This window comes from Anticarsia gemmatalis, chromosome 1 (genome assembly GCF_050436995.1).
Source record: "Anticarsia gemmatalis isolate Benzon Research Colony breed Stoneville strain chromosome 1, ilAntGemm2 primary, whole genome shotgun sequence".
Taxonomy (NCBI): domain Eukaryota; kingdom Metazoa; phylum Arthropoda; class Insecta; order Lepidoptera; family Erebidae; genus Anticarsia; species Anticarsia gemmatalis.
Window position 1 is genome coordinate 7,694,621 of NC_134745.1, and position 237,022 is coordinate 7,931,642.

The 237,022-nt window shown below is 36.7% G+C and overlaps 22 protein-coding genes across 47 annotated transcripts; 10 read left to right on the plus strand and 12 right to left on the minus strand.

Annotated features, from left to right (window-relative positions):
- Positions 1-822: 822 nt before the first annotated feature.
- On the plus strand, positions 823-4,757 carry TH1 (negative elongation factor complex member TH1). Its single transcript, XM_076115965.1, has 12 exons — positions 823-1,163; positions 1,784-2,009; positions 2,092-2,201; positions 2,279-2,386; positions 2,578-2,727; positions 2,827-2,957; positions 3,082-3,269; positions 3,428-3,668; positions 3,758-3,968; positions 4,237-4,377; positions 4,471-4,600; positions 4,691-4,757. Exons 1-12 carry the CDS (start codon positions 1,104-1,106, stop codon positions 4,720-4,722), a joined length of 1,728 nt encoding a protein of 575 aa, XP_075972080.1. The 5' UTR covers positions 823-1,103; the 3' UTR covers positions 4,723-4,757.
- On the minus strand, positions 4,744-7,256 carry LOC142973942 (nuclear speckle splicing regulatory protein 1). The gene is made up of 5 exons (XM_076115969.1): positions 6,911-7,256; positions 6,622-6,760; positions 6,222-6,419; positions 5,486-5,651; positions 4,744-5,380 (listed from the first exon to the last, which is right to left on the minus strand). The coding sequence occupies exons 1-5, from the start codon at positions 6,922-6,924 to the stop codon at positions 4,791-4,793; spliced, it is 1,107 nt and encodes a 368-aa protein (XP_075972084.1). The 5' UTR covers positions 6,925-7,256; the 3' UTR covers positions 4,744-4,790.
- Positions 7,257-7,540: 284 nt separating this feature from the next.
- On the plus strand, positions 7,541-9,904 carry LOC142973857 (uncharacterized). The gene is made up of 5 exons (XM_076115914.1): positions 7,541-7,875; positions 7,958-8,118; positions 8,774-8,950; positions 9,204-9,314; positions 9,696-9,904. Exons 1-5 carry the CDS (start codon positions 7,753-7,755, stop codon positions 9,898-9,900), a joined length of 777 nt encoding a protein of 258 aa, XP_075972029.1. The 5' UTR covers positions 7,541-7,752; the 3' UTR covers positions 9,901-9,904.
- Positions 9,905-10,038: 134 nt separating this feature from the next.
- LOC142973964 (FUN14 domain-containing protein 1) lies at positions 10,039-14,117 on the minus strand. 2 transcript variants are annotated; one of them, XM_076116017.1, is made up of 4 exons: positions 13,863-14,117; positions 13,448-13,643; positions 11,768-11,867; positions 10,416-10,554 (listed from the first exon to the last, which is right to left on the minus strand). In XM_076116017.1, the coding sequence occupies exons 1-3, from the start codon at positions 14,003-14,005 to the stop codon at positions 11,787-11,789; spliced, it is 420 nt and encodes a 139-aa protein (XP_075972132.1). In that variant the 5' UTR covers positions 14,006-14,117; the 3' UTR covers positions 10,416-10,554; positions 11,768-11,786. The 2 variants fall into 2 exon arrangements, with proteins under 2 accessions (XP_075972122.1, XP_075972132.1); XM_076116007.1 differs by lacking the exon at positions 11,768-11,867 and having other exon boundaries at positions 10,039-10,554; positions 13,863-14,113.
- Positions 14,118-14,134: 17 nt separating this feature from the next.
- LeuRS-m (Leucyl-tRNA synthetase, mitochondrial) lies at positions 14,135-19,768 on the plus strand. Its single transcript, XM_076115983.1, has 6 exons — positions 14,135-14,971; positions 15,294-15,746; positions 15,865-17,218; positions 17,357-17,592; positions 17,672-17,908; positions 19,298-19,768. Exons 1-6 carry the CDS (start codon positions 14,867-14,869, stop codon positions 19,526-19,528), a joined length of 2,616 nt encoding a protein of 871 aa, XP_075972098.1. The 5' UTR covers positions 14,135-14,866; the 3' UTR covers positions 19,529-19,768.
- A 136-nt stretch (positions 19,769-19,904) lies between these two features.
- Positions 19,905-25,274, minus strand: LOC142973976 (uncharacterized). Of its 7 annotated transcripts, none has more exons than XM_076116082.1 (8): positions 25,137-25,274; positions 24,969-25,013; positions 23,166-23,198; positions 22,142-22,248; positions 21,496-21,621; positions 20,549-20,620; positions 20,270-20,413; positions 19,905-20,134 (listed from the first exon to the last, which is right to left on the minus strand). In XM_076116082.1, exons 4-8 carry the CDS (start codon positions 22,220-22,222, stop codon positions 20,063-20,065), a joined length of 495 nt encoding a protein of 164 aa, XP_075972197.1. In that variant the 5' UTR covers positions 22,223-22,248; positions 23,166-23,198; positions 24,969-25,013; positions 25,137-25,274; the 3' UTR covers positions 19,905-20,062. The 7 variants fall into 7 exon arrangements, with proteins under 7 accessions (XP_075972197.1, XP_075972168.1, XP_075972151.1 ...); XM_076116053.1 differs by having other exon boundaries at positions 24,949-25,013; XM_076116036.1 differs by having other exon boundaries at positions 24,884-25,013.
- Positions 25,275-26,942: 1,668 nt separating this feature from the next.
- Positions 26,943-35,081, minus strand: ttv (exostosin glycosyltransferase 1 ttv). The gene is made up of 8 exons (XM_076115994.1): positions 33,978-35,081; positions 33,301-33,502; positions 32,934-33,053; positions 32,119-32,436; positions 31,655-31,776; positions 31,284-31,464; positions 30,962-31,206; positions 26,943-27,723 (listed from the first exon to the last, which is right to left on the minus strand). The coding sequence occupies exons 1-8, from the start codon at positions 34,838-34,840 to the stop codon at positions 27,543-27,545; spliced, it is 2,232 nt and encodes a 743-aa protein (XP_075972109.1). The 5' UTR covers positions 34,841-35,081; the 3' UTR covers positions 26,943-27,542.
- Positions 35,082-35,649: 568 nt separating this feature from the next.
- On the plus strand, positions 35,650-41,374 carry LOC142974007 (uncharacterized). 3 transcript variants are annotated; one of them, XM_076116103.1, is made up of 13 exons: positions 35,650-35,798; positions 36,773-37,009; positions 37,143-37,220; positions 38,171-38,520; positions 38,899-39,010; positions 39,090-39,251; positions 39,450-39,779; positions 39,863-39,980; positions 40,205-40,308; positions 40,392-40,578; positions 40,714-40,830; positions 40,928-41,048; positions 41,138-41,374. In XM_076116103.1, the coding sequence occupies exons 2-13, from the start codon at positions 36,773-36,775 to the stop codon at positions 41,256-41,258; spliced, it is 2,037 nt and encodes a 678-aa protein (XP_075972218.1). In that variant the 5' UTR covers positions 35,650-35,798; the 3' UTR covers positions 41,259-41,374. The 3 variants fall into 3 exon arrangements, with proteins under 3 accessions (XP_075972218.1, XP_075972210.1, XP_075972226.1); XM_076116095.1 differs by lacking the exon at positions 35,650-35,798 and adding an exon at positions 35,892-36,009; XM_076116111.1 differs by lacking the exon at positions 35,650-35,798 and adding an exon at positions 35,892-36,009 and having other exon boundaries at positions 40,940-41,048.
- Positions 41,375-42,575: 1,201 nt separating this feature from the next.
- RpL13 (ribosomal protein L13) lies at positions 42,576-44,741 on the minus strand. Its single transcript, XM_076116123.1, has 5 exons — positions 44,586-44,741; positions 44,192-44,456; positions 43,805-43,954; positions 43,089-43,241; positions 42,576-42,723 (listed from the first exon to the last, which is right to left on the minus strand). Exons 2-5 carry the CDS (start codon positions 44,432-44,434, stop codon positions 42,604-42,606), a joined length of 666 nt encoding a protein of 221 aa, XP_075972238.1. The 5' UTR covers positions 44,435-44,456; positions 44,586-44,741; the 3' UTR covers positions 42,576-42,603.
- A 1,462-nt stretch (positions 44,742-46,203) lies between these two features.
- Positions 46,204-47,916, minus strand: Nmt (N-myristoyl transferase). Its single transcript, XM_076116135.1, has one exon. The coding sequence runs from the start codon at positions 47,820-47,822 to the stop codon at positions 46,407-46,409; it is 1,416 nt and encodes a 471-aa protein (XP_075972250.1). The 5' UTR covers positions 47,823-47,916; the 3' UTR covers positions 46,204-46,406.
- Positions 47,917-48,391: 475 nt separating this feature from the next.
- pAbp (poly(A) binding protein) lies at positions 48,392-52,543 on the plus strand. Its single transcript, XM_076116148.1, has 3 exons — positions 48,392-48,910; positions 49,815-50,599; positions 51,170-52,543. The coding sequence occupies exons 1-3, from the start codon at positions 48,718-48,720 to the stop codon at positions 52,025-52,027; spliced, it is 1,836 nt and encodes a 611-aa protein (XP_075972263.1). The 5' UTR covers positions 48,392-48,717; the 3' UTR covers positions 52,028-52,543.
- A 5,733-nt stretch (positions 52,544-58,276) lies between these two features.
- Positions 58,277-70,823, plus strand: tapas (tudor domain-containing protein 7 tapas). Of its 4 annotated transcripts, none has more exons than XM_076116161.1 (21): positions 58,277-58,399; positions 58,555-58,705; positions 60,125-60,218; positions 60,381-60,598; positions 60,825-60,977; positions 62,830-62,997; positions 63,141-63,290; positions 63,379-63,561; positions 64,171-64,385; positions 64,704-64,818; positions 65,224-65,379; positions 65,656-65,747; positions 65,899-66,061; positions 66,406-66,642; positions 66,719-66,918; positions 67,264-67,411; positions 67,477-67,691; positions 67,835-68,039; positions 68,267-68,418; positions 68,643-68,803; positions 69,085-70,823. In XM_076116161.1, exons 3-21 carry the CDS (start codon positions 60,134-60,136, stop codon positions 69,321-69,323), a joined length of 3,255 nt encoding a protein of 1,084 aa, XP_075972276.1. In that variant the 5' UTR covers positions 58,277-58,399; positions 58,555-58,705; positions 60,125-60,133; the 3' UTR covers positions 69,324-70,823. The 4 variants fall into 4 exon arrangements, with proteins under 4 accessions (XP_075972276.1, XP_075972301.1, XP_075972285.1 ...); XM_076116186.1 differs by having other exon boundaries at positions 60,840-60,977; XM_076116170.1 differs by having other exon boundaries at positions 58,555-58,688.
- Positions 70,824-71,290: 467 nt separating this feature from the next.
- Positions 71,291-72,576, minus strand: Sf3b6 (splicing factor 3b subunit 6). The gene is made up of 3 exons (XM_076116198.1): positions 72,312-72,576; positions 71,969-72,087; positions 71,291-71,543 (listed from the first exon to the last, which is right to left on the minus strand). Exons 1-3 carry the CDS (start codon positions 72,339-72,341, stop codon positions 71,312-71,314), a joined length of 381 nt encoding a protein of 126 aa, XP_075972313.1. The 5' UTR covers positions 72,342-72,576; the 3' UTR covers positions 71,291-71,311.
- A 508-nt stretch (positions 72,577-73,084) lies between these two features.
- On the minus strand, positions 73,085-77,948 carry LOC142974098 (acetylcholinesterase). Its single transcript, XM_076116253.1, has 11 exons — positions 77,739-77,948; positions 77,359-77,451; positions 76,916-77,050; positions 76,480-76,807; positions 76,182-76,381; positions 75,896-76,064; positions 75,686-75,807; positions 75,382-75,607; positions 74,914-75,052; positions 73,566-73,756; positions 73,085-73,229 (listed from the first exon to the last, which is right to left on the minus strand). Exons 1-11 carry the CDS (start codon positions 77,826-77,828, stop codon positions 73,090-73,092), a joined length of 1,833 nt encoding a protein of 610 aa, XP_075972368.1. The 5' UTR covers positions 77,829-77,948; the 3' UTR covers positions 73,085-73,089.
- A 350-nt stretch (positions 77,949-78,298) lies between these two features.
- Positions 78,299-81,823, minus strand: Parp16 (Poly(ADP-ribose) polymerase 16). Of its 2 annotated transcripts, none has more exons than XM_076116289.1 (7): positions 81,539-81,823; positions 81,314-81,458; positions 81,032-81,187; positions 80,385-80,594; positions 79,626-79,806; positions 78,935-79,126; positions 78,299-78,565 (listed from the first exon to the last, which is right to left on the minus strand). In XM_076116289.1, exons 1-7 carry the CDS (start codon positions 81,664-81,666, stop codon positions 78,399-78,401), a joined length of 1,179 nt encoding a protein of 392 aa, XP_075972404.1. In that variant the 5' UTR covers positions 81,667-81,823; the 3' UTR covers positions 78,299-78,398. The 2 variants fall into 2 exon arrangements, with proteins under 2 accessions (XP_075972404.1, XP_075972410.1); XM_076116295.1 differs by having other exon boundaries at positions 78,935-79,108; positions 81,539-81,821.
- Positions 81,824-82,723: 900 nt separating this feature from the next.
- tgo (Aryl hydrocarbon receptor nuclear translocator homolog tgo) lies at positions 82,724-92,212 on the plus strand. Of its 3 annotated transcripts, none has more exons than XM_076116226.1 (14): positions 82,733-82,923; positions 83,634-83,682; positions 84,259-84,339; positions 86,590-86,750; positions 86,863-87,035; positions 87,298-87,445; positions 87,556-87,738; positions 88,220-88,308; positions 88,445-88,655; positions 88,737-88,887; positions 88,970-89,094; positions 89,176-89,357; positions 89,563-89,707; positions 89,903-92,212. In XM_076116226.1, exons 1-14 carry the CDS (start codon positions 82,896-82,898, stop codon positions 90,067-90,069), a joined length of 1,893 nt encoding a protein of 630 aa, XP_075972341.1. In that variant the 5' UTR covers positions 82,733-82,895; the 3' UTR covers positions 90,070-92,212. The 3 variants fall into 3 exon arrangements, with proteins under 3 accessions (XP_075972357.1, XP_075972341.1, XP_075972349.1); XM_076116234.1 differs by having other exon boundaries at positions 88,232-88,308; XM_076116242.1 differs by lacking the exon at positions 83,634-83,682 and having other exon boundaries at positions 82,724-82,923.
- Positions 92,213-93,397: 1,185 nt separating this feature from the next.
- l(3)76BDm (trafficking protein particle complex subunit 8 homolog l(3)76BDm) lies at positions 93,398-101,908 on the plus strand. The gene is made up of 18 exons (XM_076116212.1): positions 93,398-93,724; positions 94,111-94,272; positions 94,466-94,754; positions 95,086-95,230; positions 95,495-95,582; positions 95,760-95,857; positions 95,934-96,122; positions 96,232-96,332; positions 96,498-96,746; positions 96,893-97,175; positions 97,509-97,694; positions 97,797-98,097; positions 98,238-98,526; positions 98,610-98,748; positions 98,965-99,172; positions 99,360-99,601; positions 99,875-100,671; positions 100,757-101,908. Exons 1-18 carry the CDS (start codon positions 93,568-93,570, stop codon positions 101,010-101,012), a joined length of 4,179 nt encoding a protein of 1,392 aa, XP_075972327.1. The 5' UTR covers positions 93,398-93,567; the 3' UTR covers positions 101,013-101,908.
- A 169-nt stretch (positions 101,909-102,077) lies between these two features.
- On the plus strand, positions 102,078-109,116 carry CkIIalpha (casein kinase II subunit alpha). Of its 3 annotated transcripts, none has more exons than XM_076116263.1 (7): positions 102,078-102,218; positions 105,340-105,623; positions 105,762-105,949; positions 106,028-106,220; positions 106,587-106,816; positions 107,036-107,184; positions 108,115-109,116. In XM_076116263.1, the coding sequence occupies exons 1-7, from the start codon at positions 102,167-102,169 to the stop codon at positions 108,201-108,203; spliced, it is 1,185 nt and encodes a 394-aa protein (XP_075972378.1). In that variant the 5' UTR covers positions 102,078-102,166; the 3' UTR covers positions 108,204-109,116. The 3 variants fall into 3 exon arrangements, with proteins under 3 accessions (XP_075972378.1, XP_075972392.1, XP_075972385.1); XM_076116277.1 differs by lacking the exon at positions 102,078-102,218 and adding an exon at positions 104,770-104,959; XM_076116270.1 differs by lacking the exon at positions 102,078-102,218 and adding an exon at positions 105,033-105,177.
- A 962-nt stretch (positions 109,117-110,078) lies between these two features.
- On the minus strand, positions 110,079-112,073 carry Ctu2 (Cytosolic thiouridylase subunit 2). Its single transcript, XM_076116306.1, has 4 exons — positions 111,701-112,073; positions 111,245-111,594; positions 110,476-110,751; positions 110,079-110,376 (listed from the first exon to the last, which is right to left on the minus strand). Exons 1-4 carry the CDS (start codon positions 111,963-111,965, stop codon positions 110,128-110,130), a joined length of 1,140 nt encoding a protein of 379 aa, XP_075972421.1. The 5' UTR covers positions 111,966-112,073; the 3' UTR covers positions 110,079-110,127.
- Positions 112,074-113,133: 1,060 nt separating this feature from the next.
- LOC142974191 (putative elongation factor 1-delta) lies at positions 113,134-122,583 on the minus strand. 5 transcript variants are annotated; one of them, XM_076116357.1, is made up of 9 exons: positions 122,134-122,583; positions 120,340-120,438; positions 115,210-115,424; positions 114,734-114,827; positions 114,509-114,598; positions 114,128-114,316; positions 113,899-114,052; positions 113,406-113,647; positions 113,134-113,244 (listed from the first exon to the last, which is right to left on the minus strand). In XM_076116357.1, exons 1-9 carry the CDS (start codon positions 122,566-122,568, stop codon positions 113,206-113,208), a joined length of 1,557 nt encoding a protein of 518 aa, XP_075972472.1. In that variant the 5' UTR covers positions 122,569-122,583; the 3' UTR covers positions 113,134-113,205. The 5 variants fall into 5 exon arrangements, with proteins under 5 accessions (XP_075972472.1, XP_075972485.1, XP_075972479.1 ...); XM_076116370.1 differs by lacking the exon at positions 120,340-120,438; XM_076116364.1 differs by lacking the exon at positions 114,509-114,598.
- On the plus strand, positions 122,093-218,882 carry grh (grainy head). Of its 4 annotated transcripts, XM_076116317.1 has the most exons (15): positions 122,093-122,229; positions 124,304-124,915; positions 178,201-178,416; positions 185,741-185,903; positions 186,280-186,696; positions 188,416-188,573; positions 196,344-196,506; positions 207,289-207,400; positions 210,847-210,941; positions 212,213-212,269; positions 213,521-213,619; positions 213,713-214,047; positions 215,128-215,326; positions 215,858-215,922; positions 216,359-218,882. In XM_076116317.1, exons 2-15 carry the CDS (start codon positions 124,401-124,403, stop codon positions 216,498-216,500), a joined length of 2,736 nt encoding a protein of 911 aa, XP_075972432.1. In that variant the 5' UTR covers positions 122,093-122,229; positions 124,304-124,400; the 3' UTR covers positions 216,501-218,882. The 4 variants fall into 4 exon arrangements, with proteins under 4 accessions (XP_075972432.1, XP_075972438.1, XP_075972445.1 ...); XM_076116323.1 differs by lacking the exon at positions 215,858-215,922; XM_076116330.1 differs by lacking the exon at positions 186,280-186,696.
- Positions 218,883-219,199: 317 nt separating this feature from the next.
- On the minus strand, positions 219,200-234,891 carry LOC142974178 (uncharacterized). Of its 2 annotated transcripts, none has more exons than XM_076116342.1 (12): positions 234,558-234,891; positions 233,407-234,034; positions 229,015-229,238; positions 228,728-228,900; positions 228,225-228,343; positions 228,001-228,154; positions 226,484-226,744; positions 223,639-223,781; positions 223,095-223,217; positions 222,475-222,577; positions 221,809-222,008; positions 219,200-220,965 (listed from the first exon to the last, which is right to left on the minus strand). In XM_076116342.1, exons 2-12 carry the CDS (start codon positions 233,914-233,916, stop codon positions 220,747-220,749), a joined length of 2,229 nt encoding a protein of 742 aa, XP_075972457.1. In that variant the 5' UTR covers positions 233,917-234,034; positions 234,558-234,891; the 3' UTR covers positions 219,200-220,746. The 2 variants fall into 2 exon arrangements, with proteins under 2 accessions (XP_075972457.1, XP_075972463.1); XM_076116348.1 differs by having other exon boundaries at positions 233,407-234,037.
- Positions 234,892-237,022: the final 2,131 nt, after the last annotated feature.

Sequence of the window (237,022 nt, forward strand, 5' to 3'; positions counted from 1 at the left end):
ATAATGACGTTCCACGATTGCTGAACGTGTACCTCAAAATGTATGTTCAGCAAGAGATAACGTTACTCAAGAAGATTTTGAGAAATGGTTTTCGACAGTTGAAAAGGATTTGAAAGACAGAGGTCTACTTGAGATACCTAGTGAAACCTCCTCAAAGAATAATCCTAGATTCACCATTTCTTAGGTGTCTGTGACCAAGTTCTTGTTTATTACTGGGTGTCCATTACCGGGTAATGTTTATTACTGGTGAAAAAACAATTTTTTTTTGTTTGTTAATTATATTAAAATTAAATGCAGTATCTCACGCGTAACATATCAGAATTGTAGAATAGGGACAATATTTTACATTTGAAGTAGTTTCATTACTATTTCTCTCACTGCATAAGTGTAACTTCGGAAAATAAAGGGAATTTGCTCTTAAACTGTCCATTACTAATGCATTTACCGTAATTCGAAGTTTTATATTATGTAGGTATATGACAATATACACAAACTCTATCACATATATCACGGCAAAAATTGCCGAAATGGGAGTATATTTCATACACTTCGGGTTCATCCAATTCAATCCAATCCAATTCATCCATCTAACAGTCCAATACCCAAATAGTCCCAAATCACGTTCGGTCTAAACCTCGCTTGATTTCGTACGCAAACACAATCCAGGCGTGCAAGATTGGACGAACATTTTAAATTATATAACCAATCTGTAAGATAAACGTGAATACTTTCAAAATTATTTTGTCTATGGCATATGGAAGTAAAACGACGCCATTTTATGAGCCATGAAATGTGTCATTGGCTGAATTTGTCAGATAGCGACCTGTGACAGTGACAGATAACACAAAAATATGACAGCTCGTAATAGACGCTCAACAATTTTATTGAATTCATAAAACAATATTATTGTCATTTGATAAATAGAATAAATATAATCGGTTATTTGGTAAATGACTTGCGATAAATACTGTACCAAGCCTAAGATATGATTTTTTTGTAGTATAGTTTTAGCCTGTGCTACTTCACGAGTGCTTCGTGACAACATAATATAGACGAACAGAGGCTTTCGTTTCATTATCGGCAAAGGAGTTATAGAAAGAAATATGCCGAGCCAATACGAGGAGGAGCGTACTTGGGAAGCTCCTAACCACAACCAATATGAGGTAACATCAATTCTTCTGTTTTAAAACAATAAAATCACATAGACATCACATAAGAAAAAGCAACCACATCTAGCTTGCAATATACTATGTATAATATACTAGATTCCGCTCGTGGCTTCATACGAGTGGAGATATCTAACGGGAAAGTATCCTATGTATAACCCACTAGCTGACCCGCGCAACTTCGCTTGCGTCACATAAAAGAGAATTGGTCAAAATTTTCCCCGTTTTTGTAACATTTTTTACTGGTACTCTGCTGCTTTTGGTTGTAGTGTGATGATATATAGCCTATAGCCTTCCTCAATAAATAGACTATCTAATACTGAAAGAATTTTTCAAATCGGATCAGTAGTTCCTGAGATTAGCGCGTTCAAACAAACAAACAAACAAACAAACTCTTCAGCTTTATAATATTAGTATAGATGTGTGTGATCAATCCTATCCAAATCAGACATCAGTCAAAAGGGTTGGAGTGTAGCAAAGGGTGTGCAAGGCGATTAGGATTTAGAAAAAAATTCGAAAGTTTTCAAAAATGTCATAGATCATGATTCTTTCACAAATCTTTCTGTTTTATAATATTGGTAAAGGATAATTATTTTATTTAAATTTATATCTAATAGGAAGAAGGGAATGAAGATGTCATTGAAAATCCTGAAGAGGTTCTACATGAATGCCTGGAAAAATTTAAGACACCTGATTATATCATGGAACCTGGAATATTTGGTCAACTAAAGCGGTACTTTCAAGCTGGTGGTAACCCAGAGCAAGTGATAGAGCAACTATCTATCAACTACAATGCTGTTGCTCAGATGGCTAACTTATTGGCTGAGTGGCTCATTCTTGGAGGCTAGTAGGCAATTCTTAATAATTATGAGTTCTGTTTCATCTAATGAATGTGATATTTACATTTAAACTTTTCTGTATTCAGGTGTTAAAGTAACAGAAGTACAAGCTATGGTTGAAAATCATTTAAAGGATATGATTTTAAAAACATTTGATCCTAAAAAAGCTGATACCATATTCACTGAGGAGGGTGAAGTATGTATAATATTTCATACAGTCTTATCTATGTAACATAAGTGAACTTAGAATGCTAAAGTTAATATGTTTTACAGACTCCGGCTTGGTTGACAGAGATGATTGAGCATCCAACATGGAGATCATTGATATATAGGCTGGCTGAAGAGTATCCTGACTGTCTTATGCTGAACTTTACAATAAAGGTGGGCTTGATATTTATATGTATGAGAACATTCTATACTTGATACCTGAATGTTATTGTCTGTACTGTACTGAAACATTTTAACAAATAGGTACAATACACAATTTATTATAACATAATATTATAATTCACCTTAAAATCTTAGTTATCTTATGTATACATAAAATAATAAAAATATGTGTTTCTTCTTAGCTGATTTCAGATGCTGGCTTCCAAGGTGAAATTACCAGCATATCTACAGCTGCTCAACAAATTGAAGTATTTTCAAGAGTTCTCAAATCAGCCATTGTTGGCTTCTTACAAAGTTCTGATGACTGGCAAAACAGTGTTAATGAATGTGCAGTAAGTATTAACTAATAAATATAAGAAGATAGGATCTTAACATAATTTTGTTGAATACTAAAGTACATTTATAATATAATCTATGTGTAATTGTTTTAGAAAATGGTCTGTCATGGTGCTCACACTTATGTTTATAGCCAAGTCATAGTTCATATCCTGTCTCAAGAGCCTAGAGGAGGAGCCATCATGAAAAGACTTGGACAAGAAATAACTCGATGTGCACAACAGAGGTATGTATTCAAATATTATTTATTTACCATCTTAAAGACTGTTATAATATCAACTCACTAGTATGCCATGACAAGGCAGAATTATGATCTTTTTTACTTTTAAAATGATTACATCTTGTTGCAGTGGCCATGATGTGACTCCAATAACTCTTGCCCTAACAGCTGGTGAATCATGGCGTAATGCTCGCACAGCACTGGCGGCTATGTTGTCTCGTGGTGCTCTGAATCCAGCTGACATTTCTGTACTGTTCAGAGCTTATACACAAGCTGAGCCACCACCAGTACATTTAATAAGAATTCCGCAATTTTTAGGTATGAAATTGCATATTTCGTTCATGAAAGAGACCTAACAATACAAGTGCAGCCCAACATTTAGAGAATAATGTTTCTAAACGAATGTACCCCCTGTTTCTATGTATTATTGTGTATCATATTATATCAGCTTTATAATTTTTTTCATTTATTTCCAGAGCTCCTTGTGGATGCACTTTTCAAGATAGGAAGCAAATTAAACCCAGAACATAAATCTAAGTACATGTACTTGTTGGCATATGCTGCAAGTGTTTGTGAAGGCATCACTGCTGGTAGGCCAGTCAAGGATGAATTGAAGGCAACAGTGCAGGCCATTGAGAAAGTACATGCAGTCTGTTGCAGTTCAGCCAGTTCCAGTGAACTTATTGCTGAATTACCGACATTATACCATTGCATAAGGTAAATATATAATAATTAAACAACTACTCCCACTTGATAACAGACTGTGAGCTATGTTTAAATGTTGAATAAAAATACGTTTGTTTTAGGTTTCCTGTTGTAGGTATGGGTGTTTTAGTCTGGGTGGAGTGTGTTGTAACTGAGCCTTCATATTTCAAACTATGCACAGAACATTGTCCTGTGCACTTAGCATTGCTTGATGAAGTCGCAGTTTGTCATCAATTATTGCATCACAGACTTTTGAGACTGCTTGTGCAACTGTTTGAATCTCCACAAGATGAATTAGAAATCTTGGTGCAGGTACCTATATAACAACTTATTTTCTGTCAAATACATTATTTATTATTATACTTATACTGTCTTGTAAGGGTCGGTTCGTACCTGGCGGTAAATACGACGCGTATTATTTGGTCGCATCACGCTACAACAGAGAAAAAGATATTAACCCCTTTTACCAATTATGTGTTGATGGGAAGAAAATAAGCGACGCTTGACTTACTTTCCATCATATGTGAACCGCCCCTATAAGAAATCAAGTTTAATCAATAGCTTACTACATTTTTTTCAGTTGGAACTGCGAAAAATGTTGCTTGACCGAATGGTTAACCTACTTAGTCGTGGATGTGTTGTTCCCGTACTACGTTATATCAAACAATGCTGGCAGCGTGGCGACACTGACATATCGTTGATACGGTATTTCATTACTGAGGTATAATATTTATGTATTGAATCATATTAATTTAATTACATTCAAATGAAAATGTAATACATACAATTACAATTTACGTATCGTAATTTATAGGTTTTGGATGCTATTGCTCCACCATACACTCAAGAATTTGTTCAGCTGGTGTTGCCCATGGTGGAGAATGAAGAAATTACTGGTACTATGAGGGCTGAAGGAGAAAATGATCCTGTTTCTGAATTTATAGGTAAAGTTTTAACAAATTTCTCATTGATTATTATATATCTACATTTGATGTTCAATACATGAATAATTAACGAAATCTTTTTCTTTTCAGTTCACTGCAAGGCACATTATGTTGTTGTATAATTTATTAAGGAAACAAATATATTTAGTCAAGTATATTTTATTGTTTTATTTTTCTAAAAAAACATCTTCTAGCATCCTCTTGCAGCCTTTCTTTCATAATATCGTCGTAGTGCATCGTCAAAAACAGCACCAACAGTTCTCTTCTTCCATATATCAACTTTCGGCTTAGGTTCCTCAGTCTTCTTTTTATCTTTAATTTCCTTTATTTTATCTACATTTGTTTTCTTATCGTTTTCAGGTAGTTCTGGTTTCTCTTCTTCTGTTTTAATGGAATCATTTTTAATTTGTTTTTGTTCCTTTTTCTTGTCTTCATCTTCATCACTTGATTCATCAATAGAAAAGTCAGAGTCTGCATCAATGTTCTCTTCTTGTTTATTCTTCTTAGCATTTCTGATGTCATCTAGATTGACACGGTTTATCTCTTCATCTGACTCTTGAATCTCACCCTCTGATAAGAAAGGTTGAGTGTCTGAAGATTTTCTTTTTCTATAATTTCGTTTCTTTTGTGCTTCTTGTGTATTAGAAACAGGAGCATTTGAGTTAACATCATTTTCTTTAGCCTCAGCCTCCTTGTTTGCTTCAGAATCATTTTCATCATTTTTGATACTCTTATCTTCTGTTCCCATCTTCTGTTCATATAAATGTCGATAGAATCCACCTAAAATAAATGAATAAGCAAGTCAATATAATTAAATAAAATCGATATTTTGTTATAATTATCAGTATATGAAAACAAAATAATTAATTATTATGTAATAATTACCTAAATCACTCTGTTTAGTGACATCTCCAATATTTTCTAAATATTCTTCACGTTTTTCTTTTTCCTCTTCTAAGCGCATTTCCTCTAATTTCTTCTTGTATGCAGAAGTAACAAATACTTCTTTATCCTGGAATTCATCACCTTCCTTTTCTCTTTCCTTCTGAATCTATAAAATAATTGAACAGAAATACAGTTAAGTAAATTTGTTTTTTATAAGTAAATCAATGCAGTTCAATAGTTAATATTTGGACCAGGACCATGAAAAACCAGGGCTACTAAGCCAGGCGTCCACTATTGGTATAGCATGTACTAACAATAAAAGTAAAAATATACTTTGAAAGTCTCAACCTAGGCTTTCCAAAACTAATAATCTAGATAACGTTACATTGCGCTGTCTCTGTGGTGCAGTGGTTAAATTCACTCTACTGTGGTATTGACTTCCATAATAAACAATTATTTGTGAGATCCACAAATAGTTGTTACAGATCTGGATGTACTTTGTGTACATTGCAGCAGGAGTTGCCTTTTTTACCAGAGAATAATACAAATTTAATATTCTTATGGACCACTACTGAGTACTGACCCTGTTTATGGACGACTATTACTGGCCCCATTTATTTAAAATAATGGTATTTTTGTTATAATATGACTATATAATTAAGAAATGTCGTGATAAGATATGCTTTTGACAACACTGTTGTTATTAATTATACCATAACATACAAACTATGCTTACTTGTCTTTCAATTCGCCTCTCATTTTCTACCTTTCTTTTATTTGCAGCTTTCATCAACTTCTCTATGTATTGTGGTTTCTTCTCTTCTTTACTTTTAACTTTAACTTTCTCCTTTTTACTTGTCATATCATCATATATTTCATCATATTGATATACTGTTGGATCCTCTAGTACTGCCTTCTCTTGAGTAATTTTTGCCTATAAAAGAATTAATAATTTGTTACTGTTTGAACCAACATTAAATGTAAATGTTAGGCAAGGTGTTTTATTTAAATCTGTATTATACACACAGTTTTCAACATGTTAGCTTTTCGTTAATAATCTAAATGCTCTCCCATAATATTCAGAAACCAGGTTGAGTGTCATAAAAAAATATATTATCTTAAGATTAGTGTGGTACCTGTCTAGTTGTGTTATCACTTGGGCGTAGTAACATAGGCTTCTTGTTAGACTCTTCTTCTGAATCTGAGTCATTTCCAAAGACATTCCTTGAAGCTTGAAAAACTGGTTTTCCACGATCTGGTACTATAAGCCCGTACCTATAATAATAAAATAAATAATTCAAATAGCAATAGTGTTTAGTGTATATTTAAAATTATCAGGTCATCAATAGCTTTAAGTTTAAATTGGTTTACGTATTGTAAAACAACAAGTTCAAGTACCATCAAACTCTCAACAAATTTGCTTACTTTTTATTTGACATTTTCTGACTCGACTTCGATTCCTAGTGATTTAGATCTTTACAATTGACCATACAGAAGTAGCTTTTTGACCCTGCTTTAACAGTTGACGAAATGCGGAGTACGCGGATCACCAATCTAGGATCAGAGTTTTTACAGAGCCAGGAGTTTCGCCTTTTTTATTATACACTTTGACCAGGAGTCCAGCAACACAACTATAATATAACACTAACGTGAAGGGTCGAACAAAGTACAACAAAGAAACAGTAGGTACTGGATACCACAGGTTATGTTGATAGTTGATACAAAAGATGATGGCCATTCACCATATCACCATAGTAGTTCAGTTGGCAGATGTCAGTAGTGGCAATGTTAGTGTTGTACTTTTATGTATCACGGTACTCGACTACCGGTTGATATCGATGCTAAATGTTATCAATGGTTTTGAGTAGCAACAAGACGTACATCTATATCTATAATTATAATCCTTGTTATAAAATAACAAGGATTGCATCACACATTTAGATAGATGAGTACACTAACATAATTATGAAAATCGTCTAGTTACACTCAGTTACAGATGTCAATATTATATAGAGCAATTTGATAAGAGGAACGTCAAAGACGTCAAAGTGACAATCCCAGAAGTAGAGGCTAGCTATCCGGTACATCTAGGACACTTACAGCTGACTCCGGTGCGGTGGTGCGCTTACGCATAAGAGGCTACCTACCGAAATAAGTGTTGTTTATTATATCAACACACTACACTACCTGATTCCCTGCCTAGCAATAAGCACCCAGTACTAGGATCATAACAACTTTACACTTTAAAAAGCGGATTTACCTATATCATGACAGACGATGTTATAAAAATTAAATCAAAGAAGATGAAAAGTAAAAAGAAAATACCGCTGACTCCAATGGCATTTTATATAAAATTGTTCTGTGAGCGGAAAGGTTCATTACAAACTAATGTTAGTAATAAATCTAGACAAATGGTTAAGTCTACTATTACAGCAATATTTATTTACCTAGCCGCAATTTGTTACTTTTCAGTACAGCAACTTAATTGCAGCAACAAAATCATGGGTATCATTAAGCGAGTCTGAGAAAAATCAATTTACCATAAAATATAAGGAATGTGAGAAACAATATGTTCTGCAATTCTTTGATCAGTTGAAAAATGCAGAGATTTTTATGAAGGAAAAAGATATTAGGTAAGTATCTAAAGATAAATACACATTTTTCTTTGCATCTAAAATTGTTGGTACATATTTTTTATTAGGATATCTTACCTACCTAATGCCCTTTATAAATATTATTAACAGATTTTATTCTAGTACCTGGTATAGCCTACAATACCATGTAAACTATTATTAGCTTAAAAGAAATTACTTTTACATCATTAACTGGTAATGGAAACAAAAAAACAAATCTTAACAATTTCCCTGTCCCCATACAACACATTTTGTGATAGCCCCACATCCACTGGTTTTATGTTTTTTGTTTTGGTTTTTCCAGCCAAAAATCACGAAATTTTCATTTATTTCCTTGATGGGTAAAGGTTTTGCCACACGTCCACGATACATTTTAAAAAATATAGCGCTGCGTTCATATCATAAAATCTGCCCAAAAGTGCATAGGGAAATGAGTCACATGTGACTCATGAACTTATCTCAATACGCTCTAGTGAGTCATATATGACTCACTGGACAGGGAAGTTGTTAAAATACAAGTTCCATAGTTATTATTAATATTCAAAGAAATCCCCCCCTCGTTTGGGAGGAGACCCTTGGCCCAGTGAGACAGTAATGGGTGAAAAATAAAAAAATATCATCAAATAAACATTTTAAATAATAACTGTTTTTTCAGCTCTAAAAATAATATGGACTTGAGTGAAACTATTTTATCAACTAAGGAGATTGCAGATGAATCAATCAAAACTGTTCCTGAGCCAGAGCTGGAGCGGGCTGAACAAACTGAGACTGAGACTATAAAAGAATTAACACCTAATGATGATGACAGTAACCCTCATGCTTCTCCAACTGTGTAAGTGATACCATTTTAATTTAATCTGTTTATGATCTGTGTGACTGCCTGCCTGACTAATGCTAACCCTGTTTCTGAGGCGCATTTAGCAGTAGCTTATCTATTCAAACTGTCGTGTATATATCTGCTTAAACATGAATGAATAGATTAACTACCTCTAAAATGTACCTCAGAAACAGGGCATAAGGAATTGCCAATGTCTTAGAATGTCTTAATATTCAGATTTCAATAGAGTGCATTAATTATTTTTCAGTTATTCTCCAGAACATAGAGAAGAAATGCCTGAAGATCTAATACCAGCAGTTGATGAAATAACCCAACCAAAACGAACAATTTTAATGGAACCTTTGCCCCCTACCATAAAGTAAGTTGTACCTCTACCATTAAAAAATAAATTAAAGGTGTCTTGTGGTGTGTATTAGTCTGTTTCTATCCTATATTTATAGCAGTAACCTGTTAATTTCATGGTCTTGGAGCATCATTTTGGGCCCCTCCATCATATGGGTTTGTATATTAAAATGTAAAATTTTGTATCCAGAAACATGTTATAATTTAACTTCTTTAATTTAATAACTTTATATTTTATCTTTAGTTGGTAAGATAGAATCTCAGTTTATTTTGTTAATTTATTTAAATTTTATATGTATGTGGTGCTGTGCGTCGACTGTGATAAACAATATTCAGACTTATTTAAAAGCAAGTAGATTATTATTTAAAGTAATGTCGGTATTTATTTTTGTTCCAGGACTGGCCATGAGTTATTTTACATGCTCAACTCGACCAATGAAGCAAATACTTTTACTTGGACAACATTGCCGCGAATTGAGAAAAATCGATACAGTCGCGCTGTTTCTCTAATGAAAAAAGATTATATTTCTAAATATAGAGAATATTTAGAAAGTTTATCAGATAAAGAATTATTTGACTGCTATAATAAAAATATTTTATGATGACCATCTGTTTTTCATTCCATGTAGGTACTAGAACGCTAGAACGCGTTTTATTCACTAAAACAATAGGCAGCAATAAACCCAAAATGGGCTGATGATGATTAAATTTCAGTGTGTTTGCCTTAAATTAAACAACTATTAGATTATAATAAATAAGTTTAATTATTCAAATCACTACACACTAACAATAAGTTCGTTACTTATATAATATTCAGCTGATTTATTTAAAAAGAAGGCATAATACGTTTTCAAATAAAGCAAGCAGCGATTATAGTAGGTTTAGGTACACAACAATACTTTACATCAATTATGTGCGAATACATAATTAAGTACTAAATCTACGCGATAACAACAAAGTTACTTTTATAATTCTATTATTTGTTTTTTCTAAGCCTATATAATTATAATTTATGACAATCAATCAGTTAACACCAATAACAAGCATACTGATTAAGGAGAGGACTAATGATTTTATTTTCCACAGAGAAGGCCAATAGCCATTCCAGCAGCAAATGAAGCAAAGAACACGTGTGATTCTGTAGCACGATAGTGTTCATCGCCCTTAATCTCATGCATCCAACGTTTAGCCTTAACTTCCTTCTTCTTAATTAAATCTTCAGCTTTGTCTAATTTTCGGTCTACAAATCGTTCCACCTGTAACAAATAGAGAGTCAAAATGAATCATTGTATTGTAGAATATGCGAATGCTCCAGGAGTAATGAGCACGGTCAGATGGCTGTATCGGTAACACTGTGGATAAAGACGTGATCGCCACTCCACTATTGCGCTTTGTAATTTCCACAGCGATAAAACTTATTAAAATGGTGATTTTTTTTCATTAAAATATCCTGATATATGATAAACTTTATAATGAGTGTTGAAAAAGAAATTGATTTAAGATTTTGATATTTTGACATTAGCTTGGTACATATTCAATTAGGCTCAAATTTTGAAAAAAAAAACTGTTAACTCCGATCCTTGCACTTTAATAAACCGTCGAGTAGGTCACCCTGATCCTGACAAGGTGTGAAGATAATAATAATATAATGTAGCCCATAGATATATTACAAAAAACTAAACATTGAAAAAAAAACAGGTAGGTATGAGTGTCATAAACTTGTAATTTTGTTTCTGCACAAATGTCTCGACCACAACAGTCCTAAACGCGTTATGATACATATAGGGCTACATAGCGTGTAGGCAACAAAAATCGCAGATTCGTTGAATCTTACAATTTACACGATGTACGAATATAGACAAAATGGAAAATTTGTATTCTAAAACATGTACATAATAACAATAGGAAAACAGTTGAGGGTCATTTGTACTTGGAGATTGCAACTCAATAAATTATGTGTTAAGAAAATTTAGTTACCTGGCAGTTAGCACATACAAAGCAGTTATCAAAAATTAAAGCATGTTAGAAATGAATTTATTGAGTAAGATTTTCTATTTGTATCTACATACCTAGGTAAGTATGTGTTTAAGATTTTGTCAATTTTAAGCACAGAATGAATCTCTCCTTAAAAGCTTAAACGCCTTTTATCTGTGCAGAAATCTACGCCGTATGAATGCGCCATAAAATTTAAGTATAGGATGGAGGAAAGCTATATTCTTCTTTATTACCTAAAAATTATGCGCGTGAGTTCGCCCTCCAATTGCTATTACTAAGTTTGAGTACGGAACGCCTATCTAAATTGTTTTCATACCTATCTCAAAACAGTCAAAACCTTAGGTCAACAGTTAACGACGTAGCTACATAGACAAAGCGTAATCAGAAGACACCTGCTCTTAGATCGACAGAAAAACAGAATGCCTAGTTAATCGTTTATTTTTATAAGAGCCACAATATAATACAGAAACTCACTTTTATTTATATAAAAAAATCACGACGACGCAATACCAAAAAAGAATCCTCCAGTAAACCCTGCCGAATAATAGGTATTATTTTTGACAAAGACCATTACCTGTAACAAATAAACTACAGTTGAAACAATATTATATCTATACCTAATTTTGACACCTAGAAATTAAATACGGCTTCATCCTACTTATTTAACTACATTCAATCAGTCAACCTTAACATTTCATTTATATTATATGGCAGTCAGTATAAGTCATCTTCTTTTTATTTGTAATGCAATTTCAAGAACTTGATTCAGTACAACTAACTGTATTTGATTGGATGCCAAAAATTAAGTAGCTTATGTGATTAACCGTTTAAAAATGTCCACAACTATATTTGAATCAAGATTGGTACCACAGTCTGGTAGTGAAAGAGTAACAGACAGACTGAAAGATTTTCCCATTTAATAATTTTATATACTTACAAAAACAGAAGTAGATCATAAAACAACAACACAAGAGTTAGGACAATTTTGCATTGCACAACTATTATATTATATGCACACAATGACATCATCATATATAAAATAAAATAAAATAAAATAAAATCATATATTCTGAGAATTCTATACGCTTCTGGGTTGTTACTCATATAACTATAATTACTTTTAGCAGTCAGGTAGTCATGCAAGAGGTCAGAAATTATTGTGACGTCATTTACTGCTCTACTTTGAATGCTCAAAATACTATAATTAAACTGAAGTTTTCTGAGAACTAGCACAACTCGATTATCTATTGTTTCTCAACATCATTATTTTAAGTGATAAAATACTTAGTAGGTCAGGCAAAACAATTGGAACTAAACATAAAAAAACAATATTAATTAAAGTATACACATGTTTATATTTGAATCCTAAAATGGCTATTTGCCTCAGGTATTTTGAATGTGGATGGATGAATTTGAATATATTTTTTTTATTTGTAAAATTAACATTATGATTATGTTATTGTATATCAAAACTATTTTGTAGGAATGCAACCATGCACTGTCATGATGTAGGCAATTTATTTCTATATTAAGCCATCTGGCAAAACAGGGGCTTTGTTAATACCTAATTAATAAGGACGAAGCAGACAAAACAGCTTAATAATGACAATTAAATAAATTATATGGGCTTAAATGGAAATGGGGAAAACATATGATTGATCATTCAGGTTTCCTATTTTAGAATAAAGCATCAGTAAATGTCCTCTTCAAAAAATGCATCACAAATTTCTCAATTATAATCTAAACTGGCTTATTTGTTCATTAAACATTAAAAGCTATTAGTAAACACCAAAACACTTAGCTTTAAGGTGTGATGTGAATATGTGATAGATAAAGTATTTATGTGTTCTCATGTTAAGTGTGGTTTAACTTAGTCCCATACAAACCTAGGAAGCAAATAAGCATCATAAATCAATCTAAACACATAAGTTAATGATTAAATTTTAAAAGATTTAATAACACACAACTAGGTACAAAGATTTCTACTGTGCCTTAAAGATAAGAACAAAATATGTTTCAATTTCCAGCAAATATTGTTAATTTTAAAGAATGTGATGATTTAAATAATCCATATCCATATTGTTGCAGCTCAATCAAAATATGTAGTTACTTACTAGATATTTTGATTAAGCTGCAACAATATTTATATCTTACCTTCTCAAACCAATCTGGGGATCGTCCAGTTGCTTCTTTTTCAATTTTGTCACTGATTTTATCGACTTTCTTGTTGATTTTATCCCAGTTTATGTCAATATAGCCTTTCTGACTAGCAATGTGAAGTAATATTACACTTCCACCTAAACCAACAGCCGCAAATTTTCCAACTTTCATGGATATGAATCCCGTTATCCTGAAAAATAAAATATTCATCAAGAATTATTGTAGTAATAATCAAAATAGTTGGACAAACATAGCATTGTCTTGTATTTGCATATTATTAACATTAGATCATAGACTTTTCATAGGTCCATTAAATGTATGACAAAAAAATATGATGGCATAAGGTATTGCAGCAAATTTATGATAAATATATATAGAGCACCGTAAGACAATGAAATTAATAACATACCATCCTGACGCAGTTCCTAAAATTAACTGCTTCGTTGCTGATGTCTTTCCAATATCCGATATCGCCTTTTCAATGAAATTTTTTGCATCATCGACAATTTTCTTTGCCTCTTCAGAGGGTTCGTCTTTACCCGGCCGTGCCATTGTTAACAAATATGCAAAAGATTTATCACAAATTTGCAAATGATAACAAACAAAGAAGTCAGTAGATACCTAGGCACAAAATGTCACGAACAATGAACGAATGAACGATAATTGTATTTTTTATATTCACTTTACTTCAATCGAAGTAGGTAAAAAACGTGATTGCGCGTGATCTTGTGAATAGTATTTTTTATATTAATTTCTATAAAATCGATTGAAACATCGGACTGGGTGGGACAGCAATGAATTGATTAATCCGATCCCGCACCCAATATTCAATCACGATATTTGCGGTATTAAGATTTTTTAACTCCTCCAGATTCCGGTCTATGCGGAATACGTCCAGATTTATTTTTTAAAGGATATATAAATAATTACCATTTAACATAATTAAATAAATTAATTTTGTACATTTTAATATAATGAATAATAATGATATTTTGTCTTAGTGTACAAAATATTGCTAATAGGTTCCTACGTCCGTTTTAAGTTTCCGAACGAATGCGGACTGTCTGCCAAACGACTGACAATAGTTGACTTTATTGACATTGCTGTTCAACACATGTCAACAAATTGTATTGTCAGTTCAGTGATCGGTGTCATACTGTCATGTCTGTCATACCAATACTGTTTAAAATTTATGATAGTCCTAAATATTAAACAAAATTTATTAAAGAAATCGTTAATAAATATCATAATACCTCATCTGATTAGATCAAACAATAATCAGTATGTTAAACAATTAGTTTGGTCCGTGTAAATCCTAACGTGTATATACTTTACATTTAAAGTATATTTTTCGTCTTCAGTTGGCGTTTTCTGTTTAAATGTTTGTTTTATGTGTTTAATACGGCAACCAATATGTCGGTTTTTCATGTAAGACTACCGAGAAAATATCAGCAAGTCAATCTATTGCGGAGTTTTATATATTTGTCTTTCAGAAATAAAAGCAGTTTAAGGTTATGGGTATGAAATCTTTAAATTATTTATAAATAAAAGATAACTTAAGGCAACACACGCCAGTAACATTCTGAAGTTAGATAGATTTATGAGAAATAAGCTTAACAGGGAAAACATTGCAATGACACCTTACATGCCTGAGAATTTTTCAAACAATTCAGGGATTGATGCAATATCCACAGCCAACATTTGACAGAATGGTGGAGTGAAGGCCAAACCCCTCTGTCATTTCTGGGAGGAGACTGATGCCTAGCAGTGGGATAGTCATTGATTAAATCTATTTACTTTTTATGTAATATAAAAATAAATAATTATATATTATTTGCAGGAAGAGGACATCAACACAAATATAAAAATAAATATTGAAAACCATTGGGCAAAAGAAGTAGTTAATAAATCTGAGAATCACCATGGTAAAAGGTCTTATTATGTTTTGCCTATGTTTCCATATCCATCAGGAAACTTGCATATGGGTCATGTGAGGGTGTACTCAATATCAGATACTATAGCAAGATTTCAACAGTTAAATGGAATTAATGCTATACATCCTATTGGGTGGGATGCATTTGGTTTGCCAGCAGAAAATGCAGCTATAGAAAGAAATATACCACCTCACTTATGGACTAAAACTAATATCAGCTCTATGAAGAATCAACTTGAAAGTTTGGGTTTTAATTTTGATTGGAATAGAGAAATATCTACCTGTGACCCCAGCTACTACAAATGGACACAATATATATTTTTGAAATTGTTTGAAAAAGGATTAGCATATCAAAATAAGGTAAGGTATGTCAAGTTTTATAATTTCAATAAACAAAATGGTGTACCTATATAGTTATTCAGCCTTCATGTTTATAACATTGATATCATTTAATGTTCAAAGAAATACTTACTTTTAGGCACAAGTTAATTGGGATCCAGTAGATAAAACTGTATTAGCTGATGAACAAGTAGATGATCTTGGTTGTTCTTGGAGATCTGGAGCTAAGGTGGAGAAGAAGTATCTAACACAATGGTTTATTAAAACCACAAAATTTGCCAAACATTTGTATGATGGTCTTGATAGTAAAGATTTGGAAAATTGGAAAGATATCATCAATTTACAAAAACATTGGATTGGTGAATGTAATGGGGTGGTAGTGAGTTTCAGCATAAAAATAAACAATGAAATAAAAACATTTGATGTCTGGACATCTGAGCCCTATAAATTTATTCATGGCAATTTTATAGTTATGAGTCCAAGCCATGCTTTAGCCCAAGAACTGAAGGATAAAAATATCATGAATCTTACATGTTATAATCCATTAACAGAGAATGAGATACCAGTTTACATAACAGATAGTTATAATTATCCTGATGGCAGAGATGTCAGCATTGCTTGTTCTACAATAGATGAAGAGGATTATAACATTGGACAAACTCTCAATGTACCAGTTTCAGATAAGAAAATAAAAGATTTAAATCTGGAGCTAGAGGGCAAAAAAGCAGTTGACATTGCTTGTAGTAAAAATGTGGGTGGTCATTTTGTGAGTTCCAAACTAAAAGACTGGCTCATATCTAGACAAAGATACTGGGGGACACCTATACCAATTATCCATTGTAATAACTGCGGTGCAGTCCCTGTACCATATGATCAACTTCCTGTCACACTACCAGAATTAAATACTTCTATATCTGGTATTCAGACATTAGACAAATTGGATGACTGGGTTAACTGCAAATGCCCTAAGTGTTCATCCAGTGCAAAGAGAGAAACAGATACAATGGATACATTTGTTGATTCTTCATGGTATTATTATCGCTTTTTGGATCCTACTAATCAGGAGGCTCCATTTTCAAAAGAAGCTGTTCAAAATCACATGCCTGTAGAAATTTACATTGGTGGGAAGGAACATGCTGTACTGCATTTATATTATGCTAGATTCATGAGTTATTTTTTGCATTCACTTGGATGGACTCCCACTCAAGAACCATTTAAAAAGCTTGTAGTACAGGGAATGGTTATGGGACAGTCTTATAAAATTAAATCTTCTGGTAAATATATAAAACCTGAACAAGTGGAAAAAGTTGGTAAAGAGTATAAAGATAAAGTCAGTGGTGAACCTGTATTAACACAGTGGGAAAAAATGAGTAAATCTAAACATAATGGTGAAAATCCAGAAAGATTATTGACAACTTATGGCTGTGATACAACTCGGTTGTTGATTCTTGCTGATGTGCCACCAGCTACTCCCAGGAAATGGTCTGATGCTAGTAAGTAGAGCCACAGAATAAATTATAGTACAAGTAGTATTGCTTCAATATTTTTACTGAAGTATTTAATACACATATTTGAATACCATTAATGTATGTAAATTATGTAAGTATACACAAAACAGATCTATTTTACAGCACTGCCAGGGGTCCTCAATTGGCAACATAGGTTATGGATGACCATAAGGGAATTTTTAAAACACAGACACAATGTTTCTTCGAATTCATTGAGTTCTCAAGACTTCGAGAAATATGAAGAAAAAATATGGGATTCTAGAAACTTTTTGACAGCAACTACAACTTTTCATTTTAAGTATACTCAAAAGCTTAGTGTTGGTATATCAAGACTCCAGAGTTTAACTAGTGTGTTAAGGGTAAGGATACAAAATGGATAATGTGAACAAATTATCAAGGAATGCCATCTTTTTAAATTGGTACTTTTTGTTGCTACAGAATAATGTTCCACCAGAAGTAGTAGCTAGGAGTGAGGAGTTCGAAAAAGCTTTAGCTGCCCTAATCATTATGCTTGCACCTGTAACACCCCACTTTTGTTCGGAATTATGGGCTGGATTTTTGTCGGCGCCTAACAGAATAAGTAGTGAATCGAATTTAATAAACTGGCAGCAAGATGTGCTACATCAAAAGTGGCCGACAGTAGACGACCACTACAAGCTTTCGTTGTTATGTAAGGTAAGGTACCTACGCATATAATTTATGAACTAGATATTTAGTCATTTCAATATTTTATTATAGTTTTATAAATACATCTACCCATTGATTAAGCGGTTTTAAGTATTCGATTTTGCCAGTCATTTTAGAATGTAGGCGGTAGAGAGGATCAGGCCAAATTACATCTCGTCTCAAGATTATGTACTAAGTTGGAATTGTTAAGTAATACTGTTTGCCGCAGTGGCGCATCGCATGTCGTCACCGATTGTCGCTACCGCCTTCTATTCTCGCCACGGACTCCCACTTTTTTTAATGATAGTTCAATATGTAAAATTGAACTTGTGTTACAATTCTAAAAATACTTAATTAACAACTAGTTTCTGTTGTAACTACTATTAAACTACGAACTTAGTATGTGGTAAGACTTACCAGTCGGTTATAACTCGTCAACGCCCGTAGAATAAACGACTGCTGAACACGAGGTCCCGGGTTCGTTTCTCGGGTGGGCAAAGTGGTATTGGTTAGTCCTGACCTTGGTTCAATTTTACCTCTATTACATAATACATACACCCCTGCCTACATTTTCGAAGACAGGGAACAGACGTAATGTTATAAGTACCTACATAATATGAAAAACATAAACTTCTCACATGGCACTTATTAAATATAGGCGGAATTAGAGATATTTTAAAGTAAAGAGAATAAATATTTTTTATGAAAAAATCTTACTCTAGATAGGTAGTGTTAGTACATAATAGCAAATATACTTACGTATAATATTTTATGTATCGTTGGGATTGTAACACACGATTGTCTAGTTGTGACACCTCGCGTCGATGCAACATACAGTGCATGTATGTCATACTTGATATCATTTGATTTATTCTGTATGCAATCTAAAGCGAGCATGCATTATACCTACAATATTTCCACTATTGATGCATATATACGACTTTCTCTTTACAAATAGACGGTTGCTCAACGGAAATGCACATCATATGAACAGGTGATAGCTATTTCTCCCGAAGATTTCATCATTGACACATATTATGTTTTAAGCAACACAATAGTTTCTACTTATAAGTTTTCCTATTGGCATGTTTTATTTGTTCCACAAAAATAGATCGACTTCTAGGCAACAAAGTAAAGCATTTTTATGTGAACAGGAGCAGGTAGTCTCTTAGTATCACTAAAGGCCTACGTGCTTCTAGATTTGTCATTGGACACAAAAAAGAACAGAAGCACACGCCCGGCATCTCTAATTAATTTGCTTGTAGGCGGATAAAATTATACATAGGTATATTTTATACACTTAATAAGTATATGGTTTTCTTAAATCAGCCCGGACTATGCAATTAATGCAATTACATATCTACACTTGTATTTTTATAACGATTCTTATAATTTTAGGTCGATGGAGCTGACAGGTGTGAACTTAAAATAGAAGCCAAAAATCTCATTAATGTAAAGCACGATGATGCATTACAAATGATGATTAATGAAGAAGCCATTAAAAAAACAATACGAAGAGGAATACATAAAACCAAATATGAACATTATCCAGACTGCCGTGCCATATTGCATATATTTACAAATCGAAAAGTTAAATCTGAAAAAGAAGCTGAAAGCATTCGTGCTTGAATTCATGCTTAATTTTAATGTTGTTAATAGGTATAGTAATATAGATATTTATGTTTAAAACAATATTTTATTAAATCAGGCCTAGTTTCTGAGTAAGTATTTGTTTTCATTTTATGTACTGTTACTTTATATAACAGTAGATTTTTTAACACTTTTTCATACTTAGGCAGTGAAACTGATCCTGTCTCCTTAAAAAATCAACTTTAAGACCGGGCTTCACCACTTCTCCATAACTATGAAATAGCTAACCAGATGAAATAGTAAGCTTATTTGAGTAGTTCTTGGTGTATAATAGCCCATCATGAGATAAATAGCCAATAATCTAAATAGACAACGAATAACTTAAAAAAAATTGGCTCAGAAAAAAAGGATACCGTACCATATTACAAAATCCGTTTATTTTAGAAAATTACCACGTATATCATAATGTTTACCTAAGCTTAAAACTAAGGCAGTGACCTTCTATTTTGGCGATGAGTATCTAAAAACCTAGGTACAACTATCTACGACCTCACGTATACAGCTACCCTTCCGCTAACTCGAACCTCTAGACTTTTTTGCTCTAAATATCTCGTCCTTGTAGGCTTTCAGGTTGGCTGCGGTATCCTGAAAAGAAACAAACATTAAGTGATTAGTTATTACAAAGAATTTAAAGTGAATGCCCCGAGCAATGAGTGATTGAAAAGAGTGAAAGAGAAGTGATTGACTTGATATAACATCATATTATATTATAGTGTTTACCTTCCTCGCTTCACGCCATTCTAAGTTGCGAAGTCGGCTTAACCCTTTCAAATTTCGATCCAAAATTCTAAGGAATTCCGATCTGGTTATCTTCGGCGTCTCGGTGGTTCCATTATTAGATGGATCAGGAGCCGATGTCACGGCCTGGAAAAATTACAATTAAACGGGGTGCAAAAAAGCCCATGTGATTTTTAATATTAAAAAAATGTTATAGTATTGGACATAGTATGGTTCATGGTTTCCATTTCACCTCTGCTGTCATCAAGTTTGAATACTTACGTTCTCATCAGCAAATTGATTGCTAACTAATTCAGATATTTGATTGTATGCACTTTTGGTGTCATTGATTTGCTGAAAAAAAAAGGAATTCATATAGATTAAAATAACTACTTAATTATTAATACCTATACATAACCCATTCGTCTCGCATCCCCGGGTTGACATCGTTCTTTCTAAATGATGATTGTTTATTGGAACCTAGGTCTTGGCCAGCATCAGGAACTGAACGCTTTATCATTCAAGGATTCCTCACACTTAGATATTCTCTTTCTCTTCCTCTTTTGAAAAGACAACTCCTGCACTAAGAATTGCTCTTGTGTCGCGGGGACTTTTACAAACATACAAAGAACGGACACAAAGTACAACCAGACCCGAAACAATTATCTGTAGATCGCACAAATAGTTGTCCCGTGTGGGAATCGAACCCACGACCTCCCGACGCAATGGTTGCGGCGTGGTGACCGAAACCACTGCGCCACGGAATCAGTCAAAATGTTTCTTCGATATGCTTATGTTTCTTCGAGTAGACAACAAGATTCTAACCCAATGGTTAGAATAATCCCGTTTCGGGCTTTTTTTTTTTCAATATAAACTGCTATGTAGTGACACAATTTTATGCGAATTAAGAGGAAACTGATGTTTTGACTTAACCAATGTCAATATGATTGTAAGTACATTTAGCGCAATAGTTGACGTGGTTATCTTGTCACAATAATCGCCATTCGCCACGCCGCGTGTGGTGGGCTCGAATCCCTCCCATGTACCCACTTAAGTGTAGGTAGGTAATTTAGACGATAGGTATTTATAAGTACCTATGCTTATCACAGGTCTATTATCAGAGATATTTGTTAATTTAAATACCTACCTAGGTACTTACCGCTACCTTTTTTAATTATCAAAATAAGGTAATTAATAATTAAAGATAAATCTTCTTAATAAATAGGTACCTCTAGAATTACATGAAAAATGGTTCCAAAAAATCCTCGTTTTGGATTTCCCGCTACATCATTACCAGTTTTGAATAATAAATGCCTTGCTGCACGGTCCTTTTCTATAAGTTCATCAGCGGTTGACTGAAATTAAAAATAATTAATATGGACTACTGATCTATGTAAGTAGGTCTCTACGTATTTTATTAAAATAAATTCATTTCATTGGCCTGTGTCCATCTATTGCAGATGATTCAGGTGGCGTCAGATAGAGGAATAATAGTAAATAATAATAAATTAGTAATATTCCTCTAATATTCCTCTAAAATAAATAATTGCTCTTTATTTAGGTGTAATGCAATTTTGCCCACGCCAAAAAAGAAGAATAGTCCGTTTCCGTAGAAGTGTCGGGATCATGTTCCGGTTGATTCATAAGTATTGGAAAGTACCCGATTTCTTTTGTCAGGAAACTCATAAAAACAGAGTTCCAAACATCAAGAAATTGAGATTATTCATCCACTGTCCTGTACGCAAAAGTAATATTGGCAGACAAAGAAAAAATTAAGTTTCCCTTGGTAGTTTATTTATTAAGTAGGTAGCCTAGGTAACTTACTTAATAAACTTACTTAATCACATAAGTGTAAGTAGGTATACAGTTACTCACGAGCTGAGCGCTGATACACGGTGATATTATGGTGATTATTAAAAATGTGACTAGAAGAAAGTGCTGCGCTCCAAGCTCCATCTTTAAACTCCTTTGTGGAATAGCGGCTATCCTGATTCAAATTAAATCATTAAAGTATGTAGGTAGGTAGGTACCTACATATATACAAGTAGATACGTCCGAACGCTTCGACTGTGTTTAACTTATAATGAAAACAAGGTAATTGAGGCACAAGGTGAATATTAAAATTGCTTCTAAGGTCGCGTGATTTTTACATTAGAAAATAAACGTATTGTATTTTTAGGAATAAGTACCTTAGGTATAGGTAAGGTTTTGGATTTCTATAATCAGGGCCAATTTTTATTGAGACTGGTATTTTTATTTAAGTCTCAAATTTTAATTGACTAGGAAGGTGTTCAGGTAAATCGTAATTTTAATACAGGTCTATATGACCTTCCCACGTCGCGTTCAACACGACACACAATCACATTACCTTGTCTACCTACTAAGTGTTTCGACAGACTTAAAATATCTGCAAACTGTGCTTATTTATTCTCCACTTTATTTCGCCAGAATCACAGTAGATAATATTGGTGAGACACAGAAATTATTTGTAATTGTGTGCAAGACATTCACTTCAATTTAATAATACTTAAATAGAAAATCTAGTTGTACTGGCTTTGCATACGCTACATTTACTTATTGCTTGAGAAAATTATCTCCGTCAAATCATTACGCTGGTGCACTGTTGCAAGTACCGTACCGTAGTACTTTTCGACGGCAAGACGCAAAAATTATAATTCTTCTCCCAGGCGTTGAATAACATTGTTAAGTACTCATTGAGCTATCTACTTACTACTTACTTAGTTACATGTTACGTACCTGTTTGTTACTTATGAGACATTATTATGTTTAGTAAGTAGGAGGTACTTAATCTATATTCTAACAGATTTCGATATTAATGAGTAGAAAAATAAGTAAGTAATCGTTATTAGTAGAGAAATATTTTAAAATAGATACTTACGTAATTGAAGTTGCTGTTATTGATCGCGCATCACTAAAAAGCAATGAACAAATAGGTATTTAACTAATGTTTTGACTCATTAATATTACAGTCATTACACAACGAATTACATCGAATGTTTAGTAACTTGGCTAAATGGCAACGCTCCTAGGTAAGTAATATAATTTATAATTGATGTCAAATATTGTCCTCATATCTAGTTATCTAATTGAGATAGGTACCTATCTACCGCGAGCTTTGTAAAGAGTTGTCAGATTTATTTTGAGGTAAATTCAGGTTTTTAGTGTGTTAGCCTGTGTTGATAAATAAATAAAGAACGCCAGATAATTAGTCAACAGCCCAAACTACGAATTGGTCCAGTAGGCTTTGCCTAATCAGCACATCTTTCAGTGTTAGATGGTAGTGGATCATGAACACAAAGTTGTCGATCAATAGGGAACAAGTAGCTACCTACATATTTTGATGGTTTAGGACAACATCACCTACTGAATCTATACTATCTATCTATACTTACTAATATTATAAAGCTGAAGAGTTTGTTTGTTTGTTTGTTTGAACGCGCTAATCTCGGGAACTACTGGTCCGATTTGAAAAGTTCTTTCAGAGTTAGATAGCCCATTTATCGAGGAAGGTTATAGGCTATATATCATCACGCTACAACCAATAGGAGCAGAGTGCCAGTGAAAAATGTTACAAAAACGGGGAAAATTATGATTCTCTTATGTCACGCAAGCGAAGTTGCGCGGGTCAGCTAGTTAAACATAAAATTAAGATATCTGCTACCTAACCTACCTGCAACTCTACGTCATATTGATTAAGTATTTATTGGAGAGAAACAGGAGTAAAGAGTTGCGGCAATATAAGTAAGTAAGTATTAGATAACACCATTCAGCTTTTATGTTTGTATATTAACATAATATTATGTTGATCGATCCAAACCTGTGCTTGTGCTCACCTACCTATTTCTTATGTTCAGTTTCTTTCGTAACACAGAAATGCGGAAAAATCAGAACCAGTCTTACAAGATAAACTCACTATAATTCCACACTGCGTTTATTTGTACCTACTTGGTTTGGTTGAACCAAGTCAAGTTCTTAGAACACAATACTTATTTTATCTATTACTAAACAATAAAAACAAGACCCTAATAGTTAATCACTTAATTACGTACATTAATAAGAACGAATCTATTGCAAAATCCATACCAAATTCTAAATGTGAAAGTCTGGCAGTCTGTCTGTGTCGTATAAAAAGCTTCCTGCTTCGAAGACTGAATCGATTTTGATAACATTTTCCAAACACAGTAGGCAGACTGCTTATTTTTCTAAAATCTAATTTATTGTTTTGTTTTATTAAGTACCTACATGGCAGCGCGAGATCCTTTTTAATTATAGGTATGTTAACATTTCTGCATAGGTACTGAGAAACTAAATAAGTTAAAGATGCTTTTAGTCCATTTATTGGTCTTTGTTATAATTCCGTGGATCCACTAGCGATCATTATTTGATTATGGGACACAAAATATTTGTTATTATTAAATTCAAAATTTTAATGACACATGGGTGCCTATTTGAATAAACGATGTCATAGATAATAGTTCCAATTAAATTGTCTGCGATACAATACACCTATCCGTGGAGCTGCCATTAGCCGAGTGTTTTTATTTTTTCAACACGTTATTCGATAATTATTTGTTTTGAATTACATTTCCTACTTACTTTACTTAAAAGTACCAAATCTCCTTATTTTGCGGTGGTTCTTATATCTACGCTGCTATAAATACCTGCCAGAGGCCCTGCCTACCCTGTCACTCGAAGATAGGCGTGATGGTAAGGTTGTCTTATTTGCCTGCACCAAATAATAAAAAAATAACAATTTTAATTTTTCACAAAGGCACAAACTACACAGCTGAGTGGTGTTTTGATGTATTTATTATAAAGTCGCACTTATTATGTAAACACATTTCTGTACCTAAGTTTACGCTGCGCGACTTGTAAATAGAAGCGCTTGCGCACCGGCTTTGCGGTGTAAGTTGACGAGTGCACTGTGTAGCACGGCGTTCACACTAAACGTCCAAAGCCCGCGTACAAGCACCATCGGGGCCAAGGCCACCACTGGCGTTGATTGCGAAGTAGTTATTCGTTATGTCAGCCTGTGTTCTACTTATGCAATGCTTACCTACCATTATGATGCAGTTCGATGGCCCGGCAATTCTTCCTAATAATATATACCTACCTACCGAAACTACCTACTTACTTACTTAATTGATGACATTAGATGTCTTTATTTATCTCACTTTTTTCATTTATCTTGCAATGTAGGTACAATTTGTTCATTTATCTTGTATGTTTAAGTGAAGATATTGGTTTGAGACCCGGATGCTGACTGACGAGTGTATGTCGTCACAAGCTAGTACGTACATGAGTCAAGGATTTTGAAATGACCTACGCCATAATCCATGAAAAATTAAACTACATTAGTCATGCATATCGGCAACTTGTATGATAATTGACTGTCACTTTGCGAACCTATATGACTAGTAGGTACCATTGAGTTGTCCGTAAGTAGGTATGGGACAACGGACACTTTTGGTGTGATTTGTCCCGGGTAGGTAAGTGGTATACCTACTGTTTTGGTGCCTAGTACAGTACCTAGTCTCACTGCTATCCACGTCACGGCACTCGTGGGACATCCGTATTTAGACATTACGTTTACTTCATACCGGATCTGCAAGGAAACCTCTGGCTTCTGCTTATATCCAGCTGAAGCTAAAACTTTTTACTAGACTCTTCACTCATTTAACTGATGTAAAGAAAATGTCTAATAATTTTGAACTACTTACAGTGAAATACGATTACACAATGTAAACAAAAACACCCAAGTAGGTACCTACTTATTTTTCGTGGATCCAGTACTTATCACTTGAACAATGAACACCAAGTGATTCCGAATGTCCTACTAGTACTTACTAAGATGTAAATAGAGGTCGGACGTCAATAGGATTACTTACTGGAACCAAAACAGTGGCGTTAGTCCTGTATTTACTTACACGGGACAACTAATTTCCCATTTATGGGACATGCCATTAGCAACAACAGTCTAGACCATAAGGGCGCCTTTCCACCAGAGATGTGCTATACATATTATGCCTTTGATATCCACCAATCATATTCATAGTTGCATATAGATTAGCACTGGTGGAAACGTATTCAGCTAAAATATTAAGATTTTTATATGGAAGGATGCGCGCTATGTGTGACGTGTGACGCATCGCGCCGCCCCGCCTCGCCCTCACAGCTTCCCTTCTATCGATATATCGCATAGCTCGAGCAAAGCGAGCTAAGATGCACATATTCCTCGCGAAGCTCCTTTGCGGCGGCGCATCTTAGTAGCAAATCTTACTCGCACTGCAAATTAATTTATTATCGGTAGAAGCGGTCACACAGATTCACTCTCTTTTTCTCATCTGGTGGATGGGCACCCTTACTGAGATATAAATTTAACTATCGAGTTAATATCATAGAAAATTTATTCATAAAAAAACAACCGAGCACGCAGCTGTAAATAACTTAGGTACTAAGTATTTCAGTGGTACCAGGACCGCGGCACGTGCGGCAAAAAATATCCGTGAGTTCCTAGCCTCAATGTAGAACTGGACTCTATGGACATATTTCAGCTAGAAGAAAATTATTTATACCTTCTTAAATTATTTTATTTATTGATTCGGTAGGAAAGCAAGGAGGATTGGTGAGATGGGTACCAACAAAAGATGAAAACCATGCCAATGATAACTTAGGAAGTCTTTTAATGTAAAATACGCATCCTTTTTACCATGCAAATCTACAATAACAACTATTACTTATTATACGGCAATTTGTTTAGCCTTGTTTAGAGATCGCAAGAGAGCCAAAAACAGTTAACAACGCATTAATTAATAAAAAACAACCTGCAGCCAAATTTGCCTGGCCTCAACTCTGTCATAACATTTTTACAAAGTTTCTGCAACAATTTCTAAGATCTTTTGAATGGTTAAAATCAACGGTAATATTGGGGATGAATTCTATAGTTTGTGAGTTAGTCTGTTTTCGGACCTGAGTGAGGATCTGTGATATTATTATTGCAAAAATAGATGCAAAAATAGAATTAATTAGAACTACTTGGAGAAAACGACGAAAATTACATATTTTTTTTGTACGAATTTATTTATCTTTTTGACTATGACGCGAACATATCTAACCATCGACATTATAACCACAATGTTTATCAGCTATTAATTTAGAAATGACCCAAGACTCTGGTAAACTTAGACAAAATGCATCGCAGAAGATAATATAATTCAAGCACGTAGTTTGCTCAATGCAACATGTCACTTCGCGTTCAAGAAGTCACTAATTCCATTTTTCTGTATTTCTTCCTAAGCGTCGATACGGAATCTTTAAATAATATCGGATCCAATCGGAGGACAGATCTCATAAGCGGCATATAGCCCCAAGCGGTGGCGAACGTGTTCAGGCACGACTGTCTCTGAACAAAGTGCTCGGGATCGCTCCACGACGATCTGAAAGGGTTTAACGGACGTTAGAATACGATAAGATAATTTTTGTTTATTATGGCGATGGCTGTTAATGTAATACACAACTTGCAGTTGTATTACCAAAATGTTCGTGGGCTCCGTACCAAGACTGATTTATTTTACCGTCAAGTATTGTGCAAGTCATATGACGTAATAATGCTCACAGAAACATGGCTACTGGATGGAATATCAGACTCAGAATTATTTGATGACCGGTATATTGTATGGCGCCGTGACCGGGATTATGTCACTACGGGGCAATCGCGCGGTGGTGGGGTACTTATCGCTACGCGCAGAGAATTGCCGGTTGTATCTCACCCATTTTTGCATTCCACTGCTGAAGATCTTTGGCTTAGTATTCGAGTAAGAAAAGCTAATAGCCGCACGTTCATTAATCTATATCTGTGCGTTATATATTTATGTAATCAAAATTTAGGCCTTTCATTCACTTCACAACTTACCAACTTTCTATTAAAATTAAATCAAGTAGTAATCAGCAACGATTCGGACGTTTTCCTTATCGCAGGGGATTTTAATATGAGTGGAATCAACTGGTTCCCCTCTGGTCAATTATCTTTAGTGCCGACGAATGTCAGCACTATCGACGAATATGCTCTAGTTGACGAATTAAAACTATTAAATCTCAATCAATGTAACAGTGTAGTCAACAAATATGGTAAAACGCTCGATCTAGTCTTATCTAATACTACGTCAGTAGGTGTCACCTCTAGTGCAGATCCATTAGTACCAATTGATGATTATCACCCCGCACTTTTAATCGAAATAAACTTTTTTGAAATCACGGCATTACAGAGTGCACCACGAATCAAATTTCTATATGATAAGGGTGACTTTGACAGTATCAATAGTAGAATTAATATGATTGATTGGGATTATGAGTTCGCATCCCGTTCGGTAGATGAATCTGTTGATTTCTTTAACCGCGCTCTTCTTGATCTCCAAGAAAAATACATTCCTCACAAGATTTCACGTAACAATTCATATCCTATCTGGTACAGCCGATCACTTATAAGAACTATAAAAGAAAAACATAAATACTTAAAAAAATTCAAGACTTACGGGAACAAATCGGACGAATTAACATTTAGGCTTCTGCGAGATAGAGTGAAAACCATGGAGAAAGAATGCTACGACAACTATTTAGCACTCACGGAAGAGTCAATTAAATGTAATCCTAACAACTTTTGGACATATGTGAGGAAGCGACACAATTCACATGCCATCCCTTGCACCGTAACTTATAACAACCAAACCTTCACTACAGGCGAATCAATCTGTGAGGCGTTCTCCTCATACTTTAAGTCTAATTTTCTTGATTCATCAACTACTAATTACTCGACTACATCTCTAGCGATGCCAGCTCATTCCTATCATATATCTACTATCTCTGTTAACAGTGATCTCGTATGCAATTCTCTTAAAAAACTAGACACATCAAAGGCGCCTGGGCCCGATAACATTTCACCTAAATTACTTGTGAAATGCGCGCACTCTCTAGCCAATCCTATCACTTTGCTATTTAAAATGTCCTTGCGTGCTTGTGTGTTTCCTAAATTATGGAAATCAGCGTTTATTACCCCTATCCATAAAAAAGGCGCTAAATCAGAGATTTCAAACCACAGGCCCATATCCAAGTTATGTGTTATAGCCAAGCTTTTTGAGAGAATTGTGTATGATCAGGTTTACTCTGCTCTTAAAAACTCATTTAGCCCATTTCAACACGGCTTTTTAAAAGGTAGATCTACCGTCACAAACCTTGTCTTATTAAATGACTTTGTCACAGATGCTATGGACAAGGGTTTACAGGTCGATGTCGTCTACACTGATTACAGCAAGGCTTTTGACCGGATAGACCATTCAATCCTGCTTAGCAAATTAAATAATATAGGTGTATGTGGTGATCTGCTCAGATGGTTTTCTTCCTATTTGGAAAACAGGTCACAAGCTGTCGCTTTAAACAATTATATCTCTAGTTGGATCCCTATACCAAGCGGATGCCCTCAAGGTTCCTTGCTGGGACCATTTTTATTTACAGTCTATGTGAACGACATCGGCCTGTGCCTGCAGTCTTCTAATCTGTTGTGCTTCGCCGACGACATGAAGGTCTATGCCTCGATATCATCGTTTGATGACATGCTCGCACTTCAGGCTGACTTACGACGTTTGGGGGATTATTGCCGAGCAAATATGCTGGATCTTAATCCTTCAAAGTGCTCGGTGATGACATATTCCCGTAAGCGGTCTACATTAGCCATGACCTATACCTTAGACGGTTATCCATTACCCCGGTGTAACTCTGTTCGCGATTTAGGTGTATATCATGACTCCAAGCTTATCTTCGAGTCGCATGTAGATGCTATCGTGGCCAAAGCATCTCGGTCATTAGGATTTATAATGCGTCTTTCAAAAAGTTTTACAAAGGCCAAAACATTAAAAATTCTCTACTGTACGTTCGTTAGAAGTCAGTTAGAGTATGCATGTGAAATTTGGAATCCATGCTATCAAAAGTATATTGACCGAATAGAAACCATACAACGAAGGTTCATCAAATATCTTTGTTACCATCAAAAAATACCATACCAGGCTAATAACTACTTTGATCTTTGTAAGAAATTCCATCTTCTGCCGTTAACCCTTCGTCGCGATATATCAGACTGCGTCTTAATATCGAAAATCCTTCAGAATGATATTGATAGCCCAGACCTATTGTCCAGATTCAGTCTGAATGTTCCATCTACAACCCGCAACAATCCACCAATACGAGTCCCTTTCGCTATGTCAAACTACAGACAAAACTCTTTTATAATTCGTGCCAGCAGAACCTTTAATAAATTCAGCAAACTCGTTGATATTGATCCCTTTTGTACCAGGGTGGATACGGTTAGGAAGTCTATTAGTTTTTCCTTTTTCAAAGGTGTATAATGTCATTTAAATAAATTTTTGTATTAGCTTAACTTCTAACTATAAAAAAAAAAAAACAATCTTACAAGCTTCGCAATGGTTGTACGCATAGAGACATATGCATAATAGAATAAAATGTATACTCTAATTCTAAACGTGTCGACTTGTAATTGGCTAGCTGTATCTATGTCACTTTCATTGATAAGTTAATGTAGCTGTAAGTCGTCCATGCTTTTTAAATAAATAAATAAATAAATAAGATTCGAGAAAATCAACGAACACAACATCGTAAACAACAAACTTGTATCGGTGATGAGCCGCCTTGTAGCGGCGGCGCTGAGCGAGTTTGAGCGGAGGGCGGCGAGTGAGGTGCGCCACGAGGCAGTTGAGCAGGATGTCCTCGCAGTTGCGCGCGCGCCGCACGGCCTGGCGCAGCGCCGGCGCGCCCGCCGCGTACAGCGCCAGCGTGGAGCGGTGCACCAGCGCCGCGCCCGGCAGCACCATGGAGTACGTGGCGCCCCACTTACTGCTGTAGCCCCACGCGCCCTGCGCACAACCGGACCGTTACTGTCGAACCGTCGAGCGGCACAACCCGACCGCGTAATTTAATCGATCGTGCCTACCTTAGCTTCGTCCCAGAAGTGAGTTCTAGCCGGATATCCGACTATACGTTCGGGAAATTGTTGCCATACTCGAAATGCGAAATCGAGTTCTTCCGCCAGAAGGGGTGCATCGCCGTCCAAAGAGAAGACGGCGGCCGTCGGGACCGCCCATAGTGGCTGCCACCGAGCTGACACGCCTTCCCTGAATTATTTTTTTTAATGAAGATAAATTCAGTTTTACTATCTAGCTAGAACATTTTGAGAGTCGAAAAGATGGAGTTCCTCTTCCTCTAGCTAAATGCACGCGTAGGACTAAGACATACGGTCATCATCATTAGAAAGAATAACCACCTATTAGGTAAGATAATAATTAAATAATATTTGGTGTTTACCCCGGGTAGTGCGTAGTAGCATCTACAACTAGTACGGGCAGTGGATCACGAGTATCACCAGCTAATCGTGCCAATGACTTGAGTGAAGGCGCTGCGCGTTCACTATCCCAAACTAGGACCACCTACAAAAACAACATTCAAATGAGAAATGTTATTAAAATGTTATATTGATCATCCACATACCTATATATTTAGGTACTGTTGAACTAATTGATTCGTGACCCACTTACGACACATCATGTCGAAATTCTTGTATATCTTTAAAATTTATCTTCCTTCGTATCGTCAGATTGTTGCACTTATGACGTTAATTAAATTGGTCGGTACTGCACTCTAATGTGCTAAATAGCTTTATCTGAGACCAAGTATTATTATGATCACATGCAATAATGGGCAGCAGGTGGGTCACAGATCAATTTTGTAGAGTGTATATTGAATATTGTCTATACATAGTGATTTATTACCTTCTCACAGTGCTCACTACTCGCTATGTTAGCTAGTAGTTTATGTAATGCTGGTGATGTAGATTGAACATACAATAACGCAGTGAACATATTACCAGGAGTAGGAGGCGGCGCAGCTAGAGGCACCGATGGTGCGGGGAGAGGAGAGAGGGGACCGGATGGACATGTCGGGGCTTGGAGGATGGGTGCGGCAATAGGCAAATGAACACGCGAATCTCCATAGGTAGCTAGAGTGCCTAGAGCTCCAGGAGATGCATTCCAAATTAAAGCTTCTCGTTGTTTTGACGATCTATGCGTCATTACACGTTCCAATAAGATCTGAAAGTGTTACACAAGTAGAATTAATGAAGTCCTAGATATCACACTAAGACGAAGCGTTTATTAATAAAACTACTAAGATATTGGCAAAAACTGCGCACCCATTTCTGATGACCCTATTTAATGCATTTAAGCTCACAAAGCAAGTCGAGTATATTCAATATAGAGTACGTAATGAACATTATAATATGAATTGCTCGTGTACGCAACAATTGTAAAATATAGATACATTTTTAAACCTCATGCAGTTCTGTGCCCTTACTGAGCTCATAATTTATTTATTATTATTTCGAACTAAACTTTTTGTTGAACTGGACGCGATTCAGTATCAGTATCATTACTAAACAGCTTCGTTAATTAATAATTTACTGATAACAACGCGCTTGATTACTAATTACGTTGCAAAAGTGACAACGGGCAAAATCGAGAAGCAAGCGCGACGATACACCACACTCGCTGACTACAAAAACCCTTTGTGTTTCTAAGTATTTACTTACCTCTATTGTGGTAAAAACAATTTTTTCTATTGATGAAAAGTATTGCTCCCACAAAAATTGTGTCTGTTGTCGCAAAGCTAGAATACGCTCGGGGGGTACTGAGCGTACAAGTTCGGGCACCTGATTAAAAATACATATTTCTGAGTAAATCAACTCAATCGGATTCACGTAATCGTTCAGATATTTATTGTGACGACATGCATAGCATCCACGCTGGTACAAGGCGGCACAACCAGTAATAAAATATAGTTATAGAGAATCGCCAAAGTTTAAGCTGGACTTTTATTGTCACTCGCGCGTTATTCGTTCTGTGACAAGTTAAACAAAAAAAAATTTGTATAATGAATTAATAATTTGAAACAATTACCTGCAAGAGGAGACGTTCATCTGCCCAAATGACTGCACGCCGCCAGTCAATACGTTCATCAAAAGGCAAACGCCAACCATTACTCAATAAAACTGGTATGCATCCTGCTGCTAAAGCTTCAAGAAACCGATAAGAACCAAGTCGCCTTCCTCGAGCTACTAAGCAAAATGTTGAATTTGCTAATAACTGTTCATAATCGAACCTGGAAAGACAGTAACATACTACATTATGCCTGTTAAACTGTTGTGGAATATGCATGGAAGGCAGACACAATTATTTTGTTTTACTTTTGTTCTGGAATATGCATTGAAGATAACCACAATTATTTTCAAGTGTGTATACAGAGACATTAGTAAAACACCAAAAACTAGATAGCTAACAAGATAAGTAACAACTTTTGTTCTGCTAGCTTTCTTCTAAGCACATCAGCAAGGTAAGGTAATCATACTCCTGCACCTGTTACTTGCGCAGTCAGGGGTGTTAGATTAGTAGTGCTATAAGGTTTTTAGTATTTTTAATTGAATCATGTATAAAATGTGTATAATGTTATAAATAAAATAAAAATATAAAATATAATTGTGTGACAATGTGCATGTCTCAACAGTAACATTGAATTAAGAAAATTATTAAACTGTAGTAAAAGAAGCTATAAAAATAGAGATGTAATAAATACATACTTATCATATTCTCTATTATCTTCATCACATCTCTCATCCCTTAAGTCTTTCCAAGATTTTCCGTGGCGACATGTAGTAACCAAAATTAGGTGATTTCCATCATGTAAGTGCCATAGTGAATTTCTTGTTTCACTGCCTATTCCATGCACATACCTTTTACCTTTAAATGCTAAAAGGTGTCGCTTTGGAGCTGGAAAAGCATTACCAGTAGCAGCAGGAGGCACCCCACCTCTCTCAGGGTGTTCTTTATGAAATAATGGTAAAGAGACATCAAATCCATCTCGAAAAATTGTCTCTGATGCACTGGCTCTAGCTAGAATTGCTTCACCTGGATCAAAACCTAATGCACCTTCTGCATAATCGGGCCAAGTCCCAGCATACAAATTGAATATAAGGTGATTACGGCCATTATTCCAATATTGCAGCCGTGATAAACGTGAAGCTACATCGGGGACATGTTCAGGTGACAGAGGATCAGCATCTAGAGTATCTATGGCCGGCACAAAAAGGCAAGCTTCATTCGGATCTCGCGTGGCATACCTTGATTCTCTAATAACCGATAGAACTTTGCGATACGACGCGCTGACCGGCCCATCACTAGGATAGACGTAAATTTTAGGGTCACTACCACATTTGGAAAAATCAAAGCATGTCTGCATCCGGCAAGGGGTCGCTGATATCGCAGACTTTCTATGTGGCTGAGAAGGAAGCTCTGACAGCTCTTCTAATGTAGCAAAGCTAGGAAGCTGATTTCGACGATTATTCTGGTTAATATCTGATTTTAAGTGATAGGTACCAAAATAACAATACAACAAAAATGCACAAGAAACGAAAAGAAGGCCAAAACGTTTTTTGGCTTGCATTTTATAACGTTTTACGAAGGAAATATCACAATCATTTTTGTTGTTCAGACCACTGACTATACAAAATAAAATATCATTTATGTTGACACGATGATTCGTTTATAGTTATCACCGAAGTAATGGGACTGACTAAACAAAACTCAATTTATACAAAAATCTGTGTATATCAAGCGTATATCAATGAAAGTACATTTGATTGTTTGTCACAAACTGACACAAACTGTTCTGCCAATTGTTATTGTCAAACTGACATATCCAACTGACATTTGACAAATAACCGTCTAATAACCTAGGACTACTATTTTTTTTAACTTAATTAGCGCATAGCCCAAATACAACGCATGGTTACATACATATGTTACAATATTACCGATAAGTATGTAATCATTTTATCCAGCTTATTAGTTATTTATTATTTCTTTTAACCGCCGCTTAAATTTTTAAGCGGATTAAACAAAAACCTTTCCAGACTAACACGTGGAGAGTTGGACGACCGAAAATTTAATTTTAGATGAACGAATAGAATTCTAGTAAATATGAATAGGTACTCAGGTTGTTGGTAGATTTGTATAAAGTGCAACTTGTGTATGTTGTATAGGGAGTTAGGAAAATGCATAAATAAATTGGCCTTAAACCGATTTTATTAGCAAAATCCTACCGATTTGGAATATTATTATAAATGGATTGGGCGTTTCGCGCCTCCCATAATTATGCATATGTATAATTTAGGGTCTTAACTCTTGCGTTGGGTTTGAGTCATTATCATAATAAGATAAGCGCCTTCCTATGCCTATGCCTGAAAAGTGTACCTACCTAAGTGAAGTATGCTGATTATTGTCTATGCCTATATTCTGTCTATGGTTGCATAGCGAGACGTGAGTTGTGTATTGCTATGCGTGAAGATCTCTTAAAATTGATTAAAATATATCGCTTTTAATTGGAGAATTGTGTTAAAAGGGTAAGCATTTATTTACTGTAGATTTATTTGTATTTATAACGAAGTCTTTATAGCTCTATCTTACACTTACGTCTGCTCTACTGAGTGGAGCCGCCATTTAATTTCATTTTGCATCGGCGGTTTATATCATTTTTGTTCAATGTATCAGATGATAAGGCCAGGGTGTAGAACAAAATTCGGTCAGCTGTGTAAATGTGTGTAGACGTAGATGGTAATATCCGTTTAAAGTTTATGTAATTATGGTTACTTTACTAATCGATATTATACCAACGTGGCTAGCACCGCTTTAGAAATCGGTTTGTACAATTCTTCAGTTCTGCACGTGAAAATATAAACAAAGTAACAGAAAATCAACACACACAGTAGTAGTCAACCCCGAGTTGTAGATGTTCAAACCACCTGAAAGTTCTTTAACGATTTGACAGGGCTATAAAACTGCTATCAAAATTGACAACAACCGGGACCGACATTAAAGCGTGCCCTCCCAACATCGAAGACGCCCAGCTCAAATACCAACAAATTGGCACTTATTAGCTAGGTACAATACCTATTCAATAGGCATAGAATTAGAAAAAACACTTAGATCACTATCTATTCATGATATTCATGTCCAACCAATAATAATAGACATGAATTCATTAAGCAAGTACTTTGACAAGGCTTGAACAACTTTGACACTAGGTTGACCACTAACCATACAACTAGAAGTATATTAATACAAGGGTATACAGTTTATTTTTTTATTTAGTCTATTAGATGAGCAGGTTTGATAATGTGTGTTACTACAAACCAAACATTTTTGATTCAGGCCATTCACATGCTAACACAAATTAGCATGAATAAAATGTATGTAGTTGCAAATTTCATGTTCAACACTAGTCATGTGAATGGGCTTGCTGACAGTAGGGTTTATCATCAAAATATGGAGTTGTATGAAATTTAATAGATTCTACTGTTTATTTATTTAAATCTAGATGTCTTCCCGGGGACGTGGTTATGGAGGAAGAGGGACCTATAGTGGTGGACGAGCAAGTGGCTATAGAGGTTCATACAGAGGCGGTAGTAGAGGGGGATCTTATGAAAACCGTGGAGGACGTGGCGGAGGCTACTCTTCTTACAATAATGAATCAAGATATACAAGTGGCAGTGGTAGCAGATACAATTCCGGTCGTGATAGGATGGATGATTCATACAAGAAGACCTATAGATCTGTAAGTACCTACTTACTAAACAATTGTATCCCATGAACTGAATTTATAAGTTATTTCATAGAATCTGGGCTAAAATTCAAGGAAATATTAGTTGGTCAGAGTTTCAGATGTTTTTGATGTGGTTTTATTTCAGGAAAGTTCAGCAAGTTATTCTAATCGTGACTATGGTGGTCGTTCAGGGTCACCAGACAGGAAAAGAATGAGGATGGAGGTCAGTATTTAGCAATAATGGCATTTCAGGTTGAAGAAATGGCCATGATTAGGTAAATTTTATGTCTTATCTATCTTCTGCACTAAATGTCCAATATCTTCTACAAAATCAACACCGTCCAGAAATTGATGTGCAATGGCTGTCACAGATGAATAAGAGATATTAGAATATACAATTTATAAGAGACATGCTCACAAATTAAAATGAATTCTGACACAAATCATTAGCTGTATTGTGAGGAAAAATGACTTGGAGAGAAATTTTGCAATGAATACCAGACAGGCAATAAAATACGATATTTGGCGAAGTTAGTACTTTATGTAGCTGTTCCATTTTTGAATAGAAAGAAAATGAGGATATTAGTTATGTTCAATTTTGGATTTGATGTACTTTGATGATTTATGGTAAACAATGATATTAACTGATGTAAAGTTTTGACATGCATGCAGGCAAAATAAATAATACTACAAGAATGAGGATTACAACCATTTCATTGAATTGCCCAAAACTGAAAATGTTATGAGTATGATATGGTACATGGGATGTAATGACTCATTACAATCATTTTACCTCAAGCCTATCATCTCATTTGTATCTGGACCCTTCTGAGTACCCATATGAATATGAATATGATGAAACATTTTTTTATATGCCTAATTTTTCTGCCAGGCGACTGTAACAAAAGGGAAAGATGTATAATATATAATGTCTGTAGATGTCAGTAAAGTTACAAAGATGACGAGTCTGCACAAAAGAAAAATTAGATTCTATCACATCGGACTAATCAGTACTATGTATAAGGAGTTCACTGTAGAGGTGCCTTAATGTAGTACTCTAACACTGACGAGGGCCAAATAAGGAAGAACTACCATTTACATCTTCATTATTAAACACTTTATTCTATTTCATATGCAAAGCGTGTCGAAAGAACCAAAGAGAGTTGTGTACAGGGCTCCTCGAGCGATAGACGTAGCCATGACGGTGGCGGTCATTACGGCGGATCATATGGCGGTCGGCAAGAAAGTTACAGCAGCGAAAGGAGATCGTTCGGTGGAGAAGATCGCAGACGGTCGCCGAACCGAGAGAGCTACCGCAAGCCGAGCGGCATGGGTCCGCCGCGGGAGGCGGTGCGGCCCGCCACGCGGCCGCGCGCCGTGCGCCGATCGTTCCGCGGCCGCACCATGCGCTCGCGAGCCTCCTTCCGAGGCGCTCCGCGCTCGCGCGGTACCTTTACCTCTAGGCGATACACCGAAAGGTCGCTCGGTTACGCCCGTGCCTTCCGATCGCTCAAGGGCCGAAGGTAATAATACGATACGTTGAGTACCCATTGCTTACATTTTAGTTTACTTTGTACGAGAGATTGAATGTCGAACTGGAAGATAGACCGCACGGAGGAAATATTTGAACTCTCAAATAGTTGATATTTGTGCATAGATTTATTAGCTATGTCCGTTTAGAATTCGACAAGACGAAGAGACGAGAAAATGAATTTGGATTCATTTGCAGAAGTGAACGAACGAGAGCATCAGATCGAATGACAATGCATAATAAATATTAAGCAATTGCAATTGCGTCCACAGGAGGAATAATGGGAATCTCTAGAAATTTTCTACATTTATCTTAAAAATGTAATATGCGAATAGCCAGCTATTTTATTAACACGTTATTTAACCGACAGCTCTGTGAAATCTAAAGAAGAGGAAGCCTCATCGACTGAAGAAGATTGGGATGCCGATGAAAAAGAGGAAGCTCCTGAAGAGAAAAAAGAGCCTAAAATAAAATCTCCTAAGGTAACAAACCTTCCTAATACAAAACAATGCGAGTACCACGTTGATTGATACTTAATATAAAGTTGTTTAATTTTTTAAGATTTCACAAGCCGAGCCGGAAGTGTCAGACGTAGAGGGCGGAGAAGGCGGCGAGGACACGGACAAAGAGCCCGACGCGGCGTCGGACGCGGCGCCGCCCCGCGCCCGCGCCTACGTGCACCTCGCCTGCGTGCACTGCAAGGAGAAGTGTGCTACATTTGCCGTGAGTATCACGTTCGTCTTTTTACCAATTCATTCATACAGGGTAAAAAGGCTTAAATTTTTTTAAAAAGTATGAAAATCATATTGCGAAATATTCATCGAATCGTGAGGACGAGTCACCGAGCGAAGGGCCCCGTCCGGCCCCTTGACCTATAGGAACCGTCCTCGAAAACGTAACGATATTATCCGACGGGCGCAGGCGTACGTGAAGCACCTGGTGTCCAGCAAGCACCGCGCGGCCATGAACGGCGTGGCGCGGCGCCACAAGGTGCAGCTGCTGCGCATGCGCGTGGCGCAGCGCGGCGCGCAGCGGGAGCTGGAGGCGGCGGCGGGCGCGGCGCTGGCGGCGCGCTCCACGTTCTGCCCCGTGTGCCGCCTCAACCACCGCACCACGCGCCACGCGCACAACCTCACCGACACGCACCGCGCCATGAAGCGCTTCCTCATGCCCTTCTGCCAGATCTGCCGCCTCACGTTCCGCTCGCCGATGATCTACGAGCACCACATTTGCTCCCTGGAGCACCTCAAGGTGAGCGTCGTCTCGAGGTCCCGTCTCGTTGTGACCTTGACTCTGTTCGAGTTCTAATCGAACGAATGCGTCGTTTTTTGTAGAGAAAGGCCAGCCAGTCCGCTCGACGCGTGAGCCCCAAAGCAGAGGCCAGCGGCGACGAAGGCATGGATGTCGATTTGGACAATTTCATGACTCTGGACTCCGTGGGTGACGTAGACGGTGAGTTAGAGGTCTGTCGCGTTGCCCGGCGCACGTACGTAGTCTAAGGCCGCCCCTAGACTGTGAAGACCGCTTTATATATTATTCAATTGTAATCGACCAAGTTTTATTTAAGTATTACGAATAACACTAGCTCCACCTATACCCACTTGTACACCTCGTTCACTCTTTATTGACATAGTTTCTTATGTGTTACATTTTTTAAATATTTTTTAAAATTTTAGAAGTAGAAGATGATGATTCGGGCGGTGAAAAGAAAGATGAATCGACTCCGAAGAAAGTCAAAGTGGAAATAAACATAGGCAGTGAACATATTAAAAAGATGGAGGTAAGATGGAACAGCCTATAATATTATATCTACATTGAAAATGTCAACATCGTCTAACATGTCATTTTTTTGTTAAAAATTAGGTGTGGTGGTGTGAATTATGTCGTGTTTACTTGCCACGTGTGGAGGCTGGTGGCACGGAAGAAGCTGAAGCGTTGCGCCGTCACTGTCGCCTACGTATTCATCTAGGTCGCTACGTACAACATCGGGACACGCGAACGTTGCGCAAACACGCGGAACGAATTCATCGTCAACTACATCAACAAAAAGGTGAGTGTAACTATTTGCAAAGCCAACGGCTGAATTTTCTCGTTTAAATCGGTTTAATAACCGATACCCGGAATCGAAATTCGTTAGAACACCGTGCGAGGCTGAAAAAGTAAATAAGAGTTATTAATCTTCCAGAAGAAGAAAAAGACGTTGCAGCTTCTGAAAGCGACAAAGTGAAAACAGAAAAGGTGGAGTCCACTGATGACAGTAAAAAGAAACTTGACAATGGTGCTGATAATTCCATCGCGTCTGGTATGTTACTTCTCTTCTATACTGAGTTTGATTGATATCTATATAAATAAAATTCGTTCGTTTAGAAACTAAAGTTCAATAATAATAAAGAATAAAGATGGTATTTCAGGCAGTGAAGATAAGTTATGGGCAGACGTTGATAAGGATATTGGAGAACTGTTACGTGAAGTTGATCCACAAGGCAATGAAGGCAGCGATGATGATGAAGATCTTGGCAGGTATGAAAATGATGATAATTGAATATATTGGTAAAAGCATCCCTAAACATACATCTTCTCGAATAAAGCTACTTTTTTTTCATTTCTAGGTATGACAAATTTCGTAAGAGTGATAAAAACGTAAAAAATGGTGAGTCTGAAGAAAACCCTACAGATGCCCCAGATGCTGCTGTCGAGAAGACCAATACTGAAATTAACACACCTGCTTAAGTAAATTATATTACTTGTTTTATTTTAAGGCGTTTGTTTAGTATAATAGGTACTTGCAATATGTATTTTATGAATTTAGTAGTGTGACATAATTTGAAATAAATATGTAATGCTAATTTTGTATTATTATTTATTTAATAGTTATGCTAAAAACCAGTGTCCATTAATGTGCTAGTTTGAATTTTATGAGTTCGATCACAGAGTATGATTAAATATCAGCTGTATAACAAATCGCTCTATTATTGCGATCCTGGGAAATTACTAGGGAATTAACTTGCTACTACCGGTGCAGACAAGGGATAGTTAAGATAATTATACTGATATCTATCTCTACTTATTTCTTCGAATACTCCACAAGTGTAGGCCATGTTTACACGGTGGTGATTGTTCCACTCTACATATTCGTCCAACAGCTCAATACCCAACCAGTCCCTACTCATACTCGATCAAATCAACGCTCGCAAACTCGATCGAAATATACTGAATGATAACAGCCTGAAATTCGGCCGGTAACGTATGCGGCTGATGACAATGTCACGGGTTCGATTCCTGGGTGCATTCTTATTAAAAAAACTTTTCTGGCAGCTAGCAGCAAGCTATCGGGCATAAAACAACTAGCGCGCGTATAAAGGGTGTGCAAGGGGAAACTAAAGACCGCGCACCGCGCTTAGCAGTCAAGCCCGCGAAGAAAACCGCGAGCGAAGTGCGCGTAATCTTGGACGCTCCTAAAAACGTGCCCATAGTGTGTAGAGCTGGTTATTAAGTAGGACTGACAAAGTAACTGGCGAATAAAATTATAAGTGTTTGTCGTACAAGTCTTTTTTTGTGCTTTGTGGAAATGCACCGTATCCCCGGGCTGAACGGGGTCGTTTTTAGAACTCTTACGCCGGCTCCACACGTTGGCCCCAACGCTTGTACTGACGTTAGACTGCAAACTCGGTAAGGCATACACACGTTGGCTAATAAACAAGTTCTGTCCCGTCAGATCGCGAGCGTTGACACAGATTCCTTTGATGAAACCGACACGAGCCGGCCAACTACCTACCAACGCTCGCCCCAACGTTGGGACCAATGCCATTTTGCTGGATCCACACGTTGGACGAAAGCGTTTGGGGCCTATATTGGGGCCAACGTGTGGAGGCGGCGTTAGGGGTCGAGCTGGCTCTACTAAAACGCCTGAAGTATAACTTCGGCGTGACTGAATGCTCCAGGGGGCAAGAACAACTTAAAGCATACCATTTGATCTATCTCATACAACATCGGATATTTTAGATGGGATGTTACGTATGTACCTTAATGTTAAAATAACACAATAAATAAGGTATTTTATTATACATTTATTTCATCACTTCTTAGCTTTAGTTTCTTTGACTGCTGTCGGAGCTTTAGTGACATCGTCTGGGTTCTCCGCAGCATCCTTCAGTCGCTTAGCGCGAATACCAACAAGCTTGGCAATGGAACGAGCCTAGAACAAAGAAATATGATTAAATACAGAAAATAGTTGACACTAATGTGAGTTATATCATCAACAAATCCGTTATTATAAGGCTATAGGTATTGCAAACAATGTGCTAATTAACTACTAGAAAAATCACCTACTCATTTTGAAAAGTCGAAATTGCTTCCTAGAGATTAATAGGTTGTTTTTTTTTTATTGTGGCTTTACAAGTTTTAAAAATCTTTGTTTACATGGTAAAATATCAAATCTTTACACAAAATGTGATGATATATGCTAATAACGCAATATCTAGGATAACCAGGTTGCCCAACTTGCACAATTGATAAAAATTAATATATTGTCAGAAAAATAGATGCAAAAATTTTTATTACCCCTCTGAGGTACTGGTAGGCTTTGAAGTCTTTCTCTTCCTCAGTGATAGCACGTGCAATCGACTTGGGTGCTGGCTGTTGGACAGGCATCAAAGGTCCACGAAGCTGCGTAGCTAACTTGCGTTCTTCTTCATTAGCCTCTCCCTTCAGTACCTAAACAACCAAACAGTACTTATAAAATCTACAGGAAACAGAAAGAGAAACATCCTATTGATAGATTACTGGTTAGCCCTAGTTTATACTTTATTTTGAACACTAAAATACTGTATAATTTGTATTTGGGGACTTTTAAAGTGAAAGATGATTCTGAATGGAATGTGAACCATCAAACAACATTGCACAACCATCAAAGATTAGTTTACTAGCACATAGTCAATGTTCAGACTAGGTAAGTAGCTAAGCAAAAATAGGTCACAACAAATCAAATAATGTTGAGTATCCTTCTTAAATAAATGTGCCATTCTCTAAAATCTGTATTATTCCAATTAATAATTTGCTTTATAGTCAGTACATATTCACTAGTATATATTTTTCCATTTTCTTGGAATAGAAAATAAAATAAATATGTAATTCTATATAACCTGAATTATTATAATTCATATTTTACAGAACAAAACAACAACTACTACTACTAGCTTGTTTTGACACCAACAATATTAAAACCAAAGAAAACCCTACATTGAACTAGTATAAGAACACAATAATATAAACATTACCTTCTTGCCCTTAGGGAACAGAATAAGACGGGCACGGTATTCCTTCAATCTCTGTACATTGGTTTGAAGAGACTCAACAGATTTGTTGCGTCTGCGAGGATCTACTGCAATCCCAATGGTTCTGGCGAAAGCAGGGCTAAGACCAGCCGCCTGAAAATTTACAAAAACAAAAATTAAACATCATAAACAAGCCACTTCAATAGCTTCTGCAATCTACAATCTCAACACAATCTTGAAACAATTTGTAGGTTATGATACAAATATTATGATGTTCAAATGAACTTTTCAGTTAAATCACATACTTTTAAACAATACCAATTTGAGCTGAAGATATTGATAAAATAATAATGGGCAAGAAACAATGCTTAAACGTTACCAAAAACTTACCCTGATTTCACGAAGAGTAAATCCACGTCCAGCACGAACTTTAGTATGGTATCGGACTGTAGGGCATCGGACAACGGGTCTCAAAGGACCAGCAGCGGGACGTGGAGCAATAGCCTTAGCCTTCTTAATCCTATTTTGCTTTCTGCGGTGGCGTCTAGCAGGTTGGTTAAACCAAGTTTTCACGAATCTTTGCCAATCCTTATGGAAATGGCCATTGGGGATCATATTATTACCCTTCCCCATGTTTGTATAACCACAACTTCACCTAAAACACAAAAACACGAAATAAACTTAGGAATGTCCAGGGCGCACATACAACAATGCGAAACTAATCTGTTCATTATAGAATTCGTACAGATTTCACAGAATTTGTTTGATTTAGAAAAACACTGACCGGTGCTATGAAGAAGGTGTCCAAAAAGAACACAAATGTCAGTTGACATTAGAGTGTTGCCAGTTTAAAATGTGCGTACGAGGGACAAACTCAATAATTTCAATTTTTCCGTCACGTTGGACAGTCAGAGTGCAGTAGGTAATAGGTACATACCACACTTACAGGATAAAAATGAAATAGAATAGGGAAAAACTGCTGTGTAAAAGTAAAACTACCCACTACAAAGGACTTTTTTAATGCTTAGAAATTAAAAACAATAATAGAAATAGGTAACAGACGGGCGGCTAAGCCGATAGCTTCATAAAATTTAATGTGAATCTAATAAAAAATAAATAAAAAAATAATATATAATATACCTATATATAATAATATTAAAAATCTTGGAATGCAGTTATACATTTTTATTTTATCTATACTAATATTATAAAGCTGAAGAGTTTGTATGTTTATTTGAACGCGCTAATCTCAGGAACTTCTGGTCCGATTCAAAAAATATTTCAGTGTTAGATAGGCCATTTATCGAGGAAGGCTATAGGCTATATATCATCACGGTACGACTAATAAAAACATTTTTTTTTTTAATAAAGCGTGCTTCCAGCCCGACCACCAGCTACTACTGGAGCGGCTGAATTCATTTTGATGGAAATTTTGCCGAAGGGTAGAAGAGTTTATGGAGCAACATACAAGTTGAAAAAACGAAAGGAAAAAGACTCAGGAATATCCAATTCACAGAAATTAAAATGTTGAGATGAATGTTCGGTGTCACCATGCATAATATTTGCACCGAGTACCTACATGCGAGGAAGTTTGAGTGTATGTAGGTATATGATTTCGTGGCTAAGTTGCAAGTCTACTGATTGAGATGGTATGGACGTATAGAAAGGAGACCACCTGATTGTGTCGTCGGCAAACAGGAACTAGAAACGTACTAGAATCCCCGAAAAAATACCTAAATCGCCACCCACCCAAGACCACATGGATAGAAGCGTTGTAGCGAGATATGAAGGAATTTGAAGTTGAGAAAGACAATGTCTAAGATTGGGCGAAGAAAAAGGAGAGTGTAAGGAATGCTTGCTGACCCTGTATTCTCAATCAGATAAGACTCATCGAGGTTCCTCCGTTTTGGGAAGAGAAGCTGGGTCTCAATGGCCTTAATTGTCTGAGATTGATTGGGCGGGATTCGATTCTGATAACATACTGAACGCGCTGTACTGGTTACCGTGTCACACTGAATCGCATGTTGAACTTTGTTTAGGTCTTAAATAATCTTCAAATTCCCTAACTAAAGGATTACAAACATAATATATAAATAGAGGTTGTCAGCTTGAAGCACCAACATTCTTTAGGCTTTTTATTAGAAATGATTAAGTTCACATGTATCAGGAAATTCTACCTTAACAACTTGATATCCTTAGGTATACCATGATGTGCTTAGAATGCAACTGCAACAGCTTGGTACCAGCAGTAACTGAAGTTGAATGTTTAATATTATTATGCCTTAAATCAACCATGTGCCCCCCTTATTCCGGATTTGCCCCAGTATGTTAAAAAAGGAGATCTTTTAGCCTCTTCTTCAATTGGACTAAAAATAGGAATTTAGTTAATGAAATCAATTACAAACATAAAAAAACACATTGTATTTAAAGTATTATGACTTGGTTTACATGTATGTAAATAAATACTACAGAAAGTTGAATCAGTGGTTAATAACAACAACATTTGAACTAAGGCTATATTTCCAACCAATAAAAACACTTTACACAAAGTGACATAAAACAAAGTAATATAATTGGGATGCAAGAATACATGATATCAATTTAATTACTGCAATACTAAACCAATTTTATTTGGTGTCATACTTGGACACCTCCAATTATATAAGTAATATTGCAAATTCCCATCACCAATTCCAAATTTAAGGGGTTCTAAGAATTCTTTATTATCCATAAGATCCAGAGCATTAAAAACATCAAACCCAGAATTTTTTGCAGTGATTAATGCATCAAGCATTAAATCTATCCATGGTGTCTTAGTAGACACATTATAAAATGAATATGCAGCTTTAAGTGTTTTATGTACTGGATGGTACACAACAGTAGAGGGCAAAGTGTAGTAACTAACAAAATCAGTAATACTGCCATCTTGAGCTTCAACAACAAAGCTATCAATTATTCCCCCCTGCGGTAAGAACCAATGCTTGAAATCTTCCTCTGAAAATATTGGAGCCAAATCAAATTTCCTTAAATAATCATTTAACAAATTCACCACCTTTTCAGTATCTTGAACCTCCATCTTACGAAATCCTGAGGTCTTTGGATGATCAGGTAGTTTAAATAGCTTTAGCGTTCGTTGCATAGTCATGTTTCTAGACAAATGACTGAACTTGATATCAATTAATTTCTTTGGATTAAGCGACCTGTGCCAATAACGACAGCTGGCTATAGGCTTAGGTAAAACAATTCCAGCAGTGTATACTCCTTGAAATATACCTGTCAGATTTACTCTGCGAGTAATTTCTCTAATTAACACAGGTGCTACCCTTTTAGCACGTAACTTTTTGTGGACACACAAAAAGTTTATCTCAACAACTGTTTGCACATGGTCATAAATTCTTAACTGAGCTGGGATAGCAGATATAAACCCAACCAATCTACCTGATTTTACAACACGCACACCACAATGCCATTCCATTTTCCAGCCAGGCGGTTGGAGCGCCCATTTCAAAAAATCTGTTTGATAATCAAACCTGAACATACAATCATCATCTTCAACATAGTTCTCATTGAGCAAGGTATAAAGTTCTTTTAGTACCAATGGCTCATTTAAATTTAATGTGTCCCATTGAAACCCGTCAGGCAAAGTGTATGGTTCTGACCGTATCTCTTCGGGAGTTTTCGGAGGCTCTATGGGTTCATTAGAAATAATTTTTTCATCCATTTTAGGGACTGGTTGAGTAGACCAAAATTGATATGATTTATGTAAAGCCTCTTCTGTTGTCTTGGCAGGTTTCTGCTGGAGGTTTAACACTTCCATGGCCATTTTTAAATCTTTTAAAGATATGTTCTGGTGAACATCGCTTGAATTTGACCCGGTGACTAAACCATCGGGCAAGGTTGAAACGCCGTGGTCGCCATCTCCACCGCTACGCTTTTTTTTGTTTTTACTTTTCTTCTTTTGATGTTTTTCTTCGTTGTCTTTATTATAGTCACTAGATTGAGTTGCTTTGGTGTCTTCCATTTTTAATACAAGTAATAATCAAATAAAATTGATAATTTATCTGGTGGAAACCTAAATTTCAAGAATGAGTTTATAAGGTTCATTCACTCACTATGGAAATTGGAAATTAATTGGAGCCTCTTGTCTATGGAATATATGAACTTTTTAAACTAAAATTGAATATTCGTGATTAAGGTCTTTTAATCTGGAAATATGTGTTATTTGAGTTATTTCGCTCAACTTTTGTTCATCATATTAAGTTAATAAACATTTTCAAACTTGAATTATTTGGGTAGGTAGCGGGAGAATTAATGCGATAGGTACCTAGGTAGTCGGTTTCCGTCTTGCGAAGGTACTCGTATTTTAGTGAAATAAGTTTTCTCTAAATTGCTTAGAAATTATTATGATTGTGTGTTTATATTCCTAAATTACATATCTATAAAAAACTTTACTTTCAAAATATTTTTTAATCATACTAAAATAACATGTTAGTATTATCTAGAATGTCAGACCGGAACGTATGTTGGTCAAACTGATTGCGCCAACTTTTCACAAATTTCGTAAATACACCACAGCCACAGTCGCCATCTTGCATTTTGTCAAACGTCACCTTTTCCTTTGGTGAGCAAGGTGTGTTCACGTGAGGTTGTGTGTTCCCTGAAATATAGGTCACACAATCCTCAGAATTTCGTGAAATATTCTTGTAAAATAAAAAAAAAATCAAAAAATTAACAAAAATCCAAAAAAATAGTAAAATAATTAAAAAATAACGGGAATCACTTGATTTTAAGTTAGTGTACGTAAGCGTGCAACGTGGTCTGAGGAATGCGATAGTCATTATAAAGAGAAAGTGAAGTTGGTTTCTGCCTTCGTTAAGTTAATGTCTACATAAAACTGCCGCAGTGAAACATACAAAATGAATCCAGGTCCACCTAATTACCCGATGGCTTCTCTTTATGTCGGAGATCTACACTCCGATATAACTGAGGCCATGTTGTTTGAAAAATTTTCAACCGCTGGTCCGGTTCTTTCTATTCGCGTTTGTCGCGATATGATAACTCGTAGATCCCTAGGCTATGCTTATGTAAATTTCCAGCAGCCGACTGATGGTAAGTGTTTTTTTTTTTTCATTTTTTAGTTTTAAGATTTCAAGGACATTTTTTTCACTGCTACATAAAATACTAGCGGAATAATCATACTAATCTTATTATATCGTTATCTTTTATATTCGTATTGCGATTCAGACGGAATTTTATGTATTTTTTCATGTCAATCCATCTGAAGACAGCATTACATTAATTTTGCCATGCTCGTCATCCTAGATCTGTAGGTTAACTGGATCTGCACTTTGGCATTAAAACGATTTTATTACATTGTCATTAATTGCCTGTCTCATACAGACTAGTAAACTTTCTCTTACTCTCCACTCTATAATTTAGACCTTCTTACTGAGCAATTTTATAAGATATAGTCTTATGAAGGTAATATAATAAATTAATTGTGATGCTTTAAATTGTTGTCTGTAAGATGGCGTTTTATTTGTAACATATGGAGTTATCTTGATTTCAATATGTCTGTCCTTCAAGAGTTGATTTCTATGTACTACTTGAGAAATCAAAAGCCACTTGTTACATTCATGTCTTGACAGCTAACTAATTGTGAAAGTGGGCTGGGTAAAAATACCAATCTTGATAAATATAAGCATGCAATCGAATAGTTTTACAAAAATACTATTGAGAAGGAAACAATACAAAAACCTAAGTAGGTACATTGAAATGTTGAATTGTTAAAATGTCTATTTGGTAACAAAATTTTCAGATGCACTAATTTTACAAAAATTGTGATAGCTTAGAGATCTAACAAGGGCCAGTGTTATTAATTGTTGGGCAGTAGCAAAGTAATAAGAGTCCAAACTAGGAGGTCAAATTATATTTCTGTTTGCATAAAAGAAATTAAATAAGTGTTGTTTTATAGTCTTCCTATAGTAATTAGATATTTATTCATTTGTTGCAGCTGAACGGGCACTGGACACTATGAATTTTGATATGATCAAAGGAAGACCTATTAGAATCATGTGGTCCCAAAGAGATCCATCCCTGCGAAAGTCTGGAGTGGGGAATGTTTTTATCAAGAACCTTGATAAAACTATTGACAACAAAGCAATGTACGATACTTTTTCTGCTTTTGGAAATATTTTAAGCTGCAAAGTGGCTCAAGATGAAACTGGAGCCTCTAAAGGGTACGGGTTTGTACATTTTGAAACTGAGGAAGCAGCTAATAAATCCATTGAAAAAGTTAATGGCATGCTTTTGAACGGAAAAAAAGTATATGTAGGTAGATTCATCCCCCGTAAGGAGCGTGAAAAGGAACTTGGTGAGAAAGCTAAGTTGTTCACAAATGTGTACGTCAAGAATTTCGGAGAAGACTTTAGCGACGAAATGCTAAAAGATATGTTTGAAAAGTATGGCCGTATTACTAGCCATAAAGTAATGTATAAAGAAGATGGTTCTTCTAGAGGTTTTGGTTTTGTTGCATTTGAAGATCCTGATGCGGCAGAGAGAGCTTGTATGGAATTAAATGGTAAAGAGCTCGTTGAAGGTAAACCTCTGTATGTTGGACGTGCACAAAAGAAAGCAGAACGACAAAAAGAACTTAAGCGTAAATTTGAGCAGTTAAAATCTGAGCGCTTGACTCGCTACCAAGGGGTGAATTTGTATGTTAAAAACTTGGATGACACCATTGACGATGAACGTTTACGTAAAGAATTTGCACCATTTGGAACCATTACATCTGCAAAGGTAATTTGTTTGCTTAATTTTTCATTTAAGTTTAAGATAATGATTTTAGTCGGATTTTAAATAATTTTAATTCTTTAATTGTCGACAAACAAAAATTTGCTTTACCAGTACAGCGGGCTTATCACGTATCTCAGTTGACAGCTAGTATCCGTCAAATCTATGGTCACTATTCAGAACATTGCTGCTTTGACGTAACGTATTAATCATTATAATCTAGGGGAGAAAGCAATGGACAGCATAGTGGCTTTCATATGGATGTCAACTGAGATACGTGATAGCCCCCCAGGTCAGTTGCGCAATTGACATTTCAGCTGATTATCTCTAGTTCTTTGCCTTGTTCAATGTCCAGTTATTTGGGCATAACGACTAAGTTTTGTTTGTTATCAATGCCTTCGGTCTATACATTCATGTATCCTGAAAATCATCATTCAATCATCTATCACCGCGACTACTTAACTTTTGTTGATGAGCGACTTCTTGTATTGTATTAGTTTTCTCGATTACACTGATTTAGAATGAATAGAAGTATAATATATGATGTAGAAAAAATAATTAATTGTTGTATTTCAGGTTATGCTTGAAGATGGACGTAGTAAGGGTTTCGGATTTGTTTGTTTCTCATCACCAGAAGAGGCCACCAAAGCTGTTACTGAAATGAACGGCCGAATTGTAGGAACTAAACCATTATATGTTGCCTTGGCTCAACGTAAAGAAGATCGTAAAGCTCATTTGACATCTCAGTACATGCAAAGAATGGCTAGTATGCGTATGCAACAGATGGGTCAAATATTCCAACCAGGAGGTGCTGGAGGATATTTTGTACCTACTATTCCTCCTGCTCAAAGATTTTATGGTCCAGCACAAATGACCCAGATAAGACCTTCTCCTCGCTGGACTGCACAGCCGCCCGTAAGGCCTAGCACACAGACTGCTGCATCTGGTTATCCTAACATGCAGGCACCGTTCCGCCCGGCGCCTAGGGCCCCGACTCAAGCAACTCTACGTACATCTCTTGGAGCTAGACCAATCACTGGACAACAAGGAGTCGCCACAGCCGCTTCTATCCGCGCTCCACTTGTAACTCAGAGCGGACGTCCAGCTGGGTATAAATATACAGCTAATATGCGTAACCCTCCAGCTCCTCAACCAGCAGTACACATTCAGGGCCAAGAACCGTTGACAGCCACCATGCTGGCCGCAGCGCCTCTTCAGGAGCAGAAACAAATGCTTGGTGAACGTTTGTTCCCTCTAATTCAACGTATGCATCCAGATTTAGCTGGAAAGATAACTGGAATGCTTCTAGAAATTGATAACTCAGAGCTTCTTCATATGTTGGAACATGGAGAGTCTCTCAAAGCTAAAGTAGACGAAGCTGTTGCAGTTTTGCAAGCCCACCAGGCTAAACAGCAAGCTACTAAAAAAGAGTAATAACTCATGTTATAGCCACAACAAAGAAAACGACCAGCTTTTAAGTTGCAAGAACTAAGACAAGTGCAAGTTCTTGTTACATTTAATGCTTTGAAACACCTTATATTGTTAATCCCGCTCATAAAAAAATACATAAATAAAAATTGAAAAAAAAAAATAAAAGTGGATTGCACTCTTTCTAAATAATTATATTATAACATTATATAACAATATGGAGTGCATTTCTGCAAACAAAAATAAAGAAACTGTCAACATTTCTATATTTGAAAGAGTACTCTGAGCTCTGACTTTTTACATTAACCGAGAAGTCTGGTTTAAGTTGTCATTAGCTTTTTATTTCTATTTTATATCTTATCTCAGAAAATGGAGTTGGCTTATGTTCTTTCAATTTCTTTCTTTTATCTATATCAGTTTTATACATTAACATACCAATGATTGTAAACTTGGTCTTTAATGTAACTGATTCAATATTCCTTTATGATTTGTTATATATATTCTGTGGAATATTCACAATAATTGATGGTTTTTTATTTAATATTCCTGTTCATTCCCTTGAATACAGAAACGCCGGAACGCAGAGCAATGGAACAGCTATGTGCGGAGCATCCGCTAGTAGCCGTACTCACTCTGGTTACAATCTAATGAAACCCTGCGAAAAAGGCTAAGTTAGTGAGTAGTGACACGTGAAATTCGCGCTAATAAATAGCCTGTTTCTGTGGTTCACGCTGTATAATGCTTACGAACTCTGGCCACGCGATCTCGTGTACGTTACGCCAGCAAGAAAGTGTCACCTAGAGTGATATAAGTAGAACGTATAATTAGTGCGCAATCTGCTGTAAATGTGCGCCGCATAAAAAAATTGTGCATGTTGTAGTTTTGAAAAAAAAACGTAAAAACGATTCCTGCTGGAGTAACGTTGTTCTAGCAAGAAAATTCTAGACGAATTATCGGAGAGATAAAATACATACATGGGCAGAGAGCTTATATTTGTGCAAGTATGTGCGCCATAAATATAATTTGTGCGTCTTCAGGTTTTCGAGATATTGCGTTTCTCGCTGCAGTAACGTTTTGCAAATTCGTGTATCTCCAAGACCATTTTATGTGCGCCTGTAGAATGAACATACACGAATAGCTCTTAATTTGTGCATATTTGTGACATAATTAGATGCCAGATAATATTTATAATTTTCAAGTAATCGCGCTTTATTGAAAACTTAAAAAAATATTGTAGCGCCTAAATGAGAAGACGTATAAGCTCGCTAAAAACTGTATTCGTTCCATCTTTTTGTTTATAATTACCATAAAAAGTTTCAAAACAGAACCTACAAGCGTTAATGAATAATATTACTAAAAGTCGAAACGACGGCATCATAACTTTGACGCCAACAAACAAGAAACTGGCTCAACCTAAGATGTGTAGATGTAAACCAAAAATTAGTGCATTTATCAAATAATATATAGTAAAAATATCCAGCTTCAACTGTTTCGTGTTAAGTAAATATTAATATCAAACCAAAACAGTTATTCAGCGCAGGTTATCCGACCAAATTCGAATGACTACAAAAAAGCGACGGATTCATACGTGTCGATGACCTTCTTAACTTTACTCGCTAACTGGTTGAAACGTATTGTGCCCGAGTACAGTGCAGTAGAAAATAGTTAAAAATAAATAACTTTTGATTAAATTAAACATACCTATTCTTCTATCATTCTATTCTAGCTGTTCCGGTAACTTTGCGCACGATTATGTACATCATTTGTTGGCCGAGATATAATTTAGTTTTGGGTATGATAGTATGATACGCGAACGTAGTATAGACCGGTTAAAATTATTATTCTTTTTTATCCTTTTATTAATTGCCTAATTTGAAAACCCAAACCTAAGCAGCCCGATATGTGAAACTTGAGTTGAAGTTTTCAAATCCGGCTATTCTTTAAAAAACATAAATTGATAACAAAATATAACGCTCTATAGGTTTTTATTACGTTCGCGTACTATATAATCATACCTAACCAAAACATAATTATATCTCGGCCAAAACAACAACTACTTAATATTTAAATTTCACGCCATGATGGTACTGAACTACTTTAAGTGATTTTATTGTTTGTGTACTTAAGTAAATGAAAAACTGATCTGTGATTTTAAATAATACCAAATGACTATACAAGGTACAAATAGTTTAATTGAACAATGTTTGTTCTAATATTTATAGGTAGAAAATTTGATCTGTGATTTGTTGCCATAATTACTTTAAGAATCATGATTATGATAATAAAAATAATATTTTTTTAAACCAACAAGCTTTTTGATTTCATATGATCAGAAAGTACATTTAATACCTAGGTATATTACATATATTATATTTTTATTAGGTCATTGTAATAATAATTCCCAACGAACATTTGAGCGTGACTGTACGAACACAGTTTAGGTGTAATACGTTTAATAAAGGAGGTCATCGATACGTATGAATCCGTCGCTTTTTTGTAGTCATTCGAATTTGGTCGGATAACCTGCGCTGAATAACTGTTTTGGTTTGATATTAATATTTACTTAACACGAAACAGTTGAAGCTGGATATTTTTACTATATATTATTTGATAAATGCACTAATTTTTGGTTTACATCTACACATCTTAGGTTGAGCCAGTTTCTTGTTTGTTGGCGTCAAAGTTATGATGCCGTCGTTTCGACTTTTAGTAATATTATTCATTAACGCTTGTAGGTTCTGTTTTGAAACTTTTTATGGTAATTATAAACAAAAAGATGGAACGAATACAGTTTTTAGCGAGCTTATACGTCTTCTCATTTAGGCGCTACAATATTTTTTTAAGTTTTCAATAAAGCGCGATTACTTGAAAATTATAAATATTATCTGGCATCTAATTATGTCACAAATATGCACAAATTAAGAGCTATTCGTGTATGTTCATTCTACAGGCGCACATAAAATGGTCTTGGAGATACACGAATTTGCAAAACGTTACTGCAGCGAGAAACGCAATATCTCGAAAACCTGAAGACGCACAAATTATATTTATGGCGCACATACTTGCACAAATATAAGCTCTCTGCCCATGTATGTATTTTATCTCTCCGATAATTCGTCTAGAATTTTCTTGCTAGAACAACGTTACTCCAGCAGGAATCGTTTTTACGTTTTTTTTTCAAAACTACAACACGCACAATTTTTTTATGCGGCGCACATTTACAGCAGATTGCGCACTAATTATACGTTCTACTTATATCACTCTAGGTGACACTTTCTTGCTAGCGTAACGTACACCGCGATCTCTGGTTCCATTCCCGATGTGCTATTCTACATTTCTAATTTGTTATAACATTGATTAACGACTGCCTCGCAAGAGGTCTCGGGTTCGAATCCTGGGTCGGTCCAAAAAGTCTTCTGAAATTTTCTGTTAAGAATTTCTCAGAGATTGTCCGGGGTCAGGAAGTTGAGGATAAAAGACCTCCGTGCCTCGAAGAGCCGTAAACCCGTCGGTTCTGCGCCTGACCCCTCACCGTTCCCGGTGGTTATCAGTCCCACCTGCTTATGAAAGAATAGGAATAGAGAGTATGCCAGTGTATTGTGCAGTCACTTGGACACTATAAACTAAAGTCCTGCATAAGGCTATATTCAATTAAACTGAGCGCCGTAGTCGGAGATCGGCTAGGAAGACAAAAGGTGCCTTTACACACACGCTCTTTCGCGCGTGAAACAACAACGGAAATAGTGCGCGCCGCACTCATCATAGAATAGATTATAATTAGTTGTTACTTAAGTATGCTATACTCTTTGCACGTTGTGTGTGGGAAACATCTATTTAAATCTATATGAAACTCGAGAGTGACTGACTGACATAGTGATCTATCAACGCACAGCCCAAACCACTGGACCTATCGGGCTGAAAAATAAGAAAAGATTTTGATAAATACCACACCCAAGGGGATGAAAGGTTATTTTAAACTTTGTCAATTTTAAACCGATCGGGCTGACACTTAGCATGCATAAAGTTACTATGACTTTAGGCACCCCCTAAGAAAGCATTCACACACCACTAAATAGTTCGGGCTGGGCATGTAGGTAGGTAGATGTAATGACGTGGGCATCCGCTGAGAAACGATTTTGATCAATTATTATTCTACCCCTAAGGCGATAAAATAGGGGATGAATGTTTGTATAAAAATTCTATCTTAAGTAACAAACCACGCGGACGAAGTTGCGGGCAAAAACTAGTAGAAGATAAAAACCATATACAACGTGCCGCTGCAATGGCTTATTTCCTTCAACATATGGGTAGGGCTAGATAGCCTTAGTCATTGTAAAGTACAACAATTTGTATTATTATGCTCTTTATTTATAATTATTCTTAACTATTACATTTTTAAATATATTCTCAATATAAAAGAAAAATATAAAAAACATATTTAAAAATATAAAAATTAGGTGGCCACCGGTATCGGGAACAGGGTCCAAAGTACCGGCGGTTAGGACTCCAGGGCGAGGAACCTCCTAACGATTCGTGCCGTGCCGAGAAGAACCGCCTTCTGCATCAGGCCCTTGACCCAGCTGCCCAACGCAAGCCTCCGGAGATGTTGGTCGAGACTCTTAGCTATAAGTCCGTTAACTGACACGACTATGGGGACAATAATCGCGGAATCCACATCCCACATGTCGACAATCTCATGAGCCAGGTGGCCAGGCCAGGCTCCACAACCGCGAGGTGTGCAGTCTTCGAGATTATTTTCTCAGCACTGACGTGGGGTTGCACCGAGATGTGGTTGCAGTTGATAAAGGACTCACTCCTCTGTCCTTGGCTAACGAGAACTGGCGACGGCCTGTGGTGATGGACGTTGGGGACCGCGTGGATGTGTGGCGGAGCAAGGAGCTGCACGGCAGGTACTATCGGGCCCTTCACGGACCCGATGTCGACCTGTATTATTATTATTATTAATTACCGACTTATTAACAATTAACTATATTAAAAAATTCAACAGCCTGTACATAATCAACTCGAGTATAGTTCGTTCACCGGGCTCAGGAGTCATATGATATTCGAATCAATGAAATTAAAATGAGAAAGAATGCTACTACAATAAAGCCTTTCTTTTCTTGCGACTCTGCTTTGCCGTTAGATGTAGGTACTTTGATTGTTTGTACAGAGTGTTACAGTTTTGATTACATTATTTTATTATTTAGTATGTCTGACATTTAAGTTTTTTCAATTAGCTAACAATGTTATTTTTTTGTTTGTTACATGATTATTAACCCCTAACCCTACCTACACGTTGCAGAAATAAGCCATTGCAGCGGCACGTTGTTGAACGGGTAAAAAAGTATAGTTACCCACTCAGACTACGGACTTTAGTGAGAGTTACTCTGTCTACGGGTCAGATAAAGAGCTATAAATAAAAGCAAAGTAAACCAAAGTTAGAGTAAGGTCACAGGTAAGGTAATGTACGAAAGCAGTGGTAGTGGAAGGTAGTGCAGAGGTAGTACTAGGTATATTGTTTTCAAATTTTAATAACAATAATATACATAGGTTACGCTATGCTCGAGCTTAGGTGCCTAGCAATTTGGTATTAAGTGGCAACATTGCATTGACTGCATGAAACTGTCTGTCTTAATGATGTGCCGATTCGATTATTTGAATAATCGATTAATCGATTATGTAATCTTATATTATCGATTGTTAATCGATTAATAATCGATTATTAGACTGAAATTTAAAGTGTCGTCTAAATGTCTTAAATCAAGATTATTTAAATGAAACAAGCAACACAACAATCACATTTTTAGAAAATAAAACTCAAATAGAACATACTCACTTCTTTTTTAAAAACAAAAACAATATTTAAACTGAAAATCAAACGTAACATAATCACTTAGTGATTTAAAAAGTTTTAACTTTTACCCTGTACTACAACCGTTTACTACCTATAGAAGCGGGGATTCCCTTAGCAAATAGAAATACCATAACTTATATTTAACAGGTGACAGTTACCACAGACAAATTAATTACGTACCAATACACGACAGTGTTCTTTATTCCATGCAAATCAAATTTTTGTGTTAATCATTGTTGTTTAACTACAAAAAAAAACATAATCAAACATAAGGATTGGTATGCGGTAAGGGGTTAAAAGATTTCTTCCAAAAATCGATTACAATCGATTACCTATAAATCAATCGATTGTAAAAAATTATTCTTATAATCGATTAATCGATTATTAATAATCGATACCGCACATCGTTAGTCTGTCTATTGGTTGGCAGTACCTGGTTAACAAAAAGTGCAGGATTGATAAATTGAAATTTATTTTGTGAAGTTATCTTAAATACTTCCTATTAATTGAGTTGAAACCTGGTAAGATTTATTCCAACTTATATTGATGTCCGTAAAATCTACTAGGTCTCGTTTCTAAAATGTTTTTTTGAACAGTGAAAGTAGTGTTTAGTACAGTGATTATTGTTGTTAAAATGATCTGATTTCTCTTGCTTACACGTCACGGATTGTTTCAGGCAAGGATTTCAGGAGTGTTTTCGTAATAATTCAAATGGGTATTTTTTTACTGATGTTGAACTGGCCGCTGATGCCGTAGGTGCATAGTATTTGTCGATAATTGGGATACATTTACCGTCACTATTCTCCACCGGTAACTAGATTTTGCAGGTACATATGTTATACTTACATAAATCAGCAATATGTTGTGGTGTTTCGTAACAACAAATAAACTGTTCAAACTAAGTAAACGGAAACTTCTAGCTTACTACCTTAACTTGACAATATGTTAACAGCACTAGACGTTTTACAAACATTTACTTTGCGTGTTTTCATTTACAACATCAATTGAATGTAGTTTAGTGCTCCATTGAGTCATGAAGTAGTACCTAGTAGTCTGAAACATACATATAATAATGTTATAACTGCACCATCTACAAATATATTAGCAGACAATTAACTATATTTTCTCCATTCAGTAAACTTTACATCTATCAGGGATTAATTACTGAATAAACTTGATTGGGGGAAAATGTCAAATATTTATTAATATAATTGTCAGTAGCAGTTAATTAGTACATGAATCAGTTCAAGTCTGTTATAAAAAAAGATCTCATTCACCTTAAGTCCTTTTAGGGGAATTCACAGGGCAGCTATAATGTGTATAAATGTACATTATTGTTATGTATCACACTCAACAGGTAATGTTATGTTTTAGTAACTTGTCAGAGTTAATAAAGATGCATTATTCTATTGTAATACCCTTCATAATCCCTGATTGATGTACTTTTCAACTGGCAAGAAGTATCAAATGTAATATTTTGCTCATACTTTTGTACCACTCTGTATCTTTAAATATGAAGATGTAAAACTGTATCATATGTGCAGTCTTTTGTCAATTTCTATGGAAAGATGTAATGAGATGTATTGTGCTATAATGTACGTCTTTACATTAAACTGTAGCGAGTGAAGCCCTAAGATACAAGATTAAATTATTACCTAACAACTGCTTTTTTAATTCTTTCACATTTATATTTCATATCTAAATAGTATACAGTTCATTTAAGTTTTTATCAGTTTATTTTCTAAGTAAGATGAATGGTGTATTGTGTTCACTTTTGTTCTTGCCTTATCATATGGTCTTGAACTGACTGCATCCGTGGCACAGTCAGTAGAGTATGTCTTCAACTTAGGCAAAGCACTATCCTAATTTATATTAGAATTTTTCTCAATAGTACTTCAGAGTTATATAATGTGCCTAGTAAATGGCAATAGGCTCTCCCTCTATTATCACCTATGTTTCTCCATACTATGGAAATAACATTGTTATTATAGAGAATCATGGGTATATTTCATATAAAGCTACCTGATATTATATATGCTGTATGCCATTTCATTGCTACAGGCGTCTACAAGACGCATACAGTTTTGAAATGAGGTTTATTCTTGATTGCTTCACTTGAAAGGTATAAAAAATATCTAATTAATGTATCTAAATAAAAATAAACAGTTTAAATTTACATTAAAAGACTATCAACATAGCAAATTAATTTTATTTAACAGCTGCAATAAATGAAATTTTGTTTTCAGTTGCCAGTGATGGCGGATAAAGAACAAGTTATCCAAGCTTTGAGAGCCACCCTTATATCTGTTAAAGGAGCTTTGACTATAAAGCAATGTAATCGTAAGTAAATATTTTATGCCAAAACTGTAGAACATGTCAAATCACTGTTTAACTTATCAGATCAGAACATTTTAATATATCAGAGCTTACGCAATACTTATTAGTAATACAGATGGTATGAAAGAGTAATAATAATCAAATAATTTATTTTAATACATTCAGGAGATTATCGGGAACTTCAAGGAGAATGGATTCCATTCAAGAAGCTTGGTTATCCATCACTAGATAAACTCTTCCTAGATGTGCCTGGCTTTAAGGTGACTCAAATAAATGGAGAATGGTATGTTGATGCGATTGCCAGCCAAGAAACCCAACATATAGCCACAATGGTAGCTCGTCAAAAACCTAGTAAAAAGGCAACACCGAAATTAAGCTACCCTGTAAGTTTTATATTATTTGATTATCTTCTTCTTTTAGTAAACTGCATCTATATCCAGCTTCTTTTGGGTTGTCAAGGTGTAGTTTTTCAACCTCCTGGTGTTTTAGTTGAGTCTACTGAGAGTAATATTTATGCGATGAGCTTTTTAAATTTTTTCATGTTTTGGGAATAATGTATTATTTATGTATGATAACAAATTTTAATTTATAAAATTTTATTACATATAGCAAAACCATTTTCAGAATCGGTTTCCAAAAAAACAAGGATCTTGGCGAAAACCAGCACCACCAGGTTTCACATCGAATTATAACAACGCTTACTCCAATCAATATTATAGAGTGAAGGCAAATGCTTCATTTAACAATAACAATTATCACAAGGTAATTAATAGTATCATAAGTATGTTCTTAAATACACAATAATCGTCAAGTGGTATAAATAAGCAGTCAGCTCCCACGCAAGTAATGAAAGTTATAAATCCAAGGCAACTTACCAGTCGATTTTCAATGTTGTGTGTGTATTAGAAATAATTGTTAGTTAATCTTCGCCATCGTCCTGTTGGAATGGTAGCTTTTTTTATGAAGTTGCGGGCGCCCGCGATTTTGTTCGCGAGGACCTTAGTGTTCTCGTTTTCATTACATATTTATTGCTGCTTCACTTCTATCAGTCATAGCGTGACAATATACAGCCTAAAGCCTTTCCCAATAAAAAGAGTATTCAACACGATTTTTTTCAATTCGAACCAGTAGTCTCTGAGATTAGCGCGTTCATACAAACAAAAAGACCAACTCTTCAGTTTTATATTATAAATAATAATAGATAAATGACTTTCAGGGAGTTACATTTTTTCCATTACTTTTATTTAGTTTCGTTAAAGGGACCGTTGTATTACATGAGCATTATGGGAGGGCGGGGGTTCTTTGCTTTGCTTTTTTGGATGACATGGGGGTCAAGATGATGATTATGTCATCGGTAGTTATTTACTTTTTCACAAGCGAGTAGACGTATTGTAAGCATAGCAAAGCCAGTTAACATTTGTGTTACCGTTGATTCCATTAGCCAAAGTTTAGTGTTTAAATAAGATGTCGATTCAAATGGATAAATCCAAGGTATACAAAAATAGTTTGAAAGTTTTGAAAAGTCGCATACAAGTATGTACAAAAGAAAATTAATTAATTTAAAAATGTTTACGTAAGCATGGGGAGGGGGTTAATAATTATTATTGTAATAAATCTGCTTACGTAATACTTGAACGGCCCCAAAGTACCTGTTTCACGCAACTTAAAATCTGACGTAAATCACCTTAAACTACTTTTATATTTATAATCTTTTTAATCTTTAGAAAGAGATGGCGAGATGAGTTGGACTCTCATACTAAAGATTGGCATCAAATAGCTTTAGACAGAGATAGATGGAAAGAGGGAAGGGAGGCCTTTGCCCTGCAGTGGGACAATATGGGCTGATAATAATAATAATAATAAGCCCGCAGGGCACCTCGAGGCGAGGTGACGGGGAGTAGCGACCCCGCGGTACCTGAGTGCTCCAGGGGGAAGTCACCCTTCCTCATCTCCGGCTTGCCTTAGTTGGCTGGTCGGAGTGAAAACTGACGAGGAAGCGGTCCCCCGCCTCTGGCTTGCCTTTATTGGCCGTCCAGAGTGGAGTCGCAAGAGCAGAGCTCCCACTCTGTTCGGAGGACGGATGCTGAGCGTAAGTGGCTAGTGGGCCAGTGATGCCGGACCCTCAGGGAGCAAATGATCTGAGTTTAACGTCCAGCGAGGCCTCTCCGTCCTTCAGCCGCTCACGTCCCTGTTGCCCTCTTGTTGCATTTTCAGCGACTAGTTTAGGGGGCCCAGTTTGTGAGTTGGCAAGTCTCCGTCTGCCACTTTTACATGTTTTTAACATAGTTATCGGCAGGCGCCATAGTCCCTACAGATCACCTACACTCCAGTCCACAAGCAACCCATCCCAATAGCCCAAGTAGTTTTTTCCATTAGTTTTGCCATAGTTCCACACAGTCCGGTGATTGTCCTTGGGTGCATTTTATAGTGTAAACAGGGATAATCACCGGATTGTGACATCATACATTTTTGAAATATTAAAGCAGTCGAAAAGGGCCTCTACGTGTTGGCTTCGGCCCCACGCACGCCTACCAAAAATCCGGGACTCCATAGTCCCGAGATGAGGTACAGACTTACATAATAATAATAATAATCTTGTTATGTATTTCTACAGAGTAACAAGTATAATTCAAAGTCGAACGAAACGAAAACTGTATATCCGAATGCAAAACAAACATCGAAGACAAATAATGACCACACAGAGAAAGTATCGAGGGGCCCAAACCAACTGTCTCAACCCATGAAAGAAGTCAATGTGCATAATGAAGATGAAGGGCATAAAGTAAGATATTCCCTTTTTTAGTAGACATTTGTAATACTGCTGTTCTGTTTTTTTTTCGATTTAACATGTTCGTTAAGTAAACTAAAACCGATATTTGTCTGAAATTTAATCAAAAATTCAAATTAATTTCTATTTATGCCTAGTTCAAGCATCCAATGCGGGCTAATAGTGATACCGATGTTAAACACGGCGGGAAGGTGTCAGCATCTCAGAGGCTATCGAACTTGCGAGACCGTCTCAACACAGTAGACTTGATACCATTACAACTGCCAGCTGCTAACAACGAATGTCTGGTTAGTAGTACTGTACTTACTATGTTTTTATTTATTTTTTATTATTAGTTTGAATAAATTGTTTAATTTTATTTTCTTTCCTATTTAGGAAAGTAGTGGTCCAGTTACTAACGTTGTGCCGGCTCATAACTTAGAACCACCACCAGATTCCACATCAGGCGTAATTAAATTAGAATGGTATTGTAAAAAACTGGGACTACCCGAGCCTGTGTATAAAGTTCATGATTTCCGACCAAAACGGGGACCCGTTACCTACGACTGTACAGTAAAAGTTAGTATTCTATGATAAGTTATCTCTGCTACCCAATTTATATAAACCAATGTATGAATGTATTATAAGGTGAAACATAAAATATATTCGCTCATGATACTGCTATAAGCAGCAAGAATCATATTATATTCATACTCATGATTAACGTCCTCCTAGCCGATATACGGCTACGGCGGTCAGTTTCATTGAAACTGGCCATCTGTGCAGGACTTTGTTTATAGTGTCCAAGTGTGTGCACAATATACAGGTACACTCTCTAATCCATCACTCTCATTGTTTGGTGGGACGGATAACCGACACGACCAGTGAGGGGTCAGGCGCAGGACCGACGGCTTTACGTGCTTTCCGAGGCACGGAGGTCTTCGACCTCGACTTCCTAACTCCGGGCAATCTCTAAGAAATTCTTAACGGAAAATCTCAGAAAAGACTTTTTGGCTCGACCCAGGATTCAAACCCGAGACCTCTCCCACCGCAGTCGCATATACTACCGACCGCGCCACAGAGGTCATACTCATGACCATAACAGTGAAATGATGGGAAGCAGGTCTATTTGTCAGGCTGATGGAATTAGTATTTTTCACGTTGTAATGAATTACTCCTAAATTGTAGGTCGGCACGTATTCCTCATTTTCTTATCCGGACTCCTCACCATCTGAAGAAATGGCGAGAGAAGTGGCCGCGGTAAAGTTACTTAACTCAATACAAAGTAATGAATTTGGAGAGGTTCCTACTTCTTCCAGCAGCAATGCGATCGTCTGTCTCACTCAACTCGTATCCGAACATGAGGCTGGTATTTGGGCTAATATGGTACCACATCTATACAGGTACAATATCATGCAATTGTTAATTATTTGAAGAAATTGCCAAACATAACCACTTTATAGACCGCTTAAAAATCTCAATGGCCCCGTTTTGCCAGGCTTCGCGCTCGACAAGGTAGGTCAGTCCTAGTCAGTGCCAGTGCCGGCGCTCTATTTGTCACTGATGTATGTTTTAGTACAACACAATTCGACGCTATACAGGCTAAGAACTATTTGTTTGACATTCACTTACTGCCCTTGTCTCTAAAATATGTAGAACGAATATTTACACCTACTGTTGGTGATATTGTATACCTAATTACTACATATTTTATATTTTAGAGAAAAATATGGTGAAAACTTGCCCAAAAATTGGCAAGAGTTAGTTGAAAATTGTCCAAAAATAATAAAGGATCGAGTTGTTAATGGACGTTTAGTTTTACTTCCCAGTAAAGAGGTATGTATTTAAAGATACAATCAATTATCAATCCAAAAAATATTCAGTGTATAAATACGAATGAACAATAAATATTCACACATATTCAACTTTAGTACTCCTATTGATTTTCACAACCTGTTCTGATTATATCTAGATTAAATAATATTATCATCTAAATTTCCCGTCACAGTGCTTGTCGTAAATAACTTGATAGATATTTGTTTCTTTTTAGTACACAGATACTAGACTAGGTAGGTCTATGAAAGGAAGGACAAATATACGTAGCAAACAATGTTAGGCTCTTAATAATGCTATTAGATCGGCTATATGCCTCTATATAAATAATACTACGTTATAATACTCAGTGTTGATATGAAATGAATGAAAGCAAGTTCATAATAGTTTTTGTTTTATACTTTTTAGCAGGAAGCACCGTTAGAAACGACTTTTATAGACGACGCGATGGACACGGATTTACCGCCATTGAAATTCCCGGAAGATGATTTCTGGAATGTGTTTGTTACCGTTGCTAATTCTACACTTGAGATTTGGTTAAGAATCATCGGACCGCTTTTTAGTGTAAGTAAATTAATGTAATTTTACAATATAGTCAGACATACTGGGTGTAGTTTAGAAGTAGAAAAACCAAAAAGTAGGAATCTGTTCCAAACATGAATGGTTAATGCATTCTGAAATAAGTAGAACTAGATAAAATTTGACGAGAATTGAACTAAGTTATACTAAGAATTTACAAAAAAGAATATACTAATGAACTTTATCTTTTAATTTTTTGGTTGAATCTTCTGTATTTAATCATTTAATGTGTGCAATAATATTTGTTTCTATAAATAATAGGATGCCTTCGAAGCTCTTTTAGTGGATATGTCAAGATATTATGAACATTCTGGCACGCCGGTCGATAAGTCAATGCTGATTAAAAATGCCTGGTAAGCTCTTTTCGTTAATATTCACAAATAATTTTTTATGTCTAGGTATAAAGAAATATTTTAACTGTGTATTTACGGTAGAGTAATTTTAGCATTATTATATTGTTGCGTAAGTGTGTGAATGTAATGTTATATAATTTCGTTATTTTAGGTATGCAGTTAATTTAGACGACGGTGGTTGGCAACGGGCTAAACTTTTGGACATAGAAGACGAGACAGCTACTGTGTTTCTCGGCGATCATGGCGATGATGACGTTGTTTACATTAAAAAGATCAAAATTCTGGAACCACAATTTAGGAAGATACCAGCCCAGGTAACGTTTTAGCGACAAATATAATATATTTATTAGAGAATTATTGCCAATTTATATATTATGTCTTACACAAATGCAACACTAGCTCAGTCTCTCATCGTTATTTATATTTATTGTTTCGTTATAAAATGAACGCGTGAGCATAAGTCGTCGGGAGTATCTACTTTAGAATGAATAGTAAGGTTCGATTGTCGTCGCTAATTTATGTATAAACTATAAAGACTCGTCCGACGTGTTACGATCCACTACGTTGATTGCCATACTAACTGTCAATTGCCGTTATTGAGTTATTTTAATGGTGAATTGAAATATTGTAGTGAGATTTTTGAAATGATTTCAATAAGGCGGTCCTATGTCGGCTGGAGGGCGCCGAGGAGCTGGCGGCGAGCACGCTGGGCGCCGAGCTGGTGCGGCGCCGCCTGCCCGGCGAGGTGCTGGTGGCGGCGCCCGGCCCGCGCCACGACCCCTCCGACCCCTCCGTGGCCGTCGTGCTCTACGACACCTCCACGCAGCGGGACCTCAACCTCAACAAGGAGATCGTGCACGACTTCTGCATCGCCGGAGCCTTCACGGTCACACAGGTAGCCGGCTCGAACCGCGCGATGTCGGATCGTCGAGGTGGTCGCGGAACGTACTAACGCGCGCCGTGTCCCGCAGAAAGCGTGCGAGGTGGAGGTGGGCTGCGTGACGGAGGAGGGCCGCGTGTGGGTGTCGCGCGCGGGCGGCGCGGCGCTGGTGCGCGGCGCGCTGGCGCTGCTGGCCGAGGGGCCCTACCGCCGCCCGCTGCCGCCCGCGCCGCAGGCGCCCGCGCCCAACGCCGGCACGCTCTACATCGTGCGCACGCTGGCCGGGGACTGGTACGTACCGCCGCCGGGAGCGGACGGACCTCCTGTCGTGTATCGGGTTTGACGATTAAGTGGAACTGTATAAATGCTTCCTGCGGCGTCCACTAGAGACGTTTAAGGATAGGTAGTCGACGATAGTAGGAGGAGAGCCCCTCTACACTTCACGTCGGACGAGATCGACGTGTCGCGTATCTTTCGACTCGATATAGCCATTAGAAAAAAATCGACGGCGCCTCTTCGGCAAATTTTCACTAAATTCCGTCTGCACATTTTTCGTAATGAAGCCTCGAGTCTCGACGCCTCTCGAAGCCGCAGATCGGATCAGATCATTATCTCCTACGCATATTCTTCGGACAGGGTTCGCTGCACCATCATCAGCGGGGTCGACGGCGAGGGCACGGTGAGAACGCAGTTGGTCGACAGCGGTCTGATACTGCGAGCGCCGCTGTCGTCGCTGGTGCCCCTCCAGTCGTTCTCGCCGGCGCTGAACGCCTTCCCGTACCAGGTGAGTGCGGGGCCGGGGGGCGGGGGAGGCGCGGCGCGGTCGGTCGCTGACGCAGATGTGTGCAGGCGCTGGCGGTGCGGCTGGGCGCGGCGGAGCGCGCGGCGGGCGCCATGGTGGCGCGGCTGCGGGAGCTGCTGCTGGGCGCGCGCGTGCTGTGTCGCGCGCTGCCGTCGTCGGCGCCGGGCGCGCCGCACGTGGAGCTGTTCGTGCGCACGGGCCCGCAGCACATCCTGGCCTCCGTCAACAACTCCATCGTCATGGAGTACGATTTCTTGCAGAAGTGAGTTCTCGATATCGTTACGCCCGCCGCTTTGAATTCGTCTAACCGGAGTAGATTTCTGAATTCTGATGAGTCGAACGAACCTCTCGGTTGACGTTGTCCGTACTTATACATGTACCTTAATTCTGCTTCTTTTATGTTAGCGGCAAATTGAAGGAAGACGAGAAGGAGCCCACGGATCACGTTGAAGCGTTACACAAAAAGAAGGAGCGCATATTCCGTAACCCGTCGATGGTCGGAGACGAGCGTCCCACCAGTGGTGCCGTGCTACCGCCGCCGACGTTGCCTGCGCCCGGAAAATGTTTCGATGTCTACATCGCTATGGCAGCTAACCCGTGGAACTTCGTTGTTAGTACAGAATAATACGTAATTTATATATCGAATGAACTTTATATATTTGATATGACTGACAATCCTTATTATACAATAGATACAATATTACAACCATAACAAGTATATTAATTTTAAATGTTATTCAGCGGTAAATCATAAAAAAAAAATACTATTTCATTTATAAAGTGAATCACGTACGATGTGGATAGAGTTGTAAAGATTTAATTTCTGAAACATTACAGGTCCAACCTAATAACAACCGATGCACGCTTCAAACTATGATGGCAACTCTTCAAAGCGAATGTCCTAAAATGTCCGAGTTGGATGCGCCTGTAAACCCAGTCAGTGGAGAATTATATACAGTGTATTATGAAAAAGACGCTTCTTGGTACCGGTAAGATTATTTACAAAAAATGTGACTATAGTTTTAGTAAAGTAATTATCCCCGAGTAAATAATTTATATACTATTCTTTTAATTATGTCGAAGATCATTTTACATGTATTTTTGAAATATTTTATTTATTTTTTAGAATTTAATGTTTAGACATGGTCCTCTGGGCATGTTTTATATAGCGACATAACAATACCATATTATATTGTAAAATAATCTGTTTTAGGGTAACAGTGGCAGGAACAGTCTCGACTGAAATGGTTTCCGTTTATTTCTGTGATTATGGGGATTTGGCGTTATTTGCAACTAAAGCGCTGCGACCAGTACCTGCGGGCGCTCCACTAGCTCGCTCGTTACCGCCACAAGCCATAAAAGCCCGACTTTACGGTAAGATTTCATACCCTTATCTCGTATCTATTGAACAAAGAGCATTGAAATTAAAGGTAAATAGACTTTTAGTAAACATTTAGTGCTGTTTCCTGATCAAATGAGATTTTAACGTTGACCAACTGCCCTTCGCCGTGCCCACTGATGAATGAAAGCAACTTGCAGTATCGCTACGACGTCAGTCTCTTAATGTAAAGCAAATACTGTAGACACATATAGTTGTTGTTATTCTATCGCCAGTGAATAAGTATTTAAATGTAGTTAACTAACATTTTTTTCAGATGTATGGCCGCTACATCAAGACTGGACTGTAGAAGACTGTATAAGGTTCCAAGAGTTATGTGTGGAACAGCAATTCGTTGGTATTTGTAAAGATGTCGGAAAGGATCCGTTAAATCCGAACGAGCCCTTATTAACGCTTGATCTTATTGATACTTCGACAGATGAAGATATTTATTTAAACAAACAATTAGTTGCCGAGGGCAGAGCACGTCTCGCTTCTGCGTCGCCGGCGTCGTAACTTTTCGTTATTTTATGTATACCATGATTAAGTTAAGTTGTTTCTATTAAAATCAAGGTGTGACAAAGCCATCTTTCTTCGTGCATATGACTGGCAAATGATTGTGACAATTTTGAGAGAGAGGATACAGACTGAGTGACAGGTACTTCCTTGGTAAGAATGCAAAAAAAATAATCTTAAGACTGACTGTGTAATAAACAAGACATGACTTTTTGCATTTGACTTGAAAATAACAGTGGCTGATGGAAAATGTGAAAGATTCGTTTATCTTAGTATGGTGGTGAAATCGCGTAACTTATAGTAATGTCTCCGCCAATAATTCCAACAGGCTTTGGAACTGTACAAGTCACAAAGTACAAAGACAGCGGTTGTGTTGTTTAGTTGTTACTAAAACTAGATATCCTCGATCAAGAGTGGTCTTGGTATTAGAACTCAAGATAATCTTTTTGACTACCTTAAACGCCGCTTTAGACTTCGAGTGAAGCTTCACAGCCCTTCGACCAAGTGCCGATAAGCTATTGAAACGAATGACAGTATACATGACTAGGATTGCGGTTGGCTTGACACATAGTTATTAACATTTTCAGCAATAAATTAGTACTTTCTGTATTTAACTTCCGAAATTTTATTATAAGTTGCGTGTGGAACGTTGACTGAGAATGTTTTGTTACACCTTGAAAGCACGTCGTATATGTTAAGTAGGTGTTTTGTTATGAAAATGTTTTAAAAGTTTTATTTAAATATTAAAGTATCTATAAAAATACTCTAAAAAGACAGCTATAACAGTTTATATAAACAATATTATTGCGTTATAACTATTTAGTCTTGTTTCGTCCAGTCCTAGATTAGTTCATTATTATAATCAAAGTTGTATAATGTTTATAAACCAGTCTCACTTCAAGAAGATTATCTACCTTCTGAATGATGAGAATCGTAAATATCATAGTTTGGGTAACTTTTCATTTTGCGTATAATGAAGAACAAAACGTTTTAACTTTTTATACTTGCATATTATTTGCATGATTTATTTTTCATATATAGGTATGTGGTGTGCCTATAACATTAAGTAGTAAATATTATGAAATAATGATTCACTGCTGTGCTTATTTAAGTGTTCATTGATTGTTAACACATAAAAAGCAATAAAGCCGGGCTTTTGTTAAAAAAAAACACTTAAAAATGTTTATATTGTTAAAGTTACCCAAAAATACTCTACTGGGTGAATAATGTTAGGTACCTACTGTATGGTACATTATTTTGTGTAATAGTGTCCTTTTTATGTAGGTGTACTGAAATAATATTCTTCCTAGAGTACCTATCACATTTATATTAAGGATCTAATTGTGAACGCTTATCTGGTATGAAAACTTAAAACAAAATAGTATTTAAATTTTAAAGCCAAATTTGGGTCTGTATTCCATAACATTGTAATCAATTCTAGCTTAGCATCCAGTTGTAAAACAAATGCATGTGCATACAAATAAACGTGTAATCTCACAATGCTCTATTTATTTCCCCCCCCCAGCAATTTTAGCTTTGTGTGTATATGTTACTGTAAAAGCCCGACCAGTGGTAAATCCTAAGATTTTCCGGTAAAACCTAAGATTTACCAACTCTCCATGGTAAAAGTCCAAACAATATGTTTATTTCGAACTTCTACCTGTAAGTGTACTGAGTCATCTAACAAGGTATTTTATTGTTTTTATATAAACACAACAAAACCATGATCTTAATGTTACTGTAATTTTTTTCATAGATGAATAATAACAATTGCCGAGTAATAATAACAAAAATTAAATAATTTTATACCAAAGGAAGAGGAACTATTTGCATTCAAATCTCTCCTGTAAAATTACTATAATTTCAGTTGAATAACATACTTAGGTGGTATCAATATATAATACATACACCTCAGCCCATTCCTTGAGAATAACTGGTGCGATCTTGTAAATAAAAATAATCATAAGAAAAATTCAAATTAATTTTATTTATTTGCGAAGTTCCTCTGTTGAGATTCCGTATTTCTTTTTCAAAGCATCAATTTCTTCTTGTTTCTTTTCAATATCAATGCCCTTAAACGCTTTGTTAGACCTATAGTATAATACAACTAAATATCTGTTGCAAACATTGAATCCTGAAAGATGGTCACATGCATTTTTCGCATCAAATATGTCTTCATAGACAATAAAAGCTGTTCCTCTGGTTTCTGGAGTGTTTCCTCTGTGAAGCACAAAAAAATAAAATATATATTTTTATCTGTCAGTGTTTGTATCAGTATTCCATAAATTATTATCTATGTTAATTAGAAAATAAACGTTTCATGAAAAGATTAACTTATAAATATTACAATATAGTCTACCAGGGTAGGGAGATTAAATAATTCAGTTAATGATGGATTTAATAGATAACAATGAACAGTTAATTGTCTTTCGCAAATAGATAGACAAGTTTCTTGCCATTGGTTTCATGAGCAACCAGCTTTCCCGAAACAGACAAAAATACTTTAATTACTATTTCAAATACTTTGTATGAAGTTTAAGAAATAAAGGATAATTTGAATTTGTAGTTTCAACTAGACAATTGTTGAATTGTACATTACTCTAGGAATTTATTAATTTTCTTATTTTAGAAGTTAAATTACTTACACACGAATTTGTCGAATTGCGCCATATTTTCCAAATATATCATACATTTCCTCTGCAGATATTTTATAAGGTAAATTTCTCACATATAAGATCCGGTTGACTTCAGGTGGTAATCGAACCTAGAAATTTAAAAATGTTAGAACTAGAACAATATTGTAGTTAATAAATATTAATAGTTAATAATTTTAAAAGATGTATTACCATGTACTTTGAAAAGACTATTAAGCGCTAATACACTACAAGCAGTACTCTTATAACTTTATTAAATTTTTAAGTAATACACGCAGTTATTGTTGGTTACAGTTTTCAATATAATAGAAATCATAAGAATGTCTATACTCACGTTTGCTCGCCTTTGCAGAGCTAAAGCCATGTTTTGTTAGTCAATAACAACCTTTAATTTTAGAAATCGAACTTCTTAAAAAAAGTTCCGTAATTAAAGTTATTGATATGGTGTTCGTTTCTTTCACTTCGTGGTTTATATTATATATTTGGTATTCCTATCCCAACACAAATATCTATCGTGTGCTAATAAATTCTATTTCAGAAAGCAAGAATGACGCCAATCGCTATTATTTTCATTGACACTTGACCGTTGACAGTATACATGTCAGTCTAGTCTATGGTCAATTCGGGTGTTTAACTTTTTTTTAAATCTGTAAACTAGCACTTTTGGGCCTTTAAATTTAGTGTCACAGCTAGTGCTGCCGGTTTTACTAATATCTTTTCTAATGTGTAATAACTATACTAATTTATTAAAGAAAAAAAATTAAGAGACTTTTGTAAGGATCGTACGGAGTGGCATTCTTTGGTCTCTGCTGACCCCTATAGCTATGGGAACAAGGCATGATTTTATGCATGTAAATGGATTACTAATTTTTATTTTGGTAATGAAGCTAGCAAGTTTCTGAAAGCACAGAATTTGTGGAAAAAACCTAGTTTTAGCTAAAACTATTATTTGCCTAGCTATTACACGCGATATAAAGTGAAAATCATTATTTTGTCTTTATTTCTGCACAGGTACTGAAATTTAATAAAACAAAATTATTTGAAACTAATTACAATTTATTTATTGAATATTTACGAACGACACCGTCGTTCTATGTTACCTACCCACTTTTTTATTGATGATTTTCGTCAGTAACAGTAAAGTGGCGAGACCTTTGTCGGTGCAACAGAAGTGCGCATACACCTAAGAGTAACAAGAGGATCACTGCAACTCCACACATTGCAAAAACGCCACCACGAAGTCTATTATCACCTGCAACACGAAATCTATTTTATTTAAGCTTTCATTCCCTACTGAACACGAAATGCGAATAAATAAAAAAAAGGTCCTCGCCCCTTGTTTAAATTCAACTTTTATCTAAATTTAAACAAGGTGGCGGTCAGATTAGATCAGGTTTTAAGATCCTGGGATAACGTAAGTAGGAAGATTAATAATAAAATAGGTAAGTCTATTTTGTTGCAAGCATGTTTCACTCTATAGTCCGCAGCAGTTATTTTAATGGGTATCGTTTGTAGATAGATATACCTGTCCATATTAAGCTCAAAATGTAAATATATTATTTTTTAATTTCCTATAATTCTAACCCACCTTTTTCACCTGTAAGTTGTTCCGTTTTTTCGGCAGTTTTCAAAAGGCTAGAAAGCTCAGGAAGATAATGAAGCCAAAATCGGACATCTCTATCAGCACTATGTTGATTTGTTAGTGATTCCTTGTCACGTATATCAAAAATGTGACCATTGCCCATCTTGTATTGTTTCCAATTATCTTCTCCCGGTGATCTGGTAATTTTTAAACATTATAGCTGAGAGAAACGAATTAGGAACATGGAAAAGTCGCCGCTGAGCTCTAGCACTATTGAAGTGTCGTGAGTCTACACAACTTTTTACTAATATATACCTAGGTAGTTATTTATAGTGGCCAATTGTTCTCTTATTTAACTTCTATCAAATCCTTACCCGAATTATAGAGGAAATTATAAAGATTCGCACACAGCTGCACATGTTACCGATAATTTAAGTACCTCTATGAATCTGTACTGCGTTTGTCGCTTTGAGACAAAAGTCATCGGATAATGGAGATCGACTTAAGTGATTGTTAACTATACTCTTTAAAATATAGCTTGATTAAAATGACAGTTCTAAGCAAAACAGAGAACACAACTTTGTAGTGACGTCTAACGAGTATTACAAATTGAAACACGAAAAATCTGTCTTGTCTAGCATTATAACTATTTTTTAAATACAGATCCTCAATAAGAAATCAGAATAATTCAATACAATCAGCCTTTAAACTAAAAATCAGTACTATTTTCTTTAGTCTTAAAAATAAACCTAATTATTTTCAACCTCTCTACAAGGCTACGTCATGTTGCAAAAAATTTAGTGAGGAGACACAATAGATAAGAGTAAATCATCTGATTAATCGTTAATCGCGAAGTACACTTTGATACTATTCGTGACCAAGAATTAATAATTAATCTCCAAGATTGTTCCAGCGATTCTGATGATAGCGATGAGGATGATACTGATTTAGGATGCGCACTATTAACTGCGCATCCTATATTACTATCATCCTCATCTCTATCATCAGGATTGCACCATTAACTGAATAAATTAATTTTATTTAACTGTTTTCATTGTTTTATTTAATTGATCCTAATTAATACTAAACTAGGAGAGGTCTCCGTGCGGTGTTAAAAGTAGGGCTGGTCGTCCTATACGAATTTGCTTAAACAATAAGATTCACAACAACAATTCGTAAAAAGCTAATTCAAAAATAATTGAATCGAATATAATTATTTTAGATTCGATTTTTTCGCTATCGATTTTGATCAATAGTTTTACAACCCTAGTCATTACAGTTTGACATCTGTCATTCTAATCAAGCTATATTTTAAAGACTATAGGCAAGTATATGGAAACATGAGTATTATTACCCGAATTTAATAAAATTAAGTAAATGTCTTCGAAGAAGAAACGTCATTCGTTTTTCTTGTGTTGTTGCGGGACGACGAGCTACCTGAAGCATCATAGGTTCTCCTAAGAGACATACTAAATCTGATCCATGAACCGCACCTGTAAAATATTAAATATCTAGACATAGGTACTTCGTATTAATGCTCGTCATACCAAAATACTCAGTATTACTAGGTAGGTACTAAACGTACCAAAAAAATACCTAGTAATAATGAGCCAAGTTCACTGCTTACGAATAAGTGACGGACTGTCGGACAATCCAATAGGTAAAGTTACAACAAATGGATAGGGACTCATGTACTTATATAAAAAAAACTTTCAAGATTTCACCTACTATGCTTAGTTATTTAGAAGTGGTGAGACCTGCCACAAGTTTTATATGGACAATCTATCTGTCTAAGTCAATAATAACTGGATCTCTTACCCACCCGTAAAGTTATACTGCAGTCCCCGAAGATCTACTCCTGCTGGTTGTGAGTAGCGATAAGCAAAAAGACGTCGCACTCGATTTGCTAACCGGGTGGCGATTAACGCTATTCCCGTACCCCATTCTGATGAAGATTCAATTCGACCGAGAGACTCTATTAAATTTAAGACATTTTCTTCACTATTTGGTCTCTCATTCCAATATTGCCACTTTATGGCTTCAACTAGCTGTAAAAATGTATCGTTATAATAATACAAAGAAGTATTTTCACTAACTTAGAAAACAGAACGAAAAAATATGGATACCGTGGGTAATGTAGACGATTGATCCAAAGATAAAAGTCGCAGACTATCCGGAATCGCATTATTAAGTAAATATTCCGACATATATAATTTGCCTCTTTTTACCAGTTCGTCATGTTTGTCATCTGTAAAAATTACAATTTTATTACACCTATACGAAAAAAGCGTATAGCAATCAGATTTAACCTTGAGTTTCACTAAAATCAACCATACCATTGTAATTCAATACTTCGAGGTCGTTTGCACCGAGCATAACATCAAGTTGCAAGTTTTGTTGCGTTGTTGTTGACAAGGCTACCAATAGTGAGTTTGGTAGGAATTGTTCAGAGTCCGGCAAGAATGTATCCGGTACTGGTTGCATTACTTTTAACCAGGTATCATTCTACAAAAATGCATAATATTAGTCTGGGTATCTGAGTAGGTTACTGGTAATAGTCTAAAACAACAAATAATAAGACAAATGCGTAGGTAACAACCCTGAAAAAAACGTTAACTTTACCGAAAACACTGTCAATATATCAGACAGAGGTCTTTCACGCATACAACGCAGGATTTCTTGATCTAAGTTATTGTGGCATCCCAATGAATGAGCAATTTGACGAGACATGCGTTCCACTTCGGCGCCTTCTACCCCTTTTTGTTCATCAATTGCCTTCCAAATATTAGCAGGTGACATAATAATTGCTCGTTGAAATAAACCTAAGGGCGATAAGTCATAAAATACATTACTTTTTTCTATGCATGAACGGATTAGTAAGCTTTCATACATAATTATATATTTTTAATAACACCCATACCAACTGAGCGAGGCGACGATATATGATGTAAGACGCTATCGGCACCAGCAGAATGCCCAAGTAGAGTGATAGCAGTAGGATCACCGCCAAATGCAGCAATATTGTCTCGTATCCATAGTAGTCCTAAGTACTGATCCAACAGCGCTAGATTACCACGAGCAGATATAGATCGTAGTGTGAAAAAGGCAAGCAAGTGCAGGCGATACATAACAGTCACTACCACTATGCCTTCCGATGCCAATTCTTGACAAGGCAATGGTATTCCGCCTCTTACCCATGACTCACTGAATAATATCACCAACACTGGTAATGTTTTTTCATCGGAGCGCTACCTAGAAAACGGTATTTTATAGTAGGAATAAGTTAGTTTTTTATTATAATTTAGCTGCAATGTAGCGTATGATCGACACTACTTATTGTATGCAAATTATCTAACCCGGGGAGTCCATATGTTGACAAATAGACAATCTTCGCTGTAATTATCCTTATCTTGATCCCCATATTGCGGACAATGAGGAGGTATTCGGTGCGCATAGAACGTTCGTCTCCAACCAGTATGACGTTCGGGAGCCTGGAACATTTCCATACAGTTTGGGTTGGAGTAGTTTCTGCCAGGGGATTGATCACAAAATTATTGCACTTTTATACTATTCACACAAATATCAAGTAATTAAGTACTCAGAGAAAGTAAATATACCAATTCCAATAGGTATAGGAGGAGGTAGTCAGTAGGTATAGGAAATCTATTAGGCACAATCGAAGGCACTAAACTTTGTTGGTATTAGATTACCCTTACCGAGATATTAAATTAAAGCATTGATTGATTTTAATTTAGTATTAGATCAGTGTTGTTATGTCTAGTTATTGGTGAGGTCATACCGAAAATCTGTATCGTCCTTTTGGAGCTGTTGCGTACGGCACTCCGTAGTATATTTCTATAGGTGTTAGTGAACCTTCTGTATAGGCTTTAATCTGCAATTAGTTTGACATATTAATAGATTAGATAATGCCCTAGCTACGTCGCTAGTTACTGGTAAATTATCTTTGAACGTTACGCCAAGTCGTACTGGTTAGTTCCATTGGTAGGGCCATGAAAAAATAATCTGCCGCACTCAAAACAACGAGTCAAGGGGAAATGTAATTTATCCATGCTAGTAATATCTCCCTAGTTACTACGATGAAGATTCTATGTGACTTATGAAAATCAGTGCGACCACGATAGGGCATGAAAATGCTTACTGGTAGACAGGTATACTTACCCCAACTATCCGACCCTGGGGAATATTAGCCACAGGATCTTGCGCTAAAACCATTGAAAAAATACAAAGCACAAACCATACACTGAACATTACTGAATTTCACTCAACTTCACTTCTTCAATTATTATAGGGATAAGAATTAATTTATATTGTCGGCTCAGCGACCTGTGCGGTAGCATACAGTGACTATAACCAGTGTAACCGATGTTTTGTCACTCAATGGGTACTACGTGATAATGTATACCTGGTTATGCAGGTGCCTATACACACATATAGCTATATATTTACATCATGTAATGGGCCAAACTGGTCCATCGACACAAAAAAACATTTGATCGTACAATGATTGCGCTCCAGCCCATGACGAGAGAATTGTAACAATGACTGCTCATCATTGTTCTAATTTCACCAACAATTCACATTGTGTTAAATTCGTCAAACTATTAAATACTACCAATGTTTTTGTGTGAATGAATCCGTAGGGATTAAGGTATGTGTGTGTGTGTGTATTTTTAGCTAACTAAATATTAATTAAGAACCTAGGAAGAGAAACCAAATAAGATATTTTATACAAAATTTATTCAAGTAAAAAGCGGCCTAATTATGACTTGCAAATTTAACTTCACCATTATTCACAATGCGGACGTCGGACTATTATAGTTACACCTTCACTGAACTATATGCGATGTCGAGTTTTTTCAATAATATTTTGTAGTAGTAGTGTATTGGCTGATTATTTGCAAATCCAATAGTTGCCAACATTAATCCATAGCCTAGTAGTATAGAAATGAGCTTGTGTCTGGAAAACCACTGACGAAACCCACCAGCTAAAATCAAATTTGAACGTGAGTAAAAAACGGCAATCAAATAATACAATAAGGGTTCAAGTTATACGTTAAGGGTTCAAGTTTTCTTTCCAGATCGATATATATTTTTTCCGTAAAAAAGTTGTCAACTCCTGTCCAACCCATTAAACTAGAACCAAGTGTGTCTAAAATGTACGAAATTATACTGTTTCACCAAAAAAACAAGATGGGTCATGGAGGGAAACTAATTATTAAAGATGGCTTAGTGAGATCGATATCCGATTCATAATAAAGAAAAGGATGAAGGATAAGTAGTTCTCATTCATAGTCTATATTTTTTCCACGCTCTGTATATATTACAAAGGTATAGTAACAAAAGAATAATACTACCATTCCTATTGACGCTTGTTGTAGGAAATCTCATTGAGGCAGGTTGCTTCGCATACACAAGCATATATCGCACTCTGACCAAATCACAATTAGTGACAACGTACTGTGTCATCTGTCCATCGCAACTTTGATCTGAGAGTAATTTGCTTTTGTCATCTTCATAAACTCCATCGCCTACGAAACGTGCAAATGCTGGGTATAGGAGATATATTACATATTAACGAAATTACCTTTTTCCTTTGTCATAAAACTAAGTGTTAGCTTCACAACTAATGAATACGTTTTGGATAACTAGGATAACCCATCTCATAACGGCAGCAAATGCATGAAAAATTATAATATATTATTTCAAATGGTGAAGCCGAGACACTAGATATTTAAATCACCATACAATTCAGGAGATCTAGACCACTATACTGAACAAGTTTTAATCGTGTGCTCAAATGAAAATAATTAAGAAAATAATAGACTGATGGTGCTTAGCAATCCACATAAGAATAAAAAAAAAACTTCACCATAAATACCATCATAGCAAGTATTGTTGGACCAATACACCTAAACTTCGAAAGTTTTTGTATGTTGTCTACCTTCGAGCCTATGAGCCCTCCACTACTTATGGGGAAACTATTACAACTCGACGATCACTGCTGCTACACGCGTAATAAATATTGCAAAAAAATAGCTTAGTTACCTTCATTTGACACGGGTTTTTGATAATTGATACCTTCCGGTGTGTCTATAACTTCACACATAGCTATACAGGAGAGATGACCACCTATACAACTTGCGCCCCATCCGAATCCAGCGTGGCTATATGGCAAGGTTATGTTCAAGTCCGGCGACAAGTAGACGCCATTTCCCAATAACGTATTCTAAACAATTGAAATAGAAAATTCAACATCTTTTCAACATCAGAAACGCCCGTTGGCGTATTTTTACGAGTTTTAATATTGAGCACGACTTGAAATTATTCATATTAAGATTTGCAATGAATAAGGTGAAAACCATATTCCGGAAGGCTATGGCTATGACTACGTTGCCACTGACAACCAATTCTATTATAATTTTCTGACTTTTTGTTCTTAGAACTAGATTGATGCTAACCATCTGGCTTTCCTGTTGGTTCCTATATCTGGTGTATCCAAGAGACTAGATACCCAACTCTATGTCTGATCTACAGATTAGATGTTTGAGAAAGTCGTTTATGAAACCGTTTTAAAAGCCAAAGACCATTTTTATTGGATGTCTTTCTGTTCAATGCTGTACTAAAAGCATATAAATCGATAACTACCTACTAATTATCTTACATCAAGAGCACGGTGATGTCGATGGGCAAGGGTGCGTCTTGTAAGGTCCTAGTACCTATCTTCGAGTAGCACGACAAATAAAACTAATCTACTTATTCCTGCATTACGTATACATAAAAGTCTAAAGCTAATTAATTTCTCACCTTATTCAAATGCTGTTGCAACCCAAAATTTAAAATAGTGTAAAAATTTTCCAATCGGTTCCCGTGGTACGCATAAAATATTTTATGATTCTTGGATAGTTCCTTCCATTTAGCTTCTGCTGTAGATTTACAGGAGTTCACTACTTGGAATATATACTGCGGTTTTGGTGCAGACATATTAGAGTTAGCATTCATTAAAACCGATTCTTGCTGTAAAATGAAAGGATAAGTAAGTAATAATCTAATGATCTAGTCATATCAATATAAAGTACCTACTATGACGTAGCTGAAGAGATGAGCGGTCCTGTTTACACGAGCAGACTCCCAAACCTAAGCTAACGCCAAAACAAGGGGATTTTTTTTATTTTACCCATTACTGTCCCACTGGGCGAGGGTCTCATCCCCCGAATTATTTATATGTATTGTGCGATAAAATGCAATAAGTGTCAGAAAGTAAGTAAACATTTCGTAGTCTACAGTTATGTCTTCAACTTCTAAATAACAAAAATACATGTTGGTGGGGCCAAAATAAATTAACAATCACAAGTATTAAGTTTTATTATTGTGATCATTAGGTACTGATATTTTTAACTATAGGTACCATTAAGTCGGCTGAGGTCGAAAAAAGTATCGAAGAAATATCTTACCGCTTCCACAGGTACAGTCTTCAGAGTTGGTTCCTTTAATCTCACTAGTACGTAAAATAGCAAATCAATTATGTCACTGATGTTCGACAAATTATCTAAATTGTCGAGTTGTTGTAACACCAAGTCCAAGGCCGGAACGTCAGTAATAATGCTAAGCTAAAATAAATTAAACATTGTTACTCGATTTGAAATTAAGTTTGAAACTTTTAGATATCAGCTTATTTATGAGCATTCGGCTAAGAAGAATTCCATAATATAATAAAGTAGGTAAAGATATCATACTAAATCGTCCATATCCTTAACACCATTCTTTAAAAAAGCTGGTGGAAATGGCCTGAGACAACTTTCATATCGAAAACTGAAAGCAGCCGCTACAAATAAGCTCCATTTTATATCTGCAGCTTTAAAATCTTTTTCCAATACTAGTCTGAAATAAAACCATGGATTACAGCAGGCACCCATTCACATAGCAATCCTTTATGCATCATCAATAATATTAAATGAAACCTTAAGTGTACAGCTTTCTTCTCTAAAGAATCTAGTTTCGCTTGGTTATTATCTGATAACGTTTCTGATGCAGATGCTAAGTTGCAATTAGTTGCCGTATCAGACAAAGCTTCTGGCTCGCCGTCCATGATTTTTGTTTGGTCTCGCAAATTATATGGATATAGATTTTATATTATATAATAGACATAATTTTGAATACTTCCAAATAAAGGTGCACAACATTTTATTCCATTATGTAAGACGTATAATTTGTCATATCATAAAACAACAGACGAACACCCTGCCAGTTAGCAATGTTTGTGACGGCGTAGGTCTCATGTATCTGATCAATGATCATAAATAGCGTCATATTAATAAATTGAAAATGGCAATACTGGGGAAAATGTATGAAAACTAAATTTTTTTGTCTATTCATTTTATGTACAGTTATAGCTACCTACAGTGTTGACGAAAACTTCCATTTGCCTCTCTATTGCACGCGATATAAAGTCAAAACATTATTTTGACGCAATCGTTATAGTAAAGAAAATTATTTGAAAATTCGCGCACTGAAACTTATAAATAATAAATATGAAATTATTTGATTAGTATTTGTGTGTTCCTTTCCATTAAGGAAATGATTAGAACACGCGAAAGTTGTCCCCCGCCCGATAATATGAAAATATATTATAATATTTATGCTTCTTCAGAGAGAAATGTTCTAAAAGACATATATTATATTTTGAGTGAAAATAAAGTCGATTAATATCTCTGTACAAGAAATAGCAAAGGATTGCAAGGAAGCTATGTGTCTTACGTGTGTCTTAATCGTAGGACATATTATGTTCCCACTGGACACTAAATAAGGCATTCCGATGAATTAACTGCGAACTACGTGTAAATTTAGGGACCAATAGTGTTAATATAAAATTGACAAAATAGCAACAAAACATATTGAACCCACCGACTCTTAGTTTCAGGGGAGTCCCCGAGTTTATACTTATCATTCAACATTGTAGGATATGCCCTAGAACGCTAGTAGACTATATTCTACGCAGGAATCTCAAATGCGTTTACATCTTGAATATTATATTACTATTCACTATAACTTTACCTTTCTATTTTACAAAATTTACTTATCTTGCGAAATAAAAATTATGTATGGTAGATAAAAATATTTTGTTGTGGCAATCTTTTACATGTGACGTTTTCGTGTAGATTGTTGTAAATGGAAAATGGCGTTTGTGTTGTATTGAAGAGCTGTAAACATACGTATTACTTTGCGCGTAAATGAAAATATTTTAGTGAATTTGATTGACGTTAAATTTTAGTATTATTTAGTGATAACTATAACGAGGACTGATGAGTTTATTGACCGATGTCTGCCGTGGCTCCCACTATCCCCGGTTGGTGATCTTTTTGTAGATTTGTAGAATATCCACGCACACCAAAACTGATGTTTTGTTGAGAATAAAAATATATTCTAACAATATGTAACATTGTATTCTATCAATTCATTTAGCAAAGAAAGACAATAATGATAAATGTTATCGACCTATTTTCGATTTGACATTGCACCGCGTGACGCGTTGTTAGCAACTTGAGGCTAGGAATGGAAATTTAATTACTATTATTTCCGTATGGTAGTAAATCTCATATTGTCTGGATTTACCTTTATTTATAAAGCACCTTTGATTTCAATGAAAGTGGTTTAATTTTTTATATATAAAAACTTGATGTAACAGTTAAGTGTATGTTGCTGACTAAGATTTATTCGTATACAGCAAGCTACGTATTTCTGAGAACATGAATGTAGTAAATCTATGTTACAAACAACGCAAAATAAGAATATCCATTTAATGTATTTTATTATTTGTTTATATCCTTATAAAGATGATATTGATTTGATATTTTAGTAGTAAACAATGAATATAAGTAAATAATTATTTTAGAATTAATTATAAATAATAAATTATAGATATTTTTTATTGTAGAAAGACTATGTCACTATGACAATTAAAGGCACAGGCACTACATTAATTTATGTGTAAATATGTTTAAAAATGTAAAAGAAAGAGAAGTTAGGTTTTAAATATATTGTAAATTATTTTTATAGGGGCTGACCCAGCAAAGGATATACAAAAACGCCGTGCTGGCAGTGTTGGGTGAGTTTCCAGCTAAAATTTACTTTACAATCATTCATCAATTCCACTAAAACTAAACTTATTTTACTCATGCATACAAAATAATGTAGTTCTTATGATTGTATGAAAACAGGATGTAAATAAATTACCCGTTTGTTATAAAATAAAATGTGACTAGAGTGAAGAAACTCAGTTATCAAAGGTGCTTTGTAATACTAAGAGTTTGATTGTATGGCATTATACATGCAAATATAACAATAATTATTGAGATCATATATTACACCTTCATTTTATGGTAGCAAGTAAAGAAAGTAAAAAAATACCTTTCACATATACCTTTACCTTTTTTTGTTCATTCATCTCATTCCTTGTGATGTACTAAATGATAAATTGATCATTATAACACTAGCCCAATTTACACATTATTTTGATATTGATAATGTTGTTCAGATATGTATATCCGTATTATTATTTTCAGGTTAGTGTTAATAGTGGCAAGCCTAAATAGATTTTATGTATCTAATAGAACAATGAATTTATATAACAGTGTAATTATAAAAAACAAATTAAGTAAATTATGAAATTTGCTCATCACAGGTCAGATGAAGACGACGCAAGTGGAGGTAAATACACAAGGATGGAGGAGGATAATATTCAAGATAAGGAAAGATTTGCGAGGTATGGAACCCACATTACTAACAATATATTTGTATCAAAACCAACTTCAATTTTTATATGTAACTTATTATCATCACTAACATTCTTACCCTACAGAGAAATATTTTTTATAACAAATATGCAAATATTGAATGCATTGATTGAATGTCACATTTGACCACATTAGCTTTGTTGAAGTGTCTGCTATTTTTCTGTTCCTGTCGTACAACACCATAGAGTCAATAAATAAGAAAATAATTAATAATACCTACATCAAAATAAGTAAATCCACCAATTACACAAGATGCAAAACAAAAATACTAGCAAAATTAACATACTATCTTCTGCCTGTGACTTCCACATGAATAAATATATCTGATGCCTTAAACCAGATCACAAACTGTGTAAAAAAATTCGTCAAAATCTGTTATTTTTGGTGCATATGAGTAACATGGGATCTTTCGTATTTATAATTAGTAAAGGTAGATAGATTTCGATAGTCCCGATCAGTAACACGCAAGAAATCGAGATTCATGAGCGCACTGAGAATTACTTGAAGGCTTCACCTACCACTCATTTCCCATCCTTTGTTACGGTGCCCATACATAACCCAGAAGCCTATGTAGTATAAGTGCCGTACGAAAGAGAACCCCCGCCATGGTTAAAATGGGTCCTGGTCGTAGAAGTAGCACCGAATGCTCGATCGGATGACCATTTTAATAGTGCCACAAAGTGGGAAGCCGCAACTTGGCCTTAATGGTCAGACGCAGCAAACGACCAAGAGGACTAGAAAACCAAGGGACTTCCATTTGCTCAGTAGGTAGTGTTTAGTCCACGCATACTTGATGGCCTTGTGAGAGATACAAGTGCATTTTGAAAGTTTGCCATAAAATAAACCTCGTATAAATTTGTTGTGCAGAACACAGGTACAGCACGCGTCATTTTAACTTAGTGTGTCTGATCTGAATATAACAACAGATCTGTCAAGTCGCAAAACAAGGCATAATCAAGAAGTAAAAACTGATGTGACTGGGTTCAAACCGCGAATGTGTTAGCTTCGTTTTTCCCCGCAACCGTTTTTGCTTTTCGCCTACTAATACCTAAATAGGTACCTATCCTGATTGTGTTTACGTTTATCGCACCGCACTAGTCAGCGAAAGCAAAAAACAGACCTCACCAAATAAGATACTGTAACTTGTAATCTGAGTGAGCATGTAATAGGTATTCCTACGTATACAAACATTGAATAGAAATCTAAACTTCAAGGCCTGCTATTTTCCCATAACCGTGACACTTATTTTTTTTAGGTTACTGTGTGATGATTGAAAACGTGTCTTATCACGCTACAAGTAACGCATTTTCTCTAAAAATGAACTTAAATAAATTACAATTTTTGTTTATAGCATAATTTTGTTTTCTGTAGTACACGTAAAAGTGAATGAAACCATAATAAAAAAAGGTTTGTCAGGAAAATAACGCGAATATTTCAATAAAATAAAAAAAAAGAAAACAGAACCTTCTGAATTTTATTGATATGTACTGTTCTAATACATACAGCAAACGTATTTTTTTATAATTTGGTTTATATCATACTCTTTACTTCGAAATCTTTCCAAGTGGACGACGTTGCGGGCAGAAACTACGTATCTAATAAACTCATAATGATACCTATAATTGCCCTGATGAAAGTTTTAGATGTTGATTTTTTACGTCTAGCATTCGATTTTTGGTTTCCGTAGAGAGTATCTAATTCTAAGTTACAGTAATATCATGTCAGTAGAAGAACTATACTGCCCCATGGGCTTATTTAAAACTAGCTGACCCGCGCAACTTCGCTTGCGTCACATAAGAGAGAATGGGTCAAAAATTTCCCCGTTTTTGTAACATTTTTTATTGCTACTCTGCTCCTTTTGGACGTAGCGTGATGATATATAGCCTATAGCCTACCTCGATAAATGGGCTATCTAACCCTGAAAGAATTTTTCAAATCGGGCCAGTAGATCCTGAGATTAGCGCGTTCAAACAAACAAACTCTTCAGCTTTATAATATTAGTATAGATTAGTATAGATATGTCATTGAAATTTTCCGAACTTTTTTAATGCATCGTGGCTTTCTTGTTTCTGTCTCTGCGGGTGCTAAGCAGAATGCCAGATTTTATACTTACCTACATGACTTCAGTTCCAGGACATTCAGTGTCTCAAGTACCATTTTTAATCGTTAGTAGGTTATTACTATAATTCATTTATATTGACGCTATGAATTGCTTTCAGCCGTGAGAACCATTGCGAGATTGAACGCCGAAGAAGAAACAAGATGACGGCATATATCACGGAACTATCTGATATGGTTCCAACATGCTCTGCACTGGCACGCAAACCCGACAAACTTACCATACTGCGTATGGCAGTAGCGCATATGAAAGCCTTGAGAGGTAATGCTGCCATTTTGCTCGAAATTTAAAATAACTTTCATTGATGCAAAAAAGTTTATGTGCTGCAGATATATTTTGTAAAGCATGTTGTTAAATATATTTTATGTTGTAGGCACTGGCAACACATCAACAGATGGCACTTACAAACCATCTTTCTTGACTGATCAAGAATTAAAGCATTTAATCTTAGAGGCTGCTGATGGCTTCTTGTTTGTTGTGAGCTGCGATACAGGGCGTATAATTTATGTAAGCGACAGCATAGCTCCAGTTTTAAATTACTCGCAGGTACGTATTTTTTGTTATTCACTTGTAGCATCTTTACCATTAATACTATCTCTCAGTCTGTAATAGTTCACACTCTCTCTACATTTGAGACAGTGGTGAATCCGTTATGATGTTTCTTTCTTTAACTCTTATGCAACGCAACGATCTTTAACTAGGTCAATTGTTTGAGGAGATCTTAGACTTCATTCGTTAATAGTACATAGTGGTATGTATAAATAGGAATTATCTTTTCACCTTAAATTATACCTTTGCCTTGTTTCAGGGTGAATGGTACTCTTCCTGTTTATATGATCAAGTGCATCCAGATGATGTTGAAAAAGTTAGAGAACAATTAAGCACTCAAGAACCTCAAAATACGGGACGTATTTTGGATCTTAAGACTGGCACTGTTAAAAAAGAAGGTCATCAATGTGAGTATTATCATAAAGAAATATGTGTTAACAGAAATACATTTTGAACTTATTTTCTATCTAAATTTAGTGGCTTTTTGTAAGTGTTTAATTCTAACGTTTCATTTTAGCGTCCATGCGTCAAGTAATGGGCTCCCGTCGCGGGTTCATTTGTCGTATGCGCGTGGGTGGCTCGGCCGAGGGGGCACACTTAGGAAGACTGCGAGCGCGAAACTCTTTAGGTCCTTCTCACGATGGACACAATTATGCAGTGGTCCATTGTACCGGATATATAAAAAATTGGCCTCCCACAGGTAACTAATACTAAGCCAAAAGAGTAGATATTGTGGAATTGGTTATACACAATTATGGTATTTTCAAATAATGTTACCTCATTATCAATCACATTAAAAACATATTTCTGCAGAAGTCTTCAATGTTTTTTACAACAGAGTTTAAACATCTTTGAATTTTATTAAAAAATATTATTTGCCAGAGATGTTATAACTGATGTGCTTATACTACCAATGAACTAATTTTAGCGATGTCTCTATTTCCTAAAGCAACTTGGTTACTGTTATGCGATCGTATTGGGTATACAATACGACGACAGTAAGTTCTCCTGACTCTAATATATCCAGGAGGAGAAGTCGGGTGGGCACGTGCCCCCAGACGGGTTATCAAAACCGAAATAAAAAATAATGTTATACCTTGAAGGAACTAGTTTCTTATATTTTTACGACTTATAAAAGTTAAACATCTAAGAAACATAGTTTTATGTGTTTGGGACATCAGATCTGTTTCCAGGTATGCAGATGGATCGTCCTATTCAAGAGGAACTTGACACGTCACATTGTTGTCTTGTCGCCATCGGACGATTACAGGTAGCTATTTTTAACTGTTAGTAGTAGCTACTATTAACTGTTTTTCCGATAAAAATACTCGTCTAAATCTAACATGTTGGTTCATTGCCCCATTACCAAAATTTGTTAAATATGTTTTCGTAATATTTTATTGCAGGTTACATCGACACCAAACAATTCAGAAAACAATTTATGTAGTGGCGGAGTAGAATTCGTGTCGAGACATTCAGTAGATGGGCGTTTTACCTTTGCTGATCAACGTGCAACGCAAGTGGTCGGGTATGCTCCTGCTGACCTGTTAGGAAAACTTTGTTACGAGTTTTATCATCCGGAAGACCAACAGCATATGAGGGATAATTTCGATCAAGGTTTTTAATTTAATGTTTATAATGATCACATTCAATATATTCATATTATATGCGGTGTGACATGAATTATTTTTGTTTCAGTTTTAAAACTTAAGGGTCAGATAATATCCCTCATGTATCGGTTTCGCACCAAAAATCGTGAATGGATTTGGTTAAGGACGTCAGCATTCGCCTTTTTGAACCCGTACAACGATGACGTAGAGTATATCGTCTGCACTAACACATTAGCTAAGTACGCATCACCGCTTTACAAACACATTTTTCGTATCGTTTACGCAGCGTTTCGTTCACTGACACTTTACATTCGTTCGCAGTCGTTCGCTGGGAAGCACCACCGGCGAACCGGCAGCGGAGGAAAATTACGATTATCACTTGAGACACCGCGACGTGTATCAAGCTCCGCCGCCGGCCCTCCATCAGCAACATCACGCTCCACCGGGTGAGACCGATCTCTTCGAGTCGGCGAACCGATCGATATTCAAATAAATCGTCCGAAATACTAAATCGACGTCATCCGCAGGCGCGGCGCAGGTGGGCGCGGTGAGCGGCGTGGGGCCCGTGGGCGCCGTGGGTGGCGTGGGCGCGCGCTCGCCGGGCGACACGCCGGCCGCGCCGCCCTACGCGCCGCACTACGCGCCCGACTACTCGCCGCACCGCCCCGCCAACACGCCGCCGCACACCACCTGGACCACGCTGCGCACGGTGCGGACTCGCTCACGAATCGAATGCGTGACAATTGTTTACTAACGAATTTATTGATATTTATCGATACCTTGACGATTGGCTATCTCACTAGCGAGCGATACGGCAGTGCCGCCTCCGATCGTTTTATCCTAACGTTTAAGATGTATATGTATACATATAAATTGTGTTCACGATGTGTTATTTCCGTGTGGTGTGTCCGCAGAGCGGCGGCGGCGGCGGCGAGAGCTACGCGTACAGCGGCGAGGCGGGCGCGGCGCCCGACGCCAGCCCGGCGCGCTCGCCGCCCGCGCCCGCCTACCTGCCGCCCGCGCACTACCACCATAACCACCACCCGCACCCTTCGCACGGTCAGTGTCGCCTCTTCGCCCTCCTATCGCAAGCGTATTAATATGCATGTTATACTTCATTATCGTCTTCGACTAAACGTGAATGTTTTTGTGCTTCTCGAAGTCGGTCGCCAGCGATTGTACTCGACCTAATATACTATATTATAACCGAATAAATTCTATTTTAATATTCACTCGCCGTTTCTCATCCTTCAGGCATGTGGTCGTGGCAAGGCGGCGCCGGCGCGGCCGCGGGCGCGACTACGGCGGAAGGAGCTCACGGGCCTCACGAGTTGTCGGACATGCTGCAAATTCTCGACCAGAGCGGTACCGCCACTTTTGAGGATCTAAACATAAATATGTTCAACTCGAACTTTGAGTAAAGATAGTTGTAAAAAGTATGTACCCGATTTGATATGTGAAAGCTACAGATTTTTGTGCTTTCGACGGCGATGTTACGTTCGTGTTCGTGACGAAAGTTCTCGAGGTCAAGACGATTAGAAGTTCTGCATATCCATTATTTTTACAAGAGTACGTATTTGTACTGACCTCAGCTTGTGAACCATGAACATTTCAACAGTGAAAAAAGAAATTATATTTATAATTTGTATTATGATTGTATTACATTTCAAATTATTTTGAACATTTTATTATCACGTCGTACCATAACGATTCGCTTTAATTTTACTACCTAAAATAAAATATTATGTTAATTGTTTTTCGAATCTACCTAGTATAATTTGATTTAAATTTCTAAATAATTTTGCCTACTGAGATAATAAATACAACCGAAATCGAAAAGTATTAAGATTATCTCTGTATTTTTTTAGATCTAAAAAAGGTGTGAATACCCAGCGTATTCATTTTCGGTGGCAGCTTTTATACTTTGAAAGTGCCACATTAGTTACTTGACACAATATTATGATCAGCAAAAATATCTGTGAAATAACAATTGATCATGCTGTTGTTCCACACAAAAGTTTTTAACTATGCAGATAATGAAATGCCTTACCAACAAAAATATACCTACGATTTATCTTTAAAATGAGATGTATGGCTACCAATTCTCGCACATTTATATATTATAATAATTGAAGGTAATAAAATGTCAAATAGCCAATTAATTATATATTTTACCGTTATTTTAGTTTTTAGATATACAAGTCTTGGAAATTCATTCAAGATGATTCCAATTGATTTTTTTCTCGATTCTAATGGTGCATCTAGCTAAATTTTGTTCTTAGATTTTATTTTATATTAAGTATAGATATTTTAAATTAATTTAAGACTCATTAAAATAAAATTAATAACAATAAGTATTATTTCTAGAATTTTTAAATATCGCAATCACCATTCCACTCCAAATGCTAAAAGTTTAGCATAAGCAAGATGCATTGGCAAATGATTTATTCCAAATATTTAAATTTAATACTCACTTTCATTATTCCTAACTTTGTTAAAGGCCTAAAATACCATACGGCTTACGCTACGAAACCAAAGACGTGCGTGCATTGTGAAATATTATACCATCAAGGGATTCATGTATGGTTTTGTTTATTCAGATAATCAGGCTAGGAATTATTATGGTACTTACTTATTATTTTCTTAAAACGTTAGAGGATAAGCAGGCAGATATTGCTGATGCTATTTTATTTATTAATTCTGGCCCTGTATTAACGTTTCCGCATTCAACTGAACACAGGGTTGCGCTGGCGCTGTATTACAGCTTCATTTAATAGTTAACTCTTATAGGTTGGTATATAACCCGTTAAAATAATATAAAATTTTCGGGCGATGTTTTGATTTAAATCTCATATCAACTCTTTGTTTTACTTCAGGAGTCAGCAAAAACTATTTCAGATAAAATAGGTTTTCCAAAAATGTGTTACAGTTGCGCTAGGATTCATGATATATGCACAAAAACACGACAAATGTATAATTGATAACTAAATAAACAGCTGAAACTCATACAATTAAAAAATGCGCAATCTTAATGGTTTAAGATAAAATATTTAATAAAATGATCTGCAGCTAATTTTGTCACGAATTTTGATTATTCAATATTACTCAGTCGGTTCTAAACACGATATTTTTTTTAATTTTTGATGTCAAAAATCTGTTTGCATTATGCTCATTTGAGTTAAAGTTGCGATAGTTTAAAATTTTGTGACTAATTAAGAACGGGAATGCAAACACATATTCTGGCCAGGCTATATATTTCTCTCTATGATTACTCATGTAAAATTAAAAACATACATTTATAAAACAATAATTGTCGTTAGTACATGTATGTACAGGTTAAAATGTAAAGGCTACCCTTAGAATAAATGTTGTCGCGATTAATCCTCGCTACACTGATTTGGTGCTGGTAAGTTCCATATAATCGTTAAATTACTTAATTGTAAATAAAAAACAAACAAAAATCGTTAATATTGTGATCATAACTTTTAAACTCTCGCGTTGCATGTTTAATGTATAATAGAATACGGGAATTAACGCGAACACGCATTTTACCTTAAAATGCCTAACGTTTCGGCGCAGGTTGCACTCGCCGTGGTCCCAGGCAGTCTGCCTGGGACCACGGCGAGTGCAACCTGCGCCGAAACGTTAGGCATTTTAAGGTAAAATGCGTGTTCGCGTTAATTCCCGTATTCTATTATACGTTAATATTGTGGATTGTATGGGTTATTTACTACTCTATTATATCAATCCAACGGCTTTAACTTTCTCTCGCTCCTATCTATTCCCCTCTATGTAAATAAATCTTTATAAATATCTCCTCAAGTGTTGACTAGAACCAGAAAAAGATTTGACCGACACTGATCTAGCTGACAAATACCTATTATAATTTGAAATTTGTGCAACTGAACAATTATTGTTTTAAAAGTGTTATTTTAATTAAAATAAAGAATTACTTAAGCAAAATTATACTTATTTTTAAGCTAATGATTTTATTTTTATCTAAGAACTACATTTACGAATTGTATTGTCTTCGTAAATATTTTTTTTATTGTTTTAATTGGTTAATTAGGTAAACCTGAATTTTGTAAAATGAATTTTTCATTAAATATTACTGATATGGACAGCATTCTTCTTTTTATTGAACATTTAAAATTAAGCTAAGTCTTTGATTCATAATAAATATTCTTAGTATATTTCCAAATGTACATATGAAAAGCTGAATATAATTTTGTTTGCTGATACACTAACACTAAGGATTTATCTATTATAATATGTATAGGTATATATCATGTTGCCTGGACGTTAGCGTATACGACTGCTAATCCCGAGGATCCGGGTTCGATTCCCAGGTTCGGCTAAGTGCTACTGGTAGTAGTAGTTCGAGTTAAAATAGGGCCTGTTCCTTTTACTAAAAATATCACGAGACCACAGACGAGACGTAATTTACTAATAGTTTTATAATAAAACGGAAATTCGAACTGTTTTTAGATTTTCGCGTACCTGATATGGTGTTGCCTGTCGTGTTTTACCCTTACCGATTTAAATAATATTATTCTACAAAATTTACAATTATATCTAAATATGTAACGGCCACCAGTATATTATAGTAATCTATTTCGTTATTTCCATGCATTCGATTCTGCATCACTGTGCGTGCGATGTTATTGTCTTTGATTTAAAATACTATTTTGTCTATTACTGATTTTGACAGTTATCAACAAAATAACAAAATGTCAATATTGACAACTACGTTTTGACTTTTGTTGATTTGGTTGATCACTTCATCACTTTAGTAATCAAATGAACATTATTTTTACTATAATTAATCCTTCTGCTTATTATATAAAGCTTAATCACTTACCATTAGATATTAGGACTTGAAAAGGAATGAAAAATACCACTCGTTGACACCATATATCATGGCCAGACTTGGGAAAACTGCTCAGGAATTTATCCAGGATTCATTTTCACCCATAGTTGCAGTGTTGTGCAGTCCTAAAGTGGAAAATGTTGTGTCCAAGAATAACTTGTCTTTTACAGAATTGTTGCAACCATTCACAGCAATGGATTGGGAAGGTATATTTCATAATATTTAATAATTAGCCATAGCCATTTCAAAAGGGGTGGCATTTTTTATAAATCATCATAAAGGCCCTTGAACAGCATATTTTAGAGAGAGTATTTTAAGGTTTCATTATAATCATTCCCTTACTAACATGTTTATCTAAGTTGCATAATTATTTATTTTCTGCTATGATTACAACTACCATTGTTGCATTCCTTGCTTTTATTGTACACAATGAAATTAAAATGCAAGTATTAGTGAATGTTGAAATGAAGTAATCTTTAAATTGAACTAAGGCTCCCATCAGTATCTTCTTACAATAAACATGGCAGTGTTTAATGTAGAAAGATAGTTGATAATTACTGTTTAGCTAAATTGTAAAGTTTTCATTATTCAGGCCAATTCAGAGATCCAGGAGGCAATACCTGCACTATTAAAAATTGGAAGTTAATTATAAGAGATGTAAATTGGAAGCCATTACAGCCAACTGAAGCAAGAAGACAGCTGAACAATGCTGTCTTATACAATTACCATGACAAAACTGTGGCTCTTGATATAGGTATGTTTAATATATAGATAATCTATAGCTCTGTGTTAACGGCTTGTTGATAAAATATACAGATTGTATTTAAATTCTGTTGATTCTTGAATATTGTTATCAGTAAGAACATGATTTCTTATAAAAGTTATAAATATAGATATTAAAAACTGAAAAGAGAGTAAAATATTATAGTTTACCATCTTTTTTTCAGATGGAAGAACATTTGATGTTCCTCAGTCTACTCACTGGTTTGATGCTTGGAGAGAGACATACTTAGAAGTTCAGTTCCCTTCAGATCATGAGTTTACGAAACATTTTATATCCTGTATTATTGTTGGAACAACATATGATGACAATGTTATAGACAGTTTTAATAATTTAAATCAACAGTATGCTCAGCTACAAAATGTTACCCCACCTAAGCTACCGAAGTGGTTCAACAGTGGAGTGTTAAAGTCTTATCTTTTACTGCATGATGTATCTGCTGTTTCAAAAGAAAAGTAAGTTCATTTAAAAGATATATTGGCGCCTATAGCCAGTTGCGCTCACCAGTCGGCAAACGATCTTGGGCTAAGCAACACTTGACACCATCATTCCATTGATGGGTGACCGCATAGTGGTATTTGAACTGGGCGTCTCCGTGCTTCAGAGGGTATGTAAAATGTCGGTCTCGGTTGTTGTCTATTAAGTGTTAAGCCACGTCATAGGCTTTCCGGCGGTTTGAACAACTTTGACACTAGGTTGACCACTAACCATACAATAAGATAAAGACAGGTGAAGAATCACTTTTAATATTATTTATAGATTTTAATGTCTAAATATCTTTTACAGAGCTGATGCTACATTTGAAACTCTAAAGCAAACTTTTGGTGCTGCCAATTGCTTCATGTTATCAATCAACTCTAAAAGTACTCTAGATCAGAATGTGTCTACTGATCTATGGGCACAGTTTATAAAAAGGACATCACAAACTAGTGTAAGTATTAATATTATAATAATGTAGTTTATTTATTTATTAAATCTTAAATTATAAATGACTTTATGGCAGAGGACACCACTCACCTATTTAGAGTAATGAGTGATAATATGATTTCAAAGTACCATATTGAATATTTTGTCTCTTTAAGTTATGACAACATACATACATAATATGACTCTTAGATAATATAAAATTGTTAGATTAAGAGTATCATGCCTAATAAATAATGAATAGTCTGACAGTGTGACCTTAAACTTTCAGAATGAGATGTCGTCATCACTTACCAACCTACCCACAAGCCCAACTGAGCCCCAGCCAGGGTTCCCAGCAGCAACTATGAATATACCAGGTTGTGTATGGTTTTACCCTTTTGTAGTATAATTACTTCAGATGTCAGCTATATCATAGTTCAAGAGTGACTATGTAAGAGACATTAAGTTGTTGAGGAGTTTTTATTTTAAATTGATGTTTGAGTTTTGAGTTCCGGATGTTTTAAATTAAATATTTGTTATTTTATTTTCAACAGAAGATGGCAATACAGTTATATCAGCAATAAATCCTGACAATATGCATCCATTAACAGCTCCTGAAACAGATGTGTATGACAACGCCAATAGCCTGCAGGTATTATACACATTTTCAATTTATTTGCCATTCTATAAGACACACTATCACTAGTTCATATTACAATATATTTCAGACACACTCATTTTCCGGGAGCTCTGAAAGTGTCAATGTAGCAGGAAGAGGTCTAGAATTTTCAACTGAAGTTCATGGTACAGCTCTAAATACCAATGATATTGAGGCTATTAAGAAGTTCTTGCAAGAGTACACATCTAAGGCATTACTTCCATACATGGAGAAGCAAATCTCACAGCTGTCTGAAGTAGTAAGCATAGTTTCTTGTAATAAATCAATAAATAAAATAACCTGCCTATTGCCTTTCTTAAGTTACGTGTTTACTCAAAGTCTATCTTAAATACCATTATTATGAACAGGTCGCCAACAGAAAAGGCGTGAGTAGATCTTTATTATCTGCAACTAAAAGGTGGTTTGGCACCGGGAAAACGGGCAACACGACTGGGAATAGCACTGTGATGTGAGTACCATAAAAAAAATACAAATATCAAAAATAACCAATCACCATGATTATATTATATTAATATGGATCACTTTTATTGTCATAATGTTAACACAGAATGTAGAAATGTGTTGCAAATACAATAATAAGATCTCATAAATTACAATTACCCATTTCTTTCAGATATACTAGCGACTGTCCAGAATTGCAATTGCGGCGGCTGGGTGACCTCTGGTTCATGTGTAGACAGTGGCAACGCGCCTTCGATGCATACCACACAGCGAAAAGAGAATTCTATGCAGACAGTGCTTGGCTTTGTTACGCTGGTGCACTTGAAATGGCAGCGATTAGTGCCTTCATGTCAGGAGAGGCTAATCGTAAAACACATGGCTATATGGAAGAAAGCATTGTTACCTATCTCAACACTTGTAGGTTTGTAAGAATTAAGAGTATGTGTTTTTTATATTTTTTAGTCTTTACTTATATGCTGTATGAGATATAAATAAGACCATAATTACGTGCTACAAGCACACTTACTCTTACGCAGAGATTTTTCAAGGGCTATAATTGCATTACAGGATGGTTCAATACGCCGTAAGAGCTACTCTTTTGTCGGTTCTGTGTCTCAGTGGCTCTGGTTTACACGGAGAAGCTGCAAAACAATTGATTCGGATGACGTCAGAGGATAGTGATCTTCGTAGCGCCATGCTTCTGGAGCAAGCTGCGCTATGTTTCTTATCTGGCCCAGGTGTAAAGGGAATGTGCAGAAAATATGCTTTTCATATGGTCTTAGCCGGCCACAGGTTCTCCAAGGCCGGACAAAAAAAACATGCTTACAGATGTTATAAACAAGCGTATCAAGTGAGTTACTAGTTAACCGTTTAAAGCTCCGTTCGTATCTACAGACACCTAACCACGTAGACAATAACGCCATTACTTACTTTTTTCTATGGTCAGATGGTCGGTATCAAAATTAATATGAGGATTCTAATCGAAAGTCGCATCTCGGTTTTATCACGTCTGCATCTAATATCTGTTTCAACACATACACACAACACATACAACACACGCGTATAAACGTCCCGGATAAAGTATAAAGGAACACTTTTGGTAGATACGAACGATTCGAGCGATCATTTAACGATGCGCTCCGCATAGAGCGAGACAGACTGACAGAGACGATCGCGTGCGCAGGTGTACGAGCGCAGCGGCTGGCGGCTGGCGACGGACCACGTGCAGTTCGCGCTGGGGCGGCTGGCGGGCGCGCTGCGCCAGGGCCGCGCCGCGCTGCGCTGGCTGGGCGCGCCGCTGGCGCCGCGCGGCCCGCAGCCGCCGCAGCAGCAGGACGCCTTCCTGCGGGAGTACATGCTGCAGCACCAGGTACCCGGCGCCGACCTCCCCGCCGTCGATTCGTTTTTAGTTCGCGATCTTTTAACGTGATTTCGTGCTTGCGCTTTTTAAATAACTTTCTTAATTCTACAGCAATGGATAGACAGCTCGGAAGAGCCTAAGGATCGCCTGGAGGAGTTGCCGTTGCCGCTGGTGGTGGCGCGCGAGACGAGCGTGCTGTGCGTGGGGCCGGCGCCGCTGGCGTCCCCGCGGCGCCGCGCCGCCACGTCGCTGAGCCTGGGCGCGGCCGCCGAGCGCGCCGACGACCACACCTGGCGCACGCTCGAGGAGATGCTGCTGCAGGTGGCGCACGGCGCCGTGCCCATGATATTCAAGCCGACCATAGATCTCTACACCGACACTGCGGACTGCGAACCCCTCGTACCCCAAGGCGGTATGTCACTACTCCCGTATTGCGACAGAGGAGACTGCTTCTGTCGATTTCGTTTCACGCTACTTTCGCTTGAACCGACCGTGAAGAGCTACTTTTATTATACTTATGACATTGTTATCTATCATTCCCTCTTATTTCAGAGCCGATACAGATATCGGTAACGTTATGGAATCCCTTGAAGATTTCGTTAATATTAAAAGATGTGGAGCTGCTGTGGCGTTTCGTTGTCGAGGCGGACGAGAGTGGAGCCGGCGAGACCGTGCTTAGCAACGAGCAGGCGGTGTCCGCCGGACAAGTTCTAGAGAGTAATATTATATTCAGTCAAAAAATCAAATCTGTCCTCCTAGAAGGTGACTGCAAAAAGGTTTTGATTTTCACTTTAACGCCTTTACAAGTTGGACGTCTACAAATTCACGGATTGGCTTACAAGTAAGTTTAACAGTCATATACCTCATTAGTTAATTCATTCAGTTTAAAAAGTGCGTTTTTAGTGAAAGATTTTATTATTCCAGGTTGATTAATGCGGGTGAAAGTGGTAATGAAAATGGAAACAGTGTGATGATATCAGGTAAAGTAAATCTCGGCTCTAGCGAGAAAGGCTGCGATAAACGATTACAAATTACCGTGATACCAGAAGCGCCTTGCTTGCAGGTGAGTAATATTTTCAAATTAATGTTATTTCCAAGTTCTCTGTCGAGTAAAATGATTTTCCTGTATTAAAGTACAAAAACGAATCCAAAAATTTCATAATAGTAATAATATAATAGCAATATAAAGAATTGACCGTTTACAGGAATGGAAAGTTGTTTGTTTTATGCACGCGTGTGTCTGTACGTTTTTACCAAACGTTCTGTATCTGCATTTTAGATGACGTTTTCTGAGACGAGTCCCGACGTCATAAGCGGAGAAATGAGAACTATAGACGTCGAATTTACTAACGTCGGGCCCGTCGACATGACGAACCTCTACATAGCCGCGTCTCACCCGGACTGCGTCCATCTAGTGACCTCCGAAGACGACGACGAGTTTAAACATCTATACGAAGTCAAGTTTCGAGAACCTCCCGCGTATTCGGGTACGTAAAGATAAAAGTTTCATCGAACTAGTTATCATCGGCCCTATCAGGAGTCTCTCTCTCTATCCGACGTATTTCCATTCCCGCATAACTCGAACGAGCTACGGTGTCCGGGCGTTGTAGATCGCGATGCTGTCTCCCTTCGTCTAGAGAGTGTGAGTTCGAGCCTGACGTGTCGTGTGTGCAGACGAGCGCGCGGCGCGGGCGGCGGGCTGGCGCGCGGCGGCGGCGCGCCACGTGCTGGCGGCGGGCGCGGGCGGGGGTGCGGGCGCGGGCGGCGTGCTGGCGCGCGGCGCGTCGCTGCGGCGCTCGCTGCTGCTGCGGCCGCGGGCCGGCGCCTCGCGCCTGCTGCTGCTGGCGCACTACTCCACGGGGCTGCGCGCGCGACCCTACCGCTTGTTGCGACACGTGTTCCGCTTCCGCGTCACCGTGAGTACTGCCCGACTATTTTTTTTCTTTCACTCCGATTTACGCGTCGACGAGTAAAGTAGGTTGTGAGTTAACTTGCCGGGTCTTACGAGTCGAGTGTGATGAGTCGTTCGCATAGCCGGCGGCGAGTCGCTTCCTTCCCGCTCGTCGATCGATCGATGTGATAACTGGCATCACCGCTGGCACCTTAGCTTATGAATGTGTAAATCGACCGTTACGATTTCGATATTGATAAAATTCGCGGCGCCTATTCAATTCACGATAATGTTTCAGGAGGCGGTCGAACTCGCGGTGACCCCGCGACGAAGTCTCGGTCGCGTCGAGGATAACGCCGTGGAGAGCATGAACTTGGCCGTCGAGGTTAAAAATATCTTCGGTGAGAGGAGCGAGGACCTCACCGCGGAGGTGCTAGAGGCGTCCCTGCTGAGTCGCCAGTGGAGCTTGGTAGGGCTCGTGGCGGCGCGGGGGGCGGCCGACCCGCTCTCGTCCCGTGAAAAACTTCACTTTGTGCTTAAAGCGCGACGAATACTTTCACCGCTGCCCGAAGGAAAAGTTGAATATTCTCATGTCAAAATAGCTGAAGGGCATCCGGATTCAATGGCCGATGTAAATGTGCCACCGTATTCTAAGTTTGTGATGGACAACAGACCGTCCTTTATTGAATCCGATGCGACTGCGTCGCAAAATTCTAATAAGAGAACGGGATTGATACAGTCCATGTTTGTTCTTCGATGGAAAGTACACGAAAAAAGTACAGGAAAATCTGCGATCGGTCAACACTGCTTATGGTTAGATTGTTTCACAAAAGCAATCTCCCGTGAAAGGGAAGTAACGCCTGGAGACGTATCTCCTCTACAACTAGACGAATATGAAAACAAGGTAGATTTACGCGAAACCACTACCAGAACTAAAAAGGACAATGTTGTGATATTCAGACTAGAACATTCCAATCACATCAAACATAATTTTAAACAAATGAAACTATGCTTAGTACCGATAACATTAAACATTGTTAATTGCTATGGAGTCCCTGTGAAAGTTTTTATTGATATGTCAAAACAAAAAAATAGGTGAGTAGTAACTACTGTCATCTATCTATACCAGTATCTTACCTATATTATATTATTCTAAATTCGTTGTCTTTTTATATTTTAGAGAGTTGTCTGGAGAATTGGGCTGGGCCGGTGCTCTCAGCTATGGTTCCGACGTAGAAGCCAAAGAATTAGGCGTTAGCGTCAACCTGGACAAGTTTGAGTCTAAGCGCGTGCAGGTGCGCGGCGTGTGTGCTGCACCCGGAACATACATTGTTGGCTCCGCTTTCAATGTCTCCACTACCGGGGAAGACGTCAATCTTAATGTTTCTAATATTTCCAACAACACCTCTTTATTGATCGTTCAGCAAGCTGCATAGTGTTATATTCAAGAAATCTTAATAGATCGGTGCTACTTGCCAGTACTTGCTAATGTTTTTCCATACACAATCGACATTGAGCGCATGAACGAATTTGTCGATATTGTTACTGCAAAGTAGTGTAAAACGAAGTGCGGTATATCTTATGAGAGTCTACTCGTGAAACTCGCCATCTAGGCTTGTCGGCAGCTCTTTATACCAGGGCTGTGTCAGTGTGTTGGTGAGTTTCGTGTGTAAACTCCACTAGATGCACCGGTAAGTTCTTACCAACTCTTGTTGGGAAAGGTCCATAAAGTTCTTGATTCTCTTTTCAAACATTTACCATCGTAGATTCGGTAAATGTTGAAAAATAATAAGGTATTCGATATAATTGACTGCTACATTAGGATTTGCCGCACCTCGGCCTTTGACAGCAAGTTTCCCTGATTATTAAACGTTTTCTAAAGTTTAAGTACCCATAACGATACTTACAAACAAATTGGCATTTATTCTCCTAGTAAAAGCAATAATTAGCGCTAGAAAAACAAGCCAGTTGAATAAACTAGCTGTTTTACTTCAATTATACTAATGTAGAGGAATCCTGTGACCATTAGGCCAGTGATGGGTTAATATTATTATTATAGGTGCCGCCAAACAACTTAAACAATTTCGCTACATTATAATAAACGAATTTGAGGTTCGCTTTTAGTAGAACAGACAACAGAGTCTCTTACACACAAACTGAACGTAGACGCACTATATTCAATATTCTTTCTTAAACATCTACTTGTTATTTGGCGACACCCATACCTAAGTGCTTGTTGAAATTGCTTGTTAAAATTTAGTTACTAGGTTTTTATAAGTATTACTTATGTTACTATATTATTATGGCTGGATTAAACACCACTTATTGTGTATATATGTGTTTAAGTTTAAAATGTTATTACTTCATAAATGCACTAAAAATATAATAAAGAAAATAAATTAAAAAAATATCTTGTATTCTACTTTATCAACACGTTACAATTCGAATTTTCCTATGACGTAGATATCTCTCAATGTAATACATATTTGAAATTGACTATTTTATGAGCAACAAATTCCAATAACTTCACATTTTATAGTTATGCACACGCACAGTAGTTATACTGTAAGTTTCATACTCCTTTGAAACTATGTCTGTCTTTTATTCGTTTTATAAAACTTGTGTTATTGTTTTAATTTACGGTAAGTAAGAAACCTTAAGCAATTTACTTACAAATTAATTACAGTATCCCTTATCATGGACATATAAATTCAATTTTGCTTGTTCGTATTCAATGTTACAAGTCATACCTAAAAGAACAAGCAAACCCTTTCATTTAAGTTTTATTGCTTGTAAAGGTCATAAATGTATAAAGCAACATTTATGTCTAAACATCGATACAAATATCGTTTTCCCGCTATGCAGGCATGTCGTCATACCTACACGTACTTAAAAACACATACTTAGATAGGTACATTATATCATGCCGGTTGTACCCTAATGTGAAGACATACGCGTATGATAAGTACGCTCACGTTTCGCCACTTACAATAGGTACCTACCTATGTCCTAGTCACGGGACTAGGACATAGGTAGGCTAATACCCTAATAGGGAGCGGGCGGGCCATCTTATTGCCATATTACTTATATCGGGCAAATAACCGGAGTCTGGACTACTATTGAGAAACTCAATAAGTATCTTAAATTAAAAAATAAGGATAGCACTATGGCAAACCAAAAATCAAACCCGAGACCTGTAATCAAGCCACACTATCGCCCCTACCACGGAGGCAGCTTACTTAAATAAATATTACTGCAAAAGCCTGATCCGTAGCTTCCATTAATCGAAACCTCCCATAGTAGGTACCCCTAGGCGTACCTAAGTTGCCTTTAGGTCTTCTCCGTAAGCCGGTACAAGGTTGACCTCCTGCGACGCTGTCATTCTAGGTGTCTCGCGCTAGGTCTTAATCTCCATTTCAAATAGCGGGTCTAATGTTATTGACAAAATCACCCATATTTTCAAACATTGTATTAATAGTTACCTACTCAAATTAGTTAGGTACTTACCTATCTTGTTAAAATAAGAAAAGCATTACGAACGGCTAGGGCTATCTGCTTTTCACTCGGATCATAGGTTGAATGTTTGAAATACTTTAATGAATCAACCACAATTACCTAGTAATTTGAATATATACCTATAGTTGAACGCCTATTAGTAAAATAAACAAATATCATTGGACAACTCTCGCACAGTGATTTGTTTTCAAACTAAGTAGAGCTTGATGTAAAGTAACTCTGCTTAATTTAGCCAAATAACTGTTAAACATACTTTTAAATACATTAAGAACCAGGCTCAGAAAGAACAGCTACTCGTGCTCATCACACAAATATTTGTTCCGGGGGGTTCGAACCTGCTACACGCGGCGCTACGGTTATTGCGGCGAGGTGACCGCGTTCACCAGTGCCGAACATGCAGGTAGTTAGACAATCAAAGAACTAGTTTTTAGCTTTTCTTTCGGTTATAATAATCATAGTTTAATCAATATGAATCCGAATTTAACCACAAAGTATTTAAGAAAATTATAATAAAATAGAGGAGTACCTACAGATGATACGTTAATATCATCTGAAGGTACTCTTCTATTTTATTAGGTAACCACTCTTCTCTTCAATCTTTTTTTTAGTTTATATTTGACCGCTCACACAACCCACGAGCATACAAAATTTTCACTCTATTTTGTGCTTAGAATTGTTTCGATTTTAATATTCAAAAGTTAAGAGAGTGAAATAGATATATATGGTAATGCATTAATGCAATAATGTGCAATAATTTAATTATAGTACCTACCTAAGTGGGTACTCTTTTAGTGTTATAAGGTGGCAACTGGAAAATTACGTAAACTTTAGTCACTTCCGGAATGCTATACTAAACTTAGCCTTCACGGGCTAAGGGATTGATCGGATTTTCTTTGTGGTATCAATATCTTTGACACGTTATATTTGTTATAAGGGTACATATTAGCGTAATCAATCCAAAACTATGTTTTTGCTTGTGGAGAACTTGAGTTTTTGTGTTAGCATAAATTAATTAATTGCATATGGTAACATTTAGGTACTCATTTACATTTTTGTACAATTTTCATGTTCTACCATTATGTTTAGTACCTAGGTATAATAACCGCGAAAGAAACGTATTGGCTGTAGTTACGAAAATATTTAAAAGAAAGAATCTATTTGATATCCTGACTTATATTGTAATTTGAAACAGTGTGTAAATTTATTTCAATTGTATAGTTTAGGATTTTATTTATGGGCATTTTATTAAAAGCGACAATAAATGTCTACCCATCCAAGCAATAGTAAAGCATTTATACGGTTTTAAAGCTTTTTTGAACTATAATGTTATAAAAGCAATATCAGTTGATTGACATAACTTTAAAATATAAACAAAAAGTTAGACAATACTTGAATACATTGTAAGACAGTTTTACACCTATTGGAAATTTGTTTAGTTGAAACCCACGCAGACAAAATACACCATACAATAGATTTAATCATTTCTACTTATAAACGCCTCACCCTTTTCTATATCGAATTCAAATTGATTATTAATAATCTGCATAGTTGAATCTGGTTGCATCTACGTCAATCCCTATTTCTGAGCAAATAGTTCTTTGAAACATTGCCTTTTGAGCTATCAATATAACGTATATGGCAGCACTGGTAAAAATAATGATGCTGGTAGTATTGAAGGTAGTAATTTAGTAAAGTAGTGGATAGGTGGGCGTCCATCTTGAAATTTTACTGGGTTTGAGCCGGTTTAGTTCTAATAAAAGTGTATTTTGTAGCTCGGAGTTCATATTAATCGTTAGTTTTCAAGAAGTTTTATGTATGCTGAAACTATTTATTGATTAAAATAGGATTAACTACAGTTATGTTTTAGGTATGAACCTCTGCTAAAACATTTAATCGTTTGACGAGTAATGGCGTGCGTTTTTCTCTCGGAAGACACTTTCATATTTTATTTCATGTCGTCAGATCCTATGAATAGTAACACCTAACGCATGTGATCTAGGATGGTGAAGATGTCTTCGTTATTATAAACTATCCATTTGTAATTATGTTAGTTCGACAGTGATCCTAGCTGGATGTCGTTTTTAGGTTATACTTCACAATACTCTAATTGAATAGTGACTTGTAATCATAACCGCCTATGATTCGATTCGTCTGGTCGAATCACAATGCTGGAACACATTGCAATTATTTAGTGAAGTTTAAACACATCCATACAAGAAAGTGACGTAAAAAATACTTTATTCGCAGTATCGTTACTCAAGACATACGCGATTTCCGGAAAGACTATCGCTAATAAAAGCTTAAGTTGGCGGAGGCATAGAACGATGGCAGTGCCGAGTAGAGCGCGGGTTTATGCCGATGTCAACTCACAACGTCCAAGAGAATATTGGGACTATGAAAGCTATGTGGTGGACTGGGGCAACCAGGAAGACTACCAGTTGGTGCGTAAGCTTGGGCGCGGAAAGTACAGTGAAGTATTTGAGGCAATAAATATCACAAATAATGAGAAGTGTGTAGTTAAAATATTGAAGGTGAGTCATATTGCTTACTTGTTTGTTAGATATCATGGCAATGAGCATTAAGCAGGCCACATTGTTTACACAGTACTACTTGTACATTTGGTACTACAGCTATGAAGATCTTATGTTTTGTATGAATCATTTTTTCAGCCTGTCAAAAAGAAGAAGATTAAAAGAGAGATAAAAATATTAGAAAACTTAAGAGGAGGCACAAATATAATTACTTTACAAGCTGTAGTCAAAGATCCGGTTTCTCGTACTCCAGCACTCATTTTTGAACATGTGAACAATACTGATTTTAAACAGCTGTACCAGACTTTGTCAGATTATGATATAAGGTAGTACTTTTGACATGTTTTGATATCAATACGTCATCCTTAAGAATTTTTTACCAATTTGCAACTATTTACTTTCAGATATTATTTGTATGAACTGCTGAAGGCATTAGATTATTGCCACAGTATGGGCATCATGCATAGAGATGTGAAGCCTCATAATGTGATGATTGACCATGATCACAGAAAGCTACGTCTTATTGACTGGGGGCTAGCTGAGTTCTACCACCCAGGACAAGATTATAATGTTCGTGTTGCTTCTAGATATTTTAAGGTAAGACATTGCACGATTATTTTTTGTTAGGTTTTCTTCAAATATAACATTGGAATTATTATGCATGTTTACTATGCTTTGTAAATATTACATTTGTAGTGTTTTTATACAAACAACTGTTATACTTATTTCTTAACCCAAAGAAATTAAAAATATACAGTATTTAATTCTGACTATATTCTATACTTAAAATAATATACTTTTATGCTGTAACCTCATCTTGTCTGAATGTTGAGTCTATTAATATTATATTAGTTTTATTTTCCTTTTATTCTATATTTCTATAAGTGCCTTATTATGAACATATTTTTTTAGTTGAGTTTGATTGTTATGTTTAATGCAATATCAAATAATGTTTAATTCTAGGGTCCAGAGCTCTTGGTGGATTATCAAATGTATGACTACTCTTTGGATATGTGGTCACTAGGATGTATGTTGGCATCCATGATTTTCCGCAAAGAGCCATTCTTCCATGGTCATGACAATTATGATCAACTTGTGCGTATTGCTAAGGTGCTGGGCACTGAAGAGCTATTTGAATATTTGGATAAATATCATATAGAATTGGATCCTCGATTCAATGATATTCTTGGAAGGTATGTATATTATATACATTTTTGCAGTTTTGTATTGCCATTTCAAATTAATTAATGTGACCTGGCAATGGGATCTGTAACATTTTTAAATTTATGACACTTTCCTGTCTTGTCTAATCTGTGTTCTTCTAAGGCAAAAAATAATAAGCTGTGTAGAAATTAACAGGAAGAAATCCTTAGAAGTTGACTTTTAATAAAATTGTTTGTTTTTTATCAAAGGCATTCTCGTAAACGATGGGAGCGGTTTGTGCATTCTGAAAATCAACATTTGGTGTCACCTGAAGCATTAGATTTCCTAGATCGTCTTCTACGTTATGATCACTATGAGAGATATACTGCTCGTGAAGCCATGGATCATCCATACTTCTGTAAGTTTAGTAATATTTAAAATTTTTATTTAAATTACTCAATGAACCAATTATATCTGTTACTATGTCAATCTTGTAATGAGTCTGTAACTGAGTTTTTGTATTTGTTTGGACAAAGTGTTATGGTGTTCAGCTATAAAATTACCATAAACAACTATCAAATTGTACTTTAGTAACACAATAATTATTCTAACTTGATGAAATTTAAAATATTAATGTATTCTAGTCAAAAAAATTACAACAAATTCCATCCAAACCAGTATACAATTACCTAAAAAAGTACTTAAACATAATTTAAGAAATAAAAATAAAGTCGAATTATATAATCCGCGTATGAACTATGGAAAACAAATGATATTATTCGAGGGAGCACAGTTGTTTAATCAATTACCGAACAATATAAAAGACCTGAATAATATGAACGCATACAAAAATCAACTTAAAAAATATGTACAAACACTGAAATGAAAGAATAGAAATACTGTACCTATATTATATTATTGATATCAAACACTAGAGGTGAAAAAACATGTTAATACTATTATTATCGCACTGTATCTCATTTTAAGTGAACTTTATGTTTTTATGAGAAATAAATGTCTTTAAACCTATTAAACCTTGCCCAACTTAAGACTAGTCACAAGAGGTAATAATTTATTAACTTATGGTAAACATTTTCCTAAGAAATGTAAATCACAGAGTCAGCAAAAATACTGCTGAGGACCACTTCTAAAAAGATAAATAAATATCAAAGTTTCTTGGATATGTGTCTATGGTCATTCAAAGAAAATATATATGGGGAATCTTAACTTAAAGAAATGCTTCATTTAAAAAATTATTTACTTCATAAAATTGTTAATTGTAAGGAGAAGAGTAAAACATTTAAAGTCACAATAAGTAACTGGTGTTAAAAATGTTATATTGTTTCAGATCCAATTGTAAAGGAGCAGGGGCGAATGGTTTCTTCCAATTCTCCAACTCCCAATGCATTGCAAGGACCAATAAATACTCCAGAATAATTGTTACAAAGAGTTGATAAATGCTCTTTATAATGTATTGATATGATATACTTGTACAAGATTCCGGAAGAGAAACACTGTAAAATAACACCACAAGAGGCCACTGATGGTGTAAATACATACACAGGGACAGTGAAGGACATCAATTCTGTTCAACATGCTGATGTAATTCCAATGCTTGAAAAATGGAATAATTTGGAAAGACAATATAATTTAGTGTTTAATATTAGTAAATCTGGTTTATTAATTGTTTTAAAAGTGTTTTATCTCTGGTATAAACTGCTGACATACGTTTGTGAAAGTGCTCGTGTACTCAAGCTGAGTAGGTATTTGATGGTGGGAAGAATTGAAATTCTCAGAGTAAATTCCGTAACATCCATTTTTTTACATGAAATTCGATTTAACAATTCATTATTGAGATAAAGAAAAATGCATCGAGTTTCATTGCACTTGATCTTTTGCATTTATTAACCTATGGTATTGATATTGTAATTACTTGTATGATATATTGGTAACACCTGCATACCATTTGCAAATACTGGTTAGCAGCTTTTCGTTGGTACTTTACTTATTAAAATTTTGTATTTATGTAATAGAAGTAAAATGTAGATATGTGTGATATAAATACAAAATTTTAAGATAATTAATAATCGTTTTCTTTTATTACGTATTTTATAAAAGAAACCAGCTAATTCTAACATTAGATATTGTCTAAATAAACAATGTTTTCTATTAGTATATTTTTATTAAGTTACGTTAGCTGTTCTCATGCATATTATACATAGCTAAAATCAATTCATATCTTCATTTGGAAGGTGAGCCTCGAGCCTGGAGTATAATTTATTTTTAGTGTGATAACTTCAAGTTGTTGCATAAAATTTTCTGAATAAACAATACTAACTTTGCCTGGAAATGTTTTGGATTATTTATGGTAAAAAAACTGAAAGTCGCATCCTCGTTTTGTCTATTACCTATCATTCATCAGAATCTCGCTCGTGAACATAAAATCTTACTTCTTTGACTTTTCCGCCTAGATTTGCTAAGGAAACCTTCAGTCGCCTATGTGATAAAATTTATCAATTCATCATACTGAACAGTTTTCAAATAATTGTACAATGCTTTAAGAACTAGTTACTGCGCGCATTTCGGGTTGTGTGGATTATTTCAAAAAAATAATAATTAGCTATTCTCTATCAATCCCCAGGGTAGCTTAAAAACGTAAAATTTTATAGCATTTTGTCCGCGAAAGCGTTTTAGATACACTAAGGTACTATCAACATGTGACTATGGATTGTTGCAGTTGGGGAGATAGCAAAAATAGATATCTGTTCCACACATATACATTTTGTATTGTACCTATGTCATATATTGTCTTATTTGTGTAGCTAAGGAAAAACTGATTTTGTTTGATTCAATAATTTTATGAATATAATCAAAGAGCATTCCAATTATCCCTGACTACAATGTCTTATGGCATATTTTGATTACCTACGAATGGTGAAATGCGACTAGAGCTATGTATGATTGATTAGTTAAACATTTTAGGTTTATTAATTTATGTGACACTGATTTAACTTTTCAAAATATAAAAAATAGTATGCTGCGGCTTTGGGGAATATAGGATAACCAAGGGTTTTCTTCATCTCAGCTGAATTCTATGGGATTAATGTTTCTTAATTCAACCCCATAGATGGCGGTGTTCTAAACATTTGATTCTATGCAGACAATTGACACGCCCTAATTCAGACTGAGGATTTTAATCGTTCTTTAAATTTTCTTATTTATTTATGTGTAGATAGAGATTGGGAAAATAAGAAGATAAACTTTAGACATGTCAATGTATATACGACCATCAGTATAATAAAAGTATACACAGTAAATAGAGCATTATTTATTTTATTTTAAAAACAAAATCACTCTTATGTCAAGAATTACCAATTATATTTTGTAAGTGTTGTGGTAGACTAGGTTTAATCATTTCAGAGTGATTTCTACTACACCCATAACACAGATATTTATGGACGAATGGGAAAACTGCAGTACGATTGTCACAATCAAAAATGGTAGATATTTCAGTAGTCTGACTGAAATTAGTGGTCCCATATGAAACTGTCCTTGATACATTAGTAGCTTCCAGAGCCGACATTTTGGTTATGTCAGTATTTAAGTTGCTCTGTAACAAAGTAGCATGATTAATACTCAAAGTAATGGAGGCATAATTATTACACATGGACATAAATTAAGACAATTAAAAGCATATTTACTTGCATACCTCACAAATTATACATTTCTGCTCAGATTTATCTTCATTGCAGTTACCAATTTTGTCAGCTGTTTTACATACAGTTGATATTGTAGACTGGAAATTTTCTTGAAGACCATGTACAAATGAAGAGATCACTGACTGAAGACTGTTATCATTTGCTGAGTTATTAGTAGAAGTGGGTTGAAGCTGCCTTATACTGACATAATAATCTAATTCTTCCTTTGTGATGTCTTTCATTGGTCTTAAAATTTTCACTTTGCTGTCACGAATATCGGAGAAACCCTGTAAAAGTGTTGTCTTTACATAAGTTTTAAATAAAATACAAAATAATCAAACAAATAAGGTCAATCTGGGTAACTTTGAATTATTTGGGTAACATTGACAGTGGGAATATGAACTAGTTTCGATTATTTTTTCATATGAAACCAGCACAATTGATAAAAGTTTGCAAAACTAAAATAAACTTTTTGACTGTACATGTCTTGATAAACTTGCAAGAACACATCTCTGTCTCTAGGAAATTAATGTGCTATAGTTACAAAGAGAGATTGTCATCTTTATTAAAATTTACTTCACAACACATTGTTAATGTTAACCGAATTCATGTGGATACGTAAAGATACCATCAAAGTTCTGCAAGAAATTCAGGACTGTGTCATGGATTGTGTCAAATTATGAACGAAAATTTGGAAAAGGACATAGGTACCTACACGGATAAAACAATATATAAATATGTGACTATTTTGTACATTATACTTTATATATAAATACTCACAATATCATTTTGAACTTGAGATCCTCTACCAATAGCTAGATTACTCAATAAATTGATTGCTAAAGTATTTGTTGTTTCAGCAGTAAATATTGTGTTACACTGCAAATGTTCAGCATATTTTATGTACAAGTGGCGTTTAATTTTAATAATGAAATCATTGACTGCTGTAGGAGGCATACTGTTAAGCATGTTTTGAAATGTTTTCTCAACATCTTGTTCTGCTCTTGGGATGCAATTTACAGCTAGTGTTCTGTGAGTAGAGTTCATATAGTCCGAAATATGTACCATATGAATATTAAAATTTAAATGTTTGCATTGTTCTAATACAGATTCTGCAATAGTCGTGTCATCTGAAATTATAATATAAACATTGTTCAGTTGGTCAAATCATGATTATGTCAAAATATAGCAGATTCTTCCCAGCCAGTCTTAATGTGCTTACGACATGAAACTTACCAAATATATGAAGAAAAAATGGAACTATCCGTAGCTTCTTAGTATTATCCAAAGATATACTGTAATGTATCAAATCCACCAAAACCGAGGATCCCACGCCTCCCGATAAACAAATCAGAACATTTTCGTTGGGTGATAAAACTTTGTTTTTACCTAGACATGCACGAAACTTATGGTTTGTATTGATCATAAAACAATTATCACAATAATAATCTTTCATTCTTAATATTACTGATTTAGGAGAATTGCATTTTTTGCAGCTCATGGTTAGATTTATTATTGTACTATTACAAGCAATTAAAAACAATGTTATTTACAGGTTATATTTTCTTTCAGAACGCGACAAACGTCAATCCGTCATGACACATGTTGTTATGACGTTACCTACGTTTAGTTTATTTGCATAGATTATAAATTATACAAAAAGCGCTGTCTACCGTAATCGTATAAATAACTTCTTATATCGAATTCAAAACCATAATTCGAAATATTATTAACTAGCTGACCCGCGCAACTTTGCTTGCGTCACATACGAGAAAATGGGTGGATTTTTTCCCCGTTTTTGTAAAAAAATTACTGGTACTCTGCTCCTATTGGTCGTAGCGTGGTGATATATATATAGCCTTCCTCGATAAATGGGTTATATTATACTGAAATATTTTTTCAAATCGGTCCAGTAGTTCCTGAGATTAGCGCGTTCAAATAAACAAACTCTTCAGCTTTATAATATTAGTATACATCTACATTGTAGGTATCCGTATCATAAAACCTTATAAATGGACTGTAATCTTTGACGTCAAGATCAGCTGTGGTACAGGCACATGCCGACATTGATAGAATAGCAAAATTTATTGATAGGTATATCAATAACGATGAAATACTTTATCAATAACGATATCTTTAAATGTGTTACAAGATATGGATATCTGACTTCGTTAAGATTTTTTTACAAAATTAAAAAATAATGACGATTAAATTGTTGTTACCTAAGTTTTTGTTTATTAATATGATGGTACCTACTAGAAATACTACAGATAATTTTCTCTGACTTACAGAAATGCTTGTTATTAACTCCCTTAGACAGCTAATGCTAGAACAGTCAGCTCCAAAAGTAGCTGATCATAGAGCTCAATCTTTTGAAACCCTGTATACTGAAGTGTGCACATTATTCCACAACAAAATCAGGTAGAATGAGTTAGAATTAAACATTTTAATCAATGGCAAATGTTTCTTTCCTGGAATAATGTGCACACTTCAGTATATAGCGTTTCAAAAGATTGAGTATGATTAGCTTCCTTTGGAGCTGACTGTAGGTACCATTGAAGTAAATATTGTGTCTAGATCTTTACCCTGACCTGTCTTCTGTTGAACTTTGATTTAAAAATATGAATCATTTAGGACAAGAATGATGGTAAAATATAATTGAAAGGCAATTTCAAAAAAGGCACATTTATTGCTATAACTTCTTTGTAAAATTACTGAATATTCCAATCTTTAGGAAGACCTTACACCTTATTGAAAGCAGCAATATCGACACTCTGAACCTGTAAAAAAATAAAAATAGGCAATTTAGTTTTAGTTACAGGATATTATCAACAAACAAATTTTTTATTTAAAAAGAAATCTTATATCTGACATTTTATAAAATTTTGTAAGGGATGAACATAAAAGGTAGGGCTTTGACTTTCCAGTTAGTTAAACTTACAAAGTCTTCATGCTTTTCAATCTCTTCAGTTAACCAATCCACAGAAACTTTGTCATCTTCAACAACACATGAAATTTGTAATTTATGTATTCCATATGCTAATGGCACAAGTTTGGCTGCACCCCATAGGAGTCCATCAGTAGCAATTTCTCTGACTGCCTTTTCCAAAGCTGCCATATCAGTTTCATCATCCCATGGTTTTACATCCAAGATGATATTTGATTTGGCAATGAGAACAGGTTCTGGAAATAAAACATAAATATAATTAGGTCACCAAATTTAAAAATGTAGATATTTCTGTTACTTACTGCTATATAAATTTCATTAATAGATATATTTACTAGATATAGGTATTCTGTTTTTAAGTAACAAAGTACAAATAAATAGCTTCAACAATTTAAATTTCCTTCACATAAAATAGAAGAAGAAGAGAAACCTTTTCATTCAATAAATTGTGTAAAATACACTGATAAAAATAAAAGGATGAGCTTACTTTTGGCTTTTTTGGCATTGTATGCAGCAAGACGTTCCTCTCTAATCTTTGCAGCTTCTGCACTTTCCTCTTCATCATCAGATCCAAAAAGATCTACACCATCATCATCATCATCATCTTGAACTTTAGCAGGTGCTGGGGGAGGTGCCTTAGCCTGGGAAATTAAAAAAATTTCATTTTCCTTTATATTCAATAAAAATCCCAGTAACTATTGTAATGTGTCACTTACAGTGGAAGATTCAGTTTTGGCACCACTACCTGTTGATTCTAAACTCTCAACACGGGCTTGAAGGCTGATAACCAAGTTGCGCAGATCATCAATAGCTTTCTTCAGGTCTGTGTTCTCTTTTTCCAGGCTGTTGACTTTATTAGTCAGTTCAGTGTTAGGAACTCCAGCCAATGTGGCCACACTATCCATCTGAAATAATTACCAAAATGTAATTTTAATAACTATTTGTAGATGTTATGTTAAGCAAAATCAGCTAGTAATCTACTAACAACAATATTGCTTCAACTTAACAAAATATAAATAATAGTTGAAATCATACTAAAAGAACAAACATTTTAGCAAAATAATGTGTGAATATTAAATCTAATACAGTTTACTCACACATTCTAAAGAATCTTTGATATGTTGTCTAGCCTTAGCAACTTCACTGGCCAAAGAAGAGCGAGCTACTGAAAGTGGTGTAGCTTGAACCTACAAAGTTTGAACATTGTAATCATTTATACATCTTGAATAAAATGGAATAAGATGTCTCAAACTTTTTGTTATAAATTACAGTAAATAATTAAGTACAATCTCTTAACAATAAACAACACAAGTCTTACATACCTTTGATAGTGATTCATAATAATTCCTTTCAGCATCATTATAGATGTTTTTGTCCAACCAGATCTTTTCGTGTATTAAGGCAGACATTTTGGTACTGTAATTGGTTAAATTATTAAAGTTAAAGTAATTATCACCAAGAAAAATAAAAAATATAACTTTGAAAAAGTACGCTTATTAAATTCAATCTGTACACAAAGGTTATGACATCTATTTAAAATTGTTTTAGTTATAGTAGTTAAATTGTGGGGAATTAAATCTATTACTTTAAGCTATAACAGATGTTGGATTATATAAATCTATGTTTGGCAGATCAAGGCGGCAGAATAAACTTTCAAATTTGGATTACATTTGAGGTTATTATACAAATTACTTTTAAATTCACCGAGTTTAATAAAACTATATGGGCACTTACTACAAAAGTTTATTAACATATAACTTAAGGGTAAAATAAACTAAAAGTATCACAAAATAATTACTTTGATTCCAAACTTATCAACAGGGTCCAAAACCGCACTCGTCGGCTTTTTGGTGGGCACGGAAAGAAAGAGACAGAGCTACGTTCAGAAAGAGTGAAAGCTGAACGGACCAATCCTGTCAACGAACCTTTATCCACGACAGCACTTTGACCACGTTGAAATTTTGTCTCGATTTTTTGATAGGGTAATTTTTGATGGTGGCATAAGTCTGTTACCTATAAATTATATATTATTTATGTAAAAAAATCGGTATGAAATGAATAAAATGCGTATATAAATGTTTCGTCTAAAATAGTTTTGAGTTATTATGTCCTTCATCAATTTTGCAATACGGATTGCTGTTGTTTAAAGTGTGGCCAGCTTTATGTTTATAATTGTGTTGTCAAACCTACATAATGACGGAATAATTTTTGTGTAATATTTTATTCTTTCTTGCATGCTTGTTTTCCAGAAATTATAATGAATGTAAGACAAACTCAAAATATGTCTCATACACGAAATAAAAGCTAGAGAGTTCAAGGCAAAACTTTTACGTAGAACTTAATAAATAATAAAATTAACCCGTCAATCTACCACTGCTGGGCAAGGGTCTCCACCCGAATGAGGGAGGGGTTAGGACTTAGGCCTTGAGTCCACCACGCTGGCCAAGTGCGGGTTGAGGACGTAGAACTTATAAAAGTAATTTTTAATAAGTTAGTTTAACACTTCTACTTAATTGGGAAAATGTACAATAGCTAGGTAGGTACTTACATGATAAATTTCTCGCATTGACACTTTTCAGTTCAGACACTTAAATAATGTCTACCTACGAACTCGGTAAATGTTTATAGCTTTGGGTAGGTACTATGGTTACAAATGCTTGTAAGTATTGCAGACTTAGTTTTACTGCGGACCTAATTATTATTATTATTGACTTCAGATTTTCCTCCTATCCTTTAATTCCTAGCCTAACAGAGCGAAAGTATCTCTTTATCTATCTATATATTAGTTTCACGGTCAAACTACCTATTAATCAAATTTTGGTGAAATTAAGCAGAATAATAGATTTTTATAGTAATTCGCTCTTGCCTCGTCTGGGTTGAAGTCCCAGGAAGAGCGATTTCCTTAATGACGAATACATCCGTACTAATATTATAAATGCGATAGTAACTCTGTCTGTCTGTCTGTCTGTTACTCAATCACGCCTAAACTACTGAACCAATTTCTATGAAATTTGGTATGAAAATATTTTGATACCCGGGAAAGGACATAGGCTACTTTTTACCCCGGGAAAATGACGAATTCCCCTAGGAAAATTCAGATGGCGAACGAAGTCGCGGGTAAAAGCTAGTAAAGATATAAATGGCTAGGTAGGTGTAATTTGACAACTTAGTAGAGAACCTTGAGTGCAAAGTTCGCGGGTGGCAGAGACATACAAAATTTTGGATTAAGAACGTTACCTACTAACTTGCAAAAAAACAGAAAAATGCAGGGGACTATTGCGATTTTGGTACGGTGACTTTTTTGGACAAATATCTAAATCTTAATTAAACTTAAGATTTAATATTAATCGTGCGTTCAAAAGCTCTCTACTAAGTTGTTAAATTATAAATGTTTGTTTGCGTCATAACTTTTCTATACAGATGGAATTCCCTAATAGGTAACTTAAATTTTCGACCGATTTTATTGCCGTTATTAAGTCTAGCTGCAGGTCTTGCTCGATATTTGAGTCAATTTATACAAGTACGTAAACATAAAACCCATGAAATAAAATATGTAGAAAAAAATGCTTTTGCAAGTTAAAAAAAAAACAATGACAGAGCCCAAAGACACGTGGCTTTTTTTTAAATAAAAAAAATAATAAAAAAGAAGATTGTTGCGGGTAATGGATGCATTATAATTGTTTGACGTCCATGTAGCGGTTTCCGGGTATAGTCTGATACACTCTAAGATATTTTATATAATTTAATAATGTTATTCTAATCTGATCAGTTAACAGTATCATAGTTGAATTAAACTGTTTATTTAGGTTCTAAATTAGAATTTCACACGTATCTGAAAAATTCAACTAGTATTGGGTGATCTCGAAGGTTATATTAGCCGTGGTTACATGGAAATTATAAAAATATATGAAAACATCATCAAAGAAATTCGATGAATACCTGTTATTTTGTAGCAGTCAGGCCTTCTTTAGCAACGGATCAAACAATAATATTGAGTCGTGAAGGAAATATACCCACTAGGTTCTTATGATAACTAATTTTTTTGAGAGAAAATTATGTCTTAATCTATTTTTTTTTTATAAAATGTGAATGATAACATATTTAACCCATTACTGACTAGGGCTTCCAATCTTGCAACCAATATTCAATATTTCGGTATTACATTCGGTGCGGGATAAGAAATGTTCAATTCCGCGCAAAAAATCTCTATTAGCCCGATGGGACGGCGCGACCGGTGACAGGTCGGGGCAGGACCGATAGCTTTACGTGTTCTCTAACAAGTCTTTAACAGAAATAATAAGAAGAATATTTCAGCTCGACCTAGGATTCAAACTCGTGACATCTGAGCGGCTGTTGCTTACGTAACCGATGCGCTACAGGGGTAGTCAGAAGTATACTTGACATATAACGGCGTAGGAAAACCTTTTCATAAAATTCCCACGCCTAAAATCAGATCAGATCTTGAAGAAATGCAAATACTCGGCTTGGCTTGCGTGGTGGGCTTAGGCCTAATGGGCTAGGTTTATTTTTACATGCTAGGTATACGTCACGTTTAATTGTGGTATTTCTAGCATCCTAATAATTTAAAATATCCTAACATTATTATCATTACTATCTTCACATCTATTGGTTCCTTATAATACGCGCCAAATAACACGGACTTCTGAGCTTTGAACTGAATTCTGAACAATTCCTCAAGTTCCATTTTGAATCACCGCTCAAACGTAGTGCTATTTTCAAATTCAAAAGTACAAAATAAATCAAACTAGATCTTGATAGAATTTGATCCTGCCGTAGTAAATGTGTTTGTTAATTAGCGCTAACATTATGAATTTTTAGGCTCCGAACCTAAAAACAGTACAACACAACACCTATTACTGAGACTTCACTGTCTGTCTGTCCATCACCAGGATGTATTTCATGAACCGTTACAGTTAGAGATTTGAAATTTTCGCAAATAGAGGAACAACAAATAACTAAAAACCGGAATAAAATAAATATTTGTTATTTAAATATGTATATATAACTGAACCATACTACAAACGTGATGTTTTGTATGTATTTACAAATTAATTTTAAAGATAGGGATAGAAAAGAACTCATTCGACTTGCTCTTGGCATGGCAATGCAATGCAATTCTTACGGACGGTATGCCACCCATAGCAAAAAGAAAAAAGAAGAATATTATACTTTTTTGACAATCAATGATCAAGCGTCAGTAGTATGGCTGTAATAATTCGTTCACACTTACAGAAATCAAATATTTCGAACAGAACAGAATACACATGGGCCTAACTTACTAGTTCTCAATATTAATTTAGGCCTGCTCACTTAAATCAATTGCACGTTTTCGAAACTGCTATTAGTACTTGGACTGTGGTAATATTCAAGGCGTTTGTTATAGGGCTAAGTAGGTACCTACTTAGCCCTATAACACACGTCTACTTTAAAAAAATATTCCTAATTTCAAGTACTACTTTGTAACTTATAGTTATTACGGGAAACTCCTAGCGTGAATCTAGGTTTTGTGTTACCAATCACATAAGCGTTGAAGCAAATAATAAACGAGTTCATTTCATGATTCTCTTATTCCTTATCAAATGAGCTTCCACGATCAACGACTAATTAAATCACTTAATCAATTAAACCAATAATATCGTTATAAATTGGTGCAGTGTATATAACACGGTATGTCATTATATCGAACTTTCGTAAAATGTTACTGCATCCACCCTGTCCGTAATGTGTTACACACCTGTTTTGTGTAGCTTTCACCGCTCATTTAAACAATTCTTGGAAGTTAAATAAGCATCCGTGGTCTTGTACCGACCGCTATAGTGTTCGAGATTTACATTAAGATTGTCTATGAGTAAATAACGCAGACATCGAATCCTTCGATATGCCTAGACGTTATTCATAAAAGCTTGTTAATGACAAGCAAACTATATATCAAGACTTATATAAATTTGCATTTAAAGTGAAGAATTTACATTTCCCTTGTACGGATCTTCCCCAACATGATCAGCTAAAATAAGGTTCTTTGACATCAGGCTATTGCAAGATTTCTACCTTGTCGACTGAAGTCTGAAATTGAGTTATTTTTATAACATGGACGCAAATATGTTAGTCAACAAATATTAAACTAGCTTAGTGCTGCAAGTTTAAGCTGTGATATATATATTACGTGATGAGACATTTGAAAGGTTATGCACATACATGTTATACATGTATATAACCTTTTATACAATATATAAAAGGTTATATACATATTTTAAGTTATAACTTCAACATGTTTTCAAAAAACCACCAACACTTAAGAGAGCATTTTAACACATGGCATTGTCTGTCATTTAAGTATCGTTAAGTTCTCAAATAACTATAAAGCAAAACCAGGCACCCATTGGTAAGTCGTCATTCTGTTATCCACTACTATATGTATATTATGTATAGAAACTGCTACTGAGAGGCCTATTAGCATGCAGGTTCTTGAACGAATGAATAGTACCCAACCCTCCCTTGGCTAGCGTATTGGATCGAAACTATAATTCTTCCTGCACTCCAGGAGGAGACCTTTGCCCAACAGTCGGACAATAACAAGTCAATGTACCTATACGATGGTATATTTGTAAAGTTGTCAGTGACACTGCCCAAGACTACTGAATTGATTTTAATGTAATTTGGTACATAGTATTTACCATCCGTTTTACCGTCCAAATATGTTGGATTTGGCTTCCAGACTCACCGGATATAGCTGGATGCCGACTCCAACATAGTATTTTACACGGAGCGACTGCTTATCGGACCTCCACAACCCAGTTACATGTGTTGTTACACGATATCCTTCGATAAGACTGGTTGTCAGACTTTTAAGTTTCTGACTACTGTTAACGACTGTCAAAGATCTTTGAAAACGACAGCCGGGACTCACCACATAACGTGCCTTTCGAACTCTGAATGTGTAGCGAAGCTTAATCTCAGAGCTCGATCCACGCTGCTGTTGTTTCCTCAAACATCCATCAGCAGAAATCTTGATGTGAAATGTATATGGGGACAGTGGAAATATATTTTTGCCCATGATTTTTCGGCTACTTCCCATTTGTTAAACTTCCCATTTGATAAACCTCAATCTATACCTACTAAAAAGTTGCATTTGGTAAACATTTCATTACTTCATGCATTTAATCCCATTTGGTAAATGATATTCAATCATAAAACTATCTATAACCAAATGCTCCACATTATATTGTATTCTTATAGATGTTTTAATATTAAAAGTGCTGTAATTACTATCTCACATATTGTTCTCACGTTATTGATATCTTTTTAATTAACCACTCATAAATCTTTGCCACAATAACTTCATTCCCTTTAATTCTTCGTGACTTACAGACACAGACACTTTATTACAAAAAGATAGTATAGCTTCGTTTAAAGGAGTCCTTTCCAAATCTAGGTCTGTGTTTGTCGCAATCTTTTTTACGCTTAGTCTACAGACATTATTTGTCTTTTAACCTATTTCCCCTGCCCACTGCTGGATAAGGGTCTCCAATTGAGGGAGGGTTTAGGTCTTGTGCTGACTAGCGTGGTCGGCTCAAGACGTAAACCCTCCCTCACAGGTTTGGTTTTGAAATGCGTTAAACTATTTTTCTTTCACCGTTGATTTAATTCTTGCTAACTTTTGATTTTCATTGGTATGTTGCTTTGGGTTCGAACCGTCGACCTCTTACGTGGGTTGCGCATACTTAGACTACTCTGATATCACTGCTATTTAATTTTATAGTTGACAGATTTTTGGGAGAATTTCCAGCAAAGAACATTTGTGGTAATTTTATCAATTTAAGAAGGTATTAAGTTTACTTGTTATTCAAATCTAGTAAGTAACTAATTGGAATAATTAATATTAACGTTTGCTGTGTCAGTAAATTTTCCTTAATCCTAGAGTGGCTACGGCTAGACAGGTGACCAGTTTTAATATCATGACATTATTTTATTAATAATATAATTGGGTTGTTGATCAGTTTTAGCTACATCGTGCACTGTAATAATGTAACAAGACCCTCGTATTTCGATTGCTATATTTTTGCGCAGGTCCTTATGATACGCATAAGCTTTATACATAACTGCATTTCAAGTAAATCATACATTGTGTTACGTAATTGTCGATATCACGCAAAACAGTGAGTAAGTCCAGCAGTTAACCGATATATCGTTGCATGAAAGTTCAATAAGGGAAGTTGCGTAAAGTTGGGCAATTCCAACGTCGTCGTCGTCGCAGGTCGCAGATTTTGTAACGGCTGTAACCGACGCTGCGACGCCGTCGGCGAGCAGATCAGTGAGACGCGGCGGCGTTCCTCGCCTCGGGCGCAGCCGCCGCCGCGCCCGTGCACCCGCGCCGGTTACGACCCATGTAGACGTTACGAAAAAAAAACTTAATTCTCACAAGTAAACAAAGAATTCAATACAACTTCTTTGTTTCAATACCACAATCCTATATGTAGCCCAAATAAGTCTTAAAATGAATTTGTTACTTATGAATGTAACGAAAGATTCCAAATGAATTTTCTGTAAAGGAGACACCCTGGGCAACGTCCTCGAGTAGGAGGGCCAGCAGGCACGGAAGATAAATTCGTCGTTTTGGTGCGTGCGAGAGAAGGTGCGGGCGGTGCGGGGAGGCGCGGAGGGCGGCGGCGCCGGCGCGCGGAGGCTGCTGCGCTCAGAGCACCTGCGCCCGCGCTCCGTAGCGCCGCTCGCCGCGTGCTCGTGTACCCGCGCCCGCGCACCGGCCCGCGCCGTGCACAGCGTCGTGACGCCGCCCACGGTATGTGAAACGCCGGTGGCGCGTCGGGGTCGGCCGGCAGCGCGTCCGCCACTGCGCTGCGCCGCTTGCTGGCGCAGTCGGTTGTGCCGCCCGGCCGGTTTTGTAATTTCGCCTGGCGGGCCGTGACGTCACGAGACTAGTTTGACGCGCGTGCGTGACGGCCTGCGCCAGGACGCCCGCGCCACCGCCGCCGCCGCCCCCGACCTTAGGACCAGTGCAATGACGTGCTCTCTTGTCTTCTCCGCTACAGTTAGAAGTGATATTGATAGTGCATCTGTATTCCAACCGCGGCTCAATGCTTTGTGGAGACATGTCTTCATTATGGAAAATAATAGCCATCGTATCGGTATTTTTGATGTTCTGTTTGAGTGACTTAATTCACATTCAGTAAACCCAATGGTTGAATTAAAATGTATAAGGTATATGTATGACGAATGGATATTAATTTGTTCTTAATACTTGTGTATAAGCCGCACACGTGTGTGCTGTTCGTATAGTATATAGTAGTCTACAGTCATGACCAATTCTCTTCTGCGTGTGAGTAAATTATGTGCGCTTATATCTTATAACGACGTGTTCGGCGAGCTTCATTCTTGTATGTGTGCGCGCGCACACTTTGTCGACTCCGCTCCGCGGCAGAGCCTTTTTGTTATTTTATTTTTCCTCCTTTAGTTCAGCGGTGTAATGGTCTTGCAAATTTTTCGATTGACTTGGCAAAGATGTTTATCAATTTTAATAATAAAGGGCATCTGAGTTAATATTAATATTCGATGTATCATGCAGGTAATCATAAACAGAATGGTTTTGGTAGTTTTATAATAGTTTCTCAAGATGAAGAGTAAGAGTCACATAATTATTTTGAAAAATAAAGAGATGATAACTAATAATATTTATAAATAAATCTAAAATGTAAATAACTGACGAAATTTGATAAGACTTCAATACGCATTGTGGGTATTCGTGTCATAACGTTGTATGGTGTTTACATTTGTGCAGTAATGAGAATTACATACGTATACGTACATAAATACATAGTGTGTACAGCCACCGACTACCCACTATTTGAAAATTCCGATTATATTATTATGTTAAGTTGGTGAATTTATTAAAAGATACAGCAATTAACACACTGGGCGTGGTACAACTGCTCTTTGTCTGATTACTACCTGTAGTAATCAGACAAAGAGTATTTTATGTTATGAAAATTCCTTTATACATATAATAATATAAGATAGCTATATAGAAAAAGTGTCGGTTACTCTCGTGATTACGTCTGGGTTGTATATCCGTCCTTGTCGCACGTTCAGTCCCCAGCCTCCGTAGCAATGCATCGAGAATTCAGTATCCCTCGCAGTACAGCTTCTGAACCAATACGATTCTTTTTGTTTCTTTATTTTTTACAAAACGAGGATGACGACTAGGTACAGTACAATGGGGATCGTATGTGCTAGAGGTACAATATCGCTAATATGATACTTTTTCATCAATTCAATAAAATTGATTCGTTCGGTTTTGTAAGTGGTTCCGGAAGTCGTTAGAGATGAGCAATACCAAAGTATCCTTAGCGTAACTTAACTTATTTGTTTGTAAATAATTGTTTACTGACGAGTTTGACAAGCACGTGGATACAATAGTTACCTGTTTGTACCGTTCGGTGGTGAGTCTCGTTTCGTACGCCGCCGCACCGGAGCAGGGCGGCTGCTGAACAAGTTCGGGCGCTTCTCGGCGATCAGGTGCCACTTGATACTCGTTCTTTTCTAACTGGATTTGAATCAGCTGTTAGTGGTGCCCTTGCTGTCTCATAATACGCACTATTAGCGATTAACCAATTGGTATCCGTTGCATGTCTTTGTTATTTGTAATTTTTGTGGAATCTTAGTAAGACTTACACATTACACATATGATAGCATCCGAGCAACGGTTTGTCGTATATACTACTTTAAAATAGGATAGAAATTATATAGTAAATCAAAGACAAGATAGCGCGTCGTTTCACTGTTCTTAACACTGAGCCGAGTTTTTACATAAGAATGCTGTAGAATTATCAACAATCCTTATAAATTTTATTTTTCAGAAATTGTTCTTAGGGGAGTCGAGTGTTGAGCGGGGTGCTCCTAAGCGGAGCCTCCGCCCGCACGAAGACGTTGTCGACCGTGCCGAGGTACGGCGGTATGTCCGCGTCGCCGTCGCCGGTGCCTGCGTGCGAAGAGCGCGCGCGCTCTCCGAAGTCAGGCGCGTCGCCCTCGTCGGCTCCGCGCTCACCCGCGCCCGCGCATGCCGTCCTCGCGACCATGACCCCCGTGCAGCCGGCACACGAATACTATCCTCACAAAGTCGAGATGGACTCCGACGACGGTTACCCTCCGGAGGCACACTCCTACCGCCACTCGCCGCACGAGCTGGCCGCGTACGCGACAGATAGCAAAGTGCCAGTGCAGCCAGATGTTTATGATCAGGGAATGGAATCCATCGATGAAAAGACTCCCATAGATTTAATATACGAGGATGAGAAGCAGACAGTAATATACACGACGACGCCAGATCAGAAGCGAGTGGAGATGATCAGTGGACAGCTGGACGACGGCGGCGTATCGGTGGTGGTGGGCGCGCCGGGACAGCCGCCCACCGTGCTCGTGCTCGCCGACCACGTCGTCGACGACCTCGGACAAGTCATCACGATCCCCAGGTAATGTATTGCACTATCAACATCGCTAACTACATTATGCTATTTCAAATATTCTTCTAAAACGTGGGTTTACCAATTTTTTTGATTTCGTCGAATAGCTACATAATATATTATTTCCATAAACAAAACATCACTGTATCGTATCGTGTTTTATAGCCTTAAATTTATGAGATGATATGGAAATATCGCGTTGCCACTGTTGCCAGGTGTTTTTGATAGTGGGAAATTCCACTATAGTCGATTGTAGAAATTCCACATAAACAAAAATTATATATTTTTTTGTTACAAATAGATTATTGTAACATAATTCAATGTATTGAGTAGGTGTACTGATAAGGGTGCCTACCCTGGTTTCTGTAATGAGTTTATAATATTATTTTAGTGATGTGACTAGGTCTTGGTTGTTACCGTTTATGAATTGCTTTGAAAGACATTTTGAATGTAGGGATGCTTATTGGATCCTATTAGATAGTATGGCTATGGAAATGCACTGTTAGTGTAAGTGAGTGGAGTATAGTTGAGAGAATGAGGTGTTTGTGTCGGAGGTCCACCGTCCATCGTCCAGTGTAACGGTTGTGCGCGTTAGGAGCGGCGCGTGTGGGCGGAGCGACGCGCTCACCTTGAACTTGCCGCGAGAGCTGTGTCCGAGCTCTCCGGCACTTCGCTCCGTGCGCCGCAACATCGCCTCACAGCGTCTCGCACACACCGATCACGCTGAGATGCTGCGCCCTACGCCATTCTCATTGAATTTAAGTTCAAACACAACTCTACCAAGCTTTCCAGCATAACTTTCACATCAAGAATTAATATAATGACGCGTTTTTAAATTTACTACCCTCTGCCGAACTCACTTTGGTCTTATGAAATTATGTTTGTAAGTGATCCTTATTTCGATAATTTCTTCGTGCACAGTTTTTTAATGTTCGTTATCCACGCAACCTTAAGAGAAATTACATCCCATTATACATTACTATACGTATGTTCACATATATCAAGAACTGAGATGACTCACTCTCAGAAGTAAAATACTTATTCTAAGGAAATTGAACTTAATTTTGTGATAAACAATCCAAATTGGTGTTAATTTAAGTAACAATAATATCATTAAGGTAGTTATTTGTGGTGTACGTTGTGGAGTATTTATGTAGTGAGTTGCTAAAACGTAATTCGCGCTGGTGTCATTAAACACGGCGCGGTAGTTACCGAGTTGAACGTAACCGTCACAAAAAGCCGCAGCCATGTGCTTGCGCATGTCATTCATATCGCATGACGTTAGAGGCTTACAAATAATGCCGCATGTACGCATTGTACGCGCCGCATCTACTAACATTAGTTACGTCTGTTTGAGCTCTCAGACGAATAGGTATATATCTGTCTGCACGGCTCTCGGATCATTCTGGCTTAAACGAGGTACACCACGACATACGATAGGAAAATGGTTTTTGGGTAAGAGAAGGATAGCTTAACGATGGACTACAACTTTTTTGTAGTACCCTAATTATGTGCGTAATCAGACGTCTTATCAGTATATAGTTTGTTATTTGCACAGAAATGAACCACGAAATATTATGTATAATGAACTAATTGTATAAACAGTTTACAGTGTTACGTAAGTATATCTTGATGTTGAACGGTTGAACGTAGTCGCTGGAGCGCTGGGTCCGAGTCGCGTCACTATTTCAACATTGTGAGGCATTCGAACGGCCGTCCGTAACTGTCTCCGAACTAAAATCACTTACCATAATCAACTCTTCCACTGGCTAATCTGTAAATTATAGATATGTTATCTCTCTCTACAACCAGTTTTCGGAATATATTAAGAAAATGGACTTAAAAATGAGACAATCTATTTCATGAGACATCTCGCGTGAGAATAGAACTAAAGATGTACTTATTTTATTTTTATATTCACTTTGTACGCTGCTATTTTATGAAAAATAAATATGTGAGATGTTTATGAAAGCTTCTTATTCGAATACTACTTATTTATAACAACTCTGTTTCAACAACGTAATAGGTAGTCCGGGTATCGGTTTTTAAGTTTATTAAATAGTTAGTGGACGCTGTATAATGTTGATAAGGGAATTCAAAAGGGGAGAGCTCTAAGTAGAGTGAATAAATAAGCTCGATATGGATTGGTAAGTGATAAAAACTCGGCTGAATCGTTTAGGACGGAGCGAGAGGCTGCGGAGCCTCACCCGCCGCGCCTCCAACACTTTAATGATGACTTTTTGTTGCATCGCGGTACGCGTCTAAAGCGATGAGCGATTTTTTTCATACATATGCACTATTCTATTATTGAGTACGAGTGTTAAATATACTTTAAAAAACTAGGCGTGACTGATTTTTTGACCAAATCCTAGAAATATATAATAGCGGTAAACAAACAAGTTTCAGACAATATAAATCAGGTATACTGTAGCGGTATACTGTAACGTTTTAATATTTAAACAAATCAGGTGAAATCGATCATGCAATGGAATGAAATGAAACAAAGATGTTCACATTAGTAGATCAGAATCGCAGCATCTTATAACTTGTGTGGTGTAGCGCGACAGGCCGGGCCGCGCGCCCCGCGCCCCCCGCACCCCCGCACCCCCGCCTCGCCCGCCACAGCCTTATTTTATTGCCTCGCTCGCGCTCGTTGCGGCGAGCCCTCGAGATGAGCTTACCATCGCTCGGGTTCTCGCCCCAATCATTATTTAATGTAATTATTTGGCCGGTAAACTGCTTTTTTTGGAAATCATAACAGTTATGTACACTTTTTATCGGGCGGCTTCGACTTTAGCTGGTTTTCACGTAACTTGCCATATCGCGTTTATCATGACTGCTTAAATTGGAAATGTTTGTTATTTATTTGTAATTAGGAGTTAAGTCAGTAATTATCATATTTCAATGGCTAATATAATACTTGAGATGTTAGGTGTATGTACAACAATCTGTAGTTTATAGATAAATATTAAAAAAAAATAAGATTGATAAGAAAAATACATATATTTTCAAAATATACGAATGCAACCTTAAGCAGCACTACAGTAGGTGCAGATAATATCTAAATGTAAACGATCTTTTAAGCAGATGCAGAATTACTGAGAGAGAGAAGTCAATAAACTCGTGAAAGCGCGAGATATTAAAGCTCTTAGCAAAAGACATCAACGGGTTCTCGCGTTACTCCTTTGCGCGCGAACTGGGAGTCGCGAGTTGATCTATTGCTGACAAGTTTGCTTATTATCATGATTTAATTTTGTTATTTCTTGGCTCACTGCCGATTTTTTTAAACCAGATATAATACAATCACGTACTAATTAAAAAAAAAAACATTGTGTTACACAATCCCTGTTTGAAAAATAGTTTTGGCTGCTTATATTGACATAAGTCTTAAGCCATACACTATGTCACATAATCTAAGAAATAACACTTTCGGTTTTCTGCCAGAATCGAATAGAGTCACTGTTTAAACCCAAAGTTCAGTGTGTCCTTTAAAAATTAACGATCATCCTTTCTACCTGACGCCGCTGTCCGAGTGCAAATAAAAAACGGTTTCCCCGCGTAAAGGGTTCACTTCCCATCACATGGAGGTTGAAGGTACCAGCGCACACATACACACACATACAGACACTCGCTGTCCGACACACGTGCACACATCGCCGTCAAACTTTAGGCACCGACGAGCCAGCGTCCGACAGAAATCTCAACGGGGGATAAAATTTCTTTACATCGAAAGAACATTGTGGATCAACCGGATCCAATATTAAATATTAAGCGTTGTCAATGTGTTTGAAACAGATGTGACATTGTATGTCGATGACGTAACATATTTAAATTTTAACATTTAAAACACCACAAATCCACTGTGTTGCGTCATAATAATATTGTCCATTTAATGGCGGGTGATATGTGAGGTACAAATTCACTTCGTAAATAAGGAAAGAAAGAAATATTCACTATATTACCTTTTGAGGATTTATAGAGGCCATTAAATTTTGGTCATTCGGAATTTAAGATTGGCTATTTGTTTCAGCGTTTTTATAAAAAAAACTCTTCTTTTTGGATAATCGTCTTATACTCCAACTAACATCGCTTATATTTTATTACACAGAAATAAAATGTTACTCTATCAATATAATTTTGGGGAGCGAGATACCACATCCACACCCAGAAGTAGATAAATATTTCATTCTTTTTTTGTAACCACGACTACACAACAGCAAATCCATTATAGGATTTTATTATCTTACATCAAGGTTCGGAATCGAACATCAACCGCTTTAAGGAGAGCAGCGGCCAAGTCAAAACAACTTCTATTGCGTCATAGCTTACGACTGAAAATGAAAGTACAACGAACAAGGGAAGTTAAATATTCATAGAGATACGAAACTTTTTTGTGAACTTCGGGGATTCCTTTGTGGTTAGCCTGTTAGTCGTCGCGGCCAAGTGCAGTCCCGTTGTTTACCCTTTGTACATTGTGATTGTGCCGATAATTAAACGCGGGCTTATTAAAGGCTGACCAATTAATACGAAAATCTTTTTAAGTACATTTTATATAAAGGTTCTTTATTTTTATCGTAACTAATTTAAAACCCGTTTGTTTGTGACAATCTCGCTTAAACATCTGGCGAGATCATTGGTTTAATGACATCGGTAGCATTCTGAGGTAAAGTTAGATATGAGAACCTCTACAGATATGCTCTTAGTACTGTAGACGGACTCTGGACTTTTTTCATCCCAACATAGCAATAATGGCGCGCATGTCTCACAAAGGAAGTCTTCTATTATTTTAGCCTTCGAGTATCGCATATTCATAATGCGATGGTCGTTATTATTTTCGCTCAGTCATGATTTAGGTACGCTAAGGCTGTATGGCTGTATGGGGCCTCCTGTAGCGCTAACAAAATGCGTATTTGACTTTGAGGTCGATCGATCAATGTATTACAATTTTATTATACGTCAACATTTCTCGGAAAGTTCGAGGAGCGGCATCTGTTAATTAGAATGTTTCTGTTAATCTTCGACACTGTTTCTGTTTGATTGCGTTCGTAAATCAACAAAGTGGTGTGAGCTTATTCGAGATCTCTGTTTAGCGATGTTTATGTAATAGCTGATCACTGATCAGTAATCACTACAGGCTTTGTTAAGCTCACTGAAAATTACGACGCTATTGTGACTAGTGGAGCGCAACACAACAATGTTCAGTTACAATAATAGTAGATAACAATGATAACGCTGACAATAGTAATTCTCTAATTGTTGCGTCAATGCTCTGGCTATTTTTATTTTTAATTCTTTCTCAACACCACTTAACTATTTCAAAATCATTAACCAACTTTGCATAGATAGGTATCTATAATCATTGAGTCGTAAAATCGGAGAAACTGTTTATTCATCACATTGACATGGTATGTACGCACACAATGATACACTGTGTCTGTGTGTGTAAAGCTTGCGCGTGTGTTGTAGCTTATTAGTGTGACAAGGATGGAGAGCATGGTATTGATCCGCGTGACAGAGAGGAATGGACATCAACAAGGCTAGCTTTACCTTATAAGTATATGAATGTACGTTTTTATTAACTTGGTTCGTTATACAGCTTGCCATTATAATAATATATGGGTACGTATAATCACAATTCAGTCCAATTTTAAGATTACCGTCTTATACAAAATAAAAGCTTATTATTTTTTGTTGTCGTTATTAATAAATACAATATACATTTTGAGGAAAAAAACATGTTTTTATCGAATATATTTAAATGAAACATAATATCACTGCTGTCATAAGCTATGACTATAGATTCCTGAGTCTTTAGTTCGATTCCGAAATGATCAGCGTAGTCTACACTCGTGTATGTATGCGTTTCAGACTTCTTAACTTTATTCTTATTATTTTCTCGTATTTTCTGAAACTAATTATTTGATTAAACAGTAGTTCTTGTGGCGCAATTTCTATTCTTAGTACAGTAGTGTTGTCTACACGTGAAAACATGACTGTAAAGATTACTTGACCAAAATAGGTTTTTCATAACACGCACGGAGGCGCTGATCAATTTGCATTCATATTTTAAAATCCCTCGGTTCATATAATACAAGTATAATACCTCTACAAGCTAGATAGCTACGCAGGAATTTCATTCGTAAATATAAGTAAAAAATACTTTTACATGACAGGAAAAACTATGGTATTAATCCATAGTTTTTCCTTTGCTAACAGGATTCTGTATAAGTAGATATAGAAAATTATCAAATGGCAATTGCTAGCAGTCCTAAAGTCCATTATGAAACACCTGCAGTATCTGTAGTTATATTTCAAATTGATAAACACTATAGCTAAGTTACATGAATTGCCACAAATGTCCAAGGCATTTACAAATCCATTAAGTAATATTTACCATTTCGACTTGGTTAATTCGATATTAATTGAAATAACAATTTGTGAAAAGAATTTCATCTATAAACAATAGTGTTTAATCGATTATGTTTTTAGCGAGTAACTGAATTTTTAGATTCATACATGAGTCATGACAAGAATTAATACAGACAACATTACTTATGTGTAATATACATAACAATATAAAAAGAAGTATTCCTCTCGTAATTTAACCGAGAGAAGAAACAGTACCAGTGAATGACTTTAGCTTACTAAAATAATAAATCAGCTCCTGCAGACGTTAATAAAAAACTTCGATTTATCAAGATACGTTTTTACAAGGCTTTATTTTACAAAGGCAAAGTTATTAACTTTTATAAAATTATAGTCGAGAAGAAAAATGTTTAATGAAATTGTCTCAGTGTGCGGGGTATAAATATCGTTATTAGTTATTTTAAATGGCAAACGTTCGATAAGAAGCGATGCTATGGTAATACTGAAAGTTCATAAGTTTGTCGCATATATCTCAGCACATATCGGTCGAAGTTATAACTAAACTTTTTACAATCAATGTAGCTCTCAACATTTGTCAGACGTATTAAAATCACCTCCTCACATGAAGTTTTGTGTCTGGAACGTAGACACCGCTCTTTACAACTCAATTGTTGTGGTACCTACACTTTTCCCACACTAACAAAAAAGCATCAAAACGTAAAAATATGTATAAACTGTTAATTAGGAAAGTGTCGTAAAAAACCTTTCAATCGGCGAACGAAGAAAACTTTATAGACATATATTTTCCCAATTTGTACATCCGCGTCGTAAAATCCATTGTGTAGTACGTATCAACAGTTTTGACCTTTCACATATTTCAAGTACAATAAAGATGCTGCAAGGGCCACTTTTATCATTCCGACTTAATACAATGGTGAGAAATATTCGTTAACATTGTTTGTGTAGCACGGCATGGGTACATAACATACGGAACTATATGCATCCGTGCTATCTAATAAGATAATGGGGATTAAATTTTTGCTCATTATGAAACTTGAATTGTTAAATAATTATTACCTTTTATTAATATTATGCAACAATAATTCTTTTTTGAGAAATCTGCAGCCTATCATATAAGTTTAGAAAAATACAACGCAGGCAGTATGTTTTTTGGTAATGGCTCAATGGTAAAATACTTCATAAAAAAGTTTTTACGGGGTTCTATTATTTACATCTTACATGACAAATATTCAAATATGCATATTCCAATTTAGTCAAAGCTAAGTATAAAAATAGTAGAAAGAAAATCAACGCTTATACTAGCGGCCTCTAGTGTTGGGTAGCGGAATTTAAACTCGATTCGTTGTTGGTCAGAGCTCCAGGTAATAATCTTTTTAACAACATAATAATATGATAAACTACGATCATTTTCGAGTCTATAAAATATAGTGTGTGTCGTTGACAATAACGAGATCTGTACGACTGGTTTTTTAAGACGTTAGCAAAAGCATAAGGAAATTTTCCTTCGATTTTTAGTAGCGCTATTTGTTCATATCCGTACTCCCCTTTTTACTTGCAATGTGGGTATTTTTTTTTGTAATTGTAGCTTTTCTATTATTTAAACTGTTTCGTCTATAAATATCAATAAGACATTCTGTTACAATAAATCAGCCACGTATTGGACTATTTTGAATTCCTATACCATGTGTAAAATCTAACTGTAAATTGACGGTAGTATAATGCATATTCAATACCGATTCATAATGATTGCGTTTATATCTATTTTACAATCCCCGGGGACAGGCGACATAAACTATTCGCTATCTGTGTAATTGGAACTAGATAAAGGCGGCAAAAATATATGTAAATTGTTAGTGCAACTAAATGTAACGTTAAATGACTTTATACATTAATTGAACATTTCGAGTTAGGATCTCATCTTCAGAAATAGTTTAACTCGTTCGACGTAGTAAAACAAGACCAAATTAGTTTCAATATGTTCTTGGGTACAATCTCGCATAATCAATAACAATAATCTGTATATCGTGCGTCTCTTAAGATATGATCATTTTCTTGGAAATGGCTCGGTCGTTACTGACTTTACAATTTAACGTAAAATAAATTATAAAAATATGCAATCAATTTCTCCTGTCAGGTGGAGAATGCGAAAGAGTCATCAATTTACGCAGTAAAGTCAAATATTTGAGATATGTTGTTGTGTTATAAGCCTCCGGAATATTTACAAGGTGACACAATGAACCTTATCTAATGAATATGTAGGCGTCAGTGCTCGTAATTAATTATATCTAAATGTGATCTAATGATAGCGAGGTTCAACTTAATCGAATATTTGTTTGTCACGAACGTTTTGGTAAGAAATAATTTGGGAACTTAATATACATACCTATACTGCACTTTCATTAAGTAATAAAAACGCGTTATTCATGTAGGTATACTTGTTTGATAAATTAAGGATTCACTAAAATAACATTAATTGTAGAAGCAATATTTCAAAGGGAAAAAGACTGTCAATGTGATCGACGTGTATAAACAAATGACGTAGTATTAAGAAGTTCGCAAAACAAAATACAATGTAGTAATATGTTTATGAATCACATTTATTTGGTGTTGTTGTCGGGTGTGAGGCAGGACCTTAAGGTTACACATTCTCTCGAGAGCTCGACCTCGAGAGCAGGGTGTATGGCCGGGGACCGAACTTGCGACGACATTGTGGCAAGGACCGGCGCAAGGGCGCACCTCTCACTCACGCACACACGTCACATAAGTATCTGTTTTTTTGGATGCCAATGTAATTACTGTAGTAATCAATACCTACTCTTGAATTACGAAGTCTGAACAAAGTAACCTTTAAGAATATTTTTTTCCAAATTGAGTTCCATTTTCATAAAAGTATACATTGTTAATCACAAATTGTCACGACAGGGCTGTCACCTGCCAGCTCGGGAATTAATACATTCCCATGTACATTTAATGATAATGTGTAAAAATTGTAAATTATTTTAGTGCGCCTCCTTAACAAGGCACTTAGCAAGTTGGCTAATTTCTTCTTTCTAAGATCCGTGCTCAGCAATTTCATGCCTATAACAAATTTTGGCTTATCCTCAATATATTGTTATAAGTAGGTGCTACTTTCTAAATGGGAAAAAAATGTTTTTTAAATAAGATAAACTCAGTTATAATAATATAATTTTACATACCCATTCCGAGATAATAGCAGTGATGTTACTCAAAAAATAAACACGTGTAAGTAAAACATTCCACTGCAAATTGTACCGTTATTTATTAAATAAATTACAAACTTTAAAAACATCGATCCGATGGAATTTTTTAGTTTTTATCGGCCGCCTACTTGGTAAAGATAAAGTTTATCTTTTAAATTGAATGCAATCTATGGATGGACGTTGTGTGTTGGATCATTAAGCGAATACTTGGAGTACATTAAAAAAAGAAAGCCTCAAGGAGCAATATGGAAGGTTTTTTGTGTAGCGCAGTGGGTTCCGTACGCGCCACCGGCGCACGTACAAGGAGTTGCGATCCGCCACGTCCGCCGCGCCGCGATGTAAATGATCCCCTTGAATAATGTATCCCTTTCTCGGCCATCTCTCTTCTACCACCAACGTATAAGGCACACGACAATCAACCGTTACTTCTAACTGCTCTCCTACTATGTTATAATGAAATAAGCAAATACTAAATACCCGCCGCGATTACTATCGCAACCGCTACGAGTCTATTGTACTCTAACGTAGATATGTACGTCGGTGTTTGGCCCTCCTTAACATTGAAGCTCCCAACGGTTTATTAGAAAAATATACATTGTAGATATAATGGGTGTATGTGAACTAAGTGTCAATCCTAAGGTAAATATTATGTTCGTATAATTTTGCGTTACGTAGTGGTGTCTGCGATGTAACCGAGTTCATGGCCTCCGGAGACCTTCCAATGTTGGAGCAGTACGTCCGAGTGTTGTTTCTACGAGATATAGTTCCGTTTCTGTTTGTTCCGGTTCACGCGATGAGAAATACTAAAAGTGACAATAGTTATGACAACAATATGTAGCAATATGTAATCGATAAAAAGTTCCGGGTGTTTTTCCGGCTCTCAATATAACGATGTTTTTCATTGTAAATACATATTTTTATTAACGTACGAAACAGTTTTTTGTGCAATTAAATAATTACTTTAATTCACAAACACATTTAAATTACTAACAATCATAGCATACATTTTAGTTTTTTTAACCCTCAGTTAAAACAAAGAAGTAGTTAAAAGTTTTATGATATCGTAGTACGTATTGATTTCCATACTAGTAATAGGCTAAACCAAAATTATAGCTGTAACGCTAAAAGAAAAATGTGTTTTCCTTATTCAGGATATTTACTTATAATTAGACTTGTGCTGTTAAGAAACAATGTAAACAATTTGTATGGAGAGTTTATACAAGGAGTGTTAAGAAAATGTGTGACACATGAAGGATTTTTTTTAAACAATATGTGTTTTTTTACTTCTCGTAGACTTTTTAGTAAATATTTCATCAGTCTATTAATCTGTTGGTATCTGTCTCTAACGACTATTTTCGTTTCCTAGCCATTATAATTCTAGTCTAATTCTTTACGGAATATTGATTAGCGCCCCTATTAGAAGAACTAAATATAGTCTTACAACGTCAAATTCATAATCAATTATTTCAATAAATCTTCTTTTTAGGTAGAGTTTGATCTTCGTAAATAAAATATATTATTTAAAATGTAAACAAAAAGCTGTCTTTAGAAACCAGTTCTATCCAGTACAGTTAAGTACTTCTCCCAGTTCTCATCCCAATTATTTTTAAAGGGATTGTATGCTTTGAACAAATTGTTAAAGCTTGTAAATAACAACATGTTTAGTTAATTCGTAACGTAACAACTACCTAGTTTTTTTGTTTATAACGCTCGGTGGAGTATTTAATTGAGCCCATGTTTTTAAACTTTAGTATCTTTTATTGTTATATGCTTGTATATTGCGTCTACAAAATCATTTAACGTAGGTATATAACATTTTCAACACGATCATAAGTCGGCTTAAAGTTAAATCATTATAAATATGTGAGTAAGAATATAGGCTGTTTTAAAACTTTATAATTATAAGCGTCTATGATCTCAGCCAGTCGCTATTCAATGTAGGTTCTCACTGACTCATTTTTGGATGCGGAAAACGAATTCTTAATCTTGATAATCGTACAACAGCACATAATCACTCTGACATTAAAACCCATAATTTGGTTGATACACACGGTTTTATACAACTTACGTATTAGGCACATAAATATCCAAATAATATAACGTGCTTATTCTAATGTGCAACAACAATAGAATTAATTTGTGATACATACGTTTTATGTGGTCGTAAAGCTAACAAAACAAACACGCGTGCCTCAAGTTTCATTACTGATTTATATAAAACGGTACGATACGTGAAGCAGTGCTGAGAGCATTTGACTTTAGGTTTTCGTCTAGAATCAACCGGCGATAATGTATGCCCTAGGCGCGGGCTAGAATATCGCCGGTGTCGTATTAGATACAGCCGAGACATTGTACGGTGACGCTAAGTTCACATGACTGTGTGCTCTATTGCCATTGTCATTGATGTTAAAATAGCAATAGCATGTGGAAGGCGAGGCGCGCGAGCGGGTCACGACTGACGCGCACGCGCGTTCGTGACCTTGCCGCGCGCGCCTCGCAGAGGTCACACTCTTGTGTTGATGCGCTTGCGCTCCACACCACGCTTTCCATAATTCGAAGCGAAGCCTCAACGATCTGCAAGTAATCTTTACTACATTACCTCTCATTGTAAACCTTTCATGAGAAATCACCCTGTCGGTACATATTAGAATTTGGTGGAGCTTTAACAGTTCCGTATTACACGACATGGATATGTATTTTTAGAAATGCATGAGTAGGCAATGCTTTCTACAGTTTCTATTAACAAGTTTATTATGCCAGTAATTGTTCACTTATTGCAGCTACGAACATGATTACTTTCCTTATGTTTGTTATACCTATTTAGAATCAATTTCAGACGAATGGAGCTATAGTGCTACTGATATTTAATTCGCATTATAAGAATTTATAGCAGTGCTTGCAATACCGAAGTGACATATTTACGCGAATAATAGGAGAAAAGGCTCTGAGGAATGAGAAATGCCGCCATAACAGGGCCTTGCGCACTTTCTCCAGCTGTGGCTCTCACTCGGTGAGTCGGTGTGAGTCGGTGCACCCTTTAACTGTACAGTTAGCGTGAGGGATATACACAAATAGCAATTAATTAAGATGCTTGTATCGATCGTTAAGTTTAAGTGTTCATAGTGGTAATACCGCTATTAAGGTTGGAATACAATGAACGCAAAAAAACATAACACACCACAAAAGAGACCATTTAAATGGACGGCAATTAAATTGTATTGAATATCATAAAATGAATCGAGCGCAAAAGTGATGACGTTGGCAAACTTCATTTTCATAGATATTGAATTATTACAATATTTTTGTTGTTGTTAATTCATGTTATGAATCATGTTTAGTTAAAATTTGAATAACTTTTGAAGCGAAGACGATCGACGAAGTTCTATCACCACGTCAGTCACTTTTAGCAATTTCCCAGGAACTTTAACGACGATATTCATCTACGAGTATAAACCTTGTAAGTCATTTTAATCTGACTGATCTTCTGATATTGTTTGGTATTTCCGTATCATTTGACCTGAACATTAGAAATTCAGGTGGCATCTTTTATTAAATATTTGTAAAGTTTAAATTAACATTGAACTTTCGAAATTCAAGACTGTACTGTGAATAATCACTACATCGTTTAATGTAAAGTCGCTTCCCGCGTCTGTCCTTATGTCTGTATGTATGTATGCTTAGATCTTCAAAACTACGCAACGGAATTTGATGCGGTTTGTTTTTTTAATGGATAGTGTGATTCAAGAGGAAGGTTTATGTGTAAAAGTTGTAAAGGTTCTTCGTAAAATAACTGTTTAAACCGGGCGAAGCCGGGGCGGGCCGCTAGCGTTATACAAATTGTTTAAAAAGACTCATTTCATTGTGAATTCACTTAACGATTAATACGGGTTTGATATGAATGTGTACTGTATTAATCAGGACCTGATAAAAAACCTACGTTCAGAATTAAACAAGAACTGATCCAAACATAAATACTCGTCAAAATACTTTCGCAAATGAGTTTTGTAAATCATGAAAGAAAAGCGATCACCGTTACCGCCGTACTTGGTCAAAAGTTGTAATGAATGCCACAAATGGTATCGGTCCCGAGCACGTCCACAGTTTGCACACGCTAATGTTCCTCATTAAATACTGGAACATCAATTTGTACCTGCACCACGTAGAAATATACCGAGGCAATACATTTTTATTGCGTTGTGTCATGTGGGACATTCACAGACTCCGATTTAAAAGAGAATCATCTCATATTATCTGATGTTATTCATATATACGTATTTTATGCAAATCGGACCATTACGATGCTTGATTAATGATTAACTCCATGACTTCTGCAAATTATCACGAGTTCAAGGGCGTTAGTGTCATGAATTCGCCACGGTTAAGTTTTTAAAACAAATGTGTAGATTATGTTAAACCATCGACGGAGGGTTTAACAAGTTAAATTGATTAACGTAGCTTTCGCACATACTCACCTGAAGTGACTCCAATTGGATAAATGTAAATTGTTACAGGTTTTGATTTTCCTGATGCATCCCAAGAGATGTAGGTATTCAGTTTGGATCCGTTAACTGTTTGACCAAAGTGAAATATTCACGTGTAAAGTTTATAATATGCCGTTTATATTTCACCCTAAGGTCTTTGATTAATGTAGTAATTTTGAAATACACATTTGACAGACACAATTAGCAATTAATTTATAGCAGCCACCAAACGTGCTCGAATGATCATTCATTGTAACCGTGCTGGAAACGTGAACAATACACGTCAAATTAGTGAGTTCTGATTTAGTTCCAAGCTTAATAATATTATTAATTTGTTCTACGGTTATTTAGAGGTTAAATGCTTAAGCTACATATTATCACAGATAAGATACTAGACTATTATTGTAAATCAAACTATCACGGCCAATACAACATACTTATTCCTTATTTAAATCTTGTAGCAATTATAATATCTTTTATATGAACTGAAATACGTTGACTAGTTTTGTCAGTTTTTGCAGTAAATTCTCATAACAATATTTTATCTCAACACAAAATAACTAATTAAACATGCGCCGCGGGTGGTGTTTTTATGTTTCCACTGCATGAACATAATTGATGCCAACTAGAGCTTTATGTCAATAATATATTGAATACCGAAAACTTTACGATGTAGTGTTTAAAGCTATCGTTAACATTTATGAGTAAGTTTACCATAACTAACGTGTAATATCTCACAAGTTTGTTTCATTTTGCAGAAAATATTCGGTGAGATGATCATGTCTAGCTTAGTTCTTTATTTTATATTATTTAAGGTCACGTGTTAAATAAGCAGTATGTCTGTAATCAATCATTTGTCAACCGCATGAAACTTTTTATCATATTTATAGCGAAATATGACGTCTTAAATACTTTTCGCCCCTAGGAAAATACCCGTGTCGTTAAAGTCATATCATCCAACAATCTTAAAAATAAGTATCTTAAATATATACGTAGCACGATGAACAGTGCCAACAGAAGCAATAAATCGATTTTCAGTGTTTTAACATTGTATTTGTTGTAGGTATTTGTGCAGTCCGTGGACGTGATACGTGACCTTTACGTACAGTTCGTTTATTGACTTGTTTTGCAATAAACAAATAAAGTTATCTGTTATTTCTATCTCTATGTGAATTTTAGATTCGCTCAGCGCGAATAGCAGTAGCTGATGGAGATTAGAGTCGCAATAGTCGCCTCGATTGACGTTCTACCTCATTTAAGTACACCCTTTTAAGCTGAACCTTACTTAGTACGCACAGGACCGAGATAAAATTTATTTTTAAACTTCATAGCAGATATTAAAGCAACAGGTTTTGCATTTATACTTACACCGATCCAACCTATGCCAATCGTAGCTATTCGCAGCGTTAGACGAGATACCACTGATAACACTACGTTAATAAAATTATAATACCTAGTAGGTAGTGAAAGTGACTTAGTATCAACACCGATAAATAGAGCCAGGCTATGTTTAAATTAAATTACGCCTTATAAATGATTATCTAACCGTCTTGTGTTACAAAATTAGTCTGTCAAATCTTAGGATTACGAATACATATCTACATCTGACCTAAGTTTGATCGATCGCGTCGTGTTTGTAAAATGAAGGCTTTTGGATAGAGGAAAAAATGTAGGTACCTACTAATATTTTAGTAAATCCAAGTCATCGCGTTAGTCGATGTTATTCATTTTGTTACCTGCTCGCATATGATATTACGTTTAAAACATTTTTTTGTCACACGTTGATTTATTAACATCAAATTAAAATAATAAACACTGAATTATTACCATAATTCGAATGCCTAACTCTTATGATATTCGACCTTTTGTAAGAGTATCTTTTGTACATTAAGGGGATATTTCGAGAACATTTGTTATTCTTAATATAAACTTTTTGTTTAAAGGTATGAGTAATAAACGAAGAACGAGGGAACATTAAATTATATTGATAGGCGATGAGAATGATGTGATGAACAAAAAGTGTCCCACCGTTAATGTGTGCGCTGGATCATGAAAACTACATGACTGCGTCGTTGTCTCTACGAAGTTTCTTATTTAGTTTGACATTACAAAAAATAGGCTCTTCATTTATCTACCGAGCTTTCTCTTGGTAAAAAATAAAGGGTTATATATGTATATAAATATATTACAAAAATTAACATTTGGTTAATCTGTAAAAGTGGGAAGTCTCCTTTTGGAAATCGACATTTGTGGCAATACTCAAAAACCGTAATCATTCCTCGGAAAAAAAAATATAATAAAATGTTGGAATCGTGTAATAACTAAATTAAAATTTGGGTTAACTAAATTGTAATTTTTGGTACCTATGACTATCTGCAAAGTACGCAATGAGTTTAAGAAAAATTTATACCATATTTTCCTGTAGATTTCTGTTTATAAATATGTATGAACATTGCGGTACAGCCTAAAGAAAATTCTTGTCGTATAGACTTTCCTCGTAGTGCAGGAAGTTAAAATATTAGTACAATGTTATTTATAGTTGATTACGTACCTACTAGTGTTTCTCACACAAAATGTCCTTGTTACATAGATGAGGAAAGTCACGACTATCGCCTCCATTTATTTGAGAGACTTACTTACACGCATACTACTACAATTACTGCGTTTTTTTTGCTAAATCAAGAAATATTTTTATTGCATTACAGTATAGGTAACTATGTAGGAATTCTGCAATATATACTGAGCTGCTTCATAATAAACCCATAAGGTTCTAAACATAATATATTTTGATGTTGGTTATTAGTCATAACATCAGCGTAGCTACTAATTACATTTGAAAATAGGAAATCGTTTGAAATTCAACATTGTTTCTCAAAGTAACCTTAGCTATTGAGATTTGATCTAAGAATTACCATAATAGGAATGTCTATATTGATTAACTGCATTTTTATCGGCTTGATCTAAGAAGCATATATGTGCGAGAGGACTTTATAAGGATAATGGATTCTAGCAAAATCTTGTCATTTCCTTAGCATAATGAACAATATTAAGAGGCCCGCTAAGTGTAATTGGGGCTTGAGCAGCAAAGTGCTCGGTTTATGCGGCCGCATAATTACGTATAATAGGCGACTTTTGCAACGCACGCGCATTCAGAATGTTTAAAACTCTCCTGAGACTGAAGTTTTGAAACACTGTGTAATTATTATAAGTTATAAGGTGTATATTATGCGATTATCTTAAATGTTACCATTGTATTTACCGGTTAAACGACAAAAATATTAAGCGAACTTTTTCTTTTCAAGCTTTTTAAGTTCATAAGTTACGTTATGTAGGTATCTGCGAACATTTTATGTGTATTTTTACACCTAATTACATTAAATATGCGTGGAATACTAGATACTACTACTAAACAATTCTGACGAGGAATTGAGTAACACAGTATTAAGAAGTAGCTAGGTATATAGGTACCTATTCACAATCGGTACTTTTAAATTAAAACAATAATTAAATCATTAATAACGATACATTGTTTTGTAAATAATTAATTGTAAATACAAAGTATTGCTTCGTAATAAATCATCGTTTATGACAGCTTTCACGGAAACACATAAATAAAGGTTGTAATCGTCTGTACAAAGTCTTTTTATTTTATTTGTTCATGATGTCGAGTCATTTATCTACACAATACAACGATTGAGGACTCAGTTAAGTTATATAAAATCCAAATGGATGTACAAAATGATTACATTTTTCTTAATTTCCATAGCTATTTTCCAATTTCCTGTTTAAAAACCTCAGGTATATTGAGCCTCCCATAACATAATTTACGTCGCCGACCAGTTTTCTAGTTTGTAATCAAATTGCAGGCTGTAGGTGAGAATAGTTCTAAGTAAATGGTAATTTGTTCACACTATAAGGAACTTGGAGAGCTAAATTTAAAATCAATAGTTTTTTTAGTCCTTAAAAATATGGATGAGAATTGAGCGACGTGTGCACATATTTCGCTATAGAATATAAAAAATAATAGTAGAACAATTATTTTAATATTACTTGTCTAGCGAACTTCCGCTAAAACATTATTTATGACTTATTCGAGAGTTAGCTACTATTTATCATCTTTGTAGTAACTAACAGATCAGTAGTAGGTAGTGGAACGATCAAGTTTCTCTTTCTCCATTTAAAGATCGTTTCAGGAACACTTATTTGCCGACAGCTTATTGTTCTTGTCTTGAATCAATAAAAGAAGTAATATGTGTTTAACAGTAATTACTATTGTGAAACTCTTGTTGTAAATTCATATAATTATAATGAACTACAAGAGCTGTCAGGTCCGGGGGGGTTCGTCCCGACATGTGGTATTTGTAGTCGCAGTAACTAGCTGTGCTATTGACTGATTGCCAGATTGGCAAAAAAGGCTGCTCTGTAAAGAATGAAGACACCAGTACTTGCCGACGGACTCCGCTCTACAGATAATTAATTTTGTCGCCTTTTTCGGATCATTGTTTTTGCTCACATATTGTATCGGGGGCAGTACTAATCGGGACACAATTACGAAGAACTGCATCAGTATTTCATACATTTCGTTAAGTTCCAGTAACATAAATCCAGCTATGCGTCTCTAGAATTAATAGGTACCTGTATTCCTCGAAATATTCATAGTAGGTACCTGAGTAGCATCGCCCTGCCTATTAAGGATAAGTATTGCATATATGGCGAGGAGAAAAAAACTGAATATCAATGTGTTTAAACTGAGACTCGATCGTAGATTTCTCGTAGACTTCAGCGCTTAAGATTGTAAACTACCATCCCCGACCTCCTGAATCGTTTCGTGGACGAATTTTTACTCAGGTTTTGTAATACCTTCATGTGGCTGAAGAATAAAAATCAGTACTCTTCACTGTAGTTTTATAGGATTTATGTTACGTTATAACGTATGTATGTAATGCATACCTATAACCAAGTGTTATAAAGCACTTCTTGCATTATTTTTATAAATTAAATTAGGATCAAACATCGAACTCTTTATAAATTCTTAATTTTGTGTACCCAATGATACCAATTTCATTTCAGTTTTTCAGTCTTAACGTTTTTGTTTTCTACCTTTTTAGTTACATTACGTTCTTAAATAATGTATTGGAAATCTTGAATGAGAACTAATCCTACCAAAAGAGTATTAACGAGATGGTCCGAGTTCCAAGTCGGTGCATTCGTTTTTGTACCTACAGATAGCATTTATTTAAAACAATAGTGGACGTGGTCAGCATATTTACGGCGGCGGCCGCGACAGACTTGTCTTACTCCGCCAATCAATGGTCAGCTTAACAATCCTTGTGGCTTTTATTTTTATATACTTATTTACTTAGAGGTGGATAGGCTCCTTGTAGGTATAACATCATTCACTACATAGCTAACGTCAATCTGTCCAGATAGTAGTCAGTCTTTAAAGATCCATTTTCAAGTGCCTAATAACAAAAACTGAACTCTTTTTGTCTTAGCGTTCATTTACTTTATACTAACGACATAAATATATCAATGAAATACGTAACTTCTTATTGTATAGGTATTAAAACTCTATAAAATTCCGTTAATAATATTTACTCGCTCTGGGAAAAATCTTGCTCTGTTCACAAATAAAAAAGTGAATGGTTCACCAATCTTTTAACAGATGTCTCTGTTGAGCGCGTCTGTTATGGTACTCAGTAATTTTCTTACTCGCTGGTAGATGGCGTTACGAGAAACATTTTTAAAACTCAAGTTTGATTTTCTCGGTTAAAAAGGGCTTGTTATTAAATTTCAATTTTCATGCTTGTTATGAATAAAAATGACGCTGATACTGGAATATATACATTTTAGTTATATCAAAAATACTTATCTACCGTTGGGGCCTTTTTTATTGTTATGATGTCTATATTCTGTTACAGACAAGCTCTAATTGCTGTACTTAATATAATATTGATTACTGAGATAACACTCAAGTTAAATTACACTCAAGTTTGTATTTTATTTAGTTCTTATACAAGTTTAGATACCGATTAACTACGCTAAGAGTTGTTCACTATTAATAGATTGCACAGGAAACCCTATAATTGATGTCTATTATAATTTTATAAGGTAGTGCGGAGTCAGTGTAGGTATTACCTACATATTTAATGGTGCCGATAAAAGACGCCAGAGATAGAAGTAAATTGAAAATGCACAAATAAATGCGCCTATCGAACTAAACCATGCTTTACGTTTCTTAGCAGTTATCATATCCATCGCGTTATTGACCTTAATCTTTACAATTTATGGTCATTCAGTACACACTACCATAAACGTTTTATTGACAGTCGTTATTTGAACCCGTGGATAAGACGATTTTATGCGATTTGTGGTTCGTATTTTATCCGCTCCGATGACATGAAGACAGAGGTACGAGTAGATACATGCACTACATTCGGATGCAATGTAAAAAGCTCGTCACCATAACATCCGAGCTTTTATAACTGACAAACTTACATAACACCACAATTTAATTTATTGACTGTTAAAGTTGCATTTCTTATTGACGTAATTTATAATAAAAAGGCCAGAGCACAGTTCTGCATGCATCAGAAGCGAAATGTGGAAATAACCTTAACGTAAATAATATATTATGTATGTTTACAACAAAGGACAGTATTACCAATCTGTTACGTTTACCTACAATAATTCTTATTGCTAAAGCTATAATAATATACTCTGTGCAGATAACGAAGTGTTTTCTGATATTTCGGCGATCAACTCCAAAGTAAACGCTGCTTTAAAAATAATGCGACGGTTGTTTTAGTGCTTTTTGCGTTATTGCCGATATTTTAAATTCCAAAAGAGAATATCACGTTTCAAGTGTTGCGTTCAATATTTATACATTTATATCGATCGTGGCATTTCCTTATCGAATAAAGAGAATGTTACGTATATTTTGTAGAGACGCAGTACTGTTTATAGGGAATGCAATAAATGTATTGGTATGTGGATGTGAATCTCTGTGTAGTGGTCAAAGTAAGGACGACGCAACTGTAATAATACATCGGTGAGATCGCCAGTACAGTCACGTTTCCATTGTTCGTGGGCGGCAGATAAAAAGTTCACCGAGAACTAATAATTAGTTTCAGGATCGAGAGTGAGCTCCAAACAAGAAGCCTAATTAGCACTCATAAAATAACTCCAGAGGGCAAATCGAATTATACAGAACTGCTTCACAACATTCTTGATTAATTGCGTATGGTATGATGGAAATAATGTTGAGGGGGTTATTTTTATGATAGGCGGACATAATCCACATCTAACTATATTTACATTTGTATTAAAATATGAATGCAAGGAGATCTCTGTAGTCATATTTTAATACAAATGTACATGTAATGTAACCAATTTTAGCAATCTCTTATACGTCATATGTGAGTAAGTGTGTATTGCTAAGTATAGTCAATATTGCACTCAGTGGTTGACAATGGATAGTAAAATGTCTATCGTTACGTTTCAGTTTTAGTATAGTTTCGGTATCATTCTTCTACGACGATCATATGTACATAATATATCAGCCTAGCCTTTCTTCCAACGTTGGAGTCGGCTTCCAGTCTTACCGGATGCAGCTGAATACTAGTGTTATACATGGAGTGACTGCCTGTCGGACCTCCACAACCCAGTTACTTGGGTGATAACACGATACCCTTCGGTAAGACTGGTTGTCAGACTTTCAAGCTTCTGACTACTGTTAAAAACTGTCAAAGATCTTTGCTTGTGCCGTGTGCTCGTGCCTTCCAAAACACGGAGGAACTCGATACGTATAAAATGGTCACCCATCCACAGAATAACCTCGGCAAGCGTAGGTTAACCTCAGATATCGGTCAGCGCGGCTGTTGTTTACAGAGCCACGAGCTCTTTTACGATGACTGCCATTACTAATTCGTTTGTATTTGCATAAACTCTTGCAACTTCATTGAAAGAAATCAAACGAAAACTTCTGATTTCCCTTTAGTTCTTTACGATTGTCAGATCTCAACTACACAATAAGTTTCGTTATTCAAATGTATACCGTACATAAAAAAATCCTTACACACTCTGGCTTGCTACTAAATATTTGGTACGTAGTTTATGTTAGTGGTTACTCGAAAGAGGCATTAACTCGTAGGCATGTAAGTCGATAACTATCAGTCCTACACACGACTTTGGCTCCAATTGTATGACATTGTGGGAGGTGCCATTTGTAATGTCGAGCAAAGTGCATGCGCGGGCGCATGTCGCGTATCAAGCAGATCGCTGTAGCGATAGGTCACAGCGAGCACGCGAGTGTCGCTCGTCTATGGCGTTTCGCCCGGTCCCCGTTCCGCCCTTCGCGCTAATTTACTCTGAGCATAAATCTTTGAAGATCGAGTGCTGTGTCTTGTCGCCATTCGTCACTGTTGTTCAACCGCAGACTGAAAAACGAACGTGATTCGGTTATTACAAAGCACTAAACGAACCACTTAGACGGCTCATTAAATTAATTTATTCCATTCGATAGTGATTCGATACGATTGCAAGTTTGCTGTTGGACGATGTTTGATTAATGCGTTTCGTGTTGTCGAGAGATTTTCGAGCAAACGGTTTGTTTTGTTCATTATGCTGAAAACATGCTATTATACATAAGTTCTGAGCAAAATAGAAATCTTAAGTTTCGATGATCGGTGTAGTACAGCCTGCCAGGAATAATTGCGTGACTAAATTCCGAGACGTAGGTTCTGTATCAGACTCGCAATTCATTCACGTCGACGCGGCTCTGTAATTAATGAGACAATATATTAGAAACGAATTCGTTTTGGATCGATAACTAATGTTTAATATATCTTGAAGTTTTCTTAACATTGTAGGCAATGAGTGAATTAAACGACACTATAACTTATTGCATTGGCACCTTTAATGAACAATTTTAATAATAAACGTAGAGAAACTGATACAACATAGTATTTGTACATAATGAATACGTTCACCTGGGAGCCGATAACATATTATTTGGATTTTGATTGGATTCATCGATTAAATAAAAGTTTATTCGTCATCTCTGACAGTTATGGCTTTTATTTGCTCGCTGTCTAATCGATCTAGCTGATCTGTTATGTTAATTTGCTTCAAAATAATTTGACCACTGACTTAAAAATCATAAAACATCAACAAAATCATCGTTCAATATTTATGACAACGTTTTGAGAGCTTCATCATTAGTCGTGCTACCAATTCGTTGATATATTTAAAATATATTCTAGTTTAATTAATAAGATACTAACAAATGTGATTTTTACCGTTTTGACAAGTGTTACTTTATCAAAGCTTCGAAGTAACAAACATGTCGGATTGTAATTTACAGTCAGCAGTTGAGCACTAACTAAAACGTGTGGTTTCCGTGAGCAGTGCGCTGCGGTGGTGTTCATGATAAGCGGCTTGACCGTGCGGCGACGGGTCACTATAAATATTGCGGTGTTGAGTCCCGTTTAAATTCTGTATTGATTGGACATGCACCTCATTAATACTTGCGTGCTTACTGAACGCATCTTACATATCTCTACTACATTTTACAAGATCTACACCTTGACAGACTTATTTGTCTATCAAATAGTAAATTTTAAATCATAATAGTTTTGGATTTGTAAGGTAAAGTAATATCGATGCTAATTATGGTACAGTATAATACCTACGATTCAAATTACTTCTCCAGAAGTTTTATCACTCTCTCACGATCGGACTTTTCTAACGGCCATCACAATTTTTTTAATTAGCTTCCAAAATAGAGCCCTCATAAATTTTATAGCAACATGGAGGTGTAATGTAGAGTCGGCGGGCCCGCTGCGTGCGCCCGACTCGCCGCCGGCGTTCATTTGGGTATCACAGTTTTACGATAGCGTTTATGATTGATTAATCAGTGAGCCTAAAGTTGATCGCTTCCGCACTTATTCTTCTGATTGCAAAACATTTTATATATCGTCTACGTCTCCAAGTGACTGTAATTTGTCTGTTTACGAGCGTCATGATAAAATGACTAAGTATATTGACATCGAGGAATTAAAACTGTCGTATTATCAGAATGTTATATTCTGATTTGATAGAGTCGACAATCAATGTAATCGTGTTCGCAGAGGGCGGGAGCTTTGTGCTCAGACTTGTTAAGCTTAAATTAGGCCACGCGCTATTGTTCTGCTATTGTGTCTCATAAACGGCAAATCAAGTTTAACGTTATGTAAGATTAATGGCTAATATTTACGCCGTATTTGTTAAGTTTGAAATTATCTTAAAGATCAATATCTATTGAACTACTTTTTAAATTCATATCTAATGTGGAATGATTCAGATTATTTGCGACTATTACATATTTTGCTTTCATAATACATTTGTCATGCGAGGAAGTAAGTCATAAATAATTGAGTTCAAACATAGCTCTCGAGATAAACATCTGGTCCATAGAATATCTACGAGCAGATATTAATACTCGTGCGCTGTGCTTTCGAATGAGTGACGGCTACTGAAGAATATGCTCGGAGTAGATAACGATGCCTAACTCGCCGCACTCGACTAGATACAGATCCTGCGTCAGCTTTCGAGAACACTCGGACTTACCAAACTATAACGAGATAGGTTAGTGAAATGCTAACACTAAAAAGTTGTTAAAGCGACAAGTCTCGTCAGTTAAATATAATGTCTTGTGTAAGAAAACTTAGATGTCCGATAAGCGGTAAATGTTAGGCATCTTGAGATGTACTCTCCACAATTTTCTTTGACCTGCGTATGATATCTTCTGAGGACAAAAATGATACAGTAGAGAATACGCTGATATCACTCGGGCATCTGACCGTATAATATTGCAATAGCCATTACGGACACACCGTAGCATCTTCAAAGTGCTCGTAAACGCGCTACACGGCTACTAGAAATGTAATTTAGCGGTACTGAGAAACAAACGATAGCTATCTTCAGATGAATGAAGCAGTGTTAGTGCACCGTCACACTTTTTTTACTGGTTAAGGTGTTCTGGAAACTTATCTCTCAATCACATGCCGTAACTGTATGTTATAAACTTATTTTTCAGATCTGCCCGCCTTGTTCTCGCTCCATAAAACTTTCGCAACTTGTAACACATACGACTCATGCGCAATGCGCAGCCCGGCTACCACTACTAGGTGTAAAAGTGTATAAATTTATTATTATTACCTTGTTGTTCGTTATACGACCTGCGACGTAATCGTCACGTTACTACATGATTTTCCTTCGTTCACACCCTTATACGAGTACATAGCCTTTATAGTTTATTATGTCTAAAGTATATATAATATACTCAAAATGCAAAACTCTGAACTTGTATATTAAGTATTTATGTACAGGAGTTTTTTTGCAATATCGATTTTACTGTATAATTATAGGCATTCATATTCGTAACTTCCTTACAGTTTTAGCGCTTTACCATGTCTTTGTGTAGGTATATGTCTGTTCATATTTTGTTGTGTAAAACAAAGCGGCGCTAGATGTATTGTAAAAAACAATAATGTGTTAAACAAATATTTCGATCGCCAACAACAACGCACGAGAGACAAAAACTAGCGATACTTTAATTTTATTTTAATTGGTTCGGGCGAGAGTGACATTCGAGGCTGTCAGATTTAAGTCGTGTTCAAGGTGATAGTCTCTCTCGCGTCGAACTAAAATGGCGACCGGGTTGGCATTTAAATGCCATGCATTTTTAAATTCATTCGACGTACGCAATTAACAATTCGACTTCGATTACTTTGTCATAAACGTGCGCGTGTTTATCGACGTCGCCCGTTAGGAAGCTGTTTAAGAATTCATGACACTATTAGTGCGGAAATTAACTTTATGATTTCTGAGAATATCGAAAACATTAGCAACAGAGTTTACGAGAGAGATATTAGTCTTTTACATTCTTTGTATACGCCTCATGCACTTACGTACAACTACACGAGTCTAATAAAATAGGATCAACACAACATTTATGTTCAGTTGAAATTCTCGCCTACAAATTACTTTGCTTTACACTTTATTAATCTTTGTCGAATCGATAGTATATGAGTTGAACTCGCGTTAATTATGATTATTACGAGTGATCTAGAGCTTGTTCAAGTGTCTGTACCTAACTAAATGCGCTTTGATATTGTCATTTTGTTATGAATTTTGAAATACGATCAACCTGAGCATTCGTTTTATAGCTCTAGTCACGAAATCTTGTTTGGTCTACACAATCCATGTTTAAATTCTATTAAAATAGTTTTGAAGTAAATATTAAAAATAAAGATAACATGACTGAATTTTAATTATGGTTTTTAATTCAGTTTTGTTCAAACATTTCAGTAAAATTATTTTGAGAACTGAACTACGAGTATGTTAGATATTAGACCAATGAGTGAAGTTCCAATCAAACAGCGGTTATGAAATTGTAAAAGAGCTAGAAACATTAACTACCTAGTTTTACATCGATGTTCATTTATAGAAACAGTTAATTTTATGATTATTTTATCCTTTGCGTTTATGTATAAATAATATACGCGTGCAGTATCTCGAATACTTATGAGTGATCAAGAAGTAATGAATAACAACCTAATTAACTTTAATGGTACGGTGCTGTGCGTACTAGTTACTTCTTTATATTTGTAGCTTGTGTAGTTGCGGACAACTACGCGTATTAAGATAATTCTGTTATTAATGCTTGATCCATGTCATTGAAACTCTCCTAAAGGTCGACAAAGAGCTGTTCCAGAACAAACCTTTGTTTATTTGTTTCCACATTTTCTTTAGCTTTTTGTATGTTGTTATGTTGTACGACATAATTGCCAATTGTACTGGTCAGCTTTAAGTCTCTTTACTCATTCGATTTTTTGATGTAGAGCGTTATGATTTTGCCACAAACGTAGAGCGATTAATAGAAATAATAAATACGGGTAAAATGGAAATAAAGCCAGTTAAAGACAATCAGGTGAATGTTGCTTCGTATTTTACGTGACAATATTTTCAGAATAACTTAATGCTTGGTTTTGAGTTACCTATTTATGATTTAAGCATAATAAAAATAATGGTAAAATGCATACAAGTTTAACGTGAATAACATATTAAGGGAGGTACGAATGCATTTTTACGACGACGCTGCGATAATTATGCTAAGTCTGTTTATCATCTGTGTCTGAGTCACTGCTTCGTTTCCTTTTATAGTAAACGCAATTTATTTAGTATTTTACAAATTCGAATGGCGCCGAACAGTCGACATTAATAGTACTAACATATTACATTGACATAGTCCATTTATTAGTGAGCGCTTACACACGGTTATAAGTAGACACTCGACGCAATTGAACACCGCGGGAGGATGAGTGCGAGTGCCGCGACACATCCCGTCTCTGTCCACAATCAATTATCCACAATCCATAATCACGAACAATTAATTTTTTCTCGACGCAGTTAATAGGAGTGCGCTTTCGTCGGTTATTTTCTCGATAAGGGTCAAATTGATCCGCCCGCGGCCTATGTGAACAAAACAAGCAATTTACGGCACTCGATACATTACGGTTTTTATTATTATTCTACTCTGTTGCTTATCTTGTTACAGCGGGTTTCTCTCGGTAATAACAGTGCGCGTCTTACACTGTCCGCTTATATTAGTATACCTGTAGGAATGTAAAGTTGATCAGGCTCAGCCATGCTAATGCTAATCCTACAGAAACTTATTCATTTTCTAACATTATTTCACTTCAAAATTATCTGAACAATCCACGAGGTGTGACCGTTTGACCTGTTAGTAAAGTTACCGAAGAATACATAGATCGTCACGTGTATGTGGAAGTATACAAAGGGGTCCTTTTTGATAAATCGTTGAAAAGAAACAAAGGGCGCATAAATTTATCGTCGACCGGTGGCTTATCATGATCACGTCGACTTTCTCCGAGTGTCGATACACCGGCGTATAGCAGCATCACACACGCGCGCCCCGCCCTGCGCCGCCGCCGCCCGTCGCGCCCGCGCTGTGCCCGCGCCCGGTGCATCAGGCCACAGAAAGCTACATTGATCATGGGTTACCTAAACTTACAACCCACTAGTTGTTGGTACTTACATCTAATAGAACCCCACTATTAATAAAATTGCTTCAATCGCTTACTATATTTAACCTACTCTTGTCATAACTTCTCTATCACGTTTTGCATTTACAAAGTTGTTTATGACCAATAACGAATATTCAACTCTATTAATTTTCAAACCTTATAGAATGTATAAATAATTTAATACCTACTTGTTGACTTAATTTTCGGAATAGTTCTCATGGACTAAAGCTTTAGCATTATTTTAATGAAATATTAGTCAAGGCTTAGTTTTAATTATTATTGTTTTTTCGCTAATAGTTCTCGGCCGATTGTCGAAAACGGTGAAACATGTGAATGTAGTACGTATTCTAATGAAATGATAAGTATGTTCAGGACTTTCGAGTCATTTGATACAGAATGCTTTTAATTTACATAATAATATGCAAAAAATACTAGCAGACTTAAAATTTCAATCAAAAGTATCTTCAAAAGCATTTCATAAAATAATATCTACCTGCGCATTCAGCTTTGAATGTGACCGTTTGTTGAAATCGGAGGGGTGTCGCTGACCAAAGTACTGTCTTTCAAACAAATCCATTGAAAGCGAAAAGGGTTGTTTTTTCAACGTGGAGACAATGTGTAAACAAAACATTCGATGACCACCGATGACCGGTACCCACGAGTGACCAGTGTGGGAAGGAACGTTTATTACTTTGTGAAAGCTTGACCCTTCCTTTGTGTCATCTATTATAGATGAAGTTTCACAGTGCAAAAGCAAAGGGTCATTTCAAAGAAAGGATATTCAGTACCTACTATGATTGTTTATTTTTTGCACGGCTTAAAACGGTTAGTTGAATTAATAAGAAAGATAAAAAAGAATCAGTTGTTGTACGAACTTCCCATGCATGTATTTTTCCACCTATAATTACGTGAACTCGGCATGGACTCCTCGAGATATTTTCGTGCGCACGACGCGACGTGAAGGGCTTGCACAAGAACTGTTCAGGCGTTTCGGAGAACACCAATGTGATAAATCGGACCCTCCAATTATTATTGCATTCGGTACGCGAAAGTGCTCACTATACTTATGGCGATTATTGACCAAAATCGGCGCTTGTTCTCGTTATGCCAATCACATGCTTGATGTGTCCGGAGCGTTCGTGGATCTACTTTAATTATTATAAGTAGCCAAAACATATATTATATTATGAGTTGCGAATAGTTAATTACACTCATATATTAACACAACATCACGCTTTTATTTCCCTGGAGGCACACCCACATTCCGCTTGTTAATTTTTTAATTAAAACAAATGCCTCATGTAATATTTGAAAGTGTTTTTTTTTCTTGGATGAAAACGAAATCATATGTAAGTAGTTATTGTTTAAGTAGACTAAAAGGAAGGACATAAGCTTTTTACATAAAATACTATTATGATTGTAAAATACCTAAAGACTAGTTTGATTAGGTTCCAACAGTATTCTGGAAATCTAATAATACCAATACATTGATTGATAGTTTTAAAACGAATTGGATTTTTGCTGTTAGCTAACAACAATTCAAACGAATTCTGTTGTACCAAAAGTTCTAGTTAGACACAAGAAATAGTTAAACCAATTGAGATTTTTATTCCGAAATGGACTTTTACTATTATTCATAAAGCGTTTGTCTCATAAGATCCTCGTGTTATTATTATTCTTAGTCGTCATGTAAGTGGCCCGGAGCTCTACATACTTTTTCATCATCATCAGCGAATGAGCTTGTCAAATTCTAATTAAAGTATTCATTACGTTAAATACCTCATTTGTCTCAGTTCTAAGTTACGTACCTATTACGAATACTCGTTATGGATTAGATAACAGCAATTATTTCAATATTCTATTCGCAACAACTAATGACATTTTATTTTTAGTAAGCATACTTAAAGAATAAATATACGTTATGTAAATAATGGTTTATCGCATAATGATCGGAATCAATATAAAATCTATTAAGAATCATATCGGGCGTCCCATTAGCGATCTGCTTGACTAGTTAGTGTTATTTGGCTACTTAAAAAACGAACATGACACATTATCTAAGGCAATCCATCTCGATCGAGTGTGCTTCTCTAATTCTACAGGTCGCCGCGTGTGAGTGGGCGCGCCCGAGGTACCGCGAGCCGCGCGACGTCTGCGGTTGACCGGTATACGTACGACGTACTCATAAATATAAGGCATAATTTTGTAATTATGTAAAACGGTAAAAAACCAAGTCTAAATCGCTTGCTATCTGTAACGCAATATAAATTAATGGCCGTTATAATAAAATTCGTAGACGGCAAATGTTTAAAGCGTTTTCGGTTCTAATCAATCGATGTAAGTGTTCTACTTTTATCATTTAATTAAAATTAGACTATATAATATTTGACTCGTTAGAAGAAATTATATTTCTCGATAGAGCAGCTGTTTTACTGCTGAAGACACTTATCACATGTATTAGTTACTAAGTAGGAACGTAAAATGTATTATGATGAGATAAATCATTAATCATATTTTATATGTATTATTAACATTCATAAAGCAGTCTAGTCTTCCACACTTAACACGACACGAGACCGTGATTGCTTTTATTTTACTGCATTCTTACTGTTTATATTCATGATCAATAAAATTCGAGGTTTTATATTGAATCGCGAAAATGTATCCATATGAGTGAAGCCGGAAGGAGACAATCCAAAAAACCAAGGACTTGGCGGTTTGTAAGCGGCGGACGATAAGTGTAGATCTTTTATTGTTTTGTTATGATAATGTCGGGTGGCTGTTGGTTGCCGTGACTGACGACGTGGATTAGGTATTCTGAGATGTAGCGACTGGTAACAGCGGCGATATGCTGTGATTAAAGCGGAGATGGCGCAGAGGAGCGGAGGCGCGGTGTAAGCTCGGGGCTCGGCGCGGGACTTCCGCGTCGAGAGCCGAGACCCTCGCCGCCGCTCGGCTTCACTCAAATTTGACTTCTAATTACTTGGCCACTGCCGACATTTTATGTTTCCTTAGGCCATAACTTTAATTAATTCTTACATCGCATGAGCTTTTCTCACGCTGTATTATCCTAATTAAATTGTAGTGTTAAGGTTCCTTCTATTCAATTATATCTATTAATTATAATTTGATTTGGTACGTTGATCTTCACTGACGTCACTTTTTGTTTTACCTCCAAATTTGTTTTAATTCTGAAGTAATTTTATATGACGGCAATAAAATGACATGACGTAAAGTTATGTTTTTGTCAACAACGTTGATAAATTGTTTTCTAGGCGCCAGGTTGGCATTGATTTAAGAACTATCAACAATTGCTATGCTATGATCACAGTAGGGCAGTAAAATACTGTAAGTTCTACTAACTTAGAACACTCACAGCAGGAGCTCTTGTTATTGTAAATTGGTAGGGTTTCAAAATAAGGTCACATTAAACAATATTATTATTATGTTAATTTGCGATAAATTTCGACTTGAAACCACGTAGTTTTGGTAATAAGAAGATGCCAAAATTAGTTAGAGGAGGATTATCAAATTTGTTTAATTTCTTCTTGAGAGATTGTATTACAATCAATTCAATGCAGCAGATCTTACAGATTTGTTTAGGACTTATATATAGTTAATAATAAACCATATTGTAATTGGAAACGATCGGCGAAATAGTGACCCAACTCATTTGGGTTGAGCTTTCATAGACTGATTAAATGTAAACGTATTTAGGATAATGTGAACATATTACTTATCACATATCATGATTATACATCATTGAATTGGCTTTCAAATACCATAAACACTATAAAAAAGAAAGCCTTTGCGTCACAAGTACTCTAAGTAGTCTTATATCCACTGTCATTTTATTTATTGACCTCGATCCGAGTCTTCGAAGATATCGATCTCAGAGCTCGTTGAACTCTAATCTATGAACATTTGACTAAAGCTTAAGATAAAGTATGACATACAGTAAACATTGTTAACATCAATTTATATTTGAATATCCCTTATGTAGATTGCTTTATGAAATTTTATAGTTCTGCGTATAGACACGTCCTGTGAATAATATGATATGTCTTTGAATTTATTAAAACGTTTAAGACATAACAAATAAAGGATGGCACAAAAGCTTCATGTGCTTAACAATCGGCAACCCTTTATGTTTGAACAAAGAGGAAGAGCTGCGATGTCACCCTTCTCCGAGCGGGTCGAGTGAGCGTTGGGCGGCGTGTGTGTGTGTGGGGCGAGCGGCCGGCGACGCAGCAGTAGCGAGCGACGCCGCACCCGGACCGCACCACCGACGACCGCGCACTGAGCCGCCAGCCGCTCGCTCCACTCCGCGATACCTTGCGAACCTGTTCAAATCGAACCCCAGCCGACGCACCGTGGGGCAGGGTGGACCGGACACTGTATTGTGCACAAGTGACCCCTATTGGACAGCGTGACGACTGACCGGTACCTGACCGCGTCATGCAAAACGCCCTCGGACGTTGATGCGGGGTTGCCCAGCTGCCCCCTCTGCGACCAGTTCTCGACTTGTTCCACAGGTATTTTCGATTATTCGTGACCTGTTCTTCTTGACCATTGCTCAAACAACGTATTGAATCATAATGATAACATCGTGAGCCGTAACGCACTGATATCTGATAACAGAACTAATTTATAATTACCGCTTATTTGACAGCATCAGACGTAACCCGCTACTGAGTGTGTAACTTGTTATTAATTGTTCGCTAATATTGTAATGTGATATTGTTGCTCGGTTCATTAGTTTGCCATTTAGTGTTTTGAAAAAATAATGGTCAGCGAAGTACATGCTATTTATATGATGTAGATAATAAACGTTTTTATGTTTTGTTAGACAATTTATCTTTTAATTACTGATTAATTTACAGACATACAATTAGTTGTCGCAGTGTATTGTAATGCCCGAGGTCTATTAAAATATTGAAGTACAAATAATAGTCAGTAAACATATCAGCACGAATACTTATAGTTTAAAGAATCGGTTATTTTTTATCGAGTTATGAGGTTCTTATAAGATTTTTTTTTTCACAATTAAAGATGTTAATAGTAAACTTAAACAGGTGTATTTTACCGTTACATATGACAAATAATGACATCTATTGACAAAAAATTGTATTGACACCGATCTTAACAAAGAATGAGTAATGATTTTAACGGAATTATTGAAAAATATACTTTATTTTGATTGAGTTTTATAAGTTTTACTTGACATGACTTATGAGTAGAGACAGTACAGTATTCAAACTATACGTATCTTAAAGATTGAGCTTAATAACAATATAAATAGAATATCGAATTCCTAATAACATCCAATATTTGTGGAAACACAAAGATTTTTCAAAACTCTCTTTATTCGTAGTAGACAATTTCGTAGCGTTTCGCGTAGCATTTCCTTATTCCCGTCGGTAACGAAGCTCATTGTTAAGTACGCACTATTTCACAGTAAATATAATGAAAGGTACCGTTCAAGTCGTGTATTGATTTTGAAGGAAGTGGTCGTTGCCCACAGATTGTTTTTAAAGGCAACAACCTGAGCCGTTGTCGACCTTAACACTTTTTACACCAAAATCAAGTTTGTTTAGCTTAACAAAAGATCGGCTCTTGTGAGGTAGAGTTGTGTACATTTGGCTTTGTGGTTATTATTAGTCTGACTAAGGTAATGGAAGATTTTAGGTTCATGAACGATCACTAGATTTAAATAGTCCTTATGTTTTCTGACAAATTGTATTTATCCGGTCTGTTTTGCCATTTCCTACTTCGCATATATTTTCGTTTCACCTCTCTTGACTATCTATAGGAATACCAACGATGTTGTTATGTATATGTTCGATAAACGTTTCCATGTTATAATGATAACGCATGTTTCGTTGGAAGTAGATAAACACGCGGGTATCAATTTAGTAGTGACGCATTATTTGAAATATATTCAGATTCTCGGTTATAGTACATAATTAGGTGGTAATATGTTGGCAGCACTTCCGCGTCGGGCGGCGGGCGGCGCGCGGCGCGGGCGCAGGCGCGGAGGTAGCGCGCTCGTCAACAGATTTATAGCGAGTTTGACCGTGAGAGCTGAAGCGTAGCCGTTTTTTGCCTAATGCGTTATTTATTAAAATTTGATTATAAAACAACCGAAGTTAATTTTATAAGTTGGAGTCGTGTCAAATGTTGGAATATAATACATAAATACCGTCAACTATTGGGTACTTAATGAATATGTATGTACAATGTTAATATATTTGTTTATTCATAACCGAGAGACCTCAATTTAGCTAATTACGATATCAGATGTGAACGAGGATGAAGGTTGAACGTAAATGTAATTGCTTACGTCTAGGCTTACAGTTTTGCCAATCACATATTTTATGACATTATTAAGTCGGTTACGCGTTGTTTTTAAAAGTTGCTTTTAATTGATATCCTTAAATGTATTCGTATGACAACATTTGAACTCGGCGAAGTGTTGCGCGCCAACTTAATTGAAAGACGTCACGTAATATGTGTAGAGAGACCAAAAGAGCCGCTAAAGAGCCAGATGCCTCGAGTGGTGTCCATGTACCACGACATACATTAGAATAGTATTTTCGAATATCCAATATTGGTTTTGGCGGCGGTCGTTGTGCAAACAATTAATGTTTATTTCTCTAAAAACATCGGCTCGCGACCGCTCACATTTTTGTTTAGATAATAATTGATTTTTTATTTACTCCTTGAGTGTTGCCGCACGAAGACAACGGCAAATAGCGTTAGGCACATTTTCTCACGGAACGCGGATAGGCAGTATCACCGAGCCGTTATACTTTTCTTGCGAAAAGCTGTGAGCGAGTATTGCGTGCGGCGGCGGGCGGCGGCGGCGTGCGGGCCGAGGCGGTGACCGCGCGCCGCTCGTGTGTCACACGTCAGATCAAATACACGAGATAAAACTAAAACTAATGTACACTCAACTCAAAGCTTTTCACAATCACCGGTGAGGGCAATAAATAAAGCTTCGTCGAAGAACGGGAGCAATTAATATGGGCGCGCCCGACTCGCGTGAAAGTAGCAGACGCGGACCACATGTGTGGACCGCGGACGAGACGTGTGCACTTATTTATATTGTAAATATTAAACGTGCGCAAGCGCATGCGACACATACACACGACTATGTACAGTATGTACCTATCACGCATGCATTATGATCGTATGTGTGGGCGGAGCTCAACTATATCTCTACGTTATTAGAATCAAATTGCAATCTTTCTTCATTAACTGCAGTCTCTATTTAATAATTTGTTAGATTGCCACCCTTCAGTGCTTGAGTTTCGCTGAAAAATAAACAATTTTGTATCGATTTGTAAATAACGAGCACAACACATGAAACATAATGTTTGCTAAATACAGTTTTATTACTGTACAATCCAAGCTATGACGCAATCAAGTGACATAAGAATTTGCTTCAATTGCAAAACCCACGATGATAAAATGTCTGCTTATGAAAATATATAACACTGTCATAGTTCGTTAGACACCAGATAGAGATAGTAACTTTATATTTGTATTCAAGAGTACTTGGACTAATCTATTGGAGATTATTCGATTTTTTTAACCAGTATCACTTTAACGGCACAAGCTTTTGTCATTTGGAAAATTCCCATGGAAGAAAATAAGTGGAAGCATAAACTTAGATATGAACATATCATTTATGAGCGCTTTAGATTAAAAACAAAGGTTTTATGTTGATCAGCAACTTAAATTAGTAGGTATACCTGGAAGTTATTACTATGTATACATGAGCCATAAAAACGTGATGGAAATTTAAGTACCCGCTGTACACATTGAATACATTTATCTTTCTAAATTGCGACTAATAAAGAATAAATCATTGACTGGTATCATAATAACAGGCTATGGTGCAGTAAAACATAAACGGCGCATAGGTGTACAATTACTTCCATATCCAATTACTTCGCTGAGCTGATATTCGGCTGACCCACATTTAAAAACATTTTGCGATACTACCTCCTACGCATATGAGCGACATGTCGATATTGGCATATCGGTGATTTCAATATGGCAACGGCCACGGCGGAGCAGAGCCGGGCCCGGCCGCGGCCAGCCGACTGTATGCTAATAAGTGCCGCGGGCGTCGAGCGCGCCAGGCCGCGTCACACCTATGTATGTAACACAGTGTACACATGGTATGCAATTACCATTTTATTAGTTGCTTAGCTGCCTCCACCTCTCTCGACGGAATTTCACTCAAATATGTAGGTGTACTAAACTATGCTTCAATATTTCGGCAAGAACCATACTTTACACACAATCTTAGCTTTTTAAAGAACTTAAATACTTAATTGGACTTTTAAGAACAGTTAAGTTATTATATTCTTGTATACTTATTTTAAAATGTGTAATTTGTTGATGCATTCCACATATATAATTTGCATCTTAGTTGCACGCATTATATTAGCTACAATGATGAAGAAAATAACTTAATAGGTAAATGTAATGTACAAATACATACAAATAGTTATCAGAGAAGTAAAACAATGAAACGGAAAGCAAATATCGATGCAAGAAGATCGGAGTTCAAACAATGTTCAGATGAATATTTATAGATTAGATAAACAACCTGATGCCATCTGTTAGTACGAATATTATCAATCGTAAAATGTGAGACTTATTAACATTGACGAAATTCCATGCCATTTTACAATGATTTTAAAACTGGCCAGATAAACTTACATTGTAAAATTAAATGACAACGTTCATTGTATCCTAACTGGACGTTGTGTTTTTCATGTTTATTTAGCGAGTTCCCGAGAATCCCACGCGCGTTGTGTAAGTTTTTCTAGGTATGACGCGTGAGTGCAGCGCGGAATGCGGGCCACATGACTGCGCTCTCTCGGTCGCATTCAAGGGTAGCCAACGCTCAAAACCTTGTTTATTGGTCTATAGAAAACGTGTCGTACAAAAACTAGATAGATGTTTATATCTTTAATCAATACGCTATCAATGTGGCTCAATAGAACAGTCGAACTAAAATATAACATCATTAAATGCATTAAGACGGAGACGTTTTTGCTAAAAGTGACGATAATGTTTCACGGTTAGGTGTATGTTGTAATGCACAACGCCTATGCTGATACATAGCATCTGAATGCGACGTGGCTACGGGCTACGCGCCGTAGATCATAATCGGACGAGTATTTATTGGTGCGCGCGCTTTCTAAAGCCCTGCGCCCGCGCTGCTAAAGCCGTATACTCACGAATGCCATGTGACACGCGATATTACAAACAACATATTTTATTGCAACTTGAAATCGTCAACATGATCGTCGTTTTCTAAATGTGAATAAGTCTGAGTGGCAGGTGTACGGTAGGATTTATTACGAACTTCCTTTTTAGAGAACCGTTCGGTGGCACTTATTGTTGAACATAATTCATTTATAGTATGTAATTAAGAATAATCGGTTATCGTGTATCATGTTTGAAGTTATTACTTCCACGTTGATCCGAAAAAAAGAAGAAATTATAATAAACATAGATATAACATCCTGTGTGTTTGTTAATTGATGTTGCGATTAGTACTGGGGCGTCGTGTGTTGTAGGTAACTGATCGCAAATAAATACATATTTAGCAACTTTTATGCAATGTTATGCAATAAACTAGATTTTATTTTGAAACGCCTTAGTCACACTTGTCAAAACAAGATTATTTGTTTGATGAACTGTGAAGATATTGCGAAATGTTTTCCGTTGATTGCATTTACGTTTAAGGAGCTAAGAAACTGCAAAGATTAGTAGATGCATTATTATTTATATATTTGTTTTTAAGTGTGGGTAAAAAATATATAAGGAACACTTCATGGTGAACAGGCGCCCATAAACGTATTTCCATTTGCAAACATCATTAATACAAGAGGATTTAAGACATAGGAAAGTACATTATTCACCACTTTGTTGTCATAAACGGCAATTTCGTCAAATTAGGTAATTTAAAGCTGCCTGAGAACAGGTTCAAAGGTCGCTTAAGTATCAGAATTTGATTAGGTATCATCGCTCCGGAGATAGCTATACTTATTCACACGAACAACAAGACATTTGTAACAATTAATTTTAAAGTAATAGATTATTTTAATCTTTCGTGTATAAGTATGACGGCGACTCGTGTAACGGAACACACAATTTATTGCTTTATTTTACTTAACAACTTTCAATCTCTTAGCGTTTGACATGTCTTCGTCTCGAGCTCGGCGCGCTTACATTATCGCCAGTCGCATTATAGTCGAATCATAAAATGTATGCTTGATTAGATACATTGAATGATTTAATATACTGATATCAATAAAATTTAAATTTTATTCGCATTAAAGGAATTCTTCTTGGTATTATTAACTCGAGAATGATCTTAAGTAACCGGAAAACATGTAATTAATTGGTATCGAAACTAAAGCTATTTGCCTGATGAAATGTCCTGGATAAGTTAAACATGTTTAAGTCAAAACACATTGCCAATTTACGCGAGAAACAACTTTACTATAACACAAGTGTATTCATGGCATTAATTTGAATTTAAATAGTGCTATTAGAGCATAACTAATAATAATCATATTATTAGCAATCACGATGTACGAACAATACTACTGCGAGTCCATCAAAATAGTGCGCTTAAATAATCTTGACACTTTGTGTTAATATAAGACGAATATCTGCCGCATACTGACGGCCATATTTACTGTACAAAAAGTATTTTTTGTTTAATATGCAAAGCAATATATGTATATATTGAAATCAATAAATAATAATTTGCATAATTATATTAGGTATTATATATTTGTTATAACCTATTAATTTAAAAATCAACTTACGTGTGTATATTTTAATCAATATCATATAATACACGTAACTTTGTTAGGCATATTTTACAAACTCACTCAATTTTTTTTTAATTGCTCTTTCATTTATTTTATTTGTGACTGGTTATGTTTTTTAAATATTAAAGAGTCTTAATATGAATGACATTTATTTGGTTGAAACAGTTCATTGTGATATCGTTAAGAGTATAAATGTTGTATCATATGTATTTAAAAAAATAAGAATTTGATAAACTTAATATAGAATAACATTAATTGATAAGTAAAAGAACCTTATATATATTATAATCTTTTTAGGGTATTTATTAAAAGCGGTCAATTTTAGCTATCCATAGAGAGTAGATGTGTTGTCGTATAAACTTATTAAACTACCATCGCTTAGTAGGGATTCGTCAGAAAATTTTCTTTTTAACTTAAAATCTTCACAATCTTACAAAGTGGCGCACATAATATATTATTTGTTCATAAAATATTAGCTAGTATTAAAACAGGCAGAGTGTGGTAGTGAGCGCTCGGTGGTCCCTCGGCCGCGGCGGGCCGGGGGTCGTAGTGCAGTACCTGCCGTGAGCGTGTGAAGTCCGGCGCAGGCAGGGGGTGCGCGCCACAAAGGAATATTCTAATGCGCTCCTGGACGTGGCTCGCATGAATGTACATTACCCTATGACCATATTATTTTTAACATGCGAAGATAATGGCTCATCGGGGCGATTCTTAATTTTTTGTCGCTTTCTTATACACGACCCTTTATTAGGGCCCGCAACGCTTTAGGGTTTTTGTGCAACCGGCGTATGTTGTCATTAAAGCGCAAAATAATTAATTATTTGCTCGTTGCTTTTTAAGACGTAGTTCTATAACAAAGTTGATATTTGTAATAAAAATAAAAACGTGTAACCGAAATAATCTACCTTGACGCTCGTAAAATTAGTAGTTAATTTATAAAAATAGTACCTACGTAAATGTACGTAAATGCCTAAAGAATTTACCTTCAATAAATCATACGAAGTCTCGTTAACAAGGTACCTAAACATCCGCTATAACAGAGAGCTATCAATAACAACAACAAGTTTTTCAGTTAGACAAATATGCGAGACGATATAACATATCCGCTAACACTGATTAATTATCGCAGCTTGTGGTCTATAACGTTAGCATATTTGATTCCCTCGCGTTAGATACGGCTCAAATGCGGTAAACGACAATAATGAATAATAAGCATTCTCGAGTTGGCGTCCGCAACCGGTGTTTATGACACTTTACCCTGTAATTTGGCAATCAGTTGTATTACGCCGCGCAGTGCGCGCCGCGGCTATTGTGCGCGCCTCTAGCTCGCCGCACCGCGCTGACACCGGGAGCCTGTAATTTTGCGGTTACTCACAGGTGTTTATTACTCTATAGCAGCGACATAAGATTAAGTGAAACGAATAAACTGTAGAACATGCCACTTAAACTTTTCGTAAAACGAAATTGACTGAAGCTAAACACGAAGATGCATCGTCAATATTTGCATAATTTCATGCGGTCACACTGTCAAGTGAACTTTGAACTCTTATTTAATAATAAAATTGCGTAATTAATCAAGTTTATTGTGAGCCATCGTGACAAAGCTCGTCGAGCTTATCTCTTAGAAAAAGTTTATTAATTTATTCCGTTACTCTATAAGGCCATCGCGGGTATAAATTGTGTTCGTTGATTTCACACGGTGAGCGGTGCACTGACCATTGTCTCCCTATCATTAAAAAGAAAATTGCGAACCCGTCCATTGTTGTGTGTTCAACCCTTTCTTTGCCCTCTGTCCATGAGCGTTACTGCGGGCCGCGGGTAATATCTCACAGTTTTGACAATCGCGCGATGCAAGATGGGGAGACACTCATTGTTTCGCAGCATCCGAGGGTCCCGCGGTGAATTTATGCTCGCCTGTCATAACAGAATGAATTTACGCATTGTGAATCAATATAGTGATTTCATCAATAGACAGCTTTTGTTTCTGGGTGTCGAGCTTACGTAATGAATAAGGATATGTCAGCAAACACCAATATGTAAGTGGATACTTTTAGTTGAGACAATAGCCACTCATTTGTATTGTGCCAATATTTGATTGTAAGATCCGGTCATGTGCCACAGCGAGCACCACGGATAACTTGATAATATACTTCCAACTAGATTAGTTATTATTTTACTACAGCTATGAACAAACATACCTTTTTGTGAGCAGTCGTGAGTTATTATGAGTTCTTTTGTCTACGAAACAATATACATACGGGTTATATACGCAAAGTTTACACACATTGGTACTACTATTAATCCGATTGTTATTAAACAATCAAATATTAATAAATAATATAGATTATATCTCAAAACCTAGGCACTTATTCATTTATAATTACAAATATGTTAATTTTTGAATAGAAATCATGAGTTGTTGAGTCTCCGAACAAAAGACTTCAACGCGTTGATGATTTATTGGCTGCTTCGGTTTGGTAGAATGTAATGTTAGAAAATATTTAATTTGTTTTGGCAGTTATTGATTTTAATATTGTTTTGTAAGAAATAAAACATATTTTAAAGTAGTTTTTAATTCTACTTCTGAACAGAGAGAATAGACTTGATACTAGATAGTTTTCATCTTGGCAAAACAAGTTTTACTGAAGCTTAATATTAAAGTCGTGGTAATCGTGCGAAGTTATTAAGTGCTTATTTTATAAACAGGTACAACTCCTTAGTCAAACTTAACGCCAGCAAGTCAGCTGTGTTTTGTTACAGGCATATTGTTCAATTAAATGTTGATAGTAGGAATGATAAAACTGATATCTATACTAAGAACATGTACCTGTACTGTGATTAGTGCCTGGTAGTTTATTATATTCTATTTAAACGTAACCACACCTTTAAATTACAATCTGTATATATGTTAATATATTCGCTTAGCCTTTTGTTCCAAACTATGTTGGAGTCGGCTTCCAGTCTCACCGGATGCAGCTGGATACCAGTGTTTTACATGGAGCGACTGCCTATCTGACCTCCACAACCCAGTTACTTGGGTATTAACACGATACCCTTCGGTAAGACTGGTTGTCAGACTTTCAAGCTTCTGACTACTGTTAACGACTGTCAAAGATCTTCGAAAATGACAGCCGGGACCCACAATTTAACGTGCCTTCCGAAACACGGAGGAACTCGATATGTATAAGATGGTCACCCATCCGCGGAACAACCTCGGCAAGCGTAGCTTAACCTCAGAGATCGATCCGTGTGGCTGTTGTAAACTAAGCCACGAGCTCCTCTATATATGTTAATACAAAACAATATATTATTATACTGTATATAAGGTAAGCGCAGTACCAGACATATTGATTGCGTGAGCACGTAAAGTTTCGCCTCCCAACTTTTCTTGTTTACACTCAAAACTGTAATTTCATAATTCAAGCGTTTAAATGCATAGCTTTTCGTGAGCGAACGCAAAAAAGCGCAGAGGCTCGCTGGAACGGCGATTACGGCCCTTAAAATAACATCGTACGTTTAAGTTAATGACAGACACACCGACAAAATGCACTTATAATTGCTTATACAAAGAGTTTTGGTGAAAAATTATCATGTATATGGAATTACAGCGAGGCTCTCCCACGGGGAGCAGGGAATACGGCCAGCTCCGAGCTCTCAACGTAACAGTGTATATAAGGACTTACTTATTAGTATAATGTATTGTCTGATTAGAACGAGACAACCTGCATTCCTCGCGCAATGATACACGAGCCGTGTTCGTAACGTTTATAAATAATACGTATAATATATTGGATTTACAGATTGCAATCGTGCTCAAGTACTTATAACTAATTTATTTATTTACACCACATCAATACATGTTATTAACCTTTATATTTATGACTCAAGGGCGCATTCTATTTTACCACACAATGTAAATTGTACACAGAAGCAATAAATACGCGATAACATCGCACAAAGCTGAGGCAAAAGCTTACTGGCTACTTATTAGAATAAACTTATTTGTAATTATATACATTTGATAAAAAATCTGGTTTATAAAAAAAAATGGATAATTTAAAAATATTTCACAATATATTATCTTACATGGAATTGAGCTCATAAATAGTGCGATAGACAACTCTATGTATAATTAAATAATTATGTAAAAATAAAGGAGAATAGATGGCAGAAATAATAAAAGTTAGAACGTAGTCGTGATCGAATGTCGCGCAAGTGTTTAATGTTTGAAGCATTGCATAAGCAATTAGCAACTGTTAGCAGTGGACATACATCAGTAACAGTACTAACAGTAGTTGCGCTTGTGGGCAGCAGTAACTGCGGGTAGAGCGATAAATTCCCGCGACTAGTCGGTGGTTACTAGGCAATAATCGACGTTGCATATTTGCATAATTGTGCCCGTTAAGTGTCTGTATCTACATAAAATTGCGTCTTTTTCATGACTCCTCTATATTTAACCATGATGAAAATCGTTTCCATCAAAATATTTCCTCCGCACAACCTTAATTAATATTTATTTTGAATAATTTCGATGATGATCTTATATTATGATCGAATGGTTTTGATAATATCATTAGTCATTATACATATTATTATGTTTTAGCTCGTATCGTAAAACTCAAACTTTATTGAGTATTTCTGTGAATATCAAATAACAGATACGAATCTAATTAATTATTACGTATTTCCTTTTGAAGCTGAACAAAGTTCTAAGAGCGGTGCTGTCCCACTAATAGCTTCTCTTTTGATTCCATTGAACTGTGAATGAGAAACTAATTAGAGTGTCGGAAGTCGGCAATAACATTAAACATTTAATAATGCCAATAATAAATTGGAACACTCAAATTAAAGGTTTATTAAAACCAAACCTTCGTGTTAGAATGTTTAGCGCTATAATTTCACATGCATATTAATGTAAGACGCATTAATGCAAACAGGGTGTGAACAAATATTTGTATTAGATAAAATTAAGATGTGAATAAGCGCGTTCTCGGTTCATTCTATGCTTGTTTTGCATGAGTATTTGTAACACTTTGTTATGACTATTACTTCGAGATAAATATTATTAGTTACAAACATAATTAGTTTAAGGTACACGTTCTATATAATTTGTTATTCACTGTTATTTAAACCAAGATATTAAGAAAGAATACGATATATCGATTGGATAACATTTTGGTTGGAAACCTCGCGAGCACCGCAGTAAAAAGGGTCTAGTATTAAATAAAGTGGCAAATCGTGTTGACGTAATTTAAGTTCAGTTTATACAAAGTGCTGCACATAATTACACGGCTCTATTAGTTATAGATTATGTGTTCAATGACATCATAAACACAACATGCGGTAAACGAGAACGGAAGATGGAAAAAAAGTGTAACAGAAAACAATTTTATTACAGAGACATTTCCGTTCGGTTCGATCGTAGATAATTTTTAATCTTGAGACCTGAACACAGCTAATCCAATTAGATTCCGACTAGTGCAACTGGTCGATAAAAACGGTTATGAACTTATGAAGTTGGAATGAACGCAACTGAGCGACAATTATTTATAGATTTCTGATTGCAAGCGAACAGAACCTTTATAATTGTAAACCAAAATAACGAAAGATAAAATACCACTTATCACGCTAATTTATTAAATTAAAGAGTCCATCTTGTGACATCTTACCAGAAACAATATTTATTGTAAGAATGTTATCAAAATTATTTGCCAATAAATATAAAATTTATGACTTAAAAGTAAATAAGAAAAAAATACAGGCCCTTTGGTATGTATAGATAGCATGGTACAATATATTGAGTTTTGATTAGAATACGTATTTCGGTATTGATATCAAAGCTTCCGCGTATTTTATATATAATGGTTATTTATTTTAATTTTTGGATATGTAATTTTACTTAATATGAACATCTGATGTTATTAGAATCTAAATGAACACAACAAGGAAAAATGCTAAATGTGTTAATGTCTAATTGGTTAAATCTTATAATAATATAAAATAAAAGCGAGATGCTTGTTGTGTAAATTTGCTAGAAGGTATTTCTGTTTATGTAGTTGCAGTAATGGATACAGTCACAAGACACTGGCACCAATGTCCGTCTGAGCTTGTACTACACTAATGATAAATGATTCTGGGGGATTGCGTTTCCTTAAGTACCTTTTGCATTTAGGTTTACTTCAAGGCTCTTAGGAACGGACATAATTTTCTTGTCACCATTAGTTTCGCTAATAACTGTTACGAACACAGTTAATTTTAGTTCTCTAAATAAGCTTGACTGATGATGGCTCTCATTTAGTTTAAATTTTACGTGTTTTAGCTTCAAATAAGTGTGATAGGTAACTGTGTTATGTTAGTTGGCATAATTGCATTGTGAATTTGTATGATAGCGCGTCAGTGCGTCGCACGGTCGCGCCCGAGGGCGACTCGGACGGATAACGGAGCGCTGGCTGTGAGGCTGATTTATCGTGGACATCCACCGAACCTATCCGATTTGCATTTAGATAGCACGGCGTCGGGCGGGGCGCGCCGGCGACCATCCACGCCGTTTTACTCTATCGCACGTAAATTAACTATGAAATTATGTTTGCAAAAATTAAAGCAATACGACCTATATGACAAGACTATCATGGAAAGATTTAACGTACTCACACTATAGTCTATCATATAACGACACACCTATAATGGGCTACGATTTCCTGAGAAAGTTTGAGAAATGACGATTAACAAACTGATAAAGACGAGGTATTTCCGTGTATCTCGGAATAATTATAAATCTACTGCCACCAAATTGGTTCACGAAAGCTTGTTCTAAGACGTTGTTACTAGTGTTACTACTTTGGGAGCGACTACAATTTATTTGTTTTGGATGTTGAAACCTGGTATTTGTTAATCGCAGATTGCTTATCGGATGGCAATTTTATTTGTCACTATTATCCTGTTGGTAGATAAGTTGGCGAATTCCACTAGGGCAGTTACGTAGTACTAGCGGAAGGCTGACGATGACGGCGCTAGGTTATTCAGTCCGCTCGTAAATTATCTACCTCCGCAATTAGTAGGCGCCGATTTGGCGCATTATATGTTTACTATAGTAACGAGCAAATATCAACCGTATTGAATGCTACCGAGCTTTTATCGCTCTATAATTTCAAACGATATTATCTCAAGAAATGGTTTATTAAAATCGTCACGTAATTTTATAATCAGTTCATGTACGTGGACTGTAATTTGATGATTAATTGAACAATAATAATATTTGAAATGTGTTATTCTGAGTTAACGGTAATCAATTTCTTATGTTATAATAATATTTTATAAATGACCACTTTATTTTAGATACTCAAACATATCAGCTTGTTAACAATCATACATAAAATCACCCCTTTATCCCATAGGAGTAGGAAGAGATCAAAGAACGTCATTTGCTACGATTCTTACAAACTTCAGCCTATTAAGGACCTTCATACGAGTATTTACATAATTATAAAAAAGAGACGCTTTGTTGGAAAATTTCTGACGCACGACATTCCTTAAGAGTTAAATGCAAGTTGGTTTCCTTCGGTGTTTGTAGTTAATACCTGTACTTTAGGATTTGCATGTTAATTTATAAAATGCAAATTATATTCTATACAGAAGTACTTATTAATCGAAGTCCGAGATAAAATATGGTGTCAGTGGACGTTGCTAATGTTTTACAAAATGGAAATCGCAATTCATGCGGCATGCATGTGAGGCGCGCAGTTTATTGCAATTTTCCCCGTGAGAGCATTTAATCTTTCCGTCAAACAGATGTTATCCAAAGCAACAAACCCAACCACTCCGAGGCGTAAAAGGAAGAAGCATACGCCCCTAATTGCGATATATCCACGAGTATCTTCTACAATATGTAAATAGGCGTCCGAGGTAATTAAAAGCTTATCTCGCGCCCTGCCATCGCGACTCCGCTGATTGCTTCGTAAAATGATTGACATGCTATTTTAACAGTGTACCGATAATGAAAACGTTCTCGTACAGTTTAATTCATACTTTATTTATTGTTGACAATTACTATTTGCACAGGATAATTGATCGCGTTCTCACAATTGTCAGGTTGCTGACGAGTTGTTTGCGATTTTTTAAAAGGCTTCGGTGCCGTGAGGCGCCGCCGCCTGTCCACACAACGCCACTTACTACTTCCAACATTTTTTTAATATTATTTGTGTCACTTTTTCAAACGGAATTCCCAATGAATTATCTTAATACGACAAATATTTACATTCGTTTTACAAAGCTTATTGACTTGTCTGTACAGGTATTTCTTAATCGCTTTGAATGAGATTTTTTAGGAAATGGTTAGAACGGTTTTACGTATTAACTGCTAAATGATGGTGTTTACGTAGCGGTTCGGATTCACGTTCCAATGATGAGAATAGAACTTGTAAAACTACTATCAAGTTGCTTAATTCTTTGTTCTAATAATATTCTCGACAGTTCATCTAACTTAAACAATGAGATAACAAATCTCAGCGCATTAAATCAACATTGCCATATTTCCGTGGGCCGTGTCGCAGAACTTGTAGATCTTTGGGGAATAATGGCTTCGCGGTTTAATTATAGTCGCAGGAGTATAACATAATCGGACATAAATCACGTTATATAGATACCTGCCAGCCACAACCTGTTTCAATTCGCACGCCACAAAGCGCGGTGCGACCGCGCGGCCGCGCGTTGTATTGTGCGCATGCGCGGGCCACGTCGCCTCGCACCTAATTTATACCTTCATGCTGAGTTAACGACAGCACCCGAATCTATCCAAGAATACGTATCAAAGTTTTTACTATTGCTACTTTAAAGAATAAAATTCATTTGTAGTGTCATTCATAGGTTTTTTATTCGTACAGCTCGCATCATGAAATTTATAGATATGGTCTCTTTGTTCAGATGGCCATACAGTGAGTATCAAGTTTAGCACACAATCGAGAACATTAACATTTCCATTGAAACGTGCAGACTTTAATCAGCCGATGCGAGTCTCTCAGCCCAAACATGACTAACTGACAGAATTGCACGGCGAAATGAGCTCACTCCAGATTCGATCTTTGTTTTTTACAGAGATAACGACACGACGGAACCCAACCTACCTCTACGGGACCATTAGGTTATTAGTTTTCACTATTTATATTGTTTACAGATTTATAATGGTAGTGGGTCTGATTTATAAGAAAGGTGTGCAAGCTATTAAGTAACGCCTTCTCGATGAACATGGACCACACACGGCATTCAAATTAGAAAAGTCAGACAAAACGGAAACGATGCATTTATTTTGGGTTTAGAGAAGAGCGAGCGCCGCGGGCGTTCCTTCTTTCTAAGCTCGTAACTCTTCTAATAAGACACTTTACGCGAGCTTAACTAGAGCTTAATGCGTGCTACTTCGATTGTATATATCATTTTGATTTGTAGTGAAACCGAAACATTTGTACGCTCCGAGGCCCGGCCGTTAAGACGATTAGTGTAATATGTTTTGTGTGACCGTTTGTGGTTACAAGCGTTCTAAGTTTACTCGGTCATAAGTCCCAGATAACAAAATATTTAGCGTTTAACTCATGTATGCTTTTAAAACGGGATGTTTGATATTCAGTTAAAGATAATTCGTTTTAAAATGATCGATGATAAGTGGTTGGTTAGTTTTTTGTCCTTGTTGCGAGACTGAATAATTGCGAGCACATTCGTTCGCGACGTAAGCAGACGCAGGCGGCCTTCGATGCCGTCTCTATTTCCGCACTTCCCCTCAGGCCTCGCTGATAAATGGCAAAATTGTCTTTCAAATTACGGCTTTAGATACGAGGAACAATTACCAAACAATCACATTACATTCGTATCATAGCAGTATTTTTATTCCATTTATTACGGATTCGGTTGTTGAAATAGCATAAAGTGAGGTAAATCGTGTAAAATTGAAATGATATTCAGTAGTCACAGTTAAATAGATGAAGTGTGTATTCACGGCGACGTGTATACGGTTTGGGGTTCACGTGTCACAGTCGACCGAGCGCACACAATGCAATGAACACTTCTTTTAATCGCGAGTTAACGTCGCAGTCGCATACAACATCTACGCTCTCCTTGTCAAACTACTGCACTGATGTCACTCAACGGTCACTCGACGGTTTTCAAAAGAATTATGAATAAGAACTTTATGCGCCCTGAATCAAATTTTATTTCCTGCCAAATGTCAGTTTTTAAATAAAATGATGTGAGTGAGTTCATAAAGTGACGTGAATACGGTCAACTGTAATTTAAAAGTAATTCATCACCAGCTGTTATTATTCATATCGAACGTAACGGTTTTATAACTTTATATTTCATAAACAATACACAATTATTTTCTTTATTCTATATTTATAACACTTGATCGTATTAAGGATTAGAACCCCATTGAAAGTAATCGATGTATCAATACCACCCCATATAATTATAAAAAAGAACATTTATGTTATATAACAATAAAATAAAGAATCTTTCAATGATTAAGAGCATTGGAGCTTTGAATGTGAAGAGTTCAATGCAATCTCAAGAGTCCTTTTTTTAACTGTACTTAAGTTATATGAAGCGAGTCCATTGTCAATAATTGCGATCATAGAACGAGGCTAAACTTTCAGACATAATGCTACTAGTTACGCGGACAGGAGACATGACTTATTTAGTGCCCATGTTGCGTTTCCATCTTTAATCTGCGTGGGCGCATATTTCTGAGAAAACATTTCTTGTTGCCCGTACATAATGCTGCTAAGAAAACAGAAGTAATAATGTTGGCCATACTTGTACGGTGAAGAACTCCGTAAATGAATCATCGCATATGCGTTCCTCGTCAGAGCGCAAAAAGAGGTTTGTCGAAAATGTTCGTCGTTTAGTTTTGCTCCGCGTGGCTGCGATATGTGCTCACTGCTCCCTGTACTCATCCCTTATTTATTTATACTGGTATGAAGAATGTACATTTTTTGTGCTGCCATAACAGTGTGCCTTCAGCGCTACCACAATCCGACGGAGCGAATTCTTTAATTGACAAAATGCAGCAAAGCCACATTCCAGCTCGATTCGTTAGCTTTTAATGTGGGAATACAAAATGGGTCATTAATGACACATTTTCACTTTTGTAGGATCGAGGCCATAATCATTTTCAGGTGTCTAATATCTCCATGACCTGTTATTATACGTGTTGTTTAGAATATGTGCAATTTTAAGATAATAGGTACAAATGTAAACGTTATCATGAAATTGAAAGCAATTATAAAATATAAAAAAATAATACTAAATACTAGAACCCACCTACATTCTTGGTGTACCTACCAACATTTTTACTTTGCAATCTACTAAAACCGTTAAATAAAATTATTCGGTACAAATCACTCTCGTAAAAACGGTGAACAAGTTGAACGAATTAGCCACCAAATGTATTAATTCATTGCACTTATTTATCGTTTCATAAAGTATATTTTAATTAAGAAAATGTATGTTGAGAAGCAGGTTTCGGATATGTGTATACAAAGTAATTTACGATGTAATGAAAAATAATCGTCTATATGATCAGTTTCTATCATGTCAAGCTTAGCGGTGAGCGGTGACTCGTTGCGGGTAATGAGTCGTTAGTCGCGATAGATACTAGTTTCTCTTATCATCGATGATAAAACATGCGTTTTAAGCCGCACCCTGCACTTTCCCTCGAGGTACGTAGTGCTGTAGTGCACGTCGCACGGAGCCGCGCTCGCTGCACCTGCCGGGTGAGCGAGGTGAAGCTGCGCAGCCTGTTCTGCGCTAACGCGTCATCCAATATATCTGCTACGAGACGCGAACCTTTATGGATATATTCCTACGTGAGGTTATTGCATATGAGACAGGTTAAATTGATCTACGTGAAAGTTTTGCACATGACAAACATACCTTAAGTCCAGTAATAACTAGCTATCTATGATCGTGCGGTATAGCAAGCAGTTATTGCCTATTTAGACTTATAGAACTAATTGTTTTGGTGTAATAGCTAATCACTGTGTAAAGTAACTCCTTTATCTCGCAGCTTCTCGGGTTTTAATTAAGAGATTAATAATGAAGCAAGAGCGCGAGGCAACGACCGGAGAGGATAAGCACGGCAGGCGGGCGCACGCAACCCTACGAGACATGCGTGCCGCTCCGTTACGACACCTACACCAAATTTTTCCACATGCCCGAGCAGCAGATAAGCGGCGAGCGACGCCAACGTGTTATTTATTAACGAACCGAATGATCGATAGTTGGACGCGTCACCGGACGTGGACGTGGACGAGCGCCGCCTTTCGAAACTTGCCGCTGCCGACTGATCGTTTCGCTGTACCTCGTACACCTCCGATAAATCCATCCCGTGATGTCTCCGACTCGGCCGACCGCAAACTTCAAATATTACCCGAGACACTGCCAAGCTTTCACTGAAGCGTGCTATTATACATGAAATATTTTATGTATGAAAAGCTTATCACTTGATGATTAAATGACTACCTTTGATTAAGCCTAAGAATGATATACTAAAGATTAAAAGGCCGATACGCGTTAGTTGTCTGAGAAAAAATTGTGCATCGAATTGCCATGTCGAATGTTTTGTTTGCGTTGCGAAGGCATCGTCAACCCTTTGCTTGATGTCATCCGTTCCGCTCCAGCATACGTCACGTCTTCGTGACAGCTGTGCGCGATACTTTCTAATCGCTCCATTGAAATCACAACAGCAAACAAATACGCGAAGAGTAGGCAACTTGCGAAACATTAAATGGCTCGAACAATTGACAGCCCAGAAAAGAGTAATCAATTAATTATTTATAGACGGGCCAGTCGAGCCGCTTTTTGTTAAATCTGTTGCCTAACATTATGACGAGCTGAATACTAGCAGATGTAAGGCATCAAGCAAGCTCTTAATGTAAACAAGCTCATGTGTTTACACGTATTGGAGCAAACTTGATAGGAAACGTTCGGAAATTCGAGGTTCAGCTGCGCAGGGCAGGTTAGACCAGTCCCGGTGGCCTCGCAAGGACCCCAGCAAACCTGTTAGATTCGTTGCACGATTTTTACGTGCGCACCTACCGGAATCTCATTCACGTGGTGCAGCCGCGCCGCCCGGCCCCCTGCGCCACCGCCTGCCAGTTAACTCGTCAAATGACTCACGCTTCGGCTGGTTAAATGCCAGAAGCTGGCTTTTCCAGTTCTCTGATCCAATTCGCACATTCTATTCTTACTTGACACTAACACGACATTCTGTAGCCTAGCTGAACTCATTGATTAGCTTATGTAATAACTAATTATCAAGAGATCTTTATGTTTTGATCAGTTCATATCCTTGATTTTCCTGCCTAAAAATCGTTAAGTAAAGCACCTATCTCCAGTATAGATAAGAATAGGAATATTTATAAAATATATATATGCTGAAGACATTGTACTGAGTGAAATATCTTCTTGACTCTTAGAATAGAATTTGGTGGTTGGGGAATTCTGGTGTCTGGTTTGTTTTGTTCAGTAGACTATAGTCAGGATAGTGATAGTGTGAAAGTATGTCACATTTCACACAACAAATGGCGAGATGTATTACCACACCAGGAACAGGAATCAGGTAGAACTACGATCCGGTCAAACCCGTCCGACGCGTGCTTCCAACATTTTTTATTTATTTGTCTGCATCGTCGGATACCGCTGGGCGTGACGTCAGACGACCTAAACTGGTTAGCGAGGGAGCAGGGATTTGCCTCGTATCCTTCCGGTTCTGCGAGTGGTTCGGACCTGTTCTACATCAGGTTGCGCGGCACCAGGCGACCCGGCCGCGTGACGTATGAGTACTACTGCGAACTTGCATAAACTCACCCGAATTAGACGCGGCTCCTGCATGCGCCGTGCGCTGCGAGCTCGTTCCGATAACTAGTCATTTCACTCTCGCACCGGACACCAGCTCTGCTGACTCACGCTGTGTATGCGCAACAATTAGCAAACGTAGCGTCACATTATACGATGACCGCCGGTGGGTACCATCAAAGGTCAGTATCCGTACCAAAATGGTCACGCCTAATAACTGGTTCGTAACTTGTAGTCGACTCATTCGTAAAACTACAGCGGTTTTGTATACCAGTATTTTACGCTATGTTTACTCGATTTACTCTACGATTGAATGAAATGCTACTCGTAGTAAAACGTGTCTGTGTATAGTCGTGTTGCTACAGCATGTTTGGAATGATTTAATTAAATGTGTTACTTTGTTCGCAGGAGACGTAAAGAGGTGATGGAGGTGAGCGGGGAGTCGTGGCGCGCGTACTACTCGAGCGGGGCGGAGCACCCGCTGAGCGCCGCCACGTCGGCGGTGCTGAGCTCCGTCGCCGACGACAACCAGCCGCAGGCCATCGAGTACTACAAGCTGCCACCGCTCGGACAGGACACACATCTCACCTTGCACAAGGACACCAAACTTGTTGATGTCTGGCCGTAAGTCCATAGATAGCGCTCTTATGTTTGATCTTCGCAAGTGCGCTATGCCATGCGTCAGTCATTCTATTAATGGCAAAAGTGTTTTGACAAACAGGCAGGACAAATAATTGCGACATTTATCTAGTACAGGGCTTTTCCAACCTTTTTCTGGTGCCGACCCCTAGCGTCACTTTATTATGATCAGAAGACCCTTCAATAATACAAAAAATAACGCTGATCACTGAATTCTTATTTAGTTTATCAAAAAAGCATGTGAGACAGGATGCCTCTGAATAAATAAAGTATCGCAATACAATTCTTGTTAAGTTTGGTGCTTAGACACACAATAATTTTAGTGTAATCAGATAGTGATCAATACCAACATCGTATATAAACAAGTGTACATGTGTCTAAAAGATAATTGAATATGCAAATCCAATCTCAAATAAGTATCGATATCTAACAATCAAGTGGGATCAGAAAATGATCGCGGAAAATCAATCGTCGATTCTCACGGCCGTAGATCAAATTGAACGTTCGTGTATCGGAGCAATTATCATTATAATCGCCGAATTCGTGGCGCGGTGAATACGGAATGAATTCGCGTAAAATTTATATGTAAACTATGATAATATGCAATCTTTTTGTAGTGGAGTTTTTGTATGCATTGATAGGCAGGCGGGGTGTGTGTGTTGCTCAAGTCTCACGGACGAGTACACTGAGACAAGACGCCGCGTGGCTTCCGGCCCCAACGAAAGGTGTAAGAATAACAAATAATAAAAATGTTAATGTTCCACTCAATAAATCATAAGAGCTCATTTGAATACCTATGGCGGGATTAACGAAATAACAGTTCGCAACATCGGCGAAACCCACCACCCCTTGTACCTGCTTCTGTATTATACTGTATATCACTCCAATATATTTACATATTTTTGCTATCTGAATTTGTTTGAAAAAAACAACATGTCTATCCTAAGATTTATTGATAAATAAATCTTTCCATAAATCGCTTAAATTCCATGGGTCTCTAAAATTTAATTCCCGAATGAAGGTAACACACACATGTCATGTTATACTAGAAATCAACTCGTTTAGTGCTGTTTATAGTACTTTTAGAAGAGTTTATTATTAGTTTATTCCTCACACATAAATGAGCATTTCAAAACAGTTGCTACTCTGATCACCATGGTGCAACTTTTTGTTCAATCTTCAAATTGATACAGCAATATGTTATTTTATAAGAAAATAAGTCGAAGACTAATTTATTAAAATCATTAAAATAAAACATTATACTATACAAACACAAACGTTTAAAAACTCTTAACAATTTCTGAAGTTTACAAAAAGTAGCAGTGTAACAGAACTGTTCTGAATCCACAAAATGATTATAAATACAGTCGGTGCATTCAACGAATTCCCATAGAAATGCGACCCCGATCAAATTATACTCGCTCTTTGAAAGAGGTTGTTAACAGCATCCTTTGAATAGCGGCGCAAAAATGAGCAAACGCCGTGTCACATTCTCAATACAAGGAGTGCATAATGTTAACTTGACCCTATACAGACCATTTAAACGTTTATTATTTTTATGAATGTTTTATTATATTCCATAAACACTATTTATAAAGGAAACTAGTTTTGAATCCGTGAAAATGTTAATTTCTGTCACCTTATAGAATACAATAAAATATATTAGATTTGAAATGTATATATGTTGCTGTATAGTTGGAGTTGTAGCATTTATACATGTAGGTTGTTCACATAAGAATAGAGAATTGTCAAAGTGGTAAAAGCCTCCCACGTATCACCACACACGTCGGCGCTGCCGAGGGTCTGGTGGTAGCGCGTTTCGTTGCCGTTTCACCGACTTCCACCGTCGTGATGGTCTAGAATGTGACACATGGTGCACTCCATTCTGCCTGTCATGCTCGTCACTGTTTACGGGAGTGCATAAATACAAATAATGACAATAGACGGATGTGGCTGGAAGCGGCTCACATTGACAAGGACGCCCAGGACTTGTCTCGAGTCATTGTCGGCACGCGTCCCACGCGCTCGGTTCAACGCGCGCACCTATTGCTCATTCATACATTCAAAATTATAACGAATGCTCCAACTCGCCCGCACCCATCCGCGCGTTCTGTCTCCGAATGCGTTTGTATGCTAATACTTCAGCGCCAGTGCATCGTCAGGTTTGAAGCACACTATTTGTTGTCTAAATCGCTCGTATTATTTGAATTGAATGCTCGATAGATGTAGAAATGAACTAGTTCCGTCTGTATTCCTTCGAGATCGGTTGACGTAGGCGTAAAAGCGTTTCGTAAACGCATTGCGTAGTGCGCGGGCGCAGCTAACTGAGTTCTATGTGCAGGACTACGCGGATGTTACGGGTATTAAATGGAAACAGCGGCTATAACCATTAATAGTTGTCGGAGGCTGTCGAATACTAACGCTAAGATTAGCATAGAAACGCGCGGCGGGATGCCTCCGGGGAGGGCCTCGCCCTCTTGACCCTGTCACTGTTCGCACTTGCCGCACTAACGGGAAGTCGGTTTCTCCACACGACTACACTAATGTACCTAACTTATTTTACGAGCTAATGACAGAAATTATCTGCGTATTTAATTACTATGTAATAGTACTAGTTTAACGCTGTACCGTGCAATCTTGTAATATGATTTTTGCATTCGTTTTAGGTACATGGAAGCGTTATTGCAAAAAAAGTATAATAAGCTAAGAGCAAGAAATGAATAGCATAATTTAGCTAGCGAGCTCAGCACACATGTGTCGTTAAAGTCGCGGTGCTTTAACAAAAACTCAGGGAGTTGGAACCGTGTGACCCATTTAGGACTAGAACCGGTTTCCTCTTGAAGATACATCGGTATTGTTAGAGAGACAGTAGTTAATACCATTCAATTCACTTGGATATAACCGACCCTCTTACGAGGATAATGTATAAAAAGATGGTAACGTCGTTATGTCCCCGACATCGGCCGTCACGTAGCGAAATATGAATTCGGGGCTTGACCATTCATTCTTGACCATTCTTTATCATGCGAATATTTCCCATTGAAACAGCTGCGCAAAGAAATTCAATTATCGTCGTTACAGAGACGTACGCAAATCGGCGCCCAGCTGTGCGGTATTATTACTTTTAGTAGCCGACTCATTGAAGCACTTAGTTAATTAGGTTTAGGGAATGGTGTGCCTACCAGGAAATTAATCAAGTGGAGACAGTTATGCGTAATCAAACGCCCATTTTAACGACTAAGACAAATGGCGAAATCGTTTTCAATTAAAGTTTTTGATAATGTATTAGTTCCGTGAGAAAAGTAGCAATAAACCTACATTTAGACGAATGATATATTCAAATAGAATGAAATTACGTTGCTCGCATCCGCTGCAAGCGCCTCCTTCGTCTCGTTTATCGTTCGGTAGATTCTAATCAATTCGTCAAACGATGGATAAACTGTCGCCGCTTCAGATTTTGATATAGATAGCGAGCGAACGCTTGTGTTACCTTATTATCTCAAAGGTTCCGTTGAATAACATGAGAGTTTTTAGCATTAATGTCTACGATAATTATAGTTGCCTTCCTCAGACTAAAGTTATAAACAAAACGAATAAATGTGTGTAGATAACCGCATTATGGTGTGGTTTATTATTTGTTGTCAACGTAGAAACCGAAGTAAGTTGTAGTTGATAGATGTGAAACACTGAAGTAGAAAACAACGAATTGTTGTGACATTGCATTACTACTTTTGCTATAACTAATTTCTAAAAAGGATTCCAAGATCAGAAATAAAAAGTATGAATGGTATCCTTTGTGAATCGTAAGAGGTATTTCGATAAACGCATTGAATGCGTATGCGAGCGCAGGGGTTTGTTGCACCCTTAGTGTGTTATTGTTGAGATCTCATCATCTGTGAAAGGGTGTTAAGTAAACATTGCAAATAATTATAATGGCAATTGCATCTGAGCGACGAACTGATTCAGCTTTGATAAGAAAATTTATATTTGCATGTAAAGCGTAGCTAGAGATGGTGTTCATTCTTGCTTTTTATTACGTTTACTGTTATGTTAATCGCAGGCAACATGACACTGATATCAGATTAACAGTTTGGGAAATTTATTCTGCTACCTGATATCAGTTTGAGAAATATTCTATGTATATAAATCTTCTATACTTGTTACACCCCTACTATTAAACATTCGTCATCACCGTCAAATAGATAATACCGTCAATAGTTTTGCTGCTTACATCAGTCGTTACGAATTTAATTTTTTTTCGTTCATTTTATTTGAAGCTTTGATTGACTTCCTACAGAGACACTTACAAGCAAATCAAGGTAATAATCACCCCATTAAATACGTTTACACAATAATCGTTTTGCGGCAATTCAGTAATTAATAATTATAATATTTCGATCTCGTTTGACATGTAAGTCCATTTTGTTTATTAGGTGTCTTTTCATTCTTTGTATTTAAATCCAGTACCTCTATCACAAGTTAGAACAGAGTTTGTAGCAGCCACATGGCTCTGAACACCTCAGCTGTCATCGAAGATCGCTTTGTCTCGTTTATACAAGCGTCAACAATGAGCGACAAGCAAACACCGCATTGTGTTCTACGCACATGAATAACGATATTTAAGTTCCGCCGCCGGCATACCGACCTCGGATTAATACCAATAATTCAATTTGCATGCAACGAAAAAACTTGGTGGGTTACACGTACTGCAGGGTGCTTGTTGCAAAGTTAACAACGGTAACACTTTTTAGAACTTCGAATTTATGGTTGTCGTTTATGTCTGTTATGACGGTTGGCATTTTTAAATTCACCAGTCACTGTAACATATAACTTTACGAAATTTTTACATAAATAAAGGAGAAAAAATATCATTCAGTATATTTTTCGTATTTCTTGGAGTCGAACAACGAAAATTCGGCGTTACATTCAGAAATATTTTATACACACGCCAGAGCTTTATCTTATCGAATGAGCGATTTCACACTCGTCGCGTTTCTCTTACAAATCGCGTGCATAAATCGTGAAGAATGAGCAAGGCGAGAATTGCAATCGGACACGGGCGGCGAGCAGCGTCCAGCGCGCGGGAGGTCGCGCGTCCCGACCAATTCGGACGCATGAAATAGTGCCGCGAGACTCTCTTATCTAAAATAAACATCAGAGCGCCGGTGAAACATGTCTTCAATTATCATAAATCGGCGCGCACTGACAACGGCCGACGAAAGCCGCGCCCCGCACCGCGCGCTCGCCGCCGCGGAGGTGGCTGCACATGCAAACAAATCATAACGCTTTCATGTAAATCAACTTGGAAACGCTATTAGGTGTGAGTCAACCTACTTGCACCCCGGCACTTAGATAAATGTTACTAGCTTCTAATGTAAGAGTAATATCAAGGAATACTGAAAATATGCTCATTCTTGTGCGTGTAATAAAAGTAGATGTTATCCCGACTACTACTTATTCAAAGACGTGTGTAAGTTTAGATGTTCATACTAAATGGCTGGACAAATGTTCTCTAGATCTAATCTTCATGTCTCTTTAGATGGGAAATAAAATACTTTGTTTTCATGGTTGCCGGACAAGCAACAATCATTTTGACTACTTATATAAAAACAAGTTGATAGAAATAAATAACAATAAAGTAAGTCGTAAAAATGCAGTATAATGTTAACAATACAGCGCTACGAAATTCTACGAAATTCGTAGAGCTTCGTAGCACGCATTGTTCTACTTTTGATTGCGTATTATCACTTTCATTCCATCTCAAGCAATAAGTTTTGAGTTACCGGTAGCTGATAGTCTTTAATTGACTATAGTAATATCAGATGTTGAAATCGTTCTTGAATAGAAAAAAAGTGAGATGAGATACTCGGTAGATGGCACTAGACTCGAGGCGCCCATAGCCAGTTGTGCTCACCGGTCGGTAAACGATCTGTGGGTTAAGCAACCGTTGGCGCGGTCATTCCATAGATGGGTGACCGCATAGTGGTATTTGAACTGGGCGTCTCCGTGCTTCGGAGGGCACGTAAAAAGTCGGTCCCGGCTGTTATCTACTAAGGTAACAGTCGTTAAGCCATGTCAAAGGCCTTCGGGCAGCTTGAACAACTTTGACACTAGGTTGACCACTGACCATACGATAAGAAGAAGAAGACTCGAATTAAATCATATTTAAATGAAAAGATGTGACGTAATTTTTTTTAAATAGTATTTAAATAAAAAAACCTATATAATTTAAGTCCATACGTATGTGAAGTTAAGTAACTAAGTACTTTAGGTATGAACTTTCATTAAAATATTATGTCAAGAAATGATGGTAAGTACTAAAGCAAAATTTAATTTAAACATGTATAGAGATATACTTGACATGGGAAAATTATACGAACAAAAATAATAAAATATCTTTTTCGTCAGTTACATAAATATATTTTTTTTAGATATAAGAAAACTTGAATTTTTTTTGTTCATTCGATGAGTGTGAAAAGGGTACTTAATTCAAATAATATCAATTTCAAATAAGACATATAATCCCAAATGATACAAATCGTTAAAAGAGCAGCAAAATTACTTAACGTTATAACTTATTCAGTTTGCGCTCCCACTAAAAGTACCTAGTCTTTAACACAGATGGCAGCAGCGAGAACATGTTGAAAGAGTTTATAAATATCTTCAAAACTATTAGAGTTAGGGACCAATTATTCGAGTATTTTAATAGTACTAATTATAACATTCAATTAAACGTATTATTTTTAAAGCTCTCATCCCACATATACTATTTTATATTGTGTAATAAACAGTATAATATTCGCTGCACTCTGAAGAGTATGTTAAAGTTGGTATTATGTTTGACTCTTTATTTTGCAGTTAAAAAATAATTCGTGTTCAAAAATTGAAATCACTAAATTCTCTGTTCAGATGAACATTTAATTAAAATGTAAAAATGTGGCTGTAAAGTGACGAGAAATGTGAACAATTTTAATTTATTCAGTTTGAAAGTAGGCTTGTGTCTTAAAATACCTTAATAGGATTGAGCGGAGTGTGTAGGCTAGATATCTGTAAAATAACTTTATCTAGGATATTACTAAGAAGTATAAAGTGAACCTTGCAATCATGTAAATAACATTGCAAACTGCAACAAGTATGATAATTTTATTTGTATTTTGATCGCCAGGAAAATAGCATGTGACAATTTGACAGTGTGTAACACCTAGAGGTAGAATGATAGTATGACGAGTTGGCGCGCGCATGGCGAGGTCGGGCTAGAAGTAGCGGCGCGCGCGCAACGTCGCCAATCACGTGTGTCTCCCCTCCGCAGGGCCGGCGGAACACTGAAGGCGGCCAATGGCGCGCACGGGGCGGAGCTGGCCGAGCTCTCGGGCCTGCTCCACGCGGGGCTCGTGAAGCGCGAGCCCGAGGATCTCAGCCGCAAGGTGGTCGACGAGCCCGAGCCGCACGCGCTCAAGCCGCCGCGACACAAGGTGCGTCACACGTCCGCACGCCGCCGCCGCGCGCGCACGCACTCACACACTTACTTACCGGTCACTCATGTATTATTTATCGCGGTTTTCGTACGATGCGCCGAGCACCGCGCTCGCGACGCACTAGCCGCGCCCGCCCGCGCCCCTGTCCGGCCGGCAGTGCTGCCCGCCCGGTGCACGCCGACCTCGGCGAACACCGACCACCATTCAACTTTTTCGGGATTGCACTCATTGATAATCGTGAACGTGAAACGATTGAACGACATTAGTGTACGTGAAGCTGTGAACTGTGCTTAGACGCGGCATGTACGCGTCGACGTTGCGAAGCGGACAATTGTCGTGGGAGAGCGCGTGTAACAGACGCGTGTGTCCGCAGGTGGCGGTCGGCGAGCCTGGCGAAGCTTCGCCCTCCCCGGTGCCATCGAGGGCCTCCTCGGCTGGCTCCTTGCTGCCGGACGCGGCTATGTACGCTGCCCAGATGTTTGCGCCGCCAGGCACCCCCAGTCCCACCCCCTATGGCGATCAGTACTCGCGCCAGCCTGCGACGTTCGCTGGAGAGCCCTACTACAGAGAGTACTTCGTCGGCGAGGGCTACCAGCAAAGGGCGGCGCCCCCTTACGCTGATGCGGAACCTGCTTCCGCTTCCGCCTTTAGTGATCGATACGCGACACCTCGCTATCACAGCAAGAGCGTGATCGCAGCCGCAGGGCTCACAGTGGACCTGCCCTCACCAGATAGCGGCATAGGAGCGGACGCAGTCACTCCCCGTGACCACACGTCCACTGTTCAGCAGGTCGGTGCTACGTCACGGGCGCGGGCGGGCGGGCTTCTTACATTACACAAACACACAATATAACAAAAACACTCTACACTCTATATTCCAATGTAATCATTACAGAAAGTTACGCGAGTACTATGGGACTCATTCATTCATTCGATCACATTTTCATATCATGACTCTACTGGCTTCATTCGGCTGAATAATTGCCATACGATACAGCAGACTACGACTTGCATTCACTATTGAACTTACTACTACTACTATAGGTACATAATACAATTGCATGTAAATTTTTACATTTGTTTTATATAAAATGCTAAATGAGCCATTTCCTCGGAGTAGCTCGTTTGCACAATCGCCGAAGCCCACCCGCGCTCTGGACTATTAATTTCTTATAATGTTTATCATAAAATTAAAAAGTGTTACTATTTGACATGACTTATACTTGTGCTGCGATATAATCAATATGAAAACGTAACAATATCATTGAAGTTGTAAACAGTTATATGTAAGGATAGGATGAAGATTATACACGACTACTTGCATATAAAATAAGAGATGTAAGGTTTGGTCATACCAACCTAGATAGCCAAATGTGTGTTAACTGGAAATCATTAGTCACCAAATCTAGGCAGTTAGTACATCCAATGAGACTTATTAGAACGTTAGCAGTAATTTGCTAATAGATGAGTATAATAGCTAAGTCGGTAATTACTAATGCGTCGATGTAAAGACAATGGTGTCGACGCCACGCAAGACCTTCACACAACACAATTGCAAACACCTCGCATTTGAGTTTAAATTTATGAGTTTACATATTGAAATAATATAACTGACGTAGTCGTTGATCTGGTCGACGTCTAAGTGGTTTTAAAGGACTTAGCAGTTTCCAGGGCGTGGCGATCACGAGTATTGTATCTACCTACTTACCCACCCGACTGATCTAGATTGCATATTTATTATTTCTCCTTTTGTTGGCTCGACTAAAAGAACGACTAGACTGACAGAATATAAATCTGAGTTGACAACTAAACCTTAACCAATACTATTGTTTGAAACTGGTCCTTTTAGTAGAATGTTAAATTCCTATAAGGTTGTATAATTTCATAAATTACTTTCCTTATTTGTAACAAGTATTGAAAGCTCAGCATTTTCACGGAATAATATAATTAGTTTGGATGTTGTGAGCGCAGGTAGTGACGATGACGTAATTACAATGATATTTTAATGTTTATCCATTATCATAAATTAGTTGCCAATTAGATTAAATTTATGGGATATTGCGACATTCAATATCTCTTTACAAATTGTTGTCTTTACCACATCCAGAAATTGTATCTACCGAAATAAGACATTTAAAGTGTCCTTCATAACTGCTTAGGTAATTGCTAAACATAATAAGTTTAATTTTATATGAATGTCGATATTCTCATTGGAACTGAAAGTAAACGTCTTATTAGCATTGGCAAGTATGATTTTCGTTCATGATACATCCAAACCGAAAATGATATATTTTGCAATAACAGCATTAAAACACTAATCATCGTGTTACATACAACTTTCACGTTTTCATATACATGTATATCACAGTATTTGACATAAAGAGTTCTAAGTTGTAGCTTACTTACATTGAAACTGCTTACCAAAGTATAAGCACCCATCTAAGACATATTTCGTAAAATTGTACATGATAAGAGAGCGTGTGCTTAGTGATGTGTATTGTGTGTGCAGTCGTTCGACTACACGGTGATATGCCAACAACCTGGTGTCGGAGAAGACGGGCGGGGGACGCCGTCGGCGCATCACTCACCCGTCCAGCCACCACGCACGCGCCCCTGGCACGACTTCGGCAGGCAAAACGACGCGGACAAGATACAAATCGCAAAACTGTAAGTACTAACTGAATCATCTCTAATCCCTACTGTTCCATTTACTCGCTGTACCATATCACTAAGGAAGATCAAAATATGGTGAATATTGTTTTTCCTTAGTCTTCCACAATTTGCGATAAGCTTGTTGGTAAAATAGCATAAACACACAAAAACAACATTCATTCATACTCACTTAAACATGTAATATGACAGTTTTTGTGTTCAATCTACAAAAACATTGATGTAGGAACTGATACAACTTTTTATATTTGATTATTATAAATCGAGATCTGCTAGTGGAAATTCCTTATTATGCTAAATCATTCAATATTGAATATGTATATGATACCAACTCATTTAGTTAGTTCAATTTAGTAGGTTTTCGGTCACACATTTACATAAAAAACATACAAAGATACAACACTCAGATGTCCCTAAACGACTTATTTCCCAGACGATACAATATCCGTAAATAACATACTCGTATACATGTGTGTATATTATTTGGATTTAATAAAAATAAGAATTAATAACAAAGTATCAGACATTAGAATTATTCATAAGTCATTAATGAATTTAAACTTTATTGCTCTTATCTCATCGGTTTTATCGCACAAAATACAAAACATCGATACTCTGATATTTCTCATATATTATAGACAATTTATATTTAATACTAATCAGTATAAAATACTGTATTACCATGAAATATAGTATATGATCTGGCAACAACAACAACAACCCTTTTACGCGTAGAGTTGTGACGTTTGGTACAAACTGCCTCTGTTTAGCGACGGACGTAAAGCAAACAAGGCGCGACCGGTATAAACAGGAACGCAAACAGTCAATTCATTTTGATCAAACCTTTTTTCTTATATGTAAGTAATTTGCTGGTGTGAGTGGCCCAAGCGACAATATTGACCGAGCACTTCGCACCTCCCCGCATGACTGTTATAATGTGGCCCTTTCTAGGAAATGTACGCATTTTGTGTTCGCTTCGAACACACACATTGTGTCTGACACAATGTTGTACCTTCTTTTACTTACTTTATTCAGCACAGTATTTTCTAAAACCTTCAAAATAACAGCATTCCATCGTATTTGATTGTAATTATCATTATCAGTTAAAAAGTAAAGTCACGAAACTGTAAGATTGTCATGCAATATCTTCACAGTTATTTGTTGAACTAATGACATAAACGCGTTACCTCTCAGTATTAGCGCATCTCTTTTTATGATCTTATTAAATATAAATAATAACGTTTATTGCTTCTTGGAAAAAATAATTATGATTCCTTTGTAACTGAAATCTAGTAATTTACTGCACTTGATAGAAATATTTTAATTTAAAAACAAATTTAACTCAGCACCAGTGATCCTCTTTATATTTATCAAATGACCGCAAAGATGATCTAAGTTTTTTTATTGTCATGAATATTTTCTTTCACTGTGCATTTTGATTTGCTTTTTATCGACCAGGCGTTAATAAAATGAATACCTGTGGTTTGCGGTTCTTAGCTCTGCGAATATAAATTTTATTCAACTAACATGAACATTTTGTTTAATAAAAATATCAAGCGAAGAGCTAATTTGTAAAACATTTATCGTATGCATATCACTAAATTGAATTTGATCAATATTAAGTTTCAAAATACGAATGTTTCTATTCGGTTATCTGTTGTAGATTCCCTATCATCAAACGAGAATCTTATTTTTAAATTGTCATGTCTAGATAGAGTTAGTGTCTACTAATTTACGTTAATTTAGTTTTTTATTGTGACTCATGTACAATAGTGAGCCGACTCGTCGGCTGTTTTCATTGGGTGACCCCTGGCCGCTGTTAACTTGTTACCGGGATAGTTGTCTGCGAGGTGCTAACTTACATTTCGTGATCTTTGAATACGGTCAGTAAAAGCACGTGTAAATTGGTAATTTCCGAACAGACAACTTAATACACTTGGAAGGCTAACATTTTAATTGTTTTTGGACATAGCGATAACAATATTAGTTTGAGTAAACACAGTATTTGAGTATGTAGAATATGAAATATGAAGACTTTCTACTTACTTTTGATTCACTGCTATAGTAAATACAAAAATCATAAGCAAGAAACAAACCTGAGCTATGAACATAAATATCTCATTTAATTAGCGCACAAGTGAGTGTAGAAGAGATTACCGCAGAAAATTTAATTTCCCTTATCGTTTCAAAGTAAATACCTTCACAGTTTAAATTTAGTATGTATGTGTTACATACTTATCAGAGGAAGTACCTATCTATAAGTGGTACTCGAGCGAGTATAAATTTGTTATTTACTCGATGAGTCAATGAGTAAAAGTTGATACATTTCATTACTTTTGTACTTTACGCAGAAATAATGATTGTGTCGTTAACAAATTAGCCACCAGGATTGGTAGACTCTTTCATGCCCTGTATTCTGCAGAGAACTGAGTGTGTTAATAGTCCTACATATAACTCGCGATCCCGGTAGTAGATAAAACTAACTGATATAAGAATAAGCGCGGTTGTCACCTGATCATTGGCCTCTCAATGCTTTAATATACATAATTGATTTCATGACTAAACGACACGAATTAATTGTCAACACCAAAAACATAAAAACTGCTAATGAATGCGTATAATCTTATTTTAAACTTATTGTAATATATGTATGATTCGACGTTTTTCCAACTTCCTACATCTTGTTAGATGATCTGTAAATATGTTAATGTTATATCAAACATAATATTTTAGTAATAGATCAAATTATTGTTTTTCCTTATAAAGAGGATATTTAAGTAATTCCATATCATTATATTTTTTTCTATTACGGAAAAGCCCTGACTACTTAAAGTATTTAATTAAATTCTTAAATTTATTATGTTTACTATTCAAAAATTCCAGATAGTACCTAATAGTTTTCCGTAGATTCACAGTTATTTCCGCTTGGATAAATACTTACTGAAGCAAGTAATTTAAGAGTGCTTTGTACTAAGTTACGTTTACAATAATAACTTCAATCACTTCTAATTAAACAGTTAGTTTAGAAAACAACGACACTGTTCAGTCAGTGGTTTTACCCAACTCCTATGAGTTTACACGCGTTATACGACGATGTTACAACAGGGAAAATCCCATGTTCAGCGATCTTAAACTTTCGACACCGTACAATTGTATCTACTTATTAACACAGCTAACTATTATTGACTCTACTTTCTTATTAAGTAATCAAGTATTTCAAATTACATGCAAACTATTGGACGCAGGAGATTACGTGACAGTAAGTATGTTTAGTTTTAAGATTTTCAGTATTTTTGTTAGGTGTACGTTTCTAGTGCTTAAATCTATTTTAATCTGCCATGGTTATATTAGTTCGTATGGAATACATTACTGAAATTACATATTTTTTTTATTGGATCTTGAATGGAATCAATTTGTAAATTAATTGTTAGATTTAACTTTTAACATAAACACAGGAGGACACCCTTCAAATGAAATCGTTGAAAAAACGCGCGTCGCCGCGGCGGAAGCACTCGTCGACATGATAAGTGCATTAGCATTATTATCTCGATAATTACTTGCTTGCATTTGGCCCAAATAGCGCGGTCGCTTCTACCGTCTTAAATTACCTCCGATGGCGATACGCGCTCGTTCGCCGTCCGATTACCAGCCCTCGCCGTAGCGCCGAGGTATTCCAACGCCCTCACAAATGTTTGGTCTATTACTTACCGGCCAGTTAACTACTCCACCAATACTCAACTTTCGATGTATCAAACGGCCACTTTATTTACTTGTCGAATTTTCAACAGGAATGAGCTTTTAAAAGGCATAGTAACTTAATCAAGTAATGTGTGTGTATTTGATTATCATTTCAAAAAGGCACCAGTGCGCGTGCTTTCCGTATCACAGAATTAACTAATTAAGAGTTATTTATCAGATAATGTGCCGGGTTTATTTTAAACGTTTACTTTGTAGGTAGCATTTTTACATTCGATGTTTTTGTTCAAATAGTCGACATCGTTATTTTATATTACGAGTTCATAACTGAAGCTTATTAACGCAGAGCAATATCGAAGTCATACTTCAGGATAGCAGTGTACACGCGAAACGAACATCTGTCCGCCTTAAGCCAAATCTGGGGGCACGGCAGTGCCCCCGCAAGTCGAGCAAAAAAAAGCGGCACGGCCGTACCATCTTTTCTCGAAGCAATTCAGGCCATTTTCGACCCCCTATAATTTCGTTGTGGATAAAACAAGAAGCCTGAATTTTTAGCGACTTATCAGTCATTGTATGAACACGGTATATTGAAAATTTCAGTCAATTTGAACCAGTACTTTAAGAATGACAACTTGTTAAAGTTTTGAATTTTGTCACTCACTGATTCACTGACTCACTGACTCACTGACTCACCGATCATCAAAAGTCTAAGGCATTTCTAGCAGACTTAGAAGCTTCAAATTTAGAATACAAATAGAATTTAGTATCTTAATCATGGGAAAATTTCAATATTTTCTAATTTCAGTCCAGTTTTCTAAATACATTAACTGCAAGAATAACTTTGTAATCTTATACATTTATATAGGATTACAAGGTTACATTTGCAGTTAATGAATTAATTATTACTGTAGTATAATAGAAAATAATAGGTGTACATAGGTACCTACTGTATGAGGCATAACTTAAGGGTGTTTAGCCTATGAAACTGAACAACATTTCAATAGGAAAATATGTTGAATTATGAAAAAAATAACCGTCTTTCCATACAAATTGGACTTATGTTCGCTTTACAAAAAGAAGTGAGATGCCATCAAAAACATCCTGTAAAAAATCTCAAGTCTCGCAGCGTAAAAAGTGGTGAGATCTATGTAATACCAAGTCGATTAATCTGTTTAGTCTCTACTGAAAGGACCTTCTGTCTTAAGTTATTACATAAGTTATTATCATGCCAATATTAAAAATATTTCACGTTTAAAACAAATAAATCGACTTGGTCATCGCATGAAAACACAAATTCGCCATTAAAATTTCAGGAGCATTAATTTCTTTAAGATACTCATCTCAATCATTATATTCGGAAGGACCCTAGTGAGGAATTCGGTTGCTGGCCCGTCGTGCTGTGCAGTGTGGTACATACTAATAATCAAATCATGCGATGGCCAGGTCGATTTATTTGTTTTAAACGTGAAATATTTTTAATATTGGCATGATAATAACTTATGTAATAACTTAAGACAGAAGGTCCTTTCAGTAGAGACTAAACAGATTAATCGACTTGGTATTACATAGATCTCACCACTTTTTACGCTGCGAGACTTGAGATTTTTTACAGGATGTTTTTGATGGCATGAATGTATACTTGAGAGACATTCCTGATGCTAGTGTTAAAATAATATTAAAACTACATTTTCACTGCATTACTTGTTCAGTTAAAGTAGAATAATCTATTTATCGGCTGATATTTAGAATAGCAAGGAAGCTTAATTTCTCTCAAGGAATTGAATATAATTTTTAGAGCAATGTTTCGAGGTGGTGTAGGCACTTGGCAGCGGTTCTAGCAATCGGGTGACTGCGAAAGGTTTCCTTGAATCGTTTGCGGAGATAGTAGCAATAAATAATTATAGTTTGGCTATGATGATACGGTTGTGACGCTGCGTGTGTCGGCTGTCAGGCGCACCCGGCAATCAGCTCGCCGCCATTACGATGGCTAAGCGCTCTCATTAACCAGCCGCCTGCGTGATGCGCTACCACAGACATCTCCTACATCCACTACGTACTCTACACCGCCCTATAACTATTAAAAGATTATATCTTTTAATTTCAATTATGTTACGAAGCCTCTTTACAGAATTAAAAGGAATTATGGGTAACATGCTTAAATCGATGTCGCGTAAATATAAAAAAAAATCATCTTTTACCCAACTATATCCTAAAAGGCATATATATATATATATATATATATATATATATATGTATATAATTTTTAACTACAGAAACATTATTTTGTCAAAGTGTTTGCCACCACGCATAATAGTGGTTCTATTTCCTGATACGATGTGAGATGATGACACGAATGCATCGGATTCTATCTAGAAACAATGGGTGGAACAATTTAAAGATAGTTAATAAAAATTCCGATACCAGAAAAGTTGGAGCGCAATAATGTTCGATGAAAATTCTCAATTTTTCTTAATTATAGAGTCATTCATATTATTATGATAGTTTTATACAATTTCTGAAGTAAACGTTGTCTCAGCTCTCGTAAAGAGTAGTATTTAGATGAGAGTTGCGATAATTACATATTAAACATTAAACCGTGTTTTTACGAAATGTTTATATGGTTATAGAGAGGCTCGTATTTATGCGCATCTAATTTGGCGCTGGAGCGCTCGGTCTCTGCGGGACGTTCGTTCCTTCGCCTCTTATCGCGGCATGCGTTTTTATTGCGAGCACTTTGTTGTCGCTACGTTCCAAGACTTTTTGCGCACTCATCAATTTCCGCGCCTCGCCGATTGATTTATTCATGAAAGACACAGGCTCTTGTCTCCACTCAGGAAGTGCCTTTTTTTGGCTGCTCCTTCACTGAAATTTGTAATGAAGCTCATTCGAAAACAATGTGTTATTTATTACTGCATGCACTGGATTCATGTACTCTGCCAGCACAATGGAGATATCGATAGGTATATTTATACCATTAACTCTGCCTCCATTGTCCTCCGCCACTATCCCACACTCTATATTATATTGATGGGGAAGTATTGCTAAATTATAATCTAGCTAGTAGGACGAACAGTCCATCAAGTGTAAGTAAACAAAGGATAAGGGTAGTTGAAATGACAATACAAAGCAACATTGCAAATGTAAATTGTGTTCGGAATCACTTAGAGAGCATCAGATAGGCGAGCGCCGCCGCGACCGATCCGTCAATGTCGGCCTGCGTTTGCATTACACGGCTTTTATCTTCACAAGCTCGGTTCAAATCGCAAACATCGGCGGGGCTGTTTACCAAATTGTTTTCAATAAGCTTAAGTAATGGTGTAACCGTAGAACTAAATCGACGCGAAACGTTTTATCCGCATTCCTTAGACAGATTAAAGGATTAAATATTTCATAACGATTTATTAGTTTTTATCATGTTACATAAGTAGCGAGCACAATGGGGCGAGTCGATAATGACTTGTTAGTTCGGTAGTGCAGTTTTCTCTTTGTGCGAGTGGCGAGCGTGGGCCGAGATCAGCTCGGTGACAAGCGCGGAGGAGGCGCGCGGCTGGCGTGCGGCGGGCGGCTGGCGCGCGGCTCACGCGCTGCGCTCGGTGTCGCTAACGAGCCGAGGCACGCGATCACTGCTAAATTAGCGGGGTTTTCCTTCCGTCGGTCCAGCACTCAGGAAATCGCGAGAAAACACAGTTTTTCATTGCGCACTACGAACTGGATCTCCGCGCCTTTATGTAACGACGCCGCTGACAAGCTGTACCGCCGGCGCAATTAAGATTTCCACTTTTTGCACACTTTTATTGCTTTACTTCATGGAAACTTTATTGTCGAGAACGTGTATCCGTAGATAAGTATCTCAAAGAAGAAATCGCACTTTTTCTAAATGTTACAGAAACCAGCTCTTATTGTGCATTTAATGTTCCAACAAACATTTACGACAACTCGCCTACTGCGCTACTCCGTAATACGCAAGTTTTTGTGGGTTTATCTTAAATCTCGACATCGCAGGTGTCGTGCATGTCATGGCGAGTGCTCGTTTCTCGATGGCGCTATAAACAAATATTGTTGTTTGTGCAGGTTTTCCCCGTACGGGTTCAAGTACCACCTGGAGACGGCGAGTAGCAGCTCGCAGAGGCGCGAAGATGACCGGATCACATACATCAACAAGGGCCAGTTCTACGGCATCACGCTCGAATACATTCATGATCCTGATAAACCGCTCAAGAATCAAACAGTCAAGGTGAGTTCCATCATAGATATAATGGACGCGAGAATTGGAATCGACTTAAATTAAAAATCAATAAAATTAACGACGTCAACATTTAAGTGGCCGGATGTTTACATCTTGCGGACCTTAGAAAGCTACGCTGGTACCCACTAAACGCATAGGGAATCGTAAAACATGGCCGCACCTCGCCGCTACTCGACGAACATCTCAATTTATAACTACTGCGCTACTGCTCAAATAAAATGTATAAAATTATTGCACCCGTGCGGAAACGTAATCGATGTACTTTGTATAATATTTATGAGCAGAATGTAATGCGAACAGTTTTATAGGTAGCCTACGTACGCCCACGATCTTGAGTCGCATACACCGCAATAGTATTTATTACATTTGTTCATTGTTTCATTTTAGGCAAACGAGTTGTCATTATTCTCTGCTTCTCTGTTATTTTATGAACAAAATTTTAAAAAGTTAGTCATAGTAAAAACATAATTATTGTATGTATACATTATATCTGCAAGATCTTTGTCGATTCAATAAAAATAGTGACTTTGGTAAATTATATTTCACCGTAACTTGATGCAATACCTACATTCACATAAGCTATTTACGTAATGATCGGTAATATGTTGCGCGATTATTTTAACAAGGGCTACTGTAATGGTGGTAAAGAGATAAGTGGGAGCGTCGCCACACGCGTGAGTTGCGCCCGGGGAGCCGGGAGCCGAGCCGGCCTGGAAACCGCACCGAGGTGTCAGTTTCACCCTGTTCCTTGGCTTCCAGCTCACCTTCGCATATTCACTTTCATCGTATTTTTTAAACCAGACATATCGGATTGCCAAACATGCCAATAACAATGTTTCCTCTTTGCATTATCGACAGCCTTCAAGTAACTTAAAACATACAAAAACAACATATTTGCCATTACTGATTTAATAGTGTAACGTATACTAACAATGCGTGATATAATCGATACATTTTAATTACGAGGCAATAATGACACAATGCCGTGACTAAGTTAACCATTTAACTCATGAGAAAACATTGTGAAGACAAAAGATAAACCGCACTGATTACCCACGTGTGTAACGTGTCGGCGTGGAAATCGGAAATCCCATCATTATTGTTTCCTGACACTTCCCTGAAAAACACGATGATGAATTGTACTTACCGAGAGAAGGTTGACACAATAAAATTGCACCATATCACAATAACTGTGTAATCTTGACAAACCAGATATTCCACATTTGGTGATCTGGTTAATCTGGTTTAGATAATTGAAGTAGGTTTTTTGCATTGTTTTGATTTTAATGTTATTGTTTGTACTGGTTATAAATATGTGTAACGTTACTCACTCCGAGTAAAGCGGAATACGACATTATTGTACATTTGCGTAACATCGTTTTATAGAGCGGTTAAATTTTCCTTTTTTTGACAGCGCCTAACATATTCAAACACGTTTTATCTCGATTCAATAGGCTTAGATCGGAATAATCAGAGATACAATGCGACATACGTTTGAAGTTATTATTAAGGCAGTAAGTGGGCCGCGAGTCCGGCCGCGGCCCGGCCGTATCGCATTCAATACGGACTCAGATAGGTGTACAGAGCTTATCTCGCCGCAATCGAGTCCGCATTGTATAGCCGCGCCCGATAATTAAGACGACGCTTTTGACATTCGCCATATAGGAATACAATGACCGCCCCGGGAGTCCGTGCCTCCGCTCGGATAATATCGCTCCCTTTAAACAATAACCATACTGCATTATGATAAAATAATTTCAATGCGGCAAACATCGTGTTTTCTTAACGAGAATTCTTTTACGTATCCAAAAAAGAATAACAATTCACTGAAGAATCTCATGTTGCAAATTTTATACACTGTGCAGAAATAATAAAATCATGATAGCGGTACTAAATCTCTCTCAATTTTACAGTGTTTTCCAATCTTTCCGGGTTTCATGGTGTATTTGGAATAATAAAGACTCTCTAATAGCGATATTACTGTTCACACGAGCACAAAATTGATAACCATGCCTACACTATATCTACGAAACAATTTTATCGCGTTATCAACCGTAGCTAAATGAGTTTAATCCACACGCGATGTGAATTGAATACATTTTGCGTGCCAAAAAGCGGTTAAGAGATTGTAAGAAATTTTAGTAAACAGAGAGATTTGGCCTGCGAGCGTTGTATGCGTGGCGGGATTGTAATTACGGCTGGCACGCCCCTGTTTCGGCGGAGCTTTGCTTTCGTCTGCGATACCATCGCCCCGTGGCTTTCCTCCGTCGAACACACGACTCAACACGAATTCGAGATCCTGCACCTAATTAAACACCGTAGCCAACACACGGCTCACTTAATCTCCTCTCTACTCGCAAGTGTTCACACGCCGCTACTATGCCATTTACATATCAATATGTAATGACAAATATCATTTTAAAATGCTACCTTGAAAGACGTCAAGCTGAATAGATTGAAATGTAGAAATAGTTTATGTACAAAAAACATTATAAAAGAGCTCAATCAATCACAGTACGTAGGGGTAATTAATCATCTTCCTAGTAACGTGTATTAGTTGTTTGATATTCTACATCACTTGAAGGGTTGCACGTCGCCCTATATTGCAACTATAATGACGTGTATTTTAATAACATCGATCGTCATTAATCACAGGTGATTCGAGGGTTTGCAAACTCTACAAATGAGATAAATAAGAAATATCTCTTTGCACTTTTTGTAAACATAATTCAACAACGATACGTATAAAATGATGTTTGTCTTACATAGATACACGGACAGTTATAAATAAGTATGAATAATGTAAATGCCATTATTATAAGTTATATTACATTATTATGATAAAATGGCACGTTAATTAACTCGCGACATATTATTTAAATAGTGATATTATTGACGGGTTTAAATGGCTGCTAATAAAGTTCCGCTGATCTGTGTACTGTGAACTACGATGAAGCCATGTATTGCGTGTCCGAAGCGCTTCTACTCATTCAGAGTATTTTTTACTGGACTTTTTATCGGCGCACTGACATCATTGTGTTCACTTTCGTAGCAACGGAAACTCGCGTAACGAGACACGTCGTTGTTTATTTTCTTTTTATAATATTTTGCGACTTTAATGATTGCTCCCGTTTGCCTTTTTAAGGCAATCGTTAATGATGCCTTTTACACTGAACATATTACGCTTGATGAGGGATTATAACGGTTCACATTCTGAACGTGCAGTTCCTACTGCGCGCACCTTTCGGCCGACTACTTCGATACAGACGAGTGAAGGGCTGTCATACGAGACAGACAGAATATTTCTCACAGGGGGCACTCGGGTGTAATGCAATTTTCGTACTCAACCTCGCAAGAAAGGTTTCGCAACGGACAAAAAACTTATGCAAAAATTTGCATGAGCTCCGTTGATAGTTGCAAGTTGCCAATCACGGCTGTAATCAATCACGTGTTGAGATGTCTCAATTTAGCTTGCACCCTCGTCGTTTGGGCGTCCGCACACGCAGCACCCCGCGCGCCGCTCTCACTGCTCTCAGCCCTGTACGGTGCACCTCTCCGCCGGCTGGCGAGTGTCGACTCAGAAAAACGCTAATGATTATAAATTGCAGAATTATACAACCGAAAGCTTTCGGTAACGGCATTTCTTTAAATCGTTAAATTACTCGCGATAGACATTTTTTATTAAATGAAAATAATAAATATTTTATATTTTTTGGGAAAAAGATTTGTTATAAATATTAAAATGATCAATTTCAGAACTTTCTATGTTTCGATGAGTTTGACGGTGAGTGACGGTTAGTTATGTTAGAGTTGAACAAGTTGTCGGTAATGATGTGACTCCAGGATATATCGATATGGTTATTTATCAGCACCAGCCTCCTCTCCACTTAATGTACTTTTTATGAGTTTCGTTATTTTTTAAAGAATAATTTATGGGATTTTAATGCACCTAATTGCTTTTTTCGTATTTTTTGTTTCTCATACTAATAATAATCATTTTGGCAATTCCATTTCGACAGAAAAAAATATAATTACGTAAATGAACCGTCCCGTTAGACTTAAAAACACTAAAAATGTTCATGTGCTGCATCCATTATTAAATATTTTATTCATTTATTCAATATGGATGCATTAAACCGAAGCTTACAATGCTTTACGATATAGATATATTACAATCGGAGTTCTATTGTTTGTATAGTTACGATTGCGTTCAGTGTATACATGGACTTCTTTGGGTTTGTTGGTATACTGTGTGCATTTAGTATGTAATTAAATGTGTGTGGAATAAATATGTATAATAATGAATGAATACATGACACATATTTATAATGAGATCATACAAAAACGCGCAGTGGTTATTGTACGGCGGGTGAGCGCGCGCCGCTCGACTAAGCGTGAATTTTCCACGTTCGGTTTCAGGTTCGCATAACGCCACTCGATAACTATTACACTTTCGAAACATTACGTATTATTCGGTAATATCTATAACGTAACGCTGAAACTACATAACTCGCTGTAATATTCCTGTAACACATTTCTGCATTCATAATAGAACGCTTTCTTTCAACAATAATGTATTGATTCTGTCTGCATACTTTCTGTACGCTAAAGAAGTTTAAGTTTTTAAAACTAAATATGTACATACAAATGCAAGCCGAAATTTAAAATCGAATCTAATCTAAAATAATAAATAAGTGAACTCAAGAATGTTATCAAAGCAATTAAGTCATTAAGTTACACTCTAACGTAAATTCGTATATAACGCAATAAGCAAAGTCGAGTAGCTACTAATTAGTCCCAGAAACCCTAAAGTATTCTACATGGCACTTGATACGGGGCACGAAAAATATTAAAAAATACGCGCAGCGCGTTGATGTCTTTTAAGGGTACAATTTCGTTCTTATAACTTTCACAAAGAGACACTTATGCGACAGTAGTTATTCGTAAGTAATGTTGCGTAATGTAGAGTTCGTCATTGTTTCGATATTGTCGTTGTCACAGCGCCAGCGTATTTAGCGTCAATCGTCGATACCATCGGCAGCTGACAACCGGCCGTAATCAGCGACATTAGGTGATATAAGATACGATTATGCAACACCGAACTGACTCAAGGCTTAATCCCAGTACCATTGTTGACAATAAAACTCACTCCACTTTAGTTTCGGGATAGAAAAATACATTGGTACCTACTATGTTATACGTACTACTATTTCTTATATTATTATTGCGAAACGATATTTGTGCAACATTAGAGGCGCTGTGACAAGTACAGCTTGGCTACTTCTACAGATTTGTGATTAATATTCTTCTGTTCGATCAAAAAACTTATCGCAGTCATTCGCTTTAAAATTCAAAGAATGTTCAATTCTCACTTTTTGTATTGTACTCGGAAAATTGAGATTTTTTACGGTGAAAGATACGCTTATTTTACAATCCAGCAAATTTATAATGCTTCATTACGATTGTGCGTAAAATTATTAAAGTTAACAACCTGCGCGAAAGCAAAACAAGATGTTTCATTCAAAAATTAAATGGAATCATTACTATTATGTTCATGTTTTATTTATTATCAGCAGTTTGTCGTTTTTACTTAGTTAATTATTATAGTCAAAGCATTACTGTGAGCAATGTTTTCCGCAGTTGATTGAAAGTAGTGCCCTTAGCGGTAGGTAGTGCAAGTTAAGCCGCATCACGCCTCGTCCGGAGCCCTGCACGTTACAATCTGACATTTCCTTTCGACATTTAAGCAGATTAGTGTTACAACGAGGCTTCGGATGTTAATCCGACGCTCGACGGGTCGCGGGAATTACTCCGATTTAATCGAGAGTTAGCGGTCAGCGCGCACTGCGCAATAACCACCCAGTCATATCAATGCTTCTCTACTAATATGATCGCAACACACAATACTTTAAGTGAAAAATAAAACAAACACGGACCTAGTGTTGGCATGCATGTAGTGTTCTCACGCGAGGTTGATAGTACGTTATCACGATATACGTTGGCACTGAAGTACAACAGCTAATATAGGTAGTCTTAAGTGCTTAATATTCAATTATAGTGAGCGGGTGTAGCGGCGGATGCGCAGGAACACTGAGCAATTTGTCCGGCGGCGGAAGCTGCACATCTCTGGCAATCTCCCGTAGCTCGCGGCTCGCAGTCGCCCTCATGCGATAGATGCACGCACGACATAATGCGCTCTTTAATATGCCCCTCCGAGACCTTAAGTGTTTTCACTACATGATACCTGGCTACATTTGAATATTCTTGAGCTTTTCTATACATTATATACCTTAGTACCTAAAGCAAAACCTATCTCCTCGTCTTAAGTTCAGATTAGAAAGCGAGCTATAAACTGAGACATGAATATTTTGCTAGTTGGCGCCTTCAACACCCGCCTGAATAAAAGTCAGAGAAGAGGAAAATACGTACAGTATTATCGCTTTGTTTACGGGACAAAAATGGTCATTGATATATTTCACCTGATGTGAAATAAATACCGACACGTAGGCAACCGCGCGGCAGTTACACCCACAGTTTCGCTCAGAATTTATGTCGAAACCGACATTCACTGCGGAGAACATTCACAGCAAATAACCTAGGCGTTAAAACAACTAGCGCAGACAACTAGCGCACTTAACAAACAGACGTATCCGTATCAGATATAGCGTATCGAGACGGCAGGACATTACTTCTGCGCTATCGATAAAGCTCAACGGTGAGCGAAATAGTTTTGCCACGCAGTGAACATAAATAATTGTCATAAAATAGATAGGAGCTGATGGATGGGCGCCGCGCCCGGCCCGCAGACTAACGAGGAAGCATTTGTGACGAGCAAAATGCTAACTCCCGGACTGCGAACATGCACCCACTCGCGAATTTACCTTCCACTGGTCGCGCGTACTTCGCGAACAGATGATGCATGATGACGAGTTGTAAACAACGTTCCGCTGCTTGTTTCAACGCACTACTTATGCGTTTATGTACAAGAACGTAACTCAAGATTACATCTGAAGTAATTGTTACGTTAGCGATGCTATTAACTCACAATTTATAGGTAACAATAAGACAGGTGTTTAGTTACTCCGTGAGTCGCTCTTGTGGTCGCACCGACGGCACCAACAGCATCCATGAGAAATAGGCGCCGATATAGAAATAAAGTGAATACATGTTCGAGCAATATACTTAATTAGATCATTTATCTTGAATGCGATGCGAGTGGGCACCTCGCTCGTTTTATATTATGGGTGGATAGAGATTTAGAGTAAGAAACAGCATTATAATACTGAGCTTTACATGCGCATATTATTGATTCGAGCATGTGGAAAATGTTACGGCTACATTCTACATTCAATATTTGGGTTACAATACACGCTCTCAGACATATTTATATGCAAATGTTGACGAAAATATTTTCTACGATCCAGATTCATGTCTTATTACTACAGAAATGCAGTCCAAATATATTTATTGAAAGGCAATATTTTTGAAATAATAAGTATTTACGATAAGATTAATGTGCTCGATAACTGTCACTTGTAAATTTTAAATACAGATCATCTGATTGCGTAGTGATATGTGATATAAATATGCAATCGGTTATTTATTCAAATAGAGTGACGAAATTAATGCAGAGTGGTTGTCGGAGCGTAATCGCGCCGGCGAGCGACACATGGCCACAACAGTCCCCGGGCGTGTGTCACACACGCCGCGAGAGAAAGCGTGCTTAATCAGATAACTCAGATTGTCAACCGAGCTCCTGAAATCGGGTCGAATGTCGATACACTCGATTAATTAATTGACGGTCCGAAAAGTTGGAAGTAACTGGTCCGCGAAGCCAAAACTGTAGACGCTCTTGTGAAACCCGTGCGCTGTTTAAATGAGAATAAAACGGTAATACTACATAAGTATTTTAATGTAATAAGTATTCGATATAAATTGGACACGACTCTTTATTCACAATAACCGGTGGACACCCACAACGAAACATCACTTTATCTGATAGGCCACAACACAAACACTTCACGTGGATCGAGCGTTGTATCTGTTCCATCATTCTGTCATTATCCTTATGTTCAACATCCCGCTGCATACAAAAAAAAGCAAAATTGTTTATTTATAAAAACCTTTCTGTAATTTTGCTACCAACAAATTTTCTCAGATAATGAAAACTACTGCAGTACTATATTTTATATAAATATAATAAAGTGGCTGCTCACATAATTACATAATATTAGCTACAGTTATAAGTTGAACGCGATATTAGACGTTGCTGCGAGAACGCATAATTCTGTCATTTCGGATTAAAAATCCAATTAACGTGCGGAACAAGCGCGGCGGCGCCCACGCATGCGCCCGCGCCCGATCTACAACACGACGAATAGTCTCTGACATGATCACACCGCGTACAACGGATCATTCTCATATCTGTCCAAATATATCTGATTCTAGATAATTATTAAAATATTTCATCAACAATAAATAACTTTAGTAATTCATTAAAGTAGCCATAAAATGTCGATAGACCAAATCAAGTTTTGAGAAAATAATAAATTAGGACCTTCCATTTTTCAACTTTAAATATTTATTAGAAAGACATAAATTATATATTTCTTGTGTTATTTAATTATGAAAAAATATTTAATACGGAAAAAGTAAATATAATCTTCAGTCCCTACTTTAAATCTTTGAGATATCCAGCATTTCTAGCGTATCATGTGCAAACACACCGACAATTAGGTATAATGTTGGTAACAAATACGTGAGCCCTATGTCGCATGTATTTATGCGCACTGTGTAGTTCGTACACAACAATCCCAGTAAAATTAAATCACATTAACATACAAACAGTGATTAGTTAAACCTTAGTCAGTTATTGCCGAGACTTACAATCATAATTTTCGCAACCAGCCCAGAAACTTGTATAGGTATAATGTCAAATTAAAGTCGTTAATGAAATCAAAATAAAGCCTGTCTCTGATAAATTTTGCGGTAAGTCAAACAATTATGATTGCCAGTTATTACAATGTATCTTTGTCATGCAACAATAGCGAACATTGTTCGGTACCAATTGCAACCAGAAAATAGCCACTAAATTACGTAAACCGTTACCAGTTGGACTCTAAATTAGTTAGCAAGTGTTTATGAATCATTAGTTCCAATACAATAAACAAAAGTGGACTGCTAACTTACCGACTATCGCTACGACACAACAAATAACTAAGCTATGTGCATTAACAATAAGAAAAATACAATTGTAGCTAGATCTTATCTCCAACTTTAATTGTACTGTTTATATTCAATTTGAATATATCGCGTTTTATAACTCTGTATATTCGTCTCTGTGTATTTCGTCAAAAACTTACGAGCGCAAAGAATTCTAATAAAGTAGTAAATGTTGATATTTATTTATTATAAGCGATGAGACGGTTAGTAGAGGCGGTGTTAACCGTTACAATTTTATACATGGGCTATCTATTAGTATGCACAGTTCCGTTGGGTTTACGCGTCGCGCGCCGATCTCCGGAGAAAGCCCGTGTCCCGCTTATACTCTAGCTGAACTATTCGCCGACACAAATTACTCGTAAATTCATCGATTTACCGTAAAGTTGTGTTTTTACTACCCCCGGCCAACACTGTAGCCGAGACTCCTTGCTGCATTTAATTGCAATGCGAGCGTAATTGCCGCATGCGGACGCCGAATACTTCATCTTATTTAGCTTATCTTTTGCTATGCATATTCATGATTCTATAATAACGTTTAAGTCACAGTTAAGTTGTAAATAGCTATTTAAGCTGGGGACAGTTATAGAGTCACTACTTAAAGTGCTGCAAGTGACCGAGAGGAAGGGTGCGTCAATATTAAATCTACATGTCGCTATATTTTGCATTATTATTAGCACTACTCACACATGTACACAATATGTATGTCCATATGTGTTTGGATGTAATATAATCTTCTTTTTATTGTCCTAAATCCGTATATCCCATAATAATCTCAATTATTTCATATTCTTGCAAAATAGGCATCTCACTAATAAAATATTCAAGAACACTGCTGTCAATGTGTCTGCATTAGTCTGACTCTCGACGAGTAATTAAAATTATATAAAATAGTTACAAATTCGAATGATAAAATACAAATGCTAACGAGGTATTAAATTGGGAGACAACGTTGTAAGAAGGAAGGAAGGAGCGGGCGCGGTTGGGCATCATGTCTCGTCGCGCCGATCCATCAATCCGAGGCGGCGACGATCGGAGGTGCTTTCTCGTCGTTAGCCCTATAAGGTACGGTCGGTACCACGCCTTGCACTGGCCACTTCTTTTTCACTTCATTTTCTAACGCGTCGATAGAAATCGTCCTAACAGCATATTTCACTTTTTCATCGCAGCGGAAACCGTCGAAAGGTTTCACGATACTTTTTAAGAGCATTTAAATGCGTATGAAATTAAGATGCCCGCCGTAACGACGTAATCGCACTCGTTTAACGTAATAGCTGAGAAATGCACGCCGGTAATCGCGTTTTGCGTATTCGCGAAATGCTCACGGCGCTTCGTCCGTACTTTCGTCATTAAAAGTTGGCAATAAATAATGTAGAGGCATAGCTCCTCGATGTCAGGTGTTTCTAATGGCCACCCTCCGCGTTCATTTATATACCGTCTTATTTACACTGTTTATTGCTTATTCAACCAATAATAGATTTTATTTAAAGTTTATTGGACTCTACCTATGCCAAAGTGTAATTGATTAATGTTTAATTTTGTTTGTTTCAGAGTGTTGTAATGTTGATGTTTAGAGAAGAGAAATCTCCTGAAGATGAAATCAAGGCGTGGCAGTTTTGGCACGGCAGACAACATTCCGTCAAACAGAGGATACTAGATGCGGGTGAGTCAAGTTATTTCAATCACAATTAATCTTGCGTGCTACTCGTAGTTGATAAGTATTCCTTTAATTATTACACAAAGATGATAATTTATAAACAATGACTTGTAGGTTTTTGCTAAGCGTATGGTACGTAGGTACAGTAGCGTATACAAGAGTTAAGACACGATATCTGGACAAAAACAGAGTCGTGCTCGAGGCGACACAGAAACATGTCGGAGACGTTGCGTGCGGCGCGCGGTGAAGGCGGCGGGCGGTGGCGCGGCGCCCGCGCGGCACGCAGGACCTAATTACCGTGCTGCGGGCAGATACCGCGGAGACGCACCCGCGCACACCCCCGCACACCCCCGCGCAGCCCCGCAGCCCTCGCGCACCACACCACCATTATATCTCGTTAGGACATTTGCATAAATAACGCGCACGACGGCCGCGGCCCACACCGGCCGGAGAACCTATCAATCGCTGTGACTAAAAATAAACACCTCTGGCGCCGCCACCACCTAGCACCGCGCGTCGCCCGAGCCCGACGCTACGAGCTTCATATTGCGCTACTTGTAATGACGCATTCCGACATTAACCAGATTAAAGATATAAAACTAAATGTAAAGTTTCCCCGATGCGACGCGCAATCAAATGAAACTATGTAATAAAGATATCTGTCACGATGAGCTCTATGTGACTGAGTAACAGGAAATCGTTAAAATTCGTGAGAAATATCTTACCTTGCCCAGTGGAGCCACCTGCCTGCATGGCCTAAATAGGCAGTGATACTTTGACTCGAATAAAATAAATGTTTTGAAGATTAGTTAAAATAAGCTTGTCGTCGAATGAGTGTAAAAAGGCTAGGACATATAAGCATTAAGCAAGCTTACAATATAGTCGCGCGCGGACATAATTACAGTGATGATATCGCGGAGCGCGCTCATTAGCATGTTAATTGCGCCATGGGCCTCGGCGCGCGCCCGCTTGACCACCGCCCGCTGCCCGCGCCGCTCCTCCCTGCTAAATTATTGTTTTTGATAACTTTACACAGTTGCTGTTATCATCGCCAATACACCTATGTACACGATTATCGTAAAATGTTCGCATGTACACATTTATTTTGATTCTACAATCAACTACTTAGTTGTGATGAGGGATTAAGTAATTATTCTAATAGACACAAACATTATTTAACTCAATGATATGTTTCCGTTGCCGCTAATTAATATTTGACTGGAATTTATTAATATCATTACTAATATTATAATCAATTGAAGTTATTAGTGAGGGAGTTACGCCACTAACGAAATGGTTACTCTTACTTATTAATTGGTTGAGCCGAAGCAAACAGCGCTGATATACGACACTTGACACATTCTAACATAACTTAAGTGAGACCTGTAGCATTTGTAATGAGTGACGCCGCGGCCACAAGCACTGTCTATAAATTAAATCTCAAGGAAAATAAAAACATGGAAGCCATTAATTCGCGCGGTCGGGCCAAGTTTAATGTCAAGGTTTCTTAGCTTATCTCGATGTTAGTTAAGTTTTATTTTTTCATTTGTTGACGTTATTACATAGAATGAATTAATGTCTAAACACAAAGGAATTCTGTATTTTATTTCTCAAAAGCCAACATTATGTATGTATTTGTTTTTAGTTTTATTATATCCGTAAGCGGTTTGCGGTCTCAGGTTTCTGTGGCAAATAAGTTAAAGTTATGATTATTCTAAAGAGTGAAACGTGAAAACCTATGTATTTAGAAAGATAAATTGAAAAAGTTCGTTTATTGTTAGGATAGAAGTATATTCACCAAATATCCATGTATGTAAAGCATTATACATTGTACTTAGTCCGGCGGTTCTTTGCTGTGCTAGTTCTTAGGAAAAATGGATTTGGGCTGATAGAGCATTATGAGTGTATGCGACGAACTTGGGAGTACCGTCAAGGGCGACACCGGACACCTGTGCGCAGGCGTGTGAAAGCGCGGCGGGGTGGGGGAGTGGTGCGGGGCGCGGCGGGGGTCGCAACGCACTGCGCGCCCGCACAATGCCTTCTCCGATTACCTACATGTCTTCTTGTATCGCGTGTCCACGTCCATTGCAGCGCAGCTTCTTTGCTTCCACACTTATTTCATTTGACAGTTTTCTTTTATACCACGCTTCACTGATTCGACAGATTACTCCTCAGTAAGCCTTTGTTTTGACGATATTATGGAATATCCGTCTGTAATTTTATACATCGATGGTCATAACTCACAGCTTAATTTTTTTGGTAACTCTATATCGTAGCATGTCGTCGATTATGATTACATTCGTTTTATATATGTTCTTGTAAGAGTATACTTTAGTCTTTATTAGTAAATTTGATCTTCTTTGACTTATAAGAAAGCTAGATATAAGTATATCAGATAAGTAGCGATGTGACTCATGTAAAGTGTATAAGTACACAATACATCTCGGTTCTCGTAGGTAGTTAGTTAGATGAATATGAGTATCAAAATGTTGTTTTAAAGTAAGTCAAATACTACTTAGTACGACAAATTTTAATACTTAGAAAGCAAAACTTGCGTTGGTGGATTTATTAGCACATAACAGGATGCAGTGTGGACTCGTAAATTAGTGTGAGGCTGTTAAAACAATAAGGCAGAGGTGAGGTCCTGTGGCCCCGCGGGGGCTCATAAACACGTCAGCGACGACGGCGACGCTCGCGCCCGCACAGCTCGCCCGCGCGCCGCCGCGCCGACTGATAGCGGCCGGCCGCCCACTCCGCCTGCACCTCCTGCACTCAACTACACTCCTGCTCGCTCACATTACTTTACTCCTAATACCGACAATCTAATCACCACAACATTATGTCTCTACTACAATATTCTACAACCTTCATAAATAACTAGAATTGTCTACAAACGCAATATAATTATGTAGCAGACGTTAAATAATGGCAATAGAAACACTATAAACTACTAAGAAAATACTGACTTGGCAAACTTGTGATAAAATTATTCACTATTAACATTAAATTCCTACCGAACTGTATGAAATTGTCAGCATAATACGTGAATATTATATAATATTTGTAACCTGACTTATTTGGGAGACTTTGTGAACGACGTTCAACGGTATGGACAGATAAGTATAAGACAAAATAAACATAAAATAAAGCGTGGGTGAAGAAAACTATCCGGAAAATACAAATACGCTTTTTATAGTAAGTAGACTGCATGCAATTAGCGCAAAATGCAAATGTGCTAATTACCGACTATAAACCTTAATCTAGGAAGGGCACAAATGGAAACATTGCAGTCGTCAATAAATTGATCCTATCATGTGATTATTCACGCCCAGCAAATATATTTCCGTCCGCGATGACGTATTGTGCGTTGATATCTTAATCGAAATCTCCGCCGCCATTACTGCACAGTTACCTGAAGACAAGATTAATGACAATTTGTTGTTTTGTTACAGACACGAAAAACAGCATCGGGCTAGCAGGCTGCATCGAGGAAGTGGCGCACAACGCCATCGCCGTCTACTGGAACCCGCTCGAGAGCGCTGCCAAGGTACGTCTCACCAAGTCCCTCTTGTTCCTCGCATCACCACATCACACCTCCATCGATGTATTCCTGAGTGACAACTTTGTAGTATCATAAACACATTAACTTTGTAATGTATATCGCTAATGGGCTCATATGTTTCCTGTCAATGTGATTACGCGTCGAATGACGACTCAGCTCTGTGATGCAAAAATATGTACATATTTATGTCTCATGATATTATGTTGCTGCCTCGCATCATGCCCCATCAATACGAAAATAAAACGCAGATTCCGATTTTGATGCAATTATTAAGGAGTAATTAAATAGCACCAGGCAACTTATTCAGTCAAAAGGCTTTGGCAAATGAAACAAGAAACTAAAAACGTGAGGCGTTTGCGAACTGGGAGCTGAGTGCGGACGCTCGGCGGCGCGTCCACTATGAACACTCATGATATTGCTGAATAATAAACAACTCTCTGTGTTTTAATTGCTTACATAAAATTATACTGTGTCTACTATAAGCGGCACAAAAACGTATACTTCATTGATAATGTTATGTACATAGCCTTTTAAATATTCATCAAACAATTAAAAGTCCGCGTGAAATAGCCTCAATTCTATGACAGTATGCTAATGCCACTCAAGGGAGCAATTAATGTTTAACGACTTCTACATCGAATCACAATTTTGATTCTGATCATTAAGTTGATAGCTAAAAATTAACCTCGCTGTATTAAAACCGTTTCGAATGAAGTCTTACTTAGTTGTTTTTCGTTGATTTATTTTATTACTGTAAATTACTTGCGTCTGTCTTGCGGCTACTGGTCAGTTATCAATATCAGTAATTATTTATTGTTGGATAGCGAAACCGTAGCGGATGCGAGTTGTTTGCGACAGTTAATATGCGTACGGACAGCGATCGGCGACGGTGTCGGCGGCGAGTAAAAACGCGAGAGAGTCATTTGCATAGACCGCGGTAATGAGCGGGCGTCCAGCAGCCAGCACCGCCCTCCTCGCCGCCACCGGCCGCCACCGGCCGCCGCCGCTTGCCGAGCTAAAAGCGCCTTATGTCAACGCGCGCATGTTAACTGCACTCTGGACATACTCGACTCTCAATGAATTTCATTGAAACGCTTTTACTTACATACAATTTTATACTGTTCCATGCATAATCTAATTTTCTACATAGTTGTTACTGGCCGCCTGCTACCGTGGCGCCGAACCCTGTGGTCAACAAACGCAGGAATTTTTTATTTATAATTCAATTATAAATGGTTAATTTCTTTTTTTTGCAGATTAACATCGCAGTACAGTGTCTAAGTACAGACTTCAGTAGTCAAAAAGGAGTTAAGGTTAGTAGTCAATACCTAATAGTTTTAATTTGTGTAATTATTATTAACAATAATTAGAATAACATTGTATCCATTTACCTATTTAATAAACGTTTATTAATCGTTTAGTCAAGTCATGATTATGGCGCTGTATTATAATAATGATACTATTTAAATTCATGTCAATGAAAATAAATAAAGCTGTTTACATATTATTCTCGAGAGGCTTGTTGAGGAAAACGGTAATCTAATAATATCAATCATAAATTATTGTTCATCGTACCTCATCGCATTGTGTCTGTTAACTTGATAGCGTATTCATAGCGGCTATTGCTTACATGCCTCGTTAAGTCCCATTTTAATAGTCGTGGGAAATCGAAGACGAGTAAATAGTAGTTACCAGTCTACAAATGTCATTAATTTTATTTTGTATTGCAAAATGTTAATTAAGCTTACCACATTGAAAGTATGTAAATGAATGTTACGATACGTCGACGTCAAGACTTGAGGTCGGTAACCGCGTTGTCGCCGGAGACGCCCCGATAACCATGGAAGCGATGCATGGGCATGGGCGGCGCTCCGGGCGCAAGCGACAGTCGCACGCGGCTCACGCGGCTCACTCGCTCCAACGTGCACTGTCCGGGCGTTGATCACCCTTTACACTTTCTAGTTAATTACAAGCAAACAATCCCTTGACATCACTTAGTGCTAATTAGTGGTGAGTGAGTAATAAGTCGGCGCAAGCATCCCGCTGTAAGCGCAGGTCTCGAGCCACTCGGCCGCCGAGTGATATGGAACCAGTCCGCTATCAGCCTCTCAATTACCTATCCAATGCGCAGTGACGCCGCCGCAACAGCGACCTCGAACGAACGCAATTAAGACGTTTTAACGCGATTCGATTCAGACACGTGCATATTTTTTCCTTATTCGTAAATTTATCGCAATTATCCCTTATGAACGTTTATTAAAACTGTTTTTTTGTTATCATTCTAAGATAAGTGTAGACTTCAAGCGTGAAATTGCTTTACTCAAAATATAGTCGATTTGTTTATACGACTGCGTATGATATCATATGGATACCAAAATAGCGTGAGAGATATGTCTTCACGTAATTGATCAATTAGACCTAACCTTCTTTCTAACTCCCCATTTGGCTAAAATTGACATACCTAGATGGATAAGCATCATTTTGCAATTAGAAATCAAATATTGAAAAAAAGTAGAAAGTATTCCTAGTAACCAGGTGATAATTTGTTTTTTTGTTCGTTACAGGGTTTACCACTACACATACAGATCGACACGTTCGAAGACCCAAGAGATACGCAGGTCTATCACAGAGGCTACTGTCAGATCAAGGTGTTCTGTGATAAGGTAATAATAATACGTGGACCCATTTACTGTTTATGAAATGTTCGGCGCTATTCAGACTTATACCTATTATAATATTATAATTTGCTATTTCAGGGTGCCGAGAGAAAAACAAGAGATGAGGAAAGAAGAGCTGCAAAGAGAAAAATGTCAGCAACAAACAGAAAGAAATTGGACGAAATCTATCACCCGGTGACAGAGCGCAGCGAGTTCTATTCAATGGCGGATCTGGCTAAACCTCCAGTGCTGTTCAGTCCCGCGGAGGACATCGACAAGCTCGCCGGCATGGACATACAAGGCTTCTACGGGCACGATGAGACGACGCTCGCCGAAGCACACCTAAAAGGCGCTTCGCCGTTCCTCCTGCATGCAGCTAAGCCTCAAGCGCCGGCTCTTAAATTCCACAACCACTTCCCACCGGACGCGCCTGGGTAAATATAATATACTCACATTACAATCTACCATAGTAATAACATGCTCGTGTTTCTTAGGATGCCATTTATGGTGTAAACACCACACCTGTCGATAGGAAATGGACATTGGATGGGATGACGATTAATAAATGAATGTTTTATTCTAAAATATTTTACTGTAGGTATTCATTTTATTTATACACAAGATTACTTCGTTATGACATTAATATATGGATGGAATAGATAGTGGAATAGTTAATCGGAATATAGATGACCATTAATGAATGTCATACATATAACATCGGTATAATGACTACAGACTCTTAAAAATTATAGGTATCTCACCCCTAAAATCAATGATCCGTTGTTTAATTGGTTTTACGAGCTGCATTACTGACTTAGCTGTGGTTTAATCGAATTTTATTCGTTTTACATTGACTTTCGTAGATTATCACCAGTTAAAGTTCTTACGACTCATAAATAACACGCAATAAAATTAATATGTATTAATAAAATGAGATACTAAAATTTAAGCACATTTCGATAATCATTCCAAACTCGAAGTGTGTATATGTTACTGTAAAAGCCCGAACGGTGGTAAATCCTAAGATTTTCCGGTATAACCTAAGATTTACCAACTCGCAATGGTAAAAGTCCGAATAATTATTTTATTTCGAACTTTTACCTATATTCACTTGATGATGTCGAGATGTCGCCGGAGCCCCGCTTCGCGGGGCTCCTCCTACTGAGTGGTTAAAAAAAAATAACCACGAAGGCTAAGGTGGGAGCTTCGCTTCGCTCGCTCCCACCTTAGCCTTCTAACCTAACCTACCCATGTCGCTGTGCCCAAAACTCCTTCTTTATAACTATGTCACAGTATATAATTATACGGTGAAATAGTTATAAACATAGTTATGAAGGAGGATTTTTTTATATACCGTAACATAGTTTTTAAACTCCGGCTTGTTCGGACTTTTACCATTGAGAGTTGGTAAATCTTAGGTATTACCGGAAAATCTTAGGATGTGCCAGAGTTCGGGCTTTTACAGTAACATATATAAGTACAATGTTTAAAAATCAAATGGTTTGTTCCGACAGGTACAGAGACTTGGGTGGTTTGTCACCGTACAGTGACCGCAAGGACTCGCTGGAGCTGGAGGGCGTGATGGGCAAGCGGCCGCGCATCAGCACGCCGCCGCTGAGCGAGCGCGTCATGCTGTACGTGCGCCAGGACACCGAGGACGTGTACACGGCGTTGCACGTGGTGCCGCCCACCACGCAGGGCCTGCTGCATGCCGTGAGTCTCTCTCCGCTATACCGTTGTATCTACTGCGTGCACCTCGACACCTCGCTCTCCGTCGTCGACGACGTGTCGAGGTGCATTTCGGCTCGATGAGCATAACCTTGGTGATGTAAGCTAACCTTTGAACGCGAGCGAGCGAGACGGTCTTCGTCGCTTTCTCGGTTTCTCGTCGTTCGTCGATAGATGTGTTCTGTACTGTGAAGTAAACGCAAGAAATCGAGACGCTTCGTCCGGCGGCGGGCGGCGGGCCGCGGACCCGGCGCCGCGCGGTCCGTCGCTCGCCGCGCGCTGTAACCGAATTGACGCTTCATAACCCCGTCTAATAAACACACGATCATCATAACCGCATGTTGTAATTAACATCCGCACGGCCGGCCCCGCACCGGACCTCCGGCGAGTCCTCGCGAGTTGTCCCTTAGAAACCACTAGACCGGTTACTGAACTTTCGGTTCCGTTAGACGAGACGTCTCGGTTAAAAAGGCGTAAGGCCCATTTGTAACTCTTTTGTTTTCTGCTTATTTTCAGATTGAGAATAAGTACAAAATTTCAAGTTCGGCAATTAATAATCTTTATCGAAAGAACAAGAAAGGGTAAGTGGTTTTCATTGGCCTCAGACAAATCTGTTAGAGTAAACTCCCCGGCCGCCTCGCGTTAATGCAGCATCGCTTGTCCCGAGGGCGCGCCACTAACTACGCAAAGCTTAACGATACGAATTTGCCCCTACGACTGTCTAATGAGCTTCATAATAGGTGCCAGTTACTTAATCGCCTCCCTTAATCCAATACACTTTAATCTGAATAAGAACCTTGTCACATTGCTGACAGGCACTTGCACCGAATTAATTGTAATGTGCACTTATTTACGATATTAATAAATAAAAACTAAAACAATTGTTTAATTCCATGTGGTAGTTTTTTGTTAAGTGAACCTTTATTAATTTGCACGTTTTTGTTTGGTATTTTCAATCGAGATTTGAGATGACGCAGTAAAGCTCGTCTGCCCGCGCTAACGTACTTTTAATTTCAGGATTACGGCCAAAATTGACGATGAAATGCTGGCGTATTACTGCAACGAGGATCTGTTCCTGCTGGAGGTGCGGCCGGCGGGCGCCAGCGACGACGAGCGCCTGTACGACATCACGTTTGTGGAGCTGCCGCTCGACCCGTAGCGACTCCTCCGCGCTCACTATGAACTATGAGCCGGGGCCTCGCCACCCCGACGACAGATTTTACTCTAAGCATTCCCGATTTACACTCATTACGTGAAGAATCTTTATGGGATAAGGTTGTATCAAAAGTGTCGATCTCAGGTTGAAATTTACTTATAAGCGATTCATCCTCTCTATTTTGAAACAGAATGTCACAAAATCTTTTGGTTATTGTTGTAAGCTAAGTGATCGTATCGAGACCGTTGTGTAAATATCTACTTTAGTGCCTTATGAAATTACATCGTGATTCGATTGCCCGGTGATGGCAAAAGTTAAATTGATGTTTGGTTTAATCAGAACAAAAATGTTTCGTATATTTAATGTAATATTATTTGTAAATGACGATGATCTGTTGCTGAATATGAACGTGTGTGCCATTCACTCGGTTATCATAGGTATGTAGTTAACGTTTCAACAGGTACCTTTTATTCTTGCCATGATGATAAAGTAATAAATTCTTGTCACAAACTTAATAGTAGGTATAATATATCTACACTGAGAAAAGCATGATGTGCCTTCGTCATAATAATTAATGTTATAATAGCATAATATAAGTGAGTTAAGTCAAATTAAATGCCATCCACTTTGTTAAGTTTTGTAAGCCTAAGTTTGCTTTATAAGCTCGCTCAATTCTTACAATTAGTGAAGTTGATATTAGTTTTAGGTACAATCGTACGTACATTGCTTCCACTAGATGAGAAAGCCCTTCGATGCACTATTTATTATATTTCAATTGTAGCACACCTGTTCACTATTTAATCTTCATCAATGACTAAACTCGGTAGTTTTGGATATTGGCGCGTATCAATAAATAACATTCGGAATGGAAGCAATGACGTAAATTACAATTTTATGAGATAGAGCCGAGGTTTCGCATAATGTTGGATGTATAATAGTCATATAAACATAGTCACAAAAGTCGTCCATCCGAACAACATTAACATTATCATCGATGGGAGTGGTTTGTGTTTAATTTTAAGATTTTTATTAGTAATACATTTGTTATAATAAACGAATTTCGATACGTAGGTTATCGGGCCATGACAACAAGTTAGTTTATCAAGTATTTTATGTCCAAGACTTATTTATATTATAAGATTTCGTGCCGAATAGGACCATATCTACTAGCGACTTAAGATTTATTTGTTTAAAAAGCCTTTCCACAATGGACAATGTGAAATTTTAATAAAAAATATTATATATTCGATCATTAAAATTATATTCGGAACAGCGTTTAAAATATTTAAAAAGATTGAATCATAAAATTGTATTGTTAAGTTATCTCCACCGATTATTCAAAATCCAGAACAAGGTTCTGTGTCAGTGTGTGTTGTGTGGCGCCACCTGGCGTCACCTGGCGTCACGTGGTGTCAAGTGGCGCCGGCGAGGGAAGTCGCGACACCAATATGTTACGAGGTGTGCCTAGTGCCTAGTGCGGACGGTTCGATTAACTGCCATATTATGACATAATTTAGAGTACTTAATGTTCTTAGACGTAGATTCTTTAACATAACGTTAGTTCTTTTTACTGTGTCTCATGTGACTTGCAGGTAGGCATCGAATTTTAATTAAGATATAGTACATATTATATGTAACGTGTTGTTTTCTTTTCATTCAGCACTAGCTGCGATTGCGTTGTGACTTGTTCCGTCCTTCGCGTTACTTTATCTTCCATTCTTTGGCTCTTGTACACTCGTTATATCTCTTCACGACTGGAGTTTTACTTTCTTTTATTATGTTATGTTTTTGGTTACGAATCCGTTGCTCAAAGTCCGTCCTCGCGGACTCTTAACAGCATTGTTTTTATACTCATACGTATACAAGTAATTGTATTTATTTATATACTTATTATTATAAATTGTGCAGCTTTAATATTTACTTACAATGATGTTAGCTCGTGATTCAGAATCTCGTCATAAGTCACAAACGTCAGTAGCAATAATACAGTGTAGTAGTTAAATGGGGGTCGGCGAGTGTCGCCGCCGCGCCGCGCCCGCGCCCGCAGACCTTGTGCAATCAGAGTTTACTATAAAAGTTGTCTAATTATATAAAGCGTGGAGGATTATTTGATCAATTGGATTGATAATATATATAATGTAGAGGCGCGCGGGGGGCGACCGCGGCGGCGGCCACTCGCCCACATGTTAGTCACACTAGTTAAAACACAACCCGAAAGTGGTAGCACATTTTCGTTATTAAATTGTACTGTACTTAAGGTTTAAATTGAATAGATGTTACGTTATTCTTTTATATGAATATTTGTAAGTTGTCATAAAAATATTATTAATATAATTATTTTTATCAAAGTTTATAATCTAAATAAAAATGTTTTTCTTGAAAACATTACATTGGTTTTAATTTAATTTTTTACCTCAGTGTTTAAAAACCCCTGTATACTCATTCAATTTTGATAATTTTAAGGACTTGAATCAAATCGGTAACAGTGATTTACGTATGAATTGTGTTGCATTCATAATTTTTAAGCTAAACCTGATTAGAAGATTATTATAAATATTATTTTTATTATACCCAACGGTGCTATATAAGTACAACCAAGCGTTTAAACAATAATATAATAATATGAAACTATTTATCTATTTATAAATAAAAGACATCAACGCGTTACTACGCACTACGACGCGACGATGAGATTGGGTTAACTATTAAAACAACCATTGCAACTCCCATAGTCACTTTTAATGAATGTTATTATTTTTACGATAACAATTGTTAATTTCATACTCTGTACATTTAGAAGCTTCAAAGTTCACGAAAGCGTCAAGACAAAGAGTTGAAGTAAGACTAGATACTTGCACCTAATTATCTGTTTAATGTACTGGAACAGACAATTATAGCGTCTAAATTAGCGTTTCTAACTTTCCTTCTCATTCAGCTACAGTTTATGTACCTATTCAATACAATTGTACAGCGTCCTTCGCCCTTTGACGCTCAAATTCTGAAGTTAAGAAACGCTGTCATGAAATATTAGTCACAGACATGAAAAGCAAGCTAGATAAAATATTATAGAAACATCTAATCTGAAGATCAGTCAAATATTAACGTAGGTACCCATAACAGACGTCCAAATCATTCGAGTGTTTTAACTGTGACGTCATCAATCAGGTGACGTTCAAGGGTCTATAGAAAATAAAATCAAAGACAAGCATCTCCCGACGTTTCAACAGGCACTTAGTGTGAATACGAAACCAAATGGTCAATAAGCTTATCAAATAAATAATACTTAACTAAACTAAATCTACATATTACAATGATTATACGCTAACTATGTAATACCACACGTAACGACGACGTAATCAAATGTATCGTTTGACAAAATAATACGACTATCATCAAATTACAAAAATCTCATCAAATCAATATTTACATAAGCCTGCTCATAAAATACTAATTTATTAATATTAATTGTTAATAATACGAATAAAATTCACATACACACAATACCGTATACGATAAAATCATGGATGCATGTAAGCTATACATTTATCAAAATATTATTTTAATACAAATATTTCTAAAATATCTAAATTAATTGAATGATCTAAATTTGATAAATAATACAAGTAGGTATATCTATTACGGATGACTACGAAAACGAATAAAATAATTTCAAATAGTAATTTTGTTCTAACAGCGGGACACTAGATAATTTACTACAGCTATAATCATAAATAATACGTACGTATTTTTGACTCACGAGGCCACTATTTAATGGCTTAACGTTATTGATAGTTTCCCAGCTCCCACGCGATTATTATGCTACAGCATAAAACTTTGTTTATTGAAATTTATAAGTAATTATCTACTAACACTTTCACATTCCAAAATATGATACTTTTTTACTTTCTATAAATGGCACATTTAATGGGATATCATTTAAGATTATTAGAAATAATAAGCCTCATCTGAACAGATTTTAAAACACGACGCGGGATCATCTTGGCTGATGGAAGCCAACAAAAAGTAAGACAAAACGTCGAGCTGAATAAACTTCAAAATCATACAAAGTTGCTTGAAGAGCGATGTAATCATTTGTTGACAGTCGACTATAGCAACGTTATCGCCATACAAACGATTACGACGCCAATAATTTTAACTCGTATCACTTCAAAGTATCTTCAGCTAATAACTCCCCACTTTATATCTGTATTTTGAACCGTTCCCCCTCGGAGCAGTTCTGGAATGATTGCTATTGAATGAGAGGGGAGCTCTGACTGTCGCTGAAATCGAGGGTGTAGTACATGTCGGTGGTGTCGAGGGCAGCAGAGGGTGGAGGGAAGGGTGCGGAGGGGATGGGGGCACGCTTGTCCTGCAGCCAGTGGTGAGGAGGACCTGGCTCCGTGACGCGGGACAGGCGAGATAGAAGCCGAGAGTATGTTTTGTTCACACGACAATGACATGCTGTCACCTGGAATAGAAGAAAAAAGAGTTTTTAATTACAAGTCTCTTAAACATCTTTCTATGAACATTTGGTTAAAATCTTTAAAATCTTTTTCATATTGCACAGTTGAAAACTACTGTTGATGAACAAAATAATTTTATCACCCATGTAGCTCAACAATTACAGTTATTGGCCCATGTCACATCGACCCATATCATAATTGAATCTCATTTCCTAAAACAACAGGCGTCGCTTCCTCATGCTTGTAAAATATTATGTGTTTTCTTAATCTTTGAACTCTATGATTTAATATACAGGACGTTCAATAGTGATCATCATTAAGATTACGCATAATATTTTTGTCTTAATAATTAAGTATGTTATTTATAATGAGACCCTTCCGTTTCCGGTAGGTTCTAAGTTCAAGATGATAAAGCAGTTTTACTGTTACATATTTGGTTGATATAATGCGGAACGTATCAACATCAACCTATTAGTATTCCTATAGCGGAATACGAATTTATTTTCAGATTTAAAAGTAAAGGTCGGTTGATCTGTTTCATCGTGGTTTTAAATCTTTTTTCTTCTTTTTGCGTTAAAACTACCATAATAAAAAAGGTAACCACACCAACCTTTTTTCTTATATATAAAGATTATTCCCACTCTAGGAAATGCTCTTGTGAAGACTTTTACAAACATACAAACAACGAACACACGCACAACCAGATTCGACACGACTATTAGTAAATAGCATTTTTGTTCCTATGGCGGAATCGAAGCCACGACCTTCTAACAGTAGTAGCGATGCGGTCACCTCAAGGACTTTGCTACAGAAGGCATCAATTATCATAATTCCGATTTTCCACTTACCACAACTCCAACAATAGCGATGGCGGCTCCGAGAGTGCCAGCAGCGATGTAAACATTATGAAGTCGATCGTGGTAGAGGCCGAGCGGCATTCGCACTTCTCGAACAGAACCTCCGCCGGTGTTCTCACTGCGTCCCCTACCACGAGCCTCCACGTCCATGCCCCCCTCGCTACCAACCACTGACTCCAATATGAAGTCCTCTGAAAATTATAACATCGAATAAATCTCGAATTAAGATTGATCAGCGAAATATGAAGCCGCGGCAATAAATTTGTTTATTTGAATATTTTTTTCCACGTGACTGAAAAGACTAGGAGGATTTACAATACCCGTTCCCAAAGCATAATAAAATCTTTTCGCATTCGTGTTTGGCGCTTAGGTTTCCCATTCGATGGCCAAACTTTATAGTGTAGCGTAGTAGCGTTACATCATCATCAGGATGCGGATGAATATAAAAAGATAAACAAACCCATTTATTCATATAATGTGCCTTCAATAGGAAGGCTAATTTCAACAAAATTCAATAGTAATTATTTACCTTACAATATCGTTTCCGCGTATTCGTATGTATCTATCTGTAGGTTTTTTATTTATTTAATATTCATGATTAAATTAAAAAACAATAAAGAGCCCAAATGTATGTAGATTTATATGAGAATAGCTCACCTTCACATAATTTTCCAGTGTAACCTGGTCGGCAAGAACAAGAGAAAGACTCGATGCCACTCCAACAGGTACCCCCATGAGCGCAAGGATTGTTGTCACAAGCCTAAAACATACATAAGAAAATGTCACTTTTATAAAACGATATATTTGTTAGACATACGCTACTGTAATCTTGCTTAAGGTAAACTAAGTTAATTCTATGCAAAATAGATGCCTGCTCTATGTGATTTCAAAGTGTTAATTCATGTTGTTAACGTTTTAAAGCATGAGTTATGGCTGCCATAAATAATAGTTAAACTGAATCTCAAATGACATTGCCGCTAAGATTATGGGTTGAATAATTACAGCTGACCACGAGGTCCGAAGTTTGATACTAGGTGGAGAATATGGCAGCAGAATAGGCAGATTTTTAAGTTAATTTAGTAATGCTCTATTTTGGAGTTATTTTTTCTGTCCGAAACAGTAGCTACTTTGGTGATATACCGACAGCAGTGCCACCTACCAATTGTGTTTTCAAATCATCCAGTAATCGATTAAATATACTCACGGAAATCAAGCAAACTTTAAGAAGTTAAGTGACAGACGCACGTATAGAAGAATCATATTAAAATAATAATTACAGATCTGATGGGCATGTGACACTCCTCGCCGACGTAGCCGCGTGGACATTCACACTCGTAGTTATTGCCGCGGTCCACGCAGTACTTGTGCGACGGACACGGGTTCGGGGAACAAAGGTCCACCTATGAAATTAAATTATTCTTTAATATTTCCTTTTTCTGCTATAAAACGTATTATTATTCATGAATCAATATAATAATGACCATTATTCAAATTATTGACTATTTAAATAAGAAGATGCTTAATTAATTGGTTTTATTTCTCATCATGTATACGTATCTTCTAATAATATAATTTAATACATATTTAAATTATTTGTTAAAGTATATTGAAATATTCAAAATGATATCATGAATCATCTGATATGAAATAATAATCTAATCGGTATTAAATAAACAATTATAAGTGCTGAGTTATGTTCGTGTTTATTTCGTTAACGTGCGAAATGTCCAAGAATATATGTTTCGTGGAACGATTATACTAATCGGTATTACGGGTAAGTGCGTAATTTGTATGATAACAGTGTGTTAGTGGTGTGTTGACCTTCAGCTGGCACGTGTTGCCGGTGTAGCCGCGGCCACAGGAGCACTCAAAGCTGCCGACGCGGTCCGTACAGGTGCCTCCGTTCGCACACGGCGAAGACTCACACTCGTTGTATTCTAATTCACAACGATCCCCCGTGTAACCTGCCCGCGGAAATATACATAGCATTAGCATAAGGATCCTTGTCTACGCATACAGACGCTCTAAAGCCTCGTTCACACGTATCTACAGATACCTAACGTGTCCAGCACGTAACAGGCAAGAAACCCTTGCGCATGTGCAAGGACACATGCTGGCTCAAATGTATGGAAATGCATGTTATGAAAGTACTTGCCCGTGCAGTTACGTGTTTACTACACTAGGTGTATGTAGATACGGCGAAGCACGTTAACAATGTGATTAATATTTAGTTTGATCTGAGATTATCCATGACACCTTGCTAATTCTAACTTCATTATTAATTCAGTGTTGAATGTAATCAACGAAAAATTAAAGGATCGTAGGTAATTATAACAACCAGTCATATTGTTATATGGAAACTACACAAATTCAAAATTACGATGCGAAATTAATCCGAATTAATCCGTACTGTCTAAGCAGAACAAACTTCAAAGCCCCAATGCTTTGTTTGTAAATTAAATCGCATGCTTCAACTAGTTAACACACTTTTCACGTTAACTCTACGCTAAATGTTAAACGACTTAATACCAACGTACAAAAACGCGACAGCAAAGTTCACGCTAATAGAACCTACCTACATTTTATAATCAACGTAAACAAGTAGTATACCTATAAAATAGAAATAGTAAAATGTACTAGATGGGGACAAAACCCGATCTATCCCGAAGGATGTTTACTTGCATGCCCCACGCGGCACCACAATATAGCTCTCTAAGAAGAAAAATAGTTTTAATTTATTCTAGCCAATTTATATCCCAGTCGTAAAAAGCTTACTTGTGTATTCCAAAATGTTATTTTCGTCGTCAAATTAATTCACTAAACACTGTATTTGAATAATTTACAAAGGTTCCTTTTGGTCTGTTTTACTTTGATTTGTAGTTCAATGTATGTAATACTTAATGATTCTAAAACATAGATACGACTCGTTAGAATTAATTACACTAGCAAATGAATTATAATTTATAGGCAGATTAATATCATTGACTTAATATTTAGTTAATGTGACAAATAATACTCATTTGCTACTAAGAGGCGAGTAGTATAAATATAATGAGGAAACATTATGTTTATCTACGTATAGTCGTATACGGTATAATGCTTACAAATGGTCGAGTAAAGTATTAATAGTGGAAATGTTAGAACATTATTTGCGAGGTGCGTGTTCTATAGAAGTATTAGTGTAGTGTGCACACGTCATTAGCAGGTATTCGCATGTTCGGTAGACAGCGTATTTCTAGCACATTGAAGTTTATTCAATTTAATATTTTCCTTAGATATCACGACCTTTTCGGGTTATATTTTTTGTTCCAGCTCCGCACTAAATGTAGAGTATCGATCGCTACCAGAGAGCTGACACGGCATAAGAATGCAAACAAAGCAAAAAAAGGTCTGTAAGGGCAAAAATAGAAAAAGGCGTCTGAACACTACACTGTAGCGAACGATAATATAAAAAAATAACTTAGGAATAATACTACGACTATATTGAGCAATTTTCTATCATTTTACCATAGCTGGTAAGATTGAAATGTTCATGCTAGTGAGTTTCGACTCGAATAATGTTCTGTGGAACGCTACAAAACATTTTTAATCAAACGAGAGTATGTAATCAAAAGCAGGCGTCTGACTTTTGATTACATCGGTCACGTTCGGATTAAATTAAATATTTTTTGCAAAACCGAGCCTTTGTAAAATTTAATGTGGTTTATGTTAGACATTTCCAACAAAGTCAAAAATTGAGTTCAGCCAGTAATAAATTTAATAACTTTTACAATATATAGTTTGATAAAATAAAAGTGCTGAGAGCGTACGCCTCCAGAGTTTAGAATGAGCAGCGGTCGAGACCGCACAGCGGATAGCGTTGTGGGCAGCTTTCCAACTTCCACTCAGATAAATCACCAGCGCTAAATTCGCTCTATACAAGTTTCAACCATTATTAAATTGACCTAGCTTTAACATTGTTTAACCTCTAAACTAAACTCCATTATTGACATAAAAATTATGTAACACAATGCTAACTAAACTGGGCTAAAACAAAGGAGAAAAAGGCTTACGATGTAATTACTATATTAAACAACGCCAACAGGCCGACAACAGCGATTTAGTCCAATGAAATTTGTATTATTCCCGAGTGGGTCGTAGAAAGTATGACGAATTGACTATCATGGGTCCTGCGTACCGTTTAATCTCACTTGACAACAAAAATATAGCTGTGGAGTTCAAATGAGAGTAGAAGTTTGATTTAGTATGTGGCCTGTTGAAAGGGTGGCTTTTGTTTTAAAGTAATTTTAAAATAAACAACAACAAACATGAGGGTATCACCCCTATATCGTGGAAGACAAAGCTACAAATCACGGACAAAAAGTGGGTCACGCAAATAACTGTTTCGTGTCGGGATCAAACACGCTACATGCTAAGTATTTATAGGTAGTCCCTATGGACATGCTTTGAAGTCATTTATTAAGTGACCTGTCTATCTAGTCTAGATTCTAGAAGTATTCGATATCCAATCAATACACCAAAAGGAAACGAAGAATAGACGAACTAATGATTCATTAAATCTCAGAAAAAACTTAATCCATATGGGGTGAATGCCAGCTCAGTGTAGATACATCGTTCACTTATAAGTAAGTTATCTTTGAATTTATTGATGTGTATTTGAACTCACCCGGTTGACAGTAACAGCTATAATCCTGTCCATCTTCGAGGTTCTCAGCCTGTCCCTGGTCGACGCAGATCCCCTTGACGCAAGGATTAGAGGCGCACGCACCTCCGTTTATAGAAAGCTCGCAGTGCATGCCCGTCCACCCGTCGGCGCACGCGCAGTGGAAAGTTGTGGAGCCGTTCATTGCCATACTCATACAAGAGCCACCATTCATACAAGGAGATGAATAGCATGGATCTCTCTCGCATTTTCTACCAGTGAAACCTAAATCATAAATCATGCATAAATATATTATCATTTCAACTAACCAGAAATTTTTATAAATATAGTAAACTAATATGAGTACCTACAATATACTAAAACGTTCAAAACGTGCTCCTTCAAAAGGTATTTTTGATCTTTGAAGAACGTTATGTAGGGACCCTACGAATTACTGTATGTTTTGACATCAAGTATTAAATGATTACTTTGAGAAATAAAGTTCTCAGTGGTATACTTTTTGTTATTTAAGTGTGGTTTTGTCTTTTTCTGAACAGCCAATTACACAAATAAACTACATGTAAAACACAACTTTATATAACCCTATCGAATTCTTATAAGGCTACAAGCGATGTTTAATCACCATGGTCATTTGTCTTATTCATAGAACAATAGGTGCACCAACCTGTAATTTAAATCTAATTATTTAGAAACAAACCATACCTACTGTATATAGAATACTGTATATACAAGACCAAACAAAGTAGGTGTGAAACAGTTGCATAGTTACGTAACAAAGTGCGACAGCCTCATGCGGTCACCAGATTGCGTCACGTTCCCGTTTAATTCACCAAAAGCAATTTTTATTTTCAGACCACGAATAAAATCGCCTTTGATTTGTACGAGTGGGTAGATGCAATACGCTGCCCTGGGGCACTACTAGTCTTTCCTTTCACTGATTTATTTTCGAGGTCATAGCCTGATGATATGTCCATTGTAAATAATAATAATTCTATGTAACTAACATGAGGAAGTCGACTTAATGGCCACTGCACGACCTGTCTGTACGTGAGTAGTTACTGCATTTAAGTCTAGCACCCGTGATTACTATATCGTTACCATTTTAGCAGCTGATAAATAGTGAGGAAACACATACAAATGGAAATATTCTGTGGTAGTTTATACTCTGCAATATCTCTCGATCTTGAGATGATATTGATGATCAATACGGGAATGCTCAAATAAACTTATAGTAATCACCAATTAGAGGGATGAGCACCAAAAGAGTGGAGAGGTAGAGGTAACGTTAAACACGGCATGTTGAATTCTATTCCATTCTATTAATTTCCAGCATATTTCCTATTGAAGTACCTAACGAGATATAAAGCGTAAATGTATCCATAAAATATTGTATCATGATAATGAAACCTGTGTCAGCGCTTGTACGCCATACGGTAAACGTGCACAAACGCGAACAAAAGCATAAACGTGTACAAGTACCTATATCGTGTACAATTTTAGAGGTTTGTATGTTTTTGTACCATAAGGGCAGAGGCAACGGTAGTTGGCGCCGTTGAGAGGTGGCGTGGCGTCGACACATATGCCGTTATTCAGGCACGGTGATGGATTGCACGCGTCCCGCTCCTCGCAGTGCGGGCCCACGTAGCCGGGGCAACACTGACACTCGTACCCTTCCTACAAATACACCACATCGATTATACTGTCAGCCTCGTAACCTCACACTAACATATTGCTTGTTGCTTACCATAGAAACGTTTGTGTAACACACGCCCTTGCCTGAACAGTCCTCAGAATCACCGCAGTTATCGGATTTTACTGTAACTTTCAGACGCACACATTGGGACTTCCAGTTTTCAGATACGACTGTAAATAAACATTTTTCCATAAAAAATCAGTTTCATTTTCTAACGATATCATCATTTTTTAACGATAAAGCTCGAAAAGATATCAAATAGAAGGCGTCAATGAGTTTCCACTGGCTCGGTCTCCGCTACGCTATACATTATACCGTGAGAATTCCGCACATATCTATTGTGCGATCGTAGAATAAAACCGACGCCGTCGTTTGCGTTTTTCCTTCGTAGTTCCTTCCGCTTTCCGGTCTATAATACACATATCTTAACCGTTTCATCGCCCCAACTTTTAATAGCACCTACTTTTCACGCAATATTTAAGGCGAACGAAGTAAATTATACTTTTACTACAAAACGTTGTTAGAATTATTGCGATAAGATGTTAAGTCGATACCTATAAGTAAATTGACACCCTCGGTAAGATCTTTCTCGTACAATGTGAACAATTTGGCGCCGTGCTCGTCGAGTGGTGTTATGTCTAGCAGCATGCCATCTGATACGTCACAGTGTTCGTGGCCCTGTCGCGTCACCTGGTACACGGCTGGCTGCAGCAGCGTGCGATGGACCCTGGAAAATCAATCTGTGTAACGATATGGCGAGCTGATACGGGTCAGTGCTTTCAAAGCTGTCGAGAACAATATAGGTCACGCGCAGTTTAACAGATTTATAAATACAACTGACCTCTCCCCATCAGTATTGGATACATTCGCATCTGGAGTGCTGTTCTTCGCATCGACCTGGCCAAAGGTGTCGAGTAGCAATGAGTCCGCGATGCGAACGATAAGGATGTCTCCGCTCTGAATGTCGGCAGAGCCCTCCCACGACACGATGACCGGGGGGCACTCCTCCTCGGCCGCACCCGACGTGGCGCCCCCGCCGCCGCCGCCACCGCTCCCTGCGCACTCCTCCACCATCCGCACCGCAAAGTCACACACACATTAATTAATTATCAACTCAACCTCTGTGAATGCTAATTGAAATGGCATCTGGTTCTATTTACCAAAGCAGTCATTCAATACGCAATAGCAAAGGCATGTAGTTGTCTATACAAGCTTTTACTCAAAGCTCAATACGAATGATATTTAAATTTATACATGAACGCGTACCGTTACAAAATATTACTCGCGTTGGTATGGTTGCAAAGGACAAAGGTCAATAACGTTGACATACATGTAATATATTATACACAACAACATTTACAAGAATAAAATTGTACATTTACGATGTTACACATTTAAGTACTTTATGACCAAGTGAATTGTGTTTATTATTGTGGAATTTTAGTGATTCAAAAGTTTAAAACGGTTTATATAAAAATATTTCGGAAATTGTTATTTATTCAACGAAGTTAATTGATATGTTTGGTAATGACACAGAGTCCACATGCTTTCCAATCGCATTAATACATAAATAATGGATTAGACGTTTTCCTTAGCACAAGTAATGAATAGAGTTCAACCAGTGAAGCAAAAAAGCTTTTTTCCTTATTTCTCGTACAGCAAGACGATTTATGGTTTATGTATTTGACCTCGGTATGCTCGCTGCTGTCACGATCAAAGTTGTGCGAACAAGAATATTATGCTCTGGAATAAGGGAGCGGAAGGAAAGACATTGTATAAATTGCCCATGGAGATTAAGTTTAGTACATTCATGTCTTGGGCCTTATTTATTGCAGACGCTCTGGTACCAGCCTTATAGCCCCATTACGAGAATATAATGTGATTCTTAAATAAAATTACCTACTTATAACTTTGTAACAGTACATTTGAAAGCGACAATAGCCTGCCGGGATTGGCATTGACTGATGCTTGGGTTCGCATGAAGATTAGATAGGGGTCAAATGCTGACCGTTAATCTCTTATTCACCCTAGTTATAGAGACGTGTAATTGAAACTTACTGTATCATGTTATATAAACGTAAGATACTCGTAAATAATTAAAATTATACTATATAACAATAAACGCTTAAGAAATATACAGGGTGTAACAGACAGCCTACCGAAAACGAAAAAAAATGACTTTAGACACGATTCTGGTGCTTATGGCGTTGAAAATTTTCATCGGTTTTTTCTTGATTTTTCCGATTTTTTATGCGTTTTTTTTTTATTTTTTCTGGTATTATTTCCTTAATACTACACAATGCAACATGAATATGAAAAAAAATCTGTCATATTACTGTTTTTCACAAAAAACAGTAATGGATTAAAACAACGTATAAATTCGCTATCAGCTGTTCGTCGCGCGCGGCCAACGACACCGCGCCGGCGCGGCGGCGGCCGGCCGCGACGGTCGACGTCATGCCGCGTACCTACACGCGCCACACAGACACGATTACGCACACAGCTGTCAGCCTCACACTCACTAGTATGCAGCGTTACTTAGTATTTGTTCTATGTTAAAAATGAAAATTACATAATTATCCCGCTCTCCGATAAAAGGTACATTCATAAGATTTAAAATGTGTGATATCTTATTATTACACGTACAAATAAATACAGAATGACAAAAAATCCTATTGATATTCTTTAGCGCTATAAAAATCTCTAATAAACAATTTAACATGTATTGTCGCTTTGTTCCATTTGTTCTTGCAAAATTCTATTCGATATTTACACGCTCATTCATACTTCATACAAGTGCGGTGCGACTCGAAAAGTAGATGGCCGTAGTGACGCGTGACGCCGCGACCGCGCGTGGATGTTACATAGATGGGATGCGACAAAATGGATGCTAAGTAATTCTCCGGGGATTATGAATTATGATAAGTTAGTTTCTCTGATAAGAATATTAATGGATATTGATTGTTATCATTGTTATGTACCTAAATTTTTTATGGTTTAATTAAATAAACGTTTCGTGTTTCGTGTTCGTGTCGTGTTTATTTTATTTACTTTAAGCTGATTTTATGTTATAAATATCAAAGTATTTTAAACTTACATCAATAATGTTTGTAATGTTATTTGGTATTTGAATAAAACTACAATGCAACCAGTAACAACTGTGACAAGTAAAAATAGTAATGCCACATCAATATTTTATTTAATCTAATCTCTCGCTGGGATCAGTGGGATCCTAACTCGTCGCTCGTCACCAAATCGGGGGCGCGCGCGCGGACGGCGCGGAGGGAGCGGGTGGCGCGGGCGAGGGGCGGCGCGAGTGAGCGGAGAGGCGCCCGCGCCGGCGGCTCTCTTTGATTGATAGTTCGAGCAATTCGCTCGCGGAAGACGGAAGCTCTTCACCGGTGTCGTTCGTTATGTCCTATTCGTCGTGTCGTGTGTGAACTGCTGTTTATTATTACTTGTTATTGTTCCGGTTTTGATTTGTTAGTGTTTTTATTGTTATTATTTTTGTTGTTATTGTTTTCGAAGTGCAGTTGTGTTCGTAAATAGGAAGAAATGTTGATGTGTTATGTATGGTGAAGCACGTGGAAGTGCACGGGCCTGCACGGCGTGCTCTGCACCTGTACGTCCGGATCCAAAGTTACTCAAACTCTCGCCATACACCAGGTATTTGCGTGTTGATAGACATTGATAACAATTTGTTTTAGCACTTTCTTATTATTGGTTACATTTTGCTATTATTGTTTGATTTCACGTAAGCCAAATAGGTACCTACCTACTTACAATTTTACTATGAGCTATTGTAACATACGGGCCTACTTACGATACCATAAACGATACATAAGATTGTTATCTAATGATAGCGTTGCATACCTACTAGTGAGTGCATAGACGTGGTGGTACGCGTATGTACCTACGACGCGTCGCGACATGTCATCGCTCAGCGCGCCGCCGCCGCCAGAAATCTCGTAGGCATGCGCGGAGATACATCGCGTTGTTCACTATACATTGAACGCTCAAAAATGACTAACTCGGGAACCAATCATTTCCGAGAAATATCGTTGGAGTAAATTTCGCGCATACAGTGTCACAAACTTACCAGTAAAGTTTTCGGTTAGCTGTCATTTACACCCTGTATTATGGTGTCAATGAGAATAACGATCCGTAACACCACCTGTCTCAAAGGGTAATAAATAACAGGTGGTTAGCAACGAACAATATTTAAAAATGGAGTGTTGTTAAGGGCATCAGTTGTCCTTAATATCATGCTTTATGGAAATGCTAGAAATATGGAAAACTTTTCTTATAATGACTCATAGAAAAGGCCAATCATGGTGTCATAAATCTTGATAGATTTGTTAGTATAAAAATTCTCTCAGATATAACACATAATTACGAGCTACGATTAGCAACCGCAACTAGGTAGACTATTTGTTATGTTAGCCAAGCCTATTTAAAAAAATTCTTCCATATAAATAAAGTAACTAATTTCGATTAAAGCACAGTTTATAAAATACTGTTTAGTCTTTTTCTGATAAGTTTAAAATTGATTAAAATAACTGTATTTATTGAGAGCGATTTTAAAGTAAAAGATGTCCTCATACTCATAACCATAAATTAGGTAAGATTAAAAAATGAGGAAACAATCTCAGAATTGTGATAATAATCTTAAACTGACCACCTGCTGTTATTTAATATACTTTATATTATTTCATAAAAATGTAATAGAGGGTTTTATTGCGTTAATAAAGTGTCCACACGATGCGGTACAGTTGGCGTCAGCGATGTCGGTCCATTGTTGTCGCATTACTGGACACGTTCAATGTTCACTACAAAAATACTTTCTAAGGGGAAAAATTCACGAAGGTATTCTTAAACGACACTGTTATGTTATGAAATAAGTCTATATTTATTTGTATGTGTCGCATCTCTATTCGTTTCAAGACAATCTTTTATTTTTCCTTTCTTAAGAATTCAAACAGTTTTGTAACTCACGATTTCAAAACATACACAAAACACCGCGAGCGTCTCAGACAGAACAAAAGCGGTAATTTCCTTCATAAAATGTTGACTTTAGCATACTTTGGTTTTTCGTTGCTACGTCGTAGCTCCTTTTATGCTCTTTTTATAGTAAACATAAAAAAGCTAAACAAAAGTGCAAATGGAAATCACAAGATGTTTTATCACTTCGTTATAATAAGGATATTAAGGTACGTGTATTTATGGTACTTACAGTGACAGGTAGATTAAGTTCGTGGGTTTCGTTGCCGCGCCAGAGCCGGGACTCCCTCGGCAGTACGGGCAGATCGCAATCTATTGCCCCGAGCCGCTCTTGTAGTCGAGCTGGTGAATGCGCCGCCGCCCCAAGGGCACTAGAACTAGTGTTTAACTTTTGCCTTCTTGCACTTTTCACTACCCCCTTTGTGCTTGTGTACACTTTAGTAGTTGAATGGCGCGCGGTGGCCGGGCTCTCCGTCGACGTATACGCTTTTGTTGTTTTAAAGCTTTTCTTTGTAGTTTGAGATGCAGTCGTCGAGGCTACAGTAGTCTCTAATGGTTTCGAGTAAAGCTTTGTAAGTGGTGAAGTCAGCGGAGCTTGGGAACTTGATACTGCTTTAATCTCAGCCTTTGGAGAGAACGCCAGCTCGCTGTAACAGGCGCCGGCTAATGACAGGATTAGCGCCGTCGCCATTAACAAAAACTGCCTCATTTTATGCATGCTCATACGGGCTTGATACTGCATGGTTATTTGTATTCTTGTTTCTTTATATCTTTCTGTATACGTATAACTATATAAATACTCATAAGTTTAATTTGGCACAACAAACTATGTCCGTGTCTTAAAACGAAATTTATGATACCTGCTGAAACAAAAAGTTCCAATTAAGATGTTACCATGTTAAAGAAGTAGTAAAGTATTGGAAGCTAAAAAAATGTAGTCGCTAGAAAACTTCTCATATCCGATAGTCGACTGAAATAGCTCTTAATTCACCATCTATAATTGGACAAACTGTAAAGCTCTCAAGTTGAGTGGCGACCCTCTTCAAAAACGAGTGCAGCCCTTGGGATAAACTTAAGGTGGCTTATTTCCATTTAAAATCTCAAAGGTTATATTGCCTTGTCATTTTCAATCATGAAAACTCTACACCTGGTAAACCTTTTAAAATGTAATATAATTTTTTGTAACACTTCATTAGGAAAATACAAAAATAAATTACCGAAATTATATTATGGTATGGTAGGTAGAATATTTTCTTGCAAAACGAATTATAGGGGACTGTAATTTCAATGAATTCAAAATGAGCTTAACAACATACCATAAAGTGAAACATAAATAACCTTCAAGATATATTATTGCAGTGATCACGAAACATTTATACTTACGTAAGAATGCAGGAATAATAATGATATCATCAGAGGTGAAAGCAAAGGCTTGTCCAACAAACACACAAGAAAGATAAACAGTTTAATCCCATCTTATGTTATCACTAGATTAAAATAAATTTTCTTTATATAACAATGTTAGTTTAGCAGCCCTACGATAAAGTTAACTTCAGGAGCTTACGTATCCACATATATTTAGTTGAGCTAGTGTCAAAACAAATCAACCAGTGATTAATTAATATAGAATGAAGCAATGTTTTGGCAGGGCGGCAGCTTAGCGCAGGGCGGGCGACGCAACCGGCCGCAGCCTCCGCGACACTGAGGGCACTCGGGGCGCCGCCGCCCCGCGCGCCTGCACCCCTCGCGCGCACCCTCTACACGCCTGTATCTTTACTTAATTTTACTCCACGCCTGTATTGCCAACGATTTCCTTAACGTTAAGACTTGGAGCTAAGTCATTCTGTTTTCTCCGAATTTGCATTTTACTCCGGGGGTTGTATTTGAATTATCTCTTGTGATGATTGTTGAAGACAGTATTTGTGTTGATATCACCCGCTTGTATTAATAAGGGGCGCCAGAAACATGTTGTCGTAGTGCGGCTGATAGAGGAGCGCGAGACGGTCCCGAGAGCGGACGGACGGCGCGCGGCTCAATGGACCGACTGTAAACATCTAGGCAGAAGCCGCCCACAGCCCCATGCTACCTGCTTTCAATATTTATTGCGTTACATTTCATTGGAACGTTCCAATAACGCGATCCAATATCATAGCAGATGCTGAAAGTATTTTTCTTTGACTTAAGGAGGTCGGGGTTCACGAGATTCTAAGGTGTGCACTTTAAGTGCTTATTATTAATTTATAAATATTACTTTTATTAGTTTTAGAACCCAACTAAGGACTGTTTGGTGTAGGATAATTCTTGGAAAAACTAAAAGCTAGTTAGGTCGTTTCTTCAATTTATTTACAAATGAATACTTAGTTAAATTGTTAAATAAATGTTCAAATTAAAAAATAAAATTTATGTTACAAATTAGACAAATATTATAAAAAACCAAAACCGTCTACTAAATAACAAATATCTTGAGTAAAGTAGCCGATTTAGCAATTCAAAAATCCTTCTAAGACTAAACTTTCTTTTATCCAATGAATATTAATCGATTGAAGCGAGTACTTAGAAGTACAACAACTCGCCTTTCAGAAATGTAAATGTCTATATCGAAGAGTCGAGAGTCGATCCATATCCATGAAGTTAATTACTCATTAAATAGATTGCTATGCAAATCAAAACAGGAAATTACGTCCATTTCTGATATCCGGTCCTGGGTGATAGAGCCAACTGTAGTGGCGGCTTTAATAACATCAATTTAAGACTATTTGTATTTCCAATTAACCTACCAACATCTGGTTCAGTAGATAGTTAACTAGATACATTCATATATTAAGAATGTTCTCAATTAAACTTGTATTACTTTTGTTTCTGGTAATTCATGCTGCCCATATTTCAACCCGACCGGTAACTTTGAGCAATAACGATTCATTCAATCACGATCAAATCAAAACAAACCGTAACCATTCGCTGTTTAACGTGGGATTTCTCGGAGGCACCTACAATGTACGATTAGGGAAATAAATTGGTGTAATCACACCGCTCGATTGCTGATCCGCCTGGATTGGTTAACACAATAAGACGTTAATTAGACGTTATGTAAAGGTCCATGCTCCTGGGACTGAGAGGAACGGATGAAAGGATTGTATGAACAAAAGGGTTTGTTTCATTATGTAATTCTTTTGAGACATGGGGCATTATGCTACATCATTATCTGGCTACTAATTGTGAAACACACCTAGTTATTTTTTATTTAAAATGTAGATAATGCATTAGAAGCATGTTACTTTTTAGTTTTGGTCATCTTAAAATATTTGCAGTTAAGTTCTAGATTGCCTACGTCATCGCTCTACCGTCGCAATGTATAGCACACAACATCGCGTGCAAGAGGATTCTACATCATCAATAGATCACGTAAGGGAATCCTTGCATAAAAATTATTTCGTAAGCATAGGGTGCTGGAAAAACGGACATATTACCATTCGTCTGATAGAACAGTTATAAAGTTGAATATTTTACAGCCATTTTGTACAATGCCATTATTATTTAATTTTATTATAAGTGATTCAGTGTCGTTATATAAATTATAGAAAATTATAACCTTACGCCCATATTTAGGAAAATTGTTGTAATTATTTCCTCGTGATTTGTGGACCAATTACAAATCTTCTTTCAAATGTAAATTAAGTTAGATTGTTTTACGTGAAGTAGTTATTTTTAGGTCTAAGAATTATTGCCAGGCTTTCCTGTGTTAATTATTGTACCGTTTATGTTTAGACTGTACGCTTAGTATCTGATGTTGCCCAACACAATTAGTTTAAAACGACGCCACTGAGTAATTATCTGACAATTAATATTTA

Coding starts and splice junctions, on each gene's coding strand:
- LeuRS-m (XM_076115983.1), top strand. CDS start 14,867: ATGTCGGTTTTTCATGTAAGACTACCGAGAAAATATCAGCAAGTCAAT. Junction 14,972..15,293: donor AAAGCAGTTTAAGGTTATGG/GTATGAAATCTT, acceptor TATTATTTGCAG/GAAGAGGACATCAACACAAA. Junction 17,909..19,297: donor AGCTTTCGTTGTTATGTAAG/GTAAGGTACCTA, acceptor TTATAATTTTAG/GTCGATGGAGCTGACAGGTG.
- tgo (XM_076116226.1), top strand. CDS start 82,896: ATGTCTGCCGTGGCTCCCACTATCCCCG. Junction 88,309..88,444: donor TCGCCATCGGACGATTACAG/GTAGCTATTTTT, acceptor ATTTTATTGCAG/GTTACATCGACACCAAACAA. Junction 89,095..89,175: donor GCAACATCACGCTCCACCGG/GTGAGACCGATC, acceptor CGTCATCCGCAG/GCGCGGCGCAGGTGGGCGCG.
- LOC142974191 (XM_076116357.1), bottom strand. CDS start 122,568: ATGGCTATTATTTTCCATAATGAAGACATGTCTCCACAAAGCATTGAG. Junction 114,599..114,733: donor ATTATGAATCACTATCAAAG/GTATGTAAGACT, acceptor CAAACTTTGTAG/GTTCAAGCTACACCACTTTC. Junction 113,648..113,898: donor CAATGCCAAAAAAGCCAAAA/GTAAGCTCATCC, acceptor TTTTATTTCCAG/AACCTGTTCTCATTGCCAAA.
- Nmt (XM_076116135.1), bottom strand. CDS start 47,822: ATGGAAGACACCAAAGCAACTCAATCTAGTGACTATAATAAAGACAAC.
- grh (XM_076116317.1), top strand. CDS start 124,401: ATGTCCGCGTCGCCGTCGCCGGTGCCTGCGTGCGAAGAGCGCGCGCGC. Junction 214,048..215,127: donor TTCCCACCGGACGCGCCTGG/GTAAATATAATA, acceptor TTGTTCCGACAG/GTACAGAGACTTGGGTGGTT. Junction 215,327..215,857: donor CGCAGGGCCTGCTGCATGCC/GTGAGTCTCTCT, acceptor GCTTATTTTCAG/ATTGAGAATAAGTACAAAAT.
- TH1 (XM_076115965.1), top strand. CDS start 1,104: ATGCCGAGCCAATACGAGGAGGAGCGTACTTGGGAAGCTCCTAACCAC. Junction 2,387..2,577: donor TGCTGAACTTTACAATAAAG/GTGGGCTTGATA, acceptor GTTTCTTCTTAG/CTGATTTCAGATGCTGGCTT. Junction 2,728..2,826: donor ACAGTGTTAATGAATGTGCA/GTAAGTATTAAC, acceptor TAATTGTTTTAG/AAAATGGTCTGTCATGGTGC.
- ttv (XM_076115994.1), bottom strand. CDS start 34,840: ATGCAAGCCAAAAAACGTTTTGGCCTTCTTTTCGTTTCTTGTGCATTT. Junction 33,503..33,977: donor GATAATAGAGAATATGATAA/GTATGTATTTAT, acceptor CTGTCTTTCCAG/GTTCGATTATGAACAGTTAT. Junction 33,054..33,300: donor ATGAACGTCTCCTCTTGCAG/GTAATTGTTTCA, acceptor ATTTTTAATCAG/GTGCCCGAACTTGTACGCTC.
- tapas (XM_076116161.1), top strand. CDS start 60,134: ATGGCGGATAAAGAACAAGTTATCCAAGCTTTGAGAGCCACCCTTATA. Junction 64,386..64,703: donor ATGGTACCACATCTATACAG/GTACAATATCAT, acceptor TTTATATTTTAG/AGAAAAATATGGTGAAAACT. Junction 68,040..68,266: donor CTAACCCGTGGAACTTCGTT/GTTAGTACAGAA, acceptor GAAACATTACAG/GTCCAACCTAATAACAACCG.
- LOC142973942 (XM_076115969.1), bottom strand. Junction 6,420..6,621: donor GTGATAACACAACTAGACAG/GTACCACACTAA, acceptor ATTCTTTTATAG/GCAAAAATTACTCAAGAGAA. Junction 5,381..5,485: donor CACTAAACAGAGTGATTTAG/GTAATTATTACA, acceptor CATTTATTTTAG/GTGGATTCTATCGACATTTA.
- CkIIalpha (XM_076116263.1), top strand. CDS start 102,167: ATGTCTGTCTTTTATTCGTTTTATAAAACTTGTGTTATTGTTTTAATT. Junction 102,219..105,339: donor TGTTATTGTTTTAATTTACG/GTAAGTAAGAAA, acceptor CTTTATTCGCAG/TATCGTTACTCAAGACATAC. Junction 105,950..106,027: donor TTGTCAGATTATGATATAAG/GTAGTACTTTTG, acceptor ATTTACTTTCAG/ATATTATTTGTATGAACTGC.
- LOC142974098 (XM_076116253.1), bottom strand. CDS start 77,828: ATGTTCAGTGTATGGTTTGTGCTTTGTATTTTTTCAATGGTTTTAGCG. Junction 77,452..77,738: donor CCCAGGGTCGGATAGTTGGG/GTAAGTATACCT, acceptor AACTAATTGCAG/ATTAAAGCCTATACAGAAGG. Junction 75,608..75,685: donor AATCGTCTACATTACCCACG/GTATCCATATTT, acceptor ACATTTTTACAG/CTAGTTGAAGCCATAAAGTG.
- Parp16 (XM_076116289.1), bottom strand. CDS start 81,666: ATGGACGGCGAGCCAGAAGCTTTGTCTGATACGGCAACTAATTGCAAC. Junction 81,188..81,313: donor TTAAGGATATGGACGATTTA/GTATGATATCTT, acceptor AATTTATTTTAG/CTTAGCATTATTACTGACGT. Junction 79,127..79,625: donor AAAACCCGTGTCAAATGAAG/GTAACTAAGCTA, acceptor TCCTATACCCAG/CATTTGCACGTTTCGTAGGC.
- Sf3b6 (XM_076116198.1), bottom strand. CDS start 72,341: ATGGCTTTAGCTCTGCAAAGGCGAGCAAAC. Junction 72,088..72,311: donor CTCTGCAAAGGCGAGCAAAC/GTGAGTATAGAC, acceptor TTAAATTTCTAG/GTTCGATTACCACCTGAAGT. Junction 71,544..71,968: donor GCAATTCGACAAATTCGTGT/GTAAGTAATTTA, acceptor TGTGCTTCACAG/AGGAAACACTCCAGAAACCA.
- Ctu2 (XM_076116306.1), bottom strand. CDS start 111,965: ATGAGCTGCAAAAAATGCAATTCTCCTAAATCAGTAATATTAAGAATG. Junction 111,595..111,700: donor ATTTTTTCTTCATATATTTG/GTAAGTTTCATG, acceptor TTATAATTTCAG/ATGACACGACTATTGCAGAA. Junction 110,377..110,475: donor AGAAATGTATAATTTGTGAG/GTATGCAAGTAA, acceptor ACTTTGTTACAG/AGCAACTTAAATACTGACAT.
- LOC142973976 (XM_076116082.1), bottom strand. CDS start 22,222: ATGGAGCTTGGAGCGCAGCACTTTCTTCTAGTCACATTTTTAATAATC. Junction 21,622..22,141: donor CGTGTATCAGCGCTCAGCTC/GTGAGTAACTGT, acceptor TTTTAATTTCAG/TCAACCGCTGATGAACTTAT. Junction 20,621..21,495: donor TTTTTCATGTAATTCTAGAG/GTACCTATTTAT, acceptor TTTTTTTTTCAG/CAAATCAATGACACCAAAAG.
- pAbp (XM_076116148.1), top strand. CDS start 48,718: ATGAATCCAGGTCCACCTAATTACCCGATGGCTTCTCTTTATGTCGGA. Junction 48,911..49,814: donor TTTCCAGCAGCCGACTGATG/GTAAGTGTTTTT, acceptor CATTTGTTGCAG/CTGAACGGGCACTGGACACT. Junction 50,600..51,169: donor GAACCATTACATCTGCAAAG/GTAATTTGTTTG, acceptor GTTGTATTTCAG/GTTATGCTTGAAGATGGACG.
- LOC142974007 (XM_076116095.1), top strand. Junction 40,831..40,927: donor TGATAATTCCATCGCGTCTG/GTATGTTACTTC, acceptor TAAAGAATAAAG/ATGGTATTTCAGGCAGTGAA. Junction 41,049..41,137: donor GATGATGAAGATCTTGGCAG/GTATGAAAATGA, acceptor TTTCATTTCTAG/GTATGACAAATTTCGTAAGA.
- LOC142973857 (XM_076115914.1), top strand. CDS start 7,753: ATGACAGACGATGTTATAAAAATTAAATCAAAGAAGATGAAAAGTAAA. Junction 8,951..9,203: donor CCTCATGCTTCTCCAACTGT/GTAAGTGATACC, acceptor ATTATTTTTCAG/TTATTCTCCAGAACATAGAG. Junction 9,315..9,695: donor CCTTTGCCCCCTACCATAAA/GTAAGTTGTACC, acceptor TTTTTGTTCCAG/GACTGGCCATGAGTTATTTT.
- LOC142973964 (XM_076116007.1), bottom strand. CDS start 14,005: ATGGCACGGCCGGGTAAAGACGAACCCTCTGAAGAGGCAAAGAAAATT. Junction 13,644..13,862: donor TTAGGAACTGCGTCAGGATG/GTATGTTATTAA, acceptor TTTATTTTTCAG/GATAACGGGATTCATATCCA. Junction 10,555..13,447: donor CCCCAGATTGGTTTGAGAAG/GTAAGATATAAA, acceptor TATTTGTTACAG/GTGGAACGATTTGTAGACCG.
- RpL13 (XM_076116123.1), bottom strand. CDS start 44,434: ATGGGGAAGGGTAATAATATGATCCCCAATGGCCATTTCCATAAGGAT. Junction 43,242..43,804: donor TGTTCCCTAAGGGCAAGAAG/GTAATGTTTATA, acceptor TTGGTTGTTTAG/GTACTGAAGGGAGAGGCTAA. Junction 42,724..43,088: donor CCTACCAGTACCTCAGAGGG/GTAATAAAAATT, acceptor TCTTTGTTCTAG/GCTCGTTCCATTGCCAAGCT.
- LOC142974178 (XM_076116342.1), bottom strand. CDS start 233,916: ATGCAGTATCAAGCCCGTATGAGCATGCATAAAATGAGGCAGTTTTTG. Junction 228,155..228,224: donor GTTACACAAACGTTTCTATG/GTAAGCAACAAG, acceptor GTGTATTTGTAG/GAAGGGTACGAGTGTCAGTG. Junction 223,218..223,638: donor GCAACACGTGCCAGCTGAAG/GTCAACACACCA, acceptor TTAATTTCATAG/GTGGACCTTTGTTCCCCGAA.